Below are 288,358 nucleotides of genomic sequence, written 5' to 3'. Positions count from 1 at the left end.
GTATTTGCTTATGCTTTCCAAGCAAAAGCTGCCAAAAATTAGGACGGAGCAACTTGCAATGCCCCTTACAAGAGCCATGCAGTACAGCATATTACAAACATAAGTCCCATTATAGGGGAGTGGGTGTCCCATAGTATTTGCTTATGCCTTGCAAGCAAAAGCTGCCAAAAATTAGGACGGAGCAACTTGCAATGCCCCTTACAAGAGCCATGCAGTACAGCATATTACAAACATAAGTCCCATTATTGGAGAGTGGGTGTCATATAGTATTTGCTTATGCTTTGCAAGCAAAAGCTGCCAAAAATTAGGACGGAGCAACTTGCAATGCCCCTTACAAGAGCCATGCAGTACAGCATATTACAAACATAAGTCCCATTATTGGGGAGTGGGTATCCCATAGTATTTGCTTATGCCTTGCAAGCAAAAGCTGCCAAAAATTAGGACGGAGCAACTTGCAATGCCCCTTACAAGAGCCATGCAGTACAGCATATTACAAACATAAGTCCCATTATTGGGGAGTGGGTCTCTCATAGTATTTGCTTATGCCTTGCAAGCAAAAGCTGCCAAAAATTAGGACGGAGCAACTTGCAATGCCCCTTACAAGAGCCATGCAGTACAGCATATTACAAACATAAGTCCAATTATTGGGGAGTGGGTCTCCCATAGTATTTGCTTATGCCTTGCAAGCAAAAGCTGCCAAAAATTAGGACGGAGCAACTTGCAATGCCTCTTACAAGAGCCATGCAGTACAGCATATTACAAACATAAGTCCCATTATTGGGGAGTGGGTCTCCCATAGTATTTGCTTATGCCTTGCAAGCAAAAGCTGTCAAAAATTAGGATGGAGCAACTTGCAATGCCCCTTACAAGAGCCATGCAGTACAGCATATTACAAACATAAGTCCCATTATTGGAGAGTGGGTGTCCCATAGTATTTGCTTATGCCTTGCAAGCAAAAGCTGCCAAAAATTAGGACGGAGCAACTTGCAATGCCCCTTACAAGAGCCATGCAGTACAGCATATTACAAACATAAGTCCCATTATTGGGGAGTGGGTCTCCCATAGTATTTGCTTATGCTATCCAAGCAAAAGCTGCCAAAAATTAGGATGGAGCAACTTGCAATGCCCCTTGCAAAAGCCATGCAGTACAGCATATTACAAACATAAGTCCCATTATTGGGGAGTGGGTGTCCCATAGTATTTGCTTATGCCTTGCAAGCAAAAGCTGCAAAAAATTAGGACGGAGCGACTTGCAATGCCCCTTACAAGAGCCATGCAGTACAGCATATTACAAACATAAGTCCCATTATTGGGGAGTGGGTGTCCCATAGTATTTGCTTATGCCTTGCAAGCAAAAGCTGCCAAAAATTAGGATGGAGCAACTTGCAATGCCCCTTACAAGAGCCATGCAGTACAGCATATTACAAACATAAGTCCCATTATTGGGGAGTGGGTCTCCCATAGTATTTGCTTATGCTTTCCAAGCAAAAGCTGCCAAAAATAAGGACGGAGCAACTTGCAATGCCCCTTACAAGAGCCATGCAGTACAGTATATTACAAACATAAGTCCCATTATTGGGGAGTTGGTGTCCCATAGTATTTGCTTATGCCTTGCAAGCAAAAGCTGCCAAAAATAAGGATGGAGGAACTTGCAATGCTGGCACCCAGGTGGTATAGTGGTGGTGGAGGCTGAGGATAAGGAGAAGAAGATAAAACAGCTGAAACGAGGAAGCGTATACCCATGTGTGGGTGTGAAGCGGTGCATGTGAATACACCCCCCGAAATAACACAGTGGATTTGACTTTATATTACTCTGCTGTCATTTGGTGGTGATGAGAAGTCTGGCCCAATCCAGCCCTTGTTCATTTTGATAAGGGTCAGCTTGTCAGCATTGTCAGTTGACAGGCGAGTGCGCTTATCAGTTATAATTCCCCCAGCGCCACTAAAAACACGCTCCGATAACACGCTAGCGGCAGGGCAGGCCAGGACCTCCAAGGCGTACAGAGCGAGTTCATTCCAAGTGTCCAGCTTGGATACCCAATAATTAAAAGGCACAGAGGAATCACGGAGGACGCTGGTACGGTCGGCAAGGTACTCCCTCACCATCTTTTGAAACTTTCCACTCCTTGTGAGAGTACTCCGCGCCTCAGGGCCTGTAAGCTGGGCGGGTGTCAGAAAACTGTGCCAGAACGTTGACAGTGTTCCCCTGCCTCTGCTGGATTGGAGTTGCATCTCTCTCGCCTGTACGCCTTGGTTGGGCAACGAACTGTGACCTCTGCCACTAGCGTGTTCAGATGGGAATTTTTTTAAGAGTTCTGCAGCAAGGGCCTTCTGGTATTGCCCCATTTTTGTAGACCGCTCCACCTCAGGAATAAGAGAGTGAAAGTTCTCCTTGTAGCGGGGGTCTACAAGTGTCACCAACCAGTAATGACTGTCACCCAACATTTTGACAACGCGAGGGTCACGGTTAAGGCAGCGTAACATAAAGTCAGCCATGCGTGCCAGACTGGTAACGGGCAAGATTTCCGTGTCCTCACCAAGATGACGACTGACCATGCTCTCCTCCTCCTCTTCCTCCCCCCCCCCCTGTCCTCAGGCCACCCACGCTGAACCGACGGTATGACACTTGTACAGGTACTACCGTCTACAACGCATGATAGCAGCTCCTGTTCTTCCTCCTCCTCCTCCTCCTCCTCTCCCTCATTGTCCCCCAATGCACGTTGGGATGAGATGAGGCTGGGCTGTGTGTAATCGCCCGCTATGGCTTCTTGATCCATCTCATCATACTCTGGCTGCAATGCCTCCTCTTTAATTCAATGCAGAGAGCGTTGCAAAAGACAGACAAGTAGGATGCTGACACTAATGATGGCGTCATCGCCACTCACCATCTTGGTGGCCTCCTCAAAGTTTGTCAGGATGGTACATATGTCAGACATCCAGGTCCACTCCTGAGGTCTTATGTGTGGAGTCTGACCTGAATATCGACGGCCTTGTTGCAGCTGGTACTCCACAACTGCTCTCTTCTGCTCACAAATCCTTTGCAACATGTGGAGGGTAGAGTTCCAACGTGTGGGGACATCACACACCAGTCGGTTTGCCGGAAGCTGCAAACGCTGCTGCAACACAGCAAGGGCAGTGGAAGCTGTAGCCGACTTGCGAAAATGAGCTGACAGGCGGCGTATTTTCACGAGCAGATCTGGCAACTCGGGGTACGATTTAAGAAACCGCTGAACCACGAGGTTAAGCACATGAGCCAGGCATGGTACGTGATCTCACCTCGCCTCAGAGCCGCCACCAGGTTACGGCCATTGTCACACACGACCATGCCGGGATGTAGGTTCAGCGGTCTCAGCCACAGATCGGCCTGCTCTTTCACAGCTGTCCACAACTCACAAGCAGAATGAGGTTTATCACCTAAGCTTATGAGTTTCAGCACAGCCTGTTGCCGCTTGGCTGAGGCACTACTGCAATGCTTCCAGCTTGTAACTGATGTGGTGATATCTGAGATGGAGGCTGAACATGAGGAGGAGGAGGAGGATGCGCAGGAGCTGTACACTGTGGGGGCAACTCTGACTGACATAGGGCCCGCAATCCTCGGTGTGGGGAGGATGTGTTCCGTCCCAAGGTCCGACTGGGTCCCGACTTCCACTATGTTTACCCAGTGTGCCGTCAGAGAGATGTACCATCCCTGACCACAAGCACTTGTCCACGTGTCCATTGTCAGGTGGACTCTCCCAGTAACTGCGTTGTTGAGGGCACGGCAGATGCTTTGGGACACGTGCTTGTGTAGTGCGGGGATGGCACACCGGGCAAAATAGACCGAGTACCGAGGGACGGCCACCGCCATAAGATTGCGGAAGGATTCCGTCTCCACCAGCCTAAAAGGCAGCATTTCCAACGCAAGCAGTCGTGAAATGTGCGAATTTAGGATTGTGGCCTGTGGGGCGTTAGCTGCGAATTTCCGCTTTCGTTCAAAGGTCTGGGATATGGACAATTGAACGCTGCGGTGGGACGTGGACGTGGACGTTGATGCTGTTTCTTGAGAAACTGCCATAACAAGTGAAGACTGAGAGGAGGGGGCATCTTTACATGCAGTATGGACAGGGGATTGCTTTGCACACAACAGGGGGTTCTATTGCACGCACAACAGTGGAATAAGCAGTGGTGACACCCGCTGACACTGGTCGTGGACCCTGGGTTTCGCCACACAAAGTCGGGTGCTTTGCTGCCATGTGCCTGATCATGCTGGTGGTGGTCAGGCTGGTAGTTTTGTCACCCCTGCTGATATTGGCATGGCAGGTGGAACATATGGCCTTTTTGGGGTTATCAGCAGAGTCTTTAAAAAAATTCCAGACTCTGGAAGACCTACCGCTTGTACTGGCAACGTCCCTCGTGTTGGTGTTACGGGGAACGGTTGCCCGCCTTCTGTCTGCGGCCACCACACTACTTCTTCCTGCCTGTTGGGGTACTCTGCCTCCCTCCCCCTGTGTGCTGCTGGCCTCACTCTGCATGTCCTCCTTCCACGTTGGGTCAGTTACTAGATCATCCTCCACCTCCTCCTCTTCCACTTGCGCACCACGATCCTCCTCCTCACTTCCTGGCAATTGTGTCTCGTCATCGTCCACCTCTTGTGACAGATTGCCAACGTCGACTTCCTGTGGCTGTGGCTGTTCAAATATTTGGGCATCGCAACATGGGATCTCCTCTTCCACCACTTCAAGCGTATCAGGCGAGGGGCCCAAATATGGAAATGGACCAGTGAACAGCTCTTCAGAGTGTCCAAGTGTGGGATCACTTGCTGTCTGACGACACTCGGCATGGTGGGAGGAAGGAGCATCAGGGTGAGGAGGAGTATGCAGTCGAGACTCACGGCTACTAAGAGTTGACCGTGTGGAAGACAGACCGGAGATGGTGGTGCCCAGGTAACTGGAAGTATTGTCTGCTATCCAATTAATAACCTGTTCACACTGATCAGTTCTCAATACCGGTGTTGTTCTGTGCTTCCCTAGTAATTCGGTCAAGAAGTGGGAGCGAGAAGATGTGGCTGTTGGTTGTGGCACATTTTCACCTTGGCCACGGCCCCGTCCTCTGCACGAACCATCACCAGAACGTCCACTTCCACGTCCCTTGCCACGCGCCTTGCCCATTGTAAATTAAGTAAAATAGCTTACACTTGCACTATCAATGGAAAAAGGGTAATAAAGAGTAGATTAGAGCCATGGAAGAGGAAAACCACAGTTATTGTTTACTGGGGTATACCACACTTTTTTAAATAGAGATATTTGCGGCTGAACAGTGAGCGACACACTCAAACTGCTTTTTTTTTAGATACCAAAGGCCCAAAACTGGATAGTACAGCGATTTGACCCGTGGAACTGCGAAACCACACTGGGATGTCGGGCCTACACAAGACTATTTTCAACAGATATATTTTTGTGTCACAACAGTCAGGAGACACTACTGTTTTTCTTTACGGAAAAAACTACCAAAAGCTGAATAATAGAGATTTTTTACCGTGGGATGGCAAAACCACAGTTATTGTTTACTGGGGTATACCACACTTTTTTAAATAGAGATATTTGCAGCTGAACAGTGAGCGACACACTCAAACTGCTTTTTTTTTAGATACCAAAGGCCCAAAACTGGATAGTACAGCGATTTGACCCATGAAACTGCGAAACCACACTGGGATGTCGGGCCTACACAAGACTATTTTCAACAGATATATTTTTGTGTCACAACAGTCAGGAGACACTACTGTTTTTCTTTACGGAAAAAACTACCAAAAGCTGAATAATAGAGATTTTTTACCGTGGGATGGCAAAACCACAGTTATTGTTTACTGGGGTATACCACACTTTTTTAAATAGAGATATTTGCGGCTGAACAGTGAGCGACACACTCAAGCTGCTTTTTTTTTAGATACCAAAGGCCCACAACTGGATAGTACAGCGATTTGACCTGTGGAACTGCGAAACCACACTGGGATGTCGGGCCTACACAAGACTATTGTCAACAGATATATTTTGTGTCACAACAGTCAGGAGACACTACTGTTTTTCTTTACGGAAAATATACCAAAACCTGAATAATAGAGATTTTTTACCGTGGGATGGCAAAACCACAGTTATTGTTTACTGGGGTATACTACACTTTTTTAAATAGAGATATTTGCGGCTGAACAGTGAGCGACACACTCAAACTGCTTTTTTTTAAATACCAAAGGCCCAAAACTGGATAGTACAGCGATTTGACCCATGGAACTGCGAAACCACACTGGGATGTCGGGCCTACACAAGACTATTTTCAACAGATATATCTTTGTGTCACAACAGTCAGGAGACACTACTGTTTTTCTTTACGGAAAAAACTACCAAAAGCTGAATAATAGAGATTTTTTACCGTGGGATGGCAAAACCACAGTTATTGTTTACTGGGGTATACCACACTTTTTTAAATAGAGATATTTGCGGCTGAACAGTGAGCGACACACTCAAACTGCTTTTTTTTTAGATACCAAAGGCCCAAAACTGGATAGTACAGCGATTTGACCCATGGAACTGCGAAACCACACTGGGATGTCGGGCCTACACAAGACTATTTTCAACAGATATATTTTTGTTTCACAACAGTCAGGAGACACTACTGTTTTTCTTTACGGAAAATATACCAAAACCTGAATAATAGAGATTTTTTTACCGTGGGATGGCAAAACCACAGTTATTGTTTACTGGGGTATACCACACTTTTTTAAATAGAGATATTTGCGGCTGAACAGTGAGCGACACACTCAAACTGCTTTTTTTTAGATACCAAAGGCCCACAACTGGATAGTACAGCGATTTGACCCGTGGAACTGCGAAACCACACTGGGATGTCGGGCCTACACAAGACTATTTTCAACAGATATATTTTGTGTCACAACAGTCAGGAGACACTACTGTTTTTCTTTACGGAAAATATACCAAAACCTGAATAATAGAGATTCTTTACTGTGGGATGGCAAAACCACAGTTATTGTTTACTGGGGTATACTACACTTTTTTAAATAGAGATATTTGCGGCTGAACAGTGAGCGACACACTCAAACTGCTTTTTTTTAGATACCAAAGGCCCAAAACTGGATAGTACAGCGATTTGACCCATGGAACTGCGAAACCACACTGGGATGTCGGGCCTACACAAGACTATTTTCAACAGATATATTTTTGTGTCACAACAGTCAGGAGACACTACTGTTTTTCTTTACGGAAAAAACTACCAAAAGCTGAATAATAGAGATTTTTTACCGTGGGATGGCAAAACCACAGTTATTGTTTACTGGGGTATACCACACTTTTTTAAATAGAGATATTTGCGGCTGAACAGTGAGCGACACACGCAAACTGCTTTTTTTTTTAGATACCAAAGGCCCAAAACTGGATAGTACAGCGATTTGACCCGTGGAACTGCAAAACCACACTGGGATGTCGGGCCTACACAAGACTATTTTCAACAGATATATTTTTGTGTCACAACAGTCAGGAGACACTACTGTTTTTCTTTACGGAAAATATACCAAAACCTGAATAATAGAGATTTTTTTACCGTGGGATGGCAAAACCACAGTTATTGTTTACTGGGGTATACCACACTTTTTTAAATAGAGATATTTGCGGCTGAACAGTGAGCGACACACGCAAACTGCTTTTTTTTTTAGATACCAAAGGCCCAAAACTGGATAGTACAGCGATTTGACCCGTGGAACTGCAAAACCACACTGGGATGTCGGGCCTACACAAGACTATTTTCAACAGATATATTTTTGTGTCACAACAGTCAGGAGACACTACTGTTTTTCTTTACGGAAAATATACCAAAACCTGAATAATAGAGATTTTTTTACCGTGGGATGGCAAAACCACAGTTATTGTTTACTGGGGTATACCACACTTTTTTAAATAGAGATATTTGCGGCTGAACAGTGAGCGACACACTCAAACTGCTTTTTTTTTAGATACCAAAGGCCCACAACTGGATAGTACAGCGATTTGACCCATGGAACTGCGAAACCACACTGGGATGTCGGGCCTACACAAGACTATTTTCAACAGATATATTTTTGTGTCACAACAGTCAGGAGACACTACTGTTTTTCTTTAAGGAAAATATACCAAAACCTGAATAATAGAGATTTTTTACCGTGGGATGGCAAAACCACAGTTATTGTTTACTGGGGTATACCAGACTTTTTTAAATATATAGATTTGCGGCTGAACAGTGAGCGACACACTCAAACTGTTTTTTTTTTAGATACAAATGGCCCAAAATGGATAATACAGAGGTTTGAACCGTGGAAGTGCAAAACAACACTTTTGTTTCTCTAGCCTACACCAGACTATTTTCAACAGTTATATTTGTGTCTGAAAAATCAGAGATACGCTTTTTTTTTTGGGGGGGGGACATACGAAAAGGTTAATAAGACGGGTATTTGTACAGTGTGAAGGAGGAAAAAAAAAGGAGGATTTAGATGAAAAAAAAGGATTTTTCCTGGCCCCCGACACCTGGTGCTAAGTCCAGCAATTTCAGCAACAGGAGCACACAGGACTGTAATGCAGCATTTGCTGGTATAACCACTGTGTCTCCTATACAGCCTGCCTGCCTGGTATCCGGGATGGATATTAGTCCTGAAAAGGACTGTTTGTTTGATCTGGCAGCCTTTACAGACCCTACACTAACTATTTCGCGGTTTATATCTCTCCCTAAATCAGCAGCACTGTCCCTACACTGTCTAATCCGGAGCGACTGTGTCCAAGATGGCGGCGCCCGGTTTTAAATACTCGAGGTGACGCTGTGCGGCCAGCCAATCACTGTAATGCCCACAACCAACATGGCTGCAGCATTACAGTGACTGGCTGGCAATCCCTGCATGTTCATTGGCTCTGTAAAGAGCGCCAAACATGCAGGGCGGAGACCCGAGCTCCCGCCCGAGTAACCCGGAAATGCTCGGTGCTCGCCAAACATCCCGAGTAGCGTGATGCTCGGGTGAGTACCGAGCAGTGTCGAGCATGTTCGCTCAACACTACTTTTTACGGATACCTGTGATAGTCTATGGGGTAATTCCATTCACATGTCCATGATATTTCGCTGGCTGAATGGTCCACAGAAAACCATGGTAACATGTCCGATTTTGATCCGAAGGCCAGATAAAAATAATCAATGCAAGTCTATGGGTCTGTGAAAAAATCGTACAACACTCAGATGCCTTTTGAGTGCGGTCTGATTTTTCACAAACTGTCAGAAAGGAAGAGTTAGAGAAACGTTTTTTTTCTATCCAGGTACGAGAAAAAACAATTACATTCGGACCACACTCTGATCAAACTCTGATCAAAATATTTTCTGCCTGTCTTTCTCGTACGTGAGGAAAATGGATGTCTGAATGAGGCCTTAAATGATCCAACATGGCCTAATCAGCTGTGCCTTCTCTTTGTCCTAATGAGATGAATGGGATGCAGAACAATGGTGTAGCACTGTGATACTAAAATTTATTTTTGCAATGTTTTTATTCTACTCAGAAATTATCATAGGCATATATGAGTTGAGTTCTGGCCAGGAAACTCACAGCCAGTATGTACTCGGACCGTAATACAAAGATATGTTAAACCGGCCTATATATACAGTTGTGCTCAAAAGTTTACATACCCCGGCAGATTTTTTCCTTTCTTGGCCTTGTTTCAGAGAATATGAATGATAACAAAAAACATTTTTCTCCACTCATGGTTATTGGTTGGGTGAAGCCATTTATTGTCAAACTACTGTGTTTTCTCTTTTTAAATCTTAATGACAACCAAAAACATCCAAATGACCCTGATCAAAAGTTCACATACCCTGGTGATTTTGGCCTGATAACATGCACAGAATTTGATACAAATGGGTTTGAATGGCTACTAAACGTAACATCCTCACCTGTGACCTGTTTGCTTGTAATCTGTGTGTACATAAAAGCTGAGTGAGTTTCTGAGATCCAGACAGACTCTGGCATCTTTCATCCAGCCACTGACGTTTCTGGATTGTGAGTCATGGGGAAAGAAAAAGAATTGTCAACGGATCTACGGGAAAAGGTAGTTGAACTGTATAACAAACGGAAAATCAGGAGCTCTGTAAAAACCAAACCACGGTCAGGTAGACCAACAAAAATTTTGGCTACAACTGCCAGGAAAATTGTTCGGAATGCAAAGAAAAACCCACAAATAACATCAGCTGAAATTCAGGACTTCTGAAAAGTAGCGGTGTGGCTGTTTCAAGATGCACAATAAGGAGGCACTTGAAGAAAAATGGACTGCATGGTCGAGTCGCCAGAAGAATGCCATTACTAAGCAAATGCCACAAAGTATCTCGCCTACAATATGCCAAACATCACAAAGACAAGCTTCAAAACTTCTGGAACAAGGTAATTTGGAGTGATGAGACCAAAATTGAACTTTTTGGCCACAACCATAAACGTTACATTTGGAGAGAGGTCAACAAGGTCTATGATGAAAGGAACACCATTCCTACAGTAAAGAACGGAGGTGGATCGCTGATATTTTGGGGATGTGTGAGCTACAAAGGCACAGGAAACTTGGTAAAAGTTGATGGAAAGATGAATGCAGCACGTTATCAGCAAATACTGGAGGTAAATTTGCACTCATCAGCCGGGAAGCTGCGCATGGGACATACTTGGACGTTCCAACATGACAACGATCCAAAACACAAGGCCAAGTCGACCTGTCATTGGCTAAAGCAGAACAAAGTGAAGGTTCTGGAGTGGCCATCTCAGTCTCCTGACCTCAATATCATTGAGCCACTCTGGGGAGATCTCAAGCGGGCAGTTAATGCTAGACAGCCCAGGAATTTACAGGAACTGGAGGCTTTTTGCCAAGAAGAATGGGCAGCTTTACCATCTGAGAAATTAAAGAACCTCATCCACATCTACCACAAAAGACTTCAAGCTGTCATTGATGTTAGAGGGGGCAATACACGGTATTAGGAACTGGGGTAAGTGAACTTTTGATCAGGGTCATTTGGATGTTTTTGGTTGTCATTAATATTTTAAAAGAGAAAACACAGTAGTTTGACAATAAATGGCTTCACCCAACCAATAACCATGAGTGGAGAAAAAATTTTTTTGTTATCATTCATATTCTCTGAAACAAGGCCAAGAAAGCAAAAATTCTGCCGGGGTATGTAAACTTTTGAGCACAACTGTATATGCCTAAAAAATGCCTAAGTATAAGTAGGCATCAAAATAAAGGAATGGGCCGGAAAAAAAATTACCACAGCTGTATGACTAAAACATGATGTGATCAGCGCATTATTTTCAGCCACATAAAATTGGTTACATATGGTTTACTAATGTCAAATATACAGTATATATTCCATTCAGGCTGAGAAAGGCTTTTTAGTTCTTATTTTTGTACATCTTTTTGACAGGGTTGCCAACTTGACTTTTTATTTTTTTTGAACAGCTTATCAAAAATTCACAGTCAGACAATATTTTTTACAGACACGTTGGAAAACCATAATAAACCATTAAGGTTATATGATATTATGATGATATGTGTCTACAGCTCATAATTCTGATATAAGATATTAGCTGCATTGACTGTGAACTGTAAAATGATGATAATACAATAAAAAATTATCTGTATAGCTTTCTTTAGCCTAAAAAAAATCACTGACGCCTCAATTTTTTTTTACCGAAGAGGTAAAAAAAAGTGTCCTATTTTTAGTGTCCTGGAATTTCTGGACGGTTGGCAACGCTGTTTTGGATAGAAGAAACACTATTAACTCAAAAAGGGACGGTTGTTCAGGGGAGCCAATCCCTGCAACTCGAGCTAAGAAATACAAATTTAGAGATTTCTTCATCCATTGATAAAATATTTTCTGATGTAATGCATTTGTCCAAGTGAAGCATACATTGGAGTTTCCTGAAAAATACTTTCTGCACTACTTGGCCAATTTTGTTAGACCATCTCCTGGGGACACTACATCTCTATCATTATGTTTAGCTGATCACTGCATGTGTTAACAATTTGACTAAAATTGAACAATATTTCGGTTTAGTGGCCGTCTGTGTTGCCATTCTGCTTCTTCCTCATAGATCATTAGAACACAATTGGCATTTGCATAGTGCAATCAGATTTATGGCTAGAGAAATGCTTACACAGCTACATCTGCTGGCGGCTGAGAAATACAGTACAGTTGCTCTGGTATCATAAAAAGAACTTGTAATAGAAGGGAAGTTTCATACAAGGCAGATATATTCTAAATTCATAGTATAAACAAGAGATTACAATGATCCCTCGAAATACGATGTTCTGAACGTGCAATAAATTCAATGTACAATGACTTCTCATGGGCTTTTGAAGTTGAGTGCAGCCTGAAAGGACCTCCAACATCTACTCATTGTCACTCTTTTACAACCCAAATTCCAAAAAGTTGGGACACTGTAAAACATAAAGAAAACAAGAAAGAAATGATTTGGAAATCCCATATAATCATATTTTATTCACTACCGAACGTAGAATACAGATCAGAAGTTGAAAGTTGGACATTTTTCAATTATTTTGAATAAATTAACTGATTTAGAAATTGATGGCAGCTACATATCTCAAAAAAGTTTGGACAGAGTTAACAAAAGGCTGGGAAAAATAAGTGGTACTAAGGAGAAACAGCTGAAGGGTCAATTTTCAACTAAGTTACATGACTATGTATAAAAAGAGCATGTTAGAGAGGCAGAGTCTCTCAGAAGAAAAGATGTTCAAAGGTTCATCAGTCCGTGAACAACTGTGTATGACAATGGTGGGCAGCGCATGCGCAGTGTGATTCCATGGACAATCTTCAATGAAATGGCGCATACGCGAATCGAGATTTCGGCTTAATGAAGACGCCATTGAGCCGACATCTTGATTTGCCCATGCGCTACCTCCGGCGCCATTTTTTTTAATGTCTGAAGACCGTCTGTGGAATCACTTTGCGCATGTGCCACCCACCTCAATGATGGCGGCTGAGCAGAATTTCAAAAAGGAGTCAGATCATTGATTCAGCGATCTATAAAAGAATCACAGGAGGCTGGCAAAGGTGCGAAGGAGCAGGAAAGACCCTACCCCCGAGGCCCGTCCCAATGCACAGAAGACGTCATCAGGGGCGGACTAGCCCACCGGAGGATCGGGAAAAACCCCGGTGGGCCCCAGGTCCCGATGGCCACACCCCCAAGCCCCGCCCCCTACCCCACCTGGGCCCTGTACAGAGAATAGAGGGCGCCCCCGGTTCGCTAATCATATCGGCAGCACTGCCGATATGATTAGTGATGGGCCCTCTGCAGCGGCAAAGCAGGGAGAGAGATCTCCCTGCTCTGCCTGCTGCCGCAGTGCCCCTCTGTCTCCTCTGCGCAGCGCGACACTGCCGGCGCGTACGCAGGAGGTCAGTCTCAGGGTGATTACGTCATCGCCCTGGGACTGCTTCCTGTACGCACTGTGGAGGACGGACCCGGCATCGCCCCAGGCAGCGGCAGCAGAATCTATGGGCTCCTACCAGGTATATATTATTGGAGCCAGCAGAATGTATGGGCTCCTGTCAGGTATATATTATTGGAGGCAGCAGAATGTATGGGCTCCTGTCAGGTATATATTATTGGAGGCAGCAGAATCTATGGGCTCCTGTCAGGTATATATTATTGGAGCCAGCAGAATCTATGGGCTCCTGTCAGGTATATATTATTGGAGGCAGCAAAACCTATGGGCTCCTGTCAGGTATATATTATTGGAGCCAGCAGAATGTATGGGCTCCTGTCAGGTATATATTATTGGAGGCAGCAGAATCTATGGGCTCCTGTCAGGTATATATTATTGGAGGCAGCAGAATCTATGGGCTCCTGTCAGGTATATATTATTGGAGGCAGGAGAATCTATGGGCTCCTGTCAGGTATATATTATTGGAGGCAGGAGTATCTATGGGCTCCTGTCAGGTATATATTATTGGAGGCAGGAGAATGTATGGGCTCCTGTCAGGTATATATTATTGGAGCCAGCAGAATGTATGGGCTCCTGTCAGGTATATATTATTGGAGGCAGCAGAATGTATGGGCTCCTGTCAGGTATATATTATTGGAGGCAGCAGAATATATGGGCTCCTGTCAGGTATATATTATTGGAGCCAGCAGAATCTATGGGCTCCTGTCAGGTATATATTATTGGAGGCAGCAGAATGTATGGGCTCCTGTCAGGTATATATTATTGGAGGCAGCAGAATGTATGGGCTCCTGTCAGGTATATATTATTGGAGGCAGGAGAATGTATGGGCTCCTGTCAGGTATATATTATTGGAGGCAGCAGAATGTATGGGCTCCTGTCAGGTATATATTATTGGAGGCAGCAGAATGTATGGGCTCCTGTCAGGTATATATTATTGGAGGCAGGAGAATCTATGGGCTCCTGTCAGGTATATATTATTGGAGGCAGGAGAATCTATGGGCTCCTGTCAGGTATATATTATTGGAGGCAGGAGAATGTATGGGCTCCTGTCAGGTATATATTATTGGAGCCAGCAGAATCTATGGGCTCCTGTCAGGTATATATTATTGGAGCCAGCAGAATCTATGGGCTCCTGTCAGGTATATATTATTGGAGGCAGGAGAATGTATGGGCTCCTGTCAGGTATATATTATTGGAGCCAGCAGAATCTATGGGCTCCTGTCAGGTATATATTATTCGAGGCAGCAGAATGTATGGGCTCCTGTCAGGTATATATTATTGGAGGCAGGAGAATGCATGGGCTCCTGTCAGGTATATATTATTGGAGGCAGGAGAATCTATGGGCTCCTGTCAGGTATATATTATTCGAGGCAGCAGAATGTATGGGCTCCTGTCAGGTATATATTATTGGAGCCAGCAGAATCTATGGGCTCCTGTCAGGTATATATTATTGGAGGCAGGAGAATGAATGGGCTCCTGTCAGGTATATATTATTGGAGCCAGCAGAATCTATGGGCTCCTGTCAGGTATATATTATTGGAGGCAGGAGAATGTATGGGCTCCTGTCAGGTATATATTATTGGAGCCAGCAGAATCTATGGGCTCCTGTCAGGTATATATTATTCGAGGCAGCAGAATGTATGGGCTCCTGTCAGGTATATATTATTGGAGGCAGGAGAATGCATGGGCTCCTGTCAGGTATATATTATTGGAGGCAGGAGAATCTATGGGCTCCTGTCAGGTATATATTATTCGAGGCAGCAGAATGTATGGGCTCCTGTCAGGTATATATTATTGGAGCCAGCAGAATCTATGGGCTCCTGTCAGGTATATATTATTGGAGGCAGGAGAATCTATGGGCTCCTGTCAGGTATATACTATTGGAGGCAGCAGAATCTATGGGCTCCTGTCAGGTATATATTATGGAGGCAGCAGAATCTATGGGCTCCTGTCAGGTATATATTATTGGAGCCAGCAGAATCTATGGGCTCCTGTCAGGTATATATTATTGGAGGCAGCAGAATCTATGGGCTCCTGTCAGGTATATATTATTCGAGGCAGCAGAATGTATGGGCTCCTGTCAGGTATATATTATTGGAGGCAGGAGAATGTACGGGCTCCTGTCAGGTATATATTATTGGAGTCAGCAGAATCTATGGGCTCCTGTCAGGTATATATTCTTGGAGGCAGCAAAATCTATGGGCTCTTGTCAGGTATATATTATTGGAGGCAGGAAATGGTCTTCCAACAATCTTGAAGGAGCTCCCAGAGATGCTTAGCACTTGTTGGCCCTTTTGCCTTCACTCTGCGGTCCAGCTCACCCCAAAGCATCTCGATTGGGTTCAGGTCTGGTGACTGTGGAGGCCAGGTCATCTGGCGTAGCACCCCATCACTCTCATTCTTGGTCAAATAGCCCTTACACAGCCTGGAGGTGTGTTTGGGGTCATTGTCCTGTTGAAAAATAAATGATGGTCCAACTAAACGCAAACCGGATGGAATAGCATGCCACTGCAAGATGCTGTGGTAGCTTTGCTGGTTCAGTATGCCTTCAATCTTGAATAAATCCCCAACAGTGTCACCAGCAAAGCACCCCCACACCATCACACCTCCTCCTTCATGCTTCACGGTGGGAACCAGGCATGTAGAGTCCATCAATTCACCTTTTCTGCGTCGCACAAAGACATGGTGGTTGGAACCAAAGATCTCAAATTTGGACTCATCAGACCAAAGCACAGATTTCCACTGGTCTAATGTCTATTCCTTGTGTTCTTTAGCCCAAACAAGTCTCTTCTGCTTGTTGCCTGTCCTTAGCAGTGGTTTCCTAGCAGCTATTTTACCATGAAGGCCTGCTGCACAAAGTCTCCTCTTAACAGTTGTTGCAGAGATGTGTCTACTGCTAGAACTCTGTGTGGCATTGACCTGGTCTCTAATCTGAGCTGCTGTTAACCTGCGATTTCTGAGGCTGGTGACTCGGATAAACTTATCCTCAGAAGCAGAGGTCTTCCTTTCCTGGGGCAGTCCTCATGTGAGCCAGTTTCTTTGTAGCGCTTGATGGTTTTTGCAACTGCACTTGGGGACGCTTTCAAAGTTTTCCCAATTTTTCGCACTGACTGACCTTCATTTCTTAAAGTAATGATGGCCACTCGTTTTTCTTTACTTAGCTGCTTTTTTCTTGCCATAATACAAATTCTGACAGTCTATTCAGTAGGACTATCAGCTGTGCATCCATCTGACTTCTGCACAACACAACTGATGGTCCCAACCCCATTTCTAAGGCAAGAAATCCCACTTATTAAACCTGACAGGGCACACCTGTGAAGTGAAAATCATTTCTGGTGACTACCTCTTGAAGCTCATCAAGAGAATGCCAAGAGTGTGCAAATCAGTCATCAAAGCTAAATGTGGCTACTTTGAAGAACCTAGAATATAAGACATATTTTCAGTTGTTTCACACTTTTTGTTAAGTATATAATTCCACATGTGTTAATTCATAGTTTTGATGCCTTCAATGTGAATGTACAATTTTCAAAGTCATGAAAATACAGAAAAATCTTTAAATGAGAAGGTGTGTCCAAACTTTTGGTATGTACTGTACTTTAAGAGAATGTACCTTGAAAGTATTTATTGTTATTGTTCTGTTATGGCACTTAATCACACACTGATGTGAATAAGATAACAGTGTTCCTCTTTTGCCAGGAGTGTTTCTTTAGTTTGTTATTTATTCATTATATTGGTTATTTATTGGTTAATAAAGTTGATTCATTTTGAAAGAGTTTGTGGACTTATGTTATTCCTATATACGGTAACTGCATGGTGCTGGTGGGCCCCAAGATTGATTTTTTCCTGGTGGGCCCCAGGTACTCCAGTCCGGCACTGGCCGTCATTAGAAGAAAACTTTAGAGGTCAATTAAACAACAACCGCTGATCAGTTTCCTTCACTACAGGTATTCATTTAATCAACATACTGTATATACTCGAGTACAAGCCGACCTGAATATAAGCCGAGGCACCTAATTTTACCACAAAAAAACTGGGAAAACTTAGTGACTCGAGTATAAGCCTAGGAGGGGAAATGCAGCAGCTTCAGGTAAATTTCCCCATCCTAGTAAGCATTGCCCACTCATCTCCAATCCTGGTATGCATGGCCTCCTCATCACCAGTGCTGGTATGCATGGCCCCCTCATCCCCAATCCTGGTATGTAGGGCCCCCTCATCTCTAATCCTGGTATGCATGGCACCCCTCATCCCCAATCCTGGTATGCATGGCCTCCTCATCACCAGTCCTGGTATGCAGGGCCCCCTCATCCCCAATCCTGGTATGTAGGGCCCCCTCATCCCTAATCCTCGTATGCATGGCCCCCTCATCCCCATCCTGGTATGTATGGCACCCTCATACCCAATCCTGGTATGCATGGCACCCTCATCCCCAATCCCAGTATGCATGTGACGCGTCCCCTGGGCCGTGTGTGGGGGAATACCCGGAGCCGGGTCTCTGTGTAATGCTGGGGGTTTGTAGTCTCCGTGGCGGCGACCCGGTCCCGTGGTTCAGGGTGGTCAAACCAGTGGCGGATCTGTTTATTTGTTTTTTTAATGTTTAAATGTCCGACTACGCCACCCGTGGATTGCGGTCACTGAGAACCGCCACTGCGGGGCAGACCACTGAGGTTGATGTTGTGTGCGCAGCAGAGGGTAGTAGAACTCCCCACGGGAAGAGTATAGCCTCAGGGCAGTGAATGCAGATGGTGGGGGTGATGGTGTGCGGGAGCAACAATAATGACTCAGAGTCCAGTGATGCAGTCCAGGGTCTTTACTCACAGTTTTACACTCCAAGCCACTTCTGCAGGTAATGGCTGCCCACGTCGTACTGTGCTCACCAGGTGATGGGCACGGCCAACTCCCAGGTACCTTTGGAATGCTTTTCAGGTCCCCCTTCGTGTGTCCTTTCTCTGGTCCGTCATACCCCACAATTGACCACGTTTCTGTCCAGCTGCCTCGGGCCTTGGCGGGCAAATGTATGTTCCGTTTCCCTGGGCCCTATATGGTGCCTTCCTAACGGGTGTAGTGAGGGGCCGTAACACGTGCAATGCCACGGCCTCCGGTTACTAGCTGAGGGTAGTTGCTCTCCTCCACTAGATGAGGGATCCGGTTCCCTTTCTTGGCCTGACCCCCCTACTCTGGTAGCGGCGGGCGTACGGTGGCGACTGGCCGGTCCGCACACATGGGGTCCCTTCACTCCACTCCTGGAGCCTCCTCCGTTCCTCTCCTCTCCTTTCTTCTCCTCCAGGCCCAGGCCTTGTAACTTGGCCTGCCCGCGGAGCAGAGCTCGTACAGAGCCCCCGCTCCCTGTCTTCCCCTCTCTGACTGAACTCAGCAACTCTTCTCTCTCTGACTCCAAGATGGTGCCCACCTTATATACTCCTCCTTCCAGTGCACCCTGAATCTACTCTCCCCACCCACACACTACCGGGTTCCCCCTTCCTAGGTGTTCCCTCCCCCCACTCCAGCCAGGGACAGGGGCAGTTGTGCTCACTCTTGGGAGCATTGTCGCCCTGCCCCCCGGAAATGTGGTGTAGTGCATGTGGGTGTTCGGGTCCTGAGCCACACTCCATCCTTACATGGAAGTGAGATATCACACCTCTGGGTGAGATGCAATACCTCTGTAGCGACCGAACCCTCGGGGCGCTACACATGGACCCCAGTCCTGGTATGCATGGACCCCAGTCCTGGTATGCACGGACCCCTGTCCTGATATGTATGGACCACTGTCCTGATATCCATGGACCCCTGTCCTGGTATCCATGGACCACTGTCCTGGTATGCAAGGACCACTGTCCTGGTATGCATGGACCCCCATCCCCATCCTGGTAAGCATGGCCCCCCATCACTGTACACATGAAAAAAATAAACACTTTTACTCACCTTCCTTCCCTGTGCTCCGGCGCTGCGATCTCAGCAGGCGCTCAGGAGAGCTGCAAGGATATTAACTCCTCTCCATGCCGGGACTATGGGCATGGAGAGGAGTAAATATACATAGCGCACACTGTCAGCAGCAGCCGCAGCTCTTGCTGTGCCTCAGGGTTCCTGTGTGCCCGCTACTAAAGAGAATGAATATTCATACTCTCTAATAGCAGGCACACAGGATTGCTGAGCCGCAGCAAGAGCCGGTGGTTGTAACTGACAGTGTGCGCTATTAAAGAAAATGAATATTCACTTCTCTCCACTCCCATGGGCGTGGAGAAGTGTGAATATTCATTTTCTTTAACAGTGGGCACATGTGGTAGCTGCAGCTGCCTGTGCCCTGCTCCTCCACTGATGCAACACCCCTCCACCACTCTCCACAGCCGGTATATACTGTGGCAAGACGACTCACTCGGCTGCAGTCGGAAGTAGACACAGGAACGGTTTCATCTGCAGGTTTATTATGTCAATGTAAAGCACTACAGACTTCAGCAAAAATAAACTCTGCCTTGCTGGTGTAAGGGGGATGGACGCCACCACCCCTTTAAGAAGGACTTTTCCCTGTTATTATTCCCACGTGCAGCAGTAGTTGTCCCTGTGTGAGTGTAATGTTAATGTAATGTTGATGCTTTCATGTGTTCTCCCTGTATTGTACAGTGCAGTAGTTACCTAGTTACAGCAGCATGGCAGAGCTGGCCAGGGGGAGGAGCGTAGCAGGGAGGAGCAGAGGCAGTGAGCTTAGAGACAGGAGACAGGAAGTCAAGGGGCAGTGTCCGGGCGGCCATGCCCAGGACAAGGTGTCAGAGAAGAGCTCCAGAGAAAGGGAGCTTGTGTGAAGACGGGGGTGTCCCCGCAAGGAAGGAGTCGAGGCAGTGGGGGCCGTAAGCCCACGAGTGAGGACCTGCTCGTGACTGGTCAGGAACGAGGGCAGGTCGAGGCAGTGGGGCCGTAAGCCCATGAGTAAGGACCAGTGATGGTGTAAATGCACTCAGAGAGGAGGCCAGTACACGAGACATCAAGGGTCCATGTGAGTACCAGAGAGTCTGGCAGCCAGAGACCTGAGCCAGGGTTAGAAGGTGCGCGGATCCGAGGACAGAGACTAGGCACTAAACAGAATCCGGCAGCCATAGACCCAGGCCAGGGTTAGAAGGTGCGCGGGTGAGAGAGAGTGCCGACAGCCCTCAGCAGGAGCTGAGGACCGAACAGAGGCTGTGGAAAAGGGATGTACATATATATATATATCTCTATATCCGAGTAGCACAGCGAGAGAGAACAGGGACTGTGGAAAAGGGATAGGAGCCTTATCCGAGTAGCACAGCTTCCCTAGGACAAGCGGCAACCAGGACAGAGGGTGTGCTAAAGGTGAACGTCTGCCTGCTGTGATAAACTGAGTCTGAAGGTAGAGAAATGGCTTATTGTCCCTGCATAAGACCTGGTCCTGAGAATATCTGCTGCACCTGCCTGTACACTGCAATCTGTCAGTAAAGTTGGTTTTATTTAAAAGCACTGACTATCCGTTTATTCATGTGCGAGGTGCCGGGGTGCTCACTGAAGGTTGCTCAGTAGACTCGCCCACGACTACCACCCCGTGCCACCTCGTTACACTGGCATAAAGGTGAAACAAAAGACAAATGGTAACACAGTCCATATGTGTGCGGGTTCGTCTGCACCAATTTGCAGCACCTTCAACTCCTCCTGAGCTGAAGTTACACAGTCTGGAGATTTGTCTCTCCAGACTCACCAGCAACAGAAAGAAAAACAGGACTGAGCATTTAAACTTGCTCAGACACACCCTGAGGGGAGGTATGGTGAATGACGTCCATCCCGTCTCTATGTCATTCACACTGTTATAGCAGAAGATGAGGTCCCCCAAGTTCAAAGACCCCATCTATGCTATTTTTCAGGTTTTGCTAATGTGTCTTGCGGTTTATTTGGTTTTTAAGTTTTTTCTAATGTGTATTCAGCGTTGTACTAAAAGAAAAAGAAAAAAAAAATAATAGAGATTCATATTGATAAATGAAGGAACAAAAGGATGGAATGTTATAGCAGAAGATGAGGTCCCCCAAGTTCAAAGACCCCATCTATGCTATATAAGTCTGACGGTTACCTTAGGTCAAAAACAACTAAATGTTCCTTCCTTGTATCAATAGAAACTAACATGTCCTTGCTAGTCATCAGAAGTGTCTGATTAAATGTGTCTGATTAAATGTGTCTGATTAAATGTTTCAACTACAAACCTAGGCATCACAAGAACAGAAACCAGCTTTTGTTTGCACAGCTAAATTGTATGATCGGACCATATATGGTAAATCCGTTTCTGCCTCCAGGGTGTATATAAACCCTATGCTTTGTAATAAAGTTAGAGTCTGTTGACACATACTATCTGCCTTGTGTCTTATTCTCTCCGGGCCTGTATACTAAAGGATAGAAGAACCAGAAAGCAGTGACCACAGCTGGCGCCCCGAACAGGGACCTGAGTTAATCTGCCCAGGGGTGCTCGACCGGTCCGAGACGTGGGACGAGCGAAGCTCTCTGTTGGTGATATATACAGCACTGAGGTAAGAATAACTGTTATATTCTGCCTAAATTATATCACTACATAGAAGAGACTCCCTCACCCCCGAGCGGTTGGCTCCCAGGTAATTCACAGATTGTTGTCTGGCTCAGGTCCCTTTGAACCAGTAGAATCCCCTCAGATAAATTGTCAGTCCTGCCTTCTATCCTTTGGAAAACTTAAGAATGACAGTATGGATCTGATGATTGTGTTGTGGGTGTGTCTCGGGATCGGTGTTTTTGGTCTGTTTTTCTGGTTGGCGTATAAGTCCTGGAGGGCAGGTAGTGGCATGGTTCAGAAATCTTTGTGGCCCATTGTCTAAGTGACTGAGGAGTCTACACTGAGTGAGGAGAACCGAAAAAAAAAAAAATGGGGAACCAAAATGCCAAAGAAGGCATTACAGCCAAAGACTTAGTAGTACGCAGAGAAGGGAAACAGGCATTGATTGGAATTGACAAAATATTGTGTAAGGCGGGAATGAATGAAAATGGAGAGATGAACGGAGAGAAATGGAAATCCTTCTTTAACTCCTATCATGGATGGCTGAGAGATAAGGGTCTGTTAGGGACAGTGGATGTATGGATGAATGTATGCGCTCATTTTGAAGGAAGAATTGAAGAATTAGGAAACTGATGTTACAGACTGACAAAAACTGGAATGACAGATTTTCCTCCCTATCTGCCCCCGACGTCACCCCCACCACAGTACCAGAATTCACAGGAACCCAATTGCTGGGTTTGCCCCAGATGTGGACAGCAGATTCCCTTGACTGTAGATATCTGTGTGACATGCGGAGGACCAAGACCCCACCCAGCTAGACTATTCCCAATGAGGACGATAGTTGTGCCAGGAGCACCAGGCGCAGCAGCAGCAGCAGTAGGGGACGCAGTTGTTCCAGGTCAAGAAGCCCGTACAATGTTAATGTATAGACCATGGAGTCCCTCAGAACAATTGGCGTTGATTTCCCAGTTGCCAGATCCGTCCCAGTCCCCGATGGGTTTTGTCAGAATGATAAGAACCATACAGGATACGTACAATGCAACTAGGTTGGATTTACAAGGGGTAATTAAGGGAAAATTGGCAGATGAAGCCCGTTACGATAGGTTGACAGACGAAACGTACAAGCAGTATAACAATAGGACCGGACCCGAAGACGCAGAACCCAATAATGCAGCGGCCAGAGTCCTTTTCACAACAGCATTGGTAAAAGCATGTAAAGACAGGCAGGGAGAAAGGCAGGTTACACTAGAAGACCGAGTTCAGGGTAAGGAAGAGGACCCCAAAGACTACTTTTGGGCTCTAAGGAAGACTTGGTCGGAAATGGGGTTCATTCCTGAAAATAAGACTAGTGAGAGGGTATTAGCAAGTGCTTTCATGAATGGACTAAAGAAAGAGATTGCAGAAAAGGTAAAATCAAGTAGACCAGAGTGGAGATCAGTGAAGGCAGAGGATTTGGCCAGGATAGCTCAGGGGGCACAGCATGACATAATACAGGCAAAGAGAGCTGCCAGAATACACATAGTAGAGACGACCCCCAGAAACAACAGAGGCAGAGGACGGACTGCAGGAGGGGGACAGAGACTATGTTACGGATGTAAAAAGCCAGGACATTTTAGAAAGGACTGTAGGACCAATCCAGATGCTCAGAGTACGGGTCCTCCAGCCAACCAAACAACGCCCCCATAGGATGAGGGTAGCTTGCACATGAACCCCCTCATCTCCTTACCCCCAACTCCCAGTTGTATAGTGCAGGTGAACCTACCAGGGAGACATGAAATCGATTTCCAAGTAGATACGGGGGCCGACAATTCAGTAATTACGCGAGGTGATTGGCCATACACTGACACTGATTTTTCACATCATGTCATTGCCACCCCTTTCAATTCCCCATCTGTCCTGCTCCCTGTCACTAAAAAAAAATTGCCCTGCAAATTCAAGGAGCTACTGTACATAGCCAGCTCATGGTATCGCCCCGAGGCCAATGTAACCTTTTGGGAAACTATGTATTGTCTCAATTACAAGCACATATCGAATGTCATCCTGATGGCACCGTCACCATGACCCCAGGTTTAAAACCAAGCACCCTTTGCAAAATTATGTCACTAGATATTGCCAGCATAGAAGAGACAAACGATTTTCCCCTGATATTGGAGCAGGCTGTACCCTACGACTTTTGGGCCTCAGATAACACAGATGTTGGTAGGTTAAGAGTTCAACCAGTAATGGTGAATCTAAAACCAGGAGCCATCTTGCCTCAACAGAAGCAGTATCCCCTTAGCTCGGCTCAGGAGAATGCCATAGCCCAGCAAGTCCAAAAACTACTACACAGGGGAGTCCTAGTCAAAACCCAGTCCCCTTGCAACACTCCCCTGTTCCCAGTAAAGAAAAAGAGCGTGCCAGGACAACCAGCCGCATATAGAATGGTCCATGACCTCCGGTTGGTTAACAAAGCCACAGAACTTCTAACACCAGTTGTGCCCAACCCGCATACTCTTCTGTCACAGATACCTTCTAACTCTCTTTGTTTTTCAGTGGTCGATTTGGCAAATGCATTTTTCAGTGTACCATTACATCCTGACTGCCAGTACCTGTTTGCTTTCACGCTCCAGGGCAGTCAATATACATGGACAGTGTTGCCACAGGGTGCCCAGAATTCACCCACAATGTACACTGCAAGTCTGCAGGAAATACTGGAGGGATGGTCTGAACCACATATCGTTGTTCTGCAATATGTCGATGACCTGCTCATTTGTGCCCCCTCCAGGAAACAATGTCATAATGCAACTATATCGCTTATGTTGTTTCTCTATCACGCTGGCTGCAAAGCGTCGAAAGATAAGCTTTGAGTTTTGTAAATCTTCAGTCACCTTTTTGGGACATTGCATTACACCAGGAGCCCGCCATTTGACAAATGCACGTAAACTAGCAGTACAGGCATTCACCGTCCCCATTAATGTTGCAGCCCTCAGAACTTTTCTTGGACTTGTTTCCTATTGCAGACAGTGGATTCATGCTGTCTCTGTTTTAATGCCGCCCATCTATGACTGTCTTACCCCAACACCTTTTGTACTAACACCAGAGGCAATACACTGTTTTTATTCTCTCAAAAAACATATTTTGGCCGCTCCAGCTTTGGGTACCCCTAATTATGAGCTCCCATTTACTCTGTACCTTCACGAGCAAGCTGGACATGCAGCAGGAGTTTTAACTCAATCACATGGTGACAATCAGAGACCTGTTGCCTATTTTAGTGGCAGATTGGATGCGGTAGCCAGAGGTGCACCATCCTGCGTACGTGCTCTGCATGCTGTTGGACTATTACTCCATAAATCCGCAGACATTGTTCTTGACCACCCGCTCACCGTGCTAACACCTCATGATGTCTATACTATATTGAATCAAGTGCAACCCGCTCACCTCTCAGCAGCACGTCATCTCAGGTTACAACGTGCACTGTTAATGCCTCCCAATGTTTCTTTACAGAGGTGTACTACTTTGAACCCAGCAACTTTGTTACCTCTCTCGGATCTGAAGGAGGGGTCAGGTACTGTGCTTTTTAAGGAAGATCCAAGAGAGGATGTTCCTCATGACTGTGTACAAATGATGGCACAAGAAACGGCAGGTTTACCTACTGTGTTTGAACATGAATTAGAAAATGCAGATTTTGAGTTTTTTGTAGATGGATCCCGTCATCAGGACGATTCAGGTACTTTCCATACTGGATATGCAGTTGTCTCCCTCAATGCAGTAATCAAGGCAGAACCAATGCTCCAACACCAATCGGCTCAAGAGGCCGAACTTAGGGCCCTAACCGAGGCCTGTAAATTAGCAGAAGGTAGTGTTGTTAACATTTACACGGATTCTAGGTACGCATTCGGTATAACGCATGATTTTGGTCCAATATGGAAATCAAGAGGTTTTCTGACGGCAGCAGGACACCCCATAAAGAATGCTGATGCGGTCCAGCAGTTAATTGATGCGCTACAATTACCCAAACAAGTAGCTGTCTTAAAGGTAAGAGCACATACCAGACGCACCAACCAGGTAAGCAGAGGTAATGCGATGGCAGATGCAGCAGCAAAAACAGCAGCCTGCAAGCTGCTACAAGGGTCAACAGTACGTCAGTTAAGTGCCCCTAAAAACCCCTTTGTGTCGGAGGACATCTTATCCCAAATGCAGGCTCAGGCTCTGAAGGAGGAGGTTGATAAGTGGTTAAAGGAAGATGCATGCCTGAATGAAGCAAATGGGGTATGGGGGAAAGGGACACGACGATGCCTTCCAAGGGCACTATACCCAGCGGCTGCCCAGATGCTACATGGGCCGGTACACCAATCTAAAACGGCTGTGATGCAGAAATATTGGGTGGCACCAGGATTCTCCACCTGTATTGAACGACTGATAAAAGGGTGCATGATATGTGCTACACATAATCAGGGTAGAGTAGTTACAACACCACCCAAACACACACCCCCGGCCCCTCTATCCATTCCAGAGACTGCAAATTGATTATATTCAGCTGCCGAAGTCAGGATCATGGGAATATGTGTTGGTCTGTATTGATTTGTTCTCAGGATGGCCAGAGGCTTTCCCGATTGCCAAAGCCACGGCTGCGGCAACCGCAAAGAAACTTCTTGCGGAGGTGGTCTGCAGGTATGGGGTACCAGAGGTAATTGAGAGTGACAGAGGTACACACTTTACGGGTGAAATAATGAATGAAGTCATGTCAGCTCTAGGAATTCAACAAGCATTCCATACCGCATATTACCCACAAAGTAGTGGTAAAGTGGAAAGACTGAATGGGACATTGAAATTAAAAATTCAGAAAGCCATGGCTGAGACAGGAAAACCATGGCCGGATTGTTTACCGCTTGCTCTGTTTTCAGTAAGATACACGCCCAATAAAAAGACTGGACTCTCTCCATATGAGATATTGTTTGGCAACGTACCCAGCCTATGGTATTTCTATCCGCAAGCATTAGAAATGAACAACCATGTGCTAAGTTCCTACGTGAGGGCTTTACACAAAAAGATCAAGCAAATACATGATAATGTGTTCAGTTCTCTTCCAGATCCAGATCAAGACTCTAGCAGCCATACGCTGCAACCTGGAGACTGGGTGGTTATAAAAAGACACGTGAGGAAAAGCCTAGATCCACGGTTTGACAGACCCTTTCAAGTTCTGCTGACCACAAGCACAGCCGTTAAGCTAGAGGGAAAAGAGGCCTGGATCCACGTTTCACATTGCAAAAAGATACTAGGAGACCCAGCGGACAAAGAATGAAGACATTGTTTATACTTACCTGCATCCTTGCGACCACAGGTGCATGGACTACGTTAGGCACCACAGATGGAGATGACAATAGATTCATTAAACACCATCTTGCTCTAATCGATGGACTAAAGGAGCAAAACCAGACTATTGCTAAATGTTAGATATGTATACATGCCCCTGTGACGTCCACTAGCATACCCTTTCTCGCTGTCCCAGTCTCATGGGAAGAGATAAACTTTTGGGTGAACTGCTCAGATACTTTGGCCAATAATAAGCTATTTTTTAGGTTTTGCTAATGTGTCTTGCGGTTTATTTGGTTTTTAAGCTTTTTCTAATGTGTATTCAGCGTTGTACTGAAAGAAAAAGAAAAAAAACATAATAGAGATTCATATTGATAAATGAAGGAACAAAAGGACGGAATGTTATAGCAGAAGATGAGGTCCCCCAAGTTCAAAGACCCCATCTATGCTATATAAGTCTGACGGTTACCTTAGGTCAAAAACAACTAAATGTTCCTTCCTTGTATCAATAGAAACTAACATGTCCTTGCTAGTCATCAGAAGTGTCTGATTAAATGTGTCTGATCAAATGTGTCTGATTAAATGTTTCAACTACAAACCTAGGCATCACAAGAACAGAAACCAGCTTTTGTTTGCACAGCTAAATTGTATGATCGGACCATATATGGTAAATCCGTTTCTGCCTCCAGGGTGTATATAAACCCTATGCTTTGTAATAAAGTTAGAGTCTGTTGACACATACTACCTGTCTTGTGTCTTATTCTCTCCGGGCCTGTATACTAAAGGATAGAAGAACCAGAAAGCAGTGACCACAACACCAAACCACTCCCTTCACAATGGTGAGTTAAACCCCCAACATATAACATGCTGGAGAATAGTTGTAAGTTCAGTTCACTAAGGATAGTAGCCGTAGCAAAACATACCTCCCCTCACATAAAACACCAGTGACTCTGTCACAATACTTACAGTATATATATACAGCAAGTATATACTCGAGTATAAGCCAAGGGGGGCCTTTTCAGCCTAAAAAAATGTGCTGAAAGAGTCGGATTATACACGAGTATATACGGTAACTGTGCCATGATGGTCATGCCTTTACTTTATAGTGCTAAATCCTGCGGACAGGTTCTCTTTAATGTGAATTTTAACAGTATTTGGGAGCAAATAATTTAGGAGGCAGGAAGGAAAAGTGTCTAATAAGTGGATGAAGGGGCACTTTTCTCTAATAATATACTACAAAGTTTCTTATATTAGCTAGTACTTTTGTTTAAGTTAAAACAACAGTGCCCATTTAAATATGTTGATGTGCATCTTCCCAGAACAGATTAATATTAATAAAAACTTCAGCTCGGAGCACAAAAAATAAGCCCTCACCCGGCCCCATATCCCGAAAAATGGAGACGCTACGGGTCTTGCAAAATGGCGCCTTTTTTTTTTTTTTTTTTTTAGCAAATTTTGGATTTTTTTTTCACGATTTAAAGAAAAAACCTATACATGTTTGGTGTCTACGAACTCGTAATGACCTGGAGAATAAGAATGGCAGTTCAGTTTTAGCATTCAGTGAACGTGGTGAACTCGTCCCGCAAAAAATAAGCCCCACACGGCCATATTGACCAAAAAATAAAAACACTATGGCTCTGGGAACAAGGGGAGCAAAAAACGAAAATGCAAAAACGGAAAATCCCAGGATTGCGAAGGGGTTTTTAAAGAACCTGTGATTCAAGGCAAAGTTATTCGCCACTAAAAAGATTCGATCAGCTCTAGCATTGGATATTATTTATTGCAGTGCATACAAGAATAAGTCTGGTACTACTTTTACTCCATTTCTGCCGGTCAGTTGGAAGTTTATCAAGAGATGAAAGGGGAGAAATGCACACTTTGGGGGGAGAGAGAGCATAAGACTGGCTGATCATCCAGGGCATTCTTATAAAGTGGAGAGCACAGCTGGGATATACGAAACATTGACTCACAGAGTAGCTTCCAATAACAGGTGGCACTAGAGTCAGTTTTCCTACTTTCTCTAGGAGAATATGTGTCACCCTGGCCTGGATGCCACAAATATAATAAAGCTGTGTCTGAGAGCAAGGGGGAGGTTCTCTGGTCAGGGGAACATTAGCATGCAATACCTCCTGTCACAGGCCAGTAGGGGGAGCAGGCTGCCCCTATAAAAGCTGGAACTGGGGGCAGGGTTAGAGAGAACTGGACGACCTGTCTCTGGATTGAGAGTTGTCCCAGAGCAGAGAGGGACAGTTGTATTGCACCCTAAGAGGAAGTGTGGCAGTAGAAGAGCCACAAGCCAAAGACAAGAGGCGAAGTGAGCCTGTCTTGGCAGACAAAGAACTCCATTTTACCAGACTTTGGTGTCTGAGGCTGTGAGGATTCCACGTCCTGCAGCAGATAGCCAGTCCGCAGGGGACTGTATGTTCCTTGGCCTAAGAAGCCCGGAGGCTCTGCCACAACAGAAGGGACCAGCAAAGCCGTACCAGGCCGGGAGTAGAAAGGGACCCACATTGCAGGCCATACAGGCGAGAATACACGGTGAGCTCGGACCGTGGGCTGTTACCCTATCAGGAGGAGATAGCCAGAAGGAGCGCAGAGAGCACGGTAGGCCTACACCCTCACCCTGACCAGGGTCAATTTCCCAATTGCTCTCAGACATCCAGGTCCCCTCCTAGCCGGGACTGTTTGTGGGTCAGTTCACTTGTTCTAGTAAAGACCCTGGACTGCAACCTGTTGTCTGCGTGCTCCTTGCTTCTCCAGCACTAATGGTACTGGGACGCCCTACACCATCACCCCCATCTTCCATTATACTGCCCTGGGGCCGCACTCTTCCCGTGGGGAGTCACACTATCCTAGCTGCATACATCATCAGCCCCAGCGGTCTGCCTTGCAGCGGCAGTTCCTAATAACCGCAATCCACGGGTGGCGTAGTCGGACATCACTTAAAACTTATAAAGGGACTACCACTGGTCTGACCACCCTGAGCCACGGACTAGGTCGCCACTACTACCCCCACCATTCCCCTAATGCCCGGATCCGAGTGCCCCACGGCCCAGGGGGCGAGTCAGCTTTGGCGTAGTCGGCAGGATAGTAACCAACCCGCCAAAAACGGGTATTGCGTGCCTGAAAAAGACTGTACACGTACCTGAAGAAGAGGTTTCCCGCCATCCGGAGCCGTTTCTCGCCATTTTCAGCCGTCTCCCGCCATCTTCTGTCAGTTCCCGCCATCTTCAGCCGTTTTCCCGCTATCGGACGCCATCTTCAGGATGCCGCGCGGGAAGAAGAGGGGCGTGGACGTCCAAACCGTGCGAGACCCGAAGCTCCGCCCCACGCACTGACGCTGCGCAAGGTCCTGGAAGGGAGAGAGAGCGACGCTGACGTCACCAGGACGCGACACAAGGTCCTCGTCCGGAGCAGCATCAGCGGAGCCGCGGCCTACAGAAGAGGATCGTCAGAAGGTAGGCCGCGCTTGACTAGGGGGGAGGAAGATGTCGGACACAGAGGCGCCCACTACCACCAGCGCAGCTGCAGCAGCGGTAATGCCATTTTCCCTGCCCTACATCCCTGGAGCGGCCTGGCTGCCTAAGTACTCAGGGGAGCCCCATGCCCTGACTGATTTTAAGGAAAGGCTGTACAGTTTGTTCCAAGTTTACCCCCTGACAGAGGAACAGAAGGTTAGCATACTGATGGGGCAGTTAACTGGCGCGGCCCAGCAGGAGGTAAAGTCTTGGCCCGCTGAGGAGAAAAGGACTGTGAAGGACATTCTGGCCCGGCTGCGAGGTACCTTTGATACCCGTACCTCCGCTGAAATTAAAATGCGGTTCTATGGATGTAAGCAGCGGGCACAGGACAGCATCAGAGACTATGCCTTAAATTTGCAGGAAGCCTTGAGAGCCATTAAACAAGCTGACCCTGGCAGCGTGCAGGATACAGATAAGCTACTAACAGAACAGTTTATAGAAGGTCTGCTGTCTAGCGCCCACAGGATCCAGCTGCGCCTCATGTTCTTCCAGAACCCTGACCTCACCTTTGCCCAATTCAAGGACAGGGCCATAAGGGTGCTCCGTGAATCCGCAACAAGTGGCGCTATAAACCCCCCGCGCCCTGCTCTCGCCTACCACCAGGAGGCGGCGCCCTCCTCTATGGACTCCGTGGGGGCTGACGCACAGGCCCTGAACCAAGCCCCGTCGAAAGATCTGCATCACCAAGTCCAGGAGCTGACCAGGAGCGTCGCGGCGTTGACCAGGACCGTCCAGGCGTTACAAGTGGACCCGTCAAGACCCATCGAGCTGGCTTCAAGTCCGGAGGATGTCCCGTGGCGTCGACAGAGGAGGATCCCGTCGTTCCGAGGGAGGCCCACAGACCGCTACGCAGAGGATGGACAGCCCATTTGCCGTCGATGCAACCAGCCCGGACACATTTCCAGGTACTGTAATTTAAACGGGTCCAACCTGGGGCAGAGGGCCAACCCCCAGGCATAAGATCACCAGGCCCTTACAATTGGCGTAATAAGTACGTTGGGGGGCGCCCGGTTTTACCCGTGGTGCTGGACGGTATCCCCATGAGCGCCTTGCTGGATACCGGGTCGCAAGTAACCACTATCCCTTATGTACTTTTTAAGCAGTATTGGACTAATGCTGATATCACACGGTATCCAGACAGTAACTTGAGGATCATCGCCAGTAATGGCTTACCCGTGCCGCACATGGGGTTCAAGGAGATGACCATTAAAATTGGTAAAGTTGAACTACCGGCACAGGGAGTAATTATTGTGGACATTTACTGTCGTGAAAGTCACCCTAAAATAACTGTGGGTACTAACGTGATTGAAAATTGTCTTTCAGAGGTAATTGTAATTCTACAACAAGTGGTGGTGAATGCTAGTTCCAGCCAACAGAGAGTCCTCAACAAGGAGATAAAAGCCCTGATGAGACGGCAGCAGGTAGAACTGTCTGGTGGTGAGATCGGTAGCGTAAGACTGAGTGACCCATTCCCCGTTTCCATGCCTCCCAAAAGTGAAATGATGATCTGGTGTCGGACTGCAATCGGGTTGAGAGGTAGAGACTACCAAGCCATGGTAGAACCCGTGTACTCAGACAGCAGGCCCACCATTTTGACAGCCCGGGGGGGGGTTGATGTCCGTCATGGGAGGGTGCCCGTTCGCATTCTCAACATTAGGAAGAGAGAGGTACACTTACCCAGGTACGCTACACTTGCCAAACTGTTTGTTGTCGAACACAAAGCTATCAGGTCCGTGGAACCCTTGCCTCCATCTCCTCAGGCGGAGGGTAATGGCTCCCAGAAACAAATGGAGGACTGGTGCCAGAAACTCCATGTGGGTGCTGACTCCACTCCCCTGCACCAAAAACAAGGAGTCTACCAGGTGGCACAGGAGTACGAGAGAGTCTTTAGTAAGCACCCGCTAGACTTTGGCAGAGTAAAAGGGATAGAACACCATATCCCCACAGGGAGCCACCCACCAATAAAAGAGAGACACAGGACTGTACCCCCTGCACATTATCAGAACGCCAAGGGTATGCTGCGGGAAATGAAAGAAGCTGGGGTCATTAGAGATAGCTGTAGCCCCTGGGCAGCCCCCCTGGTTCTGGTAAAAAAGAAAGACGGCACCATGAGATTGTGTGTGGACTATAGACAAATCAACCGTATCACCCATAAAGACGCATATCCGCTGCCTAGAATAGAGGAGTCTTTAGCCGCACTAAAATCAGCTAACTTCTTTTCTACTTTGGACCTTACTAGCGGGTACTGGCAGGTTCCTGTGGCAGAGGCTGACAAGGAGAAGACCGCCTTCACCACCCCGATGGGACTGAGCGAGTTAAACTGTATGCCCTTCGGGCTCTGCAACGCACCAGGGACCTTCCAGAGGCTGATGGAATGCTGTCTAGGGCACCGAAACTTCGAGACGGTCCTCCTTTACCTGGACGACGTGATCGTCTATTCGAAGACCTACGAGGACCATCTGAAGCACCTGGCCGAGGTGTTCGAAGCCCTGGCAGGCTATGGCCTGAAGGTGAAACCATCGAAGTGTCACCTGCTGAAACCAAAGGTCCAGTACCTAGGGCACGTGGTAAGTGCGGAAGGAGTAGCCCCCGACCCTGACAAGGTCACGGCAATCAAGAGCTGGCCCAGCCCCTCGAACATCAAAGAAGTAAGGCAGTTCCTCGGGTTGGTAGGCTACTACCGAAGGTTCATCTCCAGGTTCACTAAGATGGCAGCTCCTATGCAGGACCTCCTGATAGGACAGTCTAAGTCTAGAAGCCAAAAGCCACCCTTCAAGTGGGATCAACCGGAAGAGGAGTCCTTCCGCCAGTTGAAGATGGCCCTCACAGGGGATGAGATCCTGGCCTACCCTGATTATGGCCAGACTTTTATTCTCCACACAGACGCCAGTAATGTGGGACTGGGAGCCGTACTGTCCCAAAACCAACAGGGCAGAGAAAGGGTGATCGCGTACGCCAGCCGGAAGCTGAGGCCCACCGAGAGGAACCCGGAGAATTACAGCTCCTTCAAGCTAGAATTCTTGGCGGTGGTGTGGGCCGTAACGGAACGCTTCAAGCATTACCTGGCCTCCGCAAAGTTCACTGTGTACACGGACAACAACCCGTTAACACACCTAGACAGTGCAAGACTTGGTGCCCTGGAACAGCGGTGGATGGCCCGTCTCTCCAATTATGACTTCGTGATCAAGTACCGGGCAGGCAAAACCAATGCCAACGCTGACACCCTATTGAGAATGCCTCACTTACCTGAAGGTGACGAAGACCCGGAAGAGCTGGAGGAGGTAGAACTCCCCGCGTTTCAGCGGTATGGGGCCGATCAATACTCCCACCGCGTGAAGGAGGAAGATTTAACAACCGTTATGATCAATCCCCTACCTCACCACAGCTAAGCCGAGACCCAAGATAGTGACCCTGCAATCCGCCTGGTGAAAGATCTGCTGACCCAGGAAGACGACCGCTTAGGTCCGGATGCTCCAGAGGAAGCCAAGCAGCTATGGAAAGAGAAGAATCAGCTGTTCCTCTATGAAGGCAAGCTGTGCAGACGACTTATCAACCACCGGACACACGAGCTGACCTGGCAAGTCGTGGTCCCAAGGCGGGATGCAGCTATGGTCCTGGGGGCTTACCATGACAGAGCGGGGCACTTCGGTTGGAAGAAACTGGAGTTCCTGCTAAGAGGACGGTTCTTTTGGGTCGGCTTGAGAAGGGCTGTAGAAAAATGGTGCAGAGACTGTGGCCCTTGTCACCTAAGGAGGAACGACCGCACCAGCCAGACACCCTTGAGGCCCATCATCACCACGCAGCCTCTTGAGCTGGTAGCTCTGGACCACGTCAAATTGGCGCCAAGCCAGTCAGGATACATCTATGCCCTGACCATCGTGGACCACTATTCCCGTTTTCTAGTGGTGGTCCCGGTAAAGGACTTGACAGCCCAAACAGCGGCCAGAGGCTTCCAGCAATACTTCTGCCGTCCACACGGGTATCCGGAACAGGTCCTAATGGACCAGGGTCCAGCGTTCGAGGCTGAAATCTTCCAAGAATTCTGCAACCTCTATGGCTGTAAGAAGATTCGGACAACGCCTTACCACCCACAAACCAACGGGATGTGTGAGAAAATGAACAATATGGTCATTGATCTCCTGAAGACGTTGCCCCTGGAGGAACGCAACCTGTGGCCAGAAAAACTGCCGGATCTAATCGACTTGTACAACCATATCCCGGTGAATGCAACAAACTGCACCCCGGCTTACCTGATGCGAGCTAGACCAGGTAAGCTGCCCGTAGACCTGGAGATGGGAGTCCTAACACCTGAGGACACCTCCCCAGACGCGGACTGGGATACGGAAAGGCAACTGCAGTACAAGAAGGTACAGGAGAGTGTGGAGAAGAGCCTGGCCCAGGTGAGAGAGAGGCAAGAAAGACTCTTCAACCAACACGCCCCTGCTGGTCCCCTAGAACCTGGTGAGCAGGTCCTGAAGCGAAAGAGAAGGCTTCACAAGTTGGACAACCAGTGGGAAAGGGAACCCTACACAGTACTGCAGTCTGATCACGACAACCCGAAGGTGAGCGTGATCTCCAAGGATGGAGGAGAAACCACTAGTACCGTCTCCAGAGACCACCTAAAAAGGTGCCCCGAGCCACTCCGTAGTGCAGAAGAGGATCAAAGTGACCTTGAACTCGCAGAGGACAAGGAAGAAATGATCAGCACTGTTCTCGGAGAGTTCCCTCAGTCCTGGACTCGAATAAACGATGCAATAGTGGTACCCGTCCTGCATTTCCTGCAACCGATTGAGCAACAACCTGCACCAGAGGCGGAAGGTGAAGAGGAGCCAACAGTTCCAGAGGCAGAAGAGCCTGTACCAGAAGACCAGGAGAGTCAACCCTCTGCTGACAGTGAGCCTGCCATGCCTGCGGTAAGCCAAAGGACCCGCAGACAGCTGCCTGCCCTACCTGTACACCCAGCTGGTAGCTATACCCCTAACGCTAGTGGGGAAAGCCAGGTCGGTCCACCACCAGACAATGGGTTAAGGAGGTCAACTAGGAGCAAAAAAGGGGCAGATACCCGCTCGCTGGGGAATATAGGGTGCACTAAAATTGTAAATAACCATGTTGCCAAATGTTGAAATTTTTGCCAAGTTACCTGCATGATTATTAATAGTGTATTTCAGTTTCTTGCAGTTACCGTACGGACTCAAAGGTTATGGACTTTTAATAACCGTGACTTTGTATGGACTGCGTTCGGAGCCTGACCAAGGAATGAACTAAGACTGTAAAGGACTTGGGGTAGGACAGACCCCCACCTGGTTAAGGCTCCCCGTTGTGTTGGTGAGATGGACACCCGGTCACAGACCACACTGTGACCTTAAGAACTCAATCTGTGCGTCACTTTCCTGATAATGTTTTATAGTCATGTATATTGTCTTTGTTTTCTGTTTAGTCCCGGAGTACTAAATTTTACTAGGGGGGAATGTGTCACCCTGGCCTGGATGCCACAAATATAATAAAGCTGTGTCTGAGAGCAAGGGGGAGGTTCTCTGGTCAGGGGAACATTAGCATGCAATACCTCCTGTCTCAGGCCAGTAGGGGGAGCAGGCTGCCCCTATAAAAGCTGGAACTGGGGGCAGGGTTAGAGAGAACTGGACGACCTGTCTCTGGATTGAGAGTTGTCCCAGAGCAGAGAGGGACAGTTGTATTGCACCCTAAGAGGAAGTGTGGCAGTAGAAGAGCCACAAGCCAAAGACAAGAGGCGAAGTGAGCCTGTCTTGGCAGACAAAGAACTCCATTTTACCAGACTTTGGTGTCTGAGGCTGTGAGGATTCCACGTCCTGCAGCAGATAGCCAGTCCGCAGGGGACTGTATGTTCCTTGGCCTAAGAAGCCCGGAGGCTCTGCCACAACAGAAGGGACCAGCAAAGCCGTACCAGGCCGGGAGTAGAAAGGGACCCACATTGCAGGCCATACAGGCGAGAATACACGGTGAGCTCGGACCGTGGGCTGTTACCCTATCAGGAGGAGATAGCCAGAAGGAGCGCAGAGAGCACGGTAGGCCTACACCCTCACCCTGACCAGGGCCAATTTCCCAATTGCTCTCAGACATCCAGGTCCCCTCCTAGCCGGGACTGTTTGTGGGTCAGTTCACTTGTTCTAGTAAAGACCCTGGACTGCAACCTGTTGTCTGCGTGCTCCTTGCTCCTCCAGCACTAATGGTACTGGGACGCCCTACACCATCACCCCCATCTTCCATTATACTGCCCTGGGGCCGCACTCTTCCCGTGGGGAGTCACACTATCCCAGCTGCATACATCATCAGCCCCAGTGGTCTGCCTTGCAGCGGCAGTTCCTAATAACCGCAATCCACGGGTGGCGTAGTCGGACATCACTTAAAACTTATAAAGGGACTACCACTGGTCTGACCACCCTGAGCCACGGACTAGGTCGCCACTACTACCCCCACCATTCCCCTATTGCCCGGATCCGAGTGCCCCACGGCCCAGGGGGCGAGTCAGCTTTGGCGTAGTCGGCAGGATAGTAACCAACCCGCCAAAAACGGGTATTGCGTGCCTGAAAAAGACTGTACACGTACCTGAAGAGGAGGTTTCCCGCCATCCGGAGCCGTTTCTCGCCATTTTCAGCCGTCTCCCGCCATCTTCTGTCAGTTCCCGCCATCTTCAGCCGTTTTCCCGCTATCGGACGCCATCTTCAGGATGCCGCGCGGGAAGAAGAGGGGCGTGGACGTCCAAACCGTGCGAGACCCGAAGCTCCGCCCCACGCACCGACGCTGCGCAAGGTCCTGGAAGGGAGAGAGAGCGACGTTGACGTCACCAGGACGCGACACAAGGTCCTCGTCCGGAGCAGCATCAGCGGAGCCGCGGCCTACAGAAGAGGATCGTCAGAAGGTAGGCCGTGCTTGACTAGGGGGGAGGAAGATGTCGGACACAGAGGCGCCCACTACCACCAGCGCAGCTGCAGCAGCGGTAATGCCATTTTCCCTGCCCTACATCCCTGGAGCGGCCTGGCTGCCTAAGTACTCAGGGGAGCCCCATGCCCTGACTGATTTTAAGGAAAGGCTGTACAGTTTGTTCCAAGTTTACCCCCTGACAGAGGAACAGAAGGTTAGCATACTGATGGGGCAGTTAACTGGCGCGGCCCAGCAGGAGGTAAAGTCTTGGCCCGCTGAGGAGAAAAGGACTGTGAAGGGCATTCTGGCCCGGCTGCGAGGTACCTTTGATACCCGTACCTCCGCTGAAATTAAAATGCGGTTCTATGGATGTAAGCAGCGGGCACAGGACAGCATCAGAGACTATGCCTTAAATTTGCAGGAAGCCTTGAGAGCCATTAAACAAGCTGACCCTGGCAGCGTGCAGGATACAGATAAGCTACTAACAGAACAGTTTATAGAAGGTCTGCTGTCTAGCGCCCACAGGATCCAGCTGCGCCTCATGTTCTTCCAGAACCCTGACCTCACCTTTGCCCAATTCAAGGACAGGGCCATAAGGGTGCTCCGTGAATCCGCAACAAGTGGCGCTATAAACCCCCCGCGCCCTGCTCTCGCCTACCACCAGGAGGCGGCGCCCTCCTCTATGGACTCCGTGGGGGCTGACGCACAGGCCCTGAACCAAGCCCCGTCGAAAGATCTGCATCACCAAGTCCAGGAGCTGACCAGGAGCGTCGCGGCGTTGACCAGGACCGTCCAGGCGTTACAAGTGGACCCGTCAAGACCCATCGAGCTGGCTTCAAGTCCGGAGGATGTCCCGTGGCGTCGACAGAGGAGGATCCCGTCGTTCCGAGGGAGGCCCACAGACCGCTACGCAGAGGATGGACAGCCCATTTGCCGTCGATGCAACCAGCCCGGACACATTTCCAGGTACTGTAATTTAAACGGGTCCAACCTGGGGCAGAGGGCCAACCCCCAGGCATAAGATCACCAGGCCCTTACAATTGGCGTAATAAGTACGTTGGGGGGCGCCCGGTTTTACCCGTGGTGCTGGACGGTATCCCCATGAGCGCCTTGCTGGATACCGGGTCGCAAGTAACCACTATCCCTTATGTACTTTTTAAGCATTATTGGACTGATGCTGATATCACACGGTATCCAGACAGTAACTTGAGGATCATCGCCAGTAATGGCTTACCCGTGCCGCAGATGGGGTTCAAGGAGATGACCATTAAAATTGGTAAAGTTGAACTACCGGCACAGGGAGTAATTATTGTGGACATTTACTGTCGTGAAAGTCACCCTAAAATAACTGTGGGTACTAACGTGATTGAAAATTGTCTTTCAGAGGTAATTGTAATTCTACAACAGGTGGTGTTGAATGCTAGTTCCAGCCAACAGAGAGTCCTCAACAAGGAGATAAAAGCCCTGATGAGACGGCAGCAGGTAGAACTGTCTGGTGGTGAGATCGGTAGCGTAAGACTGAGTGACCCATTCCCCGTTTCCATGCCTCCCAAAAGTGAAATGATGATCTGGTGTCGGACTGCAATCGGGTTGAGAGGTAGAGACTACCAAGCCATGGTAGAACCCGTGTACTCAGACAGCAGGCCCACCATTTTGACAGCCCGGGGGGGGGTTGATGTCCGTCATGGGAGGGTGCCCGTTCGCATTCTCAACATTAGGAAGAGAGAGGTACACTTACCCAGGTACGCTACACTTGCCAAACTGTTTGTTGTCGAACACAAAGCTATCAGGTCCGTGGAACCCTTGCCTCCATCTCCTCAGGCGGAGGGTAATGGCTCCCAGAAACAAATGGAGGACTGGTGCCAGAAACTCCATGTGGGTGCTGACTCCACTCCTCTGCACCAAAAACAAGGAGTCTACCAGGTGGTACAGGAGTACGAGAGAGTCTTTAGTAAGCACCCGCTAGACTTTGGCAGAGTAAAAGGGATAGAACACCATATCCCCACAGGGAGCCACCCACCAATAAAAGAGAGACACAGGACTGTACCCCCTGCACATTATCAGAACGCCAAGGGTATGCTGCGGGAAATGAAAGAAGCTGGGGTCATTAGAGATAGCTGTAGCCCCTGGGCAGCCCCCCTGGTTCTGGTAAAAAAGAAAGACGGCACCATGAGATTGTGTGTGGACTATAGACAAATCAACCGTATCACCCATAAAGACGCATATCCGCTGCCTAGAATAGAGGAGTCTTTAGCCGCACTAAAATCAGCTAACTTCTTTTCTACTTTGGACCTTACTAGCGGGTACTGGCAGGTTCCTGTGGCAGAGGCTGACAAGGAGAAGACTGCCTTCACCACCCCGATGGGACTGAGCGAGTTCAACTGTATGCCCTTCGGGCTCTGCAACGCACCAGGGACCTTCCAGAGGCTGATGGAATGCTGTCTAGGGCACCGAAACTTCGAGACGGTCCTCCTTTACCTGGACGACGTGATCGTCTATTCGAAGACCTACGAGGACCATCTGAAGCACCTGGCCGAGGTGTTCGAAGCCCTGGCAGGCTATGGCCTGAAGGTGAAACCATCGAAGTGTCACCTGCTGAAACCAAAGGTCCAGTACCTAGGGCACGTGGTAAGTGCGGAAGGAGTAGCCCCCGACCCTGACAAGGTCACGGCAATCAAGAGCTGGCCCAGCCCCTCGAACATCAAAGAAGTAAGGCAGTTCCTCGGGTTGGTAGGCTACTACCGAAGGTTCATCTCCAGGTTCACTAAGATGGCAGCTCCTATGCAGGACCTCCTGATAGGACAGTCTAAGTCTAGAAGCCAAAAGCCACCCTTCAAGTGGGATCAACCGGAAGAGGAGTCCTTCCGCCAGTTGAAGATGGCCCTCACAGGGGATGAGATCCTGGCCTACCCTGATTATGGCCAGACTTTTATTCTCCACACAGACGCCAGTAATGTGGGACTGGGAGCCGTACTGTCCCAAAACCAACAGGGCAGAGAAAGGGTGATCGCGTACGCCAGCCGGAAGCTGAGGCCCACCGAGAGGAACCCGGAGAATTACAGCTCCTTCAAGCTAGAATTCTTGGCGGTGGTGTGGGCCGTAACGGAACGCTTCAAGCATTACCTGGCCTCCGCAAAGTTCACTGTGTACACGGACAACAACCCGTTAACACACCTAGACAGTGCAAGACTTGGTGCCCTGGAACAGCGGTGGATGGCCCGTCTCTCCAATTATGACTTCGTGATCAAGTACCGGGCAGGCAAAACCAATGCCAACGCTGACACCCTATTGAGAATGCCTCACTTACCTGAAGGTGACGAAGACCCGGAAGAGCTGGAGGAGGTAGAACTCCCCGCGTTTCAGCGGTATGGGGCCGATCAATACTCCCACCGCGTGAAGGAGGAAGATTTAACAACCGTTATGATCAATCCCCTACCTCACCACAGCTAAGCCGAGACCCAAGATAGTGACCCTGCAATCCGCCTGGTGAAAGATCTGCTGACCCAGGAAGACGACCGCTTAGGTCCAGATGCTCCAGAGGAAGCCAAGCAGCTATGGAAAGAGAAGAATCAGCTGTTCCTCTATGAAGGCAAGCTGTGCAGACGACTTATCAACCACCGGACACACGAGCTGACCTGGCAAGTCGTGGTCCCAAGGCGGGATGCAGCTATGGTCCTGGGGGCTTACCATGACAGAGCGGGGCACTTCGGTTGGAAGAAACTGGAGTTCCTGCTAAGAGGACGGTTCTTTTGGGTCGGCTTGAGAAGGGCTGTAGAAAAGTGGTGCAGAGACTGTGGCCCTTGTCACCTAAGGAGGAACGACCGCACCAGCCAGACACCCTTGAGGCCCATCATCACCACGCAGCCTCTTGAGCTGGTAGCTCTGGACCACGTCAAATTGGCGCCAAGCCAGTCAGGATACATCTATGCCCTGACCATCGTGGACCACTATTCCCGTTTTCTAGTGGTGGTCCCGGTAAAGGACTTGACAGCCCAAACAGCGGCCAGAGCCTTCCAGCAATACTTCTGCCGTCCACACGGGTATCCGGAACAGGTCCTAACGGACCAGGGTCCAGCGTTCGAGGCTGAAATCTTCCAAGAATTCTGCAACCTCTATGGCTGTAAGAAGATTCGGACAACGCCTTACCACCCACAAACCAACGGGATGTGTGAGAAAATGAACAATATGGTCATTGATCTCCTGAAGACGTTGCCCCTGGAGGAACGCAACCTGTGGCCAGAAAAACTGCCGGATCTAATCGACTTGTACAACCATATCCCGGTGAATGCAACAAACTGCACCCCGGCTTACCTGATGCGAGCTAGACCAGGTAAGCTGCCCGTAGACCTGGAGATGGGAGTCCTAACACCTGAGGACACCTCCCCAGACGCGGACTGGGATACGGAAAGGCAACTGCAGTACAAGAAGGTACAGGAGAGTGTGGAGAAGAGCCTGGCCCAGGTGAGAGAGAGGCAAGAAAGACTCTTCAACCAACACGCCCCTGCTGGTCCCCTAGAACCTGGTGAGCAGGTCCTGAAGCGAAAGAGAAGGCTTCACAAGTTGGACAACCAGTGGGAAAGGGAACCCTACACAGTACTGCAGTCTGATCACGACAACCCGAAGGTGAGCGTGATCTCCAAGGATGGAGGAGAAACCACTAGTACCGTCTCCAGAGACCACCTAAAAAGGTGCCCCGAGCCACTCCGTAGTGCAGAAGAGGATCAAAGTGACCTTGAACTCGCAGAGGACAAGGAAGAAATGATCAGCACTGTTCTCGGAGAGTTCCCTCAGTCCTGGACTCGAATAAACGATGCAATAGTGGTACCCGTCCTGCATTTCCTGCAACCGATTGAGCAACAACCTGCACCAGAGGCGGAAGGTGAAGAGGAGCCAACAGTTCCAGAGGCAGAAGAGCCTGTACCAGAAGACCAGGAGAGTCAACCCTCTGCTGACAGTGAGCCTGCCATGCCTGCGGTAAGCCAAAGGACCCGCAGACAGCTGCCTGCCCTACCTGTACACCCAGCTGGTAGCTATACCCCTAACGCTAATGGGGAAAGCCAGGTCGGTCCACCACCAGACAATGGGTTAAGGAGGTCAACTAGGAGCAAAAAAGGGGCAGATACCCGCTCGCTGGGGAATATAGGGTGCACTAAAATTGTAAATAACCATGTTGCCAAATGTTGAAATTTTTGCCAAGTTACCTGCATGATTATTAATAGTGTATTTCAGTTTCTTGCAGTTACCGTACGGACTCAAAGGTTATGGACTTTTAATAACCGTGACTTTGTATGGACTGCGTTCGGAGCCTGACCAAGGAATGAACTAAGACTGTAAAGGACTTGGGGTAGGACAGACCCCCACCTGGTTAAGGCTCCCCGTTGTGTTGGTGAGATGGACACCCGGTCACAGACCACACTGTGACCTTAAGAACTCAATCTGTGTGTCACTTTCCTGATAATGTTTTATAGTCATGTATATTGTCTTTGTTTTCTGTTTAGTCCCGGAGTACTAAATTTTACTAGGGGGGAATTGTCACGGGTGTGTCGCCACGAAGATCGTCACGATTACACAGCCTGACTTCTCGCAGCTGACTTTTTGGTGCTTTGTGTTTTCGGCAGTGAGGGAGTTAATTCTCTCTCTCTCTGTGCTAGACGAGGTCCAGCCTCGCCCAGCTGCAATCAATGCTGCTGTAGTGAGTCTCCTTCATATGCCTGCTGGTCTGTTTGGGAAGTGTCGGTGAAAGCATTTCATACAGACTTACAGAGCGGATCGTGGTATTTGGAGTTTCTGAGATAAGTGTATTTGGAGTGGTTTTTCCCTTCCTCGCTTTATCATTTATCTCCTTTCCCGTTGGTGTTCCCTCTGTTGTAGTTGTGTAGTTTTTGTATGCAAGGTGGTTTTGGTTTTTCCCTTGTACTGTCTCGTTCGTCTAAGTACTGTGTGTGGGCATATTATTACTTGTCCTCTTTTGTTGTGATCGGGGTCCTTCTCAGGACTAGATTACTTAGGTGCAGGGATCCTCAGAAGGTAGGGGTTACGCTGGCGGCCTGGACCTCTGTACCTTTAACAGTACCTCCAGGTTGAGGGATTAGTCAGGGCCCCAGCTTAGGGTCAGCTTAGGCCCCCTACCTCCAGTATACAGAGACAGCGTGACATTTTCACCGACCCACTTAGTTTTTCTCCAGCTACCATGGATCCAGTAGCCGGTCTAGCTCGGCAGTTGCAGAGTTTGTCCATGGAGCTGGCGGACGTTAGGTCCAAGGTTTTGCATCCTCAGGAGCAAGCCGGACCAGAACCTAAAGTAGCTCTCCCTGACAGGTTCACTGGGGGGCGGGACAAGTTTTTTGTTTTCCGGGAGGCATGCAAATTGTACTTTCGGCTGCGGCCTCGGTCATCGGGGAGTGAAGAACAAAGGGTGGGAATTGTCTTCTCGCTCCTACAAGGGGACCCACAATCTTGGGCGTTCTCTCTTCCCCCGGGCTCGCCGGCTCTCCAGTCAGTGGATAGGTTTTTCGCTGCTCTGGGACTCGTATATGATGACCCAGATCGGATCTCCCTTGCTGAGTCTAAGTTACGTAGGATCCAGCAGGGAGATCGTCCGGCGGAGGAATTCTGTTCGGAGTTCCGTAGGTGGGCCACGGACACCCAGTGGAATGACCCGGCTCTTAGGAGCCAGTTTTGTCAAGGTTTATCCGACAAATTACAGGATGTGTTGGCACAGTATGACTCTCCCGCGTCACTGGAAGCCGCTATGGCCCTGGCTATTCGCGTTGACAGACGGCTTCGGGAGAGGTGCGGGATAACTCGACCCCCTGTGATGACTCCACCTCCTACAAGGTCCCCTCAGATGGTGGTTCCCCTGGTCAGTCCAGAGGAGCCTATGCAATTAGGAGGGACATCATTTCGGGGGAGGGGACCGGTGGTGCGCCATAAGACAGGAAGGTGTTTCTTCTGCGGGAGAAAGGGACATTTTATTGGGGGGTGTCCATCCCGTCCCTTGCAGAGTGAAGAGTCGTCGGAAAACTGTTGATCCCAGGTTGTGTGGTGGACGGCAATCTGGGAGTAGGTATTTCGTCCCTAGGTTCGTCTCAGTTTCTCGTACCGGCGGAGGTGGTGGTGGGTACGAGAACTGAGAGGATATCTGTTCTTCTGGATAGTGGGGCCGGGGCTAATCTGGTTGATGCTCGGTTTGCCCGGGTTCAAGGTATGCGATTGAGTGAGTTGGCTAAACCCATCCCCATGACGTAAAACTTCAAGTGGGGGCGATACATAAAGAACTGTTGTCTTGCTACGTGTTGGAGGGTCTTCCCACTCCTATAGTGTTGGGCCTTCCTTGGTTAACTAAGCATAACCCGGTTATTAATTGGCAAACCAGAGAGATAAGCCAATGGAGTAAATTCTGTAATAAAAACTGCATGAACACGGTCATCGGTGCGGTTACTCCTTGGGTCTTACCTCCATTTCTGGCGGACTTTGAGGATGTATTCTCGGAGAAAGGGTGTCAGAAACTACCTCCTCATCGCGAGTATGACTGTTCTGTAAAACTGCTCCCTGAGGCCAAGTTACCTAAAGCTAGGTTGTATAACCTTTCTGGTCCTGAGAGGCAGGCCATGAAGGATTATATTTCAGAAAGTCTGGCTAAGGGGCATATTAGACCTTCATCTTCACCGGTGGCTGCGGGGTTCTTCTTTGTTAAGAAGAAAGATGGAGGCCTACGCCCTTGCCTGGATTTCCGTGAACTTAATCGGATTACGGTCCGAGATCCGTATCCACTCCCACTTATTCCCGATCTCTTTAATCAGATCGTGGGCGCCAAATGGTTCTCTAAGTTGGATCTCAGGGGGGCGTACAATCTGATTAGGATGAAGGAGGGGGATGAGTGGAAGACGGCGTTTAACACTCCGGAGGGGCATTATGAGAACCTTGTCATGCCATTCGGTCTGACTAATGCCCCGGCGGTGTTCCAACACTTTGTTAATGACATTTTTCGCCGCCTGGTGGGACAGTTTGTTGTCATATATCTGGATGATATCTTAATTTACTCGCCGGATCTGGTGTCTCATCAGGAGCACGTTAGGCAGGTGTTACAGATCTTGCGGGATAATAAACTGTATGCCAAATGGGAAAAGTGTGTGTTCGCCGTACAGGAACTCCAGTTTTTAGGCTTCCTGGTTTCAGCGTCCGGTTTTCGTATGGACCCTGGGAAAGTGCGGGCAGTTCTTGAGTGGGATCGGCCAGAGAATCTTAAGGCACTACAACGTTTCCTGGGGTTTGCTAATTATTACCGGAAGTTCATTCGTAATTTCTCGTCCATGGTTAAGCCTCTCACAGACATGACTAAAAAGGGGACGGATTTTTCTAGGTGGTCTGACAAGGCTTGTCAAGCATTCTCCTGCTTGAAAAAATGTTTTGCCTCGGCACCCATACTCATTCAACCTGATGCGTCACAGCCATTCATTGTAGAGGTAGACGCTTCTGAGGTAGGGGTGGGAGCAGTATTGTCACAAGGTTTGTCCCCTGGTAAGTGGCATCCGTGCGCCTTTTTCTCTAAAAAATTGTCGTCCGCTGAGAGGAATTACGATGTCGGCAATAGGGACCTCTTGGCCATTAAGTTAGCTTTTGAGGAGTGGCGCCATTTTTTGGAGGGGGCAGTCCATCCGGTCACCGTCATCACCGATCACAAGAACCTGCTATATCTGGAGTCCGCGAAACGTCTGAATCCCAGACAAGCTAGGTGGTCATTGTTTTTTACCAGGTTTAATTTTGTCGTTACATATTGTCCTGGGTCAAAAAATGTAAAGGCGGATGCCTTATCTCGCAGTTTCCCTGGGGCCGGGAATACGGACGACCCGATTCCTATCCTTCAGGAGGGGGTGGTGGTTTCGGCAGTATGCTCTGAGCTGGAGGAGGAGGTATTGGAGGCTCAGGGGGACGCCCCTGTTGGACCTCCGGGGAGACTGTTTGTTCCAGATCAGTTGCGACAAAAGGTGATCGAGGCACACCATAACTCAGTTTTGGCAGGACACCCGGGGAGTAAAGCAACTGTGGATCTCCTCTCGCGTCGGTTTTGGTGGCCTAACTTACATAAGGAGGTGGTAACTTTTGTCGCGTCCTGTGGGGTTTGTGCGCGCTCTAAGACCTCACATACCCGTCCGTCTGGGGCCCTCTTACCTTTGAAGATCCCGGAGCGTCCTTGGACTCATCTGTCTATGGACTTTATTACGGACCTCCCTCCGTCTTCGGGTAAAACGGTCATACTCGTTGTAGTGGACAGGTTCAGCAAGATGGCACATTTTATCGCTCTTCCGGCTCTCCCTAATGCTAAAACTCTTGCGCAGGTGTTCATTGGGGAGATTGTGAGGCTTCACGGGGTACCCTCCGATGTGGTGTCTGATCGGGGGTCTCAGTTTGTGTCCAAGTTCTGGAAGGCGTTTTGTGCACGGCGGGGGATGCATTTGTCATTCTCATCAGCTTTTCACCCTCAGACCAATGGTCAGACGGAACGTATGAACCAGAGCTTGGAGACATATCTCCGGTGTTTTGTGTCAGAGAACCAGGAGGACTGGGCTTCTTTCTTACCTCTGGCAGAGTTTGCTCTTAATAATAGGCGGAGCGAGTCCACTGGTAAGTCCCCGTTTTTTGGGGCATATGGTTTTCACCCCCAGTTTTGTACTTTCAGTAGGGGGGGCTCTTCGGGGGTTCCTGAGGAGGAACGATTTTCCTCATCACTCGCTTCAGTATGGAGAGGGGTGCTGAAGAATCTGAATACTATGGGGAACCGATACAAATGTATGGCTGATAGGAGGAGAGTGTCTGGTCCGGACCTAAGTGTGAACGATCTGGTATGGTTGTCTACCAGGAATATTAAACTTAAGGTTCCCTCCTGGAAACTGGGTCCCAGGTTCATCGGGCCGTACAGAATCAGATCTATTATTAATCCGGTGGCATTCCGTCTTGACCTCCCCCCTACGTTTAAAATTCACAACGTGTTCCACAGATCGTTGCTTAAGAGGTATGTGGCGCCGGTGGTACCGTCACCTTTACCTCCCCCTCCAGTGGTGGTCAATGGTAACTTGGAGTTGCAGGTATCAAGGGTCATCGATTCACGTTTTAATCGCCGGTCCCTTCAGTACCTGGTTCATTGGAAAGGGTATGGTCCTGAGGAGAGGATGTGGGTTCCTGCGTCGGATATTAACGCAGACCGATTAGTTCGGGCCTTCCACACGACTCACCCGGATAAACCTGGCCCTGAGGGTCCGGAGGCCCCTCGTAGAAGGGGGGGTACTGTCACGGGTGTGTCGCCACGAAGATCGTCACGATTACACAGCCTGACTTCTCGCAGCTGACTTTTTGGTGCTTTGTGTTTTCAGCAGTGAGGGAGTTAATTCTCTCTCTCTCTGTGCTAGACGAGGTCCAGCCTCGCCCAGCTGCAATCAATGCTGCTGTAGTGAGTCTCCTTCATATGCCTGCTGGTCTGTTTGGGAAGTGTCGGTGAAAGCATTTCATACAGACTTACAGAGCGGATCGTGGTATTTAGAGTTTCTGAGATAAGTGTATTTGGAGTGGTTTTTCCCTTCCTCGCTTTATCATTTATCTCCTTTCCCGTTGGTGTTCCCTCTGTTGTAGTTGTGTAGTTTTTGTATGCAAGGTGGTTTTGGTTTTTCCCTTGTACTGTCTCGTTCGTCTAAGTACTGTGTGTGGGCATATTATTACTTGTCCTCTTTTGTTGTGATCGGGGTCCTTCTCAGGACTAGATTACTTAGGTGCAGGGATCCTCAGAAGGTAGGGGTTACGCTGGCGGCCTGGACCTCTGTACCTTTAACAGTACCTCCAGGTTGAGGGATTAGTCAGGGCCCCAGCTTAGGGTCAGCTTAGGCCCCCTACCTCCAGTATACAGAGACAGCGTGACAGGAATGTGTCACCCTGGCCTGGATGCCACAAATATAATAAAGCTGTGTCTGAGAGCAAGGGGGAGGTTCTCTGGTCAGGGGAACATTAGCATGCAATACCTCCTGTCACAGGCCAGTAGGAGCAGCAGGCTGCCCCTATAAAAGCTGGAACTGGGGGCCGGGTTAGGGAGAACTGGACGACCTGTCTCTGGATTGAGACATGTCCCAGAGCAGAGAGGGACAGTTGTATTGCACCCTAAGAGGAAGTGTGGCAGTAGAAGAGCCACAAGCCAGAGACAAGAGGCGAAGTGAGCCTGTCTTGGCAGACAAAGAACTCCATTTTACCAGACTTTGGTGTCTGAGGCTGTGAGGATTCCACGTCCTGCAGCAGATAGCCAGTCCGCAGGGGACTGTATGTTCCTTGGCCTAAGAAGCCCGGAGGCTCTGCCACAACAGAAGGGACCAGCAAAGCCGTACCAGGCCGGGAGTAGAAAGGGACCCACGTTGCAGGCCATACAGGCGAGAATACACGGTGAGATCGGACTGTGGGCTGTTACCCTATCAGGAGGAGATAGCCAGAAGGAGCGCAGAGAGCATGGTAGGCCTACACCCTCACCCTGACCAGGGCCAATTTCCCAATTGCTCTCAGACATCCAGGTACCCTCCTAGCCGGGACTGTCTGTGGGTCAGTTCACCTGTTCTAGTAAAGACCCTGGACTGCAACCTGTTGTCTGTGTGCTCCTTGCTCCTCCAGCACTAACGGCACTGGGACGCCCTACACCATCACCCCCATCTTCCATTATACTGGCCTGGGGCCGCACTCTTCCCGTGGGGAGTCACACTATCCCAGCTGCATACATCATCAGCCCCAGCGGTCTGCCTTGTAGCGGCGGTTCCTAATAACCGCAATCCACGGGTGGCGTAGTCGGACATCACTTAAAACTTATAAAGGGACTACCACTGGTCTGACCACCCTGAGCCACGGACCGGGTCGCCACTACTACCCCCACCGTTCCCCTATTGCCCGGATCCGAGTGCCCCACGGCCCAGGGGGCGAGTCAAATACATCTGCATATTTCTTTTACAAAGAAAGCATTGCATCATTGCAAGCCTCTAGTTCAGCTGGAGGTCTCCACTAGGAGACACAGTACCTTGAAGACCTAGTCTGTCTGCAGTATAAAATATCTAGTGTTGAGCGAGCTTGCTCGACACTGCTGAGTAAACGCCCGAACATCTCGCTACTCGGGATGTTCGGCGAGCACCGAGCATTTCCGGGTTACTCGGGCGGGAGCTCATGTCTCCGCCCTGCATGTTTGGCGCTCTTTACAGAACCAATGAACATGCTGGGATTGCCAGCCAGTCACTGTAATGCCGCAGCCATGTTGTGTGAGGGCATTACAGTGATTGACTGGCCGCACGGCGTCACCTCGAGTATTTAAAACCGGGTGCCGCCATCTTGGACACAGTCGCTCCGGATCAGACAGTGCAGGGTCAGTGCTGCAGAGCTAGGGAGAGATTTATACTGCGAAATAGTTAGTGTAGGGTCTCTAAAGCCTGCCAAATCAAACAAATAGTCCTTCTCAGGACTAATATCCATCCCAGATATCAGGCAGGCAGGCTGTATAGGAGACGCAGTGGTTATACCAACAAACACTGCATTACAGTCCTGTGTGCTCCTGCTGGTCAAATTGCAAGACTTATCCCCCGGTCTCAGGGGCCAGGAAAAATCCTTTTTGTTTCATCTAAATCCTGTATTTTTTTATTCCTCAGACAGAATGTACAAATATGCATCTTATTAAGCTTTTGGTGTTTCCCTCCCACCCCCCCAGAAAAAAATTGAGTGTATCTGTGAGTGTTCAGACACCAATATATCTGTTTAAAATATTCTGGTGTAGGCCAGATAACTAGAAGTTTGGTTTTGCAGTTCCACGGTTCAAATCTCTGTATTATGCAGCTTTTGGCCTTTTTTACATAAAAAAAACAGTAATAGTGTCTCCCTGACTGTTCAGACACAAATATATGTGTTTAAAATATTCTGGTGTAGGCCAGATAACTAGAAGTTGGGTTTTGTAGTTCCACGGTTCAAATCTCTGTATTATGCAGCTTTTGGCCTTTTTTTCATAAAAAAACAGTAATAGTGTCTCCCTGACTGTTCAGACACAAATATATCTGTTTAAAATATTCTGGTGTAAGCCAGATAACTAGAAGTTTGGTTTTGCAGTTCCACGGTTCAAATCTCAGTATTATCCAGCTTTTGGCCTTTTTTACATAAAAAAAACAGTAATAGTATCTCCCTGACTGTTCAGACACAAATATATCTGTTTAAAATATTCTGGTGTAGGCCAGATGACTAGAAGTTTGGTTTTGCAGTTTCAAGGTTCAAATCTCTGTATTATGCAGCTTTTGGCCTTTTTTGCATAAAAAAAACATTAATAGTGTCGCCCTGACTGTTCAGACACAAATATATCTGTTTAAAATATTATGGTGTAGGCCAGATAACTAGAAGTTTGGTTTTGCAGTTCCACGGTTCAAATCTCAGTATTATCCAGCTTTTGGCCTTTTTTACATAAAAAAAACAGTAATAGTGTCTCCCTGACTGTTCAGACACAAATATATCTGTTTAAAATATTCTGGTGTAGGCCAGATAACTAGAAGTTTGGTTTTGCAGTTGCACGGTTCAAATCTCTGTATTATCCAGCTTTTGGCCTTTTTTACATAAAAAAAACAGTAATAGTGTCTCCCCGACTGTTCAGACACAAATATATCTGTTTAAAATATTCTGGTGTAGGCGAGATAACTAAAAGTATGATTTTGCAGTTGCACGGTTCAAATCTCTGTATTATCCATCTTTTGGCCTTTTTTACATAAAAAAAACAGTAATAGTGTCTCCCTGACTGTTCAGACACAAATATATCTGTTTAAAATATTCTGGTGTATACCAGATAACTAGAAGTTTGGTTTTGCAGATCCACGGTTCAAATCTCTGTATTATGCAGATTTTGGCCTTTTTTACATAAAAAAAACAGTAATACTGTCTCCCCTGACTGTTCAGACACAAATATATCTGTTTAAAATATTATGGTGTAGGCCAGATAACTAGAAGTTTGGTTTTGCAGTTCCACGGTTCAAATCTCTCTATTATGCAGCTTTTGGCCTTTTTTACATAAAAAAACAGTAATAGTGTCTCCCTGACTATACAGACACAAATATATCAGTTTAAAATATTATGGTGTAGGCCACATAACTAGAAGTTTGGTTTTGCAGTTCCACGGTTCAAATCTCTGTATTATCCAGCTTTTGGCCTTTTTTACATAAAAAAAACAGTAATAGTATCTCCCTGACTGTTCAGACACAAATATATCTGTTTAAAATATTCTGGTGTAGGCCAGATAACTAGAAGTTTGGTTTTGCAGTTTCAAGGTTCAAATCTCTGTATTATGCAGCTTTTGGCCTTTTTTACATAAAAAAAAACAGTAATAGTGTCTCCCCGACTGTTCAGACACAAATATATCTGTTTAAAATATTCTGGTGTAGGCGAGATAACTAGAAGTTTGGTTTTGCAGATGCACAGTTCAAATCTCAGTATTATCCAGCTTTCGGCCCTTTTTACATAAAAAAAAAACAGTAATAGTGTCTCCCTGACTGTTCAGACACAAATATATCTGTTTAAAATATTCTGGTGTAGGCCAGATACCTAGAAGTTTGATTTTGCAGTTCCACGGTTCAAATCTCTATATTATGCAGCTTTTGGCCTTTTTTACATAAAAAAACAGTAATAGTGTCTCCCTGACTGTTCAGACACAAATATATCTGTTTAAAATATTCTGGTGTAGGCCAGATAACTAGAAGTTTCGTTTTGCAGTTGCACGGTTCAAATCTCAGTATTATCCAGCATTCAGCCTTTTTTACATAAAAAAAAATAGTGATAGTGTCTACCTGACTGTTCAGACACAAATATATCTGTTTAATATTTTCTGGTGTAGGCCAGACAACTAAAAGTTTGGTTATGCAGTTGCACGGTTCAAATCTCTGTATTTTCCAGCTTTTGGCCTTTTTTACATTAAAAAAACAGTAATAGTGTCTCCCTGACTGTTCAGACACAAATATATCTGCTTAAAATATTCTAGTGTAGGCCAGATAACTAGAAGTTTGGTTTTGCAATTCCACGGTTGAAATCTCTCTATTATCCAGCTTTTGGCCTTTTTTACATTAAAAAAAAGCGGTAATAGTGTCTCCCTGACTGTTAGGTGTCGGTCTGGTGCTGGATTGAAAATGGGTCCAGGACTTTCTGTGTTCTCCCATTTCAGTCCAGCCAAGGCTGATGCTACTCAGCATTGCCATCAGCCTCAACACCTAGCTGGTCCGCAAGCACTCTTTATCTCCCTGGTAGTTGTGCCTAGCAATGTTAAGCCTGGGTTGCAGAGGGAGACAGGGCTTGTGGAATCTAAGTCCAGGATTTGCCGTACTGAGCATGTCCGTGACCTGGCGGATCATGATTGGTGGGTTGGCACCCACCTGACACGGTGACCTGGCACCGCCTGATTGGTCCACGGGTAACGTCACCAATGGCGCGTCGGTGGGCAGGGCTTAGTCTTTAAAAGGCCCGCCCACAAGCATGGCGACGCACTCTGATCATTTGAGCAAGTGATGCCGTTGTGTGGACAACTCTGTTCCACGTGCTCCCTAGCTGTTCACTCCGTGACCTGCCGATGACAGAGTTCGCTCAGCTAATTAGCACAGGTCGCTTAGGTAGGTTAGCTCCATAGAGGCAGGTTAGCTCTATAGAGGTGTGTAGCTTCATCTAGCAGCCTGGCTTAGCCATAGGGGTTGCCTATCACCCCGAGCAGCCTGCAGACGTCCTGTGCACGGCTAACGCCTGTCCGTCACGTGGAGTTGAACCCTTCAGTCCTGTAGCACGCCGGCTGGGGGCACGTGTACCCGTTGGCGTAGTCACACACGCATCCTAGCGCCGCCACTGTAGTCCCTGTGCTGTAACAGGACTACAGATAATTTTTCTCTGCCTATCTCTCGTGCAGCTAATGGAGATAGAGCGTACCGCTATACCCGTTCCTGTGTGGAGAAACACGGAAGGGTTTAATATTTAAGTTGGTTACTTTACTTTCCACCCGGAAAGTGTTCGGCAGCAGTACTCCAGGCTGCATCGCGGACCCAGGGGTCGGTTGCGTTCCATTTTAATAAAGTTGTCTGCAACCGCCCTCCTAACAGTATCAGAGCGCCAGGGTCTTGCCGAACATGGCCGACAACCAACAACTGCAGCGGTATATACAGCAACTGGAGGCCAGACTTAGAACTCTGGAACAAACTGCTCCAGTTGCTGATATCACTGCAGTAGCTTCCCAGGCGGTTACTCTAGCAGCCAACATTATTAACTCGGCTGCGGTGAATACTGCCACCACTGCAAGTGCTCCATTACCCCGGTTTGCTCTCCCGGGGACAGTAAACTCTGTAGGGGTTTTATTAACGTATGCTCCATTCATTTGGAGATGATGGAGGCACGGTTCCCCTCCGAAAGAGCCAAAGTGAGATATATCATTTCTTTACTTTCTCACAGCGCTCTGGAGTGGGCTACTCCTCTTAGGGAGCGGAACGACCCGGTGGTACTAAACGCGGGTCTTTTTCTTAAGACCCTAAAAAATGTTTTCCTGGGTCTTCAGGTCATGCATGATACGGCTCTTAAGCTTCTTGCATTGGTCCAGGGTTCGGCCACCGCCAGCCACTATGCCATCCAGTTCAGAACCCTGGCGGCTGAACTGGATTGGTCTGAGCGGTCGCTTATTCCGGTGTTCTGGAGGGGTCTGGATGGGCATACTAAAGAAGCTTTATCTACCAGAGAAATTCCAACCTCTCTGGAGGAGTTAATATCTCTCGCTGACCGTATTGACTTGCGTCATGCGGAACATAAGTTAGAGCTGGAGGTTACTAGACCTCAGCATCTGTTGGCACCAGGCGCCTTTAGACCCAAACCTAAGACTCTCGACCCGGAGCCTGAGGCTATGGATATATCCCGGACTGAATCTAGTCCCTCTCGTTCCCGACCCGCACATCTCTTGGAGCACCACGTAAATAAGGGTTCCAAGCAGTCGGTAAAACGAGTAGGCCTTACCACCGTTGGAGGAGGTGTATTAGAGTCCGGGGCTTCTTCCTCCAAATTAGCATACAATGTGACATTGTCCTTTGGTAGATCTACAGTTACTGCCAAGGCGTGGGTGGACTCTGGTGCTGATGGCAATTTTTTATCATCTACATTTGCCCAGAGGCATGCCATCCCTATTGAGCTACTCTCCAGACCAATAAACATTTGTGTTGCCAATGGTTGACTCCTGGATGTGCAAATCACCCATCAGTCGATCCCTCTCTCCATGTCATTCCCTCAGGGCCACCGGGAGGTTATCTCATTTCTTATTATTCCCGGTGGATTAGACGAGGTGTTGCTGGGTCTCCCCTGGTTACGTTGTCATACTCCACACATTGACTGGAAGACGGGGAGAATTTCTTCCTGGAGTGAGAATTGTGTATCTCAGTGTTTGGTCAAAGTCACCCGGAGGGTAGTCTCTGATCCTCCTATCATTGCGACATCCGGTACAGATTCCTTGTCTGTTTCCAGGACACGGGTCTTGTCAGATTATTTCGCAAAGAACTCTCAGGAGGAGAGGGTGGCTGCAGTGTCCTCCAACCCGGTTCCGTCGGGGAGGACGTTTGTTTCCCCTAATCTACGGAGTATGGTGCTCTCCTGGGCTCATGCCCCTAAGTCCAGAGCTCACCTGGGGGTCAAACGTACCATTAAGTCCCTTCAACGGTCCTACTGGTGGCCCCGGTGGCGCCAGGACGTCAAGGACTTTTTTCTCGCATGTCCAGTCTGTGCGAGAGATAAATCTTTTCGCCAGAGACCGGCGGGTCCTTTCTCCCTGTCACCCATGAAGGATCCCACACCTAGAGAACTAGTTGTCATTTCTAGCCATCCTGCTTCCCGTTCTAAAAGAGGGTACCCTGTACACCGGAGGGGTCACTGTTTCGTGAAACCTCTCTGTGACCCGTTAGACCACATCCTTGCCCCCCGGCTCATGGAGGAAAATGAGCATCAAGTGGAGGGGGATGTTAGAGTGGGGGATAATGTTAGGTGTTGGTCTGGTGCTGGATGCGAAATGGGTTCAGGACCTTCTGTGGTCTCCCATTCTGGTCCAGCCAGGGCTGATGCTGCTCAGCATCACCCTCAGCCTCAACGCCTAGCTGGTCCGCGAGCACTGTTTAGCTCCCAGGTAGTTGTGCCTAGCAATGTTAAGCCTGGGTTGCAGAGGGAGACAGGGCTTGTGGAATCTAAGTCCAGGATTTGCCGTACTGAGCATGTCCGTGACCTGGTGGATCATGATTGGTGGGTACCCACCTGACCCGGTGACCTGGCACCGCCTGATTGGTCCATGGGTAACGTCACCAATGGCGTGTCGGTGGGCAGGGCTTAGTCTTTAAAAGGCTCGCCCACAAACATGGCGACGCGCTCTGATCATTTGAGCAAGTGATGCCGTTGTGTGGACAACTCTGTTCCACGTGCTCCCTAGCTGTTCACTCCGTGACCTGCCGATGACAGAGTTCGCTCGGCTAATTAGCACAGGTCGCTTAGGCAGGTTAGCTCCATAGAGGCAGGTTAGCTCTATAGAGGCGTGTAGCTTCATCTAGCAGCCTGGCTCAGCCAAAGGGGTCGCCTATCACCCCGAGCAGCCTGCAGACATCCTGTGCACGGCTAACGCCTGTCCGTCACGTGGAGTTGAACCCTTCAGTCTGGAAGCACGCCGGCTGGGGGCACGTGTACCTGTTGGCGTAGTCACACACGCATCCTAGCGCCGCCACTGTAGTCCCTGTGCTGTAACAGGACTACAGATAGTTTTTCTCTGCCTATCTCTCGTGCAGCTAACGGAGATAGAGCGTACCGCTATACCCGTTCCTGTGTGGAGAAACACGGAAGGGTTTAATATTTAAGTTGGTTACTTTACTTTCCACTCGGAAAGTGTTCGGCAGCAGTACTCCAGGCTGCATCGCGGACCCCGGGGTCGGTTGCGTTCCATTTTAATAAAGTTGTCTGCAACCGCCCTCCTAACACTGACTGTTCAAACACATATATCCGTTTAAAATATTCTGGTGTAGGCCAGATAACTAGAAGTTTGGTTTTGCAGTTGCACGGTTCAAATCTCTGTATTATGCAGCTTTTGGCCTTTTTTACATAAAAAATACAGTAATAGTGTCTCCCTGACTGTTCACACACAAATATATCTGTGTAAAATATTCCGGTATAGGCCAGATAACTAGAAGTTTGGTTTTGCATTTCCACGGTTCAAATCTCTGTATTATGCAGCTTTTGACATTTTTACATAAAAAAAACAGTAATAGTGTCTCCCTGACTGTTCAGACTCGAATATATCTGTTTAAAATATTCTGGTGTAGGCCAGATAACTAGAAGTTTGGTTTTGCAGTTCCACGGTTCAAATCTCTGTATTATGCAGCTTTTGGCCTTTTTTTTACATAAAAAAAACAGTAATAGTGTCTCCCTGACTGCTCAGACACAAATATATCTGTTTAAAATATTCTGGTGTAGGCCAGATAACTAGAACTGTGGTTTTCCTCTTCCATGGTTCAAATCTGGGTGTAATCCACCTTTTTGCATAAAAAAAAACAGTAATAGTGTCTCAATGACTGTTCAGACACAAATATATCTGTTTAAAAGATTCTGGTTCTAATCTCCTTTTTATTACCCTTTTTCCATTGATAGTGCGAGTGTAAGCTATTTTACTTCATTTACAATGGGCAAGGCTCGTTGCAAGGGATGTGTAACTGGACGTTCTGGTGATGGTTCGTGTAGAGGACGGGGCCGTGGCCTAGGTTAAAATGTGCCACAACCAACAGCCACATCTTCTCACTCCCACTTCTTGACCTTATTACTAGGGAAGCACATTACAACACCAGTATTGCGAACTGATCAGTGTGAACAGGTTATTAATTGGATAGCAGATAATACTTCCAGTTACCTGGGCACCACCACCTCCGGTCTGTCTTCCACATAGTCAAATCTTAGTAGCCGTGAGTCTCGACCCCATACTCCTCTTCACCCTGATGCTCCTTCCTCCCACCATGCCGAGTATCGTCAGACAACAACTGATCCCACAGTTAGATACTCTGAAGAGCTGTTCACTGGTCCATTTCCATATTTGGGCCCCTCGCCTGCTCCGCTTGAAGTGGTGGAAGAGGAGATCCCATGCCCAAATATTTGAACAGCCACGGCCACAGGAAGTCGACGCTGGCAATTTGTCACAAGAGGTGGACGATGACGAGACACAATTGCCACGAAGTGAGGAGGAGGATCGTGGTGCGCAAGTGGAAGAGGAGGAGGTGGTGGATGATCTAGTAACCGACCCAACGTGGCAGGAGGACACGCAGAGCGAGGCCAGCAGCACACAGGGGGAGGGAGGCAGAGTACCCCAACAGGCAGGAAGAAGCAGTGTGGTGGCCGCACACAGAAGGCGGGCAACAGTTCCCCGTAACACCAACACGAGGGACGTTGCCAGTACAACCGGTAGGTCTTCCAGAGTCTGGAATTTTTTTAAAGACTCTGCTGATAACCCCAAAAAGGCCATTTGTGCCACCTGCCATGCCAGCATCAGCAGGGGTGACAAAACTACCAGCCTGACCACCACCAGCATGATCAGGCAGATGTCAGCAAAGCACCCGACTTCGTGGGGCGAACCCCAGGGTCCACGACCAGTGTCAGCGGGTGTCACCACTGCTTCTTCCGCTATTGTGCGTGTAAGAGAACCCCCTGTTGTGCGTGCAAGGCAATCCCCTGTCCATACTGCATGCAAAGATGCCCCCTCCTCTGAGTCTTCACTTGTTATAGCAGTTTCTCAAGAAACAGCATCAACGTCCACGTCCAAGTCCCACCGCAGCGTTCAATTGTCCATATCCCAGAGCTATGAACGAAAGCGCAAATTCGCAGCCAACGCCCCACAGGCCACAGTCCTAATTTCGCACATTTCACAACTGCTTGCGTTGGAAATGCTGCCTTTTAGGCTTGTGGAGACGGAATCCTTCCGCAACCTTATGGCGGTGGCCGTCCCTCGGTTCTCGGTGCCCAGCCGACACTATTTTGCCCGGTGTGCCATCCCCACACTACACAAGCACGTGTCCCAAAACATCTGCCGTGCCCTCAACAACGCAGTTACTGCGAGAGTCCACCTGACAACGGACACGTGGACAAGTGCTTGTGGCCAGGGACGGTACATCTCCCTGACGGCACACAGGGTAAACATAGTGGAAGCCGGGACCCAGTCGTACCTTGGGATGGAACACATCCTCCCCACACTGAGGATTGCGGGCCCTATGTCAGTTAGAGTTGCCCCCACAGTGTACAGCTCCTGCGCATCATCCTCCTTCTCCTCCTCATGTTCAACCTCCATCTCAGATATCACCACATCAGTTACAAGCTGGAAGCACTGCAGTACTGCCTCAGCCAAGCGACAACAGGCTGTGCTGAAACTCATAAGCATAGGTGATAAACTTCACACTGCTTGTGAGTTGTGGACAGCTGTGAAAGAGCAGGCAGATCTGTGGCTGAGACCGCTGAACCTACATCCAGGCATGGTCGTGTGTGACAATGGCCGTAACCTGGTGGCGGCTCTGAGATGAGGTGAGACCACACACGCCTGGCTCATGTGCTTAACCTCGTGGTTCAGCGGTTTCTTAAATCGTACCCCGAGTTGCCAGATCTGCTCGTCAAAGTACGCCGCATGTCAGCTCATTTTCGGAAGTCGGCTACAGCTTCCGCCGCCCTTGCTGTGATGCAGCAGCGTTTGCAGCTTCCGGCACACCGACTAATGTGTGATGTCCCCACACATTGGAACTCTACCCTACACATGTTGCAAATGATTTGTGAGCAGAAGAGAGTAGTTGTGGAGTACCAGCTGCAACAAGGCCGTCGATATTCAGGTCAGACTCCACACATAAGACCTCAGGATTGGATCTGGATGTCTGACATATGTACCATCCTGACAAACTTTGAGGATTCCACCAAGATGGTGAGTGGCGATGACGCCATCGTTAGCATCAGCATCCCACTTGTTTGTCTTTTGCAACGCTCTCTGAAGAGAATTAAAGAGGAGGCATTGCAGCCAGAGTATGATGAGATGGATCAAGAAGCCGTAATGGGCGATTACACACAGCCCAGCCTCATCTCATCCCAACGTGCATTGGGGTACAATGAAGGAGAGGAGGAGGAAGAACAGGAGCTGGTATCATGCACTGTAGACGGTAGTACCTGTACAACTGTCATACCATCGGTTCAGCGTGGGTGGCCTGAGGACAGGGGGGAGGAGGAGGAGGAGGAGGAGGAGAGCACGGTCAGTCGTCATCTTGGTGAGGACACGGAAGTCTTGCCCGTTACCAGTCTAGCACGCATGGCTGACTTTAGGTTACGCTGCCTTAACCGTGACCCTCGCGTTGTCAAAATCTTGGGTGACAGTCATTACTGGTTGGTGACACTTTTAGACCCCCGCTACAAGGAGAACTTTCACTCTCTTATTCCTGAGGTGGAGAGGTCTACAAAAATGTGGCAGTACCAGAAGGCCCTTGCTGCAGAACTGTTAAAAAAAATTCCCATCTGAACACGCTAGCGGCAGAGGTCACAAGGCGTACAAGTGAGAGAGACGCAACTCCAATCCAGCAGAGGCAGGGGAACACTGTCAACATTCTGGGACAGTTTTCTGAGACCCGCCCAGCTTACAGGCCCTGAGGCGCGGGGTACTCTCACAAGGAGTGGAAAGTTTCAAAAGATGGTGAGGGAGTACCTTGCCGACAGTACCAGCATCCTCCGTGATTCCTCTGTGCCTTTTAATTATTGGGTATCCAAGCTGGACACTTGGAATGAACTCGCTCTGTACACCTTGGAGGTCCTGGCCTGCCCTGCCACTAGCGTGTTATCGGAGCGTGTTTTTAGTGCCGCTGGGGGAATTATAACTGATAAGCGCACTCGCCTGTCAACTGACAATGCTGACAAGCTGACCCTTGTCAAAATGAACAATGACTGGATTGGGCCAGATTTCTCATCACCACCAAATGACAGAAGAGTAACATAAAGTCAAATCCACTGTGTTATTTCGGGAGGTGTATTCCCATGCACCGCTTCACACCCACACATGGGTATACGCTTCTTCATTTCGGCTGTATTTTTCTCTTCTCCGTATCCTCAGCCTCCACCACCACTATACCACCAGAGTGACCGTGGTCCGTGTTGCCAGCATTGCAAGTTCCTCCGTCCTAATTTTTGGCAGCTTTTGCTTGGAAGGCATAGGCAAAGACTATGGGAGACCCACTCCCCAATAATGGGAATAATGTTTTGAATATGCTGTACTGCATGGCTCTTGTTTGCCAGCTTTGCAAGTTCCTCTGTCCTAATTTTTGGCAGCTTTTGCTTGGAAGGCATAGGCAATGACTATGGGAGACCCACTCCCCAATAATGGGAATAATGTTTTGAATATGCTGTACTGCATGGCTCTTGTTTGCCAGCATTGCAAGTTCCTCCGTCCTAATTTTTGGCAGCTTTCGCTTGGAAGGCATAGGCAAAGACTATGGGAGACCCACTCCCCAATAATGGGAATAATGTTTTTAATATGCTGTACTGCATGGCTCTTGTAAGGGGCATGAAAACCGTCTTGTTAAGCTACTCTGAGCTCCATGTCTCTTTCAAGGGGCATTAAAACCTTCTTGTTAAGCTACTGCGACCTCCACCGCTCTTCCAAGGGGCATTAAAACCGTCTTGTTAAGCTACTGCGACCTCCACCACTCTACCAAGGGGCATTAAAACTGTCTTGTTAAGCTACTGCGACCTCCACCACTCTTCCAAGGGGCATTAAAACCGTCTTGTTAAGCTACTGCGACCTCCACCGCTCTTCCAAGGGGCATTAAAACCATCTTGTTAAGCTACTGTGCCCTCCACGTCTCTTCCAGGGGGCATTAAAACCGTCTTGTTAAACCACTCTGAACTCCACAGCTCTTCCAACGGGCATTGAAATGTTGTTTTTAATTAACTCTAACCTCCACGACTCTTCCAACTCTTTTGCTTTTCAATGCATAGGCGAACACTAAGGGAGACCCACTCCCCAATAATGGGTAGAAGGTTTTTAGTACGCTGTAATCCACGTCTGTTTCAAGGGGCATTGCAGTTCCTCATAATTTTTGGAAAGCCTTCCATTCACTGCTTAGGCCAACAGTGCACAGGAGACCCAGTTGCTATAAATGGAAAAAACGGTTTAGTTAAGGCCCTCTGACCTCCATGTCACTTCCAAGGGGCATTGGAGTGCCTTGAAATTTTTGGTAGGCATTACACTCACTATATGCCCTATAACTGTGTAGCCGAACCGCTCCTTTTGGTACAGAAACATATCTTACAAGACATGTGTGGTTGACTGGCCTGATATTGATGTGAATGGTCCCTGTTCCTCCTGCTCTTTCTCCTTTGCCACCACCTCATCCATCATTCATCACCTGAAGCTTTGTTTTAACGGGAGTCATAGAACTGGGATAGTAGCAGGAAAACATCCAGCAATCCTCGGAGGAGGTAGGATATGCGCCAAAACGCTGACCACCTCAGGCCTAGCCGCTACTACATACATGCGCTTGCATTCCAAGGAACAGAAAGCTAAGGAGATGGATGGCCTCATGATCATGAATAATTTACTCGTTGTGTAGGAGGTCGACCACTGCTGCTGTCTACCTTCTGAACTTTGTGTTGAAGCCTGATTGACCCAGGTCCCGCAATCCTCTATGTCTGGAGGACGTGTTGCATCCCAGTGTCCAACTGTGTCCCGGCTTCCACAATATTAACCCAGTGTGAAGGCGTCAGTCAGATGGACCATCCCTGGCCACATTCACTTGTCCACGTGTTTGTGGTTAGGCTGTCCTTCAAATAGGGGCGGCTGGGGACCAAGCGTGGACACCCAGCCGCCGGGCGGCTGGGGACTGAGTATGGATACCAGGCCGCCGACGCAGCCATGACGTGGTGGCCAGATTCCGCCTCCACATGCCTAAAAGGCCCAATTTCAAGTGCAAGCAAGCAAGCAGTATGGTATTGCAGCTTGGGGGTGGGTGGGTGGCAGGCTGCATACTTGCGCTTGCATTGCAAGGAATGGGGGAGGTACAATTGAACACTGCCCTGGGATAAGGACTTGCATGGGGATAGTTGCAAGTCTGCATCTTCTGATGCGGCAAGGATCACTTCTGATGGGCACACTTTTAGGCAGTGACCTGGGTGTCAGAGATGCTTCCAGGGGTCTTCCCCATGCTGTTCCCATGTCTTTTCAGCACTGTATGCATGTGTCACACAGCACATGGCCAGATAAGTTTGTAAAATGTTAAAATGACATTTCCCGGTGAATGCATTTGTCACGGTTGAAAGCTATACAAAAGTGCAAAAACGCATAAAAAATGCTACTTGTGAACATAGCCCAAGGTGTAGAGGAGTATTTTTGTTTTTGGTTATTTATTTTACCTTATACACAAGTCTTTACCCTGGAAAGGAGAGCACTTTCAGTTTCGTTTTTGAACGTTTTATTGTGAGCCTGTAAAAGTGGCTTAATACCTCTGACCACGTTGTTGACAGCAGTGACCTGGGGGTCAGAAATGCTTCCTGGGGCGATCCACATGCTGTCCCCATGTAATTTGAGCACTGTCACTATCTCTTTGGGCACTTTTTAGGCTTTCTACAGACTGCCGGGGGTGCAGCCGCAAAAATGCTCGGGTCTCCCATAGACTAACATTGGGCTCGTTGCTCGGGTCGAGCACCCGAGTATCACGGTTAGCTCGGCCCGAGCTTCGAGCACCCGAGCATTTTAGTGCTCGATCAACACTAAAAATATCTATTGCTCAGATATCATGTCAGAGGTCCTGGAGGTGACTGTATGGGAGATCCTGGGCGTTCAAATTGGGAAATTACATTTTTGTAGGCGTTGCTTCCTCAAAGTGAAGTCATGCGGCATACAGGGACTTCTGCGTTAGAGAAAGCTTTCCTAAGAACAGTGTTATTCCAGTGATTTCCAGCCTGTCACTCTCACTATTGTGGTACTTCAAAGTCAGTTTTGTCCAGTTTTCTAAATCCATTTTCAGTTACCCAAAATGCATAACCAGACTCTTGAAATGCCCTTTAGGGGTATTGAACTCTGTTTTCCATTCATCCCCCTCTCTGATTTTAACCAGATTGTAGGCTCCCCTTAAATCCAACTTGGAGAACACCTTAGCTCCCACACCTTGACTGTACAAATCTGGAATCAGAGGAAGAGGGTATGGATCTCGGATGGTAATTTCATTTAATTCCTGGTGATCTAAACTGTGACGTACACCACTATCTTTTTTCTTCACGAAGAAGAACCCTGCAACCACTGGCGAAGATGAGAGTCTGATATGTCCCTTCTCCAGACTTTCAGCAATGAAATCCTTGTCTCTCAGGGCCAGAAAGATTATACAGTCTGGACTTCGGTAGTTTAGCTCCGGGGGTCAGATTAATAGGACGGTCATATGCACAAAGAGGAGGCAAATTCTGTCAAATCCTGTCTCAGAAAAAACGTCCTCAAAACCAGAGAAAAACACAGGTAAGTTTCTGTAGAGACTGTAGAAAGGGAAATGTTTAAACAGTTCTCATAGCAGTAATCTCCCCACTCAATGATCTCTCTGGATTGCCAATCCACCAACGGATTATGTTTCACCAACCAGGGTAGACCAAGTACAATTGGAGTGGGAAGACCGTCCAGGACATAGCAAGGGATTATCTCACAATGAACTGACCACAACCTCAGTCTTACATTATGTACAATCTGAGTTAGACCTTTCTGTGCAAGTGGTGCTGAGTCGATGGCGAAGATGGGAATGGGCTTAGCTAAAGTACAGCAAGCAAGACCATGAATTCTCACAAACTCAGCATCAACCATGTTAACTCCAGCTCCACTGGCAACCAACACAGAAATTTTTTCAATCTTGCTCTTTAGCACCACCTCTGCTGTTAGGACAAACAGAGAACTGCAGGTTATGATAAACACACCCCTTGATTATCCAACTCCAGACTACCAAGGGTTAATCGGGTCTCCTTTTGCTTAGGAATCGAGGGACAGGCTTCAATAAAATGTCCCTTTTTTCCACACAAAAAACACACGCTCTTTTTTTTGCGGATCTCAGGGGAAATGTACGATGTAGAGGCACCCCCTAACTGCATGGGTTCTTCCACTTCCCTCAGTACTGGTTCACCCCGAGACCGCTCCCCCGGCAAAGGGGCATTCCCCCGAAAAGAGGGCTCCGGAGAAGGTGGTCTCACCCACCTATCCCGAAGGCGTCTATCAACACTTATGGCCAAAGACATGACAGTTTCCAAGGACTCCGGGGTTTCATACCCTGACAAAGCATCTTTCAACCTTTCAATAAGGCCCTGACAAAATTGGCTTCTGAGAGCCGGGTCATTCCATTTTGTATCAGTTGCCCATCTGCGGAGTTCGGAGCTATATGTCGCTACTCACTTATTCCCCTGCTGAAGGCGACGCAGCCTGGACTCAGCCAAGTAGATTCGGACAGGCTCATCATAGATGAGGGCTAGAGCCCCAAAAAAACCTCCATAGACTGGAGACAAACTGTACCCTGCGGCAAAGAGAAAACCCAGGATTGAGGATCTCTTTGCAGTAGTGAGATCACAATCCCCACTCGCTGCTCCTCACCTCCAGAGGAGTAAGTACGAAGTTTAAAATACCGTTTGCAAGCTTCCTTGAACACAAAAAATGTGTTCCTAACTCCTGAAAACCTGTCCGGGAGGGCAACCTTGGATTCAAGGTAGACCGGCCTACTCGCAGAGTGTTATACATGTATTTTCAGGGCAATGAACCCCTTTACAGCCTGGGACTTATTAGTACGCACCAGGCTGTCACCCCCTGTTCAGCGCGGGCTCCGGCGGTGAGCCCACACTGAATCGGGCACATGTCAGCTGATTATTACAGCTGACATGTGCCCGCAACAGCCACGGGTGGAATCGTGATCCACCCGCGGCTGTTAACATGTTAAATGCCACTGTCAATCTCTGACAGCAGCATTTAACATCGCAGCACTGGAAGCGCGTCACTTAACCCGCCCATCGGTGACCCCGTCACATGATCGCGGGTCACCGATGCATGGGCATGACAACCCTGGGTCTGCAGCAGACCCCAGTGGTTGTCATGTGCTGATCGATATGAGCGCCCTCTAGTGGTCGGCGCTCATAGCACAGGACGCATTCAGAATCGCCCGATCTATCAATATAAAAAAAGAATTAATCCGATTGGCAAACGGCGTAACAAGAAAAAAATTCTAAACGCCAGAATTACGTTTTTTGATCGCCACAACATTGCAATAAAATGCAATAACGGGCGATCAAAACATCGGATCTACCCCAAAATGGTATCAATAAAAACTTCAGCTCGGCACACAAAAAATAAGCCCTCACCCGGCCCCAGATCCCGAAAAATGGAGACGCTAGGGGTCTTGCAAAATGGCGCCTTTTTTTTTTTTTTAGCAAACTTTGGAATTTTTTTTCACCACTTAAATAAAAAACCTATACGTTTGGTGTCTACGAACTCGTAATGACCTGGACAATAAGAATGGCAGTTCAGTTTTAGCATTCAGTGAACTTGGTAAAAAAATAAGAAAAAAACATCTGTGGTATTGCACTTTTTTTGCAATTTCACCGCACTTGGAATTTTTTTCCCGTTTTCCCGTACACGATAAAACCAGTAATGTCGTTCAAAAGTACAACTCGTCCCGCAAAAAGTAAGCCCTCACACGGCCATATTGACCAAAAAATAAAAACGCTATGGCTCTGGGAACAAGGGGAGCAAAAAACGAAAATGCAAAAACGGAAAATCTGAGGATTGCGAAGGGGTTATTAAAGAACTTGTGATTCAAGGCAAAGTTATTCGCCACTAAAAAGATTCGATCAGCTCTAGCGTTGGATATTATTTACTGCAGTGCATACAAGAATAAGTCTGGTACTACTTTTCCTCCATTTCTGCCAGTCAGTTGGAAGTTTATCAAGAGATGAAAGGGGAGAAATGCACACTTTGGGGGGAGAGAGAGCATAAGACTGGCTGATCATCCAGGGCATTCTTATAAAGTGGAGGGCACAGCTGCGATATACAAAACATTGACTCATAGAGTAGCTTCCTATAACAGGTGGCAGTTTTCCTACTTTCTCAAGGATGCATGCGGATGTTATGCGATTCAATGCGCGGATGGTACCCGGGTCTGGAGAAGAGCAGACTCTCCTCCAGACCCGGGTACCATAGTACCTGTAGTTAAAAAAGAATTAAAAAAAAAAAACATATACCGTACTTACCTACTGATGGCCCTCTGTCTGCTCCCAGCGGCACTGCTGGTTCTTCGGCTGCTCGCGGTGGTGTCAAAGGACCTTCCATAAAGTCATTTAGTCATGTGACAGGTCACGCGACTGCTGACGTCGGTGGACGCGTGACCTGTCACATGACTAAATGACGTCATGGAAGGTCCTTTTTAGAGCATCGCGAGCCGTCGAAGACACCGGACGCACCGGAGAAGGAGAGCGGGGACCATCAGAAGGTGAGTATAATGTTTTTTTTTATTTTTCAACATTTTTATTCTTTTTTTTTTACTATTGATGCTGCATTTGCAGCATCGTAACTTGGTCACACATCATAAATCCATGCCGGTTGCATGGATTTATATAGTGTGACTAAGTTGTCAAGTACTTTTCCAAGTGATGCTAAAATCGCTTGGAAAAGCGCTTGACAACCAGCATGCGAAATCGAATGTTCAAACGCTTCACAAACGCTTCTACCTGGCAGAAAAAATGCATGTAAAATAGGCATGTGGTTTTTCTGCCAGGGAGATGCAGAAACGCTCCGCAGCATTTTTGCATCGTGGGCACTTAGTCTAAGCTCCCCAAACCTGCTCTCCATCAGGTTTCAGAAGACTTTGCATGTGTCTGTGACATTTCTCAACTCTAACAGGATTCCGGGAGGTCTCTCCTTGATGGGGTATGTCATTTTATGTGCCCCATATACAATTTTATGTGACAAAATGTCACTCACAATAACAAGGCACAAAGGGGTTGTCAAAGATTAGAAAGATATGACTGTTTTCTTTCATAAACAGCACCATACTTGTTTATCGGTTGTATATGGTATTACAGCTTGACTGGACTGAAATGAATGCAACTAAACACAACCTACATACAGGTGTGATGCTATTTCTAAAAAAAAAAAAAATCAGCCATGCTTTTCTACTTTTGGACAACCCTACTGACCAATTTAACATGAGCAAATCTATGGACCCCTGTAAATAAGTCAATTCCATAAGTCAATGGGTGTTCATTGCAGCTCTTCTGATCAACAGTATCTTATATTTTCTGCAGAACTTGTTCGGCTTTATCCTAGAATTGAAAATGTCATCGGAGACCTTCACATGCAGGAAGATTTCTAACGCTCATAGAATGAGATGACACAAATGAAAATCTCTACTATTCTATGTAACATAAAATGTTGTTCTAGAGCCGGAGTCAGTGATGTGTGTATTCATTTAATTACACGGTACAATGCTAGTGTAGATTATAGAATGGCTGAAGCTCTCCGAGAAAGCGGGGAACCTCAGAATGTTTTACACACACACATCTCATTCGCCTTACCTAAGCCTCATTCTCTGAAAGAACACAATACACAAGAGCTGTGTTTAAAAAATCAACTTCCATTGAATGTGTAAATTAATGTTATATTCCTGGAGTGTATATTACAGTTCTTAGATCTCTGCCAGACGACACTGCTGCCGAGAGCCTGGGAAGAATGTTATACTTTCAATGGAGAACCAGAGGTATTACTTCTGGACCCTAATGGAAAATCTATACCAGGACCCCTACCATCCAAGTGCTATTAAATGTCATGGCTGACCTTAGGGATGTGTGACCTGTGGTGAAGCAAAGAGCTCATAATTCTTACAAAGTCTAAAGGGCATGGCCTTCTTTACAGCTCCCACCAGTTTCTATTCCTTCAGAGTTCACCTACGTCACGTTGACCTGAGTGCGTTACACTGAAGGTGACCACAATGGTCTCCCAGGGTCAATACAAACCAACTTCTTCAGATTAGAAAGACTCTTCTCTCCAATTATTTGTCCCAGTGTACAGAAAAAAAGAGAATTCCTTGAACTGTATTGTGCATAATATGTAGGGTAGAGTATGGAGCAAGGGTGGACATCAAATCAGTGCAACCTGTGCAGCCACACAAGGACCCAAGAGATAAGGGGACCCACTTCCACTCACATTAAGTCCATAGCAAACGCTCCTCTAGAGCCAGACCCACCAGGCTGACAATGCACTTGGCTATCCACTGATTCGGGGTTTACCTACAAAGAAAACTGAAAATCACATTCCTCTTTGGCCAGAATTTCTAGCCCCAAGCTATGCTAGTGACGCGCCCCTGGGCCTGCTGTGTCGTGCGGCATCGCACGCACGAGGGAGGGCTTACCCGGAGCCGGATCCGATGGGAGTAGTAGTCTCGTGGCGGTGACCCGGTCCGTGCCCAGGGTGTCAAACTGAGTGGCGGTGTATTAGCAGTAGATGTTAGAATGTTCGACTACGCCACCCGTTGAATGCGGCTATGAAGCCGCCGCTGCAGGACAGTCCACTGAGGCCGGTGGTACGGATGTGCAGCGTGGATGGTATAACCCCCAACGGGAGGGGTATGGCCTCAGGGCAGCAGATGTGGATGATAGTGGTAGTGATGGTGCAGCAAGGAAGCTCAGAGACGTGTGGTGCAGTTTCAAGGCTTTTACTCACAGGTGTTGCTCCGGTCACTTCGGCCAGCAGTGACCACCCGAGCCGTGCTGCGTCCACCAGGTGCGGGACTCGGCCAACCCCCAGGCAGTTCCAGAGCGTGGTCCTGAGCTCCCCTCTCTTCCTTCCTACAGGCCGTCCTCACCAGGGACCCACCTATGTCCGGCTCCCTCGGGTCTTTTGGTGGCGAAACCTTTCCCGGCTTCCCTGACCCTATGCGTGGTCTGCCTTCCTGGTGGATATGGTGAGGGGTCGCGCCAAAACTTGTCCATGACCTCCGGTTCCTGGCTAAGGATGATTAGCCTCTACCAGCTTGGGATCCGGTACCCTTTTCTGCCAACCCTTCACCCTTCTGGTTTACTTCTGGGATCTCAGGGTTCCCTCTTGTCTTGTGTCTCTGGGCCTCTCTTCCTCCTTCTCTCCACTACAGGCCTGGCCCTGGAGCTGGGCCCAGCCGGAGCCACAGCTCCCTGTCAGCCCTCCTGGCTGAACTCTCCCTCAGAACAAACCCTGTCTCAAGATGGTGCCCACCTCTTATACTCCCTCTATGTGTGAGCCCAGGTGACTAGCACCCAATGGGCTCCTACCTCTATGCCCAGAGTCCCTCCCCTATCTGCCCCTACACTACTGGGATGTTCCTCCCCCCCTCCCACTCCAGCCAGGGACAGACGCTGTCGTACCTGCACATCTAACTGGTGGGAGTACCGTAGTTCTGTCCCCCGGAAATGGGATGAGTGTAGTGCATGCAGCAATCTGAGCTCAGTCCCACACTCCATCCTTACCCGGGAGTGGAATACCACACCTCTGGTTCGAGGTGCAATACCCCTGTAGCAGCCGAGTCCTCGGGGTGCTACATTCCCCCCTGGTAAACCACAGCACGTCCTCGGGCTGGAAAAGAGTAAAACATACCAAAACATACAAACTTTTTAAAACATACACTAACAGGTAAAACATTATAAAACATTATCAGCAAATATAACATGACAGGTAACTTCTTATATATTATTCTAGCAGTATAAACTTTTGATATAAAACTTTTTCATATATAATGTTCTTGATCTTCTGGCCACGGTGCAACTTGTGACCAGGTAAAGTTCCACAGTCACTGGAAGAAAAACAGTTCTCCTATAAAACCGGTAGGGGGCGCCTTAGGAAGCGCAACTATTTACAGGGTATGGCCGCTCTCAGTCCTCGGCCAGTGGGAATAAGGGATGGCTGCTCACAGTCCTCAGCCTGATTAGGGATAGGGACTCACAGATAAACAGTTCACACTAGTCCCAATGGGGACCACACTTAAATTGGCAGCATGACAAGTACCCCTACGGGTAACTATATACAGTTTCAGTTTATGCTACTTCCCTTCAGCAGCGGTGTCCTCTCCTTGTCTCCTCCTGAGGGTAATCTTCAGACCCCTCCGGGTCCTCTTGTTCCTCCCCATACCGCAGCTCTTCCTCCGTCAGCCGGTGCACATGAAGGGCGTATGGTCCTTTTGCACACTGATGCCGGGTGAAGGTGACCTCGTCACCCAGGTAAAGGTCACGTCCACGGTGTCCCTCTGGCAGATGGGACTCCACATCCCTGCGGGTAACAAAGACGTCGCCGGGGGTTCTGTGATCCCTGATAAAGCCCCAACCGTGCTCCAGTTGGAACTTGATTACAGTCCCGGTGGCGCGGGGACCGTGGGCTGCACGGGGGTTTCGCCGGGTCCGGCTTTTCTGCTCCGCACTTTGGACCTGCAGCCGCTCCTCGCGGACCCGCCTCTCTCGCCGTTCTTTGTTGAAGACCTCTAGTTGTTGTCGGCAGCACTCCGCACGCTGGGCTGCGGCCGCCCGGGTCTCTTGGGTGAACCCCATGAGGTTTTCACCGGTGGGGTCCCATGCGAACTGCGCCTCCTCCAACGGGAGTGGGGTGATCTTGGCGGGCGCCGGAGCCGGGATCAGGGGCTCACACAGGGGCCTTTCCTTCCGGAGTCGGGGACTGAGGTACTCCGGTGGCCATTCAAAGGGCTGCCCATCCGGGCAAGTATGCTGTGCGAACAGGTCTTCACCTAAGGGCAGCACTGTGGAGGTCGAGGGCGCGGTGGTGGTAGCGGCGCCCGGATTCACCAGGCCTTGCGACCAGGCCGGTGGCACTCTGAAGGAGAAGGGCACTGTGGATACGGCGGCGCCCGGGGGTACTCGGCCTTGCGACCAGGCCGGTGGCGTTTCCTGCTTGGCCGCGCTCTGGATTAAGGCGTGTGACGTCACAAGGGGCGTGGCCGCGGCTCCTGCCGCTTGAGGCCTAGTTTGGAGCGGTGGCGGTGCAGCAACGGGCACGGTAAGGGGGATTTTGGGCTCTGCGACGGGGAGCTGGGGCAGGCTCACGGCTACTAGGCCTGGGGTGGTGACGTCCCCTTTACCTGCTTCCATCTCTTCAGCTCCTTCCACGGCGTCGTCTCCGGCCTTCGTCCCTCCTGCACCATCCTCAGAGGCAGACAGACTCCTCGTCCCGGGTGGCGTCCTTTGCTGGCGGGTTCCAGCCTGCAGGGCCATTTCTCTGCTCCACTCGGCCAGCACTTCTTGCTGCACTCGGGCCATCTTCCGAGCCAAGCCCTCCAGCGCGGTCTGTGCATGCTCCCGATCTTTGGGGAGCTGTGCCAGGATCTCCACCAGGCTTTCTGGGGTGGCGGCCTGCAACAGGCTCCTGATCAGAGGGTCGGTGCTGCCTGACTCTCCCTCCATCTCCGGGTGCGATCTTTCCAGACTCCTCCAGGCTGCACCCATCCTCTCTCTTTTGTTCTGGATCCGCCCATACTGAGGGTGGTCCCGGGGCAACTTGGTGATTGTGAGTTCCAGGGGCAGTCCCCCCACGCTGATGGACATTTCTATCATTGCAGTCTCTGCTGGTGGGGACGGTCTCCGCTTTTGGCGCTCTTCTGGGACCAGGCCCACGATGGGAGGTGGTCTCTTGCCACCCTCTGGCACGCCCATAATGGCGTCCGCTCTGCCAGGGCGGGAAATCGTCTCAGATGGCGGGAATCGTCTCCTAATGGCGGGAAACTCCGTGGATGGCGGGAAAAGGCTGCAGATGGCGGGCAAGCGGCGGGAAACGACCCAAGATGGCGTCCGATGGCGGGGACCCTCTGGAATTGGCGGGAGACTTCTTCTTACGGTACATATAAGCTTTTCTTCAGGCACGCAGTACCCGGTGGTTGCGGGCACGAAATCCTGCCGACTACGCCAAAGTTGACGCGCCCCTGGGCCTGCTGTGTCGTGCGGCATCGCACGCACGGGGGAGGGCTTACCCGGAGCCGGATCCGATGGGAGTAGTAGTCTCGTGGCGGTGACCCGGTCCGTGCCCAGGGTGTCAAACTGAGTGGCGGTGTATTAGCAGTAGATGTTAGAATGTTCGACTACGCCACCCGTTGAATGCGGCTATGAAGCCGCCGCTGCAGGACAGTCCACTGAGGCCGGTGGTACGGATGTGCAGCGTGGATGGTATAACCCCCAACGGGAGGGGTATGGCCTCAGGGCAGCAGATGTGGATGATAGTGGTAGTGATGGTGCAGCAAGGAAGCTCAGAGACGTGTGGTGCAGTTTCAAGGCTTTTACTCACAGGTGTTGCTCCGGTCACTTCGGCCAGCAGTGACCACCCGAGCCGTGCTGCGTCCACCAGGTGCGGGACTCGGCCAACCCCCAGGCAGTTCCAGAGCGTGGTCCTGAGCTCCCCTCTCTTCCTTCCTACAGGCCGTCCTCACCAGGGACCCACCTATGTCCGGCTCCCTCGGGTCTTTTGGTGGCGAAACCTTTCCCGGCTTCCCTGACCCTATGCGTGGTCTGCCTTCCTGGTGGATATGGTGAGGGGTCGCGCCAAAACTTGTCCACGACCTCCGGTTCCTGGCTAAGGATGATTAGCCTCTACCAGCTTGGGATCCGGTACCCTTTTCTGCCAACCCTTCACCCTTCTGGTTTACTTCTGGGATCTCAGGGTTCCCTCTTGTCTTGTGTCTCTGGGCCTCTCTTCCTCCTTCTCTCCACTACAGGCCTGGCCCTGGAGCTGGGCCCAGCCGGAGCCACAGCTCCCTGTCAGCCCTCCTGGCTGAACTCTCCCTCAGAACAGACCCTGTCTCAAGATGGTGCCCACCTCTTATACTCCCTCTATGTGTGAGCCCAGGTGACTAGCACCCAATGGACTCCAACCTCTATGCCCAGAGTCCCTCCCCTATCTGCCCCTACACTACTGGGATGTTCCTCCCCCCCTCCCACTCCAGCCAGGGACAGACGCTGTCGTACCTGCACATCTAACTGGTGGGAGTACCGTAGTTCTGTCCCCCGGAAATGGGATGAGTGTAGTGCATGCAGCAATCTGAGCTCAGTCCCACACTCCATCCTTACCCGGGAGTGGAATACCACACCTCTGGTTCGAGGTGCAATACCCCTGTAGCAGCCGAGTCCTCGGGGTGCTACACTAGCACACCATCTGTGCCAGTGACATCCAAGCCTTGCTCAACAAAACAGCCAAACCGTTAATTCACCACCACTCCCTATGATCAAGTCTGCAATGGTTTCCAGCTCACTGCAACCGTAATAGATAGAAAATCAAACAGCCCTTTTTAACTAATGGCATTAACATAGCATATGCTGTTAAGAAGAGTCTTGTAAAGCAAACAGATATATAGAATACATATATCACTCTCCATATATTTATGTACACCATTATATATAACCCTTTCTGTACAATCTGACCTCAAAGAAAAGAACATATAGTAAATCCCATACTTTGCTTTAACGTAGTATAATATGCATACTGTATGCAATTGTTTCTCCATCTCTTTAAAGTTGTACAATTGGACATCTACTTTAAATTACATGTATTTTAGGTTAAAAATTATTTTTGCAAAAACTATTTGGTTGTGGCACAGAAGAGCATATACTACAATTTTAGTGTTCCCACACACTATAATGGCTCCCACTAGCACTCAAAACAGTATAATGGCCCCATATATCCCTCCAGACAGTATAAAGGCCCCCACACAACCCTCCACACAGTATAATAGTCTCTGCACAACCTTCCACATAGTATGATGGCCCCATAAATAGTCCTCTTAATAGCATGATAGCTCTATAAATAGTCCTCTATATTATATAATTACCCCAGAAATAGTCCTCTGTATAATATGATAGCCTTCACATAGCACTCCAAATAGTATGATTACCTGACAAATAACCCTCCACATAGTATGATGGCCCAACAAAGTGCCCTCCATATAGTATGATGGCCCCACAAATAGCTCTCCACATAGTATGATAGCCCCATAAATAGTCCTCTACATAGTATGATGGCTCCGAAAATAGTCTTCTAAATAGTATAATTGCCCCATAAATAGCCCTCAATATACTATGATGGCCCCGTAAATAGTCCTCCCCATAGTATACTGGCCCCATAAATAATCCTCCACATAGTGTGACGGCCCCACAAATAGCCCTCCACATAGTATTATGGCCCCACAAATAGCTCTCCATATACTATGATGGCCCCATAAATAGTCCACCCCATAGTATGATGGCCCCATAAATATCCATCCACATAGTATTATGGTCCCATAAATGTTCAGAAGCACAGGGAGAATGACGAATTGCTGGCTGAGAATGAATTAGAGTGAACTTGTTCTGATGGGAGTATGTACTCAGGGGTGAGATTCAGTGGGTTCTCCCCGGTTCAGAGGAACCGCTTGTTAAAATAGCAGGCGGTTCCCTGAACCAGCAAGAAGCGGCACCCCGATCAAATTCCCTGGCCTGCAATTTTCAACTGAATGTGCGTCTGACAAAGTCTACTGTATATTCTTTAAAGGGTTATTCTCAACATGTGTCTTCAGAAGTACACAGCTCAACAGTCTTTTCACTTCCTTATTGCTGGGGAGGATGGGCACTTCTCCTTGAGTGACAATTCTGGTCAGTATCCTTCTGCTGAGCTTATAATGCAACTGTGTCATATTAATGGTCTGTCAGTGCCTGTTCTGAAGTCTATACTAAATTTGCAAATAGACACTGTAACGGGCTGGATGGTGGAACTACTGTGCTGTGATCTGAGGAGAACCTGGAAGGGCGTGACTAGGGACCTCACCAAGTCCAACCTTGGATGCACAGCGGCTTGACGATACCAAGATCCAAGGAGAGACAAGGGAGGCGAGACCAGTTGCTACTCTGGGACTCACCTCAGGTGGATGGCAGCTGACCCCCAAGAGACAAGAAGCAGGATTGGCCAAGAATGATAGATAGGCTGACACTGCTGGTATAGTGACAGGCACGCTAGACACACGGGCAGGCAGGTACAGGCTGGCATGACTGGTGTATAGGCAGGCCAGTGCAGGAGGGCACGGTTAACAGACAGGCAGGTGAGCACAGCAGGTATGCAGGCGGGCACGGCTGATATAAAGGCAAGCATGTGCGGCTGACAGGAAAGCACGGCTGATAGACAGGCAGACGGGCATAGTTGATAGACAGGCAGGTATACAGGATACGAGCACTGGGACCTGAGCACTAGCAAACGTGTTAATAACAAAAACATACAACGTTGCTCAGGCACCTCCCATCAGGTGGAGGTGCCTTAAATAATAGGTGTCACCCAGGCATTGGCTGGGGACACTTTAGGACAGCGTACCTATAAGAGGACGGGACTGCGCGCGCGCACCCTAAATAAAGTGCCCAGGAACGGTGCGTGCACCACGGGCATTGGCAGGACCAAGAAGTGCAGTACGGGGCCCACAGCAGTGAGTGAGTTGGCGTCTCTGCCGGAGGAGAGAGGCAGGAGGCAGAGGCGCTGTCGTTACAGAGACAACAGTGTCTTTGAGCAGACACACGGCTTCAGAGAGCATTCATAGAGAGAACTGCTCACACAGCAGGGACAGGTGGGGGCCTAGGGCTTGTGATTTTGCAGGACAGATAACATCATCTCTGGATCAGTAGCTGATATAGAGGGAGAGGTGAGAAGATAACTGCTGTATAGAAATTAATGGACTGGAGAGAGCTGACTGGGATCTCAGGATTTAAATGCCTGGAATGTAACTACTGTTTAATATGCCGCCAGCCTGTGGTGGTTGGTGTGCATGGCACCAAGCTGTACACTATGTAAGACAAAAGCTCTCATAGCAGGATAATAGCAAATATAAAAAGCAAGTCAATTGCAAACTTGTTGCCTAACTATACCAATTTCATAACATGAAAATAACCCTTTATTCCATTCTTGATGGAATTACATATAAAATGTTTATCAATCGGATCAGTTATTTCTCCATTTAACCTTCCTATCAGACGAGAGGTATTGATTTAGTTTAAATTGGAAGTCTGAACCTGCTAGAAAGGGTAAATTATGCATGAGGTCTACTATTTATTGTGCATCCCATGCCAGTAATAAAGCCTGTAGAGCATAAGTGAGGAGCATTATGGTCATGGGCCAGGAGAACGAAGCTAGGAAAAAAACAAGTAATTAAGCAAAACAGAATTTAATTCATGTGAGTGGTCTTACTCAAGAGTCCCTTTTATCAGACAACAGTTAATTGAAGAAACATTTAAGCTGTTCCATCATGTGAAAAAAAAAATAATTTAGTCCAATGTATTATCTGTTATAGGGCCTCATGACAGTGACATTTTAAAGCAGAATTCAACTACAGTATTCGAATAATATCAATAGGACATAATGCCATAAATGTCATTAATCAGAATGCCTCTTTAAAGTATACCTTTGTGTTCAGATGAGAAATAACACTATTTCTAGTAATGAAATGACTTGAATCATATATTTTAAACAACTTTTCCCTTGTCATGCTCCATCTTTAATTTTCAATTGTTCCAGGGCTCCTAGATGGAGACTATGGGCTATGATATCTCCCGTAGAGAAGTGAAGATCTTGCTCCCTTATTATCCTGTAGAACATGCTCAGAAGTAGCAGCAATAGTATGGAGGATATTATCCCGCAGTACTCAGCAATGCAGCTGTGAATCCAGCAATGGGAATAAGTTTAAATAATTACTAGAGCTTTCAGCAGCAGCAGTGTCTTCAGTGTGAGTCTCTGCCTCCATATCGCTCTCTGCAGTTGCCTTCTCGTTGCCCTCAGCTCTATAGTTCTCAATGCGAAACATGTAATGTGATCCCTCAGTGAGATGAAAGTCCATTTGGTCTCTCAAGATAGATTTCAGCTGTATTTCTCAATTAATGACTATTAAAGGAGAAGAAATGGCTGATACGTGGAGAAAGAAGCATTTTTCTTTAATAAAAAATATTACAAAGTTTCTTATAATTACTTGTACTCTTGATTAATCCAAAGTTTATTGAAATAGCATGGACTATATAAGGCAACTGTGAGGAACTTGAAATTTCTGGTTGACTTTGAAGTGAAGTAGGAGTGATTCCATTCATAAGTTATGAAACTTAAAATGTATAGCCTTGCTAAAAATACTTTTCTGTGCTTATATCGCACTGGTTTATATTCCATTATGTTTTCTTCTCCATTCATATTTAAAGCTTAATTCACAATTTTGCAAATTTCCTGTTGAAAGGGTTGTCTTTTAGGATGGATAATGATGGCATATCACTACGACAATGGACTCCAATTAGTGACTTGGGGGTCTTATGTGGCATGTGGCTCGTGACCATCGGCTCATGTGTGGTATACAATTGTAGCCATGAGCTGAAAATGTATACACTGGCCACAAATGGACTTTAGCATTTGTTGTATTGCAAGCATATCTTAACTAGAAATAAACAAATCATTTCTAATTAAACACATTTTTTAGGAATTCACTGAAGCCGACAAATTCGATCAACATGCAATTTGCTTTGTGTGAATTGCCTAAAGTGACCACTGCCATTTTACATATTTTAGAAGATGCTAACAGATCACATGACCTCGTATACAGCATCCCTGTAATGACTTGCAGCCATCACATAGCACGGCACAGTCAATCGGGAGGAACTATATGAAAGCCTGTATGAAAGCAGAAGCAGGTAATGCAGCAGCCATGTTTCTGTGAATCTGGATAGAAAGTGAATGTCACAAATTAGAGCTTAGAGAGAGAAAACCTAAAAAAAACACTGAAGAACACCAGTGCAGTAGATTAGTGTGTCAGCAAAAAAAGAATAATGCATGTTTTATTGATAGGGAGAGAATAGGAGAGTTAAGGTGTCTATGGGGCAGGGCCAGGATGGGACACATAGCAGACAGGTGCTGCTTGTTTATTCAGTGTGGTTATATCGCTGGTGCAAATCAATCACATCTTTTGCATTAAGGCAGAAGCAAGAAAACAATATTGTTGAAAGTAAAAAACAAATTACTTTTGATGGATTCTTAAAGTGTGCGAATCACAAACAGTATTGATTTTTTGTACTTCTGTTTTAGTATTTCATTAACCAAGACTAATATTGTTGCCTGCAGCCTATTGCTACTGTTATTTTATTTAATCTAATATATATAATTGTCTTATCCCGTCTGTCTGTCTGTCCAGGAAATCCCACGTCGCTGATTGGTCCGGCCGCGGCCAATCAGCGACGCGGGATTTCAGAACAAGATGGTGGCCGTTAGCGGCTCACCCTCACACGCTCACCCTCACACGCACACCTGCACACTCTCACCCTCACCCGATCACCCTCACACGCACACCCTCACACGTTCACCTTCACACGCTCACCCTCACACGGTCACCCTCACATGCTCACACGCTCACCTCCACACGCACACGCTCACCCTCACCCGCTCACCCTCACACGCTCACCCTCACACGCTCACCCGCTCATCCTCACCCGCTCATCCTCACACGCTCACGCTCACCCTCACACGCTCTCACCGCCACATGCTCATTCTCACACGCTCACCCTCACAGGCTGACCCTCACACGCTCACACCCTCACACGCTCACCCTCACACGCACACCCTCAACCGCACACCCTCACCCTCAGACGCTCACCTTCAGACGCTCACCCTCACATGCTCCCACCCTCACACGCTCACCCTCACACGCTCACCCTCACACGCTCCTACGCTCACCCTCACACGCACACCCTCACTCTCACACGCTCACCCGCACACGCTCACCCTCAGACGCTCACCCTCACACGCTCACCCTCACGCTTACCCTCACACGCTCACCCTCACCCCCTCACCCGCACACGCTCACCCTCAGACGCTCACCCTCACACGCACACTCTCACACGCACACCCGCACACGCTCACCCTCACACTCTCACCCGCTCACCCTCAAACTCTCACCCTCACATGCTCACCCTTACACGCTCACCCTCTCACCCTCAAACGCTCACCCTCACACGCTCACCTTCACACGCTCACCCTCACATGCACACCCTCACATGCACACCCTCACCCTCACACGGTCACCCTCACATGCTCACACGCTCACCCTCACACGCTCACACGCACACGCTCACACTCTCACCCGCTAACCCTCAGACGCTCACCCTCAGACGCTCACACGCTCACCCTCACCCTCACACGCTCCCATGCTCACCCTCACATGCTCACCCTCACACGCTCACCCTCACACGCACACACGCACACGGTCACCCTCACATGCTCACACGCACACCTCCACACGCACACGCTCACCCTCACACGCACACCCTTACACCCTAACACGCTCACCCTCACACGCTCACCCTCACCCTCACACGCTCACCCTCACGCTTACCCTCACACGCTCACCCTCACCCGCACACGCTCACCCTCAGACGCTCACCCTCAGACGCTCACCCTCAGATGCACACGCTCCCACGCTCACCCTCACACTCTCACCCTCACACGGTCACCCTCACATGCTCACATGCTCACACGCACACCTCCACATGCACACGCTCACCCTCACACGCACACCCGCTCACCCTCAAACTCTCACCCTCACACGCTCACCCTTACAGCCTCACGCTCACCCTCACACGCTCACCCTCACCCACGCTCATCCTCACACGTTCACCCTCACACGCTCATTCTCACACGCACACCCTCACATGCTCACCCTCACATGCTCACCCTCACATGCTGACCCTCACACGCTCACCTTCACACGCTCCCACGCTCACCCTCACACACTCATCCTCACACGCTCACATGCACACCCTCACCCCCTCACTCTCACACGCTCACCCGCACACGCTCACCCTGAGACGCTCACCCTCACACGCTCACCCTCACACGCACACCCTCACACGCACACCCTCACACCTGGACACGCTCACCCTCACACGGTCACCCTCACATGCTCACACGCTCACCCTCACACGCACACCTCCACACGCACATGCACACCCTCACCCGCTCACCCTCTTACCCTCAAACGCTCACCCTCACATGCTCACCCTTACACGCTCACATGCTCACCCTCACACGCTCACCCTCACCCTCTCCCACGCTCACATTCACACGCTCCTACGCTCACCCTCACACACTCATCCTCACACTCACCCTCACACGCTCACCCTCACATGCTCACCCTCACATGCTCACCCTCAGACGCTCACCCTCGCACGCTCACCCTCACACGCTCCCACGCTCACCCTCACACGCACACCCTCACACGCACACCCTCACACGCACACCCTCACACCTGCACACGCTCACCCTCAAACGCTCACCCTCACACGCTCACCCTTACACGCTCACATGCTCACCCTCACACGCTCACCCTCACCCTCTCCCACGCTCACATTCACACGCTCCTACGCTCACCCTCACACACTCATCCTCACACGCTCACACGCACACCCTCACCCCCTCACGCTCACCCTCAGACGCTCACCCTCACACGCTCACCCTCACATGCTCACCCTCAGACGCTCACCCTCGCACGCTCACCCTCACACGCTCCCACGCTCACCTCCACACGCTCACCCTCACACGCTCACCCTCACACGCACACCCTCACATGCTCACCCTTACACGCTCTCACCCTCACATGCTCATTCTCACACGCTCACCCTCACATGCTGACCCTCACACGCTCACCCTCAGACCCTCACCCTCAGACCCTCACCCTCAGACCCTCACCCTCAGACCTTCACCCTCAGACCCTCACCCTCAGACCCTCACCCTCAGACCCTCACCCTCAGACCCTCACCCTCAAACGCTCACCCTCAGACCCTCACCCTCAGACCCTCACCCTCAGACCCTCACCCTCAGACCTTCACCCTCAGACCCTCACCCTCAGACCCTCACCCTCAGACCCTCACCCTCAAACTCTCAGACGCTCACCCTCAGACGCTCACCCTCAGACGCTCACCCTCAGACGCTCACCCTCAGATGCTCACCCTCACATGCTCCCACCCTCACATACTCATCCTCACACGCTCACACGCACACCCTCACCCTCACACGCTCACCCTCACACGCTCACCCTCAGACGCTCACCCTCAGACGCTCACACGCTCACCCTCACACGCTCCCACGCTCACCCTCACACGCTCACCCTCACACGCTCACCCTCAGACGCTCACCCTCAGACGCTCACCCTCAGACGCTCACACGCTCACCCTCACACGCTCCCACGCTCACCCGCTCACCCTCACACGCTCACCCGCACATGCTCACCCTCAGACGCTCACCCCCAGACGCTCACACGCTCACCCTCACATGCTCCCACGCTCACCCTCACACGCTCACCCTCACAGGCTCACCCTCACACGCTCACCGTCACATGCACACCCTCACACGCTCACCCTCACATGCTCACACGCTCACAAGCACACCTCCACACGCACACGCTCACCCTCACACGCACACCCTCACCCGCTCACCCTCACACCCTCACATGCTCACCCTCACACGCTCCCACACTCACCCTCACATGCTCCTACACTCACCCTCACACACTCATCCTCACACGCTCACACGCACACCCTCACCCGCACACGCTCACCCTCAAACGCTCACCCTCAGACGCTCACCCTCACACGCTCCCACGCTCACCCTCACACGCTCACCCTCACACGCTCACCCTCACACCTGCACACTCTCACCCTCACACGGTCACCCTCACATGCTCACACGCTCACACGCACACGCTCACACGCACACGCTCACCCTCACCTGCTCACCCTCAAACGCTCACCCTCACACACTCACCCCCACATGCTCACCCTCACATGCTCACCCTCAGACGCTCACCCTCAGACCCTCACCCTCAAACTCTCAGACGCTCACCCTCAGATGCTCACCCTCACACGCTCACCCTCACACGCTCACACTCAGATGCTCATCGTCACATGCTCCCACCCTCACATACTCATCCTCACACGCACACCCTCACACGCTCACCCGCACACGCTCACCCTCAGACGCTCACCCTCAGACGCTCACACGCTCACCCTCACACGCTCACCCTCACACGCTCACCCTCACACGCTCACCCTCACCCCTGCACACGCTCACCCTCACACGGTCACCCTCAGACGCTCCACGCTCACCCTCACACGCTCACCCTCACACGCTCACCCTCACACCTGCACACGCTCACCCTCACACGGTCACCCTCACATGCTCACACGCTCACCCTCACATGCTCACCCTTACACCCTCACACGCTCACACCTCCACACGCACACACTCACCCTCACCTGCTCACCCTCACACGCTCACCCTCACCCGCTCACCCTCACACGCTCACCCTCACACGCTCACCCTCACATCCTCCCACACTCACCCTCACACGCTCACCCTCACACGCTCACCCTCACACGCTCACCCTCACATGCACACCCTCAGACGCTCACCCTCACATGCACACCCTCACACGCACACCCTCACACGCTCATCCTCACACGGTCACCCTCACATGCTCACACGCTCACCCTCACATGCACACCTCCACACGCTCACCCTCACACGCACACCCTCACCCTCTCACCCTCACACGCTCACCCTTACACCCTCACCCTCACGCTCACCCTCACACGCTCTCACCCTCACACGCTCTCACCCTCCCACGCTCTCACCCTCACATGCTGACCCTCACACGCTCACACCCTCACACGCTCACCCTCAGACGCTCACCCTCAGACGCTCCCCTCAGACGCTCACCCTCACATGCTCCCACCCTCACACGCTCATCCTCACACACTCCTACGCTCACCCTCACACGCACACCCTCACCCACTCACCCGCACACGCTCACCCTCACATGCTCATCCTCACACGCTCACCCTCAACCGCACACCCTCAACCGCACACCCTCAGACGCTCACCCTCACATGCTCCCACCCTCATACGCTCCTACGCTCACCCTCACACATTCATCCTCACACGCTCACCCTCTCACACTCACCCTCACATGCTCACCCTCACATGCTCACCCTCACACGCTCCCACGCTCACCCTCACACGCTCACCCTCACACCCTCCCATGCTCACCCTCACAGGCTCCCACGCTCACCCTCACACGCTCACTCTCACACCCGCACACGCTCACTCTCACACGGTAACCCTCACACGCTCACCATCACACGCACACCTCCACACGCTCACCCTCACACGCACACACCGTCACCCGCTCACCCTCACACGCTCACCCTGTGCTAGCCGGTCATCTCCCTCACACGCTCACCCTGTGCTAGGGTCCCCGGGGGGATACATTGGGGGGGTTAATTTAAAGTAGTGCACAACCCATTTAAATACTGCTTCGCTGATTAGCCACATACATATTCTAGAATACCCGATGAGTTAGAATTGGCCCACCATCTAGTTTTTTTATATTTGTCTTGCATTTTTTAGTACCTTCTTTTAGAGAAGTGGGAATTTTGTTAAAAAAAATACAATCATTTAACTCCGTGACTCTCTGACCTAAGAATGTGTGCATTTCACACAGAGTACTGATTTTTTGTATATCTGTTAATTAGTCTAATTTGACATACGTACTAGCCAACTAAAACAGCTTCCTGCAGTCTGTTGCTGCTAGTATAGTTTTGACGTGTACACAATTTTTGGGTTGTTTTTTTTTGGGTAATGAACACGCTGCACCAATATTGCTGGCTTGAGCCTATTGCCGTGTTTTGTTTTGTTTTTTGCGGTTTTCATAGCATTTTTGGGTTGCTCCAATTTGGGATGGTCAGAATTGTGTTAAAAATATAAGAGAAGTAAAAAATATAAAGTCATTTAACTTTGTGACTGCCTCACAAAGTGTGTGTGTCACACAGTCCTGATTTGCACTCCTGTTTTTAATTAGTCTAATTGAACATATGTTGAAACCAAACCAACTTCTGCCTATAGCCTATTGCCATTGTTTTTTTTTTTATTTAAATTTACTTTTTTCTTTGGTTACTGCTTTCTGGGAAGGAGGAATCATTCAAACTACAAAAGTTAATTCTAGTACTGTAAAAATGTAATATAAAAGAAACAGTGGCAATGGCAATTGACAGAGTATAGTACAAGAAAAAAAACCTATACCAAGTCATCTGCCAGTAAGAATGTGGAAGTCGTAAGTAGCAGCACCATCACTGGCATCCGAGCAGTAATATTACCAAATGCAGGTACTTTGGCTCCAGGGTACTAGTGAGGAGTAAGCAGAGAATGTTATGAATTATATGGAACATCATTCATCTCATGTTACCTCTGACACTGACACCATCAGTTTGAGTCAGTGTTCTACACATTCCTTTTCCTCCACCGCTGTTAACAGTTCATTTTCAATTCCATCAATGACATTTCTGTCTTCTCTGACCTCTACTGAAGTGCCTGGTTCCCTTAGCCACAACAATCCAGCTGCTATGAAAGATATTTGACAACTTCTTCTATTTCACACATTCAAAAAAGAAAAGTAAGTGTTTAGAAAGGAATGAGACGGGGCTGAGGAGGTGGAGGACATGACTCAAATGCCAAGTTGTTGGTAGTAGTAGTTGCACCAGCAGTCATGGTGGTAGTGACGTTCAGAATTAGGGCAAATATAGATAGGTGGAAATCAGGAGGGGGGGGGGGATATGGCTTTCTGGACATTTATCACACTGAGGCAACTGTCAACAGGGTCAGTGAATATGATAACTTCAATGATAATTATGTGGTGAACAGGACCTGGAAACCAGATTGGGGTAAGAGGAAAATGATGCCATTTAGAATCAATGATAAAGAGAGTAGCTAAAATCTGGCTAATAGATCTTCCATGAGCAAATCTGCTTCTATTGTTGGCAGCTTTAGAGCTGGTGATGCCACAGTTGCTGTAGCTGCTGTTAGCAGAGGAGCAGTGGTCGTAGTTGTAGTCATCTATCTATCTATTTGCGATCATCTCTGGTGATGGAATTCTTTTCGACTTTGTTGGCCAACAAATCTTTTGTAATGTGTAAGCTCTGCAAGAAGAAAATAGACCTATGACAAACTGGCACAAACTGACTAGGACTCTCCATTAGAACATGATGCGGCCTCACCTGCTCACCTGGGAAAATAAACTGGCCAGCAAGGTGAGCAAGGCTTATGCTGTCTTCCTTCATCTCTTCATGATTGTCTTTCTGTTAGCCAGGCATCAGAAATGCATGGCACATCTAGAATTGTCAGTCTTTTCCCACTCTTCTTTGCAGTAGCAGTCCAAATATGTTAGACTGTGAGGGCATCTTCTGTGTATAGACTTTTTCAAGTCACCCACAGATTTTCAAATGGCTTCAGGTCTGGGCTCTGACTGGGCCATTTCAAAACTTTGATCTTCTTCTGGCGAAGCCATTCCTTTGATGATTTGAAAGTATGCTTAAGGTTATTGTTATTGTGTTGAAAGATAAAATTCCTCTTGATCTTCAACTTTTTAGCAGAGATCTGACGGTTTTGATGCAAAATTGACTGATATTTGGAAAAGTTCAACATTTTCTCCAACATTATTAAAGTCGCCATTCTAGCTGGCAAAAAACAGCCCCAAATACACTATGCTTCACTGTGGGTGTGGTGTTCTATTGGTTATGCACAGTGTTGGCTTTACGCCAAACATACCCTATGGAATTATTGCTAAAAGGTTCAACCTTGGTCTCATCAAAGCATAGCACATTTTCCCACGTACTTCTGGAAGACTTGATGTAGAATTTGGCAAAACATAGCCAGGCTTGTATGTTTTTCTTTGTAAGAAAAAACTTCCGTCTTGCCTTCTCAACAGGCCAGAGATATAACGAAAATGGGAGATTGTTGTCACATGCAGTACACAACCACAACTTGCCAGAAATTCCAACAGATCTTCTAATGTTACTGTAGGCCTCTCGTCATCCTACCGGTTAATTTTCTTCTTGTCTTTTCAGAAATTTTTGAGGGACGTCCAGTTCTAGGTAATCGAACTATTGTGTCAAATTGAAGCCACTTCTCGATGTCCATTTTCACGGTGTTCCATGGTCAGTATCCATATTGCAAGGAGGCTGTGTTCACACCGTGCAGTAACTGAGTCAGTGACCCAAGCAAGTCCAACATAAACAACTTTATTCAGCAACTCATGGGTAAACAAACCGGTTCGCAGCCGGGTTAACATGAGTCCTTAAACAACGGTTGCCGTGGGCAACGGCAGCGCAGGACTGCTCAGAGCCTGATGTGTGCAGAGCCCTCCCAGGCGTGGGTTCAGCTACACACAGGCCCGCCAAGCTTTCCTGCTATGTTTCTAGCAGGTCCCAACACTGAACAAGACTAATCCTTAGTGCAGGGTTTTTAAAGGACCTGTGGCAAGAGCCACTGGAAAACCCAGGTTAGAGGGAGGAGGCCACCCCACTGCCTTCCTGTAGCCTCCTCCAAGAAATGAAGGCCCTGCCGGGTCTTACTAATCAGCCTTAGCCAGATAGCCTGATTAGGTCAATGCTCACCTTCATTCCTGCATTGCAGCCATAGGTGAGTTTGTGACTGCAATGCACTCCAATGGATTTAATAGGTCTCTGCACACGTTCTGGGGGATACATAACGTCCCTCGTATACGATCCCAGTCACTGCCTCACATATCCCCCCCTCTGTTCAAACTTGTGGGGTTGAACATTCGACACCATACAGGGTGCCCGGGACAGGGCATCCGCGTTTGCCTGCGACTTCCCAGGGCAATGTTCTACAGAGAAACTGAAATTTTGCAGTGACAGGAACCACCTGGTGACTCACACATTCCTCTCCTTGGCATTCCTCATCCATACCAAGGGTGAGTGGTCCGTCACCAAGCGAAACTGACGCCCGAGTAAATAATAACGTAGTGATTCCAAGGCCCACTTAATAGCCAAACACTCTTTCTCTACCACGCTATAGTTTTTCTCTGCCGAGACAAGTTTTCTACTCAAGTAGGTGACCGGGTGCTCTTCACCATTCACTTTTTGTGACAATACAGCCCCGAGGCCTACCTCTGAGGAATCTGTCTGTACAATGAAGGTTTCCTTGAAGTTGGGGCTGATGAGGACAGGCTGTTCACACAGGGCCAACTTCAAGGACTGAAAGGCTTCTTCTGCCTGAGGGTTCCACCGAACCATTACCGATTTTTTTCCTTTCAAGAGATCGGTCAGGGCCGCCGTTCTCCCAGCAAAATTAGGTATAAACTGGCGGTAATACCCAAGGTTGCCTATCACATACCCCAAATATCGGGCTTCCTCTAGCCCTATCGCACATTTTTGGGGGTTTGCCATTAACCCTGTGGCTCTGAGAGAATCCAGCACCGCTTGTACCTGGGATAGATGCGTATGCCAGTCGGTGCTGTAGATGATAATGTTATCTAGATACGTGGACGCGTACTCCTGATGAGGCTTGAGCACTATGTCCATCAACCTCTGGAATGTAGCTGGGGCCCCATGTAACCCAAAAGGTAAGACCACATAGTGATATAGTCCCTCCGGAGTTCCTTCGCCGATTTCGTGAGAGGTACCTGCCAGTAACCCTTGATGAGATCGAGCGTGGTAAAGTACTGGGCCTGCCCCAGTCTCTCAATCAGCTCATCCACCCTGGACATTGGATAAAGGTCAAACTTCGACACTTCATTTAATTTACGGAAATCGTTACAGAAGCGTAACGATCCGTCTGGTTTTGGAATCAGTACGATGGGGCTAGCCAACTCACTCTGTGATTCCTCGATGACACCTAACTGGAGCATTTGTTTTACCTCAGCCGTGATGGCTTGCCTTCGGGCTTTGGGTACCCGGTATGGTCTCATTCGCACCCTTATCCCAGGTTCAGGGACAATGTCATGTTGGAGAACTGTAGTCCTACCCGGTAGCTCTGAGAACACGTTGGTATTCTGCTGCACCAGCGAGCGAGCCTCCCGTCGCTGCTGTTTAGTGAGAGCATCACTTATCCTGAACTCTCCCCCGGACGCATCCCTGGCTGAAGGTAGAGAACTCTCTGACGGCATGCCCGAAGTGACCTCTGTAAGTAAACACTCTCGATTTCTCCAAGGTTTTAGCAGGTGTACATGGTAAAGTGGCTCAGGTTTCCTCCTTCCAGGCTGATACACCCGGTAATTTACCTCCCCCACATTGTCTCGAACCTCATATGGCCCTTGCCACTTGGCCATGAGCTTACTCTCGGCTGTGGGTACCAATATTAACACCCGATCGCCCTTGTTAAAAGACCTGACCGTGGCTCTTTTGTTATATGTGCGCCTCTGAACTGCCTGGGCATCTAACATATGGTCTTTCACGATGGGCATGACTGACGCAATCTGGTCCTGCATACTAGCCATGTGTTCAATTATACTCCTATGTGGCATCGGCTCTTGTTCCCATGTCTCTTTGGCTACGTCCAACAGACCCCTAGGGTGTCTGCCGTACAATAACTCAAAGGGAGAGAACCCTGTGGAAGGCTGGGGTACCTCACGGACGGCGAACATCAAATAGGGTAGCAGCATGTCCCAATCCCTTCCATCCTTAGAAACCACCTTTTTTAACATGGACTTGAGGCTTTTATTGAACCGTTCTACTAGCCCGTCGGTTTGGGGGTGGTACACCGAGAGATGCGCAATTGTTTAATTTTTAGCAGTTTGCACAGTTCCCTTGTCACCTTGGACTTAAAAGGGGTCCCTTGATCCATTAGGATCTCCTTAGGTAGTCCAAGGTGACAGAACATGGCAAACAGCTCCCGTGCAATCAGTTTCACCAAGCTGTGGCGTAACAGTATAGCCTCCGGGTACCAGGTGGCATAGTCGACGACCACCAGTATATGTTGGTGGCCACGAGCGGATTTTACAATGAGCCCTACCAAGTCCATTGTAATCCGTTCAAAAGGTACATCTATCACTGGCAGGGGTACAAATGGGCTACGGAAACTTGCGGTGGGTGTGGTCAACTGACATTCGGGGCAGGATTCACAGTACTTTTGGACCTCCGCGTAAATCCCTGGCCAAAAGAACCGCTGCAAGATGCACTCTTGCATCTTTTTAACAGCTAAGTGTCCACCTAGCAGGTGTGTGTGTGCCAACTCCAGAACAGCCCGACGGTACGACTCAGGTACCACTAACTGTTCCACGACCTCGTCCGTGATTTTGTCTACCCTATAGAGCAACTCACCGTTGACTACCATGCGTGGAAATACAGTAACTGCACCGGGCTGTTGAGCTACGCCATTTACCTCAAACACCCTATCCCACGCCTGAGTCAGAGTGGGATCCTGTAGCTGAGCTGTCCCAAACGTGCCCCGGAACACTTCCAGCTCGGGAATCGATGGGGTCTCCTCAACCTCTCCTGCCAGCACCTCTAGGGGAGACCTATCGGGGTCACACTCTGTCCCTAGGTTGGACACCCCTACGGCAGGTACCCCTGACTCGGGTTCATCGAGTACAGCGCCTGTAACAAATTTTACCAGGGGAGAGTGGATTTTGTTTTTCCACAGAGTCCAGAACAGGGGCAAGTCTCTTCCCAACACAGTCCCATAGGGAAGAGTTTTTACCACCCCCCACCACATGTTTTATGTCGCCACATGGGACAAAACTACCTCTGCGGTTGGGTACTCTCGGAGGTCCCCTTGGATACACACAACCCCGACTGTCTGTCCACTGGGGTTGTCTCCTGCCACCAGCGACCCATGCACCAAAGTCACTAGGCTCCCCGAGTCTAGGAGGGCCTCCGTGGGATACCCATTAACCAGTACCAGGCACCGTTGAGGTTCACTGTCTGAGGGGTCGGCACTCGCAGTGCAGACGGTCTGGGCGTATATTGAGACCCAGCGGTTATACCCGCAGTCCATGGTTTCTGTAGTCAGGGGGCAGTTAGCAACCACATGTCCCGGCCCCTGACACCGCCAGCACCTAATGGTGGAGGTACTGTTAGGTCTTATGACCGTCCACAGCAGAGGGACGCGACCCCTTTCCCAGTTCCTGGGTTGGCAGGGATCAGCATGACAGTCGCGAGGGGGCAGAGTCTCGGATAAAGTCCTGAGTGGCTGAGTAGCGCTCGATCAGGCTGACCACCTGGTCGAGGGTGCTGGAGTCCCCTTGCCCCACCCAATGTTGGATAGCGGCCGGCAGAGTCCTCACCAGCCGGTCGACCACCACCCTCTCCACCATCTGGGCTGGAGTCGAAGACTCAGGCTGGAGCCACCTCTTTACCAGCTGCAAAAGGTCATAAGCGGGTCGGGTCTCCACATAGGCCCATGAAATTACGCGCTGAGCCCTCACGTATGTATTGACCCCCAGCCGGGCAAGGCTCTCACCTTTGACCCTCTGGTAGTCCTGGGCGTCCTCCCGACTGAGGTCGAAGTAGGCCTTTTGGGCATCGCCGACCAGAAATGGAGCCACCACTTCTACCCACTGGCCGGCTGGTAGGTTTTCCCGCTCTGCTGTGCACTCATAAATGGTCAGGAAGGCTTCCACGTCGTCCTCCGGTCCCATCTTCCTCAATGCTGAGCGAACCTTGTCCCGGGCCTCTCGATGTTCCGGGGCTGGTGCCGTCGGCGTCTCCCGCTGGGCTGTGAGCTGCTGCACGATCAGCTCATTGGTGTGCTGCTGCTGCTTGAATTGCTCCTGCTGCTGCCGCTGCGTGAGGACCAATTGCCTTAACAGCTGCTCCATTTTGTCCACGGGGTTAGGCTGAAAGGTGGCCGGCCGGATTGTGATCATGCAGCTGCCGGTGAGGTATGCCTCAGTCACTATGCCAGCGTTCTCTACCAAGCTGTAAGGCGGCAGTTTTCACACCGTGTAGTAACTGAGTCAGTGACCCAAGCAAGTCCAACATAAACAGCTTTATTCAGCAACTCACGGGTAAACAGAAAAGTCCTCCGGTTCGCAGCCGGGTTAACATGAGTCCTTAAACAACGGTTGCACAGGACCGCTCAGAGCTTGATTGGTGCAGAGCCTTCCCAGGCGTGGGTTCAGCTACACACAGGCCCGCCAAGCTTTCCTGCTATGTTTCTAGCAGGTCCCAACACTGAACAACACTAATCCTTAGTGCAGGGTTTTTAAAGGACCTTTGGCAAGAGCCACTGGAAAACCCAGGTTGGAGGGAGGAGGCCGCCCCACTGCCTTCCTGTAGCCTCCTCCAAGAAATGAAGGCCCTGCCGGGTTTTACTAATCAGCCTTAGCCAGATAGCCTGAGCAGGTCAATGCTCACCTTCATTCCTGCATTGCAGCCGCAGGTGAGTTTGTGACTGCAATGCACTCCAATGGATTTAATAGGTCTCTGTACACATTCTGGGGGATATATAACGTCCCTCGTATACGATCCCGGTCACTGTCTCACAATATCTAATGCATTTGAAAATTTTTCTATCCTTCTCCTGACTGATAGCTTTCAACAATGAGATCGTTTTGCTGGGTTATAAGCTGTTTATGGACTATGGCTTTTGCAACTAAGAAAATACCAGGAAAATCCTCCCAGAACAACTAAACTTTACATGGGGTTAATCGGAATCACTCTAAATGATGGCAGCGGTGTAATTACTATTATTTAACATGAGTTTAAATGTGATTGTGTCCAGAATTAGCCAATCACATCTCCAATTATAAGAGGGTGTTCACACTCATGCAACCACATTATTTTAGCTAAATTATTTAAGTTTGATTTTCAATGAATTTGTACAGATTATAATCTGGGTGACAAAGGTGGAAAAAGGTCTAAAATAATTCTTCTTGGTATGATTTGTTTACACGACAAAAACCTAGCATTTTAACAGGGGTGTGTAGTAGATGGGGCTATGTGGCCATTATAGTTTGTATAGGTAGGCTACGGGGTCATCATACTGTACATAGTGGGCTTTGAGGGCCATCATACAGTATATAAGGAGCTATAGCTATGGGAGCTATACAGAATGACATTTGTGGGAAAATCATACTGCGTATAGGGGAGCTGTACATGGGAAGCTTAGGGGACAATATTACTGTACAGAGGGGGACTCAGGGGACATTATTACTTTACATGCAGGGACTCAGTGTGGACACTTTTCTTGGATACTGACATAGGGCATTAATATTTTCTTGGGGGGAATTTTACCCTTTAGAGGGCACAAAGGAGGTATTTTACTTAATAAGGGGCACGGTGATTATTCTGCAAGCCACTAAAAGGAGCATTGTTTTTGTGCCACACAGCAGGTCCAGTAACTGACAAATATGGCAGTAGAAGGTGTGACAGGGTCACTGGTGTTATATGTGAGAGGAGGTATGTGTCACTAGGCTGGAAGTTTAAACTGGTATCAGACCATGCCCCTTTGAGATGGTTGAGAGAAAAGAGGGGTAAAAATGCCCGGGTAACTAGATGGTTCTTAGGTCTCCAGGACTTTAACTTTCATGTGGAGCATAGGCCTGGGAAGTTACAAGGGAACGCTGATGCCATCTCTAGAATTCCCTGTCTGGTGTCTGAAGGTACCCAAACCCCCGACTTTGGGCAGAGGGGGGGAATATGTGACAGAGTCACTGGTGTTATATGTGAGGGGAGGTATGTGCCGCTACAGCTGCTAGCCTGTGTGAACTGAAACTACAATTTTTCCTCAGCATGTTATATGTTTGGGGTGTAATAACCATTGTGAAGGGAGTGATTTGGTGTGAATGACATAGAGATTGGGTGGGAAGTCATTCACCATACCTCCCCTCAGGGTGTGGCTGAGCAAGGTTAAATGTTCAGTCACTATTTTTTTCTCTGGTGTGAAGTGGAGAGTGAAGTCTCAAGGCTGTGTGTGGAGGCTAGAGAGCTCCACAAAAGGACTTTGCCTGATCGGCTTGTGAGACTGAGAGGGGGCAGAACCTGCTCACCTATGGACTGTGCTATACTTTATGTTTTTGTTTTGCGGTTACGCCGGAAAGGCCGTATTTTTTTGGCTGAATCTGCAGTGCTTAAGCCGCTACAATAAACCTGCAGAGGAAACCGTGTCCTGAGTCTACTTTTGGAAGCAGCCGAGTGAGTAGTCATACCACAAAGGCTTGACATTGGGATCACAGTTTAATGAGGAGTTGGAAATAGATGGAGACAGTGTTGAAAATGTGAGAAGTAAAATGTGTCTTTGTTGTAAACTCTGCAGATGAGTCGTAGCTGGAAGAAGTTATTATGTCGGTCTGGATAGAGAAAGACAAGAAAAGTGAACAACTCCATCAGAAAGAACGTCAGTTGTAAGTCACTATATCTACTATAACTATACTGTAATTTCATAGTTTGGAATGCAGAACTAATAGATACCACTATATAGTCACCATATGATGGCATGGTCATCTGCTGAGGTTTCCTTATACTCACAATTAAATTGCATCACTATACAAGGAGTGTTCAAAAAGCTAATTACACCAGGATGTTATGTCATTATTAGAGAGCTGAGTTTTTTTGTGCACGTTGAGACATGTCTAGACTTACAACAAAGCAGAAGTTCAATCTGATGAAAGCACTGGAAGTGACAGGATGGCAAGTGCAGTGCAGTGCAGCTTTAAAAAGAAAGTGAGGGATTTGGAGCTCCATTCCATGATTAAATTCATTAGAAAGGAAGAAAAGAAGCCTAGATAAATTCATGAAAAGATGATTGCTGTACATGGCGACGATGCACCTTCCTATTACCAATTAAAGTTTTGGGCCAAACCAGTTAAAAAGGGTAGGGAATTAATTAAAGATGAGCCTTGTTTAGTGCAACGTGTTGAAGCATCTTGAGAGGAAATGTGCCTTAAAGTGAAGGCCTTGATTTTGGAAAATCATGGGTTCAAAAATCAGTGTTATAGCCCATGAATTAGGCATTTCAGTTGACATGGTTTCCATTAACATTCATGATGTTTTGATGATGTCAAAGGTCAGTTCTCGGTGAATGTCACGAATGTTGACGCCCGAACAATATCAATGTCGCCAACAATTTAGCCAAGAGAATTTAGACATGCTTGAAGAAAATTGAGGAGACTTCTATTCTCAAATTATTATGTGTGATGAAACATGGGTCCACCACCATGTTTCTGAGAAAAAGCAAGAGTCCATGCAATGGAAGTACAAGGGGGTCACCAGCTCCAAAGAAATTTAGTGTCCAACAGTCAGCTAGAAAGATCATGGCAACAATAATATGCTTCAAAAATATACTTCAACAATTTAGGCATTACATGAAGCAATCAAAGAGAGAAATGCTGTGGGAAGTTGTCGGCAGGTGTGTTACTGCTTCACGACAGTGCGCCAGCTCACAACTTTCGCAAATCACAATGCTATCAGTGAAAGCAGCATCATGGAGCTTAACCAATCACCCTATAGTCCAGACCCGGCTCCCAATAATTACTTTCTATTTTGGAACATGAAGAAATTTCTGTGTGGTAAATGATTTCCTGGTGATAATGCAATCAAAGAGTAACAGGGAAGTGAAATAAGTGTGTTGTCGTCAAGGGGGGATTACATTGAAAAGTATTAAGTTCAATGTCCTCAGAAACTTTTGTTTTTATATTTAAGTAGATAAATTATTGAATACCTCTCATAGTTGTAAACATGGTTACCTGATTAGGGGCTCAGTGAGATGTTTCACCCCAAAACTCACCCCCCACCTTCCGTGCAGAATCTCTAGCTACAACTTTGATTCAAGTCATTGGAATTTCAATGGCCGATCTTCTTGTTTGGCAGGGATATAAACAGCTGCGAAAGAGGTCATGCAGCACCCCTCTCATGGAAAACGCAGGAACACTTAGCCAAATCAATGTATGGTGAAGTCAGAAGAGATAGCTGTCCAAATTATTCAGCCAACAGGACTGTAATGTATGGCGGTCTTCAGTGTTTAGTGTTAGACTTCTACTACTACTAAATTTCCTTAAGACCTACATTTCCAGACAACATTCACTCTGCACATTGCAAATGAATCAAGGAAACTTTAAGGGTATGTGCACACGATGAGTATTGGTTGCAGAAATTTATGCAACGTTTCTGCATCTCTAGGAATTTCTTGGCAGCAAAAACACAGCGGAAAATCCGCACGTTTTTGGTGCGTTTTTGCCCTGCGTTTTTTCAGTTGAAGTCAATGGGTCAAAATCACTGCAAAAACGTACAAAGAATTGACATGCTGCGGATTTAAAAGCACAGCAAATCCTGAAAGGAAAAATACTGATCATGTGCACAGCACTTAAAGATTTTCATTGACTTTGATGGCATAAGGATTCCTAGCGTTTATGGGCCATTTCCGAGAGGGAAAAAAATGTTGCAAAAACGCACCAAAAATGCACCATGTGCACACAGCCTAAGACTAAACTCTTTGCCTCAAAACCACAAAGGTCAAGGATTCAGTAGGGAAGCTCTGTATTTTGGATTTTGGCACTGAAACATTAACTTGCAATCATTCCTTTTGTTTAACTTGTTTTCTCCAGAGACAATCTCAGAGTTTGCACAGAAAGGAAGAAGACATCTAAAGGGAACCTGTCTCAGGCTATGTGCACGCGGTGCATTTTTGGTGCATTTTTTCGGTGCAGAAATAGGCCAAAAACGCATTGCAAACCTTATCCCATGATTTCCTATGACATTTTGCAAGATCTGTGCACATGATCAGGATTTTTCCTGACTGAATTTCATGTGCAGATAAAGAAGGAGCATGTCCAATCTTTATGCGTTTTGGCCTGTGTTTTTCCAATACAATGCATTGGAAAAAACACATGGCAAATCCGCAGGCAAAAACGCATGAAAACGCATCAAAAACGCTTACGATTTTCCACAGAGTTTTTGCTGCCAAGAGGTGCAGAACCTTGCAAAAACGCTGCAGAAATTTCTGCAAGCAATTCCTGATCGTGCGCACATAACCTCATGCTTCCAAAACATGAATCAGAAAGTACCTGCGTTATTGCAGCCATGTGTTTTATTCTGAAAAGGGACGATGTTTCAGAGAAAACTAGTTTGAAAAGTCTGCTGGGGATTATAGAGAGAGACCTGACTAGTCCAGAGCTGCCCCAAGTCAACTTTTCCCTGCTCAACTCCAGTTGATTGACAGCTCTATCCCTATATACAAACACGGGAGAGACCTGTCAATCAAAAGCAGCATTACAAGCTTTTCAAACTATATTTTCTCTGAAACACTCCAGCGTGGTTCAGGGAGTCTGAATTTAGGGACAGATTCACATAAAGTGAAAACTCACATGATGGAATCGAAGTGACTACCGAACTATAGAAATGATGTGCGCTTTATTATAGGGTGCACTGTGTTGCACATTTTAATGGTCAGTTCTTTAATCTGCATATTTTTGCAGAATCAGCTAAAAAGGCTGTGTTTTTCATTGCAGATTTTCTGCACATTTCTGCACTTTGTATTTCAAAGGGTTACATTCCTGGCGATATCTGCGGTATTAATATCACGCCGAGGATTTCAAATTCTCAGTTCCAATAAATTTATGCTGAAAATTTTATTAGTGTGCACATGAAATTTTGTGAAACACTGCTGTTATCTATGTTTCAGTGCTGTTCTTGGGGTTTAGGAAGATCCACGTCTGTATTCATATCAGCAAAGCAGAGAGTCCTTACCCCTCTACCCTACCACTTTGTGTGGGCACATGATGAAAGGGGGCTGGCTATCAGGCTGAATCAATAACTAAGGTAGCCCCCTTCTCCATAATGGCCCATACAGAGAAAGAAAAGGGGATTGGCTTACCTAATAAACTGCGCTAGACAGCCAGCCCCCTACACCAAGGAAGGGTAGCTCTCATTTCTATCAAAATGAATACAAAAGTGGAGATTCCTGGACCCTGGAACAACACTGAAATTGTGACAATGAATCAATATTTTATTAGGTTCTATTCATTTATATTTGTAAACCAGAAAAAAAATTTTTTATAGTCAATCTAAAAGGTGGGGTTGAAGCTTTAGAAAATAACTTGAACAGATTTACAGCCGCAATTCCAAAGGTATGCAAGGCTACAATTCCTGCAAATGTATGATTATTTGATCAAAGTAAAGTTTAAAGTAAAAATCCTATTGCAAGTAATATATTACACCGTGTAGGGATTCACTTTCTCTGGTAGGCATTAGGTAGCGTTCACACAGGCAATGCAGTTTTGGTCCAAACACGTGCAGTTTTTTCCACAGGTAACACAGCAACAAAACAAACTCATAAACATAAATCCCTAGCCTTGTCCAGGCACTAACTAAACATAAAAGATCCTGGCTATTCATACATGGCTGAGCCAGCCCCAGCTCAGTTAAACAAAACAGCTATTGTCCATAGCACCACTGGTACTTGCGGTTCTCTGCACATGGCCTGTGCAGACTCTTCTTAGAGAGGGATTTTGGCCTGTCTCTCTCTTTAACGCCAAGACACATCCAGTCTGGTCAGCTTCCCTGAGATGACTGACTAAAGAGAACAGCTAGCCTGGTTATAAGCAGGCTATCCAGGTGATCTAATCAGAACCTGTAGGCTAGAATTTAACTTTAGCTTACCTGGCTTTGTTACATATACCCCCTGCCCAAAGCTGGGGGCTGGGCGCCATCTGCCAATACACAGAATCTACAGGGCTTTAAATTGACCAGAACATGAGACTCATGCCTGATGACATGCGGGTGACCTAGTAACTCCAAAAACCTGCTCCTATTTTTGGGTACCGATTTCCGGCCATGTTGATTTTTGGAAGGCGGCAAAGTTCCAGGGTTTTAGTAGGTTGCCATAATATATGGGAAAGGCCTTCCTTTTCTCTGATTGGTGTACTTTATAGTTGACCTGTCCCACCTTTTCCACCACCCAATAGGGCCACTGACACTGGGTAAGGAACTTGCTCTCCCCTGTGGGTACTAACCCAAGTACCCGATCCCCAAGTTTAAATTGTCTAACTCGAGCCGATAGATTATACCCACTGGATTTTTCCTCTTGGGCCTTGAGGAGGCGCTCTTTTACTTGTCCCTTCACTTTGTTCCCATAACACAACAAATTATTATACCAGGCGCCTTGCGGAAACTGACTATCTGCTCCTGGTACATTTTCCAAAGTAACTTTTACCGTAACATCTCTGAGTTGGGCAGTCCCAAAGTTTTCCTGGGACTCCTCCAGGTTAGGGACATTGGCTTCATGGAATGCTTCCTCATCCTCATTGCTGGCCAGTACAGTGAAAGACAATTCACTGTTTGCATCATGTGACTTTTTTTTACCATAGCCGACTCCTGGGTGCTACCGCTTTATCTCATAAGTTCTAGAACAACGGAAAGTCATGTCCGATAATATCATGCAATAAGTCTTTGACCACTACCACTTTGTGGGACACAGAACCACCATCTGTGCATATGTTCACCTGGGCCATGGAATAGTTCTTGGCGTTCTCATGGATACACCTTACCCCCACCCCCTTCTTAGGGACTACCACATGTGGAAGTGTGGCCCTCATCAAGATCACCAAACTCCCTGAGTCCAGAAATCCCATCACTTGGACAACGTTCACAGTCACCTGGCATTCCTGAGGCCCCTCACCAGGATGAAGAACAGCACTGAAGGGAGGGTAGGAGAAGCAGGAGTAGTGCCAGCCTATGCTGCAGTCCATTGGCTCTGAGGTCAAGGGACAAATGTCTGATATATGACCGGGGACTTTACACCTCCAGCAGATAATGGTACAAGATGTACCCTTTGATCCTGGCTCTCACCCCCGTGGGTATTTGTGTGCCCATGCGATGTGGCCTCGGGTTCCTTCTTTTGGGTCTCCCAGAAATGTGACCTTAGGCTCCCTTGATTGCTCAGCGAGTTTTCCACAGCCAAGTATATTTCCACCAGGCTTACTAGATCACTAGATCACCTGCATTCTGGGAATCTACTTGGGCAACCCAGCTTTGCATAAGTTTCAGTTGTGAGTGCATAAATCAGTCCACTACCTCTCTTTCCACAATCTGTGCTGGAGAGCAGGTCATGGGCTACAGCCATTTTTGCATCAGGTGAAACATCTGAGAGAGGCGAGGTTTGTCCCTTTGTTAGCACCAGAGTTGCACCCGTTGTGCTCGGACTACCAGGGTGATGCCCAAATGTGCCATAAATTCTGCCTTTAGCTTGTCGTACTCCTTGGCATCCTGCGAGACAAGGTCGTAGTACGCTTTCTGCAGTTACCCTGTAAAATATGGAGCTAGGGCCTGTGCCCATTGTTCTGGGGCAGTTTCTCTCTGTCTACCACCCTCTCAAATATAGTCGTGAAAGCCTCGACGTCATCTTCCAGAGTTATCTTCTCTCTGGCCTCCTGTACCATTCGCCTCACCCCGATACCTTCACATTGGCTGGTGGGTGATGCCATTTCCCTGGCTCGGACAATTTCTGTCAGGAGAGCCATCCGCTGCTAATGCTGCTGTTGAACCTGTTATAACTGCTGCTGATGCTGCAGCTGCTGCCACAACTCCTGCTGCTGCTGTTGAAACTGCTGGATCAGGAGTTTGTTAGTCTCCTGTTGGGTCTGCTGCTGTTGGTGTTGCTGTATCTGCTGCAGCACCTGGACTAATTGCTTAACAAGCTCCTCCATGCTTTCAGACTGTATTCGCAATGCTGTAGCTGCCATTACCCAGGACATTCAATCTTTACACTGCAATCACCTGTGATCTCTGGGACTTAGGTAGCTTTCACACAGGAAATACAGTTTTGGTTCAAACGCGTGCAGTTTTATTGCTTTCCACAGACTACACAGCTGACTGATTAAGGAGAACAGCTATCCTGGTTATATGTAAGACTAGCCAGGTGATCTAATCAGAACCTGTAGACTAGGATTTAACCCTAGCCTACTTGGCTTTGCTAAAACGGGGAGGATTCTAATTTTTCATATATAATTTCAAGTCATCTTTGTTCTAGTCTTTAATTTTTGAGAAATACTTCATCAGCATTGCAACACTGAGCATTCTATCTATTATTGACTGTGATTGTAAGGCTCCCAATAAGGCACACATAATACAGCAGAACCAAAATATGTTATGTTGCATCAGGTTTGTCGAGCTAAAGTCCTGAACATATTTGTTTGCGTACATTATATAATCATGATTGCCAATTGTGACTCAGCTCATTATGTGACAGTCAGATGGACTCTACTAGACAGCACAGATCCATACCTTTTTTTTTCTTGTAATACAGTTTTAAGACAGAATAAATGGCTAAATTACATTGGTCATTTTCATCATTTTTATGTTTGCATCTCCGCGTTTTCATAATGACACGTATGCATATATTTATTTATCCTGCCAGTTTCTTTGCACCTATGAAATTACAAATGCACCTGCCCTTGTCTTTTTTTTTATATCAAATTTGGCTTCACATGAGCAACATACTAGAAATAAGCTGAAACTCACATCACATCCACTGGGTGGCCACACATAGACATCTCCCAACAGAGTATCTAGAAATCATCTTGGGATGTGTAGAGCAAATATGAAAGATGAGGAAGAACAGATCTGTAAAACCATTAATGCTGTCTGGTAGAAATCAGTTTTACTGGTGTGAAATTTATTTTGTCTTTTTATTGTTTTATCATAGTAGTGATTTAAAGTGGCCAGTTTATGCTTATATTTTACTCTTGCGGTTTCCCTGAGTATTCCATTTTTTCCACGTGGTTACAGAGCTATGCCGTTTTTATCAATTGAAACAAATATGATAATTTTTAGGGTCATTACACGGGGGCGTTGCTCACAGGACACTTTGGGAGTGTGCCTTTGGTTTGCTCTACATTATTACCCTGTGAACCAAGTCCACTTGGTAGCCCAAAATAAAAAAAGACCCATATCTCTGGAATTGTATAGTGCAATTTAAAAGAAAAAAAACCCTGAAAACGCAGGGGAGCAGTGGGAATAAAATAAGAACAGTAACTGGCCACATTTGACCTGGTGATAGGTCTTATGTAATATGTAAGGAGGTGGAATCTGCATGAGAATCTACAGAGCACCTTCCGAGATGCTGACTGCTGGTGCCGTGGCTGTACCACTGAACATGTTGCCTCACTAGGCAAAGAGACTTAATGCCAGGTTACGATAAAAAAAAAAAAAATCTCACTCCAGTGGTGTGAAAAGTGGAAAAGAAGCTGTAAACAGCAGTGTCAGACTACATCCCCACGATCAGGAATATCAGTGTTTTGGATGCAGCTCACCTGCGCTGAGTCCAAAACGCTGCTTTCATACTATAGTAGCACAGTGCTTCTATTTGACGCTGCGTAAACTCACCCGTGGCGTGGATTTACGAGCCACAGCATGTCAATTTCTGTTGCGGAGATGCTGGTCTCCGCAACACAGATTCCCCCAATTGGATGTGGTAAATCCGCATATGTTCAATGAACACATGCGGATTTACCTGCGCGATTAGAACGCAGCGTTTTGGAAGCAGAGAAAATACGCTGCTTCCAAAACGCTGTTATAGCCGAAAAACGCTGCAGAAAAAAATTCGCTTTTTGATGCGTTTTTTAATGCGTTTTTGTACATCAATGAATGATTTTTGGAGCTAAGTAAAGATATTTGAAAAAAGAAACGTGGGACATTGCTTTAACCTTCGAATTACCATCAGACCTGGGGTGAGTATATTGGTTAATTTAAATTATTAAAGAATGTGTTTGTTGTATTTCAAATAAAGTGTTTACTCTGTGTGTGTTTATTTAACTCGTTACTTTACTTTAATAAGGTTTAGTAATGAAAAGGTCTGATTGACACCTTGTCATCACTAAATAAAAGGGCTAGGTGTCAGCGAATCCCATATACCCAATCTCATTAGCATTTCCATTCATGTAATTTCTGGGGCAGCTGAGAGTTGCTATTTTTAGCCTAGGAAGGTGCCATTAGGCAAAAATGTTCCCTGGCTATTAGTAACAGCTCACAGCTGTTTTATTAGCAGCTACATGCCCCCGATCAGCAACCAGCAGCGCTTTGAACGCAGCATATTTTTGCTGCGTCCCAAACGCTGTGTTCTAATGCAGCACTTTTGTTGTCAATACATGCGGATCCACCGCATGTAATGATATTTCAATCAGTCAAAATCTGCAGTGGAGACTAGCATATTTATGCAGCGTCAAAAACACAGTGTCCAGATGTTACAGCAAAGTGGATAGGATTTCTTGAAATCCCATGTCCACTATGCGTGCATCTGAGGCTGTGGATCACCCGTGGGCCTGCGGCGCGTCTTTCCATTTGACCTCAGTGATTCTATACAGAACCTACTTGGGGAGGGCGCATGTTCATCCAGGAATCCTTTTGCCGCCTTGGCTATAATCTCTCTAGGTAAATGATATAGGTACTCAATTTCCATTCTTGTACTACTGAGTAGGTTCTGTATAGAATCACTGAGGCCATATGGGGTGTTGCAATAAGTAATCATGTTTATGGGTATAGCGAACCATGGTGCTTATACTGAGATACAGTGAATTCCCTGGGTTATTCCTGTATAGGACGTGCGCCCCTTATATCTATTAATTTAATCCGTCCCTTTCCTGTTTGTGTCTGATTCTTTATGAATAAAGTTTTTTTACATTTTACTATCTCCTAGGATGTTTGATCGTGTCTTTTTGTTTTGTCTTGCTGTTTGGATGACATCTGTGCGCAGTCCGATTTCCACACACTCACAGAATGGAGAAGATGGAGAATTCATCAGAGAGAATCGTATCGCACTATGCTGACTGACACTGTGATCAGAGTGTGATCACTGTGTGATTTGCATAATAGGACCGATTCTCTCGGATGAGCGAATACACAGTCGTCTGCACCTAGCCTTAAGCCAGGGATATCAAACTCAACACACACAGAGGACCAAAATGAAAAATTTGGACAAAGTCGCGGGCCAACCAATATACAGTAAAATGGGCCCCACAAAGTCCTCCATACAGTATAATGGGCCCCACATAGTCCTCCATACAGAATAATGGGCCCCACATAGTCCTCCATACAGAATAATAGGCCCCACATAGTCCTCCATACAGAATAATGGACCCCACATAGTCCTCCATACAGAATTATGGGCCCCACATAGTGCTCCATACAGAATAATGGGCCCCACATAGTCCTCCATACAGAATAATGGGCCCCACATAGTCCTCCATACAGAATAATGGTCCCGCATAGTCCTCCATACAGAATAATGGGCTCCACATAGTCCTCCATACAGAATAATGGGCTCCACATAGTCCTCCATACAGAATAATGGGCTCCACATAGTCCTCCATACAGAATAATTTGCCCCATATAGTCCTCCATACAGAATAATGGGCCCCATATAGTCCTCCATACAGAATAATGGGCCCCATATAGTCCTCCATACAGAATAATGGGCCCACATAGTCCTCCATACAGTATAATGGGCCCCACATAGTCCTCCATACAGAATAATGGACCCACATAGTCCTCCATACAGTATAATGGGCCCCACATAGTCCTCCATACAGAATAATGACCCCCACATAGTCCTCCGTACAGAATAATGGGCCCCACATTGTCCTCCATAGGCCCCACATAGTCCTCCATACAGAATAATGGCCCCACATAGTCCTCCATAGAGTATAATGGGCCCCACATAGTCCTCCATACAGAATAATGGCCCTACATAGGGGTGGTGGTTCTGGTGTCGGGGGCCAAATATAACCACCCTGCAGGCCAGATTTGGCCCACGGGCTGGAGTTTGACACGTATGCCTAAAGCCATTTAAATACTGTAGGATTTTTGGTTACAGGTTGGACGCATTACCTCCATAAGGAGAAAATCTCACATGACATGACATGTACCTCACATGGAACCTGTCTAATATTTTTTTACAGCCAAATTACACCAAAATTGTCGCATGACATCAAACAGCACAAATGTTTTTGGTTGTGTGCGATCTCCACCCCAGTCTGTCTTTACAGCCTTTCCCCCAGATGTGTGAAGTTAGTGCAACCAAGTGGGATGTCAAACAAGGTAGACCGGATGCGGTGTGCTAAGTAAAAGTATTTGGTGCTGATTTTCCGCGTCTATTTTCTACACTTAAAATCTACAGCACTTTACAATCCCAGAACAGAGGATGAGTTACGGTAATTAATTAATGAATTATGATGATTTAATTTCATCCACATGCTGCTAACCACGCGGGAATGAATTTTTGATGTGTTCTTTAAAATCTGTAGCTTGTCAATTCTTTGCACAGAATAAGCCTGAATTTCACCTTTTGTAATGAACAGGGTAAAATCTGCAACAAATCTACAGCAAAATCTGCATGTAATGTGAGGATTCTAATGCAGAAAAGTTGTGGAAAAATCTGCAGCATATAGGCAAACTGTGTGCCCAGTCTAAGGCCATGTTCACACGACCGTATTTTTGGTCCCAGTGATAAAACTGATAGCACTTGGACCAATGTAATTCATTTGAGCTGTTCAGATGAGCATTTTTTTTTTCACAGACCGAATATCCACGAGAAAAAAGATCACACTATGCACTGGTTTCCTCCGTATTTTGGATGAGACTTGCCTCAACCATATAGCATCTGATTTTTACGGATACTTTGTAATTCTTTAACATAGGAAAGTTTTGTTCCTGTAGATTTTAATTACTGCTGCTGACTCATAAACAGATGCCATATAGATTGCATACAGATGACAAATGAGATAAGAATCACCTGTTTTTTTATGGATGAATTTAGGCTATCAGTGAGGACATCATGACTAGTAACCACTGCACCACCACCAGTGATAGCGACAGTTGTATGATTTCAATATCTACTCCCTACTAAGTACTTGTGCACATGACCGATTTTCTTGTATGAGTGCTATCAGGGGTTTTCACGGATAGCACTCGTACTCATGATATTCTATAGGACTGTGCACATGTCTGATTTTTTCCTCGGACTGAGTGGCCCACGGCTAAAATTGGTGACCTGTTCGACTTTGATCTGAGTTTCGGATCCAAAGCGGCAATGTAAATCTATGTGTCCATGAAAAACATTGGAACGCACTCGGATGACCTGGACTGACAGAATGGAGAAGGTGGAAAAAAAAAATTTTCGCGCCATGTCTAAGAAAACTGATGTCACTCTGATCAAATTCTGATCATAACAATCGGACTGTTTTTTTCTTGGATGTGGAAAAAATGGTGGTGTGACCTTTCCGTAAGGGCAGGTGCAGACAGCCATATTTTCAGTCCAAGTTCCAAGAGAGATCCGACAAAACATTGGATCGCACTTGGACCAATTTTTTGCTATGGGGCAGTGTGCATGTCCATTTTTTCCTTGGTCTGAGTCTGTCCGAGGAAACATTGCAGCGTACCCGATTTGCATCCGATATTCGGATCACACTCAGCAGTTCAAGTCAATGGGTCCGTCAATAAAATCGGAATGCACTCGGATGTCATTCACGGACTGACAGAATGGAGAAGACAGAATTTTTTTTTTCCCATCCTCTCCTCACCCGAGAAAATCAGATCACACTCTGATCAAACTCTGACCAGACTCTGATCAGCGTGTGCTTAGCACAATCAGCCCTATTCTCCTGGATGAAAGAAAATACGGTGGTGTGACCCTAGCCTAAAACTAAGGCTAGGGTCACACATTCAGTATTTGGTCAGTATTTTACATCAGTATTTGTAAACCAAAACCAGGATTGGAACAATCAGAGGAAAAGTATAATAGAAACACGTCACCACTTCTGTATTTATCACCCACTCCTGGTTTTCGCTTACAAATACAGATGTAAAATATTGACCAAATACTGACCGTGTGAACGTAGCCTAACGCTTTATAAAGGGGACCTCTGTAAAGGTGTTCATGGACCCCAGGTTCAGCACCACACTTCTGACAGTTTCTTGCATTTCCTAAAGTGGTTTGTTACATATTGCACAGGTTACCTTTAGTTTCCACACTGAGGGAAGCACAAAGTGACTGTCTCCAGTCTTCTGCATGCACAATGCCTCTCTCCCCATGTGTTTTATGCCTAATAATAGAACAGTATGTAGTGATATTGCCATTGATGTTCCTGGGCCTTGGATTGGATAAGTATATAAACAGTAGGGGGTGGATTGATAGATCACATTTGTATTCCTGTCCTATCAATGTGCTATGATGCTAACCACGTCAGTCTGCCAGATTCCCAACCTCTTCCAGTCCCACCAAGCATCTCAGAGGATCTTGAGGAAGAGAGCAGTGAGCCTGATCCTCGGCTTGATCTTCTTAATCCTCCAGGGTGCTGTGATCCTGGCACTGAGGATGCTCCAGCTAATCTAGAAGACACAGGAGCTCAACCCCCTTCTGAATGGCAACTCTTAACTGCTTGCCCTGCCTTGTGATCGATCTCAGGAGGAAGCCTGTGTGCACTCACATTGGGATATACAGGGATCACCATGCTTTGCAGGGCTGCCATCCCCTGATTGCGAGCTATGCAGCAAGACTCAGCATCTCCTCTCCTGGCTGCTGAAGGTTACCTGCTCCTCCTATAAGAACAGCTAGTTATAAGGAGTTCCGCTGTCACTTTGAGCTGTGTGCAGTGGCTGGCACCCTACACCCTCCCCCATCTCGCCTTGGCATTGCTTGGTGGATGTGTATGCATGACTTCTGCACCGAATGGGCGCAAAAATCGCCCCAGGTCACAGGGATCGATCTTCCAAATCGGCAGCAAATCTCTCCCCAGAGATCTTGATCGCAGGGGGAGCTCGGAGAGCGCCCTCAAGTCCCAGAGAACCCTGGACCACTGCAAGATGGTGGGTACAGAAGACCAAATAATGCTAATATTTGTAATGGTTTTGCTTTAGTGCCACTCCCACCCTCCCCCATCTTGTCTATTCCCATCACGTGCACATGCACTATTTTTAAAACTGCTGCACCTATTGGAGATGACACCCTGTGCCACATATAGCCCAGTGCATGGCTGCTGCAGAGCATTGCACCCCAGCTCAGTGAGCACAGCAGAGCATTGCACTGGCTGTATGCCTTCACTATCTCAGTGCCTATAGTGCATGATTGGAGTCCATACATTGCCCTGGGCTCTATGTCTCCCCTATCCCCTGATCTGGTGGACTCCACTAACCCCAATCTACATACCGCTTACCAGATGTTCACCATACCCTATTACCCATAGCTCAGTGCTTGATTGGGACATAGAATATTCTGCAGATCATAACAACAAGCTATATTCTAGGTTCATAGGATGTACAGAGCATTGCACTGAATTTCTGCTCAGTTCAATGAATGAGTTGCCTAAATAATGAGATGTATATGCTGCAGAGTATTGCACTAAGTTACTATATATAGTCCAGTGCACAGGACATAGAAGCAGAGCATTGCACTGGCCGTATGCCTATAGTGCATGATTGGAATCCATACATTGCCCTGGGCTATGCCTCCCCTATCCCTAGTTATGAGCTGTGGGACTCCAGTAACCCCAATCTCCATGCAGCTTCGTGCAATATTGCAATACATACAGAACATCAGATGTTCACCATACCCTGTCCACTATGGCTCAGTGCATGCTTGGGATATATAGTATTCTGCAGATCATTACAGCAAGCTACATCCTAGGTTAATAGGAGCATTGCACTGAATTTCTGCTACTGCTAATGATTTGCATAAATATTTATATATATATATATATATATATATATATATATATATATATATATATATATATATATATATATTTCTGCAGAGTATTGCACTGAGCTACTATGCATAGCCCAGTGCACAGAACATAGAAACAGAGCATTGCACTGAGCTATGGCCAGTCTCACACATGTCTCATGATTGGAATGCATGCAGCAGAGCATTGCACCCAGCTATGTGTCTCGGCCACTATCTCTGGGTGTCTGCTCATCTGCTGGTAACAGGCTGCAGTGTAACTCCATCACACATCATCAGCTCCTCTGCTCCCTCTCTCTCCTCTTCCTCCAGCTATGGCCACTTGCTGCCACTAGACCTAGTCCTGGTGAATGCACAGGTGTCTAACACAATCATCACATGAGCCCTTCCCCAGTCTGCAGCACATATCACAACATTTGCATCTGGATGTCACATTAGTGGCCTCTGGTACTGCAGATAAATGGCACTGAGTTGGTACAGGAGGGGGAAGAAAGATTAACCCTTTCATTGGTAATGTTTGGCTGCAGCAGTTCTTCTTTTCCACTCTGGGTTGTTGCAATCTATGCTTATTGTATTTAGATACATTTGTATCTCTTTATATCAGCATTAATTCCTATTTTATAAATAAGACCTTTTTTTTTTTTATACAAATATGCCCAGTGTTTTAGTGTTTACAATTTAGGCTGGGATTCAGATCCAGTTTTAGTGGTTTGTGGGTGGCATTCAAAGGGTTAAAGAGACAAAAAATGAAGACTTAAAGGAGACATGTAGCAATTGTTTGGATGCAAAGTTTTTTTTTTCTTCCTTTTTCTGTATAGGGGACCAATTGACTATTATGTATGTGAAGTGGTATCCTGATCTGTACAGGAGACACCTGGCTGCGTTCACCTCTTCGTATAGTCTTCACATTAGGTGGGGAGAGGGTTGCTGTCCTCATATGCACCTAGCACTGGTGTCATCTCATACACTGGTAATAACTGCTTTTAATGAGAGCCATGCAGATCCATGTAGTAATCCTTTTAATGCATACTCACCTATACAGTGATAAAGCCAATTTTTATTAAGTATCTTCATATTGTAGTTTAATAGTCACATGAAATAATAGCCTATATAAAGGATGGCTCTGATTAAAAACTGGAAGTGGATGTCATAGAGATAATCATGTTTCTAACGGTGATAATGTATTTTTTTCCTAGCTTGTCCAGGATTTCAACACCCAGGTGGCTTTGTATCGTGAATTAGTCATATCCATTGGGGACGTGTCGGTAAGCTGTCCCTCCCTACGGGCCGAAATGCAGAAAACTCGAACCAAAGGATGTGAGATGGCTCTCCAGGCACACCAAAAACTCTCAGCAATCTCTGGGTAGGATATGTGGTTTCCATAATTCATATCCAAGCAGTTAATTCATTATGTTAGATATGTCTGTGGGTAAGGGTTGCTCAGAGGTCTTTACAAGGACACCAAGCTGTTATCGTGCATCGTAGATCTTCCTTCCTTCTATTGCAGTAGAAAACACCCAGAGCCTGGTGTAGGTTGATGTTCTTCAACATAGTTCTGGAGACATTAGACTGATGACTTCTAATGGCTTGTATCATGAACATTAATATAGCAGCCTTACTATTATTAGCACTGCCGTATACATCTACGTGCTTGGCTTTCAAACCCCTTCGGGTGGTAGGAGCCATGTCTCTAGGATCCTCATATGGTCCTCAACTTCATACGTAGAGATCAGTATGTGATCACATTTTGGTGGACATTGTTTTTTGTGGGGTTACTCACATTTTTGGTCTATAACATATCACCGCATTCCAAGTGCTATCACATTTTGGGGAAAAAAAACCCAAAAGGAGCCTAAAACAGTGTGCAAGGATGATAACAGGCTGAACTTGTATATGAATTATACTTGCAAGTGTATTGATTCCTGATAGTTGTATATCCCTGCACTTAATTGCTGACACCACATGGAAGATGGAATCTAGTGTCCCTCTTGGTAACTTTACGGATGCGGTTTGATTATTTGAAGTCATTGTTACCTAATGAAGCAAAACTGAGCTGAAAATAAGGCTGTGTGCACATGTTGCGTTTTGGCTGCTTTTTTTTTTTTTTCAGTGCAGATTTGTCACAAAACTTGAATGCTTTTCTGATGCCAGCAAAGTCAATGAGAATCCTGAAGTCTCATACACACATTGCTTATGTGACTTGCCGATTTGGTGCAGATTTAAATCTGTAGTATGTCAATTCTTTCAGTGTTTTTGCTGTAGATTTCACCCAAAGAAATGAGTCGGTAAAAATCTGCACCAAAAACACAAGGAAAAAACGCGGCAAAATCATGTGTTTTTGCTGCTGCATTTTTACTATCAAGAGATGCAGAAATCTTCTGCACCAAATACTTAACGTGTGCGCATACTCTAAGGCTATGTTCACACGTTGCGTTTTTGGTGAGTTTTTTCTCTGCAGGCAAAACCTGCTCTATTGGCAGTAAAGCCAAAAGCATGTTTTGATGCGTTTTTTGCTACATTTTTCAGGATTCCAAAATGCATCTTTTCTCCCACCACAGATGCATGAACAATGCAACGAATTAGGCTACCAATGCAACACATACTGTATGTGAAACCTTAAAACCATTTTTGGAAAAAGAGTAATTTGATCAAATTATTTAGTAGAAAAAGATTTTTATGTCTGAAAAAAAATGACTATTCTGAGCAAAAAAGTTCATGAAAAAATACACAATTCAAAATTTAACAGCCGGGGAGTTGAATTGGTTGGGAATAGTTTACCTAAGACATTGGCAGAGCATTGAGTTTGTAAGACACTGTTTACTTTAACACTTTGGTTGGCCCTTGAGTTGCTCAGGCATTGTTCAATTTCACACCTTGGTCAGCCAGTGTTTACTTCTCATGCATCACTAATTTAATTAAACTGTACTAATCATAACTGCCATCTCAGGTGAGGAGACCAAGACATTTTGGTTTAAACTTGGGAAAATCACAAAAATAAATGTGCATCACATCCTGCTGTACATGCTTTTTTTCACTAAATACTTATAGCAATGTTTTTTGCACATACTCATTGCTTTCTATGGGTGGATAAACTTTGCAAAAATTGACATGCTGCAGTTTTCAAAAAAGCAGCAGTTTTCCAATTCAGTCAGAAAAAAAACAATGTGTGTGCATGAGATTTCTGAAAATCTCATAGCTTTTACTGATACTGTAAAACGCAGCTTTTAATTTGCATTAAAAAAAAAAATGCCGCAAAAACGCAACATGTAAACATAGCCTAAAGTTTGATGGTAAAATGTTACTTGATATATTTGTAACAGATTTAATTTTTTGTTGACTGGTCTTGTTTTATGTTTAGAATACAACTGATATATCAAGAAATCCCAACCAACCCATCTGTTCTCAGTGGTTTCAGCAATGGTATCAAGAAAGCAAGTAAAAAAAATAATAATCATTTGCTTTAATAAGCTGGGAAATACGCATCACATAGTGCTTGTATCATATATAACTCAGTCCTCCTAGGATTCCTAGACCTGTTTTGCAGCAGGTTGTCAGTTTATTGGCAGGATGCAGTCAATGGCCCAGATTCATCATTTGGGGTATTTTTTGAAGTGTCTTTTCTTTTGTCTCGAGGTATTTGCTGACGTATATTGTGCCAAATTCATCAGAATGGCGCACGCAGTTAAGACATGGACTTCTTTCCTATCATTAACCGTTTTTTCTAATTATTGAGCAAAAAGTCGCATCTTTTTCAAAATGTTGCACAACGATGCGAGATTTTGAAAAATGTGCAGCAAACTACACCGCTGTGGGAAAAGGGAGATGGGACTGGAGTGGAGTGGGGTTGTGCCAAATTTTACGACATTTAAGAAGTCGCATTTGAGGAATCAGACGAAAACATCTTGAATCACTAACCTCTGTCCACAAAGTGGAAAACAAAGAAAAACAGCCGAGCACATATACAGTAGAGTTCAGGAAAAGAATAATGAATTGGGTGCAAAGAAAAAAAAAAGGCACAAAACTAGGCAAAAAAACAAGTGCAGAGGCAATGATGAATCGGGGCCAATGACTCTACAACGCGAATGGCCAAACTTTTTTTGGATTGACTTTGTGGAGCCTGGTTAGGTGATCTTCTCATGAACAAGGGACTGGTGCCTGTAGCATGCAAAGTGTGCAACTGCAAAGTTTCTGCATTCCTCTTTTTCAGTTGCCATAGTATTGTCCACAATGGTGGAAGCACCCTTAAGGCTATGTGCCCACGTTGCATTTATGAAGCAGAAAATATCTGCTTCATTTCTGCAAGTCCTCTCCCGGAAAAACGCATGCGGAATTCCGCACGCGTTTATCGCGCATTTTTCGCGCGTTTATCACGCGTTTTCCACATGCGGAATTGCCTTGCGTTTTTTATGCATTGGACAAAGGCAATTCTGCTTGCGGAAACGCAAAATTAATTGACATGCTGCGGATTTTTGAACGCAGCATAAACGCTGCGGAAAAATCCGCAGCATGTGCATAGAACTTGCGGAATCCCATTGGGGACCATGGGGTGCGGGTTACCAAGCGTTTTACAAGCGTTTCCGCTGCGGAAATTCCGCATCAAAAACGCTTGAAAACCGCTACGTGGGCACACAGCCTTAAGCTATGTGCCCACGATGCAGAAATGAAGCAGAAAATTTCTGCAGCGTTTCTGCATGTAAAAATGCTTGTGGATTTTACATGCGTTTTTGCAGCGTTTTTACATGCAGATTTGACTTGCGTTTTTCAAATGCATTGGGACCTCAAATCCGCATGCGGAAACGCACAAATAATGGACATGCTGCGGATTTTTCCGCAAGGAAAATCCTCTTTGGAAAATTCCGCAGCATGGGCACAGAACATGCAGATTTTCATTGGAGATCATGGGGCACGGATTACCAAGCGTTTTGCAAGCGTTTACGCTGCGGAAAATCCGCATAAAAAATGCTTGAAAAACGCATAGTGGGCACACAGCCTTAGATTTATATAACTTACGTATTGAGCTCCGGAGGATGAGGAGAGCAGTCTGTAACCTACAGAATCATTGATCTGCTGTGAGGTATCTGGCCTCCTCGGCTCTAACAAAAGGTGAAGGGCAAATAATATAGTAGTGTATGGATTTACACATCTGTTTGATCACATTTATGCCTATAAGGCTGTCGAGTGTAGGTCAGGGGACCTATGGCCAGTCCGTGCATCACGGTCCATACTGGGACCGCAAATGCTGAGCATGTGAATACAGACTAAATCTTACAAGTGTTATATAGAAGTTATCAGGTAATTGTTACTTAAAGGGGTTGTCCAACCTTTGTCTACAAGTCAAGTATGTGAATCCTCACATAGCGCACACTACACTGTGAGGATTCTCTGGTGCCAGGAGTGGGTGGTCATGTGACCGCAAGTACGCCATTTGCATACTTCCGGCCACATTTCGACTAGACGTGTCCGGCCTTGCTCAGTGTTCTTGCATTTAGTGAGGCTGTGCACGTCTAATCGGCATGTATGCAAATCCCATACTTTCAGTCCACTCCCAGCACTGAAGAATCCTCAGTAAGCACGATGTAAAGATTCACAAGTCTGCAGTCACATAGAGTGACCTTAGACTTGTAGCTTAAAGGAACTCTGTCAGAACAAGGCTGACTGTTAAAACCAAGTACAGGCGCTCGGTGCTTCACTCATGGTGGAGCCAATCCTTTATATACACCTTCACACCTGCATGTTTTCCATCTATCTCTGCCCTTCTCTGGCCCTTTAAAGCCTGAGATGTCACTCAAAGAACAGGGGGGTGGAGATAGGTGGGAAGGTGCAGTTAAATGATTGGCCCTGCCATGAAGCACTGAGCGGAGGGGCTTAGATTGAACAGGTTCCTTTAAAGAGGTTGTCCGGTCCAAATCGATAATTCTGCAGTCATTCTGTGTGACTTATGAATCCCCCCAGCGCACGCACTGTGATCTGTGAGGATTCGCCAGTTTCTGAGCTGGGAGCGAAGGGTATATATGCGTTATACATACTCCCGACGAGAGCACGTCCAGTGGGCACGGCCTCGCTCTCCATACACTTGTAAGTTTTTGATGTTGCACCATTTCTGCACCCATTAGGTTAATTGCGGTTTTTTTACATGCGTTTTAATTTAGTGTATTAGACGCTGCGTTTTGGTTTTTGTTGTCTCTTGTTGGAGTGTCATGTTTTAAATAAAGCTGCTTTGTTTTTAATATTTTCTGGTATTTGACTTTGTCAACTTTATTGATATAGTCATGTGTGGATTACATGTGTTTTTGATGTGTTACCACCGTGGAAACGCACTAAAATAACATGTGCATTTTTTTACCTGTGGATTTTGCATCTAATGCAAGTCTATGGTAAAAATCTGCACAGAAAACTCAGTTTACCTGCAAGAGAAATTGACACGCTGCGGATTTGAAACACGCACCGCAAATCAGTTTACACTGAGTAAAAAGAAGCAAAGTGAGCATGACATTTCTATGAGTCCCATCCACTTTGCTGTAACTGTAAGGCTATGTTCAGGGCCGGCTCCAGGTTTTTCTGGGCCCCGGGCGAAAGAGTCTCAGTGGGCCCCTTTAACACATACCATGATTCATGATGCACAGATACCACAGAGAAATATATATATATAGTACAATGCAAAGATTTCACTTCTTACATTACATGAGTGATATCTATTGTTAATTCCACAATAGCTCAGAAACCGGTTAATCGCTCCACACAGAATAGTGGCCCCCATATAAGGCTCCATACGGAATACTGGCCCCCAAATAACGCTTCATACGGAATACTGGCCCCCCATATAAGGCCCCATACGGAATACTGGCCCCCCATATAAGGCCTCATACGGAATACTGGCCCCCATATAAGGCCCCATACGGAATACTGGCCCCCATATAAGGCCCCATAAGGAATACTGGCCCCCATATAAGGCCCCATACGGAATACTGGCCCCCATATAAGGCTCCATGCGGAATACTGACCCCCATATAAGGCTCCATGCGGAATACTGACCCCCATATAAGGCTCCATGCGGAATACTGGCCCCCATATAAGGCTCCATGCGGAATACTGGCCCCCATATAAGGCTCCATGCAGAATACTGGCCCCCATATAAGGCTCCATGCGGAATACTGGCCCCCATATAAGGCTCCATACGGAATACTGGCCCCCATATAAGGCTCCATACGGAATACTGGCCCCCATATAAGGCTCCGTACAGAATACTGGCCCCCATATAACGCTCCATACAGGATACTGGTCCCCTTATAAAGCTCCATACAGGATACTGGCCCCCATATAATGCTCCATACAGGATACTGGTCCCCTTATAAAACTCCATACAGGATACTGGCCCCCATATAACGCTCCATACAGGATACCGGTCCCCATATAACGCTCCATACAGGATACTGGTCCCTTTATAAAACTCCATACAGGATACTGGCCCCCATATAACGCTCCATACAGGATACCGGTCCCCTTATAACGCTCCATACAGGATACCGGTCCCCTTTTAACGCTCCATACAGGATACTGGCCCCCATATAATGCTGCATGCACACTGTTACCCCCCACATAATGCCCCATACAGGCTGTCCCCCCCTTATAATGCTCCATGCAGGCTGTTACCCCCACATAATGCCCCATACAGGCTGCCCCCCCTTATAATGCACTATGCAGGCTGTTCCCCACCTTATAATGCCCCATACAGGCTGTCCCCCCCCCTCTTTATAATGCCCCATGCAGGATGTCACCCCCCCTCTTTATAATGCCTCATGCAGGATGCCCCCCCCCCTCTCTTTATAATGCTCCATGGAGGATGCCACCCCCCCCCCCTTCTCTTTATACTGCCCCATGCCTCCATACATTAAAAAAAAAAAAATCAAATACTCACCTCCCTTCTCCTCACCTGCTACCTGCTGCCCGCTGCTCGGGTCCGAACTCCAGCGTTGTCAGCGTCTTCCCGCTCAGCGCTCCCTGTGACGGCTCAGGGAAGGGCGCGGTGTAAAGACGTCACCGCGCCCTCTGACCTGAGACGTCACAGGGAGCGCAGAGCAGGAAGACAGCTGATCTGCGGAGGCACGGGGAGAGTTAAGTATCCAGCTGCCGGGGCCCTGAGCAAGCGGCGGAGAAGGGCGGGCGCTGACACCGCTCTCCTCCGCCCATAGCCCAGCGGGGTGAACGACCGCCAGTGGGCCCCTCTGCCTGCTCAGGGCCCCGGCATTTGCCCGGGTGCGCCGGGTGCTGACGCCGGCCCTGGCTATGTTCATACAATTATTATTATTATTTATTCCATGGCGCTTTACATGTGATCGGGGTATACATAGCAAACAACAAGTACAATAATCTTGAACAAAACGTGATGGCGACTGGTAAAGGAGGACAGAGGACCCTGCCCGGGAGGGCTCACAGTCTACAAGGGATGGGTGAGGATACAGTAGGTGAGGGTAGAGCTGGTCGTGCAGCGGTATGGTAGAGCGGTGGTTACTGGAGGTTGTGTGATTGTCGGAAGAGGTGGGTCTTCAGGTTCCTTTTGAAGGCTTCCACAGTAGGCGAGAGTCTGATGTGTTGGGGTAGAGAGTTCCAGAGTAGGGGGGATGCGCGGGAGAAATCTTGTATGTGATCCAGGGAAGAGGAGATAAGAGGGGAGTAGAGAAGGAGATCTTGTGAGGATCGGAGGTTGCGTGCAGGTAGGAACCAGGAGACTAGATCACAGATGTATGGAGGAGACAGGTTGTGAATGGCTTTGTATGCCATGGTTAGGGTTTTGAACTGGAGTCTCTGGGCAATGAGCTTTTGGTGAGTTTTTTTACACTGCTTATTTTCAAAAAAATTTAATTACCCTATTTTACTTTAAAGGGTGCAGAAATGTTGCAGAAAATTTGCAGCATCAAAAACTCATCATGGGAACATAGCAGCAGCATGCTGTGGGATCTGCATTTTTCTCTGGCAGTATGTAGCATTTTTTTCCCATAGGCATGAATCACATAATTTGTAATGTAAAAAGTGCCTGCAAATACAGTGGCCGATTCATCAAGGTCAGCGTTTTTCACACCAGTCTTGATGAGAGGGCGGGGTAGAGTGCTTTGTGCCTAATTCATTAAGATGCGCATGATTCTTAATGAGTCAGGTGTGGTGTGATGAATAGATTTGTCATTTTGTTGGAGCTGGGTGAAAATGCCATGAAAATGCTAAAAGTCACTGAGCATGGTGGCTCAGTAGTTAGCACTGTAGCTTTGCAGCGTTGGGGTCCTGGGTTCAAATCCCACCAAGTACAACGTCTGCAAGGAGTTTGTATGTTCTCCCTGTGTTTGTGTGGGTTTCCTTCAGGTTCTTTGTTTTCCTCCCACACTCCAAAGTCATACTGATAGGGAATTTAGATTGTGAGCCCCGATGGGGACAGTGCCGATAATGTCTGTAAAACGCTGTGGAATTAATGGCGCTATATAAGTGAGTAAAATAAATAAATAAAATATTTTTGATTTTTGCCCAGCTTCGCAACTGCGCAATCTTTTTACATCTTTCAAAACTTTGAATGCTGCTATTTATTATTGTTTGTTTATAATATGCTATTGAGGTGCTGGGTGCACCCTTGGTGTGGCCAAGCAGTTCAGTGCACCTTCGCACCTACTTGTTTTCCCTCTATCTACGCCCTCTATTTCCTTGATTGACAGCTCTGGCTTTACAGGAGACTGGAGATAGATGGAAGAGAAGTAGGTATGGCTTCGCCAAGGGTGCACCAAGCGCCTCAATATATTTGGAAAAACCCACAGTTTCTGTCAAATGCAGCAACAGATTTGGATGGTAGAGGTCCTATCTTCACTTGGGTACCGCTACAAGGTCCTGTACTTGGTTTGAACAGTCATTTTGTGTTGAGAGACTCCTTTTAATTTAGTTGGTGTCATCAATGTCTCAGAAGCTGTGTTGGGGCTTCCATGTACACGGACCAACCAGCGGCATTAAACATCCATCGATCTGTAAACTTTTACCAATCGGCTGTCATTAAATAGCCTGTTTACAAGCAGACCAAAGTAAACGATGCGCACTGAGTGATCTGTAGTAGATCGCTCAGTACACAGAGGCTGCCAAGATGCACCACTGAGAATGATTCGCAAAAGATATTTTCACCCAATGAACGAGTGTTTTGGCCATTCATTGGGTGATCGGCAACCTGTTTACACAGATTATCATGAAACAAGCATTCTTTAAGGGCTTGTCCACTACTAGGACAACCCCTTCTCATAAAATAAAAAAGCCTAAACTCACCTCCTGTGCCGGCACCATTCCAGTGGTGTCGTCACTCGTGCTCCCTGGGGTCCCGTATGTTTTTTGTGACATGTGATCCAGACGCCCAATTACCACTGCCATCACTGTCTTCTTCTGTTGAATTGAACATGGAGAGGAAGTCCGGGCTGCAGATGATCTCTGACTTCCTCTTCATGTTCAATTTGTCTGAAGGCGGAGACAGTGATGGCAGCGCTGATTGGCTGCCTGACTCGCGTGTCGCAACAACCGCACCAGAACCCTGGGGCCGCGAGTGCCGACACCATTGGAACGGCTCCGGCACGGGAGGTGAGGATAGTCTTTTTTTTATTTCATAGGGGCCAAACATGGGGATTTAGAAGGAGTTGTCCAAGTAGTGGACAACTTCTTTAAGATTGCTCATGCATAGTATGGGCTACAAACTATGTTTTGTTCCCTATTTCTTTTTTTTTGTGGAAATAGGGTGACCAAAAAATAGCACATTCTGGTAGGTGTTTTCAAGGCTTTTTTTTTTAAAACCTCATTCAGACATCTGTTTTTCATTTACGTGTTCTATCCATGTTTTTGATGGGTAGAACAAGTACCCGTTATATTCTACGGTACTTTTCACATGTGCATGTTTTTTTTGGACCATATGTTCTCAAAATTCACAAAGACATTTCTGTTTTTGATCTGAGTCACATGGACAACAGAGGGATGCCATCCATGTGCAATCCGTGTGCTGTATGTTTTTAACGTTCCAGTGGATAAAAGAAGCTTTGCAATTTTTTTTTTGCATGCAAGAAAATCATTGATGAAACACTGATAAAAATCGGATGCAAGACACTGATAACAATTGGCTATATATACACTTGTGTGTGTGTGTGTGTGTATATATATATATATATATATATATATTAGTTCTTTTTTTTATATATATACATGAAAATATATTTTTACATCATTTTTTTTAGTCTCCATAAGGGACTAGATGTACTTCACATGTTAAGCTCATATGTGTATATGTATGTATATACGTACATCACATGTTAGGAAAGGGATAAATACATTGTGGCATTTTTATATGACTTAATTTATTTATTTTCTCCTGACTGATAACTTTTAACAATGTCATCCCTTTGCTGTGTTGCAAGCTGTTGACAGACCATGGCTTTTGATGTGACTTGCAACTAAGAAAATGTCAGCAATTCCTACTGGAACAACTAAACTTTATATGGGGTTAATCAGAATCTCTGTAAATGATGGCGGATGTATACTCAATACTATGTAACAGGAGTTTAAATGTGGTTGGCTAAGGGCAGGTGCAGACAAGCATATTTTTGGTCTGAGTGTGATCCGACAAAACATCTGATCGCACTCGGACCAATGTTATTCTATGGGACCGTGCACATGTATGATATTTTTCCTCGGACAGATACCATCCGAGGAAAAAATCACAGCATGTCCAAGTTTGATCCAATATTCGGATCGCAGTCGGCCATGCAAGTCAGTGAGTCCGTGGGAACCATCGGATTGCACTCTGATAACATCTGAGTGCAGCCCTATTTCCACGGACTAACAGAATGGAGAAGATGAAGACATTTTTTCCTCCATCCTCTCTTCATCCGAGAGAGTTGGATAACACTTTGCTCACACTCTGCTCAAACTTTGATCAGTTTGTTCAGTGTGTCATTTGCATAATCTGCCCGATTCTGTCGGATAAGAGAATACATGTCTGTTTGTACCTGCCCTAACTCTGAACACAACCACATCCCCAGTTATGAGTGTTCATGCTTATGCAACCACATTATTTTAAGTTTATTATTTTTATTTTCAGCCTCAAAATGATATCAGTTGGTTCCTCAATGGATCTGTATAGATTATGGGTGACATTAAAGGTGGAAAAAGATAAAAGGTAAAAAGTTGGTATTTTAATAGAAATGTGCAGAATTTTTACATCCACTGTATGTGTATTTAGGTTCAGTGAGCCATTTTTTATGAGGGTGATGTAAGCACTATTTATCTGGGAACTATTTTCCCTGGTATCTGGATATTTTATGTAATATTTATCTGCACTATTTTTATCGACATTGTACCGTATGTAATAATCATCCAGGGCCATTTTACACTTGACACTATTTATCTGCCCCCTGTATGCAGAGTTCATCTGAATGTTATGCGAAGTGTTTATCTGGGCGCAATATATGCTACTGATTCCACCACTGTATCCATTTTTTTTTATCTGCGTGCTGTATGGAGTATTTACAGTATCTAATGTGTGACACTCTTATTGAAGTACTCCATACACTATTTATCTGACCGCTATATGATATTATCTGCATGCTGTATGGAGTATTTGGCTAAGTGCCCACGATGCAGAAATGCTGCATATTTTTTCCGCTTCTCCCTGGCAGGAAAAACGCATGCGGATTGTACATGCGGATTGTACATGCGGATTGTACATGCGTTTTTCCTGCCAGGTAGAAGCGTTTGTGAAGCGTTCTTCACATGCATTTCCGCATGCGGGTTATCAAGCGTTTTTCCAACGATTTTAGCATCACTTGGAAAAGTGCTTGACAACTTGGTCACACTATATAAATCCATGCAACCGGCATGGATTTATATAGTGTGACCAAGTTAATAGTTAAAAAAAGAATAAAAATGTTAAAAAACAAAAAAAACATTATACTCACCTTCTGATGGCCTGCGGTCTTCTCTCCAGTGCGTCCTGGCTCCCTGGCAGCTCGCGATGCTGTAAAAGGACCTTCCATGATGTCATTTAGTCATGTGACAGGTCACGCGACTCAAGACGTCAGCGGTCGCGTGATCCGTCACATGACTAAATGATGTCATGAAAGGTCCTTTTACACCATCGTGAGCCGCTGGCGAGCCAGGATGCACCATACAGGAGACCGGGGGCCATCAGAAGGTAAGTATAATGTTTATTTTTTATTTTAAATTATTTTTTTTAACAGGTACTATGGTACCCGGGTCAGGAAAAGAGTCTCCTCTTCTCCAGCCTTTATGTAAGAGCAGTATACACTATATATATATATGACTGCTGTATACACTGTTTATTTGAAAGCTTATTGCTCTTTTTATCAGACCTTTGAGACTATTTATCTGAATGCTTTCACTATTTATGTATATGCCAGAAGTCTTGTTTAGTTGGATTGTGCATGCACATCACTATTTATTTGAACTGTGCGATGCAATGTGTATCTGATGGCTGTACAATTAAAAATGTAGCCACTCTATGGCAGTATTTATCTACGGGGTTTTATAGGGTATAATGATCCTAATGATGCCCTTAGGTACCACCTTAGGGTGCTTTCACATTGCGTTTATGCACCCGTTCAGTGGCCTCATTGAGGTTTACGTCCGAACCTCTTTGCAAAACGGCTCCGATAGGGCCATGGACTGCAATGGAATGGTGCCGGCAGAACGAACTTGCGCTCTGACGTGCATCATTTTGGAGAGTGTAAGCATACTGGAGGCGGTCACCCAGACGCAGTCTACAACCCCGCCAAACTTGGTCCCCAACGGAACCACTGAACAGGTGCATAAAAGCAATTCGAAAGCACCCTTAGATCTTGCATAATCCTGTAGGAACAGCGGAGTAATCCTCCACCAGATGACTTTTCTTATCTCCGGGAGAACAGAATGATCATCCATTACAATGTAATATGCCTGATCCTTCTTTCACTCAATTTCTTATATCAGGGGAAGTCAGAAGGCCACTGAACACATTAGATGAACACTACAATTTTATAATACTTACAGTATAAACTGAAATTTTAAGTTCAATCAACACTTTGGAAAGGGTAAAATTAAGAAGTGTGCCACTCAAAAAGAATATAAGCAGTAATAAAGATAAAGAGTGGGGGCATGAAATACTTGAAAAGAATTGAATATATTTACATTGTGAGGTTTCTGTGTATTTGTATGCCAAATATACAGCTACTGTGCTCCCTCCTTAACATGCTTAAAAGAGGTGGCAAAGTTTAGATAAAGAATTTTTGGATTCCATATGAGAGAATTCTGAGATGATAAAGGAGGGGGGGGTGGGGTTTACAAAGGGCATTTGCATTTCTAACAGGAAGGGTCAGTAATATTGAAGTCATTGGGCAGTGTGTAATGCCATATTTTCCCTGTGGAGGCACTGCAGGAAAATTGAACACTTGCTGCCAAGTTTCTCAACCAATAGGGAAAAACCTGTCAGTCAAGGGGATCTGGACTGGGGGAGAAGCAGCCTTGGACCTGCTTCTGATAAGTCATCCAAAACGCATAGTCGCTGTCCAGCTTTTCCAAGTATGCTGTCTCTGGAGTGCCGCAGAGTTTTGGAGTGAGACATAAACAGCTTCAGTAACGCTGGCTGTGTCCGATTTATGACGTGGTTCAGACAGCATGAATCAGATGACAGATTAAATGTCCCCCTTTCATTTAAAATAATCTCTGGAGGCAGATTCTCGTAGAGATCTACAGTGGGGGAAATAAGTATTTGATCCCTTGCTGTTTTTGTAAGTTTTCCCACTGACAAAAACATGAACAGTCTATAGTTTTAAGGGTAGGTTAATTTTAACATTGAGAGATAGAATATCCCAAAAAAATCAAGAAAATCACATTGTATAAATTAGATAATTTTTTTTTTGCATTTTGCAGTGAGAAATAAGTATTTGATCCCTCTGGCAAACAACACTTAATACTTGGTGGCAAAACCCTTGCTGGCAAGCACAGCAGTCAGACGTTTTTAGTAGTTGATGATGAGGGTTGCGCACATGTCAGAATGAATTTTGGTCCACTCCTCTTTGCAGATCGTCTCTAAATCATTAAGATTCTGAGGCTGTCGCTTGGCAACTCAGAGCTTCAACTCCCTCCATAAGTTTTCTATGGGATTAAGGTCTGGAAACTGGCTAGGCCACTCCATGACCTTACTGTGCTTCTTTTTGAGCCACTTCTTTATTGCCTTGGCTGTATGTTTTGAGTCATTGTCTTGCTGGAAGACCCAGCCAAGACCCATCTTCAATGCTCTTACTGAGGGAAGGAGGTTGTCGGCCAAAATCTCGCAATACATGACACCATCCATCTTCCCTTCAGTACGGTGCAGTCGTCATGTCCCCTCTGCAGAAAAGCACCCCCAAAGTATAATGCTTCCCCCACCATGCTTCACGGTTGGTACGATGTTCTTAGGGTTGTACTCATCCTTCTTCTTCCTCGAAACACGGCGAGTTGAGTTAATGCCAAAGAGCTCAATTTTTGTCTCATCTGACCACAGCATCTTCTGCCAATAACTCACAGAATCATCCAGGTGTTCATTGACAAACTTCAGACGGGCCTGCACATACAGTGGGTACGGAAAGTATTCAGACTCCTTTAAATTTTTCACTTTGTTTCATTGCAGCCATTTGGTAAATTCTAAAAAGTTCATTTTTTTTTCTCATTAAAGTACACTCTGCACCCTATCTTGACTGAAAAAAAACAGAAATGTAGAAATTTTTGCAAATTTATTAAAGAAAAACTGAAATATCACATGGTCATAAGTATTCAGACCCTTTGCTCAGACAATCATATTTAAGTCACATGCTGTCCATTTCCTTGTGATCCTCCTTGAGATGGTTCTACTTCTTCATTGGAGTCCAGCTGTGTTTAATTAAACTGATAGGACTTGATTTGGAAAGGGACACACCTGTCTATATAAGACCTCACAGCTCACAATGCATGTCAGACCAAATGAGAATCATGAGTTCAAAGGAACTGCCGAAGGAGCTCAGAGACAGAATTGTGGCAAGGCACAGATCTGGCCAAGGTTACAAAGAAATTTCGGCATTACTCAAGGTTCCTAAGAGCAAAGTGGCCTCCATAATCCTTAAATGGAAGAAGTTTGGGACCACCAGAAGTCTTCCTAGACCTGGTTGTACAGTCAGACTGAGCAATCGTGGGAGAAGAGCCTTGGTGAGAGAGTTAAAGAAGAACCCCAAGATCACTGTGGCTGAGCTCCAGAGATGCAATAGGGAGATGGGAAAAAGTTCCACAAAGTCAACTATCACTGCTGCCCTCCACCAGTCGGGCTTTTATGGCAGAGTGGCCCGACGGAAGCCTCTCCTCAGTGGAAGACATATGAAAGCCTGCATAGAGTTTGCTCAAAAACACATGAAGAACTCCCAGACTATGAGAAATAAGATTCTCTGGTCTGATGAGATGAAGATAGTACTTTTTACTGATAATTCTAAGCTTTATGTGTGAAGAAAACCAGGCACTGGTCATCACCTGCCCAATACAATCCCAACAGTGAAACATGGTGGTGGCAGCATCATGCTATGGGGGTGTTTTTCAGCTGCAGGGACAAGATGACTGGTTGCAATTGAAGGAAACATGAATGTGGCCAAGTACAGTGATATCCTGGATGAAAACCTCTTCCAGGGTGCTCTGGACCTCAGACTTGGCCGAAGGTTCATCTTCCAACAAGACAATGACCCTAAGCACACAGCCAAAATAACAAAGGAGTGGCTTCAGAACAACTCTGTGACCATTCTTGACTGGCCCAGCCAGAGCCCTGACCTAAACCCAATTGAGCATCTCTGGAGAAACCTGAAAATGGCTGTCCACCAACGTTCAGCATCCAACCTGACGAAATTGGAGAGGATCTGCAAGGAAGAATGGCAGAGGATCCCCAAATCCAGGTGTGAAAAACTTGTTGCATCATTCCCAAGAAGACTCATGGCTGTACTAGCTCAAAAGGGTGCTTCTACTCAATACTGAGCAAAGGGTCTGAATACTTATGACCATGTGATATTTCAGTTTTTCTTTTTTAATAAATTTGCAAAAATTTCTACATTTCTGTTTTTTTTCAGACAAGATGGGGTGCAGAGTGTACTTTAATGAGAAAAAAATGAACTTTTTAGAATTTACCAAATGGCTGCAATGAAACAAAGAGTGAAAAATTTAAATGGGTCTGAATACTTTCCGTACCCACTGTATGCCTTCTTGAGCAGGGGGACCTTGCGGGCACTGTAGGATTTTAAACCTTTAAGGTGTACTGTATTACCAATAGTTTTCTTGGTGACTGTGTTCCCAGCTGCTTTGAGATCATTAACAAGTTCCCCCGTGTAGTTTTAGGCTGATCTCTCACCTTCCTCATGATCAAGGATACCCCACGAGGTGAGATTTTGCATGGTGCCCCAGATCGATGTCGATTAACAGTCATTTTGTATTTCTTCCATTTTCTTACTATTGCACCAACAATTGTCTCCTTCTCACCCAGCGTCTTACTTATGGTTTTGCAGCCCATTCCAGCTTTGTGCTGGTCTGTGATCTTGTCCCTGACATCCTTAGAAAGCTCTTTGGTCTTGCCCATGTTGTAGAGGTTAGAGTCTGACGGATTAATTGAGTCTGTGGACAGGAGTCTTTTATACAGGTGACTATGTAAGACAGCTGTCTTTAATGCAGGTAACAAGTTGATTAGGAGCGTCTAACTGGTCTGTAGGAGCCAGAACTCATAATGGTTTGTAGGGGATCAAATACTTATTTCTCACTGCAAAATGCAAAAAAAATTATCTAATTTATACAATGTGATTTTCCTTGATTTTTTTGGGGGGGATATTCTATCTCTCAATGTTAAAATTAACCTACCCTTAAAATTATAGACTGCTCATGTCTTTGTCAGTGGGCAAACTTACAAAAACTGCAAGGGATCAAATACTTACGATATTTCCCCCACTGTATGTCCAGCCCATAGATCTTTAACAGCTCGTTTAAAAATTAAGAAAAAATGTGGATTTCTTTGGAATAAAACATCAGATCACAGATATCAGGGTATCATTTTATTCAGCTTCCTACGACCTACATGTCTATATAGACGGCTTAGGAATATTGATCCCACTGACAGATTCCCTTTAAAGGAATTAAAATGTAGTCAACGGCTACTGCGCCATACAGTATCTACAGACAGTGAATAAAATATCTGTGCCTGCTAAAGAATGTCAAGCAAGCAAAATGTAGTTTATTGTGTTGGCAGAGTTATCTTTTCAATACCAGATTGGCCTAAATGTAGGAACCTCCACTCATGCATTAGCTGGCAGCAAGTCTCTTGTCCCTGCGGCACACAAGATGAAAGCTGGAACCACTAGCCAGCAAATATCCAGCATGACAGGTTAATCCTCTGACTACTGACATACTAGAGTTTACCAGATTAAAATATTTCTCAATAAGCATTTTACAGTTTATTTCTAACTTTCCCAGGATTACAGGAAAGAACAACAAAGTGGAAATTCCTGCCGAGAGTCTGTTTGTATTGAGGAAGCTGCTGAAATATGTATGAGTATTCATGTAATTGTAGTGCACAGGCTTAACAATATCAAAACTGATGTCATAGAAAAATAACTTTTCTGGATTCATTGTAGAATTACAGTGAAGAAATACTTGTGCCTGATGGACTTCGTAGAACATTTCTACAGCAATATTGTATGATCCAAGTCTCGTATCAAAGAGCTTTAAGTACAGATACACCAGAAAAATACAAGTCTGTATATGGGACTAAAATAGTCTGCTTTTCATCCTGTATCGGCTTGGCTGGTCAGCACGATAAATAGGGGTTGTCCACCATCAAAATCAATTTTTAAAAATAATCCCTGTCTGTTGGAATCTAAGTGGCAGATGAGGTTCGACATGGAGAAATGTAAAGTTATGTATCCTGGCACTAATATGCGGGCGCTATATGTTGTAGAGGGAGTAAAACTTGGAGAGTCACTTGTAGAGAAGGTTCTGGGTGTTACTTGTAGATCACAGACTACATAACAGCATGCAATGTCAGTCAGCAGCTTTTAAGGTCATGGGAATATTGTCATGTATAAAAAGAGGTATGGACACATGGGACAGGTTAAAATATTACCACTTAACAAAATGTTAGTTGACCCCATCTGGACTATGCAGTTCAATTCTGGGCACAAGTTCAAAGAAAGGATGTCCTGGTGTTAGAAAAGGTACAAAGATGAAGCCCAAACTGATAAAGGGCATGGAGGCTCTCGGTTATGAGAAAAAATGTAAATAATTACCTTTATTTAGTCTTGAGAGAGATAACTAAGGGGGGAACATGATTAACTTGTACAAGCACATAAATGGCACATAAATGGCTTATACAAAAAGTGTGGTCAACATCCGTTTCATGTAACCCCCCTTCAAAAGACAAGGGGGCACTCATTCCACCATGCAAAAGAAATGTTCTCGATGCTTTTTTTACCCACAAGAACTAATCTGTGGTATAGTTTGACTCAAAAGCTTGTCACAGCTGGAACTGGCGATCTTTTCAAAAAAAGACTTAGATGCTGTTTTTTAGAAGAAAATAATAAATAATTATGTAAATGTGTAAATTTATTTTCTGACTGTCTAATCCAGTTGATCAACAATTGAGATCAGGATGGAAAGATTAGGTATATTTTGGGGGGGGTGGACTGGATCATGCATTGTGGTTGTGTATGTGCCCCTTCCCTTTGTCCTTTCCCATTCCTCGGTTGAACTTGATGGATAGTTGTCTTTTTTTCAAACGTATTAACTATATACGTGTGTAAGAACTGTTGTGGGGATATTCAGTTCTTTTTTATATGCACGCAAATATTTATATAAGTATTAATTTAACCCCTTTCCGACAACGTCAGTAATAGTACGTAGCTGTGCCCTGGGACTTATGGACCAGCTACGTACTATTACGCATAATGCAAGTTGATCGCAGCAAGGGGGGAGGAAAGCGCCAATACTTACCTCCTCTCCGGCCTCCAGCAATGTCTGCGGCGGCTCCCGGATGTTGTCATGACGACCCGATGTCGTCATAACAACATCTGGGTCAACAGGAGGCAGGAAGTTACTTTGGTCATGCGCATGACCAAAGTAATGTCTCCCTGTGTGCAGCGCTGACAGGCTGCATGGCATAGGTAGATGCTGCTCTCTATTCTATACACCCGATCAGGCTGCAAAAAGTGAAAGTCCCATAGTGGGACATAGTGTAAAAGTAAAAAAAAAGGGTAGGAAAGTGAGAAAAAAAAAATTGTAAAAATATTAAAAAAAAAAAATATGAAAAAATAATCCCCATAAAATAAAAATATATTGTACCCATAATATTTATGTATTATGAAAAAAAAAAAGAAACCAATAAAAGTACACATATTTGGTATCGCCGCGTCCGGAACGACCTGACCTATAAAACTGTCCCACTAGTTAACCCCTTTAGTGAACACGGTAAAAAAAAAAAAAAAAAAAAAAACGAAGCAAAAAACAATGCTTTATCATCATACCGCCAAGCAAAAAATGGAATAACACTTGATTAAAAAGGTTGAATGTAAATAAAAATGGTACCGCTGAAAACGTCATCTTGTCCCGCACAAAACAAGCCGCCATACAGCTCTATCATCCGAAAAATAAAAAAGTTATAGCTCTCAGAATAAAGCGATACAAAAAAATTCTTTTTTCTAGAAAATAGTTTTTGTGTAAAGGCGCCAAAACATATAAAAACGATATAAATGCGGTACCGCTGTAAACGTACTGACCCGAAGAATAAAGCTGCCTTATCAATTTTACCACACGTGGAACAACATAAAAAAAACAAACAAAAAAAACATTTCCCGAATTGCTGGTTTTTGTTTATTCTGCCTCCCAAAAATCGGAATAGAAAGCGATCAAAAAATGTCACATGCCCGAAAATGGTACCAATAAAAATGTCAACTTGTCCCGCAAAAAACAAGCCATCACATGACTCTGTCGGCCAAAATATGGAAAAATTATAGCTCTCAAAATATGGCGATGCAAAAACTAGTCTTTGCAAAAAAAAGCATCTTTTAGTGTATGACAATCATAGAAACCTGACATGAATCTGGTATCGCTGTAATCGCACCGACCCGAAGAATAAAATCGTCTAATCATTTATACCACACGAGGAACGGTGTAAAAAAAATGAACTCTAGGGTTAGGGTTGTGCTAGGGTTAGGGTTGGGGTTAGGTTTGTGCTAGGGTTAGGGTTGGGCTAGGGTTCAGGTTGGCCTAGGGTTAGGGTTGGGGTTGTGTTAGGGTTGGGATTTTTTCAAAAGTAAAGGAAAAAGAAATGATGACGATATGGCGCCTAGTGTTGAGCGCTAGTGCTGGCTACTTGAGTTTGCATCGGGTGCTCGGGTATGCACTGAGTATCACGTGTGTTCTAGTGACGAAGGCCAAAAAAAAAGTTGCTGGGCTCGCCATGCCATGCACGAGCGATCCCCACAAGTGTTTTTTTAGGTGTCTAACAACTGTGAAGCATGCGTTGTGGGGACTCGAACATGTCACTCAAGCACCCGTGATACATAGTGCATAGATGCAAACTCAAGTAGCGAGCACTTGCGCTCAAAACTAATGACAACTTATTCAATATGATGACCTAATGTTATCAAATTCTGTCGTACCTCTGGGTTCAAAATGTACACTATACCCCTTGATAAAATCCCTGAGGGGTCTAGTTTCCAAAATGGTGTCACTTGTGGGGGTTTTTCACTGTTTAGGCACATCAGGGGCACATCTGCTAATTATTCAAGCAAATTTTACATTCAAAAAGTCAAATGGTGCTCCTTCCCTTCCAAACCCTGCCGTGTGCCCAAGCAGTGGTTTTCTCCCACATATGGGGTATCGGCTTACTCAGGAGAGATTGCACAACAAGTTGCATGGTGCAATTTCTCCTGTTACCCTTATGAAAATGCAAAACTGGGGGCTGAAAAACATTTTTGTGGGGAAAAATGTGAAACCATGTTATAAACTTCTGTAAAGCACCTGGTGGTTCAAAGTGCTCACCACACATCTAGATAAGTTCCCTGAGGGGTCTAGTTTCCAAAATGGTGTCACTTATGGGGGGTTTCCACTGTTTAGGCACATCAGGGGCTCTCCAAACGCAACATGGCGTCCGCTAATTATTCAAACAAATTTTACATTCAAAAAGTCAAATGGCACCCCTCCCTTCTGAGCCCTGCCATGCGCCCAAACAGTGTTTTTTCCCCACGTTTGTGGTTTCTGCGTGCTCAGGGGAAATTGCACAACAATCATTTTTTCCTGTTATCCCTTGCAAAAATAAAAAAATTTGGGTCTAAAGTAACATTTTTGTGAAAAAAGTTAATTGTTCATTTTTTTTCTCCCCCTTTCCAAAAATTCCTGTGAAGCACCTGAAGGGTTAATAAACTTCTTGAATGTGGTTTTGAGCACCTTGAGGGGTGCAGTTTTTAGAATGGTGTCACTTTTGGGTATTTTCTGTCATAAAGACCCCTCAAAGTGACTTCAAATGTGATGTGGTCCCTAAAAAAATGGTTTTGTAAATTTTGTTGTAAAAATGAGAAATCGCTGGTCAATTTTTAACCCTTATAGCTCCCTAATAAGAAAAAAAATGTGGTTCCAAAATTGTGCTGATGTAAAGTAGACATGTGGGAAATGTTATTTATTAACTATTTTGTGTGACATATCTCTCTGATTTAAGGACATAAAAATTAAAATTTTGAAAATTGCAAAATTTTCAAAATTTTCACCAAATTTCCATTTTTTTTACAAATAAACGCAAGTGATATCGAAGAAATTTTACCCCAATCATGCAGTACAATATGCCATAAAAAACAATCTCAGAATCAGCGGGATCCATTGAAGCGTTCCAGAGTAATTACCTCATAAAGTGACAGTGGTCAGATTTGTAAAAACTGTCATTAATGTGCTAACCACCCTCGGGGGTAAACGGGTTAAAGGGAATCTGTCAGCAGGTTTTTGCTATGTAATCTGAGAGCACCATGATGTAGGGGCTGAGACCCTAATTTCAATGATGTGTCACTTACTGGGCTGTGTTTTGCTGTTTCAATAAAATCAGTGTTTTATCAGCAGAAGATTATCACTACAGGACTAGTTGTCTCGTGTCTCCTGGTCCAATTATTCCCCCATCACTGTTTAGCGGCTCTCTGTCACTATACAATGTACACAGAAAGCTGCCAATCAGTGGTGTGGGCGGGGTTATACCGGGCTCAGCATTCTGAGCTCTGCTAGATCTGCAGCTGAAAAAACTGATTTATCACAACTGTTCCACCCAGTAAACTAAGTGACTTTTGCTGGAATCAGGCTCTCAGACCCTGCGTCATGCTGCTGTCAGATTACATAGCAAAAACCTCCTGACGGATTCTCTTTAATACATTCTATATTATACTATTTGTAGGACGGCTGGGCAAATAATTTAAAGTAGATCTATCACCAGACTTCACAATGCAAACTGCAAACATTATTATGTAGACCTTGTAAACCTGATGAGAATGTGTACTTACTTTGAAACTCTATGTCAGAACGACTGTATAAAATTCTTTCAACTTTAAAGCTAGAGCTCAAAAAATGTTAATTTCCATATTGCTCAAAAGGATTATATAGCCATTATGCCATGGATTTTCAAAGTAAGTCCACCAGCCTTATCAGGTCTAAGAAATCGATTTAATATTATACATAGTTTGTATTGTGATATATGGTGACAAATCAGCTTTAATTAATTCACCGTTCTACACAGAAACATTAAACCTATATAAATTAGTATCATAATAAAAAGAGGAGATCCATCCAGTGCTTAGAGCAGATGCTGCGTACCTCCTACAAATACACAATGGCAGACCCTCCCTTATCACATTCAGCGACTTGTGGCATTGTTGCTAACAGGACACTTTGTTCCTTTAGAGGAAGCAGATTTTTTGGCTTCCCCATGTGTTTCACAATGATTTTTCTTATAGGGAATGGTCAGAGACTTAGATATTAAGATATCCGTAAGATGATTGTCAGGCCACCACCGATTAGCTGTTTGCATGCCCCACCATGGCTGGACCCAAACAGTGATTTTAGATGGAATACCACAGCGCCATTCACTTTGTTGTGGCCGTTCTTGGGTACTGCAGCTCAGCTCTCATACACTATTTAGTTCTGGCCATCGCGGGACCTGAAAACATTTGATTGGTGAGGGTGCCGGGTATTTGACCTCTACCAATCTGATGTTAATCACCTTTCCTGAGGGTTCTAAGGTCATTAACATCTAATTTGGACAACTCCTTGAAGACCAAATGGTCTGCTAAGGAGCGTGTAAACGTTTGACTGTCGTTGCATGGATGCCAGCCAGGTATACGGCCTGTTGGTGTCATAAATGGAAGATATTTGGGACTGTCCAATTTGGATAACAAATTTATATCTCTGTGCAAACTAAATTGGTGACTCTTATGCAATTTAAATATTTAGCACCAACAACATAAGTGCATTAACGTCTTTCAAGAGCCATAACTTTTTTGTCTTTCCGTCGACAGCCATATGGGGGCCTGTCTTTTGCGGGATGAGTTGTAGTTTTGAATGGCATTATTCACGTGCTATACAGTGTATTGAAAAATGACCAAAAAAATCCAAGTGTGATGAAATGGTGAAAAAAAAAATACAATTCCACCCACCATTTTTGGTAATGTTTTGTTTTTATTGGCGTTTATTGTGTGGTGAAAATACCAAACATGCCTCAATTTTTATTTTTTATTTTTTTCTCTAATTAAGTTATTTAAAAAAATTATGAATATCGTAAAAAAAAATTAATTTTGCTCTGTGTCGGCATATTTCAAGACCTGTAAAATTAAAATTTTTCTTTTGGTGGAGCTAAGTGAGGTTTTGTTTTTTACGGGATCAGCTGACATTTTTATTCCCAATTTCGTATGATCCTTTGGTTGCTTATTACATTTTTATGGAGATGAGGTGACCAAAAAAAGAGCAGTTATAATAATAATGACATTCTGATTATTTTTTCTCTTTACTAGGGATAAGCTGACCCATGAAAGTTTGGGCTCTGATACTAGACCCAAACTTTAGTCCAAAGTTCGGTTCGGGTACCAGAACTGTATCCGAGTTTGAACCAGAATCTGAACACCATTGAAAACAATGGGGACCTGGACTTTCAATCTGGAAAAAAAAATTCTCTCTCTCCTCCCGGACTTCCCCCGGAACTCCAAACATTACAACGAATCTCCTTGTTCGGCGCGTAGCACCAGACACTAAGTGTCCGGTATGAATCCCAAACTTTTAATTCAGGTTCGCTCATCTCTATTTACGGCGTTTACCGATCGGGTTAATTAGTTTAATATTTTAATAGATCAGACTTTTGTAAATGCGGCGTTACCAAATACAGTTAGGGTTTTTGTTATCTTTATTTTTAACTGGAGGAAAAGGGTGGGGATTTGAACTTTTGTATTTTTTTTCCATGTTTAATAATTTTTAAAACTTTTTCTTTATTTTTCACATTATTTGTTAGTCTCCTTATGGGACTTGAACTTGCGCTCAGTTGATCGCTTGTACTATATACTGCAATATTGCAGTATATAGTGAAAATCTCGGTGTCCTATGGAACTCAGTCTACAGTTGAGCTTCATAAGAGGACTAAGATGACAGCAACAAGGGTCTTCAGCAGACCCCCGGCTGTCATGGAAGCCCATCAGTTCCCTGTGATCGCGTTGTGGGGAGCCAATGCACGCAGTCATCGGTGTGCGTTCCATTTAAATGCCGCGGTGAGAGATTGAAAGCCGTGGTAAGGACTCTGCATCGGCTGTGGCTTTTAGAGACAGATATATCTAGTATCTACTGTGTGTGGATGGAGCTCAGCCTCTAAACCCTCTTCAGACGTGAGCACTCCTTCCCAGGACATAACACTTCCAATTGTGGGAAGGGGTTAAAGGGGCTTTCTTCGAGTAGAGAAATGTAAGAGTACCTAAGAAATAAACATATTTAAAGTAGCACTCCAGCAAAAAAATTCTATTAGACCATTCTTGTATCCGTTAAAGTTGATGAGCCATTTCTGACTTGTTTACCATCTGATTTTCTCCAGGTTCACCTAATACTGACTACATTTCTTATGATGACTCTGGCTTTGCATTGGGGGCGGAGTCTCCTCATTTTTGAATTATGAAACTGTCTATAAGAATATGCGGACAATGAAGTGAAAGCAGAGCTGTAATTAAATGTTATGCAAACAACAAGAGTTTTTCTATTAGGCAGTTTTAGAAATCTCCCAATATTTCTAGCTTCAAGGGAGGTACACCCAGAAGGGCAAGGAGGGTGGAGCTGTGTGTGGGGGGGGGGAGTCTGAGAGCTGCCAGGAGGGATCTGATTGAGGATATCATCCAGTTTACAGGAAGTCATATTCTGACTTCCTGTCTGCACATAAAAGCATGTACTGGATTGGTGGTCAGGCTGGAGATTACATAGCACAGCTGCCTATAATGTTGGAGGAAAATGTATTGGTGCAACTGAGCTGGGCTGAAACAAATTACACAGCTAGACTATTACTGCAGACTATATGTTCAAACATATTTTGCTGAAATGTTACTATAAGGGTACATCCACACTAGCATATATATCTCATGCGAGAGAATCAGGCCGATTATGCTAATGACACTCGGCTCAAACTCTGTTAGAGTTTGACCAGAGTGTGATCTGATTTTCTCGCATGCACAGGTGCGGAGAAGACAGAGAACTTAAAGGGGTATTCCCATCTCCCAGATCCTATCCCAATATATAGTAGGTGTACTATTGATGATATTAGCAAATACCTCTAATTAGAAATGTAGTATAGTTTTTCTGATTCGCTATGTGCAAGCAAGCAAGCATTGCAGGACCTTAGGTATCCATGGCTACGAACACTGATAGAGTAACAGTGAGTTCGCTAGTGGTCATAACCATGGATACCTAAGGTCCTGCAATGCCTGCACATGAGAAAAGAGACATAGCGAATTGTGAAGATCTGAGGTTGTGGGATGTATATAATCACCTAGGCTGGTTAACGATGCAACAATATTTTATTGTCTCCATTCACAAGATCTCCTCCTAAATAAGGTAGTTCCACTGCCTTTGTACCAGGCGATACTTACTCTCGCAACTTTTGGTTGGCCCACAGATTTCGTATCTCCAGCCAGTATAGTCTGTATTCACATTCCACGATCCTCCAGACAACAGATAAAATAGTAGAAGCAAAGGTATCCAGTAGAAACAATCCTTTAAGAAAGTTTAAATCCAAATGACAGATCCCACAACTGTAGCACGTTTATCCAGCCCAGTCGATAACTGATTTCCAACACTCCATAGACTATTCATCCATCGGCTCCAGGTCTTCAGCCTAGACCCTATCCCTTCAATTTCATTCCATCAACTCCCTGACTAAACATGTGGCTTATCCCTCCCTCCCTGGGATCAGCCTCCTGAATGGGCAGAAGAGTTCACACCTTCCCCCTTAAACGTTTGCCTTTAGCTTAAAGAGTGAAGAATATTTCAGAAGCTCATCACTGGTGACTGTGGTGACGGTTCCCCTGGGTCTACCTTCCCCATCCACACAATGTGACTAGTGGCTGTTAGAACAATGGCTTAAGGCTCTTGAGATACTAATGAGATTACTGGAAAGCTGGACACTTTACAAGTGAAATTAATGCACCTAAACTGACGAGCAAGCAGAACATTAATAAAATATAGCAAGCAAATCTCTAATAAAACCCAATAATAAGATCAACGGTACCGGTGCCCCGTGCTGAAAAAGTCTGCATCCCTTAGAGCCGTGGACTCCACTCCACGTGCATTGGCTTGATAGTCTTAGAACAAGGCCAATTCCTCACACGAATCAGAAAAACTATACTACATTTCTAAATGGAGGTATTTCCTAATATTCTTAGTATTACACATACTACATATTAGGATAGAATCTTGGAGATGGGAATACCCCTTTAATTTCTCCATCTTCTTCATTGCCTCTGTGAGCGTACATTGGACTGCACTTTGATGACACCTGAGTGCAGTTCGATGTTTCACATGCACCCATAGACTTGTATGATTTTTTTCCCACACCTGTTACAAGCCACAGGTGAGTTTGAACGAACACCACATGCTTAAAACAAAGTTGTTTACCCACAATTTTGAAAAAGTGCCAATAATTTTGTACTGCCCATTTTTGGGGTTTTGTGTGAAATTATGACAAATTAGCCATTTTTTTTGTGTTGTTCGAATACACACAAAGGAAATACGCATATGTATAACAAAACATGTGTAATTGCAATAATTTTCTGGGAGAAATACTTTATTTTCTGGAACAATTTCAATGGTGCCAACACTTTCGGCCATGACTGTACATTTGCTGTGGAAGTGATAACAAATCTTGCTGTTTTATTATTTAGCACACATTCTTCTGCAGTTCTATAAATCAGAGGTGGATAAAATAATGTAGCATTACAGTACTAGAAATTAATATCTAGCAGACAGAAGGATACTTCAAGTGGCCAAGAAGGATGCATTGACTTCAGTACAAATGATACGGAGCCAGAGGTCAGGTTTTGATGCATTAGTTCCCTGGCTACAGGAATTTCTCCAGCCTGGATATATGAGTAAATGATACCAATGCAAATGCGTGTCTTTACCTGAATAAATATACAGTATATTGCATCTCTATGCCACCTCCCTTTTTGATGTGCAGAATAACTAGGAATATACTTGTGTGTATTGTGACAAATCTTAGGGGGAAGGTCTAATAAATGTAAGATGAGATCCAATAATCATGCAAAAAAAAAATTGTTTTTATATTTTGTAAACACTTTCCATGTCTGCAAATGGGTAGGTGACTGGGTCCTGAGATCCCCACCGAATACTCAAAAAGATTGCGGAAAAGTGTGCAGTGCAGGAGACAGGAGCTCACACCTCCTGCCTAAACAAGTGCACTGAGCTGGGTACAGATATAGTAGAAAGTACTCAACTCAGTGTGCACACTCAGGCAGGAGGTGTGCTCTCCTACCTCACGAGCTGCACTCTTTTCTGCAGTCTTTTGAGCAATCGGTGGGAGTCTCAGGATCTGGACGTGCTCCAATCTGCCGTGAGGAATCTATGCATAATATCCCATGTACAATGACTAGTAATTTTTCAAATGGTAAAACTATATACTCCATTGAGAATATTTGCTCATTTTAATGCACCCCATGATTAGAATTGCTTGGGCAGCAGCTGCCTGGAGAATAAGAGCCAGTTACCACTAGCGCTCCTATTGAGAATGCATGCAATAAAGGCGCTCATGTTCGGCTTCAGATGGGGAACTTGACCCTATTTATATCTTAAACTAGGCACAACCCCAACATTACTAAGTCTTTTTGCATGTTAGTTTTGTGGATGCTTACATTAATTTACTCATCAGAGGCCCTGTGGCTGGCACTGATTTAGGTACAGTGGCGGTCTTGGTTTCGATGAGGACACTGTGGGTTACAATGTTATGGATATGCTGTTGGGTGTTACTTTTAAGGGGTCAATATGTCACCATTTTGTTTATGGAGACATTGACCAATCAGTTTTTATACAGTGGTGGCCAAAAGTATTGGCACCCCTGCAATTCTGTCAGATAATACTCAGTTTCTTCCTGAAAATGATTGCAATCACAAATTCTTTGGTATTATTATCTTCATTTAATTTGTCTTCAATGAAAAAACACAAAAAGAATTGTCCTAAAGCCAAATTGGATACAATTCCACACCCAACCTAAAAAAGGGGGTGGACAAAAGTATTGGCACTGTTTGAAAAATCGTGTGATGCTTCTCTAATTTGTGTAATTAACAGCACCTGTAACTTACCTGTGGCACCTAACAGGTGTTGGCAATAACTAAATCACACTTGCAGCCAGTTAACATGGATTAAAGTTGACTCAACCTCTGTCCTGTGTCCTTGTGTGTACCACATTGAGCATGGAGAAAAGAAAGAAGACCAAAGAACTGTCTGAGGACTTGCGAAACCAAATTGTGAGGAAGCATGAGCAATCTCAAGGCTACAAGTCCATCTCCAAAGACCTGAATGTTCCTGTGTCTTCCGTGCGCAGCGTCATCAAGAAGTTTAAAGCCCATGGCACTGTGGCTAACCTCCCTAGATGTGAACGGAAAAGAAAAATTGACGAGAGATTTCAACGCAAGATTGTGCGGATGGTGGATAAAGAACCTCGACTAACATCCAAACAAGTTCAAGCTGCCCTGCAGTCCGAGGGTACAACAGTGTCAACCCGTACTATCCGTCAGCGTCTGAATGAAAAGGGACTGTATGGTAGGATACCCAGGAAGACCCCACTTCTTACCCCGAGACATAAAAAAGCCAGGCTGGAGTTTGCCAAAACTTACCTGAGAAAGCCTAAAACGTTTTGGAAGAATGTTCTCTGGTCAGATGAGACAAAAGTAGAGCTTTTTGGGAAAAAGCATCAACATAGAGTGTACAGGAAAAAAAAAGAGGCATTCAAAGAAAAGAACACGGTCCCTACAGTCAAACATGGCGGAGGTTCCCTGATGTTTTGGGGTTGCTTTGCTGCCTCTGGCACTGGACTGCTTGACCGTGTGCATGGCATTATGAAGTCTGAAGACTACCAACAAATTTTGCAGCATAATGTAGGGCCCAGTGTGAGAAAGCTGGGTCTCCCTCAGAGGTCATGGGTCTTCCAGCAGGACAATGACCCAAAACACACTTCCAAAAGCACTATAAAATGGTTTGAGAGAAAGCACTGGAGACTTCTAAGGTGGCCAGCAATGAGTCCCGACCTGAATCCCATAGAACACCTGTGGAGAGATCTCAAAATGGCAGTTTGGAGAAGGCACCCTTCAAATATCAGGGACCTGGAGCAGTTTGCCAAAGAAGAATGGTCTACAATACCAGCAGAGCATTGTAAGAAACTCATTGATGGTTACCGGAAGCGGTTGTTCGCAGTTATTTTGGCTAAAGGTTGTGCAACCAAGTATTAGGCTGAGGGTGCCAATAATTTTGTCTGGCCCATTTTTGGAGTTTTGTGTGAAATGATCAATGATTTGATTTTTGCTTCATTCTCTTTTGTGTTTTTTCCTTGCAAGCAAATTAAATGAAGATAATAAGACCAAAGAATTTGTGATTGCAATCATTTTCAGGAAGAAACTGAGTATTATCTGACAGAATTGCAGGGGTGCCAATACTTTTGGCCACCACTGTATAAAGGCTTATTAGTGATATATATGACACCTTTCGGACAAGAAATGTATTTCTGCACTTACTAGCCCTTGTAGTCTGTGCACAGTTCTTTGGTTAGTTAAAAGGCTTTATTTTCTTTGTTGCTATGGTATATTGTGTATATTGTGCCCACACCTCATGGTTATGACCGTTCACAATTATTTGAAAACACTATATTGAACAATACAAGTATAGGTTCAATGCTGCTGATGTATAACAACCAGCCTTCAAGCTCATTCTCTCTCAGAAACTAATGTTATGGAAAGGGTGAATTAAAGGAAACAGGAATGGTGCCTGATATCAGTATAGTCTGACAGTATGATAGCATTGCATTTCCATCATATTGTATCAAAAGCTGCACAAATCCATTAATTTAAAGGGACACAAAGGGCTTGATTCAAGACTGGCGCATTGCATGTTAATCATAATGAAAAAAGTGGTAGAGTAACATGTGCTAAATTCACTAGGAGACATGTGCCTCTAATAGGGAACCTAACAAATAAAGTAGCACTTTGTAGCGCTATAACATGCAAACATGAAGTATATATGAAATTGGAATTGCATTACTGCTCTAGAAAATAGGAAAAAACTAAGATACTTAGCGCATAAATTGGCCAATTCAAGTATTCCCAGTAGCCATGACGAGGCGATCTTCTTTGCTGGGAACCTGCCTAATGTGATTCCTCTACTGAGCTGATAGCCTACATTTATATGGGTAGGTACTAGCTAGGATCCTGCTGTGATTAAAATCGCTACATGCCGATGGGTGCAGTGCTCAGTCAGAGAGCCTGTATATACAGGCTGTGAGCAGTGACTTAAGCTGCTCTGGGCACTCTTCTATGATTGAAATCCAGCGGCTCCCGGGAAGAACAAAATTAATTTTCTACCGTTAGCTGCACTTTCAGTAATGCGGCCGGACAGCATTGTAATGCTCTTAACCTGCAGATTATCCCTATATCTGCAGGTTAATAGCGTTTTGGACATGACAGGTTCCCTTTAATGAATTTGGTGCATCACTCAACTGGTATGCATCAGCTTAAGAAATGTACTGCAGTTTGTAGCATCGGCATCTCTGCCTCCTGCCGGGCAGAGATGCCGTTCCCCTCACCGCCGCGGTCCAGGTCAGGCGTCTTCCCGCTCCCCTGCTGCCGTGGCGCGCACCGCGCGCAGCTTCCCGGGCACTGTGCTTAGGGCACGCGCGCGCTCCCTGCATCTAAAGGGGCCACGCACGCCATCCTATAGAGTCGCCGGCCAATGGCCAGAGGACTTTCCCTATATAAGGCACCTCCTCCAAAATGGAGGTGCCTGTGCAAGGTTGTTGTTCCATGTGCTTAACACTTGCTCCAGTCCTCAGGTCCCACTGCCTGTCAGTCCTGCCTGCCAGTCTGTCTGTCAGTCCAGCCCGCCAACCTGTCTAACAGTTCTGCTCTCCAGTCTGTCTATAGTTGTGCCCGCCAGCCTGCTTACCTGGAGCACCTGTCTGTAACCTGCCGTGCCCGCCAGTCTGCCTACCTGGAGCACCTGTCTGTTACCTGTCGTGCCCGCCAGCCAGTCTACCCAGAGCACCTGCCAGTTATCTGCCGTGCCCGCCTGCTCGCCTACCCGGAGCACCCATCTGGCTATCTGCCGAACCAGCCTGCTTATCTACCCGGTCCACCCGTCAGCCTTCCTGCCGTGCTCATCCGCTGTACCGGTCAGTTCCTGCCATCTGACCCGTGGGAGTCACCTGCTCTCACACAAGGTCAGTCCCAGAGTGGCACCTGGTCCACCTGCCCGGTTCCTCCCTGGTTCACGGAGTCGACTAAGCCGCCGTGTGACCTTGGTCGGGCCGAGTAGGCACTTAGTCACGCCCCTCTGGTCCCTCCTTGCACAGAGGTTCCACCACCCGGACTCGTAACACAGTTTCTCACTTTTGTGGTGTAAATTATGATTATGATGCATACTTGGCCAAAAAAAGGTGGAGCTGGCCAGGGCTAGTATAAAAAATGCCAAAAGTCACTAAATTTAGGCATAACTAAGAGTTATGGCTTAGTTATGGAAATTCCAGAAATTCTTTCAGTATCATCTCATCCCTTAATCCACTATTATAGGAAAGGTATCTAAATTACTTTGCATGCATCACAGATTATCAGTTTTCACCATTTCGTGCATGAACCTCAGATAAAAACTATAACTGGATGTAAGACAACTGACTGTAGCAGAAGCTCTCTCATACTGCTCTGTCTGCAATAGGGGAACAGGAATTTGATGCCATATCCCCTATTCATCTAGAATTATGGCCAAATGTTTTGAGACTGACACAAACTTTGGTTTTCAAAAAGATTGCTGCTTCAGTTTTTATAGTGGTAATTTGCATTAACTCTGTATTTTAAGGGAAGAGTCAGACGGCCGTATAATTGGGATGAGGGTAGCAACACAATGCTCGGACTGGCTGGGCATTGCATTGCGATCCTTGTATGAGTTAGACCGACAGCCGTCTAACTCTTCCTTTATGAAGAGTGATCAGATGATTTGCAAAAATTTGCAGTCAATACTTGCCATGAAAATGAACTTAAAGGGGTATTCCTATTTCCAAGATCCTATCCCAATATGTAGTAGGTGTAATAATAATAATATTAGCAAATACCTCCAATTAGAAATGTAGTATAGTATTTTTGATTCGCTATGCAACTTACCTCATGTGCAGGCATTGCAGGACCTTAGGTATCCATGGTTACGGCCACTGATAAAGTGACAGTTAGTTAGCTAGCTGTTAGTGGTCGTAACCGTGGATACCTGAGGTCCTTTATTGCCTGCACATGAGGTATATGGCATAGCGAATCAAAGACACTATACTACATTTCTAATTGGAGGTATTTGTTAATATTATTATTATTACACCTACTACATATTGGGATAGGATCTTGGAGATGGGAATACCCCTTCAATAGCAAAAAAAAAACATTTCCACAGAATTTTAGCCCGGCCATAAAATGACCTAATTATATAATTTCAGTGATTATGGTAGCTCAGGATAAAGTATAAATGAGGACAAGGCAGCTTATATCACGTCATGCTGATTTATAAGGGGGCTGGAGCTTGTAATCATTGTCTTCTTCTGTTAAACATGGTCACCTGTAAGGAAAAATGTGCAGCCATTATTGCTGTGCATCAAAAGGATTTACAGGCAAGGACATTACTGCTTGTAAGATTGCCCCTAAATCAACAATTTATCAGATCATCAACAATTTCAAAGATAGAGGCTCAATTGTGAAGAAAAGCTTCAGGGCGTGCAAGAAAGTAAGTGCCAGGTCAAACTTCTAAAGCAGATTCAGCTATGGGATTGTTTTCTAACCAGTGCATATCTTGCTCAGGAATAGCAAAAGGCAGGTGCCAGTGCATCTGCTCGCAAAGTGAGGCAAAGGCTTTTGGATGCTCTACTTGTGCCAAGAAGGGCAGCAAAGAAGCCACTTATCTTCAAGAAAAACATTACGGACAAGCTAACATAATGCAGGAACTACAGGGATTGGACTGCAGAGGACTGGGTGATCGCTACCATGAGTCCTGTATTATGCCAACATCCTCCAAGAGTAACTTCTCCCAAGAATCCAGGAGCAATTTGAATATGCACAGTGCTATCTCCAGCCTGATGGGGCCACATCACAAGGTAAAAGTGATAACTAAGTGAACAGAACAAAACATTGAGACTTTGGGTCCATGGCCAGGAAACTCCCGGATCTCAATCCCATTGAGAACCAGTAGTCAATCCTCAAAAAGTACATGGACAAACAAAAGCTCAGAAACTGTGATAAGCTCCAACCACTGATTATACAAGAATAGGTTGCCATCAGTCAGGATTTGGCCCAGACGCTGACATCCAGCTTCCAGTGGGAATTAGGCTATGTTCACACTAGGCGTTTTTTATATGCAAATTTTCAACTGCTTTTTACAGTACCGGCAAAGTCTATGAGATTTCAGAAAACTCATGCACACACATTGTTTTTGTGTCATTGACACGCCCCTGGGGGCGTGGGGTACTCTTTAGCTAGGCCGGTCGGTTCTTTTTGGGGTAGTCACGGCCCAGGATGGTCAATAAAATAAAGAAAAGAGGGGGAATATAGTTTTTGGGGATAAAGTTTTGTGACGCCACCCGTGGTATGCGGCTATAGATGGCCGCCGCTGCTGTTCAGATCCACTGGAGCTGTTGGCGACGCAGCAGAGATGGTTTAGCTCTCCACGGGTAGAGCTAGGTCCCAGGGCAGTTAAATAGGAGATTTTGGATGTTGGTGGTGTAGTGCAAGGCAGGTGAGGCAGCAATTAAATCTAGGACACAGAGGGGTGCAGTCTTCAAGTGTTTACTACAGTTCTTATGATGTTTTTTATGATGTAATTCGCGCAGGCGCAGTAAATCAGACCACCGCCATCTTTATGCAGGCAGATAGCGGCGGTCACATTAAAACGATGGCGGCGGTCAGTGAATCATTCGGCTGATCCCGGCGGTGGCGTGTACGGTGTGTTCGCGACGGTGTTCCGCTGGTGGTACCGCGCAAGAGGCTGGTACCACCAGCGGTTTCCATATTGAGACACCCATCACTTGGGTGTCCCAATTTGGCGGTCGACGAACTTCCACCGCTTGGAATTCTGGGATCCGGACACATCTGGAAGGAACCGGATATGAAGACATTATATTATAGACTAAATGGAGGCCCGATGCTATCGCATTGGGAGGGTGGTAATGTCACGATGGGGGCAGGCTTTGCAGCATTGAGAATCTCTCCTCCCTATGTTCTCACCCACCTATCCACTCTCTCTTTTCCCTATGTGCTGACTTCTCCCGTCTGTGCTCTCTTCTTTGACCTATCCCCCTTGTCTGCTGTCTCTCTCCTTCCTGTGCTGTATTCTCCCCTCATGTGCTGTCCCGTTTGAGCTGTCTCCCCCCTGTGCTCTGTCTCTCTCCCCCCTGTGCTTTCTCTCTCACCCATCTGCTGTCTTCTCCTCTCATGTGATCTCTTCTTTGACCTGTGTACCCCATGTGCTCTCCCCCTTGTCTGCTCTCTCTCTCCACCCCTGTGCTGTCTTTTTTCCTCATGTGTTCTCTCGTTTGAGCTGTCTCCCCACGCAGTAAATCAGACTGCTGCCATCTTTGTGCAGGCAGATAACGGCGGTCACATTAAAACTGCGCATGCGCTCCTCCTGTACACAGATGGCAGCGGTCAGTGAATCATTCGGCTGATCCCGGCAGCGGTGTGAGTGGCATGTACGGCGTGTGAGCGACGGTGTTCCGCTGGTGGTACTAACGCGCCCCCTGGGCCGTGGGGTACTCGGTAGCCGGGCCGGTCGGTGTTGGGGGATGTCACGGTGGCAGTGACCCGGTCCGTGACCCAGGGCGGTCAATTAAAGGAAAAAGTAAAAGGAGAATGAAGTTTTTAGAGACTAATGTTCGTGACGCCACCTGTGGTATGCGGCTATATAGGGCCGCCGCTGCGGTGCAGATCCTCTGGAGCTGATGATGACTCAGCAGAGTTGGTTCAGCTCTCCACAGGCAGAGCTTAGCTCCAGGGCAGGATGTAGCGATGCTATGAGGTAGATGTTGTTGGTGTGGTGTAGTGCAGGTGATGGCGCAGATAATGACCAGTCCACAGCTTAATGGCGGTTTCCTCTTATCTTTACTTGCGGTTTGTTAAGCAGCCTGGGGCACGGGTACTAGATGGTGGTAGAGGTCCGGGCGGCCTGGAAGCAAGTTGGGGATCCACCTCGCCAGGTGGAGTTGTAGGCCTTCCCTCTGTGCTAATCTCTTTGGCTCTGCTGCTTGGAACTATGCTGCGTGTTAGAACCCTCCTGTTTGTTTTTTCCATCTTGTGTTTTGCGGTCATGTGACCATCTGCCTTTATATTCCAGCTCCGCCCTTGTGGCTGTGCTGGATTTCAGTGTTTGACTGTTTCTCTAGCCTGGTGCTTCGGTGCCTTTCTCTGTCAAGTTCGCTTGGTCCTCTGGGACCTCTAGTACATTTTTGTCAGTTTGTCTTTTTGTGTTCTGCAACAACTTCTCTGTTTAGGAGGTGTCCCATTTTTGTCCCAGTACTTAGTTCTTTTAGGGACCCCTCCCTTAATTCTATAGGTCTTCGTTCAGACTAGCCGAGGACTAAAGCGGGTCTGTTCACTAGGAACAGGCAGCCCGCTACATCTTAGGGATTCAGCTTAGTCTTACTGTAGGGACAGCTTTCCCCTATCTTTCCTTAGTACATGTTGCAGATCATAACACTGCGTCCCTCATCCCTGTGTAAAACGTCTTTTCCTCACCCGTATGGCCGGCAGCTCGGGCCTTCCTTAAGTGTCGCTCCCACGTGGCGGTGCTGGGCCCTATGGTGCTGCTGTGTCGCCGGGCGTCTGATGGGGCCAGGAGACCTGTAGTCTCCTGCCCTCCGGATTCTGCTGCTGGGCCTTCAGTGCCCCACAACCTCGGACTCCGGTGTCCGGTTCTTCTGCTCTTCTCTCCTCTGGGGCGAGCTTGTACACAGCTCCCTTACCCAGGTCCTTCCTCCTCGCTGTCCTGTCTTCAACTCCTCTCAACTCACTCTTACTAACCCCGTCTCCAGATTCCAGTTGCTAAGGGGAGGAGCTCCCCTTTCTGGTCTGGAGCCAGGAAAGTGTTGTATGCTGGTAAACCTGATTAGGGGACCCCTCCTTGCTTCCAGGCATGGCATCATTCCTTGTGCGGGAGGCTATGCCACTGTGGCAACTGGACTCCGGGGGTGCCACAGTACTGCGCAAGAGGCTGGTACCACCAGCGGTTTCCATATTGAGACACCCATCACTTGGGTGTCCCAATATGGCTGTCGACGAACTTCCGCCACTTGGAATTCTGGGATCCGGACACATCTGGACGGAACAGGATGTGAAGACATTACAAGGTAAGTATATTATAGATTTTGCTCTTCAAAAATGAAAGCTTCAATGTGATTGGTTGATCTAGGCAACAAGGACAGTTTTTCTTCCAGCCAGTGTTACTAAATCTGCCCCATTGTGTTTATTGAAGTGTTTACAGTTGTGCACTTTTTGGTTTATGTAGATCTTTCATTCCATACACATCAAATACTCAAACTGCTGGTTAAATTGTGTGCAATTACTATGTATGAGAACATTTGTCTTGTCTCTATTATTGCTCTGGGTTGCTGGATTAATGTGTACAAGCGCGAAACGAGATTCCACACAATTTAGTTAGATGACAGTTGATAATTTTAGAAATTTAGAACAGAAAAATAAATTACCCTATACAATGTCGGAGTATGCAGAAGGAAATAAAACATGGTGGTGGTGGGGATAGGAGAATCAATTCACAGGACTTCGGTCCATCCGTTAGGTCAGTAATCTGTGACCACTGGACGGGAAGCCTGTGAATCCCCCTACCTTCAGATATTCCCAACTCTTGTTTTGATTATCTGGGCTTGTGTGGTGTCGTGTGTGTGCGTGTGTGTCTCACCACAATAATGACATTGTGCCAGCCAGGGAATGGTGGGAGGAAAGGAGATTTGTAGGCTTCCCGTCCAGTGATCACAAATTACTGACCTGGCGAATTTGCTGGAACTTCTGTGAATCGATTCTCCCATCATTGGTTGTCGGGTCCTGCAGTAATACATGTATAATGAAAGAGGTTTAAGAAGTCTTACTAATGTTACACAGAATAAAACCATTCTGAGACAACCGCCCAAAATTTTAGTGTAAAATGGTTTCCTAGAGGGCTGGTTGTTACATATCCTAGCAGTGTCAGACTATGTAAAGACACCCCGCATTGACAATGGGAATAAGTATACCCAGCTGTTTTTTTTTTAAACCTTTCCAGGAGCAATAATCGAGGAAAAGCACAATGCAGATCTTTAAGAAAAGGTGTTCCAGCATTGTTATATCATGGGGAATACAATGGACATATAGAAAGATGGCCACAAGTGTATAATCCTGTGTACAACATTTCATAGGTAGAGATGAGCAAAGTTGCCAACCGTCCATATTTTGCAGGACAAGCTGTAAAAATTGGTAATTTTTTTGCCTGTCCATGAAAAATATTTAAGGGGTACATGATTTTTTTGAGGCTGAACAAACTTATACAAAATTTTTTTTAGTGTAATTACCATAATTTTACAGTTTACAGTGAATGCCGGTGATGTCTTCATATTAGAATTATGGGCTGTAGATGTATATCACTTATAACCATGATGATTTGTTATGGTTTCCAATGTGTCTAAAAAAAAAAGTATTGTCTGTCCGTGAGTTTTTGATAAGCTGTCCAGAAAAAGTGAAAAAGTGAAGTTGCCAACCGTGGAGATGAGCAAATAGATTCGCAACGGTCTTCTCTTCATTCTTTGGATCAGTTTACGATCTGAATCTTCCAGCACTGACCATACAAGGTCACATGGGTTGGGTTACGATGTTCGTCAATGACCACGTTATGCCTAGTCAGTACCTGAAGATCTGGATCAAAGACTGATCTGAAGCGAGCAGAGGACCAGGCTGAGAGCTGGGTCGGGCCTAGGACAGGTGAGTATAATCTTTTTTATTTAACCCCTTGCCTCACCTTCATGTATCATGCTTTGGGATCTGGAGAGCATAATAAATCATCTTTTTGGGGCAGGTTTGATTTGGACCAAATTTTATTTTTTTTAACCAAATCAAATCTGCTGACTGATTCGTGCAAATGTGTCCAAAACAAATTTCGGGAGAAGAGGTCATTTGTATTCAGAGGTGACTGATCCTGGGCATCGAACTCTGTTTGCAGGTCTCATATATATTACATGGTTTATATAACAATTACTTCTCTTGCTCTCATCCTTCCACTATCTTCATGCCTTTAATGAGTAATTGTTGCCTGCTTCCCATTTGAGTAATCAACCGTCCAGGTTATTGTTCAATAAATTATACACCACTTAGTTAATAGGTTGGTGTAATTAAATAAACATATTGTGTTACCTTAGGGCACATGGGCAGATGAGTTACAGATTATCATTGGGTCCTGGAGTCAGCCGAAAATTTATTTTCATAATTCTGTACAGTGGAGCGAGAAACCTTTATTCGCTTTCTTGATAGCAATTATTTAAAAGCTTCCGTACTTGCAGATTGCATTACATTTGATATTAAATGGAAAACAAAAAATGACTGAAACGTAAGATGAATATGTGTCAACATAATAATTATATAATGAGAAGCCGCAACTCTGGTAAATGGGGTGGGTTTTCTTGGACATCCATACTGATAAAGTATACTTTGGATTGACCATCAATGTTTGATCATTGAGGATCTATCTATGGGACACTTGCCTATCACCAAAAAAAACTCATTGTCTAGACAAAGAGGCTCATCTCTATAGTGGTGTCCTGCAATACCTGATTTTGCAACTTTTATAAAGTAGCAGTGGTGCCTGTAAAAGTGAAATTCGAGCCCCATAAAACCAACTGTTTTTGAACTTGTTCATGGATTCCCCAAAAGACAGTATAGCAAAGTTATTCTACCCTGCTTATAAATACTTGCTAACATGGTCAACAAATTTTAACTAGTAAACTAATCAAGAATTAAAGGGGTATTCTACATCCGCTAGTTCCATAGAGATTGGATGGATTGGCAATCGCGCATGTGCAACAACACACTCATTCAAACAGGGATTTCAAGTCCCCTGTTCTGGTGAGCAGTAGGGTTCTCAGCGATCAGATCCTCACCAATCTATCAATTATCACCTAACTTATTCCTACTGTAATAAGCCTTCTCTTTCCAAGACGTCATAGTATATCAGGAGGAGGGGTAATAGTATGTCAGGAGGAGGGGTAATAGTATGTCAGGAGGAGGGTACAGGTGTATGGAGCCAGCTTAGTAGCTAAGAACATCCACAAAGGCCAGGTGGTGGCTGTGTTATACAGCCAACATCTGCTTCTAACAGCTTTGATCACTGCTGTGCAAATACTTAAATGTCGCTGTCAGTCTCTATTGCAGCATATAGTACACACATTCCGATTCAAGTCCCCTATGGGGACAAAATACTGGGTGCAGAAATAAAAAAGAGTAATTAAAAAAAAACATAAAAATTCAAATTACCACATTTTTCTCCATTTAAAAATAAAAAATAAGCATATTTGGCATTGGTGCATCTGTAAAAGTTCAGTCTATCAAAATATAAAATGATCTCACCCATAAGATAAATGACAAAGAAAAAAAATCTAAAACTCCAAAACTGACGTATTTTCGATTAACCACACCGTCACCAAAATGATGTACTGTATGTACCCAAAAAATATACTATAAAGAACTACAACTAGGCATGTAATGAATAAGCCCTCACAGATCCATTGATGGAAAAACACTATTCATGGGTCTTGGTAAATGTCAACATAAGACAAAATTTATTTTTTGCAAAGTTCAGATTTTTTTAAGCTACTAAAATAATAAAGAAGCCATATAAGTTTGATATCAACATAATTGTACTGACCAGGAGGATCATGTTGCCTGGTCATTTTAACCACACAATGAATGCCATATAAACAAAACCCATAAAACAATGTCGGTATTGCATTTTTTTTTACTATTTCACCTCACTTTGAATTTTTTCCCCGGTAAAATGATGGTATTATTACATGATAAAATGAATAGTAGAATTCAAAACTACAACTCATTCTGAAAAAAAAAGTCCTTTCACAATTATCTTGAAATATAAAAAAGTTATGGCTCTTGGAAAAAGAGGAGGAAACAATGAAAATGCAAAAAACGAAAAATAGATGCGTCAACAAGAGATTAAAGGAGGTATTACCTGCACTAAGATTGGAATGGATTTTACCAAAGTTTCTACTTGGTAATAAGATTTAAACCACTACATTAAAATAAATGTCATTTTCATATTAAATGGTCATTGGATTTATCCAGACAGAAAATATGATCTGTAAAGCATTTTACATATGTGAAGTTTTCCGCTTTCTAGTTTCCATCAAGCACCATCGTAGCAATTGAATCACATTTTTTTTATCTAATTTCTGATTTATTTTTTTTATATTTTAGAGACATATCCATGATGATAAGATAAAAAAAAAGCTTGCAATAGATAGAATGCTTAGAGAATTGAACTTAATATATTCATATATTATAATAAAGATTAAAATACCTTAATGCATTAATACAGATACTAAAGATCCCAAGATAACTTCTATCAGAGTATTCACCTGTTACTGGTAAAGCCTTACAAGGGTTAACACATGATTACAACCCCTTTTCGAATGGATGCCTCCACATTGATTAGTTGATTTGTGTGGGGCTAGCTATTCTAACCTACATGTATCAGCTGATGGAACGTGGGGGAAGCCACGTTTGGCCACATTCTGACCTTTGCAGGGAAAATGGAATATTATGTGCCAGCTAACAAAATAATTGGTTGACCAGAAAGTCGCTCTACGTTATGGCGCATAGAGGAGTCTTCCCTCTATGATGGCTATGTGATTTAGTGGAGCATATGGCAAAGGGGTTGCCTACGATGGGTTAGGTATTACTGGACCACCTCTCCTTCGAATAGCAGATTGGGTTGCCTCAATCAAGTAGGCCATCAATTTTAAGAAGCTAGATAACGCCTTATAGGATCACTTGAAATGTGCACTGTAAATATGGACATATGTAAGATATCCAAAAGTACTCAAAATAGTAGTTACTGAGAGAGCCACGGTACAGCCCCCCAAAATTGGAGTTCAGTAGCTTTACATAGTGACTCCCAGCCAACTTCCTTTGACAAGTATCACTGTATGGACAGTAGAAAAGCCAACCGTAAATGAGAACTCTAAGCTCTTATGGCAATCATTGTGGAGGACTACTGATATCACATGACTGTTCTTCGCAGGTCTGGATGTGATGTGTTGCCACTAGTGTAGAGCGATACCTTCCGATATCGGGAAATATCGGATCGGATTGGATCGGACTGATACCGAAAAAGTATCAGATATCGCCGATTCCGATACCGGAAACCAATGCAAGTCAATGGGACATAAATATCGGAATTAAAATAAACCCTTTCTTTCCTTGTAGGTTAATTCTACATGAAGGAAAACAACTAAGAATAATGTAGAATGTATTGGGGGAGGTGGGGGAGACAATAAAGGCATAGAGGTTTAGCCCAATCAAATGGAATAGCAGGAATTACTATTTTTTTAAGATGTTCTGAGTTACGGAAATATTAACTATGTTAAGTATTTTTATATTTTGTCAGATATTTATGTTTCACTACTTCCATGCTCTTCACCTTCTTTTTTACTTCTCCCACACTTTCTCCTTCATCATCCTCAGCATCTTTTTCATCCACTTCTTCTGCACCTTCTTCTTCTTCACCTTCTTCGTATTATTCTTTTTTTTACATTCTTCATATTCTACTTCTTCATCTTCTTCATATTCTTCTTCTTCATCATATTCTTATTTGTGACAGGCATTCCTGTAGTTGTTATCTATAAAAGGTTGGACATTACACCTTTCGTTCTGCCCGTCACAAAAGATTCACAACAGGATTTGTCCGCGTTCAGTTTGGCCTGCAGCAGCAGGTCTTTTCCAGGGGCACCACGAGGAGGAACGGACTCACCCCCATACACTGCTTAGTCATATTCTGCTTATAATTTAGATATTATCTTTTGCTCTGAATTTTAATCTTATGCTTAATGTTCTTCCGCTTTTTGTTCTGCAGCTTCTTGTATTTCTGCTTCTTGGTTTTCTGTCTCTTGTTCTTCTGTATCTTGGTACTTGTCTTCTCTTCTTTGTCCTCTTGGTCAACTTCTTCAGGGTCATCTTCTTGGTCTTCTTCAGGGTGGTCTTCAGGGTGGTCGTCTTCCGGGTCCTCGTCTTCGGGGTCCTCGTCTTCTTCGGGTTGGTCTTCTGGGTCCTCGTCTTCGGGGTCCTCGTCTTCTTCGGGGTGGTCTTCAGGGTCCTCGTCTTCTTCGGGGTGGTCTTCAGGGTCCTCGTCTTCTTCGGGGTGGTCTTCAGGGTCCTCGTCTTCAGGGTCCTCGTCTTCTTCGGGGTGGTCTTCAGGGTCCTCGTCTTCAGGGTCGTCGTCTTCGGGGTCCTCGTCTTCTTCGGGTTGGTCTTCTGGGTCCTCGTCTTCGGGGTCCTCGTCTTCTTCGGGGTGGTCTTCAGGGTCCTCGTCTTCTTCGGGGTGGTCTTCAGGGTCCTCGTCTTCTTCGGGGTGGTCTTCAGGGTCCTCGTCTTCAGGGTCCTCGTCTTTGGGGTCCTCGTCTTCTTCGGGTTGGTCTTCAGGGTCCTCGTCTTCAGGGTCCTCGTCAGGGAGATCCAGAGTGATTACCAAGAACCATTTCAAAAAGCTTGAACTTGGAAATGTAGCAGAAAGTACAAGAAGGCTGAGGAACTACCGAGGACCAGCTGACGGTACTGGAACCCGGATGGGTAGCAGAAGGTACAAGAGCCAATAGAACTACCGAGGACCAGCTGATGTTACTGGAACTCGGTTACTAAGCAGGAGGTACCTGTGCCAGAAAGCACTACCAAGGACCAGCAGACGTTGGTGGAACTTGGATACCGAGAAGGAGGCACCGAATCCAAAGGCACTGCCGAGAACCAGCTGACGGTACTGGAACCCGGATGGGTAGCAGAAGGTACCCATGTAAAACAAAGTTCAAGGCCGCGAGCCGGCCGCAGTTACCAAACCCACAGTCCTACAGGGGGTGCTTGTCCTATTGGCACTATGGAACCAGCCTTCATTGCCAGATCCCGCAGCCCACATAGGAGTCACCTAAACTGCAGGCACCATAGAGTCGGCTAACCCGACCGCAACACGACAGGACAACGCATTGGAGGCAAAGTGACGTTGACACTACCCGGAAACAGCTGGCGTGCTGGAACCAGGCTGGGCAGGAGGGAGTACCCGTGCCAAAGACACTGCCGAGAACCAGCTGACGGTACTGGAACCCAGATGGGTAGCAGAAGATACAAGAGCAAATGGAACTACCGAGGACCAGCTGACGGTACTGGAACCCGGATGGGTAGCAGAAGGTACAAGAGCCAATGGAACTACCGAGGACCAGCTGATGTTACTGGAACTCGGTTACTAAGCAGGAGGTACCTGTGCCAAAAAGCACTACCAAGGACCAGCAGACGTTGGTGGAACTTGGATACCGAGAAGGAGGCACCTAATCCAAAGGCACTGCCGAGAACCAGCTGACGGTACTGGAACCCGGATGGGTAGCAGAAGGTACCCATGTAAAAAAAAGTTCAAGGCCGCGAGCCGGCCGCAGTTACGAAAACCCACAGTCTTACAGGGGGTGCTTGTCCTATTGGCACTATGGAACCAGCCTTCATTGCCAGATCCCGCAGCCCACATAGGAGTCACCTAAACTGCAGGCACCATAGAGTCGGCTAACCCGACCGCAACACGACAGGACAACGCATTGGAGGCAAAGTGACGTTGACACTACCCGGAAACAGCTGGCGTGCTGGAACCAGGCTGGGCAGGAGGGAGTACCCGTGCCAAAGTCACTGCCGAGAACCAGCTGACGGTACTGGAACCCGGATGGGTAGCAGAAGGTACAAGAGCCAATGGAACTGCCGAGAACCAGCTGGCGGTGCTGGAGCCCAGGGTAAATACTAAAAACAGAGGAGCCAGAGGTGTATTTGGAGGAGGTTTTAAATCCGTAGTACAGTGGATGTGGACAAAGCAGGAGAATTTGCCGGACACACAGCTGGGGATCAGCTGACGTTACTGAACCCCAATAACACTGGAGCAAGCATTGACTGTGCAGACGGCACTTCTGAGCAACAACTAGCGGTATTGGAGCCCAGGGTAAATACTAAAAATGGAGGAGCCAGAGGTGTATTTGGAGGAGGTTTTAAATCCGTAGTACAGTGGATGTGGACAAAGCAGGAGAATTTGCCGGTCACACAGCTGGGGATCAGCTGACGTTACTGAACCCCAATAACACTGGAGCAAGCGTTGACTGTGCAGACGGCACTTCTGAGCAGCAACTAGCGGTATTGGAGCCCAGGGTAAATACTAAAAACGGAGGAGCCAGAGGTGTATTTGGAGGAGGTTTTAAATCGTAGTACAGTAGATGTGGACAAAGCAGGAGAATTTGCCGGACACACAGCTGGGGATCAGCTGACGTTACTGAACCCCAATAACACTGGAGCAAGCATTGACTGTGCAGACGGCACTTCTGAGCAGCAACTAGCGGTATTGGAGCCCAGGGTAAATACTAAAAACGGAGGAGCCAGAGGTGTATTTGGAGGAGGTTTTAAATCCGTAGTACAGTGGATGTGGACAAAGCAGGAGAATTTGCCGGACACACAGCTGGGGATCAGCTGACGTTACTGAACCCCAATAACACTGGAGCAAGCGTTGACTGTGCAGACGGCACTTCTGAGCAGCAACTAGCGGTATTGGAGCCCAAGGTAAATACTAAAAACGGAGGAGCCAGAGGTGTATTTGGAGGAGGTTTTAAATCCGTAGTACAGTGGATGTGGACAAAGCATGAGAATTTGCCGGACACACAGCTGGGGATCAGCTGACGTTACTGAACCCCAATAACACTGGAGCAAGCATTGACTGTGCAGACGGCACTTCTGAGCAGCAACTAGCGGTATTGGAGCCCAGGGTAAATACTAAAAACGGAGGAGCCAGAGGTGTATTTGGAGGAGGTTTTAAATCCGTAGTACAGTGGATGTGGACAAAGCAGGAGAATTTGCCGGACACACAGCTGGGGATCAGCTGACGTTACTGAACCCCAATAACACTGGAGCAAGCGTTGACTGTGCAGACGGCACTTCTAAGCAGCAACTAGCGGTATTGGAGCCCAGGGTAAATACTAAAAACGGAGGAGCCAGAGGTGTATTTGGAGGAGGTTTTAAATCCGTAGTACAGTGGATGTGGACAAAGCAGGAGAAATTGCCGTCCGCACAGCAGGGGATCAGCTGACGTTACTGAACCCCAATAACACTGGAGCAAGCGTTGACTGTGCAGACGGCACTTCTGAGCAGCAACTAGCGGTATTGGAGCCCAGGGTAAATACTAAAAACGGAGGAGCCAGAGGTGTATTTGGAGGAGGTTTTAAATCCGTAGTACAGTGGATGTGGACAAAGCAGGAGAATTTGCCGGACACACAGCTGGGGATCAGCTGACGTTACTGAACCCCAATAACACTGGAGCAAGCATTGACTGTGCAGACGGCACTTCTGAGCAGCAACTAGCGGTATTGGAGCCCAGGGTAAATACTAAAAACGGAGGAGCCAGAGGTGTATTTGGAGGAGGTTTTAAATCCGTAGTACAGTGGATGTGGACAAAGCAGGAGAATTTGCCGGACACACAGCTGGGGATCAGCTGACGTTACTGAACCCCAATAACACTGGAGCAAGCGTTGACTGTGCAGACGGCACTTCTGAGCAGCAACTAGCGGTATTGGAGCCCAGGGTAAATACTAAAAACGGAGGAGCCAGAGGTGTATTTGGAGGAGGTTTTAAATCCGTAGTACAGTGGATGTGGACAAAGCAGGAGAAATTGCCGTCCGCACAGCAGGGGATCAGCTGACGTTACTGAACCCCAATAACACTGGAGCAAGCATTGACTGTGCAGACGGCACTTCTGAGCAGCAACTAGCGGTATTGGAGCCCAGGGTAAATACTAAAAACGGAGGAGCCAGAGGTGTATTTGGAGGAGGTTTTAAATCCATAGTACAGTGGATGTGGACAAAGCAGGAGAAATTGCCGTCCGCACAGCAGGGGATCAGCTGACGTTACTGAACCCCAATAACACTGGAGCAAGCGTTGACTGTGCAGACGGCACTTCTGAGCAGCAACTAGCGGTATTGGAGCCCAGGGTTAAGAATGAAAACAGAGGAGCCAGAGGTGTAATTGGAGCAACTTTAAAATGTGTAGTACAGTGGATGTGGACAAAGCAGGAGAAATTGCCGTCCGCACAGCAGGGGAACAGCTGACGTTACCGAACCCCAATAACATGGCAGCAAGTGTTGACTGTGCAGACGGCACTTCCGAGCGCCAACTGGCGGTGCTGGAGCCCAGGGATAAGAATGAAAACAGAGGAGCCAGAGGTGTAATTGGAGCAACTTTAAAATGTGTAGTACAGTGGATGTGGACAAAGCAGGAGAAATTGCCGTCCGCACAGCAGGGGAACAGCTGACGTTACCGAACCCCAATAACACGGCAGCAAGTGTTGACTGTGCAGACAGCACTTCCGAGCGCCAACTGGCGGTGCTGGAACCCAGGGATAAGAATAAAAACAGAGAGGAGCCAGAGGTGTAATTGGAGCAAGTTTTAAATAAGTAGCACAGTGAATATGGACAGAGCAGGAGAAATTGCCGTGAACACAGCAGGGGAACAGCTGACGTTACTGAACCCCAATAACACCGCAGCAAGTGTTGACTGTGCAGACAGCACTTCTGAGCGCCAACTGGCGGTGTTGGAGCCCAGGGATAAGAATGAAAACAGAGAGGAGCCAGAGGTGTAATTGGAGCAAGTTTTAAATAAGTAGCACAGTGAATATGGACAGAGCAGGAGAAATTGCCGTGAACACAGCAGGGGAACAGCTGACGTTACTGAACCCCAATAACACCGCAGCAAGTGTTGACTGTGCAGACGGCACTTCCGAGCGCCAACTGGCGGTGTTGGAGCCCAGGGATAAGAATGAAAACAGAGGAGCCAGAGGTGTAATTGGAGCAAGTTTTAAATAAGTAGCACAGTGAATATGGACAGAGCAGGAGAAATTGCCGTGAACACAGCAGGGGAACAGCTGACGTTACTGAACCCCAATAACACCGCAGCAAGTGTTGACTGTGCAGACGGCACTTCCGAGCGCCAACTGGCGGTGTTGGAGCCCAGGGATAAGAATGAAAACAGAGAGGAGCCAGAGGTGTAATTGGAGCAAGTTTTAAATAAGTAGCACAGTGAATATGGACAGAGCAGGAGAAATTGCCGTGAACACAGCAGGGGAACAGCTGACGTTACTGAACCCCAATAACACCGCAGCAAGTGTTGACTGTGCAGACGGCACTTCCGAGCGCCAACTGGCGGTGTTGGAGCCCAGGGATAAGAATGAAAACAGAGAGGAGCCAGAGGTGTAATTGGAGCAAGTTTTAAATAAGTAGCACAGTGAATATGGACAGAGCAGGAGAAATTGCCGTGAACACAGCAGGGGAACAGCTGACGTTACTGAACCCCAATAACACCGCAGCAAGTGTTGACTGTGCAGACGGCACTTCCGAGCGCCAACTGGCGGTGTTGGAGCTCAGGGATTACAGTTCAGGTGGTAGAAACATGAACAGAACAGGAGACCTGGATACTGTTGCCAACCAATTATTTATTCTGGAAGAGGACTGGCAAATTCATGAGAGATCCAGGCCTTGTTCATTTTGAGAAAAGTAAGCCGGTCAACGTTATCGGAGGATAGTCGCATGCGACGGTCTGTTAGTACACCACCTGCGGCACTAAAGACGCGTTCCGATAATACACTAGCAGCAGGGCAAGCTAGCACCTCCAATGCATACTGACTAAGCTATGGCCATGTATCCAGCTTACAGACCCAAAACTTGAAGGGAGAAGAGCCGTCTGGGAGTACACTAAGAGGGCAAGACATGTAGTCTGTCACCATCTGACGGAAACGTTGCCTCCTGCTGACTGGAGCCGTCTGTGATGGTGTAGACATTTGTGGCGGCGGGGACACAAAACTTTGCCACATTTCGGCCATAGTGGTCTTGCCTTGTGCTGAGGCGCTGCTTCTGCTCCCTCTTTGTGCAGAGCTTCCTCCACTGCCTCGACGCACTGAGCTGCTTTGTAAAGCACTAGCAGCACTGCTCTCGGTTGGAATGGAGAACATGATGGAATGCACCAGTGCGTCTTGGTACTCCCGCATTTTACGCTCCCGGTTCAACGGTGTTATGAGGCTTTGTAAGTTGTCCCGGTAGCGAGGATCTAGGAGGGTGGACACCCAATAATCAGCCGTGTTGAGAATGTGGGCGATGCGGCGGTCGTTTCTCAGGCACTGCAGCATGAAATCAACCATGTGCTGCAGACTGCCAACTGGCCAAGAAACGCTGTCCCCTGCTTGAGGCGTGATCTCTGCCTGCTCTGCATCACCCCACCCTCGCTCTAGATACTGACTACTAGAGCATTGTGTACCTCCCTCCTCTGGACAGATGTCTTCCTCATCCATTGACTCCTCCTCATCCTCCTCACAAAGTGTCCCCTGCCTAGGCCTTTGTGAAGAACCACGTTGCGCAGACTGTAGAGAAGCAGATGGCATTTGTGACTCCTCATCCTCCACCTCTTCCAAAACCTCGTCCCTTAGTGCTTGCAGTGTTTTTTCAAGCAGGCAGATAAGGGGGATAGTCATGCTGACTAGTGCATCATCTGCACTCGCCATCCGCGTGGAATAATCGAAGGCACGCAAAACGTGGCAAATGTCCTTCATAGAGGCCCACTCAGTGGTGGTGAAGTGTGAACGGCGCGCACTGCGACTTGTTTGCGCCTGCTGCAGCTGGTACTCCATTACTGTTGCCTGCTGCTCACACAACCTCTCCAACATATGTAACGTTGAATTCCACCTGGTGGGTAGGTCACATATGATGCGATGTTCCGGAAGACGTAATCGGTTATGCAGAGCTGCAATGCGTGATCTTGCATTGCTGGAACGCCGCAAGTGAGCGCACTCTATGCGGACCTTGTGAAGCAGTGCATCAAGATCCGGATAGTCCCTCAAAAAACTCTGCACGACCAAGTTGAGCACATGTGCCAGACATGGGATGTGAGTGAGGTTGCCTAGGCCCAGAGCTGCCACCAGATTTCGGCCATTGTCACACACTACCATGCCTGGCTGGAGATTCGCTGGCACAAACCACACGTCGCTCTGCTGCTTGATGGCATTTCAGAGCTCCTGCGCTGTGTGGCTTCGATTCCCCAAAGAAATTAATTTTAATATGGCCTGTTGACGTTTGGCCACGGCTGTGCTCATATCGGTCATCATAACAGGTAACCGTTCACGGGTCGATGTGGAGGTAGACCGTGACGGCTCCTGCAGGGCTGATTCAGAGGAACTGGAGTATGAGGAGGAGTCAATGTGTACAGACTGGATTCCTGCAATCCTTGGAGTTGGCAGAACACGTACAGCGCCACTCTCAAGATTTGTACCCGGCTCCACAACATTTACCCAATGGGCAGTGAGGGAAAGGTATCGTCCCTGTCCATGCTTACTGGTCCACGCATCAGTGGTCAGGTGGACCTTGCTACTGACGGCGTTTTGTAGCGCATGTTTAACTTTTCCCTCCACATGATGTTGCAGGGCAGGGACGGCTTGCCTGCTGAAATAAAAGCGGCTGGGCACGTTGTATTGTGGGACTGCCAATGCCATAAAGTTACGGAATGTGTCAGTCTCCACCAGCCTGAATGATAGCATTTCAAGGGCCAGTAGTTTAGCAATGCCAGCATTCAGAGCCTGTGCTCGGGGGTGGTTTGCCGAGTATGGGCGCCTTTTCTCCCATGCCTGTGCTAACGATGGCTGTAGACTGGCCTGGGAGTGTGAGGATGACTGGGAAAGTGGTGCTGTGGGTGGAATTACACTGTGTCTCTGTACAACAGTGCCAGAGATTCTTCCATGGCGATCCTGTGAGGAAGCCGAACCAGCTGTGTGTGAGCTGGAGGAAGAGGCTACAACACGAGCTGAAGAGGTGGTAGGTGGCGCTGTAGGTTGGCCTAGGTCTTCAGTGTGTTTTTGTAACTCCACCACGTGCTTGGTCCGCACATGTTTCCACATATTTGTGGTATTGAGGTTGCTGACACTTTTCCCTCTTTTCACCTTCTGATTACACAGCTTGCATTTGTCAAAGCAAATGTCATCTGCAACTGTGTCATAAAAGGACCAGGCACTGCAAGTCTTGGGAGCGCCCGCTTTGGATTTTGGAAGAGCCATGCTCCTAATGGGTGCCGAAGTGGAGGCTACAGGCAACCAAGTCTGCCCCCTCCCTCTCCCTCCTTTTTGGGCCGTTCGGGGAATCTCTTCCTCAGAGCTGCTCCCACCACCTTCCTGTCCCTCACGCCATGATGGGTCAAGGACCTCATCATCTACACCACCCTCTTCAAACAACTGCTTCTCCTGGGTAGTCTCGACAGCACAGTACGCACCAGAAAGTGGCACCTGAGTCTCATCATCAGATGCGTACTGAGGTGTGCTGCTGACCATAGGCACTGGCCCACCCGCCTCTTCAGATTCAGAGAGACAAAACGGTTGCGCATCACTGCATACTACCTCTTCTTCAAATTCTAGAATTCTGCTTGGCTGGCCCCCTCTTTCCAAGCCAAGAGATTCAGAGAACAGACGTAGAGATGGCTCCTGTCCAGGGCTCTCTGACTGCCTGGGCAATTTGGCAGGTGGTGAAGAGACAGATGGGTGCTCTTCAGTGCTCAGGACCTGAGAGGATCTGGAACTAATTGAAGTCGATGCGTTAGCTGCCATCCATCCGACAACGGCTTCAATTTGGTCCTCGCGCAGCAGTGGGGTACGGCTAGCTCCTACAAAGCTGCGCATAAAGGACTGTTCCCTGGTAAAACTGGGGGATGCTGAGTCACTGGTGCCCGCAGCAGGCACAGAATCCCCACGTCCTCTCCCTGCAGGCACAGAATCCTCACGTCCTCTCCCTGCAGAAACTCCACGCCCACGCCCACGACCACATGCCTTACTCCCTGCCTTCTTCATCTTAGTAGACTGATAAAGATAGGCAGAAAAGTACTAAGGGCTTAGTGTGCTTATTCCTGAACAGCTGCTAACAGGTATAAGAAACACTAATTTTATAAAGTGTGGACTAGACTTTAATATGAGCTAATGTGGCCTACACAACTGTAAAGTGGAGTGTTTGGTGAACTTTATTTAGGTTTTTTTTTGTCACAAAAAGACACTGGATGTGCCTAAAGATGTAATAACGATAGTATCACAAACTTTTTGTAGCTATTACAATGTAGGAAGGTAACCTACAATGCAATAGATGAGGCTGCAAAAAATAGGCTAATACTAATCTGGCTGGGGCTGCAGGGCCCAATGCTGCAGAAAGGCTCCTCTATCTACTCCTATATAGTGTGTTTGGAATCAATTTAGCTGAATACGGATGGAACCACCACACTAATAGGAGATATCAGGAAAAATTATGAATTGGCAATAAAGGACAATGTATGAGGCAGTGACACACACTGAGTGCACTACAACCAGACGTGGTTGAAGCACACACTACAGGGTGAGCTGCACTCACACACCAGACCTTGCAGACAGCGGTGAACAGTACAGATGCAGAGCACTGTGCATTAGCGCTGCAAGACCAAAAAAATTTCTCTATCTACTCCTATATAGTGTGTTTGGAACCAATTTAGCTGAATACGGATGGAACCACCACACTAATAGGAGATATCAGGAAAAATTATGAATTGGCAAAAAAGGACAATGTATGAGGCAGTGACACACAATGAGTGCACTACAACCAGACGTGGTTGAAGCACACACTACAGGGTGAGCTGCACTCACACACCAGACCTTGCAGACAGCGGTGAATAGTACAGATGCAGAGCACTGTGCACTAGCGCTGCAAGACCAAAAAAATTTCTCTATCTACTCCTATATAGTGTGTTTGGAACCAATTTAGCTGAATACGGATGGAACCACCACACTAATAGGAGATATCAGGAAAAATTATGAATTGGCAAAAAAGGACAATGTATGAGGCAGTGACACACACTGAGTGCACTACAACCAGACGTGGTTGAAGCACACATTACAGGGTGAGCTGCACTCACACACAGAGACCTTGCAGACAGCGGTGAACAGTACAGATGCAGAGCACTGTGCACTAGTGCTGCAAGACGGAAAAAAAATTCTCTATCTACTCCTATATAGTGTGTTTGGAACCAATTTAGCTGAATACAGATGGAACCACCACACTAATAGGAGATATCAGGAAAAATTATGAATTGGCAAAAAAGGACAATGTATGAGGCAGTGACACACACTGAGTGCACTACAACCAGACGGGGTTGAAGCACACACTACAGGGTGAGCTGCACTCACACACCAGACCTTGCAGAAAGCGGTGAACAGCACAGAGAACTGTGCACTAGCGCTGCAAGGCACAGTGATTTATAAAGTAGCTTGGGTAAAGCAGTATAGAGCAAATAGGTAGCTAAAACTGTCCCTCAGAACAACAGCGTCCTATCCCTAACTGAATTCACAGCAGAGTGAGCTCAAAATGGCGGCGGCGGCTTTTATAGTGCATCATGACATCATTTCAGTAGCCAATCACAGCCATGCCATTAGTTAAGATGCCTACATGCCTAACAGGATGTTCCCACACTTCTTAGGATCCTCATTGGCTGAATAAAATGAAAATGGCTCATTGCATTATGGGAACTTCCGATTCCGGTATACGATATTGCAAAAGTATCGGAATTAAGTATCGGAATTCCTATACCGCGAATATCGGCCGATACCCGATATTTCAGTATCGGAATGCTCAACACTAGTTGCCACCATTTTAATGAGGGAAAGACCAAACAAAATTTAATGAGGTTCCATAGCAGTGCAGTGTCAGTATCTTTCTGTTGACTAAGGCTCTGTGGTGGACCTTATTGCACATAGATCAGGCAATTAAATGGTAAGCTTTGCTGAGTCAGTGTCCAATCTGAGTGAACACATTCTCAGCACGGGGAATATGCTGCTGTTTAATGAATATGAGGGATATGAAATAAATGAATCCATGGATATTGTGATTGATGAATGGTAGATAGAGCCATACCATGATGTTAATGAGATGGGGCTTTAGGTTCTCACAAGAGACTTTCAACACCTAAAGACCATGCTACGACATCAAACATTTAGCAGCAAGCATTATTCAGGGTTCCATTTTTTTCAGTCTCTGACGTCATTAAGAGACCCAAAATCCCAGAACACAATGAAGATCAGGTGCTTTTGTTATGGAAATGTTGTCTTACTTGGCTGGTACCAAACGCTCAGAATCCCTTCTGGACCAATTCACATGTAAGCATGGGAAATGGCAACAAATGAAGCCTGTGGGATGGTGAACTCTGTGATAATTACATGAATAGTTTCTGCTAAAAGGATGAAACCTGGAAAAAGAGTCTAATTAAAATCAATTACTGGTTTGGTGGAGCTTGGAAAATGTACGTCCAGCCAATAACGTGCTCCTGACTCCTTGTGTGTTGTCTTTCTTTTGCAAGCTCATCTTTCATTTTCAACGTTTGCCTTCAATTTTTAGGATGCAAATTACCTGTCAGCTTTGCTACCTTTTATGGCTAACTTCTTTTATTAATAGATCAGAGATCTTTCCCTTCTATAGAGAGTGAGACACTGTTATTTTTACTCGTGGTCTGGGCAGTGTACCATAATTTGCCCTCAAGAGAATACAGAATACAATCCCCTAATTTTGGGGCTTTCAGAAGCCAGTTACTTCTACACTTATTGAATGTTAAAGGCAACCTGTCATGTCTGATAATGCTATTAACCTGCAGATATGGAGGTATCCTGCAGGTTAATAAGGTTATGAAAGTGTCTGGTCGCAGTACTGAAACTGGCACCCGGGAAAAAATTAACTTTATTTTTCCCTGGAGCTGCTGACTTTCAGTCATACACGCGTACCCAGAATTACAGTCACTGCTCATGGCACTCAGAACACTGGCTGGAGGCACGCCTGGCACTGGCTGACAGCTGGCTCAACAGTGTACTCCATCAGGACAGAGCTGGCTGTCAGTCAGTGCCGGTGTGTGCTTACAGCCACCGTTCCCAGTGCTGTAAGCCAGAACTATAATTTCTCCGGATACAACTGCATGACTGAAAGCCAGTGGCTTCCAGAAGAAATAAAGTTCATTTCTCCTGGGTGCCACACTTTCAGTACTGCGCTCGGGCATCATCATTATGCTAGTAACCTACAGATTGACCCTATATCTGCAGGTTAATAACGTTATTAGACCTCACATGTTTCCTTTAATCATTGCCTCTTCCTTAATGTGTGTCTGCTCTCAGTTTTCTTTCTGTACATGTCACTATTTCTTTAAAAGAAAAAAAACTTGGAGGTTATTCAAAGAGACAATCCCTGTCCATATGCCCTTTTAGGATATATTGAGACGTCACAGAGGTTGTTTCTTGAGCGCCTCATTCTCAGGTACGCTGGGCTTTCTAGAGGTTGTACGCCCAGTGATCACCAAGTTATTGCACATCGCATGGATAGGGGACACTTTGTGACATTTGGAAAACCTCTTTAAGGCCCATTTGCACTGATAACAATAATAATGGTTTTCTAGTTTCCAAGCAATTTTAATCATTATAATTAGTAGAAAATAATTATTGTCCTGTATAAATAATAAAGATTATCAATAAATGATTGGTAAATATTTAAAATACGACTCGCAGAATAGACAACGTAGATGTTCTTACCGTGTAGAGGGAATTGACCTATTGGACATGTCCATAGGATCCTTGCTTCATGGTTTTCCCTTTCAGGTTACCCATAGAGTTACATGTAGTGCCCATGCTTAAAAAAATGTAGGATTCCTACAATACTTTTACAAGTTGCATGTCAGGGCTCTTTCCACATGGTGTCTGCAGCGTACCTCACTTATAGATATAGACAGTTAGGGCTCATGCAGAAGAACGTATTATCCGTCTGAGTGCGATCTGACAAAACATTGGGTCACACTCGGACCAATGCTACTCTATGGGGCCGTGCATATGTCCAATCTTTTCCTCAGACTGAGTCTGTCCGAGGAAACAAATCATTGCATGCCCGAGTTTGATCCGATATTCGGATTGTCAATGAGTGTATGGAAACCATCAGACTGCATTGGATGACATCTGAGTGTAGTCCGATTTCCACGAACTGACAAAATGGAGAAGATGGAGACCTTTTTTTCTCAATCTACGTATGCGAGAGAATCGGATCACACTCTAATCACACTTTGATCAAACTCTGATGAGACATTGATCAGAGTGTGATTAGCAATTGATCCAATTTTCTCGTATGACAAAAAAATACGCTTGCCTGCACCTAGCCTTAGTGTAAGCTATAGAGGCAGTCACGTGGCACTGGAGACAGTGGTGTGAGTATGTTACTACTCTAATTGCACTCACATAAATGATACCTAGCACATGGGAAAATTAAAAAACAATCACTGGAGTGGTCCTTTAAATTAGCCCTTTTATCTTTTTTTCCTAGGACCTTGTTAGCAGCTGTTAGCAGCTATTGCATTTCTGTTGATAATCAAGGCAACTGTTTCCCTTTGTGTGCCAATCAGGATTGACAACCGTCTGTAAATTTTTGGATTGGCTATTTAATATAGTAGACAATTTATGTTCCAATGGCTGTGAAAAAAACCCCATAAGAACGTGTCCAGGATTTTTTTTTGAGGAGCTTGTACCAATTGATGTGATTGTAACCACTACAGTAAATACTGCTAATGATGTCATATGGTATTATGTCCTTTGGATGCTTAGAATTTATTAAAATATTCCAGTTGGTCCATAAAAAAAGATTTATAGTCAAGTTGGCAACCCTGGTGCCAGTATTGGGAAGGAGCAGTGGTCTATGATTGTCCTGAGACCTGTAGGACACCACAGCTCCGTCTATGTTGGAAGAATAAGAGAGCACAGCTGTGAGATCAGTCATTAGCATCTGCCTACCCGTCCCATCCTGAGGCCGGAAGTCACTGGAGATAAGTATTTTATTACTTTTGGGTTCCCACCAGAGCTTAATATACCTCGCTGATGTCCCATAATGAGTGTCCATTCAGGAGACACAGCCCAAATTGTCATGTTTTCTGATTAGTGATGGAAAACTTTTGTGTCTTTTTTTCATATCTCGATTTTCTTTTTACAGCAGTATGATGATTATTGGCTGCCGCTCCGTGCTGCTCCTCTGCTCCGGGATGCTTTATCCAACTGTAAATCTTCCAGTTTTTCAGTAAACACCCAAAACAAAGTTGGACGGTTCTGAAACAGCAGATGTCTAATCATCGTTAGTGTTTTATGTGATTATTTCCTGTCTTCTGTAAAAGTGAGGGGGAGATTTACATATCCCAACAATGATAAATACTTGATTTGGAGAAGTACATATTTTTTTTTTCATATTGCTTGGCAACGGAACGGCGGCGCTTTTTATATTTTATTATTTATATTAATGAAAAAAATTAGTGATTAATGTGAAGTCATAATAACAATCCCACTTAATTAATAAGAACACAGTTGGCGGGGTTCTTGCATGTAGGTGGCCTGGTGATGAGATGACCAATTTCAATGTATCCATTCTGATAGAAATAGATAGTCAAGTATCATTAGTCTAAAGGCCCCGTCACACATAACGAGATCGCTAGCGAGATAGTTGGTACGTCACGGTTTTTGTGACGCAATAGCGATCTTGCTAGCGATCTCGTTATGTCTGACAGGTAGCAACGATCAGGCCCCTGCTGTGAGATCGCTGATCGTTACAAAGCTTCCTGGACCATTCCTGGGTCGTTGCGCTCCCGCTGGGCAGTGTGCATCGCTGTATTTGACACCTTATTAACGACCTCGTTAGTGATTCAGAACTGAGACACGTAGGCGTGCATAAATTGGACTTTTCTGCGCCCCTCGTACCCGATTGGTGGTCGCTACAGCGTTCTCATTTTCCGCCGTGCATAAAGAAGGCAACAGAATAGCGATTCCATCCTTTGTTTCTGACCTCGTGCTGGATTGCAGATCCTAGCAGAATTCTCCGGGCTGTTGATATCCGTTTCTTCGACTGAGTCCTGATTTTGCGTAATTTTATGCACGCCTTTGTGACACAGTACAGTCCCTATCAAGGTGTGGATCGTTGAAATAGCTGCTGTGTGAAAGCGTCCCAACGACCGCCGAGATCGTTAGTTAGATCGCTGGGGAGGCCGAAATCGTTGGGAAGTTCTGCATGTTTGACAGCTCCCCAGCGATCACGAAACGACTCTCCAGCGATCCCAAAACCGTGAATTATTTTAACGATCTTGCTAGCGATCTCTTTATGTGTGACGGGGCCTTAAGCTAGTAATAGGCATAGATGTACCGGTATTATCATTTCAATCAGTGATCAATGAGATAATATGTAGTCGATCTAATCACGTCCAGCCGTTCATGCGATATGAGTCATACTATCGGGGCATTAGTCATGTTGTCTTTATGGCTCTAACCAACCTCACAAGTTGCTCCAACTTTTTAGGTGTTATTATTTATTACATATATGTATACTGTATTATTGCCTTAACTGTTTTGCCATTCCTCATCCAATAATGTCCAAAAATACAAATACGCTAGGCTGTCGTTTTTAAAATAGGCTATGATTAAGAATCTATGTGGTTTGAAACGCGTCACTTATGTGATTTTATATCCTTCCTTCCTTCTTGATTCTTTTATCATGTTTTTAAAGTTTTTTGAATAAAGATTTATTTTGAAGGGTTTGTCCACCTTTGTGGACAATTTTTTTATTTATCTTTTTTTGGGGGGGTGGTCATTAAACTTTTTTCACCTTTTAGCTTTTATAGGCTTTTAGTTTCTCTGCACATATAACTTTGTTATGGTTTATGATCATAAAATAGGTTGAGATTTCAGAAAAAGACCGATAAAAGAGTTGCAAACTCCCCGCCAGATCGACAGAACAAGCTCATTGTCGAATTCAGTTAAGTCATCCTGCAGCCAACAATAGATAATGTAGCACAGAGGCTATAGATGGCAAACGTGCAAAACTTTTGATAAAACCCAAGTGCAAATGGGATTTGTGAGAGCTGTATAAAAGGTAAAGGGGCACTGTCATGTGAAATTGTTTCTGCCACATTAACTTTTTTTAATCATGCTTATAGATCTTGTAATCAGGGGTCCAATTTAAGATAACAGGATGACAGTAAAGATAATCCTGCACTCTTTGAGTTTATCATTTTTTTTGGGGAAAAAGAAAAACAAGCTGCTATCAGCCTAGACATTGTACAGTAAGAGGTCACATCCACATGATCGCTCGTAAAATTTGAGATGCTCAGAGCTGTAATAGGGCAACTTATAGCAAAGGCGCTGGCACTGCCCTCTCCATGCTTTAACTGTTTGAAATACTCACCTCTCCTCATTCCCAGCTGGCCGCAGCTCCTGTCTCTTCCGCTTCTTCTGACTCTGACGTCTCAGGGCGGAGGGCGCGATGACGTTACTACAGTACGCCCTCTGCGCTGATTAGTGCAGAGAGCTTAAAGATGCTGAAGAGACAGGACCTGCGGCCAGCGGGGAACAAGGAGAGGTGAGTATTTGATTATTTATTTTTTATGTATGGAGCCCATTCTCTATGGAGCATTATATGGGGCTCATTATACTGTATGGAGGACTATGTGGTGCCCATAATACTGTATGGAGGACTATACTGTCTGCTCTAAAATTAAAACTTTAGAAACCCTCCAGGTCACGCACTGTGCGCTGTGAGGATTCGCCGGTTTCTGAGCTATTGTAGAATTTACAATTGATATCACTCATGTAATGTAAAAAGTGAGTGAAATCTTTGCATTGTACTATCCCTATATTTCTTATCTGTGCATCATGAATAATGGTATGTGTTAAAGGGGCCCACTGAGACTCTTTCACCCAGGGTCCGCGAAAACCTGGAGCCAGCCCTGCCCTGTAGGATAATAAGGACTAGTAAGACTAAGGGCAAATTACAGATTTTATATATACAGTTTTTGCTGAGATAATATTGTCCTCTCCTTCTTTCAAAAATACTTTTTTTTTCTGTTGGCAAAGTCGTATGGGGGATTGTCTAAAACGCCACTGCAGTGGGTTCATTTGTGGTGCTACTAGTCTTACGTTCTCTGCCCCCAGTCTTATACTCACCAGCCTCCGTCTTCATTTGTTATCAGTGCTGCTCTGGTCGGTCTCCAGCAATTTGTGACCTGTCGGATCCCTCCAGTGTTTGCCGTGCGATTCGGCAGTTACAACTCAATGTAAGTCTATGAGAGCCAGGACGAGGCCAGAACGAGGGTCTCATAGAATTACATTGGGAGCTTGTGATCGTTAACTCTGACTTCTGGTCAGTTAGAAGTTGGGGGTCACAAGATGGGGGCACAGGACCGGAACAGCGCAGGAAAGAGCTGAAGAAGGCTGGTGAGTATAATACTAGGGTTGGGGAAATTAGATTAGTAGCACCACCCCAGCCCTGAAATAATGAAAAAAAATGTTGTAGTGGTGCTTTAATGCTGGATGAATTGCAGTTTCGAATTAAACCATTCATTTAGATAATGTACTTAAAAAACAGGAAGAAAATCCAAGTTGGATGAAATAGTGAAAAAAAATCCTGCAATTCCACCCAGTGGTTTGAGTTTTGTTTTCATAGTGTTTATTGTGTGCTAAAAATGACCTGGCAGTATGATTCTCCAGGTCAGTACGATTGTGGTGATTGCTAAGTTTTTGTCACGACTCACCCGGATAAACCTGGCCCTGAGGGTCCGGAGGCCCCTCGTAGAAGGGGGGGTACTGTCACGGGTGTGTCGCCACGAAGATCGTCACGATTACACAGCCTGACTTCTCGCAGCTGACTTTTTGGTGCTTTGTGTTTTCGGCAGTGAGGGAGTTAATTCTCTCTCTCTCTGTGCTAGAAGAGGTCCAGCCTCGCCCAGCTGCAATCAATGTTGATGTAGTGAGACTCCTTCAAATGCCTGCTGGTCTGTTTGGGAAGTGTCGGTGAAAGCATTTCATACAGACTAACAGAGCGGATCGTGGTATTTGGAGTTTCTGAGATAAGTGTATTTGGAGTGTTTTTTCCCTTCCTCGCTTTATCATTTATCTCCTTTCCCGTTGGTGTTCCCTCTGTTGTAGTTGTGTAGTTTTTGTATGCAAGGTGGTTTTGGTTTTTCCCTTGTACTGTCTCGTTCGTCTAAGTACTGTGTGTGGGCATATTATTACTTGTCCCCTTTTGTTGTGATCGGGGTCCTTCTCAGGACTAGATTACTTAGGTACAGGGATCCTCAGGAGGTAGGGGTTACGCTGGCGGCCTGGACCTCTGTACCTTTAACAGTACCTCCAGGTTGAGGGATTAGTCAGGGCCCCAGCTTAGGGTCAGCTTAGGCCCCCCTACCTCCAGTATACTGAGACAGCTTGACATTTTCACCGACCCACTTAGTTTTTCTCCAGCTACCATGGATCCAGTAGCCGGTCTAGCTCGGCAGTTGCAGAGTTTGTCCATGGAGCTGGCGGACGTTAGGTCCAAGGTTTTGCATCCTCAGGAGCAAGCCGGACCAGAACCTAAAGTAGCTCTCCCTGACAGGTTCACTGGGGGGCGGGACAAGTTTTTTGTTTTCCGGGAGGCATGCAAATTGTACTTTCGGCTGCGGCCTCGGTCATCGGGGAGTGAAGAACAAAGGGTGGGAATTGTCATCTCGCTCCTACAAGGGGACCCACAATCTTGGGCGTTCTCTCTTCCCCCGGGCTCCCCGGCTCTCCAGTCAGTGGATAGGTTTTTCGCTGCTCTGGGACTCGTATATGATGACCCAGATCGGATCTCCCTTGCTGAGTCTAAGTTACGTAGGATCCAGCAGGGAGATCGTCCGGCGGAGGAATTCTGTTCGGAGTTCCGTAGGTGGGCCACGGACACCCAGTGGAATGACCCGGCTCTTAGGAGCCAGTTTTGTCAAGGTTTATCCGACAAATTACAGGATGTGTTGGCACAGTATGACTCTCCCGCGTCACTGGAAGCCGCTATGGCCCTGGCTATTCGCGTTGACAGACGGCTTCGGGAGAGGTGCGGGATAACTCGACCCCCTGTGATGACTCCACCTCCTACAAGGTCCCCTCATATGGTGGTTCCCCTGGTCAGTCCAGAGGAGCCTATGCAATTAGGAGGGACATCATTTCGGGGGAGGGGACCGGTGGTGCGCCATAAGACAGGAAGGTGTTTCTTCTGCGGGAGAAAGGGACATTTTATTGGGGGGTGTCCATCCCGTCCCTTGCAGAGTGAAGAGTCGTCGGAAAACTGTTGATCCCAGGTTGTGTGGTGGACGGCAATCTGGGAGTAGGTATTTCGTCCCTAGGTTCGTCTCAGTTTCTCGTACCGGCGGAGGTGGTGGTGGGTACGAGAACTGAGAGGATATCTGTTCTTCTGGATAGTGGGGCCGGGGCTAATCTGGTTGATGCTCGGTTTGCCCAGGTTCAAGGTATGCGATTGAGTGAGTTGGCTAAACCCATCCCCATATTCTCGATCGATGCCAGGCCTCTCGGTCAGGGAAGTTTTTTGCAAGCTGTGCATGACGTAAAACTTCAAGTGGGAGCGATACATAAAGAACTGTTGTCTTGCTACGTGTTGGAGGGTCTTCCCACTCCTATAGTGTTGGGCCTTCCTTGGTTAACTAAGCATAACCTGGTTATTAATTGGCAAACCAGAGAGATAAGCCAATGGAGTAAATTCTGTAATGAAAACTGCATGAACACGGTCATCGGTGCGGTTACTCCTTGGGTCTTACCTCCATTTCTGGCGGACTTTGAGGATGTATTCTCGGAGAAAGGGTGTCAGGAACTACCTCCTCATCGCGAGTATGACTGTTCTGTAAAACTGCTCCCTGAGGCCAAGTTACCTAAAGCTAGGTTGTATAACCTTTCTGGTCCTGAGAGGCAGGCCATGAAGGATTATATTTCAGAAAGTCTGGCTAAGGGGCATATTAGACCTTCATCTTCACCGGTGGCTGCGGGGTTCTTCTTTGTTAAGAAAGATGGAGGCCTACGCCCTTGCCTGGATTTCCGTGAACTTAATCGGATTACGGTCCGAGATCCGTATCCACTCCCACTTATTCCCGATCTCTTTGATCAGATCGTGGGCGCCAAATGGTTCTCTAAGTTGGATCTCAGGGGGGCGTACAATCTGATTAGGATGAAGGAGGGGGATGAGTGGAAGACGGCGTTTAACACTCCGGAGGGGCATTATGAGAACCTTGTCATGCCATTCGGTCTGACTAATGCCCCGGCGGTGTTCCAACACTTTGTTAATGACATTTTTCGCCACCTGGTGGGACAGTTTGTTGTCATATATCTGGATGATATCTTAATTTACTCGCCGGATCTGGTGTCTCATCAGGAGCACGTTAGGCAGGTGTTACAGATCTTGCGGGATAATAAACTGTATGCCAAATGGGAAAAGTGTGTGTTCGCCGTACAGGAACTCCAGTTTTTAGCCTTCCTGGTTTCAGCGTCCGGTTTTCGTATGGACCCTGGGAAAGTGCGGGCAGTTCTTGAGTGGGATCGGCCAGAGAATCTTAAGGCACTACAACGTTTCCTGGGGTTTGCTAACTATTACCGGAAGTTCATTCGTAATTTCTCGTCCATGGTTAAGCCTCTCACAGACATGACTAAAAAGGGGACGGATTTTTCTAGGTGGTCTGACAAGGCTTGTCAAGCATTCTCCTCCTTGAAAAAATGTTTTGCCTCGGCACCCATACTCATTCAACCTGATGCGTCACAGCCATTCATTGTAGAGGTAGACGCTTCCGAGGTAGGGGTGGGAGCAGTATTGTCACAGGGTTCGTCCCCTGGTAAGTGGCATCCGTGCGCCTTTTTCTCTAAAAAATTGTCGTCCGCTGAGAGGAATTACGATGTCGGCAATAGGGAACTCTTGGCCATTAAGTTAGCTTTTGAGGAGTGGCGCCATTTTTTGGAGGGGGCAGTCCATCCGGTCACCGTCATCACCGATCACAAGAACCTGCTATATCTGGAGTCCGCGAAACGTCTGAATCCCAGACAAGCTAGGTGGTCATTGTTTTTTACCAGGTTTAATTTTGTCGTTACATATCGTCCTGGGTCAAAAAATGTAAAGGCGGATGCCTTATCTCGTAGTTTCCCTGGGGCCGGGAATACGGACGACCCGATTCCTATCCTTCAGGAGGGGGTGGTGGTTTCGGCAGTATGCTCTGAGCTGGAGGAGGAGGTATTGGAGGCTCAGGGGGACGCCCCTGTTGGACCTCCGGGGAGACTGTTTGTTTCAGATCAGTTGCGACAAAAGGTGATCGAGGCACACCATAACTCAGTTTTGGCAGGACACCCGGGGAGTAAAGCAACTGTGGATCTCCTCTCGCGTCTGTTTTGGTGGCCTAACTTACATAAGGAGGTGGTAACTTTTGTCGCGTCCTGTGGGGTTTGTGCGCGCTCTAAGACCTCACATACCCGTCCGTCTGGGGCCCTCTTACCTTTGAAGATCCTGGAGCGTCCTTGGACTCATCTGTCTATGGACTTTATTACGGACCTCCCTCCGTCTTCGGGTAAAACGGTCATACTCGTTGTAGTGGACAGGTTCAGCAAGATGGCACATTTTATCGCTCTTCCGGCTCTCCCTAATGCTAAAACTCTTGCGCAGGTGTTCATTGGGGAGATTGTGAGGCTTCACGGGGTACCCTCCGATGTGGTGTCTGATCGGGGGTCTCAGTTTGTGTCCAAGTTCTGGAAGGCGTTTTGTGCACGGCGGGGGATGCATTTGTCATTCTCATCGGCTTTTCACCCTCAGACCAATGGTCAGACGGAACGTATGAACCAGAGCTTGGAGACATATCTCCGGTGTTTTGTGTCAGAGAACCAGGAGGACTGGGCTTCTTTCTTACCTCTGGCAGAGTTTGCTCTTAATAATAGGCGGAGCGAGTCCACTGGTAAGTCCCCGTTTTTTGGGGCATATGGTTTTCACCCCCAGTTTTGTACTTTCAGTAGGGGGGGCTCTTCGGGGGTTCCTGAGGAGGAACGATTTTCCTCATCACTCGCTTCAGTATGGAGAGGGGTGCTGAAGAATCTGAATACTATGGGGAACCGATACAAACGTATGGCTGATAGGAGGAGAGTGTCTGGTCCGGACCTAAGTGTGAACGATCGGGTATGGTTGTCTACCAGGAATATTAAACTTAAGGTTCCCTCCTGGAAACTGGGTCCCAGGTTCATCGGGCCGTACAGAATCAGTTCTATTATTAATCCGGTGGCATTCCGTCTTGACCTCCCCCCTACGTTTAAAATTCACAACGTGTTCCACAGATCGTTGCTTAAGAGGTATGTGGCGCCGGTGGTACCGTCACCTTTACCTCCCCCTCCAGTGGTGGTCAATGGTAACTTGGAGTTCCAGGTATCAAGGGTCATCGATTCACGTTTTAATCGCCGGTCCCTTCAGTACCTGGTTCATTGGAAAGGGTATGGTCCTGAGGAGAGGATGTGGGTTCCTGCGTCGGATATTAACGCAGACCGATTAGTTCGGGCCTTCCACACGACTCACCCGGATAAACCTGGCCCTGAGGGTCCGGAGGCCCCTCGTAGAAGGGGGGGTACTGTCACGGGTGTGTCGCCACGAAGATCGTCACGATTACACAGCCTGACTTCTCGCAGCTGACTTTTTGGTGCTTTGTGTTTTCGGCAGTGAGGGAGTTAATTCTCTCTCTCTCTGTGCTAGAAGAGGTCCAGCCTCGCCCAGCTGCAATCAATGTTGATGTAGTGAGACTCCTTCAAATGCCTGCTGGTCTGTTTGGGAAGTGTCGGTGAAAGCATTTCATACAGACTAACAGAGCGGATCGTGGTATTTGGAGTTTCTGAGATAAGTGTATTTGGAGTGTTTTTTCCCTTCCTCGCTTTATCATTTATCTCCTTTCCCATTGGTGTTCCCTCTGTTGTAGTTGTGTAGTTTTTGTATGCAAGGTGGTTTTGGTTTTTCCCTTGTACTGTCTCGTTCGTCTAAGTACTGTGTGTGGGCATATTATTACTTGTCCCCTTTTGTTGTGATCGGGGTCCTTCTCAGGACTAGATTACTTAGGTACAGGGATCCTCAGGAGGTAGGGGTTACGCTGGCGGCCTGGACCTCTGTACCTTTAACAGTACCTCCAGGTTGAGGGATTAGTCAGGGCCCCAGCTTAGGGTCAGCTTAGGCCCCCCTACCTCCAGTATACTGAGACAGCGTGACAGTTTTATTGTTTTTTTTGTTTGTTTTTTATATTATAGTGGCTAAAAAAAATCATTGCCTTGTTTTACAAATTGTGTCCCCCCTATTTCCGTATAGATTGTCAGCTTGTGAGCAGGACCCTCACTGCTCCTGTAACTGGTGAACTGGGTTACTTTGTAATGTCTTTATTGTCTGTACACGTCCCCGCTTAAAGGGAACCTGTCACCGGTTTTGTCTTTTTTTTTGTGTGTGTTGCATGTTTCTAAAACTTGGAATTTTTTTTATTTTTCTGTCCGCTATTAACAGTGGCATCTGAACGATTCAACAACAGCGATCGGAGCAATGATTAAACAGCAGCAATGTTACAAACAGGTGACAAAGCTGGCATCTGCTCAGTATGGAGTGGGCTCAGCTTCTGAGCCCACCGATACGCCACACATGTAACCTTTGACGAAAACGTACTTCACGGGTCGTTAAGGGATTAAAGTGTATCTGTCACTAGATTTCACAATACCTACTGCTTACATTATTAGATAAATCACATGATCAGACTGGCGTACTTATTTCACCCACACAGCCTTATTGAAAGCTCCTCAGTGTTCATCCTCCCTGGTGCTGTTGAAATGTCACAGTACAAAATGCAGCTCTGTCAGGATGGGTGAGCGGAAACTGAATACACTTGGACTCATGATCATTCTATCTCTGGTGCTGGTGTCATAAAATGCTCATGTTATTTATCAGAATTATAAAGCCATACTGACATAATTTTTATCAAAGTACCCTAAGTACATCAGATGTAAGAGATGTAAGAGATCTATGTAATTATCAGTGGCGTAACTAGAGTCCGATGGATCCCAGTGCAAGACTAGGACCGCCCTACCACCCCATCATGGTATATATATGGCCTCCATCCTGGTATTATGTCCGTCATCCTAGCCCCATCCTGGTATCTATATATACACATGTGGTCAAAATTGTTGGTACCCCTCGTTTAATGAAAGAAAAACCCACAATGGTCACAGAAATAACTTGAATCTGACAAAAGTAATAATAAATTAAAAATCTATGGAAATGAACAAATGAAAGTCAGTCATTGCTTTTCAACCCTGCTTCCACAGAATTTAAAAAAAAATTAAACTCATGAAATAGGCCTGGACAGAAATGATGGTACCTCTGAAAATAATGTGACAAAAGGGACATGTTGAATCAAGTTGTGCCCACTAATTAGCATCACTGGTGTCTACAATCTTGTAATCAGTCAGTGGGCCTGTATATAGGGCTACAGATACTCACTGTGCTGTTTGGTGACATGGTGTGTACCACACTCAACATGGACCAGAGGAAGCAAAAGAAAGAATTGTCTCAGGAGATTAGAAAGAAAATTATAGACAAGCATGTTAAAGGTAAAGGTTATAAGACCATCTCCAAGCAGCTTGATGTTCCTGTGACTACAGTTGCACATATTATTCAGAAATTTAAGATCCATGGGACTGTAGCCATCCTCCCTGGACGTGGCCGCAGGAGGAAAATTGATGACAAATCAAAGAGACGGATAATACAAATGGTGACAAAAGAGCCCAGGATAACTTCTAAAGAGATTAAAGGTGAACTTCAAGCTCAAGGAACATCAGTGGCAGATCGCACCATCCATCGTTGTTTGATCCAAAGTGGGCTTCATGGAAGACGACCAAGAAGAACACCATTGTTGAAAAAAATCATAAAACAGCCAGACTGGAATTTGCCAAACTACATTTACTTTGGAAAAACGAAGGTGATCTTATTACTATGTACAAGTATATGAGGGAACAGTAGAAAGACCTTTCTACTGATCTTTTTACTCTGAGGCCTGAGACGGGGACAAGGGGGCATCTTCTACGTCTGGAGGAAAGAAGGTTTAATCATAATCACAGACGGGGATTCTTTACTGTAAGAGCAGTGAGACTATGGAACTCTCTGCCGCATGATGTTGTAATGAGTGATTCACTACTAAAATTTAAGAAGGGCATGGATGCCTTTCTTGAAAAGTATAATATTACAGGTTATATATACTAGATTCCTTGATAGGGCGTTGATCCAGGGAACTAGTTTGATTGTCGTATGGAGTCAGGAAGGAATTTTTTTCCCCAATGTGGAGCTTAGTGTTTGCCACATGTTTTTTTTTTGCCTTCCTCTGGATCAACATGTTAGGCTATGGGTTGAACTAGATGGACTTAGTCTTCCTTCAACCTTAAAAACTATGTTACTATGTTACATGTTGACAAGCCACAAAGCTTCTGGGAGAATGTCTTATGGACAGATGAGACAAAAATGGAAGTTTTTGACAAGGCACATCAGCTCTATGTTCACAGACGGAAAAATGAAGCATATCAAGAAAAGAACACTGTCCCTACTGTGAAACATGGAGGAGGCTTTGTTATGTTCTGGGGCTGCTTTCTGCATCTGGCACAGGGTGTCTTGAATCTGTGCAGGGTGCAATGAAATCTCAAGACTATCAAGGGATTCTAGAGAGAAATGTGCTGCCCAGTGTCAGAAAGCTTGGTCTCAGTTGCAGGTCATGGGTCTTGCAACAGGATAATTACCCAAAACACACAGCTAAAAACACCCAAGAATGGCTAAGAGGAAAACATTGGACTATTCTGAAGTGGCCTTCTATGAACTCTGACCTAAATCTTATTCAGCATCTTTGAAAAGAGCTGAAACATGCCATCTGGAAAAGGCAACCTTCAAACACGAGACAACTGGAGCAGTTTGCTCATGAGGAGTGAGCCAAAATACCTGTCGAGAGGCGCAGAAGTCTCATTCGTTACAGGAATCGTTGGATTGCAGTGATTGCCTCAAAAGGTTGTTCAACAAAATATTAAGTTAAGGGTATCATCATTTCTGTCCAGGCATATTTCATGAGTTTAATTTTTTTTTAAATTCTGTGGAAGCAGGGTTGAAAAGCAATGTCGGACTTTCATTTGTTCATTTCCATAGATTTTTAATTTATTATTACTTTTGTCAGATTCAAATTATTTCTGTGACCATTGTGGGTTTTTCTTTCATTAAACGAGGGGTACCAACAATTTTGACCACGTTTGTCTATATGCCCTCCATCCTGGTATATATGTCCCTCAACCTGTCCCCTTCATGGTATATATATATATATATATCTGCCAACCTGGCATATATGTCCCTTTCCTGGGCCTCATCCTGGTATATATGTCCCCCGTTCTGTCGCTGTTCTTTAATGCATAGAAAAAAATAAACAATTATACTCACCTCCCATCCGCTCCCCCGCCACACGGCGTCCTCTTCTGAAGCCGGCAAGTGATGGGAGCACATGCCATGCGCCCCTAGTCACATGCATTCCGACATCAGCTGCTCGCCTCTGATTGTTCGGCAGCGTGTATTGCAGCTCACCACCCGACGGGTCTCTGCGTCCGAGGATGTACATTTATTTGAAGCTTGTGCTGGTGTCAGCGGGGTCCGGTCGTGAACTCTGTGACCACGGTCGTTACGCGCCTGTTAATAATGTATGACATCTGTATTATGACGTCTGGTACCTTGTTTGTGCTGTGATAATGCAGAATCCTAAGTGGCAGACATTAGTAAAACCACAGAGGACACATTAGCATGGTAACATACCGAGAGTTGTGCCACAGACACACCTTGACCATTCTGGATTTGTACGAGACAATGTGCATGAAGTCTGGGGCTAGTGATGGTAGACTATGCAGACTTGGATTGCTTAATAAGCCCAGCAATAGGAATCAGATGTGAAAAGTGCCCTGTTTAGAGGTTTTGAATTGAATGTGAATAGAGAATGTCATTAAACGTGCAATGTGAATGCCGTCAGTCCGCTGGGACCGGCTCGTCTTCCCTGCTGTATTGTAGCCATGCAGGAATCTATCGGGATGATGAACTTATTTCCTTGTGGACCTATTTATATAATCCCTCTCCAAGGAGAGAACAGCCTGTGCTTGCTGCATGCAATAAAAGCCCTGCCTTAACAGACATTCATGTGTGTGTATATAACTATAGATATATAGATATAGACAGAGACACAGTGCTCAGTATAAATGAGTACACCCCCTTTGAAAAGTAAGATTTTAAAGGGAACCTGTCACCTGATAAAACGCTATTAACCTGCAGATATAGGAGTAATCTGCAGGTTAATAGCATTCTGAACCTGTCCGCGCCAGTGCTACCGTGAGGTAATGACCTTTATTCCTCCCGGTAGTGCTCAGGTTTCAGTCACGGAGCCGCAACGGCCCGGTTTCAGTCACCGCTCAGTGTATAGTGAGTGGTGGCTGTAACGGCGCCTAGGGCACTGACTGACAGCCGGCTCTAATGCTGAAAGAGCTGTCACTCAGTGCCGGAGGCCCGGTTACAGCCGCTGCGCTCTATACACTGAGCAGTGAATGAACCCGCGCCGGTGCCGCCCCTATGACTACAGCCCGAACACTGCTGGAAGGAATACAATTCCTTCTTGGCAGTGGGGCTCTAAGTGCGGGCAGCGGGCAGGTTCAGAACGCCATTAACCTATAGAATAACCCCATATCTGCAGCTTAATAGCGTTTTTTCACATGACAGATTCCCTTTAATCATTATCTCACTAAACACAAGAACAATTTCCAAAATTTTGACAAGTCTGAGTTTCAAAGAACATTTTTTTGAAGCCATAACATGAAAGTTAGGTTAATTATATAACTTTCATTACAAAATCTGCAGTGTTACTCAAATTAGTTGATGCAAAAATGAATACACCCCCATCAAAAACTACTACATCTAGCATTTTGTATGACCTCCAAGATTTTTAAGGACAGCACCAAGCCTTCTGGGCATGGAATGAACAAGTTGGCGACATATTACATCATCTATCTTTTTCGATTTTTCGAAGAGCCTGGATGTTGGGTGGAGAGAAATGCTCAACTTGTCTCTTCAGGATACTCCATAGGTGTTGAAGAGCTTGAGCAGCGCATCTTGAAACCCCAGTCGGCTTGGAACCCTTTGCTTGGGAGAGACTTTGCTGATGCATTATGACTACCTTGTATCTTGTTTCTTACCATGGCGACTGACCTACCACATGAAACTGTCTTGCACAAGTTACCTTACCTTTTATAACAGAAACTCATTATCACCTGTTGACTATACACTCACCAAAATCCCAGACTTTGAGCAAGTATATCTAGAAGAAATGATTTTTGTTTTGAAGGCAAATATTGATTTGATTAAGATTTTTTAAATATTGCACATGGCGGTTGTTCTTTGAACTGCATTTCAAGTTTGGGTGTAAAAAGCTTTCGGTGCATAGGGGCGGGATTGTGGGTAGGGTCTTCTGCTCCTACCCCGGCCTCTCTGCCTACCTCGGGTGTCTGTATCTTGCTCCTGCTTTAAAAATCGCACTGGAGCTTTTCTTGTCACGGGTGGCGCTTGTGCAGATTGATCTCCCAGCGGCCTTCAGTAAAGTGGCTCTGGTGGTGGCGCATGCGTAGATTAACCTCCCAGGGTTCTCAGTAAAGTAGTGCCTGTGGCGGCTTATGTGTAGATTGACCTCCCAGCAATCTTCAGTAAAGTGGCGCTGATGGGGACTCATGCACATATTTAGATCTTGGCTCCATGATGAGCCAAGATCTCAATCGGCGCATGCGCTACCACCAGCGCCATTTTACAGAAGACTGCTGTGAGACCAATCTACACACACGCCGCCCACAGTGTGGATGTTGCTGGCGTGAATTTTAAAGCAGGAGGAAAATACAGACACCAGAGGAAGGCGTAGGAGTAGGGGCAGGAGCCGAAGACCCTAACCACAGTCCCGTCCCTATGTACAGAAAGCTTTTTATACCCAAACTTCAAATGCAAATTGAAGAACAACCACCATGTGGATTTCTGCTTTTACTTTAACATGCAAAATCGTGATGACAGGTTCTCTTTAAACTTCAACTGTGCTACATCTGTATGTAACAAAATATTTTAGAACAATATTAAAAACTGAGTAAAATAACAATACGTATGTCCTTATTAAAGTATTCCCAGATGTGACTCCCATATGTGCCATTTTCAAGCTATGTACCCTTGATCTTCAAGCATTCTGTGCCATCCAGACAGCACTCTAATATATAAAATGGCGGCAGATGGATGGACCATGTGACTAGATATGTCACTCAGCCGCCTCCATTGAAACACACTGCATCTTCCTACCACGCTTGCACCATTGGGAATCTAGAGCAGGTGTACTGCAAAGGTGTATTGTGTTTCAATGCAGAAGGCTAGGTTATGTGACTGGTTACATGCCCCTTCAGCAGGTCGCAGAGGTCGCCACCGCGACTGGGCCTTTGGGTAAGGGGCCCGCTGACGCCAGCAAATACTTCAGCTGGATGTGCGTCCTGGATGTGCACAAGCTAGCAGCTTACGTGATGGGGCGCATGGCACGTCATACGCTCCCGTTGCTTGCACGCTGAAGTCAGCCTCCGGCTTCAGAAGAGGGCAACGGGGTAGCGGAGGGAAGGCGAGTATAATGGGGTTTTTTTCTATAAAGAACAGCAGCAAAACGGGGGACATTTACCAGGATGGGGTATATACCAGGATGGGGCCCAGGATAAGGGACATATACCAGGATGGGGGATATATATACACCAGGATGGGGCCCAGAATAAGGGACATATAGCAGGATGGGGGATATAAATAACAGGATGAGGCCCAGGATAAGGGACATATATACTAGGATAAGGGACGTATATAAGAGTATGGAGGACATTATCAGGATGGGGGGGCCCTGTCCAAATCTTGCACCGGAGCCCATCATACTCAAGTTACGTCACTGCCCTTCACGTTTGCCAAACTAAGGAGCGTTCCTTAAAATAGAGCAAAGCTGCACACAGGAGAATAAACGTATAATGACATATTTATTACCACATTACACAATTTTTTTCATTAGATTCATATTGTAAAAAACAATTCTCCGAGCCCCTTTTGAAACCGAGGACATACGGAGGTACTTCATGGCTGTGCTCTGCACAACTTGTCGGTAGCTGTACAGCACCATAATATGCCTGTGTTCATCAGGACAGTAAGTGGTCATTGAGATACAGCTGTTGGTAGCTGCGTTCTGTGCGTTCCAGCTGCAGTCTCTTAGGTATTGTCTCTGCCTGGCAGTCTTTTCGTATGGTTCTCGGAATCCAGCTTGCCCTGCATCCGCAGAGCCCTTCTGAGACTTCCTTCTGAATACATTAATGAAGGCAGGTTTTTAATGTGATCAGATATGTGACCTAATTTAGAGAGAGAAGAAATACTGCACCAAAGGGAACTATACACATGCGAAACCAGTCCTATTCTACACCTATTTATGTCTATTCTCCATTATACAATATTAGAATTTTGGACATTTATAATTTTTCTCTCATTAAATATTTACATTTTATCATGAGTTTCACAGCAGTAATAACCTCACGGTATTATCATCATGGGAAAATGGTGCAATCCAAAGAAACAGATGACAAATTTTGCTAACATGCAGCCTGCAATACTTTATAACTTCATTTTATATTTTCTTCTGCAAGCAGCAGTTAGATATTTCCATCTTTGGAGATCTGTTACCATTGGGTATAGTGCCATGGTGCTGATTTTGGTGTAAAAATGCGGTCAGATTCCCTTTAAATAATTTTTTATATATTGTAACTCTTGTTCATCATTTGTGAAGGTGGAGGAGAGCTTGTGCACCCCATATGAAAACCCTTGTGTTTTAATGTTATGCAATATGTATTTTCTTGCTCTTTTTATCCTCCTGGAGGCTGTATTTCCTGTTAGTCAGGGGTGACTGGGTTAACTGTAGGGCCGGCCCATGGTTGGGGAGGAGCAACGAGGACCTGTGTGTTAGTTCCTGGCTTGTAGTTAGTGAGGTGGAGACAAGAAAGGACATCCTCAAAGAAAGGGTATCATTAATGGGTGTGTGTGGCAGCCAAGACAAGGAAAGTGAGCAAGTCTCAGCAAGAATTCTACAGTGGCGGCAGTTCCCCCGAGCACAAGTTTGGGGCACTTAAGTAAAGGAAAAGCTAAAGGAATCAGTGGTGTTACTAGACCTGGAGACCAGCTGTGAAGGAAGGCAAGGTCAGCCAGGATGGGGCAAGTCGGTAAGGTGGCAGCTAGTGAGAGCTCCCTTACACTGTTTCATAAGAGTTCAGTGGCCACAGCGAAACACATTAACCCTTGGGGTGCTAGAGTGGAGTTTGGTTTCAGTGGTCACAGTGAAACACATCGACCTGTGTGGCCCTGTACCAGGAAGATGGAGTTTTCCAATTTGTCCTGCTGTTCTGTAACGTTCATCACAAGTATTGTGCCGCCGTCCAGAACCAATAAGAATGTGCCTCTGTATTGTGTAGAATAAAACAGCAACCTTACTACCTGATACCCTCTGTACATAAGTTTTATTGTCAGTAAAAAGGACTTTATTTTTACAAACTTGTCAGGTTTTCTCATCGGGGTTTAAAAAAGTCCAGTGCCGCACAAATTGTGGCAGAGCTGAACCTGAAGATTTCCACAGCAGTAATACAACCACACACACCCAGTTGTAACACAGGTACTTTAGATGCAGTGACACAGAAACACAGAGCAGCCAGTACAGGGTTAATAAACAGGGGGGATTTATTGTAACAGGGTCAATCTCCACGGAGGGAATAACAGGGGAAATATGGGGAAATATGGGGACAACAAGGGGAGTAGCAAGTAACCGATTATAAACGACATTTCACAGTTTGGCTAGATGTAGCAGAGTCGACACGGTTGTAATCGGCAGTTTTACACTTAGCTGACTCTTGTTCCCCACAAGGCAGTTGCCGGCTGATGCCGGTGTTGTTTTCTTCTGGCTTCTCCGCCTAAACAATGCTCCGTCTTCTGGCGGCAGCGGGCGGTCTCCGGTTTGACCCGCTGAGCCCCTAGTCCATAACACTGCTCCTCACTTGCTCGGCTCCACGTCTTCTGGCGGCAGTGGGCAGTCTCTAGTTTGACCCGCTGAGCCCCTAGTCCATAACACTGCACCTCACTTGCTCGGCTCCACGGACCCTGCGTCTCTTCTCCCTCTAGCGGGGCTTGACCCCAACTGTCAACTCCCTTCTTTCCCGCGCAAAACTCCTTTTTCTCCCACTTCCTAGACACGCTTCCAGCTCCCCGGTCACCTGACCCCTCCGCTCTGGCTCTGGACACACCCCCAGCATCCCGGTCACCTGACTCCTGTGCTCGCAGTCTGTCTTCCCCCTGCAACCAGAGGCACGGCCCCGGCAGTTCTGGATCCCTTGTTCTGAAAGTACTTAAGTGGTCTTCCCCTTTACACTCCCGCTCTCCTTTAACTCGCCATTCCACGGGCGAGAGTTCCTTCACCAAACGTTCACATTCTTGGACTTCCTGGACGATACGTTGCCATATAAACTGATCTTGTTCGTAACTGTGAGGAGGCACTCCTGCTGTTGTCCATTCTGACCGGCATAACTCAGTTTGACCGATGGGGGGTGCAGGGACACTTGGATTCCCAATCTCCACCTGCCTGGTGGCTTCAACCGATGGTGTTCCCTCGCCGCCTGCACTGGGTACTGCAGGTAATCGAGTGCTGGGGCTCGGAGGTAGAATCAACAATTCTTCTTCATCCACATCGTGGCTTGGGGCAACTGTGACAGGACCCTCTCTAGAAGCAGGTGATCCTTCTTCATCTTTGTCATCTTTAGACAGACAGGGCCGCAGCATACTACGGTGAACCACTGCGGTAGGGGCTCCTTCAGCCCCTCGGGTTGAACTTCATACACAGGTCCTTCAGCGCCAACCTTGCGCTTCACTCGGTGTGGGGTCCGTTCCCACAGCCTACTCAGTTTGCATCAGGGCCGCCTGTCTCGAACCAACATCCGCTCCCCAGGCCTCAGAGCTGTCCCTCGAAGAGGCAATGTCTCATGATGTTTGAGCTCCCGAAACTTTTGTTGTACCAACCGTCGGAGGGTCTGCAGTCGATGCCGGTGTTCCCGGACCCAGGAAGACATCCCCGTCCGTGGGTAGTCCTCCTCGGGGCCAGCTCTAGCTCGGTAATCTCTCGCTCCTTTCGCCCGAACTGTACGGTATAAGGAGTGAACCCCGTCGTACTATTCACTCGGTTGTTGTAGACCCACACCAGCTCGGCCACAAACTCAGCCCATCGTACCTTCTGATCTTCCTCCAACGTGCGGAGCATTTGGATCAGTGTCCGATTAAAGCGTTCACAGGCCCCATTTCCTTGAGGGTGGTAAGGAGTAGTCTGTGACTTCTCAATCCTTTACAACCAGTGCAGCTCTTCCATCACCCAGCCCTGGAAGCAGGCTTCTTGATCGGAATGGATCCGCTTTGGGCAGCCGTACACCCGAATGAAGTCTCAGCAGATGGCCTGCGCAGCATATTCGGCGGTCTGGTCTCTTGTCGGGGTCACCACCGCAAACTTTGTGAAGTGGTCTGTCATCACTAGGCAATGTTCATACCCGAGATGCGCCGATCCAACAGTCAAATAGTCGATCATCAGCACCTCCAAGGGGGCAGAAGTCACAATGGTTTGTATGGGGACCCGCTGCTCCGGGGGCTTAACTAGCTCACAGCTCCGACATCTTCGACAAGTGTCTTCTATTGTTGCTCGCAGTCGGGGGTGATACACCAGCCTCTGCAACCACTGAAATGTCTTCTCTGGTCCGAAGTGAGCCCCTCGTTCATGAGCCTCCTTAGCCACTACTCCGACCAACTTCTCTGGGATCACCACTTGCCAAGTGATCCCGAACTCTCGCAGTAGCTGTACCCGTCAGTACAGCAGCCCGTCTCGCAAACAAAGTCTCTCCCATTGTCCCAGCATTTTCAGGGCCCCCGGGGACAGGGTACTCCTCTCCTTTCGACTGGGGACCTGTCTCAAAGCCACCCATTAACTTAATTGGGCGACTTCTTTGTCAGTCTGTTCAAGTCGGACCCAGTCATCTCTTGGCTGCCCTAGCACTTGATCTTCTGACGTCTCTCCGATCTGTCCCTGCGCCGCGACCAGCGGTCCCGCGAAACTTTGGAAGCTAGGGACCTCATCCGCCTCCAAATCTTCATCGCGGTCATGATCAGGCCGTTCATATGTCACTCTGGAGAGGGCGTCGGCGTGAGTATTCTCTTCCTTAGATGCAGGCGATCTTATACCGGTACCCGGCCATACAGGCCACCCATCGCTGCTCCAGGGCCCCCAATTTCGCATTCTCCAGGTGAGCCAGCGGGTTGTTATCTGTTCTCACCAGTACTTCGGACCCGGACAAATACTCTGCGAACTTTACGGTCATTGCCTAAACCAGAGCCAGAAACTCTAATTTGAAAGAGCTATAATTATGTGGGTTCATCTCAGAGTCGTGAAGGGAGCGACTGGCATACTCAATCACGCGCTCTTTCTCCTCCTGTACTTGGGATAACACAGTTCCCAAACCACGTAGGCTCCCATCAGTGTGGAGTATGAATGGTTGGGAGAAATCCGCATAGGCAAGTATTGGGGCCTCGGTCAAGGCCATTTTTAGGGCACAGAAGGCCTCTTCCTGGCTGCTTCCCCACTGAATCGCCTGATTCTTGGAGCCCGCCGGCACTCCCTTAAGTAGCTCCAGCAATGGGTTGGCTATGCGGGTGAAGTTCTAAACGAATCTTCGGTAGTACCCGGCAAGTCCCAGGAAGGCCTGAACGTCCTTCACTGTCTTCGGGGTAGGCCACTCATGTACGGCAGCCACCTTTTCCCGGGTGGGCCTGACTCCTTCACCGGACACAGTATAACCGAGATATTCGATCTGTTTGTGGAACAGGTGGCATTTCTGGGGCTTCACGTTTAGGCCATGACTCTGTAGGTGACTCAGTACTTGCTCCAGTCACTGGAGGTGCTCCTCGAAGGTGGCGGCATAGACAATTATGTCGTTAAGATAAATCAGTGTCGTCTCGAAGTTCAAATCGCCCAGGCACCTCTCCATCAGACGCTGGAATGTCCCGGGGGCGTTAGTCAGGCCGAAGGGCATCCGATTGAACTCGAACAGTCCCATGGGTAATATGAACGCCATCTTCGCACGGTCATGTTCGGCCATGGGCACTTGCCAAGACCCGCTGGCCAGATCCGAGGAGGAGAAGTATTTTGCCTTCCCTAAGGCCGACAGGGACTCTTCAATTCGGGGTAGTGGATAAGAGTCTCGTACTGTACAGGCATTCAGTCGTCTATAGTCCACACAGAACCGCAGGGTCCCATCTTTATTCCTGTCCAGGACAATCGGGGCTGCCCATGGACTCTGACTCTCCCGTATCACACCATTCCGTAACATATGGGCTAGCATTTCCTTAACCTCTTTATACATCTGGGGAGGTATCTGCTGGTATCTCTGCCACACTGGGGCCGCGCTCCCCGTGGGAATCTCATGGGTAATGGCTTTGGTGCAACCAAAATCATCCTCATGTCGAGCAAAGACTTCTTGGTACCGCTCCAGTACCTCCTCAACCTGCTGCACCTGTCGAGGTGAAAGTCCCGTCAGTTCCGCCCGCATTTGTTCTAGGATTCTTCGTTCCCCCTTCGCACTAGCACGGTGGAATTCCGGCGGCACCGTGACCGCCAGAGTCCAGGGGTCTCCTCGTACAGCGGACAGCTGTACCCCATCAGGTCGCACCAACTTCTCTGGCATTCCCAGAATCTGGGCTATTTCTGCCCTGTTAGGGAGTGTGAGATCACCTTTGCCCAGATTAACGCACCGCATTATAACATTGCCACCCTGGACAGTGGCCAGTGTCCGAGCCACCAGGTGTCCGGGGGATACTTTGTCCATCGATGTTGGTTGTATCTGAACTTTGACCCCCTCAAGAGGTGTGCAGGCCCGTGCGGGTAACATGAGTACAGTTTGTCCTGGCAGTAAGGTGAGCGCCGTAGCTGCTGGTACTATTATTTTCCCCAGGACCTTCCCTTCACCTTCACTCGACGTCTCCTGAGCCTGGACGGCTCGGATTAATTGTTGAAAAACCCTCCTTTGGGGGGCTCGTGGGTCCCACCGGTCTAGAGGAATCTCCTTCAGCTCACTAATCAGGATTTGCCTGATCTCTTTCAGCACATTCATTCCGACGGTCACCAGGGGTCCACTTCCGGTTTCCCCTGCGACCAAGATGACCCCTTTTTTTCCACATCTTTTCCATACGCTCGGATCTTCATCCATACCACCCCTGCCACTGGGATGGGTAATTGATTAGCTGCTGTGAGTCTAATTACTGGCCCCCAGTCAGGCCGTGCTATCTCTGGAAATCGCTGTTGAAAGTAGGCTTCTGTCATCGTAGTCACCTGGGATCCCGTGTCAATCAGGCAGTGAACAGGCCGACCACTTATTTCGGCCCAGACAGTCGGGCTGGTGGAAACTAGGTCCTTGGGACTTCCTCTTTTTCTTTCCCCTTCCTTAGGCTCCGGGCTGTGTCCCCCAAACACGGAGCCCGTTAGAGTAACGGCTGCTGCGACAGGGTTCGCCCTCGGCTAGCACAGTCCCTGGCGTAATGTCTTGCGTCTCCGCACTTCCAGCTGGTCGTGTCTCTGTCTGTGTAGGGCTGCCTCACTTCTCTACGGAACTCTTCTGCAGGGCGGGGCCTGAATTCAATTCTTTCCCTAACTGGGGCAGTCTATCCGGGTATCTCTGGTGTCGGTGCAGGGGTCTTCTTGAGACTGGACCATTCACCCCGCATCTTCTGTATCTCCTTTCGCATCTCTCGAGCCCATTCCGGTTCAGCTGCAGGCGGCATGGGTACCTCATTACTCCGGACCATCGCTGCCAGGGCCGTCACCCCCATCTCCTGCTCTCTCACACGTGCCTCCGCCCCCACTTCTAGAAAAGTCATACGTGTGTTAGTGCGCAGGTGCTCCCTGAGGCCTGCTTCAGCTGCACATCCCTGAGGCCTGCCACAAATTGGTCCCTTAAGATCACGTCAGGGGGCCCATTCCCAAATTCCCCATGTCATCTTTTCTAGTGATATAGGCATGCACCCTCTGTAATGCATTAACATATTGCGTCACAGTCTCCCCCTCCTGCTGCACTTGGTGAAACAGCCATATCCTCAGCTCTCCTACATTGGTGGGATCCCCATGCATCTTCTCCAATACCCGCACCACTTTTTCTACAGTATCCCGGTCATGAGGAGGGCGGTACATCACGGAGTGCCGGGCCTCGCCGTCCAGGGCCAGTAGGGCTATTTCGGCTTGTGTAGCTGGGGTCATCGGATGCATACGTAACATACTCCTAACTCTCTCAACCCAGTCCCACAGCATCAAATTGTCCCCGGTGAACTTTGGGAGATTGCTGAGCATGGCCCCCAGCGGCAAGCTAGATCTAGAGGCTCCCAGGATGGACTGATCTGCAGTGTCTGTGTCTAAAGACTGCATCCTGCCGACTACGCCAAATGTAACACAGGTACTTTAGATGCAGTGACACAGAAACACAGAGCAGCAAGTACAGGGTTAATACACAGGGGGGATTTATTGTAGCTGGGTCAATCTCCACGCAGGGAGTAACAGGGGAAATATGGGGACAACAAGGGGAGTAGCAGGTAACAGATTATAAACGACAATTCACAGTTTGGCTACATGTAGCTGAGTCGACACGGTTGTAATCTGCAGTTTTACACTTAGCTGACTCTTGTTCCCCACAAGGCAGTTGCCGGCTGATGCCGGTGTTGTTTTCTTCTGGCTTCCCCGCCTAAACAATGCTCTGTCTTCTGGCGGCAGCGGGCGGTCTCATGTTTGACCCGCTGAGCCCCTAGTCCATAACCCTGCACCTCACTTGCTTGGCTCCATGTCTTCTGGCGGCAGCGGGCAGTCTCCGATTTGAGCCGCTGAGCCCCTAGTCCATAACCCTGCACCTCTTTTGCTCGGCTCCACGGACCCTGCGTCTCTTCTCCCTCTAGTGGGGCTTGACCCCAACTGTCAACTCCCTTCTTTCTCGCGCAAAACTCCTTTTTCTCCCTCTTCCTAGACACGCTTCCAGCTCCCCGGCCACCTGACCCCTCCGCTCTGGCTCTGGACACGCCCTTAGCTTCCCAGTCACCTGACTCCTGTGCTCACCGTCTGTCTTCCCCCTGCAACCAGAGGCACGGCCCCGGCAGTTCTGGATCCCTTGTTCTGAAAGTACTTACACCCCGGTCTTCCCCCTTACACAGTCAGGACCCCAGTTTTCATGTAGCATGCCGGGACTCTGAAGACAAGTACCTCGGCCATGGCAACCACCCCACGCCACATTACGTATTGCTGATGGGTGAAGGTCTGGGTTTCAAGATCCTCACTGATCGCTGAACTCAAGGGGAGGAAATACTCAGCCTATGCTCAGTATATGAAAGGGGTGCACATACTAAATAGGAAGTCTGAGTCCATACACAGATCTCTGCACACGTGAGCATAAGCTGAGTGCTTATACCCCTGGGGTCTCGTTATCTGAATCCCCACTTACCTATGACATACAGTACAGACCAAAAGTTTGGACACACCTTCTTATTTAAAGATTTTTCTGTATTTCCTTGACTAAGAAAATTGTACATTCACACTGAAGGCATCAAAACTATGAATTAACACATGTGGAATTATATACTTAACAAAAAAGTGTGAAACAACTGAAACTGAAAATATGTCTTATATTCTAGGTTCTTCAAAGTAGCCATCTTTTGCTTTGATGACTGCTTTGCACACTCTTGGCATTCTCTTGATGAGCTTCAAGAGGTAGTCACCGGAAATGTTTTTCACTTCACAGGTGTGCCCTGTCAGGTTTAATAAGTGGGATTTCTTGCCTTATAAATGGGGTTGGGACCATCAGTTGTGTTGTGCAGAAGTCTGGTGGATACACAGCTGATAGTCCTACTGAATAGACTGTTAGCTGCTTTTTTCTTGCCATAATACAAATTCTAAGTAAAGAAAAACGAGTGGCCATCATTACTTTAAGAAATGAAGGTCAGTCAGTGAGAAAAATTGGGAAAACTTTGAAAGTGTCCCCAAGTGCAGTTGCAAAAACCCATCAAGCGCTACAAAGAAACTGCCTCACATGAGGAGCGCCCCAGGAAATTAACACCAAGAGTCACCTCTGCTTCTGAGGATAAGTTTATCCGAGTCACCAGCCTCAGAAATCGCAGGTTAACAGCAGCTCAGATTAGAGACCAGGTCAATGCCACACAGAGTTCTAGCAGCAGACACATCTCTACAACAACTGTTAAGAGGAGACTTTGTGCAGCAGGCCTTCATGGTAAAATAGCTGCTAGGAAACCACTGCTAAGGACAGTCAACAAGCAGAAGAGACTTGTTTAGGCTAAAGAACACAAGGAATGGACATTAGACCAGTGTAAATCTGTGCTTTGGTCTGATGAGTCCAAATTTGAGATCTTTGGTTCCAACCACCGTGTCTTTGTGCGATGCAGAAAAGGTGAACGGATGGACTCTATATGCCTGGTTCCCACCGTGAAGCATGGAGGAGGAGGTGTGATGGTGTGGGGGTGCTTTGCTGGTGACACTGGTGGGGATTTATTCAAAATTGAAGGCATACTGAACCAGCATGGCTACCACAGCATCTTGCAGCGGCATGCTATTCCATCCGGTTTGCGTTTAGTTGGACCATCATTTATTTTTCAACAGGACAATGACCCCAAACACACCTCCAGGCTGTGTAAGGGCTATTTGACCAAGAAGGAGAGTGATGGGGTTCTACGCCAGATGACCTGGCCTCCACAGTCACCAGACCTGAACCCAATCGAGATGGTTTGGGGTGAGCTGGACCGCAGAGTGAAGGCAAAAGGGCCAACAAGTGCTAAGCATCTCTGGGAACTCCTTCAAGATTGTTGGAAGACTATTTCCCGTGACTACCTCTTGAAGCTCATCAAGAGAATGCCAAGAGTGTGCAAAGCAGTCATCAAAGCAAAAGGTGGCTACTTTGAAGAACCTAGAATATAAGACATATTTTCAGGTGTTTCACACTTTTTTGTTAAGTATATAATTCCACATGTGTTAATTCATAGTTTTGATGCCTTCAGTGTGAATGTACAATTTTCAAAGTCATGAAAATGCAGAAAAATCTTTAAATGAGAAGGTGTGTCCAAACTTTTGGTCTGTACTGTATTCAAAATTAAAGTGGCTGTATTATTAGATTTTACAATCCACAATGCATCACATATATTACCAAATATATCTATTAAACCTGAAAATGATGCGACATTTACTTTGAAAACCAATGGCAGAATGAATGTATAATCCTTTCTAGAAGTTTACCTCAATCTCCGCCTACTTTGTCTGATTGACAGTGCCTAAGTGTCCCTCCTCACTGCTGCTGAATCTCCACCACCTAGTCTGATTGACGGCTCATCAGTTTACCTCCCCGTGCTGCTACTGAATCTCTGCTCACCTAACTGATAGACGGCTTCTCAGTGTTTTCCCTCCATGTTACTGCTGCATCTCTGCATACCTATCCTGACTTACATCTCCTCCTTCTCTTCCCCTCTTGTTGCGCTCTCATACTGCTCAGTACAATCTGCCAACCGGGCTGGGTGGATGAGATAAAGTACACTTGGACTCATGACGCTCTCTAACTCTTCTCATCTTAAAGGGAACCTATCACTCTATTCATGCTGCTTATGCCACGAGCAGCATGAATCACAGCCTGGCTGCATGGTTGGAGCCAGGTACGTTTGAGCATTTCAGAGACAACAGTCAGCTCCTCCATGCTTCGCTCCAGGTGATTGACAGGTTTCTCCTTCTGTTTTCTCTGAAACATTCCAGGTGTAAGGCTGTGTGCCCACGATACGTTTTTCAAGCGTTTATGCTGCGGAATTTCCGCAGCGTAAGCGCTTGGTAAACCTTCCCCCATGGTCTCCAAGGCAATTCCGCACTTTCAATGCCCATGCTGCGGATTTTTCCGCAGCGTTTATGCTGCGCTCAAAAATCCGCAGCATGTCCATTAATTTTGAGGAAGCGCTGCGTTTTCGCCGCCGTTGACTTGCATTAGAACGCGCCAATTCCGCATGACTGCATCTGTACTTGCGTAATTGGCGCGTTCTAATGTGCGGATGGTACCCGGGTGTGGAGGAGAGGAGAGTCTCCTCCACACCCAGGTACCATTAAAAGCTGTAAAAAAAAAGAATAAAATAAAAAATAAAGATTATATTCACCTTCCGACGGCCCCCGGACTCCTTCCCTGTGCTTGCCTGCAGATCGCGCAGGACTGAAGGACCTGCGGTGACGTCACAGTCATGTGACGGCAGGTCTTTCAGTACAGCGTACCGCGATCTGCCAGCAGCCAGCACAGGAGCACAGCAAGTCTCGGGGGCCATCAGAAGGTAAGTACAGGTTTATTTTTTTATTTTCAACCATTCTCCCGGGTCACACTATATCAATCCATGCCGGCTGCATGGATTTATATAGTGTGACCTAGTTGTCAAGCACTTTCCAGGTGATGCTAAAATCGCTTGGAAAGCGCTTGACACACGCATGCGAAATGCCAGTTAACAACGCTTCACATCCGCATGTCCCTGGCATGAAAAACGTATGTACAATCCGCATGCGTTTTTTTCTGCCAGGGAGATGCAGAAACGCTCATGAAAAAATCTTGAGCATTTCTGCATCGTGGGCACATAGCCTAATAGTTCAGCCAGGCTCTGATTCATGTTGCCTGTCATTTGGGCAGCATAATTCGAGTGAAAGGTTCCCTCTAATGTGAGGATTATAGAACCATTCTGACATGGGTTTTAAAAGTAAATACACCAGCCACATCAGGTCTAAGAGATAAATTTAATACATGCATATCTTATTGTGAAATCTGGTGACAGACCCGCTTTAAGTTTAGTTACCCCTTAAACTTATATATCATCCTTTAATAATGTACACTGCTCAAAAAAATAAAGGGAAAACTTGAAAAACAGAATATCAAAGTAAATCAAACTTCTGTGAAATCAAACTGTCCACTTAGGAAGCAACACTGATTGACAATCAATTTCACATGCTGTTGTGCAAATGGAATAGACAATAGATGGAAATTATTGACAATTATCAAGACACCCCCAATAAAGGAGTGTTTCTGCAGGTGGGGACCAAAGACCACATCTTAGTACCAATGCTTTCTCGCTGATGTTTTGGTAACTTTTGAATGTTGGTTGTGCTTTCATACTGTAGCATGAGACGGACTCTACAACCCACATAAGTTGCTCAGGTAGTGCAGCTCATCCAGGATGGCACATCAATGCGAGCTATGGCAAGAAGGTTTGCTGTGTCTGTCAGCGTAGTGTCCAGAGGCTGGAGGCACTACCAGGAGAGAGGCCAGTACACCAGGAGATGTGGAGGGGGCCGTAGGAGGGCAACAACCCAGCAGCAGGACCGCTACCTCCGCCTTAGGAGGAACAGGAGGAGCGCTGCCAGCGCCCTGCAAAATGACCTCCAGCAGGCCACAAATGTGCATGTGTCTGCACGAACGGTTAGAAACCGACTCCATGAGGGTAGTATGAGGGCCCAACGTCCACAGATGGGGGTTGTGCTCACACCCCAACACCGTGCAGGACGCTTGGCATTTGCCACAGAGCACCAGGATTGGCAAAGTTACCACTGACGCCCTGTGCTCTTTGCAGATGAAAGCAGGTTCACACTGAGCACATGTGACAGACGTGACAGAGTCTTCAGACGCCGTGGAGAGCGATCTGCTGCCTGCAACATCCTTCAGCATGACCTGTTTGGCAGTGGGTCAGTAATGGTGTGGGGTGGCATTTCTTTGGAGGGCCGCACAGCCCTCCATGTGCTCACCAGAGGTAGCCTGACTGCCATTATTTACCGAGATGAGATCCTCAGACCCCTTGTGAGACCATATGCTGGTGCGGTTGGCCCTGGGTTCCTCCTAATGCAGGACAATGCCAGACCTCATGTGGCTGGAGTGTGTCAGCAGTTCCTGCAAGATGAAGGCATTGAAGCTATGGACTGGCCCGCCCGTTCCCAGACCTGAAATCGATTGAGCACATCTGGGACATCATGTCTCGCTCCATCCACCAACGTCACGTTGCACCACAGACTGTCCAGGAGTTGGCGGATGCTTTAGTCCTGGTCTGGGAGGAGATCCCACAGGAGACCATCCGCAACCTCATCAGGAGCATGCCCAGGCGTTGTAGGGAGGACATACAGGCACGTGGAGGCCACACACAATACTGAGCCTCATTTTGACTTGTTTTAAGGACATTACATCAAAGTTGGATCAGCCTGTAGTGTGTTTTTTCACTTGAATTTTGGGGGTGACTCCAAATCCAGGCCTCCATTGGTTAATAAATTTGATTTCCATTGATGATTTTTGTATGATTTTGTTGTCAGCACATTCAACTTTGTACAGAACAAAGTATTCAATGAGAATATTTCATTCATTCATATCTAGGATGTGTTATTTCAGTGTTCCCTTTATTTTTTTGAGCAGTGTATATAGACACTTTGAAAAATCTAGAAATATATACAGACAGTCCATTAATTTTAATGGGCACTGAATAATGCTCTTTTTCACCGGAGGTAGAGTCCTAGGATAAATGCTGCCAAGTTTTGCAGATCTACTCCTATTTAAAGAAGCACTTCTCCCATGAAAGTTTTGTACTTACAATTGCTTATTTTGCCTTTATACCCAGTACATTCTTCTATTTTCTCTGCTCTGTTAAGAAACATGAAGTATCTTGTCCCTGCTTTTATCATTGCCCTCTTCAACTCCTGACCCAGCTGCTCCCTCCTTCCCCCTGTCAGGGACTTTTGCAGTGACTCATGCAGGGAAAACTGACCTCCTGCTTCTACAGATAGCTTAGAAGTACTCAGCTAGTCAGTGTTTTAATCACTTGATGTCATAGACCTAATGGAAAAGAGAAGAATTAGCTGGGTAAAGGGGTAAAATTAGCAATTGTGTAAGTACACAGTGCTATATAATATGATGACTGCAATATATTAAGAGAATGTAAATTTTGATGGGAGTGCTTATTTAACCCCTTTACAACCCAAGGTGTTTTGCACGTTAATGACCAGGCCAATTTTTATAATTCTGACCACTGTCGCTTTGAGGTAATTACTCTAGAACGCTTCAACGGATCCCCCTGATTCTGAGATTTTCGTGACATATTGTACTTCATTATTGTGGTAAAATTTCTTCGATATCACTTGCGTTTATTTGTGAAAAAAATGGAAATTTGGCGAAAATGTTGAAAATTTTCTAAATTTGAATTTTTATACTGTACCCTTAAATCAGAGAGATACAGTATGTCACACAAAATAGTTAATAAATAACATTTCCCACATGTCTACTTTACATCAGCACAATTTTGGAACCAAATTTTTTTTTTATTAGGGAGCTATAAGGGTTAAAAGTTGACCAGCGATTTCTCATTTTTACAACAAAATTTACAAAACCATTTATTTAGGGGCCACATCACATTTGAAGTCACTTTGAGGGGTCTCTAAGACCGAAAATACCCAAAAGTGACACCATTCTAATAACTGCACCCCTCAAGGTGCTCAAAACCACATTCAAGAACTTTATTAACCCTTCAGGTACTTCACAGGAATTTTTGGAATGTGGAAGAAAAAAATTAACATTTAACTTTTTTCACAAAAATGTTACTTTAGACCCAATTTTTTTTATTTTTGCAGGGGTAACAGGAAAAAATGGACCCCAAAATTTGTGTGCAATTTCCCCTGAGCATGCAGATACCCCATATGTGGGAAAAAAAACACAGTTTGGGCGCACGGCAGGGTTCGGAAGGGAAGGAGCGCCATTTGACTTTTTGAATATCAAATTTGCTTGAATAATTAGCGGACGCCATGCTGCGTTTGGGGATCCCTTGATGTGCATAAGCAGTGAGTGGAAACCCCCCACAAGTGACACCATTTTGGAAACTAGATCCCTCAGGGAACTTATCTAGATGTGTGGTGAGCACCCTGAACCCCCAAGTGCTTAACAGAAGTTTATAACATGGAGCCGTCAATATAAAAAAATCAAACTTTTTCCACAAAAATTATGTCTTAGCCCCAATTTTTTTATTTTCACAAGGGTAAGAGGAGAAAATGGACCCCAAAAACCTTTGTGCAATTTCTCTTGAGTATGCCAATACCCCATATGTGGGGAAAATACAGTGTTTGGGCGCACAGCAGAGTTCAGAAGGGAAGGAGGACTGTATGACTTTTTGAACGCAAAATTGACTGGAATCGAGAGCGGACGCCATGTCGCCTTTGGAGAGCCCCTGATGTGCCTAAATAGTGGAAACCCCCCACAAGTGACCCCATTTTGGAAACTACACCACTCAAGGATTTTATCAAGGGGTATAGTGAACATTTTGAACCCAGAAGTACGACACAAAATTTAATAACATTAGGTCATCATATTGAATAAGTTGTCATTAGTCTTGAGCGCAAGTGCTCGCTACTTGAGTTTGCATCGGGTACTCAGGTATGCACAATGTATCGCGGGTGCTTGAGTGACATGCTCGAGTCTCCGCCCACATGTTTCACGGTTATTAGACACCCAAAAAAAACCATTCGGGGATCGCTCGTGCATGGCAGGCAATCCCCATGAGGTTATTATGGCCGCAAAGTGACGCGCCCCCTGGGCCATGTGTGTGTGGGGATACCCGGAACCGGACCTCTTGTGCATGCTGGGGGTTGTAGTCTCCGTGGCGGCGATCCGGTCCGTGCCCAGGGCGGTCAAACCAAATGGCAGTCTATATGCTGAATGTCCGACTACGCCACCCGTGGATTGCGGTCAGAGTGAACCGCCGCTGCAGGGCAGACCGCTGAGGCTGGTGTTGTGGGTGCAGCAGAGGATAGTATAACTCCCCACGGGAGGAGTATAGCCTCAGGGCAGCAAGTGTGGATGTTGGGGGTGATGGTGCGCGGGAGCAGCAGTAACGACACAGAGTCCTGAAATGCAGTCCAGGGTATTTACTCACAGTTCTTTATCCACGTTACTACAGCTGGTCATAACGTCCCACGTCGCACTGTGTTCACCAGGTGAGGGGCTCGGCCTACTCCCAGATAACTTTGGAGCGTTTCACAGGACCCCCTTTGTCTGTCCTTTCTCTGGCCTGTCATACCCCGCCAGTAACCTCACTTCTGTCCAGCTGCCTCGGGCCTTCTCGGGCAAATGTTGGTACCGTTTCCCTGACCCTGACCACATAAAATGTCACAGCCTCCCGTTTCTAGCTGAGGGTAGTTCCCCGCCTCCACTAGTTTCGGGGACCGGCCTCCCCCTTTGGCCTGACCCCCCCTACGCAGGTAGATTCGGGCGTGCGGTGGCGACTCGCCGGTCCACACCCCATGGGGTCCCTTCGTTCCTCGTTCCTGGAGCCTCCTCCGCTCCTCTTCCTTCCTTCTCCTTCCTCTAGGCCCCGGCCTCCCTCTCAGGCCTGCCTGCGGAGCAGAGCCCATGCAGAGCCCCTGCTCCCACCTCCTGCTCTCTCTTCTTCTCTGTCTGGACTCACTCACTTGAACTAAGATGGTGCCCACTTTTATACCTCCTTCTCAATGCACCCAGGAACTGCCCCCTCCCTCCTATGCACTACAGGGTCCCCCCTTCCTCGGTGTTCCCTCCCCCCACTCCAGCCAGGGACAGGGACTGTCGTGCTCTACTTGGAGCATATCGGTCGCCCTGCCCCCTGGAAATGTGGTGTAATGCATGCAGGTGTTGGGGTCCTGATCCACACTCCATCCTTACCTGGAAGTGAGATATCGCACATCTGGTTGAGATGCAATATCTCTGTAGTGACCGAACCCTCGGGGCGCTACAAAAGCATATGGGGCGGAGACTCGAGCATGTCAATTGAGCACCCACGAAACTCAGTGCATACCCGAGCACCCAATGCAAACTCAAGTAGCGAGCACTTGCGCTCAACACTAGTCGCCATATCATCATCTTTTTTTTTTACTTTTGAAAAAAATCCCAACCCTAACCCTAGCCCAACCCTAACCCCAACCCTACCCTAGCCCAACCCTACCCTAGCCCAACCCTAACCCTAGCACAACCCTAACCCTAGAGTTTATTTTTTACGCCATCCTCGTACGGTATAAGTGATTAGACGACTTTATTCTTCGGGTCGGTGCGATTACAGCGATACCAGAATCCTATGAGGTTTTTATCATTGACAGCTGTCACACATTAAAAGACGCATTTTTTTGTAAAATCTAGTTTTTGCATTGCCATATTTTGAGAGCTATAATTTTTCCATACTTTGGCCAACAGAGTGCTGTGACCCCTTGTTTTTTGCGGGATGAGTTGACGTTTTTATTGGTGTCATTTTCAGGCACGTGACAGTTTTTGATAGCTTTCTATTCCAATTTTTGGGAGACAGAATAAACAAAAACCAACAATTCAGGAATTGTTTTTTTTGGAATTTTTTTATGCTGTTCTGCGTGTGGTAAAATTGATAAGGCAGCTTTATTCTTCGGGTCAGTACGTTTACAGCAGTACCACATTTATATAGTTTTTCTATGTTTTGGCGCTTTTAGGCTGTGTGCCCACGTAGCGTTTTTCAAGCGTTTTTGATGCGGAATTTCCGCGCGGAAACGCTTGTAAAACGCTTGGTAACCCGCACCCCATGGTCCCCAATGGGATTCCGCAAGTTCTATGCACATGCTGCGGATTTTTCCGCAGCGTTTATGCTGCGTTCAAAAATCCGCAGCATGTCAATTAATTTTGCGTTTCCGCAAGCAGAATTGCCTTTGTCCAATGCATAAAAAACGCAAGGCAATTCCGCATGTGGAAAACGCGTGATAAACGCGCGAAAAACGCGCGATAAACGCGTGCGGAATTCCGCATGCGTTTTTCCGGGAGAGGACTTGCATTTATGCAGCAGAAATTTTCTGCTTCATAAATGCAACGTGGGCACATAGCCTTACACAATAAAAGCTATTTTATAGAAAAAAATATTTTTTTGCATCGCTTTATTCCGAGAGCTATAACTTTTTTATTTTTTGGCTGATGGAGCTGTATGGCGGCTTGTTTTTTGTGTGTTATTCCATTTTTTGTTTGGCAGTATGATGATAAAGCATTGTTTTTTGCTTCGTTTTTTATTTTTATTTTTTACCGTGTTCACTAAAGGGGTTAACTAGTTGGACAGTTTTATAGGTCAGGTCTTTCCGTACGCGGCGAAACCAAATGTGTACTTTTATTGTTTTTTTTTTTCATAATAATATTTATTGATGGGTACATTATATTTTTATTTTTGGTGGATTATTTTTTTTATTTTTGTTAAATATTTTTACAATTTTTTTTTTTCATTTTTAAACACTTTTTTTACTTTTATTCTTTGTCCCACTATGGCACATAGCACCGGGTGTCAGCTGTGACAATCAGCTGACACCTGGCGGCGATCGCGCCTGCACAGCCTGTGTGCGGGCGCGATCGCCAAGACTTACTAATACGTGTCAGGCTCTTAAGTCCCAGGGCGCAGATACTTATTAGTACGTCTTGGACTTTAAAGGGGTTAAAGGAACATGTCATGTCAGATAATGCTATTAACCTGCAGACATGGGGTTAATCTGCAGGTTGATAATGTTATGTAGGACCCTGAAAGTGCAGCATCTGGAAGAAAATTAACTTTTTTTCTCCTGGGAGCCGCTGGATTTCAGTCATGCAGACGTGCCCAAAGCAATTACAGTCACCGCTCATAGCACTGAGAGCAGCAGCTGTAACCACACCCCAGCACTGACTGACATCCGGCTCAGCAGTGCATCAGAGCTCACTGATGAAATCACTGGTAACTCATTCTGCAGTGTACTATGTACTGTGATGCATAGAGGCTGTATTATGCTGTTAGTATATTCCTAGTTCTGTAAAACGAATACTGAAATGTGCTTTCAAAGAAGATTCTTTATTCATGAAAGCATCTAAACTTAACAGATAAATTCAGTAAATTGTTACGGTTCGACCTTAGAACAAGCCCTCTCCTTGTAGTGAGAGAACAATATCCGTGTAATCCTCTGCTAATTTCTAACTCCATTTCAGAGAAATAACTGATGGATGCACGCTTCTTTATCACTGCTTTGCAATGGAAAGACTTGGTCCTCAGGGAATTATCTGTGGTCAGATAACTGTATACAGTCTCTAAAATTACCGTAAAACTATACAATGCTTTCATATCCCGCATTTGTTCTATGTACAGAAGAAACATTGATCAGTTTACATCATCATGTCATGATGTCCGGTTACTTTAGATTTTCACCGTCCTCTAATATAAGAAACGATATAAGATGTTATAAGGATCTCAATAACCATAACAAATTACATCTATCTGAATCATTTAATTGATATGGACAAAAAATAGATACAATCATAGCCAAAAGTGTTGGCACCCTTGAAATTGTTCCTGAAAATGAAGTTCCCAGAAAATGATTGCAATTACCCATGTTTTATTATACGCATGCACTGACGTCATTTGCCGGCATCACATGCGCCGTGTGAACTTTCCCATGGTCTCTCTAATATCAAGGAAGTGAACGGAGTTCATATGACATGAACTCAGAGCTCAACTTGATGCTGTCAAAGCGAGTCACTGAGGAGCGCAAGCATGTGCTCCTCAGTGTCTCTGCAGGATGGCAGGCTGGATGGTCACGTCAAGCTACTATGTTGCCTGCCATCTAGATGTAGCAGAGCTGGACCCGTCGCGGGACACATGGATTATGTTCTTCATGTCGGAAAGGTAAGGATGAGGTTTGTTTGTTTTATTTTTATTACAGGTAACATTGGATTCAGAAGAATGGGCGTAATGGTAAGTTGGGTTTAATTTAGAATCTGTGTTTATTTCAAATAAAATATTTTATTCTCGGTGTGGGTGTATTTATTTCACATTTCACTTCCACTATGGGGCTAGTAATTGCGGCGTCTTATAGGCGCCTCTCCATTACTAACATGGGCTTGATGTCAGCAGGCATTATAAGCTAATATCAACCCCAGCCCTATAACCCCACTGTCACCCCTACACGACAGTGGGTAGAGCGAGGCTAAGTGCCAGAATTGGCGCATCTTATGGATGTACCATTTGTGGGGCGCCTGAGGGCTAGTGTTTCTAGCCTGGGAGGGGGTCAATATTCACGGCCCCTTCTTAGGCTATTAATATCAGCCCCCAGCTGTCCGACTAGCCTTTGCTAGCTTTTAAAATAGGGGGACCCCACGTCATTTTTTTGGGGGGTCCCCCATTTTAATAGCCAGTAAAGGTTAAGTATTCAGCTGGGGGCTGATATTAGTAGCCTGGGAAGCTCCGAGGGTATTACCTCCTTCCCAGGCTTCAAACATCCGCCCCAGCCGTCTGCTTAACCTCCGCTAGAGTATAAAATTACGGGGGACCTCACGCTATTTTTTTAAATAAATTCTTTAATTTAAGAATAAATGACAAGTCGAGTAACCTAATCAGTCACTGTACTAATTACAGTATATATGTGACTGACATCTTTCTATCTAAATATTCTGTGTGTGTAGATCTATTCTCTCTATTCTAAATTGTCGGGTACCGCTGTGTTGTAACTGTATGCGGCTGATGAATTGCCGGGTTTTAAAGAGATGGGTGGGTGAAAATCGCATAGCACTCACATGATACTCGCATGGCACTTGTCCGTTTTTTCGGTCCCGATATCGGAACGTTTTTATTCTCACATACACTGTGTGCAGAATTATTAGGCAAGTTGTATTTTAAAGGATTATTTTTATTATTGATCAACAACTATGTTCTCAATCAACCCAAAAGACTCATAAATATCCAAGCTTAATATTTTTGGAAGTTGGAGTGTTTTTTTTTTAGATTTGGCTATCTTAGGAGGATATCTGTTTGTGCAGGTAACTATTACTGTGCAGAATTATTAGGCAACTTAATAAAAACCAAATATAATCCCATCTCACTTGTTTATTTTCACCAGGTAAACCAATATCAGTGCACAAAATTTAGAAATAAACATTTCTGACATGCAAAAACAAAAAGCAAAAAAAATAGTGATCAATATAGCCACCTTTCTTTATGACGCTCAACAGCCTTCCATCCATAGATTCTGTCAGTTGCTTGATCTGTTTTCGATCAACATTGCGTGCCGCAGCCACCACAGCCCCCGAGACACTGTTCCGAGAGGTGTACTGTTTTCCCTCCCTGTAGATCTCACATTTTATGATGGAACACAGGTTCTCTATGGGGTTCAGATCAGGTGAACAAGGGGGCCATGTCATTATTTTTTCTTCTTTTAGACCTTTACTGGCCAGCCACACTGTGGAGTAGTTGGATGCATGTGATGGAGCATTGTCCTGCATGAAAGTCATGTTTTTCTTGAACGATACCGACTTCTTCCAGTACCACTGCTTGAAGAAGTTGTCTTCCAGAAACTGGCTGTAGGTCTGGGAGTTGAGCTTCACTCCATCCTCAACCCGAAAAGGTCCCACAAGTTCATCTTTGATGATACCAACCCATACCAGTACCCCACCTCCACCTTGCTGGCGTCTGAGTCGGACTGGAGCTCTCTGCCCTTTACTGATTCCAGCCTCTGGCCCATCCATCTGGCCCATCAAGAGTCACTCTCATTTCATCAGTCCATAAAACCTTTGAAAAATCAGTCTTAACATATTTCTTGGCCCATTCTTGACGTTTTATCTTATGTTTCTTGTTCAAAGGTGGCCGTTTTTCAGCCTTCCTTACCTTGGCCATGTCCCTGAGTATCGCACACCTTGTGCTTTTTGATGCTCCAGTAACGTTGCAGCTCTGAAATATGGCAAAACTGGTGGCGAATGGCATCTTGGCAGCTTCACGCTTGATTTTTCTCAATTCATGGGCAGTTATTTTGCGCCTTTTTGGCCAACACGCTTCTTGCGACCCTGTTGGCTATTTGCCATGAAACGCTTGATTGTTTGGTGATCACGCTTCAAAAGTTTTGAAATTTCAAGACTGCTGCATCCCTCTGCAAGACATCTCACAATTTTGGACTTTTCAGAGCCCGTCAAATCTCTCTTCTGACCCATTTTGCCAAAGGAAAGGAAGTTGCTTAATAATTAAGCACACCTTATATAGGGTGTTGATATCATTAGTCAACACCTCTCCTCATTACAGAGATGCACATCACCAGATTTACTTAATTGGTAGTTGGCTCTCAAGCCTATGCAGCTTGGAGTAGGACAACATGTATAAAAAGTATCATGTGATCAAAATACTCATTTGCCTAATAATTCTGCGCACAGTGTATGGGTATGAGCCCTTATAGTGTAAATGCAAGTTTCTAATTTAGATAATGATTGCTTTGTTTTATATTACCTTTATTTACTTCTACCCTGCACACTCCAATCATTTTAATGTGGAGCAACACCTAAAGAGACTTGAAAAGATAGAACGAGAGTAATAGAAAAGTGGTAAAAAAAACTTAAACAGGGAATTGGAAGTTATTGTTTGTCCTTAATAAGGCAGTGCACCCCCTTCAACAATACATGAATGAGCTTTAAAAGGTAAGTTATTAAGTAGTAGTCGTACTACTCCAGGCCACAACATTTTCGTTCCTTTGATTAACACAGGACTGTGTTTTCTGTATCAGCTTGAGACCAGAGCTGTGTCTCGAAGGAAACAGCTGACTGTTAATTTCAGTTGCTACGTAAGGTGCCCAAACGAGGTAGTCGTTGGCGAGCTGTGGCCCTTGCTCGCTTTGGCACCCTACAGACAAAGTGTGTCCTCACTCTGGTGTGTTGCTGTGTATGTGGTGTTTCCCACTTACTTCTGGCCAGCCGGACTCTTCTGACTCCAGAAATTCCTCTTCTGGAACCAGGGCAGCAATCAATTCAGAGGACACAGAGTTCATAAAAAAACCCAGAACTTTACTTGGTAACTGGCAGTATTTACAGTATTTACAGGCAGGTATAGAGGATAAGGCCCAACGGGTTGTCATCTTTCCCACAGGTACCGGATACAACTACAGCCCTGGTTCCCAATCTAAGTAAAGCATCCCTGCTGCTTTATTCTCTAGCCCTAGGAATTCTTCCTCACCATTGACAGTATATCTGGATCCAATATCTCTCCGCCTTCTTAGAGCTTGAGTCCTGAATTCTTCTGCAGCCTCGCAGACAGATTGTGCCCCCAGGTCCCCGACGACTATCTCGAGGTTCCCAGGCTGGCTAAAGGGACTCTTGCAGAGGGATTCTCTGGCGATCCACTGTCCGGGATACTAGGCCCAGATCTACCCTAGCAGCCCTTAAAGAGCCTGCTGGTTTCTGCTGTACTGCACAACTACTTACTGTGCTCACTTTCTGCACTTGACACTAGCACTCAGTTCCCCCTCCCTCTACTGGGTCGGCTGTTATAGTTAACCCTACATAGGCCAAACTCCAGCCCCAGAGGGTTCTAACTTCAGGAACATACTTTTAACCCTTTTTAGTATTAGAGGCAGACCACCACTTCCACCACTACTACAGCTAAGCCAGCACCCTCCTCTATCATGGCATAAGGATCTAAGAGCCCAGTGAAGTCATCTATATCCACTTGGACAGAATGTGAAGGCTGCAGCTGTCAGCCACCTCTGGTAGCTTTCTATACTGTAAAGTATAGAGAATGGATGGATTCCTAGCAGAAGCCACTGGAAATATGAGCATGTTACTTATTTTACCTACTTCAGTGTTTCCGAAGCCAAAATTTGTTAAAAGTAGTGATATAAGACAGAATATTTGCTCAGAAATGTCATTTCGACATTGTTGTGCATTATGTTCATTTTATGGGGAGCTTTTGCAATGCTTTCTCAGGCGGAATCTGCCTAAAAAGGGGTCTTGAGCACATGCCCTTAGAGGGAATCTGTCAGCAGGATTCTCCCTTGTCCAAACTGTTTATATACGCATGTAAGTTTTGCATAGTCCAGCAATACCTTTACCTAGTCAGTCTGTTCCTTCGTTATTGAGAAATCACTGTTTGAATCAATATGCAAACGAGGATAAAGTGCTTTCGGCATGTGGAAGCTCTTCTCAATCCTCTGTCACTCTGGCTCTATTTCTCATACAACGCTGCCTTCTTCTGCTTGACTGACAGTTACTTTGCTTGAAATCACCCATCAAAGATGCTGTCAGCCAAGCACAAGGTGGCGTTGCACAGTGAATAGAGTAAGAGTGAGGATTGGGAAGAGATTCCATGTGCCAAAAGCTCTTCAGCCTCATTTGCATATTGATTCAAACAGTGACTTCCCTATAACAGAGGAATGGACTGGCTAGGTAAAGGTATAGTTGGGTTACATAATGCATCTAGTAGTTCGGGGCTAGGTAAAATAGGAGGCCGGTCAGTGAAGGCACAGTGAGCTGTCATAAGAGCATACAGATGAATATGTAAGCAGAACACCAGATAGAGCGCCCCCCACAGGCCGCCCCGGAGAACGGGGATATTATTATCTCCAAACTAAAAGTAAAGATTACACAAGAACCACAGGACGGATTTCATCAAGGTATCATATTAATCAGTGTAATGTCGCCCACCTGACAGTGTATGTAGATTACTGAGCACAATCCTGCTGACAGGTGCACTTTAAGACCAGTCAGGTAACAATTCAGGCAAAATCGATGCTCCGATAATCATGAGAGATTAAAATAGAATAAAAATAGAGACTAAAAATGATTTTGATTAGTTAAAAAAGGTAAAACATTCGCTTTAAATTTAACTTGTAAAAAAAAGCCTTGGCAAAACAGCAGGAAAGTTGAAAATTGTTAAATTTTGTATGTTTGTTTTATTTGTTTTGTTGTGTATAAAACTTTCGAAAGTTTTCCTGCTTCATATTAAAATTAATAAGTAACAAGCTATCGGGGTAACCACCAGATCAATTAAATTTTAAGCAAGATAGTTAAAATATAACATTTATTAGATATATATTAAAATTTTTCTTTAGGTAAAAAAACCCCTAATGAGCCATAATAATGAACCCTGGGTCTTCTGAATTACCATCAACAGCTTATAGCTGTGTATACATGCAAACCACACCTCAAAATGCCAAATACCAAGTATGTAGGGTTTAGTAAAGTCAGCCTCCGTTCATCCAGTGCATTGAGGATCATACAGTTAAATATTACCCTTACTAGTGTTGGTTGGCATTTTTAATAACCCACATGCCCCTTAACAACAAGGTACCACGGACTATACAGTAAAATCCCATATGACCTTTATTCAAAAAAGGTATATTTTAACTATCTTGCTTAAAAATCATATTGAAATTAACTTTTTATGATTTCCGCTCTAGCAGGACTCACAAAGTGATCTTTTTGTTGTGTATAAAACTTTCGAAAGTTTTCCTGCTTCATACTAAAATTAACTTTTTATGATTTCCGCTCTAGCAGGACTCACAAAATGATCATTTACTTACCTGGTGGGAAAATTTTCAAATAAGATTACGCACACATTGTAACATGGATTTTCATAGTAACTACATCTGTCTCATTAGGTGCTATTTAAAAATATATGCTGTTTGTATTGTGAAATCTGACAGATTTTCCTAAGTAAATAAAGAAATATGAATATTGTTCCATGATGTTTGGCATGGCATTTTCGGCATCACATATACAGTGCCTTAAAAAATATTCATACCTCATGAACTTTTCCACATTTTTTCACGTTACACCCACAAACTTAAATATTTTTTTATTTTGATTTTATGGGATATACCAACACAAAGTAGCAATTATTTGTGAAGTGTAAAGGAAATGATACATGGTTTTCTAAATATTTAAAAAATATGAATCTGAAAATTGAAAATAACCTAACCCTGCTTTACATTTGTCCTCAACATTATCCCTGACCTGTCTGGTGTGATCCTTGGTTTTCATGATGCTGATGCTAGCGTTAAAAAATGTGGAAAAGTTCATGGGGTATGAATATTTTTTCAAGGCACTGTATGTTTGTTTTTCCTTTATTGTTAACACCGGTCTCTTTGTTTGGTCCTGTACTATATTCGTTGTTAGCTGTGTGGATAAATTGGTCTTTTTTTTTCTTGATGTATAATATTACAGCTTTTTTCTTTAATATGGGAACCTTTTAGCATTGGAGGATCCTCTTTCTCTTAAAAGCTTACATCCTTTCAGGCTTTTGATACAGAGCCTTTCAAATTGCATTCTCTGTCCAAAGGCATAGATAGCATTACTGCTAAGAGTAGATGTGGCTTTGTTGTAACCTGTTTCCTATTCCCTTGACAAATCCACTTTCTCGGTGCTGTAGAATTTGTTTCCATCTAGTAACATTTCTCTTATAGCATAAAATGACTTTCTATTGTATAAGTTCTGCCAGCTTAGAAGAGACGACATGTTAAAAGTCTGTGATTGTAGTGCATCCCATAGAAGGCTACTTTCTATAAAGTGAGGTGAAATGATTTTAAAAAATGTACAAGTGATGGCCTCATGTATTGTTTATGTCTTCTTCGGGACTGCCAGTTTTAGATGGCTTTTAGATCCTCTGCTTTTATTTCGATGCCTTTTGTTATCACTTTGAAACACTTTTCCTACATTTTCTTCTTTTTAAAGGCTCCCATAGCCTCAGGATATGTCCTGTCTTTTTTACTCTGTGCCATCCATACTTTGTCTCCACTCACGTTATTTTTTTCTTTCTTAAATTCCCATGTCCTTGGTGTTTAACCCTTCTTAAGGTGCTTTCTTATTGTACAGAAATGTATCGAAGGATAGTGTAACATTCCTGCTTCGTTCTTTTTTGGCTTTCGGCAGTACTGGCAAAAATGCTGAATGGTGCGCTAGCAGTGCTCATCCACCAGTCAGGGACAGGGTGTCACACAAGGTGTGGGAAAGACTTAGTGCAACACAAAGGGAAGAGGGAAAGGAAGCCCAGACTCTAGGGAATGGGGGGGGTGGAGACCTCCTAGGCTGGTCTAGTGTCACCCTGTCTCCCCTAACGACCCTATATTGGCTCTTCACCAATCGCCACACGCGTGCCTCGCCCTGTCTTTCCCTGGCGTATGACTAAGGCTAGGGAAGAGAGAAGATGAGCACTAGTCGATCCCCAGTGAACACTAAAGACAACAAGGGAGGACAAACAGGGGGAAATTGCTTAGCTTTAGATGGCTCCAGACAAATGCACACACGTCCTCAATCTCCAGAGAGGAGGAAGTACTGCTCTTGCTCAAGCCTTCACAAGAGTAATGAGTATTGCTGGCACATTCCTCTGAAACACAGCAGGTATTTATACACCCAAGCCAGGGTGTTAATTAGCCAGAGGAAGGTAGCCACTGGGTCCTAGAGACAGCCTCTAAGAACATGTCTGTAATGCCAAACGTAGAGATCTCCTGCAACCCACTGCAGGGCGACTGTCTGTTACTTCTGACACACCCATGACACAGGGACAGTGGTTCTGGCAAGTCAAAGTGGCTGGTCCAATCAACAGACCAATTGTTTGGCATTCTGCATCATGTTTAAAGAGTGTGTGTCACCAGGTCCAAAGTGTCCAGTTTCTGCTCTTATTTTATTCCCACTGCTCCCTTGCGTTTTAGTTTTTTTGAATTTTGGTTTTTTTTTTTTTTAAATCTGCCATATGGTTCCAGAGATACACTAACAAGCAAAAGGGTAACAATGTTTTGAACTTTTGACTTTCAGGCTCCATATCTCACCAAACACTACTGCTTCGAACGTGAGACTACCTTCATTTTATAGACAATCATCTATGTTTGTAGCCTCTGCCAATTATTGTATTCTTTTTGTACTACCTGCTACAATATTTTAGGACTTTTACCTAGTGTTCTCTGGCTGTTTCCTAAACTACTCTTAAAGATCAACCCCTGGAAGCTCACTCTGGTATATATCTGGGCTGTCAGACCTTTCAATTGCTGGTGTACTTTGCCTGTCACTCCTGGACTCTGATTAGGCTATCCAAGACTTCACTTTTTTGTTCTGATTCTGCCCTTGTTTTGAGATTTCTCTGATCGTGAGACCATCTTTTCTAGTTTATTTCCTTAGAACATTCTACCAGTCAGAAACTACTCTTTGTACACAACCTGGGAGCCCTTGCAGCTAAGTTCAGATCTCCGTAGAGATGTTAAAGGTTGAAAACCAAGGAGTGTTAAAGGCTGTGTTGAATTCTTTTGTTACATGTAGTATAAGGAGTTCAAATCTACAATTCTGGCCCCATTTCACTCCTCATTCTTTTTAATTTAGAAGTCACATTGTCAATAAGATGCATTTACGTTAACCATGAATAACAAAATTGAAAAGACATCAGTAGTATGTTTCATTCTTATATATCAAATCACTGCTCACAACTTTTGAGCTTGTAAGCCACTTTCCAATGTGACAGATGTTGCCGAACGAAATTGGCTATGAAAGGGAAATGATATGACCAATTTACATATATGTTGCCCATCTATTACCTATGTATGAGATGGTTTTGACCATAGCTCCAAGCTTAAGTTATACTATAAAAGTCCTGGTGCCATTAGGATGCTAAATTATTTAGTGCTCACCACAGCTGTGGTACTATATGCCACCCGACAAGGAGCCACACAGTTATTTATGGTTGAGGAACACTGCTATGTAGAATGTGCATATTTATTAAGTAGAATAAAATTATTTTACTTTATAGAAGTTGAAAAAATATCCAATTCGTAACAGTTTTCTGTTCTCTAAGGCCTCTTTCGCAAGTCAGTGTCTCCGATATGTGTGGTGACGGTTTTGACACGTACTCGAGACACTTACATCCGTACGCCCATTATAATGTATGGGACTGTGCACATGTCCATGTGTGTTTCTGTGTGATCCACACGTAGACAAGTCCGTTTTTTTCTGGCAGCACAAATATCAATACGTCCTGCACACGGATGACATAAGGTGTGACATCCGTATGCCGTACGCAGTGGCAGACTGAAGAACATTGGGCCCACCAGTGGATTTGATTCTGAGGGCCCACCTTTCTCCCCCACTCAAGAGCCCCAAAGCAGCTGCAAGATTTGCACTATGAACTCTCATGAAGGAGAAGCCAGGGCCCACCGGAGGATTCACCGGTTCTCTGGTGGGCCAGTCCAACCCTGGCTGACTGTGTGACACGTATCGGAATAGAATGCAGAATAGAAATGTCAGATGTTTAGGTGTTAAAGATGTGCAAAGATAGAGATAGATACAGAGGCTTGCAAAAGTATTCATCTCCCATGCCTACAACTGTGAACATTTAGTTTTATTTTTACTGTGAAGCAAACAACAAATAGGACAAAATAGCTGATAACTTCAGTGTGCATAACTGTGGTGGCAGCCATATTCAAATTTATCTACATTCAGTTGTTAGGATATGCTGGGAGTTGTAGTCTCATAGCTCACACTTATCCTTCTCTGGTTCTTCTTTTATTTACAGCATGTGTGAAAAAAAAAATCAAAAGCCATGTTTGGACAAGAAAACACACAGAAAACATCAGTTAAAGGTGCTATAACATGCTGCAATTATTTCACATTTTAGGTTTCTGGAGCTGTTATGTGATATTTAATTAACACCTCTTCTGTTTATATTAGAGGTTTTATTAAGAAGGTGCTATTATTCCAGTAGTATACTGTCTACAATGGTCAATTTAGGCAACAATTATAGCCCTATTTAAGGTACTAGAACCACCAGGATGGCTGATCAACTTCAAACAGAATCGACTTTCAGAAATACCTAACATAAACAATATAGACAGTGAAGAGAGCGAATCATAAAGTGCAGCTGTAGCAGAGGCGAGAGAGCCTTTAAGAGAACTCTTATATGATGCTTCAAAGATGGAGAGAGACTGCCATCTGCTGGCCAGACACAGTCAAGCAGAACCAAGATACACAAGAGAAGTTGAAGAGAGAGCAGATTTAGATGCTGGACCCGATCAGGTGACTTCCAGGAAGGAGTTCCTGGAGATAAGAGGCCAGCGCGCCAAGCCTGAGCAGTTTTTGGCGCCAAGCAGCAGAGAGGAGGAGACGCGTTCTCTGCGTGCTGAGAAGCCCCGTGTGGCAGGCCTAAGCCAGAGGTCTTTGAGGTGCCACAGCCGGGCGCCGGTGGAAGAGCTCCAGATCCCTCACAGATGTGACCCGAGTGCTGTTCCTGCTGAGGAGACTCGGAGCCTGCTTGCGCCGACAGACGAGGTCTGGACCCCCCTACCTAAGGCTTGAGAGATTGCCTCCAACAGCAAAGAAGAGAGGAGTTGAGAGACTGCTGAGCCAGGAAAGTCACGCCAGTGAAAGCAGAGGAGCTGCATACGTGAACAGGGCCGTCACTTCTACTGTTCACTCACGGTACCGCGGCCAATTGGGTTTAGGTACTCAGGTTGGGAGAGGAACGGTTGGGGTTAAAGGAGCTCAACGTGATCTAATTGAATTTGCCCAGAAAAGACTTTCGGCCTAGCGGGAATAACCGGTGACCCCCGCTAGGGCCATATGCAGAGTTAAAGAACTCATGTAGTGTCTCCCATGACTGAGGGCACCACATTACTTTGAGAGACTTCGTATCTTGCTAATATTTCAAATTACTGTTCATTACCCTTGTTGCCAATCCCTTGTTCAGAATACCTGTTATATATATATATATATATAAACTGTTTATATTCATCTCTGACTGTTCTCGCCTTGTGTCTCTGTGCGTTGCATTCCAGCACCTGCATTACACAACATGTACAGAATATATAGACTCCCTTTCGTAAACTAAGATTTTGCGTTTCGTTTCTGGGATAGGATGTAGATGGCTGGCACCCAGGGCTAATTTTTTTTGTCACTCGGTCACAGAAGTACTGTTTATCTTTTAGGCTATGTTCACACACGTTGTGTTTTGTTGCATATTTTGCAGCAGATTTTTATGCAAATTTTCAACTGCGTCTTGCAGTACCAGCAAAGTCTATGAGAAACCAGAATTCTCTGTTCACACATGTTGCTTTTTGTTTCCTGCGTATTTTCTGCCTTGCTTGTGACGCGCCCCCTGGGCCATATTCTTTAGGGGAATACCCGGAGCCGGATCAGATGGGGGTTGTAGTCTTCCGAGTGGCTGTGACCCGGTCCGTGCCCAGGGTGTCAAGCTCAGAGTATGTGGCAGTCCTACAGATGTTGTAAAGTTCTTAATGTCGACTACGCCACCCGTTGTATTGCGGTCACTACGGCCGCCGCTGCAGCAGGGTCCGCTGAGGCTGATGGTGTTGGTGCAGCTTTTGATAGTATAACCCCCAACGGGTGGGGTATAGCCTCAGGGGGTCAGGTGCAGAGGATGGGGGTTGTGGTGGTGCAGCATAGATGGTAATTAAAGACGGAGTCGGGTTGTGCAGTTTAGGGTATTTACTTACTGCTGATGTTCCGGTCACTCCAGCTTCAAGTGACCACCCGAGCCGTGCTGCGTCCACCAGGTCCTGGATTCAGCCAACCCCCAAGCGAGTCCGGAGCGTGACCCTGAGCCCTCCTTCCTGTCCTGTCTTCTGGCCGTCCCCACCAGGGATCCACCTAGGTCCAGCTCCCTCGGGCCTTCTGTTGGGAAACCCTTGGCCTTGGGTTCCCTGACCCTACTCGTGGTTTGCCTTCAGGGTGGATGTGGTGGGTGGCCGTGGCAGATCCTGCCCACGGCCTCCGGTCTCTGGCTGAGGTGTGCTTTAGCCCCCACCAGTTTGGGATCCGGTACCCTTTTGCCAACTCTTCACCCTGTGTTTGTATGTGGGTTCTTAGAGTTCCTTTTCGTTTCCCCTTCTGGGTCCTTCTGGCTCTCCTCTCTCACTCTCTCTGGGACTGCTCTGCTCCTCTTCCTCTGACTTCTCTCAGACTGACCGACTGTGGCAGACTGACTCCTCTGCAAAGACTGACCCTGATCTTTGATGGTGCCCACCTTATATACTCCCTCTATGTGTGAGCTCAGGTGACCAGCACCCAATGAGCTCCTAACTTTACCCAGGCTGCTCCCCCTATCTGCCCCTACACTACTGGGATGTACCACCCCCCTCCCACTCCAGCCAGGAACAGACTCGGTCGTACCTGCACATTTCTAAGTGGGAGTACCGTTGGTCTGTTCCTCGGAAATGGGATGTGTGTAGTGCATGCAGCCTACCGAGCTCAGTCCCACTCTCCATCCTTATCCGGGAGTGGAATATCACACCTCTGGGTTGAGGTGCAATACCCCTGTAGCAGCCGAATCCTCAGGGTGCTACACTTGCATTTTTGGAAAATAGAGCATGTCACTTCTTTCAGCGTTTTTGCAGCGTTTTTTCACCCATAGGAAGTAATGGGTGGTGAAAAAAACGCACCTGCTTTTTTTGCTGCGTTATTGTAGCGTTTTTGATGGCAAAATAGATTTTTTTTTCACACTTTGGCAAAATTGGAGGACCTTTGGAGATCACATACAGTACAGACCAAAAGTTTGGACACACCTTCTCATTTAAAGATTTTTCTGTACAAAAAGCACAACACAACTGATGGTCCCAACCCCATTTATAAGGCAAGAAATCCCACTTATTAAACCTGACAGGGCACACCTGTGAAGTGAAAACCATTTCCGGTGACTACCTCTTGAAGCTCATCAAGAGAATGCCAAGAGTGTGCAAAGCAGTCATCAAAGCAAAAGGTGGCTACTTTGAAGAACCTAGAATATAAGACATATTTTCAGTTGTTTCACACTTTTTTGTTAAGTATATAATTCCACATGTGTTAATTCATAGTTTTGATGCCTTCAGTGTGAATGTACAATTTTCATAGTCATGAAAATACAGAAAAATCTTTAAATGAGAAGGTGTGTCCAAACTTTTGGTCTGTACTGTATTTGCAAGTTCAAGTTCTCACCTTTAGAGCTTGCTCACACGAGCGTATATGTTGGACGAGTGCCATCCAATGTTTTATCAGATAGCACTCGGACCAATGTTGTTCTATGGAGCAGTGCTGATCAGTGTTTTTTTTTTCTCACACCGATTCAGCATGAGAAAAAAAATCGCAGCATGCTGCACTTTGCAGTGCAAATCGAATGGCACTCACCCATTCAAGTCTATGGTGCGATGACATCCGAGTGCAGTCCGATTTCCATGGACTCACAGAATGGAGAAGATGGAGAAATGTTCTCCATCTTGTCCTCACTTGTGCTACGATGCTCTCATCTGAGAGAATCGGATCACACTAAGCTGACACTCGGATCAGAGTTTAATCGGAGTGTCATTAACATAATCTCGCATGAGAGAATCTCTACGCATGTGTGAGCGAGCCCTTAATATAAAAACAAGACCAACCTAAAAAATGATTCTTAACTCCCCAGACGTCCAAAGCAACCGCCAGACCGATACAGGCTTTATGCTACCTATGACACTTTTGGCACTGCATACTGATTTTATGACTATTTAATATACCAATTTTATACCATTTAGTTAATTTTCTGTCTATTTTGTCTGCTGCTTATTAAGAAAAAGCATACAATTTAAGTTGGAACATCAGGATAAAGGTCTAGATCTTTGTTTAAAGGGAACCTGTCAGCTGAATTATGCTGCCCTAACCACAGGCAGCATGAGTAAGAAACTGGCTCCAATGTTTTACGCTGTAGTGTTTCAGAAAAAATATTCTCTGGAAAAGAGGTGACTAGGATGACTAGTTACAGAGAAGTTTCACCTTTCCGCTATTCTGATACTTCTCTCCCGATGTGCGTGTAGGTAGAGATCACTCAGCCAAGGGGATTGTACTCCATGACTATGTGCTTTCTCTTGCTACTAGTCTAGTATACATAAATATATAAAATAGACCGTGTGTTTTGGGATGAGTATGTTTTTTTTTCTTTTCCGCTTTCATTTTTTATTTTGTACAATGTACAGTGTTCATATCAGGTTTTCCTTTCTTGCCTTCAGAAATCACAGTTCTGTTCTTTCCGCATGGTATTCAATTGTATGCAGAGAGCAGCTTTGTGTTGTATCCTTAAGCAATTGCAACTTCTGGTAAAAACATGTATAAGGCTATGTGCCCACGATGCAGAAATGCTCCGGATTTTTTCCTGAGCGTTTCTGCATCTCCCTGGCAGAAAAAACGCATGCGGATTGTACATGCAGATTGTACATGCGGATTGTACATGCAGATTGTAAATGCGTTTTTCCTGCCAGGGACATGCAGATGTGAAGCGTTCTTCACATGCATTTCCGCATGCGGGTTGACAAGCGCTTTCCAAGCGATTTTAGCATCACTTGGAAAGTGCTTGACAACTTGGTCACATTATATAAATCCATGAAAACGGCATGGATTTATATAGTGTGACAGAAAGAATGGTAAAAAATAAAAAATAAATATTATACTTACCTTCTGATGGCCCCCGGTGTCCTTGTCCTGGCTTGCTGGCAGCTCCCGTTAGACTAAAAGGACCTGCTATGACGTCATTTAGTTATGTGACTGGTCACCGCAGGTCCTTTAGTCTACCGCGAGCTGCCAGCAAGCCAGGACAAGGACAACGGGGGTCATCAGAAGGTAAATATAATGTATATTTTTTATTTTATTCTTTTTTTTTACAGGTACTATGGTACCCGAGTCTGGAGGAGAGTCTCCTTTTCTCCAAACCATCCGCACATTGAAACACATGTTATCCGCATGTACGGATGCAGTGATGCGGATGACATGCGATCCAATGCAAGTCAATGGCGGTGAAAACGCCGCGATTCCGCAAGATAATTGATAGTGCTGCGGATTTTTCTGCAATGATAATCCACAGCGGAAATTTCCGCAGCATGTGCACAGCACTGCAGATTATCATTGGGGAACATGGCAGATCTACTACCAAGCGTTTTCTAAGCGTTTCTGCAGCGGAATTGCCACTGCAGAAACGCTTAAAAAATGCATAGTGTCCACACAGCCTTACAGTGTGATTTCTTCCCACCCTTAAAAGGGTAGTATGGCAAGTGTCAGACTGTGGTGCCTAGGGCCCACCAGTAACATCAACTTCAAGGCCCCACTTTTCAGCTACATGCAAATATGACTTTATCCTCATTCACAGATTTCTATAGCAATAAAATGGGTAGAGTGTTGAATAAAAATGATGCTGCCTATGTCTGTACATAGTGAATCAAGTGTATTGTGCCAAATACTGCTCATACACAGGTGCATCTCACTAAATTAGAATATCACCAAAAAGTTAATTTATTTCAGTTCTTCAATACAAAAAGTGAAGCTCATATATTATATAGAGTCATTACAGAGTGATCTATTTCAAGTGTTTATTTCTGTTAATGTTGATGATTATGGCTTACAGCCAATGAAAACACAAAAGTCATTATCTCAGTAAATTAGAATACTTTATAACAACAGCCTGAAAAATGTTTTTAAAATACGAAATGTTGTCCTACTGAAATGTATGTTCAGTAAATGCACTCAATACTTGATCAGGGCTCCTTTTGCATCAATTACTGCATCAATGCGGCAATGTGGCATGGAGGCGATCAGCCTGTGGCACTGCTGAGGTGTTATGGAAGCCCAGGTTGCTTTGATAGCAGCCTTCAGCTCGTCTGCATTGTTGGGTCTGGTGTCTCATCTTCCTCTTGACAATACCCCATAGATTCTGTATGGGGTTAAGGTCAGGCGAGTTTTCTGGTCAATCAAGCACAGTGATGCTGTTGTTTGTAAACCAGGATTTGTACTTTTGGCCGTGTGAACAGGTGCCAAGTCCTGCTGGAGAATGACATTTCCATCTCCAAAAAGCTTGTCGGCAGAGGGAAGCATAAAGGGCTCTAAAATTTCCTGGTAGACGGCCGCGCTGACTTTGGTCTTGATAAAACACAGTGGACCTACATCAGCAGATGACATGGCTCCCGAAACCATCACTGATTGTGGAAACTTCACACTAGACCTCCAGCAGCTTGGACTGTGGCCTCTCCACTCTTCCTCCAGACTCTGGGGCCTTGATTTCCAAATGAAAATTGGAACTCTGGGACCTTGTGGATTGTGTCAATGACTGCCTTCTGGACATCTAGAAAATATAGAAAATTAAATAAATTATCTAAAAAAAACAAATCAAGGCAGCAAAGATTGAGGCAGAGAGAATCATTGCCAGAGAAAGTAAAAATAACCCCAAAATATTCTTTAACTACATAAATAGTAAAAAACTAAAAAATGATAGTGTTGGCCCCCTTAAAAATAGTCTGGGTCAAATGGTGGATGAGGATGAGGAAAAAGCCAATATGCTAAATGATTTTTTTTTCAACCGTATTTATACAAGAAAATCGCATGACAGAAAACATGATTAGTGATAACAAAAATTCTCCAGTAAATGTCACTTGCTTAACCCAGCAGGAAGTACGGCAGCGTCTAAAAATCACTAAAGTTGACAAATCCCCGGGCCCGGATGGGATACACCCGCGAGTACTGCAGGAATTAAGTAACGTCATAGATAGACCATTATTTTTAATCTTTAAAGATTCCATAATAACAGGGTCTGTACCACAGGACTGGCGTATAGCAAATGTGGTGCCAATATTCAAAAAGGGGACAAAAACTGAACTTGGAAATTATAGGCCGGTAAGCTTAACCTCTACTGTGGGTAAAATCCTGGAGGGTTTCCTAAGAGATGCTATACTAGAGTATCTGAAGAAGAATAACCTCATGACCCAATATCAACATGGGTTTACGAGGGACAATTCCTGTCAAACTAATCCGATCAGTTTTTATGAGGAGGCAAGTTCCGGACTGGACCAAGGAAATGCAGTGGATGATGTGTATATGGACTTTTCAAAAGCTTTTGATACGGTTCCACACAAAAGGTTGATACATAAAATGAGAACAATGGGGATAGGGGAAAATATATGTATGTGGGTTAAGAATTGGCTCAGTGATAGGAAACAAACGGTGGTTATTAATGGAAAACACTCAGACTGGGTCTCAGTTAACAGTGGGGTACCACAGGGGTCAGTATTGGGCCCCCTTCTTTTTAACATATTTATTAATGACCTTGTAGGGGGCATACAGAGTAATATTTCAATATTTGCAGATGACACTAAACTCTGCAGGGTAATCAATACAGAGGAGGACAATTTTATATTACAGGAGGATCTATGTAAACTAGAAGCGTGGGCTGATAAATGGCAAATGAGCTTTAATGGGGATAAATGTAAGGTAATGCACTTGGGCAGAGGAAATAAAATGTATAATTTTATGCTTAATTGTAAAACACTGGGCAAAACTGTAACTGAAAAAGACCTGGGTGTATTGGTGGACGACAAGCTCACGTTTAGTGGCCAGTGTCAGGCTGCTGCTGCAAAGGCAAATAAAATAATGGGATGCATCAAAAGAGTCATAGATGCTCATGAGGAGAACATAATTTTACCTCTATACAAGTCACTAGTGCGACCACACTTAGAATACTGTGTACAGTTCTGGTCTCCGGTGTATAAGAAAGACATAGCTGAACTAGAGCGGGTGCAGAGAAGAGCGACCAAGGTTATTAGAGGACTGGGGGGTCTGCAATACCAAGACAGGTTATTACACTTGGGGTTATTTACTGTGGAAAAAAGAAGGCTTAGGGGTGATCTTATTACTATGTACAAGTATATGAGGGGACAGTACAAAGACCTTTCTACTGATCTTTTTACTCTGAGGCCTGAGACGGGGACAAGGGGGCATCTTCTACGTCTGGAGGAAAGAAGGTTTAATCATAATCACAGACGGGGATTCTTTACTGTAAGAGCAGTGAGACTATTGAACTCTCTGCCGCATGATGTTGTAATGAGTGATTCACTGTTAAAATTTAAGAAGGGCATGGATGCCTTTCTTGAAAAGTATAATATTACAGGTTATAAATACTAGATTCCTTGATAGGGCGTTGATCCAGGGAACTAGTCTGATTGTCGTATGGAGTCGAGAAGGAATTTTTTTCCCCAATGTGGAGCTTAGTGTTTGCCACATGGTTTTTTTTGCCTTCCTCTGGATCAACAAGTTAGGCTATGAGTTGACCCTTAAAAACTATGTTACTATGTTACTATCTGTCAAGTCAGCAGTCTTCCCCATGATTGTGGAGTCTACTGAAACAGTCTAAGGGACCTTTTTAAATGCTTAGGAAGCCTTTGCAGGTGTTTTTTGTTAATTATTCAAATTTACTGAGATAATGACTTTTGTGTTTTCATTGGCTGTAAGCCATAATCATCAACCGTAACAGAAATAAACACTTGAAATAGATCATTCTGTTTGTAATGACTCTGTATATGAGTTTCACTTTTTGTATTGAAGAACTGAAATAAATTAACTTTTTGGTCATATTCTAATTTAGTGAGATGCACCTGTAAGCGGGTGGTGGCCCACTCCTGAAGAGGGGCCCACCGGAGGATTCTCCTGTTCTCCTGTGGGCTAGTCCGAGCCTGAGTATGACATTAGAAAATCAAGGTTGCTTTTCTCTAGAAAATGTGCCACACTTTTCCACAGGTTGTGTCTGGTATTACACCTCAGATTCGAGTGAACTATAACATCAAACCCAGTCTATAAATAACCTCTCAAAATAACTTCCAGAAAACCCAAAAAGCAACAAACAGTTGCATACCGTATTGCACTGGTACCGGGGTCCTGCATCCAGCTTATGCATCTTCAGTGGAATGATGTCATACATAAAATATAACCACTGTAGCCATCATAGAAACAAAGGCAAGGATAAGGATGAAACTTTCACAAACTTTCTACCCTCATTTCTCCACAGCAGTATATTGATGTCATTGATATATCGATGTTCATGTGAAATGTTACCTTGTCTTGCAAAGATAAATGAAGGAGAATAATATATATATTTTTTTAACGGACTGTGCAAGTTCTGCTGTTTCTTTTATTTCCTAGGGTAATGGTCTCACTCTTTTTTACCATATAAGTCAGTTGAATGCAGCCTCTATTTTAATGCATTGTATTATTATTATAGGAGTATTAGGCTAAGTTCCCACTATAAATATTCGGTGCATTTCTGATGTTGCATTTTCTGCAGTATTTCTGCACCAATTAGGTAACTTAAGTTTTGTTTCATTGCGTTTCATTGCGTTTTTGAGTGCCGTTTTTTTACATCTGATTTTATCATATTGTAGCAGCTCTAGTCTGCTCCCACCAGCTCAAAGAGGTAAAGCCCGCAAAGGGAAAAACTGGTGACATTTCAGAATAGAAGTCAAATAATGGCCAAAAATAGAGGTATTCCTCATGTACACACAGGACATTTTATTATGAAAAGTTACCAAAAAGTTTGGTTACCCTTTAAATGAGTTGTTTTGTACTGTTGGGTTCTATTATCAGGTGAGACAGCCTTATCTTGATGCAGAGGGATGCCTTGACTTTATAGTATGTTTTTAAAAAAGTTTCTTCAATTCCACATAATGGTTTTCACTTTGGCTCATTGGTCTTTATTACAGAGGATAGGTAGTATAATATATCCAACTTGTCCAATTGCAAAAATGGCAGCCAATACTGTAAATTGATAAGCAGGGATGAGCGGACCCGTGGAAGTTTGGGTTCTAATACCCGACCTTTAGTCCAAAGTTTGGTTCGGGTACCAGAACTGTACCCGAACTTGAACCAAAACCCGAACCTCATTGAAAACAATGGGGACAAGAACTTTGGAGCAGGAGAATCTCTCTCATCTCTGGAACTCAGAACATTGCAATGGACTTTCTGGAGAAGTCCGTGTTCGGAGTTTAGCACCGAACACTAACTGTCTGGTACGAACCCCAAACTTTTGAGTTTGGGTTCATTCATCTCTAATAATAAGTTCTTCACTACACACCTATTCTCTCCTTCAGTGATCCAACTCTGAGCTTTCTGTAGCACTTCAGGTCTTTTCTTACATGCGGCCAGTGATTGGCTGCAGCATTCCCATGCCATTCATATGTAAAGAAAGAAAAGGGGGCGCTGCGGGAGGCTCAGCATTGGATCGCTGGAGGCTAAAGTAAATAGAGAGACCACTGATGAGACATAATAACGGTCTAGTAAAACATTGTTTATGGGAAAAAAGCAAGTAATTAAAGGGGTTGTTCAGGATTAGAAGGAGTCAGAGCTGCACTACCAAACACAGAAGAGAGTGGTGATATTATATTGCAGAACACACCCTAAGGCCTCATTCACATGTCCGTTTTTTACATAGTCTTGTATCTGTGATTTTTGCGGGTGATACACATCCCCATTATAGTCTATGGGGCAGTTCACATGTCTGTGTTTTTTGCAGACTATGTGTCCTTGCAGAAATTATAGAGATACTGTATGTCCATTTTTTTTACCAGCATCACAGATGTAAATCACCTAGAAATAATCACAGTCATCTGAATGAGGCCTTAAAGGGGTTGTCCTTGTCCGGTCTAAATCGACAGGTCTGCAGTCACCAGACTGTTTCCGACCTTACACAGTAAACTTGCATTAAGTGCGCTGGAAACAGTCAAGTCGGATTCTGGCTGAGAGTATACTTATCACATAGTTGAGGTCACTTGGCTGCCATTCCCGGAGAATCCTGACCGTGCACAGTGCACGTGATGTGAGGATTCACGCGTCTGCAGTCACATAGAGAGATTGCAGACTTGTCGTTTTAAACCGGACAACCCCTTTCAATGAAATCTGTCAATACGTTTTTGTTACCTAATCTGACAGAAGTATACAGTGGGTACGGAAAGTATTCAGACCCCTTTAAATTTTTCACTCTTTGTTTCATTACAGCCATTTGGTAAATTCTAAAAAGTTCATTTTTTTCCCCTTAAAGTACACTCTGCACTCCATCTTGACTGAAAAAAAGCAGAAATGTAGAAATTTTTGCAAATTTATTAAAAAAGAAAAACTGAAATATCATATGGTCATAAGTATTCAGACCCTTTGCTCAGTATTGAGTAGAAGCACCCTTTTGAGCTAGTACAGCCATGAGTCTTCTTGGGAATGATGCAACAAGTTTTTCACACCTAGATTTGGGGATCCTCTGCCATTCTTCCTTGCAGATCCTCTCCAGTTCCGTCAGGTTGGATGGTGAACGTTGGTGGACCGCCATTTTCAGGTCTCTCCAGAGATGCTCAATTGGGTTTAGGTCAGGGCTCTGGCTGGGCCAGTCAATAATGGTCAAAGAGTTGTTCTGAAGCCACTCCTTTGTTATTTTAGCTGTGTGCTTAGGGTCATTGTCTTGTTGGAAGGTGAACCTTCGGCCAAGTCTGAGGTCCAGAGCACTCTGGAAGAGGTTTTCATCCAGGATATCTCTGTACTTGGCCGCATTCATGTTTCCTTCAATTTCAACCAGTCGTCCTGTTCCTGCAGCTGAAAAACACCCCCATAGCATGATGCTGCCACCACCATGTTTCACTGTTGGGATTGTATTGGGCAGGTGATGAGCAGTGCCTGGTTTTCTCCACACATACCGCTTAGAATTATCACCAAAAAGTTCTATTTTCATCTCATCAGACCAGAGAATCTTATTTCTCATAGTCTGTGAGTCCTTCATGTGTTTTTGAGCAAACTCTATGAGGGCTTTCATATGTCTTGCACTGAGGAGAGGCTTCCGTTGGGCCACTCTGCCATAAAGGCTCGACTGCTGGAGGGCTGCAGTGATAGTTTACTTTGTGGAACTTTCTCCCTCCTGCATCTCTGGAGCTCAGCCACAGTGATCTTGGGGTTCTTCTTTACCTCTCTCACCAAGGCTCTTCTCCCACGATTGCTCTGTTTGGCTGGACGGCCAGGTCTAGGAAGACTTCTGGTGGTCCCAAACTTCTTCCATTTAAGGATTATGGAGGCCGCTGTGCTCTTAGAAGCCTTGAGTAATACAGAAATTCTTTTGTAACCATGGCCAGATCTGTGCCTTGCCACAATTCTGTCTCTGAGCTCCTTGGGCAGTTCTTTTGAGCTCATGGTTCTCATTTGGTCTGACATGCACTGTGAGCTGTGAGGTCTTATATAGACAGGTGTGTGCCTTTCCAAATCAAGTCCTATCAGTTTAATTAAATACAATTAAGGATTAACCCCTTAAGCCCCACGGGTGGTTTGCACGTTAATGACCGGGCCAATTTTTACAATTCTGACCACTGTCACTTTATGAGGTAATTACTCTGGAACGCTTCAACGGATCCCCCTGATTCTGAGTTTGTTTTTTCGTGACATATTGTACTTCATGATTGTGGAAAAATTTCTTCGATATCACTTGCGTTTATTTGTGAAAAAAACGGAAATTTGGTGAAAATTTTGAAAATTTTGCAATTTTCAAAATTTGAATTTTTAAGCCCTGAAATCAGAGCGATATGTCACACAAAAGAGTTAATAAATAACATTTCCCACATGTCTACTTTACATCAGCACAATTTTGGAACCAAAATTTTTTTTTGTTAGGGAGCTATAAGGGTTAAAAGTTGACCAGCGATTTCTCATTTTTCCAACAAAATTTACAAAACCATTTTTTTAGTGACCACATCACATTTGAAGTCACTTTGAGAGGTCTTTATGACAGAAAATACCCAAAAGTGACACCATTCTAAAAACTGCACCCCTCAAGGTGCTCAAAACCACATTCAAGAACTTTATTAACCCTTCAGGTGCTTCATAGGAATTTTTTGAATGTGGAAGAAAAAAATGAACATTTAACTTTTTTCACAAAAATGTTACTTTAGACCCAATTTTTTTTATTTTCACAGGGGTAACAAGAAAAAATGGACCGCAAAATTTGTTGTGCAATTTCCCCTGGGCACGCAGATACCCAATATTTGGGGAAAAAACACTGTTTGGGCGCACTGTAGGGCTCGGAAGGGAAGGAGCGCCATTTGACTTTTTGATTGTAAAATTTGCTTGAATAATTAGCGGACACCATGTTGCGTTTAGAGAGCCCCTGTGTGCCCAAACATTGGAGCTCCCCCACAAGTGACCCCATTTTGGAAACTAGACCCCCCAAGGCACCTATCTAGATGCATAGTGAGCAGTTGCAACCCCCAGGTGCTTCACAAATTGATTCGTAAAAATGAAAAAGTGAAAAAAAAAACGCTTTTTCATTGTTACGAATCAATTTGTGAAGCACCTGGGGGTTCCAACTGCTCACTATGCATCTAGATAGGTGCCTTGGGGGGTCTAGTTTCCAAAATGGGGTCACTTGTGGGGGAGCTCCAATGTTTGAGCACAAAGGGGCTCTCTAAATGCAACATGGTGTCCGCTAACAATTTGAGCCAATTTTCCATTCAATTTGTTAGCAGACACCATGTTGCATTTGGAGTGTCCCTGTGTGCCCAAACATTGGAGCTCCCCCACAAGTGACCCAATTTTGGAAACTAGACCCCCCAAGGCACCTATCTAGATGCATAGTGAGCAGTTGCAACCCCCAGGTGCTTCACAAATTGATTCGTAACAATGAAAAAGTGTTTTTTTTTTCACTTTTTCATTTTTACGAATCAATTTGTGAAGCACCTGGGGGCTGCAACTGCTCACTATGCATCTAGATAGGTGCCTTGGGGGGTCTAGTTTCCAAAATGGGGTCACTTGTGGGGGAGCTCCAATGTTTGGGCACACAGGGACACTCCAAATGCAACATGGTGTCTGCTAACAAATTGAATGGAAAATCGGCTCAAATTGTTAGCGGACACCATGTTGCATTTAGAGAGCCCCTTTGTGCCCAAACATTGGAGCTCCCCCACAAGTGACCCCATTTTGGAAACTAGACCCCCCAAGGCACCTATCTAGATGCATAGTGAGCAGTTGGAACCCCCAGGTGCTTCACAAATTGATTCGTAACAATGAAAAAGTTTTTTTTTTTTCACTTTTTCATTTTTACGAATCAATTTGTGAAGCACCTGGGGGTTGCAACTGCTCACTATGCATCTAGATAGGTGCCTTGGGGGGTCTAGTTTCCAAAATGGGGTCACTTGTGGGGGAGCTCCAATGTTTGGGCACACAGGGACACTCCAAATGCAACATGATGTCTGCTAACAAATTGAATGGAAAATCGGCTCAAATTGTTAGCGGACACCATGTTGCATTTAGAGAGCCCCTTTGTGCCCAAACATTGGAGCTCCCCCACAAGTGACCCCATTTTGGAAACTAGATGCCCCCCCCAAGGCACCTATCTAGATGCATAGTGAGCAGTTGGAACCCCCAGGTGCTTCACAAATTGATTCGTAACAATGAAAAAGTGTTTTTTTTTTCACTTTTTCATTTTTACGAATCAATTTGTGAAGCACCTGGGGGTTGCAACTGCTCACTATGCATCTAGATAGGTGCCTTGGGGGGTCTAGTTTCCAAAATGGGGTCACTTGTGGGGGAGCTCCAATGTTTGGGCACACAGGGACACTCCAAATGCAACATGGTGTCTGCTAACAAATTGAATGGAAAATCGGCTCAAATTGTTAGCGGACACCATGTTGCATTTAGAGAGCCCCTTTGTGCCCAAACATTGGAGCTCCCCCACAAGTGACCCCATTTTGGAAACTAGACCCCCCAAGGCACCTATCTAGATGCATAGTGAGCAGTTGGAACCCCCAGGTGCTTCACAAATTGATTCGTAACAATGAAAATGTGTTTTTTTTTTCACTTTTTCATTTTTACGAATCAATTTGTGAAGCACCTGGGGGTTGCAACTGCTCACTATGCATCTAGATAGGTGCCTTGGGGGGTCTAGTTTCCAAAATGGGGTCACTTGTGGGGGAGCTCCAATGTTTGGGCACACAGGGACACTCCAAATGCAACATGGTGTCTGCTAACAAATTGAATGGAAAATCGGCTCAAATTGTTAGCGGACACCATGTTGCATTTAGAGAGCCCCTTTGTGCCCAAACATTGGAGCTCCCCCACAAGTGACCCCATTTTGGAAACTAGACCCCCCAAGGCACCTATCTAGATGCATAGTGAGCAGTTGGAACCCCCAGGTGCTTCACAAATTGATTCGTAACAATGAAAAAGTGTTTTTTTTTTCACTTTTTCATTTTTACGAATCAATTTGTGAAGCACCTGGGGGTTGCAACTGCTCACTATGCATCTAGATAGGTGCCTTGGGAGGTCTAGTTTCCAAAATGGGTCATTTGTGGGGGAGCTCCAATGTTTGGGCACACAGGGACTCTTCAAATGCAAGATGGTATCCGCTAACAAATTGTCGGCTCAAATTGTTAGCGGACACCATGTTGGGTTTAGAGAGCCCCTGTGTGCCCAAACATTGGAGCTCCCCCACAAGTGACCCCATTTTGGAAACTAGACCCCCCAAGGCACCTATCTAGATGCATAGTGAGCACTTGGAACCCCCAGGTGCTTCACAAATTGATTCGTAAAAATGAAAAAGTGGAAAAAAAATACTTTTCCATTTTTACGAATCAATTTGTGAAGCACCTAGGGGTTCCAAGTGCTCACTATGCATCTAGATAGGTGCCTTGGGGGGTCTAGTTTCCAAAATGGGGTCACTTGTGGGGGAGCTCCAATGTTTGGGCACAGAGGGGCTCTCCAAACACAACATGGTGTCCGCTAACAATTTGAGCCGACAATTTTTTAGCGGATACCATGTTGCATTTGAAGAGTCCCTGTGTGCCCAAACATTGGAGCTCCCCCACAAGTGACCCCATTTTGGAAACTAGATCCCCCAGGGAACTTATATAGATGTGTGGTGAGCCCATTGAACCCCCAGGTGCCTCATAGAAAATCATAATGTTGACTTGTGAAAATAAAAAAAAAACATTTTTTTCCACAAAAATGCAAAAAAAAATATTTTCACAAGGGTACCAGGAGAAATTGCACCCCATAAGTTGTTGTGCAATTTCTCCTGAGTACTCATATACCCCATGTGTTGGAAAAAACTACTGTTTGGGCGCATGTAAGGGCTCGGAAGGGAAGGAGTGACGCTTTTGAATGCAGACTTTGATGGAATGGTCTGCTGGCGTCATGTCATGTTCTCAGAGCTCTTGATGTGCCTAAACAGTGAAATGCCTAACAAGTGCCCCCTTTTTGGTAGTGTTAGTTGATTTTTGAATTTTGTAATGTAGTGTTATACATCAGTTGTGTAGGACAATCTGACGAACACTACACAACTGACGTATGACAACCTGACGAACACTACGTCAGCTGTGCAGTGTTCGTCAGGTTGTCATACGTCAGAAATTAATTCAATAGTCCATCGAAGTATGGTACCTTTTGAAGCAGTGTTTCATACACAGGCCAGGTTTGTCGGGGCATTTGTCACATTGGTAAATGGTGTCCTTGCGTATTCCCCTTCGGTAACACACTCGGCACCTCTTTTGCGACTTTCCTTTTTTTCCGCTGTGAGGGATCTGCCCTGGGAAATGCTGGCCTGGTACAATTCTTGGTCCTTCAATTCCAGAAGTACTTGGGCCCGCTCTGTCACCGCTGCCAAATATCAGGGCCTTGATAACTGTTTCCTGAAACTGAAGATACGACGCAGAAGTCTGGCCAGCACATCGTGACAGAAGGAAAGCGTTGTGCATTGCCATCTGTACAATGTGCACGGCCAGCTTCTTGTACCACACTCTGGCCTTTCTCAAAGCACTGTATAGCTGGAGGACTTGATCAGAGAGATCAACTCCCCCCATGTACTTGTTGTACCCCACTACACAGTCTGGTTTGACGACCTGTGTAGTGGAACCTCGTACAGTGCTGAGTGTGCTGCCATCACCATGTATGGTGGTCAAGAAAAGGACATCCCTTTTGTCCTTGTACTTGACCATCAACAGGTGGTCGCTACATTGGGCTCTGCTCTCACCCCTTTTGAGCAGCTGCCCAATTAGCGTCTTTGGGAGGCCTTTCTGAATTTTGCGGACAGTACCGCAGGTTGCGGTACGTCGCGCAGAGAGGGACTGGAAGAGCGGGATACTTGTATAAAAGTTATCCACGTAGAGGTGATAACCTTTATCAAGCAGTGGATGCACCAAGTCCCACACAATTTTCCCACTCACTCCCAGAACAGGGGGGCATTCAGGGGGTTCAATCCGGGAGTCCTTCCCTTCATAAACTCTAAACTTGTGAGTGTATCCTGAGGTACTCTCACAAAGTTTATACAGCTTGATCCCATACCTTGCCCTCTTACTGGGCAGGTACTGCCGGAATCCAAGCCGCCCCTTAAAAGAAATTAAGGACTCATCCACACAGATGTCCCTTTGGGGCACGTACACTTCACCAAACTTGTTGTTGAAGTGTTCGATGACCGGCCGAACTTTGAAAAGACGATCAAAGTTCGGGTCATCGCGTGCAGGACACCTTGCATTATCTTGGTAATGCAAGAACTTGTAGATGGCCTGAAAACGTGTCCGGGGCATGACCATTCGGAACACTGTAGTGTTATACAAAACGTCAACACTCCAGTATTGCCGAAGCTCGGGCTTCTTCAAGATCCCCATAAGAAGGACCAAGCCCCAAAACTTCATCATTTCTACTGCGTCTACAGGAGACCAGTTAGAAAATGATGAAGAGGGGTTTTGTTCTAAAAATTGATGAGCGTATAAATTAGTTTGGCCCACCATGAGGTTTATAAAATCCTCAGAGAAAAAGACTTTGAAAAAGTCTATTTCTGTGAGGCCGGTGGTGTCAAACTTGATTCCTGATTCCGCTACGAAATCAGGAATCAGCGGCTCATAATTTTCGGGGGGCGAAGTCCATATAGGCTCAGTAGTGGGGGGCGCTGGAACATCTCTCCTGCGACGACGGCGGGGCGGGCCAGCAGAACCTGAGGAAGAGGAGGAAGAAGAGAAGGAGGAAGACGACGAAGAGTCGGAAAAATAAAGAAATGTGGGATCCTCACCCTCACTGTCAGTGTCGGAGGCAAGAATAGCGTATGCCTCCTCCGCTGAATACTGAGTTTGGGATGAGCCGGACATTGTTTGTTATGCATGTGGTGCGTGTGTGTCAATACTTTGAGAGTGTGTGTGTCAGTACTTTATTTAGAGTGTGTGGAAAAAGGAAATACTGTATGTGGTGCAAACAGCGAGCACGAGTGTGGATTGGTGAACTATGCCACCGATCAATACTCGGCGGCTGCTGGATGTGCGCACAAATGTGTGGGGAGTGGGAAGAGGGGAATTGGGTTGGATGAGGGGAGATCAGATTACTTACCAAAGTCCCCTCTGTTCTTCTTTCAGGACGGGAGCCCGGAGCAGGAGCCCGGCGCTGGTGACCGGGAGCCCGGCGCTGGTGACCGGGAGCCCGGCACTGGTGACCGGGAGCCCGGAGCAGGAAGACGGGAGCCCGGAGCAGGAAGACGGGAGCCCGGAGCAGGAAGACGGGAGCCCGGAGCAGGAGACTGGCGCTGGTGACCGGGAGCCCGGCGCTGGTGACCGGGAGCCCGGAGCAGGAACACGGGAGCCCGGAGCAGGAGACTGGCGCTGGTGACCGGGAGCCCGGCGCTGGTGACCGGGAGCCCGGAGCAGGAAGACGGGAGCCCGGAGCAGGAAGACGGGAGCCCGGAGCAGGAAGACGGGAGCCCGGAGCAGGAGACTGGCGCTGGTGACCGGGAGCCCGGAGCAGGAGACCGGGAGCCCGGCGCTGGTGACCGGGAGCCCGGAGCAGGAAGACGGGAGCCCGGAGCAGGAAGACCGGGGGCCCGGAGCAGGAGACCGGGGGCCCGGAGCAGGAGACCGGGAACCCGGAGCAGGAGACCGGTACTGGAGCTGGAGATCAGAAGCAAAAGAATTAACAGGGACACTGGGGTGAGGCGGATTGGGGTGGGAAGGGGGGTAAAAAGACAGGGGAGTGGGAAGAGGGGTAAAAAGACAGGGGAGTGGGAAGAGGGGGATTGGGGTGGATGAGGAGAGATCAGAGATGGACTTACCAAAGGGTCAGCAGGACTGGAGCAGAAGACCCAGAGCAGGAGACCGGGAGCCCAGAGCAGGAGACCGGGAGTCCGGTGTAGGAGACCAGGAGCCCGGTGCAGGAGACCAGGAGCCCGGCGCTGGTGACCAGGAGCCCGAAGCTGGTGACCGGGAGCCCGGCGCAGGAGCCCGGAGCAGGAGCCCGGGAGCAGGAGACCGGTACTGGAGCTGGAGATCAGAAGCAAAAGAATTAACAGGGACACTGGGGTGAGGCGGATTGGGGTGGGAAGGGGGGTAAAAAGACAGGGGAGTGGGAAGAGGGGTAAAAAGACAGGGGAGTGGGAAAAGGGGGATTGGGGTGGATGAGGGGAGATCAGAGATAGACTTACCAAAGGGTCAGCAGGACTGGAACAGAAGACCCAGAGCAAGAGCCCGGAGCAGGAGACCAGGAACCCGGTGCAGGAGACCAGGAGCCCGGAACAGGAGACCAGGAGCCTGGTGCAGGAGACCAGGAGCCCGGTGCAGGAGCCCGGTGCAGGAGACCAGGAGCCCGGAGCAGGAGACCGGTACTGGAGCTGGAGATCAGAAGCAAAAGAATTAACAGGGACACTGGGGTGAGGCGGATTGGGGTGGGAAGGGGGGTAAAAAGACAGGGGAGTGGGAAGAGGGGTAAAAAGACAGGGGAGTGGGAAGAGGGGGATTGGGGTGGATGAGGGGAGATCAGAGATGGACTTACCAAAGGGTCAGCAGGACTGGAACAGAAGACCCATAGCAGGAGACCGGGAGCCCGGCGCTGGTGACCAGGAGCCCGGCGCTGGTGACCGGGAGTGGAGCTGGAGACTCGGACCAGAGCTGGAGACCGCTGCAGGATGCAGAAAAAAAGGTTACGGGGGTAAAAAGAGGGGGGAGGGGGGATTGGGGTGGATGAGGGGAGAACAGACTTACCAAAGTCTTCTCTGCAGGATCAGCAGCAGGCTCTGGAGCAGGAACCACAGCAGGTCAGGAGCAGAAGATCCAGGAGCTGGAGCACAAGATCCAGGACGCTGGAACAGAAGATCCTGGAGCAGCAGCAGCAGCAGCGACTGGAACAGTGAGAAGATGGTCTTGTGGTGTCACAGAATATTCTGTGGCACTACAAGGCCCAGCACAGACACATCAGATGTGATCGCTCTGTAGAAATCCTCACCAAATGTGAGGGTCTGCAGGGCGGTCACAGGGTGATGATGAGGTGGTGACAGGTGGAGGTAATCTGATTGGAGCAATCATTGATGACATTGATCGCTCCAATCAGAGTACCTGAATACAGGTGACCAGGCGGTCACAGGGAGGTGTCACCCCTCTGTGACCCCCTGTGGTGCATGTTGTGCCCCAGCCATCTGATTGGTGACACTGATTGCACCAATCAGATATGGCTGGAGCAGAGCACGCACCACAGGGGGTCAGAGAGAGGTGACACTTTCTTGTGACCGCCGGTCACCTGTATTCAGGTACTCTGATTGGAGCGATCGATGTCATCATCGATCGCTCCAATCAGAGCAGTCTGGGGGCTTGAATCACATTACAGGGGGTCATGGGGCGGTGACAGACAGGTCACAAGCCGGTCACCGCCCCATGACCGCCCTGTCACCGCGCGATCGCGCTACGATCGGTGCGATCGATGTGATCGGCGATCGCACCGATCATAGCAGTCCGGGGCCAGGGCTGGGGTGTCCTATCAACATCCTAGGATCGGTACTCATAGGAGCACCGATCCTAGGCTGCAGATCACTGTTTCCGGCAATCACATTGCCGGAAACAGTGAGAAATGCTGTGATTGGCTGTTCAGATTTGAACAGCCAATCACAGCGATCGCTGGTGCGGGGGGGCGGCGACAGCCCCCGGGATGATGACGCCATCTAACAGGAGGTAGGATGGCACCGTAACTTTAATGCTGTCACCGCGACTTAAGTTGCGGTGCCGCATTAAAGATATGACGTACTAATACGGGTCTGGCTCTTAAGTCCCAGGGCACAGACGCGTATTAGTACGGCAAATGTTGTTAAGGGGTTAAATACTCCAATGAAGGAGTAGAACCATCTCAAGGAGGATCACAAGGAAATGGACAGCATGTGACTTAAATATGTCTGAGCAAAGGGTCTGAACACTTATGACCATGTGATATTTCAGTTTTTTCTTTTTTAATAAATTTGCATAAATTTCTACATTTCTGTTTTTTTCAGTCAAGATGGGGTGCGGAGTGTACTTTAATGAGAAAAAAATGAACTTTTTAGAATTTACCAAATGGCTGCAATAAAACAAAGAGTGAAAAATTTAAAGGGGTCTGAATACTTTCCGTACCCACTGTAATATAGGGGCAGAAACCCCTGATTCTTGTGATGTGTCACTTACTCCGCTATTTGCAGCAGTTTTGATAAAACCACTACATTGCCCGGGGTAAAGTGAATAGGGGCCTACAAGACTCAAACGGGGCTAAGTCATGAGTGAGAAAGCAGGAAATATAGTAAGCAAAATAGATGTAATGATGTTGATTGTAATTTTCATGTCTTTTATATCATTACATCTATTTTGCTTACTATATTTCCTGCTTCCTCACTCATGACTTAGCCCCTTTTGAGTCTTGCAGTCCCCTATTTGATTTACCCCGGGCAATGTATTGACTTCTGTTCGCAATCCCATATTAGAGATCAACCAACCAATATGATATACAGCAGTGTTCCCCAACTCCAGTCCTAAGACCAACCAACACATCAGGCTTTCAGGATTTCCTTAATATTGCCCAGGTAATTATTCCGTAACCGGTACAATACTAAGGAAATCGTGAAAATATAATGTGTTGGTGGGTCTTGAGGACTGGAGTTGGGGGAACATTGATATACCTTGTGACATCTGTTCCTGCAAAATATTGGCACCATTTTTTACCATGGGTGCATCTGGTTTGGCCTTAGTCATGTTTTTCCGCTTTTATCATGGGTTTGGACATTGACTTGCAGTATAGCTACTAATCGGGGGCACTAGAAAGACAGTTTTCCTCCTTCTGGATGAGAGCGTACTTGCATACTTTTTCCCAGGCAGCATTAACTATAGACACGTGCATAAGTGGGAACTTAGGAGTAGGATTTTTTCAAGTAAAGTACACACATGGCCATATTGGTGCTGTGAGACTGATTAAAACGATACCTGTGATGAAGAAATCTATTTTGTGGACTTTGTGTAATAAGGATTTGAAGTTTTCTTATAATCATAGCTTCGTGCATCGGGGCGGGACTGTGGGGTGGGACTGTGGGTAGGGTTTTCGGCTCTGCCACGGCCCCTCAGCTGCTCCTGTTGGTCTTTATTGTCCTCCTGGTTTAACCTTCATGCTGGAGCCGTCCTAGCCTTAGGCAGCGTTTGCTCATATTGATCTCCTGGCCGTCTTCAGCGAAACGGTGGCATGCGCAGATTTAGATCTCGACTCAATGACCCTGATTATACAAAATCCACAAAACTAATTTCTTCACCACTGGTGTCATTTTAATCCGTATCTTAGCATCAATATGGCCATATGTGTACTTTACTTAGCAAAATCCTGTTGACAGGCTCGCTTTAATGAACAACACTTCAATGCATCCTTGCAAAAGGTGACACAGAATTGCCCTTGATGCCTAAGTCTCAGGTGCGACATCAATGTCATGTCCCCCAACTTGGGAATCATACAATATTGTATGGTTATCATTATTGTGCTGTTGTTTGCCCCTTTTAGAAGTCTGTCCTTCCTCTCTCACTGTAGCTCTCATGTCAGTGTAACACTTCCCTTCTTCCTTATTCTGTATGTCTGCCATTTTAAGAAGCACACGTGTCTAAATCTCTGGTTCAGAATAAGTTCCTTTTACCTACTGTATTTGTGCATAACTACAAGAATTAAGCTGGAAAATAAATCTGCTTCTGGAATCTTCACACGTGCCTCTACAGTCGAGTCAAGCTATCTGATGATGTTTCTACATGTGAGTAACTGTACATAGAGAGCCACATAAACTTTGTGTTAAGACTTCAGGATTGGGCAGATTGGCTTCTAATCTCTACAGTTTCCATCTATCACTACTCAAATGAAAAAAATTTTTGTAAATGATGCAAGAATAATGTGGCATAAAATCCAAGACTATGTGAAATAAAGTTCATACCTTTCACTTCTTTCAGTACATATCTTGTTAATTGAGAATTCCACCCCCTGGTGACAGGTCCTCTTTTCCTTGTGCCCTACAATTGTGCCCATCTCATCCTACTTGTCAATGCTTAGGTAGAGCAATAGTTTGATTTCTCTCCCAACTGTGCAGTCATTGCCTGCAGATACGGCTGATACTGTTTTATTTAATACTTTCATCTATTCAGTTTTTTTTTTTTTTTTTTCATTACTCTTTCTTAATGCGTAACCAAATGAATGGAAGAATATTCATTAGCGCTTTGATCTCTTTTCAGCGCAGAAAATATTCTTTCCGATGACTCATGAGACCGCTTTAAGCCCAAAGTTAACAATAAAACATTAAGATTTATGCAAAGCTACATTAAAAAAAAAAAAATAAATGAAAAATCATTTTGCTGACTTTTTATAATTGAGATGACTTGGTCTGTTTCAGAGAAACTCTCATGGAGTAAGAAAAAAAAGACATGCGGATACTTGAGTATATCTCAATTAGCACGAGGTAAAGCACACGAAAAATGGCACACGTCTAGCCATTGCATATGGTGTTGTAGCGGAGCTGTTGTATACGTAAAGGGAACCTGTCATGTTGTACATATAGTCCGATCTGTGTGCTTGGTATAAAGAAGGAGAATCCGAGAGGAATGATGTATAGGTTTGTTGGAAAAGATTCAGTATAACTTGTATTTTATTCATTGAAATCGCTGATGTTTGTAAGGATGAGTCCAGTGGGCGGTCCTACTAGTGATTGACAGCTCTCTCTGCATACACTATGATACTGGCAAGACTGTCAATCCCTGAATGGGACATTTCCCACAAAAATATACATCAGTCTGATCAGCTCCTCCTGCTCTATAACATCCTGCCTGCAGATCAGATACCATTTTCAACATAACCGGTTCCCTTTAATTTTCTTTTGATCACTTTCTGTCTCCTTTTCTGTAGTTTTTTTGCGGCGCTGGTGTTTTTTTTAACATGAATATAATAGTGAGGCAGCTAAAGGTATATGATGGACTTGTCATTGCAAGAGCTACATGTGCATATGAACAGTTTTGGAGGTGAAATCCTCCTGACAGATTCCCTTGATAAAAGCCCTCTCATTAACTTATTTTTCCCTTAAACTTGTGTAAATGTTAGTGTAGTGTCAGTGTGTTAATATACTCACCAATGGACGTCTTCTCTGGTATCCAGCACTGTTCCTCTCCTCTTCTGAGCCAAGTGACAGCAATTGAGACTCTCCGGACCACGCTGCGCTCTGCGTGACTCGAAAGTGGCTTTTATATTGTAAGTCTATAGAACATCAGAACAAGGCCCTATAGACTTACATTGTAAAAGATTTCCGGCTCATGCATAGAATATGGAGTGATCCGTAGAGGAGCAGAATGGCACTGGATACCAGAGAAGACGGCAAATGGTGTGTATATCTACACACTACACCATCTTAACAATTACACAGGTTTATGGAAAAAAAGTTAATGTGAGGCTTCTTTAATTGTGGCAACTGCAGAGGATTAGTAGAAAGGTAGACAATCACTTTAATAAATGAAAGAGATAGTAGATTACATCTGACACAGGAAGGGAAATGTTCTTCGATGGTTGGTCCGGCATCATACGGAAGAGATATAATATCTGTCTAGTTAAACATTGTTTTGGGGAAGAAGTAATTAAAGAGATGTTTTATTAATTTTTCATTTTCTGTAGGTTCCTCAAGTGTAAAAGTATCAAACTGAGATATAATCCGCTGCTTTCTCTGGTCTTTGGCTGCAAATGTCATGTGTTCTGTGGTCAACAAACACTCGGCTAAAAGTCTTGTGTCGTCTACATTGGCATCACCCTTGAGCCCAGTGATTGGCTGCAGAAATCACATGTTGGTAGTTGTGATGTGACAGCTGCACACTGTTAAACCAGGGTTGAGGCGACTCTAAGATGGTGAATGTAGCTGAGAAGACTATGTAGTATAGTAAATTATTAACAGAAAACCCCTTTAAAAGGGATGTCCAAGATTAAACAGAGAACAGGGCAGGCAGGGCTGTAATATCAAACAGAAGTACATGGTGTTCTTATAGTACTGGACACACATAGATACTGTATACGCAGTATAGTGCAGCTGCTCCATTATATCTAATACATTCTTTCCTTATGCTCGCCTATAGTATAGCTTTTTTTGTTGTTTTCATGCCTTCTTTTACATTATTGCATGACTTCTACTTTGCTCCCAGGGAGCACTGTCTATAAGGCTATGTGCCCACGTTGCGGACCTGAAGCATATTTTTTACGCTTCTCCCTGGCGGGAAAATCGCATGCGGATATTACATGCGGTTTTCCCGCCAGGTAGAAGCGTTTGTGAGGCGTCTTTGCATGCATTTCCGCATGCGGGTTATCAAGCACTTCTCCAAGCATCACTTGGAAAAGTGCTTGACAACTTGTTCAGAATGGTAAAAAATAAAAAAATAAACTTTATACTCACCTTCTGATGCATTCTCTGCCCCGTCCGGAGGCTTGAGCGGCTCACGCTGTTGTGTGCAGGACCTGCGGTGACGTCATTGAGTCATGTGGTCGGTCACATGACTCAATGACGTGGCAGGTCCTTCAGACAACAGCGCGACGGAGGGAAAACATCATAAGATAAGTATAAACTTTATTTTATTCTTTTTTTTACAGGTTCTTTGGTACCCAGGTCTGGAGGAGAGTCTCCTCTCCTCCAGACTTGGGTACCATCCGCACATTGATTCCGCTGCGCTTCCGCAAAATTAATGAACATGCTGCGGATTTTTGACTGCAGCATATACGCTGCGGAAAAATCCGCAGCATGGGCATTGACTTTGCGGAATGCCATTGGGGACCATGGGGTGCGGATCTACATGCGTTTTTCAAGCGTTTACGCTGCGGAAATTCCGCAGCATATACGCTTGAAAAACGCTACGTGGGCACACAGCCTAAGACACATTACATAAACTGGATTTCGTCCAAAAAAAACCCAGCTTTACTGCGAATATGGCACGAAAGTCCCAGAAGTGTGGAACAAGCAAGTCACTTTATGACTTCTGGCCATTTTATACCATATTCTTAATAGACATATAGTTCTCAGCCGTAGGTGCCACATAGTTCTGGCTAAGTCTCAGATTCTTTCATAATTGCAGAGTCAGATACACAGCAGAGTGCCAGTCAACGATGTCCTGTGCCTACCTCTAGCACCAGGCTTGGCAGCTCTCAGTGCCTAGTGTACGCCTCCTGATATCGGCAGATGAGACACCAGACATCTACTCAGAATTCTTTCATCTTAAAGGGATATGAACTGTAGACATTTGATGTAAAAATCGGTGCACTTAGGGGTTAAATATATAGCCCACATGTAAAAAACATAGACTTTAGAGTGCATATACAATTGCAATAAAAATTATTCAACTCATGTATCACTCAACATTGTAATTTTTTTTCCTTTGGAGGAAGGGGATAGCAAAAATTACAATCTTTCTGCTGTTTGCAATAAGCCAATGAAACAAGAATAATGTAAATATCTCAGCAAAAGTAATATAACAAGTGGTCTCTCCATATTGCCACCTTTATAGACTACTACTAGCATTCTCAATGGGCAATGGTCTTCATTTCACTAATATTGGGTTTGCATGCTGCAAAGATTTTCCACGTGGTTCAAGTTAGTCGACTGTGATAGCCACTCCAAGACTTCTTGTGAAACCAAGCCATAGTGGACTTTGAGGTTTTCGTATTAGAAGGACCAATGACATTCAAGCTTTAGCTTCTTCAGAGAAGACATGACTTCATTTTTGTCTTAGGATTTCCTGATACTTGATTGAATCCATCTTGGTCTTTGAATAAGGCTTACCATGTCACTGATTCTCTACATTAGGTCCTTTACATCTGTGGCAGCTGATCCTTTTGCAAACCACTAACACTTAACAAACTTCAAAAGGGCAGATGGCACATCAAGGTGATTTAAAATATCAAACCTACTTTATTGGGATTGCATTAAAAGATATAAAAAGACATTGACCATAAGCAACAGACTGACGCGTTGTTTCTGGTGTACAACACATCCTTAGTCATAGTCTCTACTACTATTAGTCAGACTATGACTAAGGACGCTTTGTACGTCCTTGGTCAATTAAAAGCTATAAAAAGACATTCACCATAATAACAGACATGTTTCTGGTGTGCAAAGCATCCTTAGTTATAGTCTGACTAATAGTTATAGAGACTATGACTAAGGGTGCATTGTACACCAGAAACGCGTCAGTATGTTGCTTGTGGTGAATCTCTTTTTATAGCTTTTAATGGAATCCTAATAAAGTAGGTTTGATATTTTAAATCAATTAGATGTGCTATCTGATTTTGAACTTTATATGAATCTATCTTCTTCTCCACATACTGCAGATTCCTCAGTGACGGAGGAAGCAAAGCAGCCCCAGAGCATCAACAAGCCTCCCTCATATTTCAATGTAGGCATCAGCTAGCCACTGCCATATTTCACTGTAGCATCATTGAGTCACCTCCATTCTTCACTTTAGGCATCACCAAGTCTCCTCCATGTTTCACTGAAGGCATCAGGGAGCCACCACCATGCTTCACTGTAGGTATCACCAAGCCACCTTCATACTACTAAGCCATCACCATGCTTCACTGTAGGCAGGGTGTTATTTTAAAGCATATGCATTATTCTTCTTTAGACATACTTCTGATCCATGTGCCCCTGAAAGTTCCAGTATTGTTTTGTCACTCCACAGAGCAGAATCTCAATACTTCTACGGGTTATTTATTGGGTTTTGAACGTATTGGAGCCAACTATTTTTGTTCTTTTGGGTCAAAAGAGGTGTACATCTTAGTTCAGTCATGGAGACATTTAGCAAACCTTTATTTTGCTAATTGAAACCTCAGTGCCTGCGGCCATCAAATCTTGCTGCATGTGTTACGCAGTCACAGCAGGGTTTTTGAGCCCCTGCCACCTCAGGAATCTGGTGGCAGCTGGTGACAACTTTCTCTTTTGAATTTGTGAATTATTCTTCCAGTTGAACATCTAAGAACATTCAAAGCTTTTGCTATCTTTTTGTAATTTTTTCCTTGTGCAAGACAATGATATTTTCTCTTAAAGGGATTATCCACATTTGGGAGCATTTATTTTTTATTAAATGTATGTATTTTGGGCTAAAAATCCCTTTTGCTATTGGGTATCATTAAAAATGTTGCATTGTTTGGCTTTTTCAGTCTCTTCGCATCCCTGCACATTCAACGTTGATGTGGTCTGTGGTCATAAATCAGCTGATAGGATCTCATAAAAAGACATCTAAAAGAGTTACACTCACTGATGGATTATCACTCAGTTAACTTATTTTGCAGACAGCAATAGGCAGTGCAACACTGAGGATATAGACGGCAAACGGAGCAAGATTTTTAATGAACACCAATTGCAATAATGATTCTTGGCCCAAAATACATGCATTTAATTAAAAAAAAATATTGCCCCCCCCCCCCCAATGGACAACCCCTTTAACTTGGACCAATCTCTTAGCCAGTCTAGGTATTTGATGTGTTTTTATATCTAGCACATGTGATGTAACTAATGAAGCCCCCATGATTAGTAGCAGCAGCAGATGTGCAGGAGACAACACTTGATTTGTGAGTGTGTGCCCTCAACAGCAGAAAGTTTGTAAATTTTGCTAATAAAGCTGATTTACAATGGGGAGAGGGGTTGAATAACTTTGATCACGTCGGTAACACCCCACGCTACAGTATCTCACAATGAAGTAGAATGTAATTTCTTTATATTTGTAAAACTATATTATTCATGTATTCAGTGTTTAAGCAAAGACAGGCAATGACTTCAATGGATATTTCAGATCAGCTGTTCATTAGAATATTTATGGAAAGATCCCAGGAGCTGAAGATGAATGTTTCAGAAAACGCATTCAGATCTTTAAAGGGTCACTCCGTGCAACATTGAGAAATTGAATTTGCCAACTGTGTTTGCATCTCCCTCCACCATTATTCTTATATCTGTTGTGACTCCATGCCAGGACACGTTGTACTTGGCATGGCATTAATTCTACCATATAGTCTACTGGAAAACACGATCACGCTGATGGGAGTGTAGAACTAGGTGCGCTCCTGTCGGCGCGTGTTAAATGCTGCTGTCAGATTGACAACGGGATTTAACAGATTAACAGCCTGTTAGAGGAACATAATGACTGATTAAATGAGCTGTCATGTGCAGCGAAAGATGCAGGCTCAGCTTGTGAGCCCGCATCAAAGGCAGAGACATGATATATGATGTAAGTTTACAACATATGTTATGAAGGGGTTAACTCTGTTAGACAAAATCTTTTTTCTACTTTTTCTATTGGTTGAGCCAATATCCTGAAATGATGATGTGAGATTACTAGCTTTTAAAGGGAATCAGTCACCATGTTTTTGCCACCTAATCTGAGAGCAGCATAATATAGGGGCAGATCCTGATTACAGTTATGTGTCACTTAATTTGTTGCTTTTTGATAAAATCAGTTTTATCAGCAGGATATTATCATTAGAGGACCAGTAAACCTGCTGTCATGTAGTCCTCCATATTCATCCTTGTTTTATCTGCTGCAGATCTACCAGTTCTCTGAATGCTGAGCTTTATGTAACCCCGCCCCCACTGCTGATTGGCATCTATCTGCCTATGCACAGTGTACACAGAAAGCTGCCAATCAGAGGTGTGGGCGGGGTTATACGGAGCTCAGCATTCAGAGAACTGGTATATCTGCAGCAGATAAAACGGGGATTTTATCAAAACTGCAGCAAGCAGCTCAGTAACGAATACATCACTGGAATCGGGGTCTCTGTCCCTACATCATATTCTCAGATAGGGTAGCAAAAAAAAACAAACATGTTTTTGTGATACTCTATAACATGATATCTATGTTGTGTGTGTGTTGCCACCAAGTGGCTGTGGTGTGCATTGCAACCTGTCAAAGGTTTTGCTAAAATGTAACTTTGTTATTTATTTATTTAACCAAATTCAAAAAAGGTAACGGTGGAAACCTATGTACTCTTGCCTCCTGCTCCTCCCCTATATGGTATACTATGCCCTATACAGAATATATGGCATATAAATAGATAGATTTTATTCGGCTGCACAAATAGCAAAGAAAAAGTATTTTCAGATTATTTTCACATTTTGACTCAGAAGTCGAGAGCAGAGCACCTGCTGCTATTTTTCTGCACCCAAGTTCCTATGTGTTCATTCAAAGCTCAGAACCTTCTCCTTGTTTCCATATTGAAAGCTTGATATGTTCAGTCTTGTCATGCTCTGTGGCATGAAACTGTCTTCCACAATCTCACTGATGAAGCAAAGTTTGGCTGTCCCCCACCCAGTTTTAAGCCTCCTGCACAACTGTTTTTGTTTCAGTTAATGACTGTTTCAACCTATATATGAAAATAATGATCATTATCACCTGATTGCTTCATTGGTTACTGATAAACCGCTGCATATATTTATATAAATGCAACAGAAGTACAGAATCCATGTATGAGAAGATATGTACCAGAGTACAAAGAGCAGGCAGCCTAAAAAGTTGTGGATAGTAGAATTGAGAAACTCTAGAAAGTAAGCACTGCCACCTGGTGGTGATAGATATATTTTGCACCATTCAGTACTACACAAGACAAAATATACTTAAAGAACAGAATGTGAATGTGAATAATTCTTAAAAAATATCAGCACCTTCATGGGAAATTTCTTTACTTAAATCCATATATTTTGGGCTAAAAATTATTTTTGCAATTGACTTTCATTAAAACTTTTTCGCCATTTCTCTTCCATAGCCTTTGTGTTGCATAGTCTATTGCTGACTGCAAAATGAGTCAACTTAATCCATCAGTAAGCACATTCAGACAGGAGAGTTTATAATAACACTTGTCCTTGTTCTTCTGGGCTGATTTATGCCCACAAAGCTCAGCTCAAGTTTCAAGTGGTGACAAATCAGCTAAGAGAAACTAATTTAGCCGCTTACATAATGTCACATGTAGGTGGTATTTATCATTGTTGCTGTGCTGTTCTGTGCTCCGCAGAGTCCATACCCTCACTAGCTCAAATAGTTTTGGGTATGTGTGCGGCAGGGCTGTCACCAGCAATAAGGTTTTTTGGATGCCAATTTATAGGAGAAAGACGCGTCAGTCAACAAGAAATGTTGTAGTTTGAAGTCTACACTGACATGATGGAGAGCGTTGTGGTGCAGAGGCACAGCATCAAAGTGTCCCTGGGTGTAGGTAAAGGTACATCTACAAAGGATATACTGTATGGCGCACCATTATTCTGTATGGAGGACTATGTGGGGACCATTATTCTGTATGGAGGACTATGTGGGGCCCATTATTCTGTATGGAGGACTATGTGGGGCCCATTATAGTGTATGGAGGACTATGTGGGGGCATTATTCTGTATGGAGGACTATGTGGTGCCCATTATTCTGTATGGAGGACTATGTGGGGCCCATTATTCTGTATGGAGGACTATGTGGGGCCCATTATTCTGAATGGAGCACTATGTGGGGCCCATTATAATGTATGGATCAATATATGGGACCATTATACTGTATGGAGCATTATATTTCTACTACTAGCATCTACTAAGCATATTGTGCCACCAAAAGTGTACTGCAACCAGCAAGTATATTGTGCTATTAATGGGGACTGTAACCATCAGTTGGAAGCCAGTAACCACCCCTTACAACTTACTTTAGTGGGAAACCCCTTTAAACATCTGTTTATAACTCAGCATTCCCTGAGGTTTTTAACCTTCTCTATAGGACTTGTAAAATGCCATAAAAAACCTCACATTTCAAATGAACTTAAAAAAAGAGAACACCATAAAACGTTGAGCTTATCTGCAGAAATGTTCAAATAAAAACCTTCCCGTCATTGATAACTGCACAGCTGAGACTCATCAAAACTAAGTGGTGACCAGCCGCATGTTCACGGCTTCGTTGTCTGCGCTGACCGTATTACTCCCAGCTCAGATTTATGAATGACTGTGTATGAGTTACTGTACTTTATGTATTGATGTTTTTCCTTTGTAGGGCAGAAGATGGGGAGATCCACCCTGAAATCTGCAGACTTTATATTCAGTTGCAGTGCTGCCTAGAAATGTATACAACTGAAATGCTGAAATCCATGTGTCTTTTAGGCTCCCTTCAGCACCAGCGGAAAGGTAGCTCATTACTGTTGATATTTTGTTTTCATACTGTATATGTGGTTTATAGAGCATGTCCAACAAGTATTGTGAATTGAACTCAACCCCAAGGATATTGCCTTTTTATTCCAGTAGTCATCTATCACAAATTGCTTAAAGATATTTCTTACTTAAGGGGGTTTTCAAACAAACAAAAGTACATTTTAATCAATAGATCTTGGAATAATAATAAGTTCCACAATTGGATGTGTTTATCTCAGCACAGGAACATTTTATTTAATCTTATAAATGTGCCCCTGCTGTGTACTGTATAATGGCTGTGTCTGACCGTACAGGAACATGATCTGATCATACCACATCTCCTGGGCAGGGGAGGAGGCAAAAGAGTATACAGACAGGACAGCGGGGGATTGTGATTCTTTTTGAGTCCTGTCTGTATACTCCCTCTCCCCCTCACCCCTAACTCAGGAGATGTGGTATAATTATGGGGCCACAAATATGTGTTTTGCATACTTCCAGTCACATTTCGACTAGATGTACAATTGTATAATACACTTGCATTGAGCGAGGATGCACATGTCTAGTCTGCACATGGCCGTATATATGTAAATCAGATACTTGCAGTCTTACGCCTGGCGCCGGCACTGGAGGGTCCTCAATGCATGCAGTGTAAGGATTCACAAGCCTGCAGTCACGTAGACTGACTGCAAACTGGTAGTCCGGACAAACCCTTTAAGACCATCTTGTATTCTATTTAATTGCAGAATTCAGAAGGTTTCCCACTTAAGCAATGGCTTGCCAAATCTCCTCAACTGGGCCTTAAAACTTCCTGTATAGCTCAAAAAGAGAAACCCGTTCAACTGTTGTCATGCGGATTAACAAAATGTCTTGCTACCCCTGATAGATGACATGATAATTATCACAGCTTTATTTTTTATCTTTATAAATAATATGCTCGTGCTTATTGCCAAACAAAAAATCTCCATGCGGTTTTACACCTCCGCCTGTTTTCACTGTCTGAACACCCTCTTAGCGTTAATTTATCCTTCATTTCAGACACTTGCTTCCCATTCTCTACTCTGATACCAACTTTCTTGATAGATTTAGTTGTATGTCTACTAGGGCATTAGTAGCCTATAAAATAATATATTTAGGCGACAGGAGTCCTTGTCACCATTTAGTGAAATATCTATAAAAGATAATCTGTATCTCAATGGTGAATTTTAGATTGTTCCCTAATGTAATCCAGAAAGGACTGTACTGATGCTTCCTCGCAATCACAGATCAACAATAAATCGACGATCGTTGGCGCCCGTACCACTTTATACAATGAGAAAATGGATTACTTGGTGTAAAAATACAGATCTCCTCCCACAATGCTATTACCAAACCTGCAAGGGAGGAGGAGACTTTCGATCCCATCGGGGCCACCTCCACTTGTAGATAGCTTTGTCAAGCAAGAAAAAATTATGGACAAATACTCAATACCTATAATAATAAATTACTGTACCCTGTTAGCGTAATTACTATATTTCTTTAAGTGATGACCCAGCGCGATTAGTGCAATGTCATCAAGGTTACAGGACAAAAGCCCCACAATTTCACATGTTACCCATTTGCAACCATCACAGCACATAGAATTGTTTAAAGGGGTTCTCCAGGACTTTAACATTAATGGCCTACCCTTTGGATAGGTCATCAATGTCTGATCGGCGGGGATGCTATGCCCGGCACTCCCGCCAATCAACTGAGCAGTTCCAGCCTCCGCCGACACCGGGATCAGCTGATTGGCAAAAGTGTCGGGTGTCACACCCCCACCGATCAGACCTTGATGTCCTATCGTACAGATAGGCCATCAATGTTAAAATCCTGGACAAGCCCTATAAGAACTACCTTTTTGTCCTCTAAATATTCAGGCGAGTTTTGCGCTAATAGTTGAAAAAACAATCGATTAGGTGAACTCAAACATTCATTGAGTGAATTCCAGGCTGCAACTTTAGAAGGAAAATCGAGAGGAAGGGATTTTTTATGCAATTTGAGTCACGCATGAAAAATGGGCTTTCATAGGATTGGATATTAGAGGAACTGGAAAACTCCTGTCCTCCCTGCTATTATCTGTTGTCTGTTATTGTGTAAGGCTCACCTGGTGAGTTGGATCCACCAAATCTCGGTCTAATTGGGCACACAGACCCCGGGCGTTGATGCAGCTTTTTTGAGGACAAGTGTAACCGTGAGGACTTGGACAGACAATCACAGATGCAGTAGGACAAATGTAGTGGAATCCAGCAGAGATGAATTGAAGTGAAAGCGTACTAAACACAGATGGTGGAACACACCAAACATAGAACTCTGGAGTGTAATCCTAAAACACGTGTGTGCCTTAGTGGACCTAAACTACAATTAGGGAGATGACGTCAATGAGTCACGCTTGACAACCTGCAAACCAATGTGGAGCACAACAGAGGGCAGCGGACCTAGGTGAAGGAAGCAGAGCCTGTGATACCCGGTGTGTAGCATATTGTCTGTCACATTAACAGCGCTGCAGCCAATAACTGAGCTGAGCTTCTATGAGTGACCTTATGTTGATTAAGCCATGAGGAAGAACCGGAGTGTTGGAAACGCAAGGAGGCCCCACTCATTACAGTCACTGTTTGCATGGTGTTTTTAACGAATTTGCAATTAAATACAGATTTTTTTATTCAAGCAGTGGTGTGCCATACAAGTCTTTTTCCTTATCGGTGGACAAGGTATTGTAGGATAGTGGGACAGCAGTCCGGTGCTTCAGGGATATATGCTGACCCACCAAAGTGGTACAAAGTATAGATACCAGTGTTCACATGAATATAAACCTTGTTTTCTGCAGATATCAGCTCATCCATTTATATATGCTAATGTATGATATGGATAAGCTGCAATGGTGTCATGTGACCACAGGAGGTCACTGTTTCCTTACTACTCTCTGCTAAGTTTGTTTTTCAATGGAAAACAACGGAAATTGGCATGTAGGGGAGATGGCAAAGTGGGCGAGTACAGCTGGTGACCCGCGTGAGGAGTGACGGTTGTCGGAGAAGGAGACCAGCCACGATTTTCTCGATGGATAAACCACCGTTTGGGAAGGAAGCCCCCTCAGCTGCCTGCTAGCACCTGACGAGTCCGACCCGGGTCTGTAAGAGATTTAAGGCCCTCGGCATCATTGTAGAGGGTAACCGTGCACGCAACTACATTTTTTTGGCGCCTAAACCAAAGTCTGATCAGAGGCCTGTATATAGCTAGTCAGTTAGTTAGACAGTGTTTTTGCACAGGCCAGAACTTTCCCCACTAACGGAGCCCGGGATCTTGTTATTATTTAGACTTTTATTTTTTATTTTATGCTGGACTCCTGAGTATCTAGTACGGTGTGGCCGTACCTCACGTGCTATATAATTGAGTAGCTTTGAACCTTACGGACAGCCTTGTTTTACCTAGTAAGGTGCTTGAAAGGCACCTATGAACATTACTATCGTAAAAGTCCCTGATCCAAAGTCCTGTTGGAGCAGCTGCAGTTAAAACATAAATGTGTACACTAAGCGCTTTGGGGAGCCGGGATATTTAGAAGTTATAAGATTGTAAACTGCTGTGTTGCACCGCGGGCAGTCAAGGCCTCGTATTCACTGAAATTGTTCCTGGTTCGAGTATTAATAGTTTTTATATTCTGCATTACATATCGTGGGCTGCCCTGTCGTCCAGCATAATTGTCTCAACGCTAGGCTGAGTGTTCGGATTTGTATACGTTGTGGGTGTAGTTTAATATAGCTCCCTCTTCATTCAGTAAAAAATTATTTTCTGGGGATAAACTGTCTGGGTCGTCTTCTGTGACTTCGTGGTATCCTGAGAACCCCCTCGGTACTCGGCTTACAGTATTGTTGTAGCTAACACTTGGCTTTGAGGAACGTTCGGTGTCCAGGAGGTTTCAGCCTCAGTGTGTAAACAAGGATGTCTCCATTCACTGCACTGATAGCAAGATGCAGATAAGAAATAGAAAGATATGTTATATTCATTATACAATGATATAGCTATATTTATATGAAGGGCTCATGTCTGATGTATAGAATCTGTTAGAAAAAAAATTATGTATGCCTATGAAATCGGAAGTATTTGGAAGTACAAGATAATTCTGCCACAGAACAGTATACGTGGACATGGTAAGAATGGACATGGGTAACATTTATATATCTGTTTAAATTAAAAATAGTTTTGTATTGATGGATTTTTAGGCCATATAAATGTGATATACATATGTATGTAGCATACTATACATTTTGTATTAAGCCTGAGTTTCCCATGTGTTGCTCTCTTAAAGGAAAAGAGCAGTGTGTGGGTCCAAAGATCATAGACTACAAGACAGATGAGAGCTCGGAAGTCCCTATCCTAGAAGATACGTCTTCATCACCAGTGGATGTCCAGTACTGTTGGCAGGTTTCCACAGACATTGAGAACACAGAAAGGTAAGTTCAGTATGAATCCCATCAGAATCATGTCTGAACAATGGCTAGGGATGCACTGCGATTATGGCCACAGTGGGGCACAGGAGGTGTGTGCCCAACAATGTCCTAGGCATCTCCACCATAGGCACCCGTTGTAAGAAAGCATATAGGGCCGATTCATCTAGACTGGCAATTTGTATGTCATCCTTGATGAACAGTGCGCTGGAGTAAGATGCTCCTAGTTCACGGCTCTTAAAGGGGTTGTCCACTACTTTTGCATTGATGCCTTATCTGTAGGATAGGGCATCAATGTATGATCGGCCGGGGTCCCGCACGCGGCACCCCCGTCGATCAGCTGTTATCGGCGGCGGCCGGCTGGAAGTACTCGCCTGCGGGGCTCCGCCGTCAAGGGATAGTGGCCGCCGCGGTGTACTGCACATCAGCCTCCTATTCAATTGAATGGGAGGCGGATGTGCAGTGAACCGCGGCGGCCACTACCCCTTGACGGCGGAGCCCCACAGGTGAGCACTTGCTGCCGCCGACACCGATAACAGCTGATCGGCTGGGGTGCCGCTTGCGGGACCCCAGCCGATTATACATTGATGCCCTATCCTATGGATAGGGCATCATTTCAAAAGTAGTGGACAACTTCTTTAATGAATTTGGCACATCTTTTAACTCTTGTGCGCCACTGCCAGAAATGTTACTCCAATTAATCCTGGGGTACATTTTAGTCTAATTTACGTCACTTTTGTGACTCTGTTTGAAAAAGGCTTGTGTTCAAGACAAAAGGTGTACAACGTTTGTGCCCTGAAGAGCATGGAATAAAAATCTACAAATTCTGCAAATTTACAAGTGAGTGCCGGTCTTCTTATATTATTGGCAATGAGATGCAAACCCTAGACAAGAGCACCACGGGTTTTCAGTGCCGACTGGAATTGATGTTTATTGGGCTCTTTGCATGTGAAATTCCAGTCTTCTGCTCTTTCCTATACAGTTAAATAAAAGTTATGGAGGCTCGTACCCATACCTCCCAACTTTTGAAGAAGAAAAAGAAGGAGAGATCATGCAGTGCGCATAGCGCGCCGCTACAGAATTTGGCCGCGCCCCTGGCCACACCCCAATCCACGCCCATTTACCATTTCTTTCTCCCCTGGCAGGAGAAGTTGTCAGAGGGGTGCTGGTAATGAGGGGCATTCAGCAGACGGCCCTCATGCCCAATCCTGGTATGCATGGCCCCCTCGGATCCAATCCTGGTATGCATGGCCCCCTCCTCCCCAATCCTGGTATGCATGGCCCCCTCCTCCCCAATCCTGGTATGCATGGCCCCTCCTCCCCAATCCTGGTATGCATGGCCCTCCATCACTGCACACATGAAAAAAATAAACACTTCTACTCACCTTCCTATCTCCCCTCTGCTCCAGCGCTGCGTCCTGTCTGTCAGTAGCTGATCTCAGCATCTGAGCAGTGCATGACATCACTGCCATGTTCCCTCAGATTCCGAGATGAGCTGCTGGGATATTCTCTCCTCTCCACACTGGGACTATGGGCGTGGCGAGGAGTTGAATAGTCATTCTCCTTAATAGCGCGCACTGTCAGCACGGCTCAGCGACCCTCTATGTCTGCTACTAAAGAGAATGAATATTCACTCTTCTCCATGCCCATGGGTGTGAAGAAGAGTGAATATTCATTCTCTCTAATAGCACAGGATCGCGGAGCCGCAGCAGGAAGCCGGTGACTGCGATTGACAGTGTGCGCTATTAAGGAGAATGAATATTCACTCCTCTCCACTCCCATGGGCGTGGTAGCTGCAGCTGCCGGCTACTACCTGTGCCCGCTGCTCCACCGCCGCAACCCCCCCCCACCACCCTCCACAGCCAGGAGAACAGCTGAGCCATGACGGGACGCGGGACTGAGCCCTCAAAGCGGGAATATTCCGCCAAAAACGAGACGGTTGGGAGCTATATCATACCTGCCAGACAGAGGCCAACAGAACACAATTCTGACCTCCATCTGGTGAGTTTGGGCCTATGGAAATGTTAAAGTACAGTAAAGACCAAAAGTTTGGACACACCTTCTCATTTAAAGATTTTTCTGTATTTTCATGACTTTGAAAATTGTACATTCACACTGAAGGCATCAAAACTATGAATTAACACATGTGGAATTATATACTTAACAAAAAAGTGTGAAACAACTGAAAATATGTCTTATATTCTAGGTTCTTCAAAGTAGCCACCTTTTGCTTTGATGACTGCTTTGCACACTCTTGGCATTCTCTTGAGCTTCAAGAGGTAGTCACTGGAAATGGTTTTCACTTCACAGGTGTGCCCTGTCAGGTTTAATAAGTGGGATTTCTTGCCTTATAAATGGCGTTGGGACCATCAGTTGTGTTGTGCAGAAGTCAGGTGGATACACAGCTGATAGTCCTACTGAATAGACTGTTAGAATTTGTATTATGGCAAGAAAAAAGCAGCTAAGTAAAGAAAAACGAGTGGCCATCATTACTTTAAGAAATGAAGGTCAGTCAGTCCGAAAAATTGGGCAAACTTTGAAAGTGTCCCCAAGTGCAGTTGCAAAAACCATCAAGCGCTACAAAGAAACTGGCTCACATGAGGACCGCCCCAGGAAAGGAAGACCAAGAGTCACCTCTGCTTCTGAGGATAAGTTTATCCGAGTCACCAGCCTCAGAAATCGCAGGTTAACAGCAGCTCAGATTAGAGACCAGGTCAATGCCACACAGAGTTCTAGCAGCAGACACATCTCTTCAACAACTGTTAAGAGGAGACTTTGTGCAGCAGGCCTTCATGGTAAAATAGCTGCTAGGAAACCACTGCTAAGCAAAGGCAACAAGCGGAAGAGACTTGTTTGGGCTAAAGAACACAAGGAATGGACATTAGACCAGTGGAAATCTGTGCTTTGGTCTGATGAGTCAAAATTTGGGATCTTTGGTTTCAACCACCGTGTCTTTGTGCGACGCAGAAAAGGTGAACGGATGGACTCTACATGCCTGGTTCCCACCGTGAAGCATGGAGGAGGAGGTGTGATGGTGTGGGGGTGCTTTGCTGGTGACACTGTTGGGGATTTATTTAAAATTGAAGGCATACTGAACCAGCATGGCTACCACAGCATCTTGCAGCGGCATGCTATTCCATCCGGTTTGTGTTTAGTTGGACCATCATTTATTTTTCAACAGGACAATGACCCCAAACACACCTCCAGACTGTGTAAGGGCTATTTGACCAAGAAGGAGAGTGATGGGGTGCTACGCCAGATGACCTGGCCTCCACAGTCACCAGACCTGAACCCAATCGAGATGGTTTGGGGTGAGCTGGACCGCAGAGTGAAGGCAAAATGGCCAACAAGTGCTAAGCATCCCTGGGAACTCCTTCAAGATTATTAGAAGACAATTTCTGGTGACTACCTCTTGAAGCTCATCAAGAGAATGCCAAGGGTGTGCAAAGCAGTCATCAAAGCAAAAGGTGGCTACTTTGAAGAACCTAGAATATAAGACATATTTTCAGTTGTTTCACACTTTTTTGTTAAGTATATAATTCCACATGTGTTAATTCTTAGTTTTGATGCCTTCAGTGTGAATGTACAATTTTCATAGTCATGAAAATACAGAAAAATCTTTAAATGAGAAGGTGTGTCCAAACTTTTGGTCTGTACTGTATATGTCAGGAAGCGCTACCATTTGTAAGTGTACACTTAGCTTAACACTGTCTTTGTTGCCCATAACAACCTATCACAGTGCAGCTTTCATTTTTTCAGAGCAGTTTAAGAAATGAAAGCTGAGATCTGATTGGTTACTATGGCAACCAAACTAGATTCACTGTTAGACTGTATTAACCCCTTTACGATATATATGACTTGTCTCTGACTGATTTGGGCTCGTATCTTTCCCGGCTGATGATGACTAAATTATTCAGCCATCATCTGGCTCTATCAGCCGCGGATGGATTGGAACTCCTGCCGCTGCTTGATAGCAGCATTTAACACGTGTCGGTAGAAGGATGTGTCATTCCATATGCCTATCAGCTCGCCCATGACGTGATTGCGGGACACCGGTGGGCCGCCATAACAGTCGTGCTTGTCATCATGATTCTCCTGTGAAAGCCAGACTGTAGCTGGGGTTCATAGGAGACCGTGATTTTCGCTATACATAGCAGAGCTGAAGCCCTGTTATGTATAGTACAAGTGATCAGACGATTGCAGCTTCAAGTCCCCTAAGGTGACTATTAAGTACAGTAAAAAGTAAAAAAATTTTTTTAAAAAATATGAAGAAAAAAAAAATCGCAACATTGCACTAAAATGAAATAAGAGGCGACTAAAGCATCATATCTACCCCAAAATGGTATCCGTAAAAACGTTGGCTCAGGATGCAAAGAATAATCCCTCACACAGCCCCATATATCGAAAATTGAAAATGTTAAAGATCTCGGAAAATGGCGACAAAAACAATTTTTTTTCACAAAGTTACAAAAAAATATACATGATTGGTATCTGCAAAATTGTACTGGGCTGGAGAATTATATTGCCAGGTCAATTTTACTGTATAGTGATAAACCTACCGTACATAGTCGGAAATATCATTAGAAGTAAAAAAAAAAAAGAAAGAAAAACAACATAAATAGAAACAACTCCTTAGTCATCAAATAACAAGAAGAATATCTTTATTACATAGAGATGCACAAAATATTAAAAACAATTAAAAAGGATGGGTACTACAGAAAAAAGTTCCAGTGGTGCATAAAAATTAGAAAAGTGCTCATATATCTATGAAAGTTCTTAGAAATAGTTCAAGAATCCGTATTGGAAAGGAATTTTTCCAGTTCTTTAGGTAAGTATCCAAGGAAACATCTGTATATACAGGCTAAAAGGTAAGACCACTTGTATAAAAAAGTATATGGGGACACTCAAACACCAAACAAATGTAGAAAAGGCCCATATCCATGGCTCCCCCTAGTGGGGTTATTAGGTATAGAGCAGAGAGTTCTGATCGCATGAAACATATGAAACCTTGAACATGGTTTTAGTCCTGCATAAGTCTATCTTAATAAAGAGTTTTTATAAGTAATGTTACCATTTAATTATTATGAGCAGAAAAAAATTCAATGCCATTAGCAATATAGAATAGTAATCGGTATATTGGTCCTGCAGAAGACCAATATCTTAATCTGAAAAAATTCCTTTCCAATATGGATTCTTAAACTATTTCTGAGGACTTTGATAGATTATATGAGCACTTTCTAATATTTATGCACCACTGGAACTTTTTTTTTTCTGTATTACCTATCCTTTTTAATTGTTTTTAATATTTTGTGCATCTATGTAATAAAGATATTATTCTTGTTATTTGATGAGTAAGGAGTCCTTTCTATTTATCGTTTTTTTCCCCAGTTTTACCATATAGTGAACATGGTAAATAAAAACCCCAAAAACTATTGTGAATTTGCACTTTTTTTTGCAATTTTTGTTCTCGCTTTCCAGTCCAGCAAAGTGAATGAGAATCCTGAAGTCTCATGCACACGTTGCTTATTTTTCACTTGCAGATTTGGTGCAGATTTAAATCTGCAGCATGTCAATTCTTTCAGCGTTTTTTCTGCAGATTTGACTCATAGCAATGAATGGGGAAAAATCTGCACCAAAAATGCATATTAAAAATGCATCAAAAACACACATATTATACGCTGTGTTTTTTCTGCCAAGAGATGCAGAAATGGTGCAGAAATTTCTGCACCAGATACCTAACGTGTGCACATACCTTTAATCATAAAGGTGGAACCTACACAATAGATGAATGTCAACTTAGTCTACAAGATTGTCCGACCATCTAAAGTTTATGGGTCCTGACTCTCCCCCAGAAATCAGAGGAAAGAAGGATCAGGCATCTTGAATTTTAACATTCTCGATCCTTTTGTTCTTAAAGGGTTTTTTTGACTAAAAGGATAACTTATTTCCATCACTATAGTGCACCCAACAACACACTTTTCCCCTTATTTTCCATTTTGAGCTTCCCCTCATCTCCCTGCAGCCTTCCGTGCTGTTTGTTATTGTCTCCGTCCAGGAATTCCATCCAGCACTCCTTAGGACCATCCAGACTATATTTCCCATGATGTTTTGCATCACAGCCATCCCGAACTCCCGCCCTCACTAGTGACTGCCCACTGCATCTAGTTGGCTGATGACCTCTGGTCTGCCCACTGCCCACACAGAGTGTCTTCTTGAGACTGCTGAACAGTCTCTACATGGAAGAACAGAGTGCGGACCTCTCTAACATGCCTGCTCCGTGTCACCCTCCTCCACAGGCTCACTCCTCTTTATTTTTAAGAGGATTTACAATGGTTTAATTATCTGTATGCCTGGACAACCCATTTAAGAGAGATATATGCTGCGCCAGAGGTTGGTCTGAGCAGGTATATGTTTGGGCAGGAGTATACATACTGTATGTATCTGGTGGCCCAATAAAGAAGGTTCGAATTGGGGGTGCCATTAAACATCCCACTGGGTTCCCACAATCATAGCACTGACAGGGGACTCTCTCTCCTTGTCCAACCACTTAGCCGCCATTGTTGCTGTTCACCACCATATGCTGTACTTCAGACATCTTATGCACACACTTGTTTTTTTTCTGACAGAATTGACATGCTGCAGATTAAAAAAAAACGCTGCGGATCTCAAATTCATTCAGCGTTTTTACAGCGTATTTTAACAGTGAAAAAGTGCAAAAAACACAGCAAACAGGTTTTACTTTGGGTTTTCTGCTGCCTTTTTGATCAAGAAAACTAACTTTATTGACCAGGTGCTGCAGAAAAGCCACACATGTAATCCGCAACAAAAATAAACCCAGCCAAAAAATGCTGCAAAAATGCACAAAAAACTCTGCAAAACCTGTGTTTTCAACTCAGCAGTTTTACTGCCAAGGGAGCAGGTTTTGGCTTCAGAAAAAACCCCGCTGCGTTTGAACATAGCCGTACTGTGCTAAGTCAGGAAAGTTTTTCATTGTCTAAATGTTTCCATTTTCTGACAGCAAGCTGGAATCCTCAAAATAGTGAAACTTGTTTGCTACGTACATTTTCATTGTACAGTTGCTATTATGCATCTTTTATAATATTAATACGCAGTGCACGGATGTAAATTAGGTGAAAATGACTGAATAGCAGCTCAATCATCTTATATACATCCTGAAATCTGGGGTTAGGGAAATGAGGGTTGTTTGCTTTGAGTACAGTTCTGCCCTGAGCGTGACACTTTTTCTTTTTAGAGACATGAGGGAAATGAAAAACCTCTTAAGCAAACTCAGGGAGACCATGCCTTTGCCATTAAAAAACCAAGGTAAGTGCATCTGATCTTTTCCTAATGCATTAAACTATTTCTTGATCATCCTGGGCACACATTTTTAAAAAAGACAATAAAAAACTGGAACAAGGTCAGAGAAGAGCAACCAGGATGGTGAGCGGACTGCAAACTATGTCCTATGAGGAACAGTTAAAGGATCTGGGAATGTTTAGCTCGCAAAAAAGAAGACTAAGGCTATGTGCCCACGATGCAGAAATGAAGCAGAAAATTTCTGCAGCATTTCTGCATCTCCCTGGCAGAAAAAACGCATGCAGATTGTGCATGCGTTTTTCCTGCAGAATACATGCGGATCCACATGCGGATTCACTTGCGTTTCCGCATGCAGATTGACAAGCGCTTTCCACGCGATAGCATCACTTGGAAAGTGCTTGACAACTAGGTCACACTATATAAATCCATGCAAACGGCATGGATTTATATAGTGTGACCGTAAAAATAAAAAAATAAAGCTATACTCGCCCCCGATGTCCCGGCGTGTGCTGCAGCGCTGCTTCCTCGCTGGTTCCTGGCTGCCGGCATATCGTGAGACAGAGCGGTGAAGGGCCTGCGGTCACATGACTGTGACGTCACCGAAGGTCCTTCAGCGCTGCCGGCATGCAGAGAGAGCCTTCGGAAAGGTGAGTATAAACTTTATTTTTTATTTTATTCTTTTTTTTACAGGTACAATGGTACCCAGGTCTGGATGAGAGTCTCCTCTCCTCCAGAACTGGGTACCATCCGCACATAGAGACGTATAGAATCCGCTTGTACAAATGTACAGATGCGGATTCTATGCGTCTCAATGCAAGTCAATGGCGGCCATTCCGCTGCGCTTCCGCAAAATTAATGAACATGCTGCGGATTTTTGTACGCAGCATAAACGCTGCGGAAAAATCCGCAGCATGTGCATAGAACATGCGGAATCCCCTTGGGGACCATGGGGTGCGGATTACCTAGCGTTTCACAAGTGTTTACGCTGCGGAAATTCCGCAGCATAAACGCTTGAAAAACGCTACGTGGGCACACAGCCTAAGAGGAGACTTAATAGCTGTCTACAAATATCTGAAGGGCTGTCACACTGTAGAGGGGTCTGCATTATTCTTATTTGCACATGAAAACACGAGAAGCAATGAAATTAAACTGATAGGGAGAAAATACAGATTAGATATAAGAAAAAACTTTTTGACAGTGAGGTGATCAATGAGTGGAACAGGCTCCCACGAGAGGTGGTGAGTTCTCCTTCAATGGAAGTCTTCAACCAGAGGCTGGACAGACATCTGTCTGAGATGATTTAGTGAATCCTGCATTGAGCAGGGGGTTGGACCAGATGACCCTGGAGGTCCCTTCCAACTTTAACATTCTAGGATTCTATGGAGATGTACACCGCACTGCACTGTGGAAAACCATTCAAACTTCAGTGTTTTTTTTGTACATGAAAAAATGGACTTGTTTTCATCAGTGTTTTGGATCAGATTTTCATCAGTCTTTGGTCAGTGTGTCCACTTTTACCATAAGTGATTTTTTTCATATACAAAAAAAGGCAAAGTTTCTCCTACCCATTACAGTATTACAAATGAACATCACGTAGATGCATCCATGTGGTGTTCGGGATTTTCACAGATCCATAGACTTATACGGGTGATTTGAGTCGTGACTTTGCTCAAAAACGGACATGTCTTCTTTTTTTTTTCATTATTAAGCGACACAAGGTCCACAAAAAACAGATGTATGAACAGCACTATAGGCTGTGTTGTAGCCATAAAAACTGGTATAAAACCTGTAAGTGAAAAACGGACATCAGAATGAGGTCTAAGAACGCAGCGATTGTTTTTTCTTTCTTTATGACCTTTTACTTCAAGCTATTAAAGGGAACCTGTCACCAGTTTTGTCCTATATGAACTAAAACGATCACCTTATGCAGCGCCTGTGCTGCATTCCATAAATGCTTATATAACCCCCTGACTCCCTCTGTAGACCCCAAAAAACCTTTTTAAGTTGTCCCACGCTGCATGGTAATCCAGTCAGTCCGGTCTGATGGCCATGGGCCTCTCCATCCCTCCCACCGGCTGTTGCTCGCCGTCCTCCTTCTTTAATTGACGTGGATAATGCTTCGAATCACCCACACCGCTGGGCAAAATCTGCCTGCACACAGAAATTGTGGCTCGCGCCTGTGCACTGTGCTTTGCCCTACTGCGGGCGCATGCACACTTGTTTTCGGCTGTGTCAGCAGTAGGGCATAGCATAGTGCGCAGGCACAAGCCGCGGTTTCTGTGCGCAGGCCCAAATTAAATCTTCGTCAATTAAAGAAGGAGGACAGGGAGCAGCAGCTGGCGAGAGGGTTGGTGAGGCCCAAAACCTCGACCATCGCAGCGCAGGAGAACCTAAAAAGCTTTTTGAGGCGTCTACAGGGGCAGTCAGGGGCTTATGTAAGCATTTATGGAATGAAGCACAAGCGCTGCATGAGGTGATAGCTTTAGTTCATATAGGACAAAACTGGTGACAGGTTCCCTTTAAGGGCTTGTTTCTTATGGGACAAGCTCATCCCTCCTCTTCCTCCATAGAATTTTAAAACCAACTGTCATCTCCTATCTCAGTAATGGGATAATCTATCTTCACTAAATACAGATTTTATCCATGAATTGAAAGTAAAAGATCAGTCCAGGAGGAGAAAGAAGCAGATTTCTCTGAAAAGATATATTATAAAATTTCCTTATTGTCATGTGTACTATTGATGCATGAAATAACTATTAAAAGAACAGTCACTCTTCGAACAACTAAATCCAATAATAATATTGTTGATTATTAAAGTATTAGCCAGGAAAAAGTTCAAATATATCATACAGCCATTATGACCTGAATTATCAAAGTTCCCCAAAATGGTATCAATAGAAACTACAGCTCAGCAAGCAAAAAAAAAACAACAAACCCGAATACATTTCCATTGATGGAAAAATAAACTTTTATAATTCTCAGAAAATGGTGACACAAATTAATTTTTTACAAGGTTCTGACTTGGAAATTCATGTTGCGAGTTCATTTTTACCACTCAATGAACCCTCAAAAAAGAGCAAAACCCAAAAATCTATGGTGAAATTGCATTTTTTTCACCAAACTTGGAATTTTTCTTTCCTGTTTTTCAGTATATCACATGGGAAAGTGAATGGTGTCAATCAAAACTTGTCTGGCATAAAACAAGCCCTCATATATGGCTATGTCGACGGAAATATAAAAAGTTATCGCTTTTGAAAGAAGGGGATGGACAACCAAAAGAGCAAAAATGAAAAATTAACAAACCTAGAAAGGTTTAAACATTTGTGAAGCCAGAGTGTATTGAAAACTTTCACTTATAGGAGAGATACAAAAAAAAAAACATTTTAAAGGGAATCTGTCACTAGGTTTTTGCTTTCCTATCTGAGAGCAATGTGATGCAGGGGCAATGACCCTGATTCCAGCAATGTATCACTTACTGAGTTGCTTGCTGCAATTTTGATTAAAAACATATTTATCTGCTGCAGATCTAGCAGTTATTTGAATGTTGAGCTCTGTAGAGTCCGGCCCACACCACTGATTGGCAGCTTTCTATGTACACTGTGCATAGGCAGAAAGCTACCAATCAGTGGTGGGGGCAGAGTTATACAGAGCTCATGACTATGGAGGACAATATGCCAGCAGGTTTACTTGTCCTCTAGTGATAATCTCCTGCTGATAAAACACTGATTGTATTAATATTACAGCAAGCAGCCCAGTAACTGATGCATCTCTAAAATAAGGATCTCTGGCCCTTCATTATGGTCCTCTCAGATTAGGTGGCAAAAACCTGGTGTTGGATTCCCTTTAATAAGGGTACGTTCACACTGAGTTTTTTGGCTGTATTTTTTTTTTGCTACACACTTACATAGCGCCATCATATTCCACAGCACTTTACAGACATCTTTGTCACTGTCCCCATCGAGGCTCACAAGCTACATTCCCTATCAGTATGTCTTTGGAATGTGAGAGAAAACCGGGAGAACCCGGAGGAAACCCACGCAAACATGGAGAACATACAAAATCCTTGCAGTTGTTGTTCTTGGCAGGATTTGAAGCCAGGACACCAGAGCTGCAAAGCAACAGCCCTAACCACTGAGCCACCGTGCTGATTTGAAGCAAATCGCTCAGTGTGAACTTACCCTAAAGTAACTCTTGTGGACATTAATGATTGATACAGTTATTTTGTTCTTCCTACACAGACGACAGTAGCCTCCTCAACTTGACACCTTATCCACTCGTCAGAAGAAGAAAGAGAAGATTCTTTGGATTGTGTTGTCTCATCTCCAGTTAAAAAAAATATATATAGAAAAGCCATTCTTTCTGCTGATACGTTATAGTTTGACCTTTGCCGTCATATATCGTATTGAGGTTGGTTATTTCATTATGTATTCAGTGTTGCCTATACTGCCTTGTTTCAAAACTTGTATAGTCTGGAGATTAACGCCAAGACTGAAGCGGTGGAGGAAGCGGCAAGCGTGATGATGCCATCAGTGACTGGCTGGATATGTTTTAAAAGACTTTATGAACACTCCGATGTTCATGGCATACAATAAATATGCAAAACGCTTTGATGTCCTAGTATTGTGCTATAGGAAAACCATTCCATCGGCATCACAGTGGAGGTTACTATGGATAATAGTGACAGCAATCATTATGCGAATATTGATGTATCAAGGCCAATAACTGTACTTTGTATTTTTAGTTCCTTCTCTCTTGTCTCAGTCATACTTAGTCTTCCACAATGCATCAGGATTTTGTCCAGAACCTCAGCCAAGTTTCTACCCTGCTAACTAGAGGATGAAAATGAAGTATTTATGGCTTGTACATATATTGTAATCTTGATGACGATCATCAGTATTTTCCTTTCAATCGAATGGTGTGATTTTCACAATTTTGAAGATGTTATACATATATATTAAGATAGTGTATTCAATTCCCGGATATATCCTCATGACCTAGAAAGACAATTTACCATATATTGTTACTATAGGAAGTTGAAGCATGGTGTCTGCATATCGACATAGTGTTAAATCCGATAGGGCATGCAAGAGTTAGCTGAGACTGAAATATACATTTTACATTGTTAATAAAAAATTTTTAGTTAAATGTGTGATGTTATGATTTGTGTTCTTCTATTGTCGTGTCATCTACAAATGAATGGATGATTCATCGACCTGATAATCCAAATAATGAATCATTGCGATAATCAGTGAATCAAGAGAAATGAAGAATGAAGAATGCACGGACAGAAGGGGACAATGGTTGATGGATAAAAAGCAACAGAAAAACAATGAAAAGTGACACGTGGGTGGAGAGTACAGAAAAACTAAGATGTATGGTTTGACTGTTTCATTGATCAAAGGTGACATTATTATTAGTACACAGTAACTACTTAAAGCTAAAGGGGCTGTCCAGGCTTGGGGTTCAAGCAGTCATTCTATGTGACTGCAGACTTATGAATCCTCACAAGTCAGGAGTCTCAGGTGCCGACACCAGGAGTGGGGGGGCGCGTAACTGCAACTATGCTGTTGTTATACCTGTGGTCATGTGTCGACTAGACGTGCGTGGCCTCGCTCAATACAAGTGAATTGAGCAAGGTCAAACACGTCTAGTAGGAATGTGGTGGCACTATATAAATCACATACTCAAGGTTACATGACAGCCGCTCCCAGCTCATGTGAATCCTGACAGCGTAGCACTGTGAGCTTTGTGAGGATTCACAAGTCTGCAGTCAAACATTGCGACTGCAGACTTGAGCACCAAGCCTCAACAACCTCTCTAAGTTTAAAAAGGCACATCCATTAACCCCTTTACCCCCAAGGGTGCTTTGCACGTAAATTAATTTTTACAATTCTGACCACTGTCACTTTAAAATGGAAATTTGGCAAAAATGTAGAAAATGTTGCAATTTTCAAACTCTGAATTTTTATGCCCTTAAATCAGAGAGATATGTCACACAAAATAGTTAATAAATAACATTTCCCACATGTCTACTTTATATCAGCACAATTTTGGAACCAAAATTTTTTTTATTAGGGAGCTATAAGGGTTAAAAGATGACCAGCGATTTCTCATTTTTACAACAAAATTTACAAGACCATTTTTTTAGGGACCTCATCACATTTGAAGTTACCTTGAGGGGCCTTTATGACAGAAAATACCCAAAAGTGACACCATTCTAAAAACTGCACCCCTCAAGGTGCTCAAAACCACATTCAAGAACTTTATTAACCCTTCAGGTGGGGAAAAACCACTGTTTGGGCGCACGGCAGGGCTCGGAAGAGAACGAGCGGCATTTGACTTTTTGATTGTAAAATATGCTTGAATAATTAGCGGACGCCATGTTGCGTTTGGAGAGCCCCTGATGTGCCTAAACAGTGGAAATCCCCCACAAGTGACACCATTTTGGAAACTAGACCCTCAGGGAACTTATCTAGATGTGTGGTGAGCACCTTGAACCCCCAGGTGCTTCACAGGAGTTTAGAACATTGAGCCGTAAAAATAAAATTTTCGCATTTTTCCCACAAAAATGTTTAGCAGCCCCCAATTTTGCATTTTCATAAGGGTAACAGGAGAAATTGCACCATGAAGTTTGTTTTGCAATTTCTCCTGAGCGCGCTGATACCCCATATGTGGGAGAAAACCACTGTTTGGGCATACGGCAGGGTTCGGAAGGGAAGGAGCGGTATTTGACTTTTTGATTGTAAAATTTGCTTGAATAATTAGCGGATGCCATGTTGTGTTTGGAGAGCCCCTGATGTGCCTAAACAGTGGAAACCCCCCACGAGTGACACCATTTTGGAAACTAGACCCCTCAGGGAACTTATCTAGATGTGTGGTGAGCACCTTGAACCCCCAGGTGCTTCACAGGAGTTTAGAACATTGAGCCGTAAAAATAAAATTTTCACATTTTTCCCACAAAAATATTTTTCAGCTCCAAATTTTGCATTTTCATAAGGGTAACAGAAGAAATTGCACCATGCAGTTTGTTGTGCAATTTCTCCTGAGTAAGCAGATACCCCATATGTGGGGGAAAACCACTGTTTGGGCACACGGCAGGGTTCGGAAGGGAAGGAGCGCCATTTGACTTTTTGAATGTAAAATTTACTTGAACACTTAGCGGATGTGCCCCTGATGTGGCTAAACAGTGGAAAAACCCCACAAGTGACACCATTTTGGAAACTAGACCCCTCACGGAACTTATCTAGATGTGTGGTGAGCACCCTGAACCCCCAAGTGCTTTGCAGAAGTTTATAACATGGAGCCGTGAAAATAAAAAAATCTAACTTTTTCCACAAAAATAATGTTTTAGCCCCAAGTTTTTTATTTTCACAAGGGTAAGAGGAGAAAATGGACCCCAAAAACTGTTGTGCAATTTCTCCTGAGTACGCCAATACCCCATATGTGGGGAAAATACAGTGTTTGGGTGCACGGCAGAGTTCAGAAGGGAAGGAGCATTGTGTGACTTTTTGAATGCAAAATTGGCTGGAATCGAGAGCGGACCCCATGTCGCGTTTGGAGAGCCCCTGATGTGCCTAAACAGTGGAAACACCCCCCCCCCACAAGTGACCCCATTTTGGAAACTACACCCCTCAAGGATTTTATCAAGGGGAATAGTGAACATTTTGAATCCAGAGGTACGACACAGAATTTGATAACATTAGGTCATCATATTGAATAAGTTGTCATTAGTCTTGAGCGCAAGTGCTCCCTACTTGAGTTTGCATCAGGTACTCGGGTATGCAACATGTATCGCGCGTGCTTGAGTGACATGCTCGATTCCACGCTCGCATGTTTCATGGTTATTAGTCACCCAAAAAAAAACAGGTGGGGATCGCTCGTGCATGGCAGGCAATCCCCGCGAGTTTTTTTGGCCACGAAGCATATGGGGCAGAGACTCGAGCATGTCACTCGAGCACCCGCGATACTCCGTGCATACCCGAGCACCCGATGCAAACTCAAGTAGCGAGCACTTGCGCTCAACACTAGTCGCCATATCGTTTTTTTTACTTTTGAAAAAAATCCCAACCCCATCACAACCCTAACCCTAGAGTTTATTTTTTACGCCGTTCCTCATGCGGTATAAGTGATTAGACGACTTTATTCTTCGGGTCGGTGCGATTACAGCGATGCCAGAATCATATCAGGTTTTTATGATTGACAGCTGTCACACACTAAAAGACGCATTTTTGTGCAAAATCTAGTGCATTTTTGTGCAAAACCTTCCTGCTGTCTGGTGACCCGGATGTTGTCATGACGACATCGGGTCGTCATGGCACTGTAGCACCCCGAGGGCTCGGTTGCTACAGAGGTATTGCATCTCACCTAGAGGTGTGATATCTCACTTCCAGGTAAGGATGGAGTGTAGATCAGTACCCCGACAGCTGCATGCACTACACCACATTTCCGGGGGGCAGGGCGACCGATATGCCCCTAAGATGGGCACGACAGTCCCTTTCCCTGGCTGGAGGGGGAGGGAACACCTAGGAAGGGGGAACCCTGTAGTGCAGGGGCCGAGAGGAAGCAGTTCCTGGATGCACAGAGAGAGAGATATAAAAGGTGGGGGCGATCTTAGAGCAGTAGCCAGTCAGAGGAGGAAAAGAGCAGGAGCAGTGCTCTGTGGAGCTCTGCTCCAGGAGGTGGGCCTAGCCTGAGAGGCCCAAGACAGGGAGCAGGGCTGCTGCATGGGCTCTGCTCCACAGGCAGGCTCTGTCAGGAGGCCTGGGCCTGAAGGAAGAGGGAAGAAGGAAGGGGAGCGGAGGAGGCTCCAGGAACACAGAGGAAAGAAGGGACCCCGGGGGTGTGGACCGGCTGGTAGCCACCATACGCCTGTATCTACCTGAGTAGAGGGGTCAGGCCAAGGGGGGAGACCGGTCCCCGAAACTAATGGAGGCGGGGAACTACCCTCAGCTAGAAACCGGAGGCTGCGACATTTCAAGTGGCGCAGCCCCTCGCTACTCCCACTAGGAAGGCACCATATAGGGTCCAGGGAAACGGAATGCACTTTTGCCCGTCAAGGCCCGAGGCAGCTGGACAGAAGCGTGGTCACTGGTGGGGTACGACAGGCCAGAGGAAGGACACACAAAGGGGGTCCTGTGAAATGCTCCAAAGTTATCTGGGAGTTGGCCGAGCCCCTCACCTGGTGAACACGGTGCGACGCGGGAAGTTACAGCCGGCCGGAGTAACGTGGAGTAACGAACTGTGAGTAAAGATCCTGGACTATTACAGAGACTCTGAGTCATTCCCGCGCACCATCACCCCCATCATCTGCACTCACTGCCCTGAGGCTATACTTCTCCCGTGGGGAGTTATACTACACTCTGCTGCACCCACAACACCAGCCTCAGCGGTCTGCCCTGCAGCGGCGGTTCACTCTGACCTCAATCCACGGGTGGCATAGTCAGACATTCAGCATATAGACTGCCATTTAGCTTGACCACCCTGAGCCACGGGACCGGGTCACCGCCACGGTGACTACAACCCCCAGCATCTACAAAAAGGCCTATTTCCGGGTTCCTCACGTGGCCCAGGGGGCGCGTCAACTTTGACATAGTCGGCAGGATTTCGTGCCCGCTACCACCGGGTACTGCGCGCCTTCAGAGACTGAGATACTTACCGTGGTGAAGTTTTCCCGCCATCCGCAGCCGTTTTCCCGCCATTGGCACCATCTTCGGGACTCCGCGCGGGAAGAAGAGGGGCGTGGACGCCGAAAGCGCGTGAGATCTGAAGCCCCGACCCACGCGCTGACGCTGCGCAAGGTCCTGGAAGGAGCCCAGCGAGCGCTGACTTCAGCAGCGCGCGACGCCAGGTCCTCAATGCAAACCATCGCCTGCGGAGCTGCGGCCTACGGAGAAAAAAAAAGAAGGTAGGCCGCGGTTCACCAAGGGGGAGGAAGACACCCAAGATGGAGGGAACTTCAGCCGCAGGCGCGGCCGCTGCCACGGTAATGCTGTTCTCCATGCCGTGTACACCGGGGGCGGCGCTGCAAGTGATCGGCGGCGCCCAAGCCCCGGCGAAGCTTCTCATGGATCGGGAGGTGATAGGCTGAGCTGAAGCGGTCGCGGGAGCAGGTAGGAGTGATGTCCCTATCCTGGACGCAGCTGGCGCTGCATCGTCCCTGGTCCCCCAGCCAGAACCGCTTATCCCGGGCACTCACACCCCAGAACTGTACCCTGGTGATCACGTCATCTGCACCAGGCACAGCGGTGAGAGGGGGTGGTACGCTCTCAACGTTCAGCGGGTAGAAGAAGAGCACTACCCTGAACCCTACTACCCAGAGGACCCGGACAGGTCTGAAGAGTACGGTGAGAAGGAGGAGAGTCAACAAGTAGGACATCGCTATTGATGGGCGACAGCCTAATTGTAAATAGTTACCCGCCAGGGTGAAGAGTTACAGGAAGTTTGCCCGGTTAAAGATTGTTGTTCATGTGTTTGGTTAAAGTTACCTGGAGACGGGTCAGTAAAATCCGGCTGAGGACTGGGAGCAGCCAACTTTGTGTGAACTATCCGGCTGAGGACTGGGAGCAGCCAATCCATATAAATAGTTGCACTTCTTAAAGTGCCCTCTATTGGTTTTGCCAAGTTTGCACCTTAAGAAGAATGGACACCTGGTCGCAGAAAGAACTGTGACCTGTTGAAAAGAGACTTCGCCGTTGATATGCTGCTGATGATGTTTTATATGTTTTCTGCTAAAAGTAATGTTTTATATAATGGTGAAAAGAGAAAATGTTTCCCATAAAGGGAAGTGATATGCAGTTGACAGTTAAAAAAAAAAATATATATATTTTCCTTTGCATGTCCTAATTTGCATTGTCTTTTGCTCTGTTCCAGCCCGTGGACATGCTGTGATTTACCAGGGGGGAATGTAGCACCCTGAGTGCTCGGTTGCTACAGAGGTATTGCATCTCATCCAGATGTGCGATATCTCACTTCCAGGTAAGGATGGAGTGTGGATCAGGACCCTGACACCTGCATGCATTACACCACATTTCCGGGGGACAGGGCGACCGATATGCTCCAAGTAGAGCCCGACAGTCCCTGTCCCTGGCTGGAGTGGGGGGAGGGAACACCGAGGAAGGGGGAACCCTGTGTAACGGGTCTGGGAGGCGGAACCTCTGAGCAACTATACAAGGGGGCGATCCTTGTAAGGAAGCGGGTGGTGACCAGGGAAGACGGGCAGGTAGTCACAGCAGGTGACCGGGACAGTCTCTGGGTAAACAGGCAGGAGGTCACGGCAAGTGACCGGGACAGTCTCTGGGTAAACGGGCAGGAGGTCACAGCAAGTGACCGGGGCAGTCTCTGGATAAGCAGGTGGTCACAGCATGTGACGGCGGAGCCTCCAGGCAGGCTAACTGGCAGGTAGCAGATGAGCGCTCCCAGGTGAGCAGGCAAGAGTCTCTGGACTGGCAGATGGTCACAGCACGTGACGGCGGAGCCTCCAGGTAGGCTAACAGACAGGTAGCAGGTGAGCGCTCCCAGGTGAGCGGGCAAGCTGGTCCATAGACAGACTGACAGGTGTCGGAAGGCCGACCGTCGGACCTCAGGCTAGCAAGCAGGAAAGCGGATGACAGGCAGCAAACTGGCAGGAAACTGGCAGGTAACTGGCAGGTAACAGGCAGGTAATAGGCAACGGGACCTGAGGGCTGAAGCAGAGTAGTGAACAGTGCAACAACATTGCTCGGGCACCTCCATTTTGGAGGAGGTGCCTTATATATGGTGAAGTCCTCCTGCCATTGGCCGGGGACTCCTTAGGACGGCAGGCGCGGCCCCTTTAAGAGGGGGGGGAGCGCGCGCCCTAAGCACCGTGGCCGGGAAGGAGCGCGCGCTGCCAGCAGAGCGGGAGGAGGACGCCGGGCTCGGAGCGGAGAGGTGAGGGGAGCAGCGTCCCTGCCTAGCAGGGGGCAGGGACGCCGACGCTACAGTACCCCCCCCTTTAGGCCCCCCCTTTTTTAGGCCAGACAGAAATTTAGCAAGGATGAGAGGGGCATGGATGTTCTCCCGGGGCTCCCACGTTCTCTCCTCAGGACCAAACCCCTTCCAATCTACTAGAAAAAAGGTCTTTCCTCTTACCCTTTTGGTGGCCAGAATGTTCTCTACCTCAAACTCGTCTTCAGCAGAAACCGGAGCAGGAGGCGTACCTGTAGACTTGGAAAAAGAGTTAAGTACCACGGGTTTGAGGAGAGATACATGGAAGGAGTTAGGGATCCGTAGGTTGGCCGGGAGTTTCAATTTATAGGCCACCGGGTTGATCTGACTGATAACCTCCAGAGGACCGATGAACCGAGGCCCTAACTTATAGGAAGGAATCTTGAGCCGGACATACTTGGACGAGAGCCAGACTTTATCCCCAGGACGGAATTGTGGAGGATCCAGACGTTTTTTGTCAGCGTGTCTTTTCATCCGCTCGGACGACTGAAGGAGTGCGGATCGGGTACTCTCCCAAATGGAGGAAAATTTGTTAACGAGAGATTCCGCAGCCGGATTATCCACCGAGGTGGAGACGGGAAATGGGATCCGAGGATGCTGACCGAAGACTACAAAAAACGGGGATTTGGAGGAAGATTCGCTCTCGTGGTTATTGTACGAGAATTCAGCCCATGGCAGGAGATCCACCCAGTCAGAATGGTGGGCATTAACGAAGTGCCGGAGGTAACTGGTCAGGTTCTGATTGATCCGCTCCACTTGACCATTAGACTGTGGGTGGTAAGCGGAGGAGAAGTCCAGGGTGACGTCTAGCAGTTTACAAGTGGCTCTCCAGAAGCGTGAGGTGAACTGTACCCCACGATCCGACACGATGTGGAGGGGCAGGCCATGAAGACGAAAGATGTGGCGGATAAAATCTTTAGCCAGCTCGGGTGCAGACGGGAGGCCTGGCAGGGGAATGAAATGAGCCATCTTGGAAAAGCGGTCAGCGACCACCCAAATGACCGTACAACCAGCAGAGACGGGGAGATCAGTTATGAAGTCCATAGCTATATGCTGCCAGGGGGCAGCAGGTACAGGAAGCGGAAGGAGGCGACCGGCTGGCAGATGTCTCGGAACCTTGTTGCGGGCGCAGGACACACAGGCAGAAACAAAGTCAATTACGTCCTTGTGCAGGGTAGGCCACCAGTAGTGCCGGGTAATAAGCTGGAGGGTCTTTTTCTGACCGGCGTGGCCAGCTAGTTTAGACGAGTGACCCCAGTGTAGGATCTTCTCCCGATCAGGTACTGATACGAACGTCTTACCGGGAGGGAGACGATTTAGACTCACGGGAGCCACCTGCATTACTCTGGCGGGATCGATGATGTGTTTAGGTTCCTCCTCGAGATCAGACACCAGAAAGGATCGGGACAAGGCGTCCGCCTTGATGTTTTTGTCAGCCGGGCGAAAATGAAGAACAAAATCAAAGCGAGCAAAAAACAAGGACCACCGGGCTTGGCGCGGGTTAAGTCTCTGGGCATGCTGGAGGTAAGCCAAGTTCTTGTGGTCAGTGTAAATTATTACCGGGTGAAGAGCCCCTTCGAGCAGGTAACGCCACTCCTCCAATGCCAGCTTGATGGCCAATAACTCTCGATCTCCTATGGAATAGTTGCGCTCCGGAGGGGAGAAGAGTTTGGAGAAGAAGCCACAAGTTACCATTCTCCCGGAAGACGATTTTTGGGTAAGTACCGCTCCGGCTCCAGAGGAGGAGGCGTCAACTTCCAGGAAGAACTGCTTGTTGCCATCTGGGCGATGCAGCACCGGGGCGGAAAAGAAGGCCTGTTTTAAGGAAAGAAAGGCCTCCTCTGCTTCGGGCGGCCACTCTTTGGGATTAGTGCCCTTACGGGTGAGCGCAGAAATTGGGGCAGTCCGGGAAGAGAAGTGCGGTATGAAGAGGCGGTAGTAGTTGGCGAAGCCCAGGAACCGCTGAATGGCCTTCAACCCCTCCGGTCGTGGCCACTTCTCGATGGCAGACAGTTTCTCAGGATCCATTCGTAGGCCGGTCTGAGAAATTATGTAGCCCAAAAACGGAAGCGAGGTCTGCTCAAAAAGGCACTTCTCATATTTAGCGAAGAGGTGGTTCTGCCTGAGCCTGAGCAGGACCTGACGAACATCCCTCCGGTGAGTCTGGAGATCCGGAGAGAAGACCAAGATGTCGTCCAGGTACACCACCACACAGGAGTAGAGAAGGTCCCGGAAGATGTCATTGACCAACTCTTGAAAGACGGCGGGAGCGTTACAGAGACCGAAGGGCATTACCAGATATTCATAGTGGCCGTCCCGGGTGTTGAATGCCGTCTTCCATTCATCCCCCTGATGGATACGGACCAGGTTGTACGCCCCACGAAGGTCCAGTTTGGTGAAGATTCTAGCCCCCCTCAGACGATCAAATAATTCCGGAATGAGCGGAAGGGGGTACTTATTCTTCACCGTGATCTGGTTTAGGCCTCTATAGTCTATGCAGGGACGGAGAGAGCCGTCCTTCTTTTTAACGAAGAACAAGCCTGCTCCCGCCGGGGAGGTAGATTTCCGGATAAATCCCCGGGCCAGGTTCTCCTCAATATATTCGGACATAGACCGGGTCTCAGCAGCGGACAATGGGTAAATACGCCCACGGGGAGGAGTAGTACCGGGTAACAGGTCGATAGGGCAGTCGTATGGTCTATGAGGGGGTAGTGTCTCTGCCTCCTTCTTATTAAAGACATCAGCATATGACCAATAAGGAATCGGAAGTCCAGGTAGATTAGCTGGGGTAGGAGAAGGACGGACGGGATGGACGGGAACCAAACAAGTCTTATGGCAGTCCTGTCCCCAGCGAAGGACTTCTCCGGTCTGCCAGTCAAGCACGGGTGCATGTCTCTGGAGCCAAGGTAGGCCTAGCAAGAGGGCATGAGAGAGTCCAGGCAGAACATGAAAGGAGATACTCTCAGAATGCAGCATTCCCACCTGCAGAGTAATGGATTCGGTGATGAGTTGAATGGGACGTGGTAAGAGGCCCCCATCCACGGCAGCGACAGATAAGGGTACAGCCAGAGGTTTGGTGGGGATGCGGTATTTCTCTACCAGGGACTGTGAAATAAGATTCCCGGCTGCTCCAGAGTCAAGTTGGGCTAGTTCGAAATAACGGTTCTCCCCGCAGACGATTGAGACTGACAACAGCAGAGATGGAGAGGATTTATTCTTGTCTAGGACGACCTCTCTGAGCAATCCTAGACACAGGCGTTTCCCGACCTCTCCGGGCAGGTACGGATCCAGTGCTCCTTACTGCCACAGTAGAAGCAGCTTCCCTCGGCACGGCGTAAGTCCTGACGGGTTTTGACCATCTTGGTCTGGTCGACCTGCATAGGCTCAGGAGAGTGTGCCTGGGGAGAAACGGAGGGAATAACGGGTTTCTGGAAGATGGGAGCTAGACGTGGAAACCTTCTCTCACGAGAGACCTCTTTGGCGCGCTCCTGGAACCGTAGGTCAATCCGGGTGGCAAGAGTTATTAAGTCGTCGAGAGTGGTAGGAATGTCCCGACCGGCGAGTTCATCTTTAATACGGCCGGACAGACCCTCCCAGAAGACAGACACCAGAGCGTCGTTATCCCAGGCCAGCTCCGAGGCAAGGGTACGGAACCGTATGGCATATTGGCCCACGGTGAGATCTCCCTGACGGAGGTGTAGCAGAGACGATGCGGATGAGGTCTTCCGTCCGGGTTCATCGAAGACTTTCCGGAAAGCCGTGAGAAAGGCTGACAAGTCGGACACCAGAGGGTCTCCTCTCTCCCATAGAGGATTCAGCCAAGCCAGAGCCTCCCCCGTGAGGTGGGACATGATAAAGGCCACTTTGGACCGGTCGGAGATAAACTGGTGGGACAAGAGTTCGAAGTGCAGGGTGCACTGGTTTATGAAGCCCCGAGCTTGAGCGGGGTCGCCTCCGTAGCGAGGAGGTGCGGAAAGCCGGGGTCCAGGACAGGATACCATGGTATTGGTGGGCAGCGGCGCTGCCGGGTTGCGAGTCATGACACTAGCGGTGGTTGCTGGTGGAGCAGTCAGAGTGTCCAGGCGAGAGTTGACATTCCGCAGGTGACCCAGGATGGACTCCTGTTGGGACCTCTGACGGGACAGTTCATGACATAGGTCCGAGAGCGAGGGAGCTTGGGTACCACCGGGTTCCATGGCCCGAGCAAACTGTAACGGGTCTGGGAGGCGGAACCTCTGAGCAACTATACAAGGGGGCGATCCTTGTAAGGAAGCGGGTGGTGACCAGGGAAGACGGGCAGGTAGTCACAGCAGGTGACCGGGACAGTCTCTGGGTAAACGGGCAGGAGGTCACGGCAAGTGACCGGGACAGTCTCTGGGTAAACGGGCAGGAGGTCACAGCAAGTGACCGGGGCAGTCTCTGGGTGAACGGGCAGGAGGTCACAGCAAGTGACCGGGACAGTCTCTGGGTATAGGGTTGGTACGACCTGTGACGGCTGAGCCTCCAGGTAGGCTAGCAGGCGGATGGCAGGTGTGTGCTCCCAGGTGAGCAGGCGAGAGTCTCTGGATAAGCAGGTGGTCACAGCATGTGACGGCGGAGCCTCCAGGTAGGCTAACAGGCGGATGGCAGGTGTGTGCTCCCAGGTGAGCAGGCGAGAGTCTCTGGATAAGCAGGTGGTCAAAGCATGTGACGGCGGAGCCTCCAGGTAGGCTAACAGGCGGATGCAGATGAGTGCTCCCAGGTGAGCAGGCGAGAGTGTCTGGATAAGCAGGTGGTCACAGCATGTGACGGCGGAGCCTCCAGGCAGGCTAACTGGCAGGTAGCAGATGAGCGCTCCCAGGTGAGCGGGCAAGCTGGTCCATAGACAGACTGACAGGTGTCGGAAGGCAGACCGTCGGACCTCAGGCTAGCAAGCAGGAAAGCGGATGACAGGCAGCAAACTGGCAGGAAACTGGCAGGTAACTGGCAGGTAACAGGCAACGGGACCTGAGGGCTGAAGCAGAGTAGTGAACAGTGCAACAACATTGCTCGGGCACCTCCATTTTGGAGGAGGTGCCTTATATATGGTGAAGTCCTCCGGCCATTGGCCGGGGACTCCTTAGGACGGTGCGCGCGCGCTCCCCCCCCTCTTAAAGGGGCCGCGCGCGCCGTCCTAAGGAGTCCCCGGCCCTAAGCATCGTGGCCGGGAAGGAGCGCGCGTTGCCAGCAGAGCGGGAGGAGGTCGCCGGGCTCGGAGCGGAGAGGTGAGGGGAACAGCGTCCCTGCCTAACAGGGGGCAGGGACGCCGACGCTACACCCTGTAGTGCCGGAGCAGGGAGAGAGCAGTTCCTGGGTGCACCTAGAGGGAGGTATAAAAGGTGGGCACCATCTTAGAACAGTGTTCAGTCAGAGGGAAGAAGTGACAGAGCAGGGCCTCTGTGGAGCTCTGCTCCGGAGGCGGGCCTAGCCTGTGAGGCCCTGCCAGGACTGAGAGAGAGAGAGAAGGAGGCTGGGAGCTGAGGCTCTGCATGGGCTCTGCTCCGCAGGCAGGCCGGAGAGAGCGGCCGGAGCCTGAAGGAAGGAGAAGAAAGGAAGAGGAGCGGAGGAGGCTCCAGGAACAAGGAACGAAGGGACCCCAGGGGTGTGGACCGGCGAGTCGCCACCGCACGCCCGAATCTACCTGCGTAGAAGGGTCAGGCCAAGGGGGAGACCGGTCCCCGAAACTAGTGGAGGCGGGGAACTACCCTCAGCTAGAAACCGGAGGCTGTGACATTTCACATGGCGCAGCCCCTCGCTACACCCGCTAGGAAGGCACTATATAGGGTCCAGGGAAACGGAATGCACGTTTGCCCACCAAGGCCCGAGGCTGCTGGACAGAAGCGTGGTCACTGGTGGGGTACGACAGGTCAGAGGAAGGACACATAAAGGGGGTCCTGTGAAACACTCCGGAGATACCTGGGAGTCGGCCGAGCCCCTCACCTGGTGAGCACAGTGCGACGTGGGCAGCCGTTACCTGCAGAAGTGGTCTGGATAATAAGAACTGTGAGTAAAGACCCTGGACTGCATCACTTACTCTGTGTCGTCACTGCTACTCCTGCACCATCACCCCCATCCTCCGCATACACTGCCCTGAGGCTACACTCCTCCCGTGGTGAGTTGTACCACACTCTGCTGCACCCACAACACCAGCCTCAGCTGTCTGCCCTGCAGCGGCGGTTCATCCTGACCGCAATCCACGGGTGGCGTAGTCGGACATTTAAAATACAACAAACAGACTGCCATTCGGTTTGACCACCCTGAGCCACGGACCGGGTCACCGCCACGCGGAGACTACAACCCCCCAGCATCCCACAAAAGGCCCTGTTCCGGGTTCACCACACGGCCCAGGGGGCGCATCAACTTTGGCATAGTCGGCAGGATTTCGTGCCCGCCACCAACGGGTACTGCGTGCCTGAAGAAAGACTGTAATACTTACCTTGGTGTAGTTTCCCGCCATCCGCAGCCATTTCCCGCCATCCACAGCCATTTTTCTGCCATCGGGCACCATCTTTGGGACGCCGCGCGGGAAGAAGAGGGGCGTGGACGATGAAAGCGCGCGAGAGCTGAAGACCCGCCTTACGCACTGACGCCGCGCAAGGTCCTGAAAGGACCCCAGCGGACGCCGACGTCACCAGCACGCGACGCCAGGTCCTCTACCCCGGCGATCATCTGCGGAGCCGCGGCCTGCGGAAGAGGAGCAACGGAAGGTAGGCCACGGTTGACTAGGGGGGAGGAAGATGTCGGAAGCGGAGGGGACTTCCACCGCCAGCGCGGCCGCTGCCGCAGTGATGCCATTTGCCATGCCTTGCATCCTGGGAGCGGCCTGGTTGCCCCAGTTGGGGATTGTTACCCGTTGCATTTTTGGAGTTGCCCTTTTAACCTGGCTGAGGACTGAGAGCAGCCATTCCCCTTTTAACCTGGCTGAGGACTGAGAGCAGCCATTCCCCTTTTATCCGGCTGAGGACTGGGAGCAGCCAACCTTGTACATAGTTGCACTTCTTAAAGTGCCCCCTATTGGTTTACCTCAACCGCTTGCACCTTGAAGGGTGATATGGACACCCGGTCATAGCAGAGACTGTGACTTGTTTGGAGAGACCTCTCCGTTGGAAAGGTTCCTGCTAATGATGTTTACCATTTTTATATTTGAAAAGAAAAGTTTTATATTTAATTGCCGGAAATTGCCTTAAAGAAAATGTTTATATGTGAATAAAGAGAAAAGCTTTATGAAAGTAACGTTAAAAAAAATAAAAAAAATTTCATATGATGCCGTAGCCTCTAAAAGAAAAATTGCCTCCCATAAGGGGATGAGTTATTGTGTTGATAATATTATATGTTGATGCATTCAAAAATTTGCATGTCTTTGAACAAAAATGTCTTTTGCTCTGTTCCAGCCCGCGGACATGCTGTGATTTACCAGGGGGGAATGTAGCACCCCGAGGGCTCGGTTGCTACAGAGGTATTGCATCTCACCTAGAGGTGTGATATCTCACTTCCAGGTAAGGATGGAGTGTGGATTAGTACCCCGACAGCTGCATGCACTACACCACATTTCCGGGGGGCAGGGCGACCGATATGCCCCTAAGATGGGCACGACAGTCCCTGTCCCTGGCTGGAGTGGGGGGAGGGAACACCTAGGAAGGGGGAACCCTGTAGTGCAGGGGCAGAGAGGAAGCAGTTCCTGGATGCACAGAGAGAGAGATATAAAAGGTGGGGGCGATCTTAGAGCAGTAGCCAGTCAGAGGAGAAAAAGAGCAGGAGCAGGGCTCTGTGGAGCTCTTCTCCAGGAGGCGGGCCTAGCCTGAGAGGCCCAAGACAGGGAGCAGGGCTGCTGCATGGGCTCTGCTCCACAGGCAGGCTCTGTCAGGAGGCCTGGGCCTGAAGGAAGAGGGAAGAAGGAAGGGAAGCGGAGGAGGCTCCAGGAACACAGAGGAAAGAAGGTACCCCAGGGGTGTGGACCGGCTGGTAGCCACCATACGCCCGTATCTACCTGCGTAGAGGGGTCAGGCCAAGGGGGGAGACCGGTCCCCGAAACTAGTGGAGGCGGGGAACTACCCTCAGCTAGAAACCGGAGGCTGCGACATTTCAAGTGTAGCTAGGAAGGCGCTAGGAAGGCACCATATAGGGTCCAGGGAAACGGAATGCACGTTTGCCCCCCAAGGCCCGAGGCAGCTGGACAGAAGCGTGGTCACTGGTGGGGTATGACAGGCCAGAGGAAGGACACATAAAGGGGGTCCAGTGAAACACTCCGGAGATACCTGGGAGTCGGCCGAGCCCCTCACCTGGTCAGCACAGTGCGACGTGGGCAGCCGTTACCTGCAGAAGTGGTCTGGATAATAAGAACTGTGAGTAAAGACCCTGGACTGCATCACTGACTCTGTTTCGTCACTGCTACTCCTGCACCATCACCCCCATCCTCCGCATACACTGCCCTGAGGCTACACTCCTCCCGTGGGGAGTTGTACTACACTCTGCTGCACCCACAACACCAGCCTCAGCGGTCTGCCCTGCAGCGGCGGTACATCCTGACCGCAATCCACGGGTGGCGTAGTCGGACATTTAAAATACAACAAACAGACTGCCATTCGATTTGACCACCCTGAGCCACGGACCGGGTCACCGCCACGCGGAGACTACAACCCCCCAGCATCCCACAAAAGACCCGGTTCCGGGTTCCCCACACGGCCCAGGGGGCGCGTCAGCAACACCCGGGAAGTCGCGGCAGACAGCGCTGGAGGCCAGAAGAGGCGGTGAGTATTGCGATCACCTCCCCTTGCCACCAATCGCAGCATTGAGGGGGTTAATGAGCTGGGAGCGGTGCGGGACTACTCCCTGCACATAGTACCGGGTGTCAGCTGTGACTATTAGCTGACACCTGGCGGCGATCGCCACGCACCGCTTGTGTGCGGGTGCGATCGCCATATGACCTAATAGTACATCATTGGTCCAATCGGCCCAGGTCACCAAGACGTACTATTAGGTCACATGTCAGAAAGGGGTTAAGGTCTACCCTACTTCGACAAGCTGTTTGATACAGAGATAGGAACAAATAGACATTTCTTTTTATTTAGGCTACATTCCCACAGTGAGTATTTGGTGAGTCTTTGAAGTTGCAGATTTTCTGCTGCATTTCTCTTTTTTTTCCTTGCGTTTCTGGTATTTAGCTTTGACTTTATTTAACTTTATTGACGTGGATAACCTGCGTTTTTAAACTGTGGATTTTCTGCAAGTGTATGAGGAAAATCCACACATAAAACTCAGCGCAAGAGAAAGTAACATGTTGCTGATTTCAAGAACCCACCGCGTGTCAGTTTACACAGTATTAAAAAAAGCCCAGTGGGCATGAGATTTCTATAAACACGGCCTCAGACTGATTCTCTCGGATGGGAGAGGATATGGTGGTGTGACGCTAGCCTTAATCACACTCCGTGTTGTAATTGCACATACTACGACTAAGGCCTCTTTGAAACAGCAGTGCAGTGAGTTTTCTCGCACGCCAACAACGACCTATGTTTTGGATCAGAGTTTGCTCAGTGTTTGGTTTTTGTGTCCATTTTTACCATCATTGATTTTCACATATGAAGAAAAAATAGAAAGCAAAGCTTCTCCGTTCCCCTACAATATTAAAAACAGACAGCACACAGATTGCGCACAAATGGCATCATTGTGCTGTCCATTATTTTGTCAGATCCATAGACTCATGAGTAATTTTTCATCTGTGACTCTGATAAAAAAAAAAAGGTTTTGGTACCGTGTTACCCAGTTGAAAAAAGATGGATTGTTCTCAGTGGGAGAAACAAAATCTTAATCTGGTAGTTATGATGCCTTTTAATGGCTAACAGAAATAACATAAGTGATGTTACAAATCAAGCTTTCGAGACTTCTCAGGTCTCCATCACACATGGTATAGCAAAGCATCTGAAGAAACAAATATATACACACAAAGAGCAGAGAGGTGACACAATAAATGGACACTTAAAAAAAAACAAAAACAGGTGAGCTCAGAGAATGAATCCTTCATTAGCTCAGATAAGTGGTGTGAAAGTTTTATTGTCCCAAGGTCCATGTAAGATCAGAGGCCTGGTGCCCTCAATGTCTCTGGAGCAGATTCCTCAGATTTTGTAGTAAGTCATAAATCCTTGTGACAGATTTAGTACTGTGTGGAGTCTGACTTAAGAGATGAGCAAACCCGAATATCTAAAGTTCAGGATTCGTACTGGACAGTTAGTATCCGGTGCTGAACGCCAAACACAGACTTCTCCCGGAAGTTCATGCTAATGTTCGGAGTTCTGGAGAAATGGAGAGGGAGAGAGAGGTTTTCTTTTCCCCAGATCCAAAGTTCAGGTCTCCATTGTTTTCAATCGGGTTTGGGGTCAAAAGTTCGGGTCAGGTACCTTAACCCGAACTTCCACGGGTCCGCTCATCCCTACTTACTACAAAATCTGAGGAGCAATGATGATAAAGTAAGGAGCGTCAGCAGACACTTCCACCCCATCATTCCCCCTCGACGTTTGACGTGTCAGAGCAGCGGGCTCAATGACGTCATTACAGGGCATCCGCTGTTCTGACATGTGCGGCATTTCTCACCACAGGCTCAGCAGACAGAAGCATCGGGTGGAACCAGGAGAGGTGAGTATTGTATTTATTTATTTAAATCAGTGACTGGTGGCCATAATGGAGGATGGGGAAGCAATATACTGTATACAGGAGCATGAAGGGGAGCATTATACTGTACACAGGACCATGGAGGGAGCATTATACTGTATACAGGACCATGGAGGGAGCATTATACTGTATACAGGACCATGGAGGGAGCATTATACTGTATACAGGACCATAGGGGGAGCATTATACTGAATACAGGACCATAGGGGGAGCATTATACTGCATACAGGACCATAGGGGGAGCATTATACTGTATAAAGGACCATGGAAGGAGCATTATACTGTATACAGGACCATAGGGGGAGCATTATACTGTATACAGGACCATGGAGGGAGCATTATATTGTATACAGGACCATGGGGGGAGCATTATACTGTATGCAGGACCATGGGGGGAGCAATACACTGTATACAGGACCATGAAGGGAGCATTATACTGTACACAGGACCATGGAGGGAGCATTATACTGTATACAGGACCATGGGGAGCATTATACTGCACAGGACCATGGGGGAGCAATATACTGTATACAGGACCATGAAGGGGAGCATTATACTGTATACAGGACTATGGGGGGAGCATTATACTGTATACAAGACCATGGGGGAAGAATTATACTGTATACATGACCATGGGGGGAGCATTATACTGTATACAGGACCATGGGGGAGTATTATACTGCACAGGACCATGGGGGAGCAATATACTGTATACAGGACCATGAAGGGGAGCATTATACTGTATACAGGATCATGGGGGGAGCATTATACTGTATACAGGACCATGGGGGGAGCATTATACTGTAAACAGGACCATGGGGGGAGCATTATACTGTATACAGGACCATGGGGGGAGCATTATACTCTACACAGGACATTGGGTGAGCATTATACTGTATACAGGACCATGGGGGGGAGCATTATACTGTATACACGACCATGAGGGGGTACATAATACTGTACAGAAACCATGAAGGGGAGCAATATACTGTTTAAAGGACCATGAAGGGGAGCATTATATTGTATACAGGACCATGAAGGGGGCATTATACTGTATACAGGACCATGGGGGGTGCATTATAATGTATACAGGTTAGTGTTGAGCGAGCACTAAAATGCTCGGGTGCTCGAAGCTCGGGCCGAGCTCGCCGTGATACTCGGGTGCTCGACCCGAGCAACGAGCCCAATGTTAGTCTATGGGAGACTCGAGCATTTTTGCAGTGGCACCCCCGGCAGTCTTTTAAAAGCCTAACAAGTGCCCAAAACAATAGTGACAGTGCTCAAATGACATGGGGACAGCATGGGGATCGCCCCAGGAAGCATTTCTGACCCCCAGGTCACTGCTGTCAACAACGTGGTCAGAGGTATTAAGCCACTTTTACAGGCTCACAATAAAACGAAAGTGAAACTTTTTTCCTGTGAAATATGTTAAGGAACATCCTTTCCAGGGAAAAGACTTGTGTATAAGTTAAAATAAATGACCAAAAACAAAAATACTCCTCCACACCTTCGGCTATGTTCACAAGTAGCATTTTTTTATGCGTTTTTGCACTTTTGTATTGCTTTCAACTATGACAAATGCATTCACCGGGAAATGTCATTTTAACATTTTGCAACCTTATCTGGCCATGTGCTGTGTGACACATGCATAAAGTGCTGGAAAGACATGGGAACAGCATGGGGAAGACCCCTGGAAGCATCTCTGACTCCCAGGTCACTGTCTAAAAGTGTGCCCATCATAAGTGATCCTTGCCGCATCAGAAGATGCAGACTTGCAACTATCCCCATGCAAGTTCTAGCCCCAGGGCAGTGTTCAATTGTACCTCCCCCATTCCTTGCAATACAAGCGCAAGTATGCAGCCTGCCACCCACCCACCCCCAGGCTGCAATACCATACTGCTTGCTTGCTTGAACTTGAAATTGGACCTTTTAGGCATGTGGAGGCGGAATCTGGCCACCACGTCATGGCTGTGTTGGCGGCCTGGAATCCATACTCAGTCCCCAGCCGCCCGGCGGCCGGGTGTGCATACTCAGTCCCCAGCCGCCCCGCGGCCGAGTGTCCACACGGTCCCCAGCCGCCTGGGGGCAGTCAGGTGTCCATAAACGGTCCCCAGCCGCCCCCATTTCTCCTTGGAACATCCCCCCACACACTTTTCTTAGCCTGGCCTGCTTTAGGCAGCATTGGACGAGCCCACCAGAGAACCAGACTCCTCCGGTGGGCCCTGACTTCTCCATTGGTGGAGTTGAGAGTGCCAAGGTGAGGAGCATGATGATGATGACAGAAGTTAGCATCTGCTATGTTTTCTTTTAATGCAAGTGTAAGTGTGCAACCTGCCACCCACCCACCCCCAGACTGCAATTCATACTGCTAGCTTGCACTTGAAATGGGGCCTTTTAGTTTAGAGGAGGCCGAAGCTGGCCACTACCTCATGGCTGCTTCGGCAGCGAGGTATCCATACTCAGTCCCCAGCCGCCCCTATTTGTCCTGGTGTGCCTTATACATAAGATTAAGCGCGTATACCAAAACATTACCTGTGCCCTCCCCAGTGCATTTAGTGGGAAGGAGAGCCTATTCCGCTGTAGTGTGTGCATGCCAAACCCCTGTTCACGGTACATGCGAAGATGCCTCCCACCTTGCACCTGTCGTTGCAGACTTGCAACTATCCCCATTCAAGTCCTTGTCCCAGGGCAGTGTTCAATTGTACCTCTCCCATTCCTTGCAATGCAAGCGCAAGTATGCAGCCTGCCACCCACCCACCCCCTGGCTGCAATACCATACTGCTTACTTGCTTGCACTTTAAATTGGGCCTTTTAGGCATGTGGAGGCGGAATCTGGCCACCACGCCATGGCTGTGTCGGCGGCCTGGTATCCATACTCAGTCCCTAGCCGCCTGGTGGCCGGGTGTCCCCGCTTGCTCCCCAGCCTCCAGGGGGTGGCCGGGTGTCCATACTCGGTCCCCAGCCACCCTTATTTGTACCGGTAACCTTTCCCACACTTTTCTTAGCCTGGCCTGCTTTAGGGCAGCATTGGCCGAGCCCACCGGACTATCAGACTCCTCCGGTGGGCCCTGGCTTCTCCATCAGGGGAGTTGAGAGTGCCAAGGTGAGGAGCATGATGAGGATGATAGAAGTTAGCATCTGCTTTGTTTTGTTATAATGCAAGCGCATGTATGTAGTAGTGGCTAGGCCTGAGGAGGTCAGCGTTTTGGCGCATATCCTACCTCCTCCGAGGATTGCTGGATGTTTTCCTGCTACTATCCAAGTTCTATGACTCCCGTTAAAACAAAGCTTCAGGTGATAAATGATGGATGAGGTAGTGGCAAAGGAGAAAGAGCAGGAGGAACAGGGACCATTCACATCAATATCAGGCCAATCAACCAGATATGTCTTGTAGGATATGTTTCTGTAACAAAAGGAGCGGTTCGGCTACACAGTTATAGGGCATACAGTGAGTGCAATGCCTACCAAAAATTTCGAGGCACTCCAATGCCCCTTGGAAATGACATGGAGGTCAGAGGGCGTTAACTAAACCTTTTTTTCCATTTATAGCAACTGGGTCTCCTGTGCACTGTTGGCCTAAGCAGTGAATGGAATGCTTTCCAAAAATTATGAGGTACTACAATGCCCCTTTCAAGAGCCATGTGTGGCACCCCAGGGGTCTGGTCACCACAGTAATAGAGATTACGTCGGAGAGCAAGTGGGAGGTTTCCTGGTCAGGATCCCTTAAACATGCAACATCCTCCTGCCCCAGTCCTGGGAGGGGAGAATTCTGCCCTTAGAAACTGGATCTGGGGTGGGGTTGAGTGAGTCAGAGAACAGTCAGAGTCAGAGTGAGAGCAAGGGAAAGTAACAGCAAGGAGCTCTGTAGGAGCTAGGAGCTAAAGACGAGGGGCTGGAAGCTGAGCAGAGCTCGCCCTGGCAGAACACAATAGGAACCGGACACAGGAGTCCGAAGCTGTGAGGACTTATATATCCAGCAGCAGAAACCAGCCGGCAGGGGATTTCAGGTCCTCTGGCCATAGAAGCCCGGAGGCTCAGTCACAAGCAAGGGACCAGCACCGCCGTCGTGGAGCGGAGTCTAACAGAAGGCCCCAAGTCACCAGCCATACGGGTGAGCACTACACGGTACACTCAGGGACGTGGGCTACTTCTACCCGCTTACAGCAAGGTAGCCAGGAAGAGTGCAGACAGACGGGGAGGCCTACAACTCCACCTGGCCAGGGGAACTCCTGCTTGCTCACAGACAGACCAGGCCTCTTATGCTAGCCAGTACTCCCGGGAGGGTCTACCTTATAATCATCAGTAAAGACCCTGAACTGCACTGCAAAGACTCTGAGTCATTCCTGCTGCGCTCGTGCACCATCACCCCCATCATCCACACTCATTGCCATGAGGCTATACTCCTCCCGAGGGGAGTTATCCCATTTTATGCTGCGCACACAACACCAGCCTCAGCGGTCTGCCTTGCAGCGGTGGTACTCCCTGACCGCAATCCACGGGTGGCGCAGTCGGACAATTAACCTCAAAACCTAAGAAAGACTGCCACTGGTTTGACCAGCCTGAGCCGCGGGACCAGGTCACCGCCACAGAGACTACAGACCCCAGAGACCCGGCTCCGGGTATCCCACACACGTGTACACACGGCCCAGGGGGCGCGTCACATGCAGTACAGCATATTACAAGCATAAGTCCCATTATTGGGGAGTGGGTGTCCCATAGTATTTGCTTATGCCTTGCAAGCAAAAGCTGCCAAAAATTAGGACGGAGCAACTTGCAATGCCCCTTACAAGAGCCATGCAGTACAGCATATTACAAACATAAGTCCCATTATTGGGGAGTGGGTCTCCCATAGTATTTGCTTATGCTTTCCCAGCAAAAGCTGCCAAAAATTAGGACGGAGCAACTTGCAATGCCCCTTACAAGAGCCATGCAGTACAGCATATTACAAACATAAGTCCCATTATTGGGGAGTGGGTCTCCCATAGTATTTGCTTATGCTTTCCCAGCAAAAGCTGCCAAAAATTAGGACGGAGCAACTTGCAATGCCCCTTAGAAGAGCCATGCAGTACAGCATATTACAAACAGAAGTCCCATTATTGGGGAGTGGGTCTCCCATAGTATTTGCTTATGCTTTCCCAGCAAAAGCTGCCAAAAATTAGGACGGAGCAACTTGCAATGCCCCTTATAAGAGCCATGCAGTACAGCATATTACAAACATAAGTCCCATTATTGGGGAGTGGGTCTCCCATAGTATTTGCTTATGCTTTCCCAGCAAAAGCTGCCAAAAATTAGGACGGAGAAACTTGCAATGCCCCTTACAAGAGCCATGCAGTACAGCATATTACAAACATAAGTCCCATTATTGGGGAATGGGTGTCCCATGGTATTTGCTTATGCTTTCCCAGCAAAAGCTGCCAAAAATTAGGACGGAGGAACTTGCAATGCTGGCACCCTGGTGGTATAGTGGTGGTGGAGGCTGAGGATAAGGAGAAGAAGATTAAACAGCCGAAACGAGGAAGCGTATACCCATGTGTGGGTGTGAAGCGGTGCATGTGAATACACCTCCCGAAATAACACAGTGGATTTGACTTGATGTTACTCTGCTGTCAGTTGGTGGTGATGAGAAGTCTGGCCCAATCCAGCACTTGTTCATTTTGATAAGGGTCAGCTTGTCAGCATTGTCAGTTGACAGGCGAGTGCGCTTATCAGTTATAATTCCCCCAGCGGCACTAAAAACACGCTCCGATAACACGCTAGCGGCAGGGCAGGCCAGGACCTCCAAGGCGTACAGAGCGAGTTCATTCCAAGTGTCCAGCTTGGATACCCAATAATTAAAATGCACAGAGGAATCACGGAGGACGCTGGTACGATCGGCAAGGTACTCCCTCACCATCTTTTGAAACTTTCCACTCCTTGTGAGAGTACCCCGCGCCTCAGGGCCTGTAAGCTGGGCGGGTGTTAGAAAACTGTCCCAGAACGTTGACAGTGTTCCCCTGCCTCTGCTGGATTGGAGTTGCATCTCTCTTGCCTGTACACCTTGGTTGGGCAACGAACTGTGACCTCTGCCACTAGCGTGTTCAGATGGGAATTTTTTTAAGAGTTCTGCAGCAAGGGCCTTCTGGTATTGCCCCATTTTTGTAGACCTCTCCACCTCAGGAATAAGAGAGTGAAAGTTCTCCTTGTAGCGGGGGTCTACAAGTGTCACCAACCAGTAATGACTGTCACCCAACATTTTGACAACGCGAGGGTCACGGTTAAGGCAGCGTACCATAATGTCAGCCATGCGTGCCAGACTGGTAACGGGCAAGATTTCCGTGTCCTCACCAAGATGACGACTGACCATGCTCTCCTCCTCCTCCTCTTCCTCCTCCCCCCTGTCCTCAGGCCACCCACGCTGAACCGACGGTATGACACTTGTACAGGTACTACCGTCTACAACGCATGATAGCAGCTCCTGTTCTTCCTCCTCCTCCTCCTCCTCCTCCTCCTCTCCCTCATTGTCCCCCAATGCACGTTGGGATGAGATGAGGCTGGGCTGTGTGTAATCGCCCGCTACGGCTTCTTGATCCATCTCATCATACCCTGGCTGCAATGCCTCCTCTTTAATTCTCTGCAGAGAGCGTTGCAAAAGACAGACAAGTGGGATGCTGACACTAATGATGGCGTCATCGCCACTCACCATCTTGGTGGCCTCCTCAAAGTTTGTCAGGATGGTACATATGTCAGACATCCAGGTCCACTCCTGAGGTCTTATGTGTGGGGTCTGACCTGAATATCGACGGCCTTGTTGCAGCTGGTACTCCACAACTGCTCTCTTCTGCTCACAAATCCTTTGCAACATGTGGAGGGTAGAGTTCCAACGTGTGGGGACATCACACACCAGTCGGTGTGCCGGAAGCTGCAAACGCTGCTGCAACACAGCAAGGGCGGCGGAAGCTGTAGCCGACTTGCGAAAATGAGCTGACAGGCGGCGTGCTTTCACGAGCAGATCTGGCAACTCGGGGTGCGATTTAAGAAACCGCTGAACCACGAGGTTAAGCACATGAGCCAGGCATGGTATGTGTGTGATCTCACCTCGCCTCAGAGCCGCCACCAGGTTACGGCCATTGTCACACACGACCATGCCGGGATGTAGGTTCAGCGGTCTCAGCCATAGATCTGCCTGCTCTTTCACAGCTGTCCACAACTCACAAGCAGTGTGAGGTTTATCACCTAAGCTTATGAATTTCAGCACAGCCTGTTGCCGCTTGGCGGAGGCAGTACTGCAATGCTTCCAGCTTGTAACTGATGTGGTGATATCTGAGATGGAGGCTGAACATGAGGAGGAGGAGGAGGATGCGCAGGAGCTGTACACTGTGGGGGCAATTCTGACTGACATAGGGCCCGAAATCCTCGGTGTGGGGAGGATGTGTTCCGTCCCAACGTCCGACTGGGTCCCGGCTTCCACTATGTTTACCCAGTGTGCCGTCAGAGAGATGTACCGTCCCTGGCCACAAGCACTTGTCCACGTGTCCGTTGTCAGGTGGACTCTCCCAGTAACTGCGTTGTTGAGGGCACGGCAGATGCTTTGGGACACGTGCTTGTGTAGTGCGGGGATGGCACACCGGGCAAAATAGTGTTGGCTGGGGACCGAGTATCGAGGGACGGCCACCGCCATAAGATTGCGGAAGGATTCCGTCTCCACCAGCCTAAAAGGCAGCATTTCCAATGCAAGCAGTTGTGAAATGTGCGAATTTAGGACTGTGGCCTGTGGGGTGTTAGCTGCGAATTTCCGCTTTCGTTCAAAGGTCTGGGATATGGACAATTTAACGCTGCGGTGGGACGTGGACGTGGACGTTGATGCTGTTTCTTGAGAAACTGCCATAACAAGTGAAGACTGAGAGGAGGGGGCATCTTTACATGCAGTATGGACAGGGGATTGCCTTGCACACACAACAGGGGGTTCTATTGCACGCACAACAGTGTAAGAAGCAGTGGTGACACCCGCTGACACTGGTCGTGGACCCTGGGTTTCGCCCCACAAAGTCGGGTGCTTTGCTGCCATGTGCCTGATCATGCTGGTGGTGGTCAGGCTGGTAGTTTTGTCACCCCTGCTGATGCTGGCATGGCAGGTGTAACATATGGCCTTTTTGGGGTTATCAGCAGAGTCTTTAAAAAAATTCCAGACTCTGGAAGACCTACCGCTTGTACTGGCAACGTCCCTCGTGTTGGTGTTACGGGGAACGGTTGCCTGCCTTCTGTCTGCGGCCACCACACTGCTTCTTCCTGCCTGTTGGGGTACTCTGCCTCCCTCCCCCTGTGTGCTGCTGGCCTCACTCTGCATGTCCTCCTTCCACGTTGGGTCAGTTGCTAGATCATCCACCACCTCCTCCTCTTCCACTTGCGCACCACGATCCTCCTCCTCACTTCCTGGCAATTGTGTCTCGTCATCGTCCACCTCTTGTGACAGATTGCCAACGTCGACTTCCTGTGGCCGTGGCTGTTCAAATATTTGGGCATCGCAACATGGGATCTCCTCTTCCACCACTTCAAGCGTATCAGGCGAGGGGCCCAAATATGGAAATGGACCAGTGAACAGCTCTTCAGAGTGTCCAAGTGTGGGATCACTTGCTGTCTGACGACACTTGGCATGGTGGGAGGAAGGAGCATCAGGGTGAGGAGGAGTATGCGGTCGAGACTCACGGCTACTAAGAGTTGACCATGTGGAAGACAGACCGGAGGTGGTGGTGCCCAGGTAACTGGAAGTATTGTCTGCTATCCAATTAATAACCTGTTCACACTGATCAGTTCTCAATACTGGTGTTGTTCTGTGCTTCCCTAGTAATTTGGTCAAGAAGTGGGAGCGAGAAGATGTGGCTGTTGGTTGTGGCACATTTTCACCTTGGCCATGGCCCCGTCCTCTGCACGAACCATCACCAGAACGTCCACTTCCACGTCCCTTGCCACGCGCCTTGCCCATTGTAAATGAAGTAAAATAGCTTACACTTGGACTATCAATGGAAAAAGGGTAATAAAGAGTAGATTAGAACCGTGGAAGAGGAAAACCACAGTTATTGTTTACTGGGGTATACCACACTTTTTTAAATAGAGATATTTGCGGCTGAACAGTGAGCGACACACTCAAACTGCTTTTTTTTCAGATACCAAAGGCCCAAAACTGGATAGTACAGCGATTTGACCCGTGGAACTGCGAAACCACACTGGGATGTCGGGCCTACACAAGACTATTTTCAACAGATATATTTTTGTGTCACAACAGTCAGGAGACACTACTGTTTTTCTTTACGGAAAAAACTACCAAAACCTGAATAATAGAGATTTTTTACCGTGGAACAGCAAAACCACAGTTATAATTTACTGGTGTATACCAGGCTTTTTAAAATATATATATATTTGCGGCTGAACAGTGAGCGACACACTCAAACTGTTTTTTTTAGATACAAATGGCCCAAAAGTGGATAATACAGAGGTTTGTACCGTGGAACTGCAAAACCACACTTGTATTTCTCGGGCCTACACCAGACTATTTTCAACAGATATATTTGTGTCTGAA

General features: G+C 46.3%; 1 protein-coding gene across 3 annotated transcripts; it reads left to right on the top strand.

Annotated features, from left to right (window-relative positions):
* The first annotated feature begins 106,782 nt into the window (after nucleotides 1-106,782).
* RGS7BP (regulator of G protein signaling 7 binding protein) lies at nucleotides 106,783-261,256 on the top strand. 3 transcript variants are annotated; one of them, XM_073655056.1, is made up of 7 exons: nucleotides 106,783-107,393; nucleotides 109,464-109,630; nucleotides 120,368-120,445; nucleotides 244,254-244,384; nucleotides 248,706-248,850; nucleotides 256,097-256,167; nucleotides 260,400-261,256. In XM_073655056.1, exons 1-7 carry the CDS (start codon nucleotides 107,241-107,243, stop codon nucleotides 260,489-260,491), a joined length of 837 nt encoding a protein of 278 aa, XP_073511157.1. In that variant the 5' UTR covers nucleotides 106,783-107,240; the 3' UTR covers nucleotides 260,492-261,256. The 3 variants fall into 3 exon arrangements, with proteins under 3 accessions (XP_073511157.1, XP_073511159.1, XP_073511158.1); XM_073655058.1 differs by lacking the exon at nucleotides 256,097-256,167; XM_073655057.1 differs by lacking the exon at nucleotides 120,368-120,445 and having other exon boundaries at nucleotides 106,787-107,393.
* The last annotated feature ends 27,102 nt before the right edge of the window (nucleotides 261,257-288,358 follow it).

This window comes from Phyllobates terribilis, unplaced genomic scaffold, assembly GCF_046119375.1.
Source record: "Phyllobates terribilis strain yellow unplaced genomic scaffold, ASM4611937v1 Scaffold_1__5_contigs__length_1240528914, whole genome shotgun sequence".
NCBI classification, from domain to species: domain Eukaryota; kingdom Metazoa; phylum Chordata; class Amphibia; order Anura; family Dendrobatidae; genus Phyllobates; species Phyllobates terribilis.
Note: the sequence above shows the minus strand (reverse complement) of the source record. Positions and strands in the feature narration are given on the sequence as shown.

What these genes read in the sequence shown, in the direction of transcription:
- RGS7BP (XM_073655056.1), top strand. Translation starts at nt 107,241, where the DNA reads ATGACTTCTGCACCGAATGGGCGCAAAAATCGCCCCAGGTCACAGGGA. An exon ending in CCCTGGACCACTGCAAGATG is followed by an intron (nt 107,394 to 109,463) that starts GTGGGTACAGAA and finishes TTTTTTTCCTAG; the next exon opens with CTTGTCCAGGATTTCAACAC. An exon ending in TTTGCCATTAAAAAACCAAG is followed by an intron (nt 256,168 to 260,399) that starts GTAAGTGCATCT and finishes CTTCCTACACAG; the next exon opens with ACGACAGTAGCCTCCTCAAC.